Below are 288,358 nucleotides of genomic sequence, written 5' to 3'. Positions count from 1 at the left end.
TTATGTTTTCTTAAAGTGAACTCTCTGCTCTCTGAGCCACAGGTGGCAACACCCTAAAAACAGGTATGTTACATTGCATTTTTAATGCAACCAAACCGAATGAGTAACAAGGTAACAAAAGAAGCCTAAAGTAAACAGTCACATACTGTCGTGTTATTGATTATTGTGCGCTGTGTGACTGGAGGTTTAAGTGTTTAAGAAATTTGTAATAGGTAAGAATATATAGAATATTTATATGAGACAGCAAAGCAGAGTTTTCCCATATGTTTTACTTTTTATTGTCAAAAGTTAATTTAGGTGCATTCAGTTCATTACAGACCCAAAATCACTTGGGTCAAAATTGATCCAGTTTGGGATAACAGGGTTAACTTTCCTCATTGCCACTTGGTTATATCGACCCAGAGTCAGTGTTATTTTTGGGGAATTTAAGCAAACTAAAATGCAGTTATTGTGACACAATAAGCTCAAGTTATCGTTATTATTGTTATGCAGAAATGTCTTGTTAACTGTTAAGGATATACATATTGTTAGCAGTAACAAACTGTACTCACTGTACACTCAATTACGTGCACCGATACAACAGCTCTGCCTTGAATTTTGCTGTTAAGAAGCTTATAATCTTTTTTAGTTTTGGTTGACGCTGTTACAAAGGTGATCATTCTTAATACTGAGGTCTACTGAGATCTAGGCACACATGCCTTGGGCATCTTTGCCAGTAGGGGGCCCAGACAGAGGGGAAAAATGATGTTTAACAATTATTTTAAATGTATAAAAGAATCTCTGCTCTAAGACTTTATTCCAGTGTTGATATATTTATTCTTTTATGTTTTCTTTAAACATAATGTTAGCGTCAATGTGCTAGAGAAGCCATCTGTAAATGTTAAGTTTCCCATTTAAATATCTCAATCTGAATAAGATACATTAAAGTGGAACGTAATATAGGGATATAGTTTTCCCATTAAAAAAAACCAGGACTTACCAATTGTGTATGAACACTAAAATATAAACAGATGAGCAAAAAAAATAAACCAAACTAAATTAAGGAGCATAAAGTGGAAGTTGCCTAATGTAACCATTTAATCCAGCCTCAGGTGTTGCACTGGAGTGAAATACAGACTACTGAAAGTTGTTCCTAATATCCTGCCCCTCCATACATGTAAATGGTGTGGACAAAATATTAGACACTTAAAAGTACAACCTCAATAATAAAGGTGTAGTTAAATTAACATACAGCGTCAATATAAACTTAACATTGTTATTTTGGTAAAGGCAGAATTTATGGCAGTGATTGTATTGTATTGCATTACAGTGTTCAGGTGTACAGAGCCTAATGACATGTTTAGTGAAGTGGGGATATTTTACTGTTGGGTAAGTAAACCAACAATAATGTAAATTAAAATTAAAAAACATATCGCTAACTAGGTTTTCACCTATGATTCATAGGGGAAATTTGTGTGTGGTTCCGTTGTGAAAATGTTAAGCAAATGTTAAGTTTTTCAATCTGAATGATAAAAAATAAATAAGTACCATTTTACTTTTTGCCAAAAACTGGCAACATCATCTTTCCTTACTAGTCATTTTACACTATTGTTCACGCAATCTGTGTTAGACATGATATATTTACATGCAAGTGTGAGCCAATGAGCTGCAGTAGATGGTCTTCTTCTTCTTCTGTCCATTCCCTCCTTCCTGTACCTCCTCACAGCTCATCTTTCTGAGAGCTGAAATTTTTGTTCACATAATAGCAAGTCAGCATTTATTATGTACTGTAAGATATTAGGAGCTCTTGATTATTAATATGCGTGTTATTGAGAAAGTGGTCGCAGAGGTTAAGCTAACCGTCCTGCATGTGTCCCTGCTAACACAACATTTCAGCACGCCATTAAAAGCAAGTGGCCTAATTTTCCCTCCTCCTTCACTCCTCAGATTCACTCCGGCATCGATTTCTGAACCACAGCAGAGCGACTTTTTATTCTTTCATCACGCTGGCATTGTCTTTAGCTCTCATTAGGCAGCCTCTCTCTCCCTCTCTCCTCTTTAGGAAGCACTCGTTGTGTTGACGACACAGTCAGGTCTGCTCTCATCAATCCACACTCAGCACAGGGAGAGACCAGAGATGAAGAGGAGAGAGATTTTTGGGGGTTTCACTGTGGTTAATCTCTCCACACCAGACTTCATAGGATTTTCACAGAATTCTATCCAACCTGTGCTTGATCATGGAGACTTAGTTTGCTTTATATACGTGGTAACATTTGACTTGAAAGTGGCCTTATTTAACTTGTAACTGCACAATTTAACCTTGTAAGTGTAGTTATCTCAACTTATAATGTGCCTTTTGTTTTTAAAACATAAATCTGACAACAAACAGAATGTTTAAAATACTAATACAGGCTTGTATGCGTTATTATGGAAGCTGTTCTCTCTTCTTTTAATAACAGAACCTCTTTTAAATCTTGAGCATTTTAACATTTAATTAATAAATAGCTATATTTTGGACAAGAGGCTGAACGTGACTTTGATCCACTCTAGAAATTGACAGTAATGGAAAGTAAGTATGTACATTTACTCAAGCACTGTACTTAACTACAATTTCCAGGCATTATTTCCATTTCTGTACCTTCATACTTCATAATATTTACATATAGTACTCGTTACCCAACTACATTTATTTGACAACTTTAGTTACTTTGCAGATTTTGTTTAAAAATGCAATCAATTATAATACAATGTCATAGATTCAAATAAAACTTAACTGATCCCAGAGGAGAAATTCACAAGCTACCCAGCAGATAAACTAAGTAGTTAAAGTACATTTAACAACTTCAATATTTAATTGATGAACACATTAACACATCAATAATTCTGATCCAGTAATACAATAAAATATACATTATTCTTAAATGTGCCATTCTGCCCAATGAGTACTTTTGGTACTTATTATGATTTTTTTATTGACCTTATTTTTGGTAAATTCATACAAACATTTAAAAATCTTATATTATATAAAAAGCAATATTGTTGCTCTGGTAGTAATTACGGTAATACTTTATGATATACATCATTAATAAATGGTAAATTAATAGTTATTTCACTGTTAACTGACAATTAAATACTTTATAAACCATTAATTAAGCAGTTGTTAATGTATATAAACATCAGTTGCAACTTTACAATAAACAGTTGCTTCATAAATAGTTTATAAAGCTTTCCTTGTTTGTTAACTATTAACTAATATTTAATTAACTATAAACTTACCACTTATTAATGATAGATAATGATAGTAAGTGTAGCATTTTAGACCAGAGACAGAGTATGGAGTTTGATCCAATGTAAAGATGCATTTGGGATTGACAGTGGTGGAAAGTAACTAAGTACATTTACTCAAGTACAGTAGTTAACTACAAATTTAAGGTACTTGTACTTGAGTGTTGCCGTTTTCTGCTACTTAAACTCAGACCTCACAGTAACTAAGTCAAATGTTGTACAACTTTAGTTTAATAATTATAATCAACATATTAAATATGATGTAATATTACAGATGAGGGTAAATCTTTACTGATTGTATAAATATAAACATGAGTTGCAAGTTTACAATAAACAATGGCTTAATAATGGTTTATAAAGCATTTCATGGTGAAATAACTGAATGCTAAAGTTTAATTTACTATAAATTCACTATTTATTAATGCTGGTTATTATAAAGTGTTAATGTAATTACAATGGTAAGGTTTCCCTCCTCTGATGTACATGGTGCGTGTGTTGCAGCCTGACTCATTAAGCATTTACATCTGTCTAAAAATGACTGTGCTTTATTACCCGTGTATGCCAAACTCCATGCAAATTTAATACAATTATTTTCAGTCAAAGTGTACAGAACAATATCAAAGTCGGGATCACAATTACAAAACATGCAAATGACAGTAAACACGAAACATGTCACACCTGCTGCACAATTATTGCAATATTATGACAAAGCAAAAGATCAAAACAGGAACACATGCTGTTTATTGTAAGGCGGCTGTTCAGTCATCCTTTTCATGTTCGCCTTCTCATCCAGAGAGGGAAAAATTTTCTATAATTTTCACGCAGGTCGGGGTCAACAATCCACATCTTTAGCGAGGTCGTGAACTTGACCCCGCGGCGGCCGACCCCGCCGTACCCGAGGAATACCTGGAACATTGTTTTAGCGAGCACTTACACTCAATCTTTCCCAACTCGTCCGGTTACGCGTTTCCATCCTGCACAGCTCCTCTAGGTGTGCAGCCGCCCGGTGATAAAAATGTTACAGCAGCATCAGGGCCTGTCAGGGAAGTGGACGGGAGGGGAGGTGGAGGAGGTGGAGGTGGAGGTTTGAGGGGGGAGGCGGGCTGGGGAGGCTACGGGAGGTTTTCACTCAGCGGAGGAAAGAAAGGGGGCAGAGAGGAGGAGGAAAAAACACACAATAACCGATGAAAAGATGAGATGTGAAGAGGGAAAAATGTTACTTCTGGAGGCATTTTTCTCAAACCAATGAGAACAGAGCTTTTCACCTTTGTGGTGCAAAGGTCAGATTTCGCCTCAGGCCAAGTCAGCCCAGACTTAGAGAAGCAACTTTCCCTTTTTTTTCCCTCCATAGAGGGATAAAAGTGAGTGAGACAGAGTGTGTGTGTGTGTGTGTGTGTGTGTGTGTGTGTGTGTGTGTGTGTGGGCGAGAGTCTGTCTGCATATGTGTGTGTGTGTGTGTGTGAAAGCCCAAACGGAGCTCATACAGAGTACAGCCTGTACATTATCCGGCTGTTAATGGGGCTGTTTAACGGCCACTGAGGGGCTGTTTGCTCAAAGTGCCACCCAGACCCTTTGCTCTTTGTCTCCATCAACCATCAACCATCCCTCCTTCGTCTCCTTTCTTTTTTTAAACCGGTAGATTTCTACTCGTACAGCTGAAAAGACCACTGGACTCCTCAGTGGGAAAAATGGGGTGAAGAAATCTGACAGTGAACAGATTCAGGAGCGGTGGACCGGAGGTATCAGAACAAAAACTGTGTGTGCATGTCGGGAAGCTGTACCTCGGTAAACAAGTGCTACCGAGCTGTTTCTACTGTTGTACAAAAATACATATCCTCTAAACAATCTGTTGTGTTCCCCATTCAAAACTCCATAAGAAAAACCTGCATTTTAATAAAAATTGAAGGAAACTCAAATGTTTTCAGTCTGAATCTTTCTAAATCATAAATGTTGATGTCAAGCAGAAAACAAACACTCATATTACTTTTTAAAATATTGTTTCTGTGATTGTTTAATTTAAATTTAACAATTCTTACTGTGCATTTCTACTTTTCATGACTCTTCTGGCCACTCTCTGCTCGTGAAAGAGGTTTGTGTGATGGGATTAGATTGAGGAAAGTGGGTGTGAATTGATAACTCTGCAAAAAATGAATATATCGTCTGTTTTCCAATTGTATTGTCATCCGTTCAGTTTCACTAAAGCATTGGAGGTGAACACGTCTTCAAAACATGATCTTTTCATGAGGCAATACAAGTAGGTGACAAATCATCTTTCAGGCGATCTCTTTTTAAAAAACATATAGTTTCATCATTTCAATGAGTTAATCTCAAAAATTATAAATCAGACATGCTTTTCATTTAACAGGCTGTTTAGTAATTACTTGGGAGTTGGACAGCATGACAGAGAGGATTAAAAATGTGTTATTTGCTTTTGGTTTTGAAAATAATGTTTTGCAAAGCTATTTTTGAATGTTAAATGTTAATGTGAATGACTTGTTTTCTTTCATATTTCTGCAGTGTCTCTTAAACTGCCCATTCAGTCACTACTTCATACACATACTGCAGACTTTGTTTACTGTCTAAACTGTGTATATTTATTGTCTTATGTGTGATGATGATAAATGGAGCTGTGTGTACTGTATCCTAATATTACTCCAACTAGAAAACACGAGTACAGTGCACCATTTTGAGGGCGAAAGTCTCAATACGTAAAAGTGAATGTAAAAGCAGAAAAACAGCTGAAAACAAGTCTAATTCACTCCAAATACGACCTTTTAATGTAGCTGTTGTTTCCAACACGTCTTCAGGTGGAGTTTTCCATATAAACAATTAAAAGTTTTATTATTTTTGCAAGATTGTGGTTTTAGGTAACGGTGGAAGAAGTATTCAGATCATTTAAAACTACCCGTACTTCAGTCGTCATAACAAAACCTCATTATAAAAGTACTTGATTAAAGGTCAAGCATTCAAAATCTTGTACAGAAAGTACAGTTAGCAAAATGTACAAATGTGAGAGGCTGCACTGAAAGTAAAAGTACCCATAGTTCCTGTCAGCGTTATATAATGATATGACATAACATGAGATTATTATCAAGGAGTCACAATGTACAGTGTGAGCATTATTTTAGAGTTGTAGCAGGTCGAAGAGAAGCCAACGTATGTACTGTGTCATATTTTATAAACTGTAATCTGCAAATATGCTCAGAGCTGCAGCTGTGAGATAAATGTGGTGGAGTAAAAAGTACAACATGTTCCTCTGAGTAGAAGTATCGTAAAAGGAGCCTAATGGATGTAATCAAGTACAAATCAAGTACATCAAACAGTCAATGGATGATGGACTTTTTATTAAAATGCAAGGACGAACATCTCAGTACATTATGCTCCTTTATCAGAGTTAGTTCATCTATGTTTTAATGAATGATGTCATGCTCATGTGTCACGTCACCTTTGTTTCCCCGTTCAGGTTTTTCTCCGCCCGATTCAGGCTGTAAAGACCTCTGCACCTATCTGAGAGGAGGGAAAAGAGGCGAACACTTTGACTAACTGCTGAATAGAGTAAAAGAGAGAGTGAGTGAAAAGAGGGAGAAAGAGAGGAGGGGAGAGAGGGGGAGTGAAAAGGGAAGGGAAGGGGAGAAGTCTGATTAATAATTGCAAGGCTGCTAGGTGCCGATCTTCTGGCTTCTCACTTCAGTGGGCCGGCGCGGGGATCTCGCCTTCGGCCGTGTCGGTGGGGCTCATTAGGGAACCTCTAGGGACCTGACAGAAATTGTTAGCGGGATGTGATGGCCGAATCAGACGCACACACACCCCCCCTGCTCCACCACCACCACCACCACCGTTCCCTCCACCCTTGCTTCCTCCCTAATTCCCTCCACCCACCCACCAACATGCCCCTCATCCGGACAGGAAAGCGAGGAAAAAAAGGCGACCACCATCCGCCATCCACCCATCCACTGGTCTGTAACAAGGCCGTCTGTGCTACACCTGTAATCAAACCGCTACACCCCCCCCAAAAAGAAGCACCGGGGGAGCGCGACCAGCTACAGGCCGCGCTCTGATTGGAGCCGGCGGAGGACGAGGAGGCGAGGAGTACCACCGCCCCGATCCATAATTGATGTGTGTGCACAATTACAGGCCTCCAGACATCAGCAAAGTGTTGCACAAGCGCGCCTCAAGGATAGTTGAATTTTGAACAGGCGTTGCATAAAAATCAAGGATCACTCTTTTCCTCTGACTGCCCGCCACCTCCACCCTCTCCGCCCCCTCCCTCACTACATCTCTCTCTTTCCTGAATTTTGATATCTGTCCAGTGTGTGTCCATGTGTGTGTGTCTAAAATGTGCCAAGCTAGTATAATGGATGAGTGAATGTGGGCTCACTTCACTGGATATGCATACGATTTCTCCGTCTGGTGCATATTTTTTTTTACTTTAAGGGTATTCATTTGCACTTGTCCACTCCCATGAGCCGCACACAGTTGATCTATTTATTTTCTGTAGACCACAGGCGGCATAATCATAACCTGTGTTTGACTAAAACTTGAAAGAAAATGGATTTAGTTTGTGTGTTTGCGGTCCTGTGCAGCGTATGATATTACAGGGTTTGTGTTGAGGGCGGTTTACTGTATATATTCTGCGACTCGAGGCTTGAAAACATCACACTTTGCTTCGTTTCGGACCATCTTTCTACATTTTTTTGCTTTTTGTCATTGTTGAGTTGTAAAGGCTTCGATTTGTTGTTTAAATTAAAGGTGCATTATGTAAGAATTGGCCCCTATTACTCAAAACAAATAGGGGGCAGCAAAGGCATGCTAACTTTAGTAGATATCTCTACAACACAGAAGATAAACATCATAATGTTAAAAGTGCTATTTCATCACATTCTGTTGATAATTTAAGTACATTTTTTAATATATTCAACTAAAATACTCAAATACTCAACAATTCTACGTAATACCCCTTTAAATTCAACAACAATTCTTACATGCTGCCCCTTTAAATCCAACCAAAAATGTTAAAGTAGTGCTCATTTTAAACTTAACAAGAATTTTGACATACTGTCCCTTTAAATTCAGCTAAAATTCTTATGTACTGGCCCTTTAAATTTAACCAAACGTTTTAGATACTGTCCCTTTAAATTTCAGCTAAAATTCATACATACTGCCCCTTTAATTGTTCACCTGGACCTATAAAAGGATGCAGAAATGAACAAAACTCATCACTATCCAACAATTTCAAAGCGCTTTAGCTTGAAATAACACAAACATAAGTTCCTTAAAGACACAGGAACAAATCAAAAGGTTTAACTTGGTTTCATTCATCACATTAATTTAATGATTTGTCATCTAATCAATGACCAAAACTGTGAGAAACCTCCAAATGAATTCATTACAGCACACGGACATCATAATAACTCTGAAAATGAATGCAAAGCCTGCGCTCATTTAACCTTAGTGAGAAATATTCTTATTATATTCTCATATTTCACTGAAAATGATCATTACTTATCAATTTTTTCTTTACAAAAGCTGCGTCTCTTAACTCAAAAAGACAAAAAGACACAATAGCAGCCCCCCCAACAGCACAGAAGTACATCAGAAGTGTTTTTCTTATGTGCGAGTGCAGCGTCAGAGCACATCCACCAAAGGCCCCCGCTGAATAATCTCCTCGCAGAAATGAAAAGATTATTGATGATTAAGTCTCCGAACGCATGGGCGCTCCGGCACTAATTTGGCAGCTCAGCAAAATAAAAGAAGAAGAAGAAGAAGAAGAAGAAGGAGAAGAAGAAGAAATGGCCAAAGTTTTTAAAAGATTTACATAAATCCTCGTTTTCCAAGGAGGTGTGAGCGTGAGTGGACTGGAGTGAGTGTATGTGAGAGAGTGTGTGTCACTAAAGGCTTTAAATGCAGATTCATCATCAATTTTAAGTATTATACAACAATTGTACATCCAAATTAGAGTTTTAGTCCCCAAAATGATATAAATCGTCATAATATGATGCACGATTTGAGATATTTTCATCCGTTTCTCTCTTCAAACCAGAACTTATCACTCTGAAAATCATGCATGCGCTCAGAAATAAAACAAAAGTTATCAGCATCAGATTAAAACGAGACCTCTGCCTGTGAACGACGTGTTTATTGATCGAATCTAAAGCTGCATCTGTTTTATTTTGTTGTGAACTTTTCCACCAAAAAAAAAAAAAACCTCTTGATTGTACGGCAGCCAAGAATACATCAAGATCTCCGCGGCTCGACGCTGCTGCCGCTGTAGAAGAATAAAGTTATAAAGAATTAATTAAGTTAAACTCTTGCGTTGTTGAAATTCAAGTAGGTGAACTCGAGTAATCAGTTGATGACCCCTCGCGAGTTTCCATGCGCTTTAAGTGAGATCTTTTAGCTTCGGATGTGCCTCTGCGTGGGAGGAGGGCGGGAAAAGCGAGATATTGTAATGATGCGGTCGGATGATGTGCACGCGTTCGTGCGCGCGCGCCGAGGCTGACCCCCTTGGGTTCAGGTGGAGAGGAGCTGGAAACGAACCAAATAACTTGAGATGCGAGCAGCCGATGTCAACCCCGGCGTGAACCTGCGCGCAACAGAAAAAACCCACGAATCAGCGTCTAACGCGGTCGTCGGCGGAGGAAGAAGAAGAAGACGAAGAAGAAGGAGGAAGTGTAGCTCGCAGCTCGCAGCCCAGTGTCTTCACCCTTGAGTGTCAACAGGTGAAAGTGGGCGATAACGCTTGTTTGATGTTGCCAGACAGAATTTCTACCGCCCAACTTCACTTCTTCTTCTTCTTCTTCTTCCTCTTCTTCTTCTTCTTCTTCTCCTAGACCTCTCAGCAGACTTCAAAGCCCCCCCTCCACCTCCATCCTCCCTCCTCTATCTCTCTCTTCTCACTTTAATCCACTGCAGCAGAGCCCTTCAGTTCAAAGCGCTCAGGAACACCCCCTCCGCACTCAAAAAAAAAAAAACTGCAACCCAAACTTTTTCTCCGACCTCCCTCCCTCCCTCCGCCGCCTCCTCCCTCTGCTGAGTAGCAATTACAGCTCTGCTAGCGCGCTGACCAGCTCCCGCTATTAATTAATCCCACAAAGAGCGTTCATTTCCTGGCTTTCTCGGATTGACAAGAGATGAAGGGGAGAGGGAGAGGCGAGGGGGAGGGTCGGGGGGGGGAGGGAGATGCCTGTTTCAAAGGCAATTCAGTCTGACCAAGCCAAAGAGAGGAGAGAAGAAGAGAGTAAAAAGGGAGACGAGAAGAAAGACCTGCACTCGTAAAGTAGGTGGAGGTGGAGGGCGCATTTGATACAGGGCCCTACTTGAATGTGATTGAATGCTTTGTTGCCGAGGGCTCTTTGCTAATCTTTACCTGCACAAAAAAATTCACAGCGCTGGAAAACGCCCGCTGAAGGGGCTTGTGAGTTGAGAGGCTTTGGCCTGGGTGGGCGATGGCGGTTGTTGGGAAGAGGTTTCATGTCCTGCCTCGGCGCTGCTCTCTCCGTTTGGACTTTCTTCTCCCGAAGAAAAGGACCTCCTTCTCCTCTATCAGACCGTCGGTTGGTTGGGTGGGTGGTTGTTTGGAGGGGAGGGGGGGGATGAAACTGCGCCTGAATGAAAAGAAAAAAAAGGAGGTTGAGAGTAGAAGGGGGTGGAGCCGGAGAGGAACGTCGCCAGGAGGAGAGGAGCAGATGACAGTGGAGGGATTCAGACGATTCATTCATGGCCTGTGTGCTGTTATGTTTGAATGGTGTGACAGAATCTAGTGGTCGGATTAGGCGTATTGTGGACCGAGGTATTAGAGCTATTCCCAGGGTGGCTGTTACAGATTTGGATGCAGGGTTGGGAACTCCACCTGAATGAGCAAGTACAGGCCAGCTGTGTCCTTCTGTCAACAACGAGTCCAACCCAACCTCGCCCCCGTGGTGGATAAAACACGATTAAAGTGCCCTCTGGGCTGCCATCCCGGCGGAGAAAACGTGATAAGGTGCCTTTAAGAACGCCCTTAAAATGGAAAACTGCCATGTAAGGTGCCCTTCCAGCGGAGAAAGTGTGATAAAGTGCCCTTTCTAGTGTCCTTCCACTGGAGGAAACCCGACAGTGCTCTGCAAGTTGCCCTTCCTATGGAGAAAATATGGAAAAAGTGCACTCCAGTAGAGGAAACAGGACAAATTCCCCTCTAAGGTGGAGAAAACCTGACAAATTGCTCCTCACGGTGCCTTTTCTATTGCAAAAAAACATGACAAAAAGCCCTCCAGGGTTCCCTCTGAGTGGAGAAAACATGATAAGTGCCCTCTAAGGTGCCCTTCCAGTGGAGAAAATACAATTAAGTGTCATATAGGCTGCCCTACATGCCTGAAGGAGGCTTGTAACTATTTATTATATTAAATACATGATGATTTTCTGCACACTGCTGCCCCACCACATGCAGCTGGTGCCCTTCTTATTTTTTCCGGCCCGGCCCCTCAGACGGCCTGAGACCACCACTGGATTAACGTTGAATCTGGCCAAATTTAAACTCCTCTGTTGGTTAAAATGCTCTTTGAGAGCCAGCATCTGTACAAAGATCGTTAACGAAGAAGGAACCTCCACTCTGAACAACTGCGAGTGCACTGAGAGTTTCTGTGGTTCCAACAGCATCGACAGAGTGAGACGTCTTCTCCGCATGAGTTTAATTCACATCATATCAATAATTTAGGATTGAGTTAATAGTTTTTAAGAGCTTCAGTATTTAAATCAAGAAGCTGTTGTGTCAGACTGAGTCATCCACAGCGGACATTTCAGTGTGTCGGATACATATTTAATCAACATTTAATTGAAAATCAGATCAGATTCAGCATCTGCAGAGATACGTTATTAAAGGTTTGGGATTGGGGCCAAAAAAGCTTGATGGGATATCCCGAACAGCTGATTTTCTTAACATTTAACAAATTTTTCTGAGTCTTTCTGTCCATGTGCAAAGTTGTTTAGCTGTGATCTCCACCATTAATGTCATGGACGTCAAGAAACTGTCAATATTCAAAACTTGAATATTCATCCATAAACTTTTAAATTCCCGAAGGAGAGAACAACCAAAAAGTATACGTGATCATTAAGTCGCTACAAAAATATCTAAAGTAAATAATCAATTGTACTTTTCTTAATATCATTTGATTGACTTTGGACTACTTTGATAAGAAAATTCATAACCCGCCTGATGCAGCATCAATAAACCCCTCACTCACCTGATGAAGCATCAATATTTCAGGTAATCAATTTCTTTGAAGGCGGCTGATTGAGGGCCCTGAAATTCATTTTCAGACGCTGCAGTCGATACAGTTTAAAATATTAAAGCACGGTCAGCTTCTCTTTGTTTGTTGCATCCATGAGGTGCTGGCAAGAAGCCCAAAATGAAAAAAAAGTGTTATTCTCTTATGAGGTTTTGAATGGCATTGGAGAGAATCTGGTATTTATCCGGGCATTAAGATTTAAAACAAACAGAATAAGAGCAGTGTATTTACTGTCAGTTCATGCTTTAGTGTAGTGATTTTTGTTCTCCTGTATTTAAGGCTCAGTTCCTCACGGCCAGTATCCTCAAGTCGAAACTGTATCGTACCACCAATTTGGGATTACGACTAAATTATTCTTTCTGAATGTTTCGTCCTTGTTTTTGAATCAAGTATGGATTTCACGTGTTTTGTAGCCATGCTAGCGGTTTGGCTAAATGTCATTAAAAGTCAGCTGGAGCACCAGTTGGGTCCTTTGATTAGCAGATGTTAGCATGCTATCACACAAAAAACTTAAACACAGCTGTGCCTCACAAATGAAACAGTTGTGCTAGCATGACTGTAGCAAATTTTGGTAAGCTACTCCCTTTAACAAGGCTACTTTTTTGGTCTTTGCTAATATATGAGCATTAAATAAGATACCAATTGGAACAATTCAGATAAACAAAGTAAAATAAAAAGATCTATTTGTCTTCAGGTACCAGCTAGTCTCTAGCTACTGTAGTGGTATGAGGCATCACTGCGCCCTTAGCTTTGCTGCACCATCGCCTCTCTGGCTTATTAGCCAATAGTGGCTCATACAGAGGGGATAAAAGTAGGCCGTGTCCACCCTCCTGACCTCTCGCTTCCTGCCTCTTCGGCCCGCCCACTTCCGGGTCGTTGGACTCGCCGATAGCAGCTGAGCACAGGTAGGCGCACGTCGCTATGCTGTTTTGTGTACATTAATCCGCGTTTTATGTAAATTATAACGGTGATCCTTTTAATAGATCCGGCGTCTCCACCGCGGTTGTGGCGATTATCTGCGTTTGTTCGCCGCTGTCAACTAGAGCATTGGTGAGTTAAGATGTGTTTGTCGTTCATTGCTGTAGCCAGGTGCTAAGCGCCCCTTTCGCTCCTCTTCCTCTAACAGTCGGCTGGTTGTGGGCTGCATGGTGGCTGTCTTCCCCTGCTGGGCATGTTTTCTTCGCCCCTCTCCCTCCTTGGATGGGACGCCAATACACCCGGACAGATAACCGGAGTTATGGCTGCTAACGCTAATTAAGCTAAGTAAGCGCAGCTGCGCAATCACTGCTACTGGGCCACTGCTACGCTACTGCTGCTGCTTCGCCGCTGAACTGTCACTGTACTGTTGCTGCTGGTGCTTTGCTGCCATTGCTTTGCTGCCATTGTTTTGCTGCCGCTGCTTGGCTGTCGCTGCTCCGACGGCTTTAGTTTGGTCGGCCGCCTTCGGTCAGCCTGCTTCCTGCTACTGGCTCCACATACTGCTGCTACCTGTGGTGCTGGTGTGTGTGTGTGTGTGTGTGTGTTTGTGTTTGTGTGTTTTAGTGTTTTAAAGGCACTCTGCCGAGGTTTGGTGATGTTTATTTGTTTATCTTCTGTTCAATGGTTGAATTCCTTTTGGTAATTTCTTAGTAGTTTGGGTGGTTTTCTTTGGGGTAATTAATTTATTTAATTAAGTTTATCTTTGGGAGTTTCTTGTATTTTCGTTTGGGGAGGGAATTTCCCAAGAAATGTTTGAACTCCCCTGTTATTTGTGTTAAGATTGATTTAATTATTATAAGTTGATCTCTGGCCAGAGACTCTTGATTTCTGTTGTGTGATTGATTTACAATTAATTCAATTCAACACTTCATTTATCTATTTATCATTTATATTTTGTTGGCACACGTTATGCAATAGTTTGGTTTTTCATAATTGTGGGCCCTCCTAATTGTGTTTTTCCTCTTCCCCTAGTGCTGAAGGCCGGTGTTGGTGGTGGTGGTTCCCCTGGGTGGTGGTGATCCCTTGTGTGCTGTGTGCTGTGATCCCTGTTCAAGATTTTCTTTGTTGCACGTCACATTTTTGCTGTATGAGTGGGGTGCTCTCCTTTTTCTTTTGGATGTCACTCCCCTGATAAACCCCTCTTCCAGCCGGTAAGCCTCAGCCTGTACCCCCCTTTAAGTTGGGCTCTTTTCTTTCTTTTCTTTTCTTTTACAGTGCCAAACCATGTCTATTTAATAAATAATAAAATTTTGTATCAAATAATTGAACCACGTCTCCTGCTCTCCCTGAATGAACCAATCTGTGTCCTTTTATAATAGAGTAGTTTACCTTTAGTACGGGTCCTTGGGCCCTAACCCAAGGTGGCGTTGTCGGTATTAAGTACATTACGTAGTAAACACCCTCGTGTTGCCACACTTGGCGTTGTCGGCAGGATTAATTCACTTGAGGCGGAGACGTGTGTTCCTTATCTAGGTATATATATATTTTGTTTTTTTCATTCCCTTGATTTCAGTTGGATGAGCAGAGTGTATGGTGTGAGCGAATGTGTGTGAGTTAAAGGCGAAGCAGCAGTGAGTCTCTTCTTTGTAAGTATAATATTGGTGTCCGTAGTTTAAATCTCAGCAGCAGAAAACATGGAGGGAGAGATGCAGGAGTTGAGGGACCTAGTAGCTCAGTTGAGGGCGGACAATGAGAGGTTACAGAGGGAGCAGGCGGAAGTTTTGCCTGGTCCTAGTTCTGTACCTCCCATTGCCCGCGAACCTCCTTCAGCACCACCCCCTTCTAGCGCCTCTGTGACAGAGCGACTTATCTTAGTACCTAGAGACAGGAAGTGTCCTGTGTTTAGGGGTAGATCAGGCCTAGGGCTAGAAGAGTGGGTTGAGGAAGCTCAGGCGTGCATGAGGGCCCGTCACCTGTCCACAGCTGACCAAGCCTTTTTCCTTTTTGACCACTTGGAGGGAGAGGCGCGTGAGGAGATAAAATATCGTTCGACCGCAGAAAGAAGCGACCCGGCCAAGATTATTACTGTATTGAGAGAGCTATACGGTTGTACCGACTCCTATGTTGCCTTGCAGGAGGCGTTCTTCTCAAGGCGACAGCAGGAAGGGGAGACGCTCCAAGAGTTCTCCCTTGCTCTGATGAGCTTGATGGCTTCCATAAAACAACAGGCTCCGAGCGACATGCCAAACACCGAGTTTTTGATGCGCGACCAGTTTGTCGAATATGTCACCGATGGTTCCCTCCGACGAGAGCTAAAACAGTTAGTGCGCAGACAGCCTGCAGCCTCCCTCCTGGAGGTAAGGGCAGAGGCCATCAGGTGGGAGCAGGAGGGGCTACCAGGGGGTGCGCGCGGCCGTAGCCACTCAGTCCCCTCAGTCATGGGTTTGCAGTATGGTGTTCAGGGTGTTCCCCCAGCGGTTAGCTCAAGTTCAACTTCTGAATTGCTGGAAGTGAAGGAGATGTTGAAGCTTCAACAGGAGCAGTTAAACAGACTCACCGAATCTCTTTCTCAGCTGCAGAATAACTCTCAGCGTAATCACCCTCCTCCCTACGGTCCAGTAATCTGCAGGCGGTGTCATCAACCTGGCCATTTTGCCAGGGAGTGCGGGGGGCCGCGTGGCCCTCCTCATCCCCGGTCCCTTGCGCCTGCCCCCTCCCGGCCGAGTAGGCAGCAAGGCCCAGCGCAGCATCTGGGAAACTAGCACCCACCGAACTGTGGAGCCAAAGTTCGGGGGGGGCAACCACCGGCTCATCAGACATTTCAGGCGCTGAGGGGGGAGCTAAGCTAATTTCTGCTTGTCCGCACGTGGACGTAGTCATGGGGGGAGTGAAAATTCCTTGTTTAGTGGACACAGGATCAATGGTTTCCACTATTTCGGAAAGCTTCTTCCGACAGCACTTTCAGGCTGGAGTGCAGGGGAAGCTCCAACCTTGCCAGTGGCTGCAACTTCAAGCCGCCAATGGCTTACCCATCCCATATCTCGGGTACTTGGAGCTTGAAGTCACACTCTGCGATAGATCGTTGCCAGGGTGTGGGTTACTGGTGGTCAAGGACCCCCCGGTGGGTGGATCACCTTACTCCCCTGGCATTTTGGGGATGAACATCCTACGCAGGTGTTACAGCACGCTTTTTGGGCAACATGGCAAAGCCTTGTTTGATTTGCCCACGGTCATAGGGGCACCACAATCGGTGGTACAGGCGCTGCAGAAATGCCACCGAACCTACTTGGATCCCCCTCTCAAGGTCACCGGCAGAGTCAAAGTTCTTGGCAAGAAGGCTTGTCGGATTTCTGGTGGCACAATGCAAATCGTTTCAGCCACATGTTCAGCCCAGTATTCTGGGACTACTGTACTCTTTGAGCCTTTGGAGAAGGGCCTCCCTGCCGGACTGCTGGCCTCTCCAGCACTGGTTAGAGTCGAGGGTGGCACCGCCTACATCCCAGTCGTCAACGTGGGATCCTCTGATGTGCTGCTGTACCCACGAACAGTCGTCGGTGCTTTGAGTGAGGTTCATGTAGTGAGTCTGCCCTCTGGGGTGAAGGAGGTCCCGTCTTACTTGGCCACAGTGGCATCACAAGCCGCGACTCCGACGCTTCAGGACCAAATAGGTGCGGTGGATCTGTCCGCCTTGCCCATTGACGAACAGAATGAGGCGCGTCTTCTTCTCTGGAAATATGCTTCCATCTTTTCATCCTATGAGGGTGATTTAGGCTGTACTAGTCTAATTTCCCATGAAATTCCCCTTTTGGATGACGCACCAATTCGCCAGCGCTATCGCCGCATACCACCATCAGACTATGAAGTGGTCAAGGAGCATATCAATCAGTTGCTTGAGACGCAGGTTATCAGGGAGAGCTGCAGCCCATTCGCCTCGCCAATTGTTTTGGTCAAGAAGAAGGATGGTAGCCTACGCCTATGCGTAGACTACAGACAACTTAATAGCCGGACCAGGAAAGATGCTTTTCCGCTTCCTCGTATCGAGGAGTCGCTGGACGCGCTTACTGGTGCCCGCTGGTTTTCCACCATGGATTTAGCCAGCGGGTACAACCAGGTTCCGGTCGCCGAAGTTGACCGCCCCAAGACGGCATTCTGCACTCCTTTCGGCCTTTTCGAGTGGAACAGAATGCCATTCGGGTTATGTAACGCACCTAGTACGTTCCAGCGGCTAATGCAGCGCATTTTCGGGGACCAGCAATGTCGGACTCTGCTGTTATACCTCGACGACATTGTGGTCTTCTCGTCCACCTTCCAACAACATCTGGAAAGACTGGAAGTGGTTTTGCAGCGGCTACAGCGAGAGGGTTTGAAGGCCAAATTGTCTAAATGCTCCTTTTTTCAGCAAGAAGTGCATTATCTGGGGCATGTCATCTCAGCCCAGGGCGTGTCAACTGACCCCGGCAAAGTGGAGGTGGTAGCCAGCTGGCAGCCCCCGACCACTATCTTGGAGCTGCGATCCTTCCTCGGGTTCGCAAGTTATTATCGCCGCTTTGTGGAGGGTTTCGCCAAGCTGGCTGCCCCTCTCCATCGCCTTGTTGCTGAGCTTGAGAGGTCAAAGGCCAAGCGGTCTGAACCCCGTGTTTCAGAAAGGTGGTTGATAGAGCATCAGCAGAGTTTCGACGCCCTAAAATCTAACCTTACCACCGCCCCCGTGCTTGCGTACGCCGATTTCTCCCTTCCCTTCATCTTGGAGGTCGACGCAAGTCACGGAGGCCTGGGCGCTGTACTCGCACAAGAGCAGGGAGGGAAAGTGCGGCCCATAGCATTTGCCAGCCGAAGCCTGAGACCACCAGAGCGTAACCCAGTCAACTACAGCTCCATGAAGCTGGAGTTTTTGGCATTAAAATGGGCTATGACGGAGAAATTCCGTGAGTACTTGTTGGGCCACAAGTGCGTTGTATTCACGGATAACAATCCTCTTAGCCATTTGTCCTCAGCTAAACTTGGAGCCTTGGAACAGCGTTGGGCAGCACAGTTGGCATCGTTCGACTTCGAAATTCGGTATCGGCCTGGCAAGAACAACACTAACGCAGATGCGTTGTCCCGTTTGCATCCACCAATGGACGCCGACTTGGGGGTATTAGTGTCTGGTACTCCACTTCCACACCCTCTAAAAGAGGCCCTTCAGGCCCAACGGCCTCCAGCGTGTCAGTCGGCTGTCTGGGCCTTGCCACAGTATCCGCCAGCTGACATTGGTGCACTTCAGCAAGCCGACCAAGTGATCCTTGAAGTGTTGGCTTTTTGGCGGCGGAAGCAATATCCGGGTCGTGAAGAACGCCAGCAACTGTCTCAGCGCTCTTTGGTTCTGCTCAAGCAGTGGGGCAGACTGGTTGAGCAGGCCGGAGTTGTTTATAGAAAAGTCTTGCGCCCAGATGGGGGGGAAACGGTTCTGCAGGTACTCCTGCCTGTTGCATTGCAGAAGACAGTTCTTACGGAGGTGCATCAAAACCATGGCCACCAAGGTGTCGAGAGGACTTTGGAGTTGCTGCGACAACGGTGTTACTGGCCAGGGATGTCTGAGGACGTGAGAGATTGGTGTCGGGCCTGTGAACGGTGCTTAGTGGCCAAGGATGGTGGGCCACCTGCCCGTAGCTTTATGGGACATCTGTTGGCTTCGGAGCCAAATGAGATCTTGGCGATGGATTATACCATGCTGGAGCCAACCCAAAATGGGTTGGAGAACGTCCTCGTCCTCACCGATGTGTTTAGTAAATACACCCTTGCTATCCCTACCCGTGACCAACAGGCCTCTACTGTTGCTCATGTCCTTGTCACTGAATGGTTTTCAAAGTTTGGCGTCCCAGTACGGATGCATTCCGATCAGGGCCGAAACTTTGAAAGCACCCTCGTCCGGCAGCTATGTTGTTTGTACGGCATTGAAAAATCCCGTACTACACCGTACCACCCAGCGGGTAACGGTCAGTGCGAGCGTTTTAACCGCACCCTGCACGACTTGCTGCGCACTCTACCAACATCACGAAAACGTGACTGGCACTCTTGTTTGCCACAGTTGTTGTACGCATACAACACCACCCCACACCAATCTACAGGAGAATCGCCCTTTTTCCTCATGTTCGGCCGTGAGGCCAGACTCCCAGTCGATTTCTTGCTGGGGCGAGTGAAGGACCCCATTAGTGGCTCGGTTAACGACTGGGTCCAGGAACATCAGACCCGGCTTCATCTGGCTTTCGAGGGTGTCCGCGACCGGCTGAAGGACGCGGCCCAGCGCCGGAAAGAACGCCACGATCAGACGGTGCGGTCAGAGCATTTGGCGGAAGGCCAATTAGTGTTGTTGCGGGAATTTGGTTGGAAAGGCCGACACAAGATTCAGGATAAGTGGAACCAGGTGGTACATCAGGTGGTTAAAGCTCCCTCTGGAGATGGTTCGGTGTACACAGTGGCACCAGCAGAGGACCTCGCTAAGGTCAAACGAGTGCATCGCACTCTGCTTAAAGCTGTGGCCGGGTTGCCTGCCCTGGACACTTCTGCTCCTTCGACCAGTTCAGCCACCAGTCTGCCAGTCAGGCCTGATGAACTGTCGGACGAAGAAGACTTGTTGGCCTTGGTAAGGGAACCCCCTCTTCCTCCAGCTGACTGTGGTGCTGGGGAGGGGCAATGTGCACCGGCGCTGACATTTCCTACCACCTCGACAGAACCATTGCCCCCGGCACAATTCGCCCCTTCAATTGCCCCGCGGCAACTGATACCGCCATCAGCACCTTCCTCTGGCTCAGCGGTATCATTACCATCTCAGCCTGCTCCATCACGAGTCTCTCCCTCAGAAGAAGCCGTCTGGCGACGGACGACCCGATCTACAGCTGGTCAACATTCGAACCTTCATCACTTGCCCAGGCCTGCCAATGAGGTGGCTCAGGAGAGGCCTTCAGCCGTTCAGTCAAGTGCTGTGTCTGCTTTCTTTAGACCATGGTCTGAGAGGTGATCTTTCAAGTGCATCGTCGGGTCGACGATGAAAATGGGGGGGATGGATGTAGTGGTATGAGGCATCACTGCGCCCTTAGCTTTGCTGCACCATCGCCTCTCTGGCTTATTAGCCAATAGTGGCTCATACAGAGGGGATAAAAGTAGGCCGTGTCCACCCTCCTGACCTCTCGCTTCCTGCCTCTTCGGCCCGCCCACTTCCGGGTCGTTGGACTCGCCGATAGCAGCTGAGCACAGGTAGGCGCACGTCGCTATGCTGTTTTGTGTACATTAATCCGCGTTTTATGTAAATTATAACGGTGATCCTTTTAATAGATCCGGCGTCTCCACCGCGGTTGTGGCGATTATCTGCGTTTGTTCGCCGCTGTCAACTAGAGCATTGGTGAGTTAAGATGTGTTTGTCGTTCATTGCTGTAGCCAGGTGCTAAGCGCCCCTTTCGCTCCTCTTCCTCTAACAGTCGGCTGGTTGTGGGCTGCATGGTGGCTGTCTTCCCCTGCTGGGCATGTTTTCTTCGCCCCTCTCCCTCCTTGGATGGGACGCCAATACACCCGGACAGATAACCGGAGTTATGGCTGCTAACGCTAATTAAGCTAAGTAAGCGCAGCTGCGCAATCACTGCTACTGGGCCACTGCTACGCTACTGCTGCTGCTTCGCCGCTGAACTGTCACTGTACTGTTGCTGCTGGTGCTTTGCTGCCATTGCTTTGCTGCCATTGTTTTGCTGCCGCTGCTTGGCTGTCGCTGCTCCGACGGCTTTAGTTTGGTCGGCCGCCTTCGGTCAGCCTGCTTCCTGCTACTGGCTCCACATACTGCTGCTACCTGTGGTGCTGGTGTGTGTGTGTGTGTGTGTGTGTGTTTGTGTTTGTGTGTTTTAGTGTTTTAAAGGCACTCTGCCGAGGTTTGGTGATGTTTATTTGTTTATCTTCTGTTCAATGGTTGAATTCCTTTTGGTAATTTCTTAGTAGTTTGGGTGGTTTTCTTTGGGGTAATTAATTTATTTAATTAAGTTTATCTTTGGGAGTTTCTTGTATTTTCGTTTGGGGAGGGAATTTCCCAAGAAATGTTTGAACTCCCCTGTTATTTGTGTTAAGATTGATTTAATTATTATAAGTTGATCTCTGGCCAGAGACTCTTGATTTCTGTTGTGTGATTGATTTACAATTAATTCAATTCAACACTTCATTTATCTATTTATCATTTATATTTTGTTGGCACACGTTATGCAATAGTTTGGTTTTTCATAATTGTGGGCCCTCCTAATTGTGTTTTTCCTCTTCCCCTAGTGCTGAAGGCCGGTGTTGGTGGTGGTGGTTCCCCTGGGTGGTGGTGATCCCTTGTGTGCTGTGTGCTGTGATCCCTGTTCAAGATTTTCTTTGTTGCACGTCACATTTTTGCTGTATGAGTGGGGTGCTCTCCTTTTTCTTTTGGATGTCACTCCCCTGATAAACCCCTCTTCCAGCCGGTAAGCCTCAGCCTGTACCCCCCTTTAAGTTGGGCTCTTTTCTTTCTTTTCTTTTCTTTTACAGTGCCAAACCATGTCTATTTAATAAATAATAAAATTTTGTATCAAATAATTGAACCACGTCTCCTGCTCTCCCTGAATGAACCAATCTGTGTCCTTTTATAATAGAGTAGTTTACCTTTAGTACGGGTCCTTGGGCCCTAACCCAAGGTGGCGTTGTCGGTATTAAGTACATTACGTAGTAAACACCCTCGTGTTGCCACACTACAAACATCATCATTCAGCTAAGGCAATGAAGGATCACAATCATCTAATAGCGCTAGCCCTGGATGTAGCAGTGGCTTGTTTTGGTGGGTCATTTATGGCATTTACTGGCATAAAAATGGCTAAATCTCAAAAGAAAATCTAACAGCTTTGGTTTGGGTAATTGCCATTTACGGCGTGTACGTTATTAGCTTGCACGCTACATGTGGGTACTTGTTGCTTCATATAGAGATGGGTATTTAAAAAATGCTAACAATGCTTAAAAACGTGCGAAATTGCAGGCTTATTTTTACAATCTACCTCTGGTGAGTCAGACTAGCTAGCCTACAAACCAACCATATTCATGAAGACCCAAAATGTGCATGCACAGAGTCTGTGTGTACCTGACTGACAACTTTCGCCTTGCTCGCTGAATGAAATCACATGTTAGCAGCAGATCATGTTTCTTCATGTGAGCGTAAAGCACTGGCAGGTGTTGAAGGGAGCACAAATTTAAATATATTCACCCAGAGGCTGGAGAGAAGAGGGCAGGAGTGGAGGCCATTTTCACTGACCCCAAATGTCTGCACTGGCCTCTTTAGGCGAGGCCAGATGTTCCTGCACATACATCGGTGTGAACATGCAAACACCATCAGAAAAAAGGCGGCCGCACTGTGGGACACTGGCTGTTTTTCTACCATTCATCACCCTGATGTCAGAAGTCATTATTTAGCTGTTGTTTTCATAAATGAAGGGCAGCAAAAAAAGCTCGAAAATTAATGTCCACACCTGATTGGACGTGAACTCCACTTCCTGTTACATGTGTGGCCAGACCTCAGAGTTTGTTTTTCTTTAATTAGGTTGAATTCTCACCTCACTGAGATCTATCTGCGAGTCAAACAATGACAAAGATATATCCCACACATCGCCGAGCCGCTAATTTACCAATAGCTGCGCTGCTTTCAAGGCTAGACGTTGTGTGGGTGTTTGCCCCCTTTTGTAAAAATCTGAGCTGGCGCTCTACAAACAGAGCGCTTCCTTCAGGATAATTTGGTCCTCGGGGATGGACTTATGAGCCATTAACAAACTTCCCTCTGCTGTTCCAACGGGCCGTGATTGGAAGAAAAACTAACACTTTAAAAACTTAATTTTCCCTCCTTGTTTGGTCGACCTGATTAGCAGGCTGCTAATTCTCCTCCCCGGTGCAATTAATCACATTGACACCTGTACTCGAGGCTTCATTCTCACTCTCTGTCAGGCGGGCGCCGTGTAACCGGTGTGCTGTAGGCGCATCACAAAGTGTTATGTTTGTCATCTCATTACGAGGGTTCAGAAAAGTCCAGAGTGTCACGTCTTTGATTTGTGTCTTGTTTTTTTTTGTTTCTCCGTATTTTCCTGGAAGCAATGTGAGAAAGAAAAATCTGTTTATTAGCGAGCGACTCGTGCAAATTTGTAAAATCAAATGATGTATTTTGACTTTTTTTTCCTGAATGACAAAGAATCACAAATGCAGCTCTGTCTTAACTATATTGTGCGTTTCTGCATGGAAACCGGCACGAGAGCATGTAAGCATGCCCGAGGCTGATCTCGCTGTATGAATATGCCCATTAAATCTAATTAGAATGAAGATTTGATCTATTATAATTGATGGAGTGTTGCCTTTTTGGCTTCTTCACATAGAAACTGTACTTTACTGCTGCCGTGATCTCATTTATTTCATGCTATTGGTCCTTAAATGAGGTGAAACTGAAAAAAAAAATCTATTTATATCTTCTCACCACTTTACGAGCTTAATCTAGGAAGATTAGCAGCCTTTATAAGGAAACTTCAGAGGATATAAATAAATAAGAACATAACATATTTTTATTTTCACTAAAATGAGACAAAAGCATGAATCTCAACATGAATCTCACATATTTACTGCAATCTTTACAACTATATAAGGTTTACCCAATGCATTCACGCAGGTGTTTTTAATTGTTGGTTGATTAGACTTGTTCTCAGGTCCCGAACTCAAAATACCAATGAGAAAGGCTGTTTAAGGGTGGAGAAAGCTGCGTATACACAAGAAGTAAAGGCATGTGAGGTCAAACACCCACTGAGCAGAAACAAAGGACATCAATTAACCATATTTGCTGATGTTGAAAATGTTAAATACCATGCTCTGGTCGTCAAGCGTTCACCAGGTGGGCTGCAAACATGGTATTTAACAAAGCTGATGAATCCACCCTGTAGCTTTTGCTGCATGGAGTAAAATGTGGCCGTCATAACTAAGAAAAACTTTCATTCTGGCTCTCCAGTGGAAGGCAAATATGATGATTTGACTTCTTCTATGCTTTTGCTCAGTGTGTGCAGCTATAAAGCAACAAATAATAGGAAAACATGATCAGTATAAGACCAGGATGAAAGTTGTCCCACTTTAACAGGTGCAACAAGATAGCAATCAGGCCCAGTCTGCACACAGTCCTGAGGAGGAGCTCTAATCAGCCAATACAAGTGAAAACACCTGTAGCAGCCCGGCTGTGTATCGACATTTTGAACATAGGTGCGACCAATAACGTTAACGATGGCTCCAAACCACTAACAACACCAGAGCTCTGGCTATGACGAGTCAAAATGTCTGCAGGTTGGGGTTAAACTCTGTTATTTTTTTCATAAACTCCCGTTTTCTTCTTCAAGTCTGTTGAGAAGCTGAATTAAAGATCACACACTATCATATTCAACAGATACAGCAGATACAAAAGTGGTACGGCTGCATAATCCCACTTTTCTTGCTTGTTAAGGATTCCTGAGTTTCACATCTACATAACTAAATCCTGCTCACTTCACCTTTTATGCTAAGCATCTTTAAAAAAAATCAATTGTGCAAAAATGAACAGTATGGGCAATTACTTTATTGTCATAGCCATCATCACCTTAGCAATGATTGCCTGCTAAAAAGCAGGTAATGTACGAGGTAATAACACGAGATAATGGATGACGAGCTCCGCTGAATAAAAACCTCCCTTCGGTGTCTGACATGAACTTTAAACGGGCTAAAAGTTCAGAGTTTTCTTCCAGTGTTGGTGACCAGTTTCACAGACTTGCTGTCCATTTTTTAAGAAACATCAAATGGTAAGTCGTCGCCGAATTCGGCGTGAACTTGCACGACCGAGAGTACATTTATGATCCTAGAAATGTCACCTTTCGCATTCATGGTGTCACATTGATGCTAATCTAGTCACTGTGGGAACAACGAGTCCGGCGACATCAGAGTTGTCATTTGGTATCACGTCGTCAGTACGATTCTGGTGAGAAAATGCCCCAAAAGTTTGTCAAATAGAGTTTTACGAGCTTGTTTTTGTGGCTTTTGAGGGTTTATCTAAGTCGTCAGTGAATCCGCGTCACCTTCCAGCCCTCGACATGTCAGCCCCGCCGTTGCTCGGGAGGTCAGGGGCCGATCTGGGCACCAGAATCTCCTGGAAGCCCAATGTGACGGTGCACCTGCCTCGCGTTTCACTCCTCGCACCCCGAACCTAGCACCAGACCCTCGCCATCACCATCGCCATCGCCATCAAAGAGCCCGGCCCGTGCTGACTCACATGCAGCAACAGCCAGGACATCTGTGGAGTTGCTCGCCATGTGTGTGTGTCTACATGTGTGCACATTTCGCTCGTGTGCGCGTCCAGACTGTGTGAGACCTCGCAGTCCAGCCAACACTGACTCTTAGTCGTGCTGTGTTTGGCCGGCGTGTTACAAGTGGCGGCCATGTCGCGAGCAGAGGCCCGTCGGGGGAATCACTTTTACTGGATCCTGCAAAAAAAAAAAACTTACAGCATGCGAGCACACACATACTCCTAATTTTTTCCCGTCTTCGTCGCGCCGAAATAGGCACACACGTAAATACTTTGCACACAGGCGCCCTCCGCTCGCATGAATATTCATTCGCAACTGTGATGAGCTGTGACATGCTTTCCTGGCAGGGCCCTGGGACCACATGGCCGGGGTGTTAGAGGAAAAGAAAGGCCGTGTCGGAGCGTGTTACTCAGGCCTGCCTCATTCAATTGGATCCAACCACGATGGTCGGATTTCTCAATCTCAGATGGATTCCAGACGTTCCCTTAAAGCCGCTCCTCCCCTTCCTTCGCTCTTTGATTTCAAAAGACTCGAGGCTGCGGGGTGAAGGGGATGCATGTGCATGTGTGGACGTTTAAGAGAGGAGAGTGTAAGAAAAGGTGCACCTTGCTCGAGATCTCAGGCACATTTCTGGGTAAAAAATTTCCGCCCCAGTGTAGTTAACGAGTTGTTGCTTTGCGGCGGCGGCGGCGGCACGGGGAAACTGGCATGGCCGATCATGCCGGAACAATGCCGCCTTTCCACTGCTGCCCATTGTGCACAGATCTTTGCATTGTTCCGTCCCCCCTCGCCCCGTTTCGCCACTCACACCCCCGGCCAGCTGGCACGGAGATGGCAGCGCCGTTGACAAGGTTCACAATACCCCCTCTAGTCCACGCCACAATAGCGGGACATGGACACAGGCACCTCTATGGCACACAAGAGGCTGAGGAGGGGATACTGGGGCCTCACAGGCAGGTGGTGCTGCCAACGTCTCCGTGACGTGTTGGTAGCTTTCAGCGCTGACAAGGGGCTGGCAGAGAGGGTTTCTTCTTTTTAAAAATCCACATTGTTCACAGGGGACTCTAGAGGATGAGTGTTTGTGTGCTGTGTCGTTTCTCACTGCGCACACATGAAGGGGAGAGGCGCACACACATCCTCGAAAACCTACCTTCTGTCTCTCCGCCTCGGCTTATTGCATTATTGCACCGACTTCAGACTTTTGTCAAAGCTTATCAATAAGAGAGAAGTGGCAGATTCACATGTCGTGGCAAACCGGAGGAAAGGAAAGGAAAGGAAAGGAAAGGGGTTTTTATTTTCCGAGAGTGTCTCAGAGTCTGAGTGACAGGTGGATGCCAGCGTGCCGCTCCTCAAGTCACGATACGGTGTTTGCGGCGGGTGTCGTATTTGTCTGGGTGCTCTTGCCGGTGCCTGAGCTGCCGGTTTGTCATTTCACGAGGAGCTTTAGTGTCTCGGGGAAGCTCCGACTGGGTTACACAAAGTTGAAGGGTGTGTGACAGCGCTGTCAAGGTCCCCGAAGGTCACGTTAGAAATATTTTCTGGAAATAGAAACGAAAACTACAAAATAAGAACAACATGTATGAATGTTGCTGTCGGTGCACCCTTATCATATCCAGCCCGCTGTCAATCAACATCTCAGTTTTGGTTGTGACCCTGAAGTGGCCAGAAAGGTTTAATGAGTTTCATAAGATTCAAGATCTAACAACTTGATTGTCTGTTAATGCACTGGTGCATGGCTCACTTTCAATGCAAATACAGTGCATGAAATAACTTTATATGCACATAAAAAGCCATCATCAACAACAAACAACAAAATATTGCACATCTCGAATGCAATTATTCACCTCAACAGTGTCTGGCAAAGAAAAATGTGAAATACGCGTCTATATTTGAAGCTAATAAGAGACCGAGTGGAAGGCAAAAAGTAGAGCACGAACAGTTTAACGCCTGCGAATGAAAGAGTCCCCAAACAAGTCCCAGACACTCGGACTCAGATATGTGATATGTGGACTAGAGTCCCTGTGACTTGGACTCAGGTTGACTGTTTTTTAGCTTCTTAGTTTGGTTTTGACAACCATCGAGAACTTTTAGATGCTTCCTCGTTTTAATTTTTTCCTTCTTTTATTGTTTATTTACGCTCTACAGCGTCACGCGGCACAAAAACAGCCGTTGATTGGTCGTTGTCTGTTATTTATTTATCTCCTTTAATGGCAGGTTGCAATTTAGAGCCTTTTCACCCGTGGACACACAATGTCAAATGTTAATGTATGTGCCTGCATAAATTGTGAGGGAGTCCTCGTGTCAGACGACGGCTGTGCGTGAATTTCATTACTGTCAGGGAGGTAAACAGCAGGCCAGTGGCAGAGCCAAGATGGTTTTGATGTCGAGATGTTCCACTGCTTCGGGTTTTCCTGCGCGGCCATGTGGCTGCGGTGACATCGAGAGATGCCCGTGTAGAGATGGAGCCTGATGGGGGTAACTGCAACATATTTTTAAACTACATTAAGAGTAATTTAATTAATTTTTAAGAGCTTGTCCCCATATGTGGTGACATTATAAACATTTTGAGCCACAGAGGCAGGAGAAGGGATGGAATGTCGGCCGGTGGGTCGCTACCACGTTGGTCCAGACCGAAGTAACCCCAAAAATATTGGATGGATTGCCGAGAAACCCTGCCAGCTAACTGCTTAAACTTTTTTTTTAGATAAATAATAAATATAGCAACTTCTATGTAACATATCAAGTTTAAATGAGCTAATTAGCTAATCTTGTAATGCCCAGGTAGGGACCATAATAAGCATTATGCCAGCTTGACATCAGCATGATAGCTTTAGTATCTTAAGAATGTTGCTAATGCTAGCATTTAGCTCAAATACAGCCTGAAACAGCTGATAGCGTGACTGTACATCCTTGTGATTGTTTGAATAATTCAGTGAAAGTAGCAAAGCTAATTTTTTGCATGATAATTCTGCTTTTCTGTTCGCTAGAAAGGTTTTTTTATCATGCACAGGGAACATACTGGAACGTCTGGAATGCTAGCATGTTAGCTTTACCCAGTACCTGCCAAACAATGCCTCCCAGGTCTGGTCCACTTTCAACTTCTACTTCTAGTTTAATTTATTTTCTAATCAGTCCATCCCTGTGGACTCCCCCGATCTCACCCTCCTCTCTCTTCCCCTTTTCCTCTCCAACCCCTACTGCCCCACCCCAAAGGTTTTCCCCCTCCTTGCCGCTGTCAGTTCAGCACTTTTAAGGGAACTGGTGCTCTTTGAAATGCATATTCCACAAGGCCCGACACTGGCATGTGTACACTCCTGAGTAATTGTGGAGGCCAAATGTTTAATTACACATGGCAGGCCAAGCAGCGGGAGGCCACACCGCAGCGGGGCTCAAAAACAACGGCCTAGCTTCTCTCGGTCGGACGCGCCAATAACAACCAGCCCCCCCTCCCAATCCAAAGAAAAAACATACTGAGTGTACAGACGGCAGGCCGAGAGGAGGTGAGGGGAAGGGAGGGAGGGAAATTTGTTTTCATGCGTATGTGTAAAAGCAGATTTAACTCTTCCAGTTAAGAGTAAAGATATTCAGGCTGCAGTGGCGTGCCAAGCAACAAAACAGGTCACTGAGCAATGCATACCTACGGTACAAGGTGTGCGAACACTTAGCCTGAATATGTTCTTCTCCTGCATGTGCTTAAGCTTTGCATTAGCCCTATGGTGGTCTTTGGTCTTCTCAGCAGGCCTGGGGTTTGTCCTGGTTCTGCTAATGGATCCAGACTGGTCCTGGGGAGCCGGGCGGAGGGAGGGGAGGGCGAGGGAGACTGGGGCCCGGTGTCTGCGACCCCCGGGTGGCGGGGTCGACGGGAGGAAACGCGGAGCAGCAGGGGAAGTGGGAGCACCTGTGCAGGTCAGTGGCGGCCCGTCAAGCTTAACTAATTTTGAAATTGACCTCCGACCCGCGTTCCCACGGTGCACCGGGGCTGAGAAAGGTCTGGGCTCCTCTCTCAGCTCGAGTCCTGCTTCTAATTACCGTCTAGAACAAAGTTGTTATCTGATTAAGCCTCCTTATAAAACCATATCATTGATTGTATCCTTTGCTCGGTGTCGGTACAAATTAGCCCATTAACACACAACAGGGATGTGGCGAGTGATTTAATAAAACGAAGCTAAAGCCGATAATGGCTGCAGCTCCTTGAGTGGTTGACCTACTGTGAGGGATTAGCGAGGCCTGATGGCAGCCCTACACTGATACCAACACCACACACACTAACACACCCTTTACAGTGAAGGTATATATTGAAAGAAATGTCCCAAACTTCATATTTAAAGATAAAAAGTCAGAATTCACTTTGGCATTCTTGGCACATGTTTACATTTGATGGATTTATACCTTTTTGATTGGCTAATCTTGCACGTCAACATCAATAATGTGTTGAAATCAGTCTGATCCCCCACATGCAGAAGCCTTCACGTACAGTACAGTATGTGTGTCCGTGGACACCTGCGAGCATGCATGTGTGTGTGTTTTCTGTCTGCCGTTGTGGTCTGAGTCTGTGCGCCTACAAGCTGTAACATGCTCAAACAATCACATAACGATTAAACCGCGGCGGCCTCTCAATTTTCAGCCACACTCGATGTCACGGGGAAAAACCGTCTGGAGAGAGAGGAGCGCTGCCAGATGTCTGGATGTTACAGTTGTTTCATATGGAAAAGGAAGAAAAAAAACATTTTCTCATGTACTATTATTTTAACGTGTCCGTTGCTGCAGCACCTCTATTCACCCTCCGTCTGAACGCTCTGTTTTGGTGCCTGTCTCTTTAAGACCCCCTTTTCCGGAACAGCCCAGTTTGCTGTGATTGGTCGACTCTTACAGGCCTGAGCAGGCTCCGCCCACCATGATTTCGCATCAGATCTGCTGGTGTTTTTACAACTACGGCTGTTCTGGGGGCGTGGCTAAGGGCGGTGACTGTATAGGTGTGACATCACAATGTTACAGAAGTCCTGACGGCTTGTTTAAAGGCATTATTTTTCTATCGACTGAAAATGTTGATACTTTCACAGTATTTATAGCATCTAGACCTGCTTTATTATCAAAAAATACATTTATCTCACTTTCTGACTTTCTATGGACCTTTAAATATATTTAATTCATATATTCTTCAGTTGTAGTCGGACTTCTTGTCATTGTCATCACCGATGGGTTTACGTAGACGACCTGTCAGTCAAACAGTGGCGTCCAGGCCTCAGGGTTGTGGTTATTTTGGTCACACATGCACCCAAAACTCTGTCAATTGTGTCTAAAGTTGCCATTGGTCGCACTGGTGACCTCTGACATTCAGCAGGTCAGGTTATCTGCGACGTTAACATAATTTGTTAAGAAATCTGGAGTCTGGAGCCCCTGGGGGCGGTTATAGGATGAAGATAATGCACGTTATGTAGATACTACCCCTCATTATGCTTTCTTTTCCACGCTTCATACTTTTTATTTTAGCCCATGTTTCTCCTTCCTGCACACATTTAAATCGCATCACTTCCCGTGCAGCAAAAAAACGGTTGTAAAACATTCATTTTTTATTTGAAGTGTCATCAACCTCCCTCCACCTTCCATCCCTCTACACCTGAAGGACAGGTATTAATTTCAGGGGTGTGTTTTTTAAGGTGGACCGACCGGCGGGCGCTCTCGTGGAGGGCACCTGAAGGATGGCAAACGGCGGACAACGGCGTCAACAGCAGGCTTATTTTTCATCCTAATTGTCAGAGCTCTTTGTCAGGGTGCTGGCATTCTTGACTTCCTGCCAACTCTCTCTCTCTGCGTCTGTCTTCCTCTCTCGCCCGACCCGCCACTGATGAAATTTTTCCTTGTTTGTCGTTGCCATGGCGAAGGGATCACTGCCAGACGTGTTGTGTGTTGACACGTCTTCTGCTGTGCGATTTGGGAAAGCGAGCGGCACAAAGAGAGAGGGAGGCTGGCGTGGGCAGATGGGCACGGAGGATGTTTGGAAGGAGGACGGGGGAAAAGCCTGAGGATGACCTCTGACCTCTGACAGACACACGAGCAGAAGCAGACACTAAAAGATGTAACGAGAGATTTATATGCATCGCTGTGGTGCTGCTGTGTGAAAATACCTATAGTGATTATCATGATTTCACATATTACTTGGCGAATAAACACTACAGCCTGTAACAACGTGATCGCACAGTATCTTTCAAATATTAAAGACACATCATTTAATATTTTAAACAAAATACGCAAATGATTTAAGATCCTTTATTGACTAATAATGTTTCTGATGTAGTTTTTGTCTATAATTTTGCTAAAATCCTTATATGTACATGTGCAACTTATAATATCTGATCATGCAAACACAGTATATGTTGTATCAGAAGTTTATCTATAGGATCAAAATGTTATTTGTCTTTGTCAGTTCATTACCTTTTCTGAAATAAGGTCCCATCAGGGAAAGGTGCAACGTGTAAGAAATTTAGCTTTAAGTTTTAAAGTAATGTCAAAGAACTCTATGTATTGTATTGCAGAGATATCTACTGAAGTTAGCATGCTAACCACTAGTTGTACGGCTAACTGACAGCTACAGTTAGCAGCAATTAGCGGCCACTCTGGTGATATGTTTGGAGCATGAATTGAAGAGTTTGCACATATTGCACCTTTAATCTCTGCAGAGCCAGCGTGTGTTCCCTGTTGCATCCCACACAAGGTCAGGCACAAACATTAATTAGGCCGGTTTGTATCATGATTAGCATTTTCTTGCACCTCCTGAGAAAATCTTCGGACAAATATTGGTCATTTATTGGATCAAAAAATAGTCAAATAATGTTTTCTACTTCTTCATTTCTCTTTTCAGGTTAAGAAACTTGCCTTTGTGATTTATGCGAACAATTAGATGATGTTACGTGTATTTTACCAGCAGGCTACAATAAAAAAAACATCAGTCGTTTCTGCGCTGACATGGAGATATGAGGTTTTTCACCCATCAGTGACACACACAAACAGACACTCACACGCACCTCCTCCATTTCCCACAACCATAACCCCTGAATGCCAGCGTTCTCCCTCCATTGTTCCTCCACTGCTAGTCATTACCATCATAAAGGCAGCGAGGATATGCATGGTTTCATTCACAAAATCATCTCCCAGCGTATGGGCGATGAAACCTAGGGAGGAGTAGGAAGACGAGGGGGCGAAAAAAAAAAAAACTGCCCCAGGAGCAACAAACTAAATGAAAACAGCAGTCTCAACCCAAAGCGTGTTCACTCAAGCAGGAACTCCCAGAACAAAGGGGCTGTTGTGTGTTTCCAACAACCCCGGTGTTGTACGGGGGCCTTGACCTTAGCCGAGCTTGACCCCCAACCTGTAAGAGAAGCGGCTGTTTGTTTGGAAATGACACATTACACCTCATGTGTTGGACCACAAAGCTGCTGTCAGTCACAGCACCGCATCGCATCTCTGATTCTGGGCACCGGTGATTCTCATTGGCTGGTGAATTTCAGCTTTGACACTTGAGTTGTTGAAAACCATCCTTAATATTATACATTATCATTTTATTTCATTGTATTCCAGCAGTCACCTGTTTGTAGCCATGACTTGTAGCTGCATCGCCTGGTGTATGTTACCACTGCTAGTAGAAACTGTTGATTCTGTATTTTTTATGACGCACATGAACAATAAAAAATGTTCTACCATCAAATTCTGTGCAGGAAATATGTCAGTGTGTCATTTTATCATCTATGTTAGCAAATAAAGGCCCAAAATGTCTTGATGAAAGATAATTTGTGTGATGCTTGCTTTTAAGATAAGACTATATTTTTTGTATTTATCAACAAATTGCATAAAAAGACCAAAATCCATCAAATCAGTTTGTCTTGTCAAGTTTCCTGCAGCTGTCTGTGACATTCAGCACCTTTCACATGTGAAAAATCACTTGTCATGTTCAAATTTAAACTTTTTGTGCATGTTGGCTTAAAAGTGAAGATGTATTTAAAATTTAAAATAAAAAAAAATTCACATGTAAAAAATCTCAACCTTTTCACGTGTAAAGAAAGTAAATCTGCATATGAACGGGATGAGAGGTAGCGTGATTAAAAATGTCCACATTAAGTTTGTGTCTTCACATGTGAATTTGAAAGATTCCTTACATTTTCTCATGTGATCGGCTAATTTCACATGCAAACTAAACTTTTTAATAATAATGTCACATATGAATGAAAAAATCCACATAAATCATTTACATTTTCACATAAAAGTTATTCAATAAGCTTTGTTCACATGAGAGTTAACATTTCAATGCGTGGAAACAAAACACAGCACATTAAATTATGTGAAATTTGATTCTTCACACATTTTAACATGCAAAAATGAAACATGTCACATGTGAGCTGAACACGTTCACAAGTGGTTACATTTGAATGATTTTGAAATTTACATTTTCACACCTGAATAACATACATTCATACGTAATTGCTTGTTTTTATGTGGATTATGATTTTCAACATGTGGGAAACAAATCCCATCCGTTCATCCTGAAAATTGAAATCTTAAAAAACGGGTCACAAATACATAGTTTCATATTTTCAAACTTGAGGGACTTGTTGACGATAAGAGAAACATCAGTTTAACCTCTGTGAACGACGTCGCACGGGGAGCCGTCGGCCCGGCTGGAGCGAGCTTTGAATCAATTGTCCACATTGACTGGTCGGCTGAACTGTAAATACCTTGCTAGTGTTTTTAGCTCCCCCACTGCCCCGACAGACTCACGAACATGAGGCAGCACTCAGTGCATGCTGGGCCTTCGGGCCTGCTGGGAAACAGTGAATTTGAACAATGCGTTCCCCGAGAGAGAAGGCAGGCGCTGAGAGGATTTGAGCGTGACCTTCTCACCTTCGGAGTGGGATAAACTGCAAACAGCTAAAGCTCCAGCAACCGAAGAGACGGAGCGAGAGAATATAGGTGAACTAATTATAAAAACATATATCCTGCAGGATATCCTGGTTGTTCTGCGCGACGCCAATCAACATCCACCTTAAAGAGTTTCAACATCAAGACGTTTTATACGCACTGGCTCCTGCAAGCACTTAGACAAATGCAATTTCAGTTTATCGGGCAGAACATACTTTAGCAATCATCTCATTTTCCACTTGGCCTCCCTCTCACGTTCCCAATCTATATTATTTTCACATGCCAATATGGTGATCATAGAGCTCATCCACCGGAGGGGGAAGAGGGATTTGCATACAGGTTTCTTCGTGGTGAATGTTGAGACTGTGCTATCAGTGCGGAGAGGGAGAATGGAAAACACACATGCACAGATGTTCTGTGGATGCATTCGTACAGGAGGACTTTTGTTTGAAAGTGTTTCAGTAATGTAACTTTCACCAAATAACAAATTCGTGCAAAACCACATATATTACCTTTGTTGTCATGTGGTTAATGTTAACCTGTTTGGTTTAGGCACCAAAAATGCTTGGTCAGGTGAACAAAAAGACTACAGTTTGAACTAAAATGAGTCGGCTAGTTACATAAAAGTTGCGTTAAGGAAAATGACGGTAGTTAAGTTTAAATAACTTGCGGTTAACGTTGTGAAACGGTCGTGTTTGGTTAGGTTAAGGCAGAAAAAATACTTGGTAAGGTTTAGGGAAAGATCACGGTTTGGTTTAAAGTAAGTTGGTTTCATATGTAAAAGTTAAGCTACATACGTTAAGCATGTTATGTAAGTTGAACTCACCGTTCACTTTCAGTTTCATGCCCATTCGCGCTCTTTATACTACATCATCTGCCTTCCTCCATTGCTACTGTCATACAACATAAATATTGGTTGTAGTCAGCTGTAACAACAGATGACCTGTTTTTCTGGTGATGACGACTGGAGATGTAACAGTGAATCCTTAATTTATATTTTATTAACAGTCCCATCGAGATCGAGATCTGATTTTCAAGAAAAACCTGAGTACATAAGTGTATTTATAAAACAAAAACAACAATACCATAATTAACACAATACCATAGTTATGCAATAGTTATTAAGTTATTAAAACCAGATTAAAACCAGTCACAGTTGAAATCAGGTCAGGTTTTTCCAGACATATGTTGCATAAATGGTACATATTTATTATTTGTGGACATAAAAAAGATAAAAAGATGGAAATGTATTCTTAAAATCAGCATTTGTAGTAAACAGCATTTCATTTACTCGTCTGTAAAACAGTTGCGTGATGACGTCTGTGGTCTCGAGGAGCTTTGTCAGGTCTGGGAGAAAAAACTCTAATGAGCTCATACTGGGCCGAGGACACCTTTTGAGATGCATTATGGGAAATGTAGGATAGAGTGTGAACAAAAATAACATCACTTGACTGTAATGCAGCCTTTAAAACCAGGAAGAGGTATGTCAAGGATATCCAAAATCTAAGTTGTAGCGACACAAAAGCAACATGTTCATACATGGACACGCGTTAGCGCGCTGAGGTATCTGCTCAGATATAAATATGCATACGTACTAATCACGGCAGCACTGACTGTAGGCTCACATCGGCTCCGGCTCGCTCTACATGCCGATGCCCTCGCAGCTACATTCCCCGAACATTAAAACTCTCTCGTAATAATTAATGTAGAGACGTCGATAATTGCCTTCCACTTCTCTCCCAGCAGCTTCGGCAGGTCTCCTTCTGACAATCAAACCAGCCGCGCTTGATTGTTTCAATATGTATGCTTGTTGAAATATTTCACTCGTGATATGTAATATGCAGCGGTGGAATAGCCCCTCAGATGGTGCAGCCTGATTATCGGAGGGTGCAGTTTTCTCCTCACCCCCTTCCCTCCCTACCTCCTCCCTCCCTCCCTGTTTTGCACACCTTGCAGACCTGCGTTTACCGCTGACTTCTGAATGCCTTTGTTAAACAGCCATTTACACCCGCGTCCCCGTGAATACATTTCCTCGGGGTGAATTCCATAATTTTTCATGTGCCAACGTGATGGATCGTCCCGATTTTTAGATCCCAACTTTGACAAGCAGCCGAGGAGGGACCACACCACTGTGGAGTGGCCTTTTGTTTTGCATTGCAGCCCCATTTTACTGATAGACAATAAATCTTCTCCATGCAAATTTTTATCTCCCTTAAGTGTATGATGCTTCCTGAAGGTTAACATGGAGTGTGATGGGATTTAGCATTTTAGCCGCCGAAACGGTGTCCGCGCTTGTCCTCACGAGGAAATAAGCCATGCAGATAAACTGGCAATACAGTCGGGGGATTAGTGACGATGAGTGATTTTATGTTGGTTGTTACAATTTGATGGCTCTTCCGCTGTAAACGCTTGAAATAAAACCCATTAAAGTTTTTAGTGTACACTGTCTCTACACTCTGCCGTACTTTTACAAAACCATCTAAAATTGCCCCTTCAGGATTCCTATGAGCCATTATTGGTGTGTGTGTGTGTGTGTGTGTGTGTGTGGGGAAAGTGCACGTGTGATTGAAAATGAACTCGCCAGCTTGAGTACCTGCGAGCGGCGAAGCCCGTGCACAGAAGGAGGCACAACAAAAGCGGGCGGGCCATTCTCCCTCTGATAAACAGACATAATTCAAATGTCAGCATTTGAATGTCATCCTCAAAGAGGCCTCTCCATCAGCGCGCGAGTCATTACAGACGATAGGGGGAGAGAAAAAAAAGGAGGGGGACATTGTTTCATCTGTTTGAGCTTTCTACCCCTCTAATTATTAAAGCGCCTTTCTTCCTCTCCCCCTCTTTTGAAAGCGCACAGAGGGAGAAAGAGATTAGAAGTATTGTTGCCTTTTGACAATTCTGTTTCCCCCCCTCTCCTCCACCTCCTCCTCTCCATACAGGTTGAGTTTTAATTTGTGGCCGTTGAAGAAACACAGCCCAGATGGCGAGGCACAACTCGTCATCCCTCCGTCTATCTTCCCCTTCTCTACCTTTTTTTTTTTTTTCTGGAAACCGGCACCGGGGTAACAAAGATATGCAGATGAAGGGGCCGAGGCTTGGCGAGCTTCTGGATCGGCGCCAGAGAGATCGTCTCTCACAATAGCGGGGAACAAATTGATGTGTCCTGCAAACTGTGCCACAGTAGCAGCGGGTTGCTGCGCGGGCCCTGCCAAAAACCGTCAGTCCGCCGTGCCAGGCGGTGTGCCCCCGGTGGCAAAGTGGGGACATCAGCTGCTGAGCGATTGCCAGAGGCCTGTGACACAATATGTAGCATCGGTGTCAACGATGTCATTAGACACAGGACGACGCTGCCAGCAAACTCATTAGCCCGAGTGGAAGTGACCCAACTCTTCGTATAGCAACAAATGCGGCTTCTAGAGGATACTTTCCAACGCTTTGATAGTTTTCAAGTGCTGTGATTTCCTCTCTGTTTAGGGGTTGTTGGGTCACTTTGATAAAGATGAAGCACGCATTATAGGACTATAGCGTGCCACGTATTATTCCAAGTGGTATGTCTGCTGCCGGGTGTTAAAAAGGTTCAGAAAAACATGCGTGCACTGTAAAACTTTTACGGGGCATTAAGCCGTTCTTTTGTTGGCTTATAGTCAACCGCGATATTGAGACGTTGTCGACTTTGCGCCGGCCTGTGATTGCTTCAATTGGTGACGACCAAACTTTTAAGGTTCATACCCGCCACTGCTGTCATTAACAATAATAGGGGAAGCGTGTAATTAAAAAGAATCCAGTGAAGTACAGCACAGTGTCATCAGCAAACACAACCCAGACCCTAAACCCAACCCTAACCCTACATTGACTCTACCACCGGCTTATATACTAAAAAGTTTGGGATTTGCTGCGATATAAGACATGCTCAGACATTTACTTTTCAAACCACTTGTCTTTCTTTTGTCCATTTGGTCATTAAACAAAGAAATCAACGTACAGTTTACGAACAGGAAGTGATTCAAAACTCATTAAACTTAACAAAAAGACAACAAAATATCTTCTTTACAGCTCCAACTCGTCATATACCAATGCTTTGGGATGGCGGCCGACCCGACCTACAGTCCCAAAGCGTTGTGCTTTGTGTTTACTTTTAATCTGTTTGTATTTGTATGCAGTTTGGATCATCACACTTTACAATCAGATGAAGAGCAACAAGTTTCCAGCAGATTGAGAAAGTACAAAGTGATACTTGTCTGTTAGTCAGTTGGTTTGTCAGCAGAATTACACAGAAACTACTGAACAGTTTTTCATAAAACTTGGATGGAGGATGGTTCCCCGTTAACTTTTGGTGTGGATCGAAATAAAGGGACAGATCTCACTTTCTCCAACATTGCAGAATAGGTTGTTTTTTTTGACATTATAGATCATTTCCCAGCGGATTATCAGTGGATGTTGATGGAAACATCAGGTGGCTGTTATCTTTGAGTGACGATGAAAGTTGAGGTATGAGTACATTTCTAGTTATGACATGTCATGGTGTAGGACACTGGCTCGTTTGCACCGTCCTCCAACTTGTTCGCGTTGGACCGCTGGTTTCCAAGAGATTTTTTAATCACTTTTCAATGGAGAGGCCAAATGATTTTGGAGTCATTTGTGTTAATCACAAACGTCATCAGAGACAGCAGATATAATTGTCTTTTTGAGCTGCTGGCAGTGGAAATCATCATTTTTGAAACGACGAACACTAAAAGTAGATCTTTCCCATGTAACATCACTTTTCTCTAGTGTCACCTTCTTGAAATAAGAAACTGAAACTTGATTTGAAGTCTTTTGAAAAGATAAACGTCTCGTCATACTTCTGGCTCTTGTGACAGGAACGTTTGATTTTTAAGACTCTTTTGATAGATGATAAAATTGACATTTCCTCATCGGTTAATCCAACGTGAGGAAACTGACAAAACGTGTGCAACCTTTTGAGCAAAAGCCATCTCTCGAGCGCTCAACCAGGGAGGAAGCTCGACCGAATCATCCGAGCCGGAGACGGCGCCGGCCTGCAGGGACACCAGTTGGGCCCCTGGTGGGATCAGCCTCCATCTTTGATGCGTAATGAGTCGGCCCGCTTTCTTACAATCAGCACCAATCGATATACATGCAACAAACATGCCTTATCCCCTTCTGATGAATGGCCGCGGTGGGCAGAGAGTGGGAGAATGTAGAGAGAGGGGGGTGACGGAGGAGGGGAGGAGAGATAATCATATCTCCACCCTCAGTCAATAAGCCTACGCCTCATTACCAATGCATGAGGGAGGGCTGGGGGGGATAGAGGGAGACAGTATGCACTCACATACTCACACTGTCATTACCTTAAATTAGCGGCAGAACATGATTATCGCTAACTTAATGCTGCGCTATTCATATATGAAAACAGTCTGGTGCCGTCGACACTCTGAGGAGGAGAGAGAGCGCGCTGAACCAGATCTGGAGCGTCATTACTGCCGTCACAGCGGAGAAGATGTCATCGAATATTTATACTGTGGTACAAATACTACGACTACAGCGGAAGTTAAAGGACAATTTGCTTTAATCAGATGTGATAAAATAAAGGACTTTTACATGTAATGTTTTGAATGTGTGAATGGTGTCCTCACATGACTGTGTCCTTGACTCCTTTCTGTCTGTGTGAATGTGTCCTTGTCTCTTCTCTCTGTGCGTGAGTGGTGTCCTTGTCTGTTTTCTGTTGGTTAGAGGTGTGTCCTTGTCTTTTCTCCGTCTGTGTTAATGTATTCTTGTCTCTGATCCCTCTGTGTGAATGGTGTCCTCATCTCTGCCTGTGTGAAAGTGTCCTTGACGCCGCTCTCTATGAGTTGTGTCCTCGTCTGCTTTACGTTGGTTAGAGGTGTGTCCTCTTGTCTCTGTCTGTGTGAATGGTGTCCTTGTCTCGAGTCCCTCTGTGTTTGATATCAACTCATTGGATTCAACTTTTCCATATTTAACTGGACTAAACAAATGCAACGTTTTGACTCAACTAAATCTCCGAAAAGCGAAACTCGTACACGTTCTCAGACGAGAGTAATGAACTGCATTTCTTCCTGTGCGTCAGCTCTAGAAGAAGGATCGTGAGGATCATTTCTTTCTCTTGCCAATTTTCTGGTGTCTTTACAAGTGGGTTTCTCCACAGCCGTCACTCCTCCTGGCATCGCTTCATCTCCTCTTCTCTGTGCCTTGAACCACAGCTCCTCCAAGATCAGGGTTTAAACTTCCACAGCTTCCAGGGGCCGTCTCTCCTGAGGCTTAAAAGGGGCCGCCAAGTCCCCCCCCCCACAGGGCCACTGATCCTTCGGGTCCCCGGAGTTCGCCTAATTCAGCCAGATTGACAGATACTAATAGCGTGGATGCCTTCCATCCCACGGAGAAGGCCTACCAGGGCAGAGAGCCGAGGGGAGACTAGGAAACTAGCCAACTAGAGGCTGACTTATTAGCGAGAGCGGCTAGTCTGCGCGCCGCTGTGGGGTGCTGCGCCGATATGCAAATGTCACATCGTCCTCGTCTCCACTCACTCCTCCATCCATCGTCTTCTCCTATCGCCTATCCTCCTCCCTTCCCTTCATCACCTCCGCCGCTCCTCTGCCTCGCTTATACTCCCATCACTTCGTCCACCACTCCCTCTCTCTTCCCCTCCCTCCCTCTCTCTGAAGGGCAGGTCCCTTCTTCCTAATTGATCTGTGGAGATTTCGGCTAACCTTCTTCCTCCCCGCGAAGAGAGATGAGAGAGCAGAGATTAGAGGTGGGAAAAAAAAGGGGAGGAGACCAGGAAGATGGATGGGTACTCTTTATGCCACGGCTGATATAGTAAGCCTTCAATGCAACGGGCCCATTATGTAAACAACGCAGGGAAAAATGCTTTTAATAAACGGCCACTGTGTTCTTGGCTTCGGCTTTTGCTTTGGCTGGAACATGAATTGGACTCTTTCGCAAATAACATCTCATTATTATGAAAGAGGAGGGATGATTTAAGCTCAAATGCACTGATGCTAATAAACAAAAAGAGGACGGAGAGAGAGAGAGAGAAAAGAGACGAAAGACGCCGAGGATGTCCCTGAGCGGCTCTGGCTTTTGCCCCTTTAGAAACCAGCGAGGTGATAAGCGGAACCATTATCCAGGCGATCGATGAAGGAGGGGGACCGTGATTAATGTCACCCCGAGCTCGCATGTCCCAGGGCTAGGCCACAGGGACTACCACTGTCCCGTCTCAATACACCGCTAACAGTAGCTCATAACAGGCTTTTATGGACAAGCCAATTACTGTACTGTTGCTTTATGGTGGACGATTTACTCCGAGCTTCCTCTGAGATGTCTTCATACTGGTCATTTAACAATCCTCTCCTCTGTCTCCGTCTTATAGTACTTTTTCTTCTTGAGTCACAATTGCCACTCTGACAGCTTTTGGACAAGACTTGTATCTGTTATACTTTTAAATAAGTTTAAAAATGTGCCGATGTTGTTGTGTAAGCATTCTCAGATGATCTGTATTTCTATGTTTTGACAGGAAATCAGCTAAATCTGCTGTATAACGAGTACTCTAAGCAGTAACGGAGCCGAAACTTTAAGACTCTTGCAACAACAGGAATCTTGTTTATCACTCAGTCAGAAAGGTATTTTGTTCTGCGGGCCATAAAGCAGCAGGGTTTAACAAATGTGGACTACATTTTAGACAAATTGTGCAAAATTCGGTAAAATTTCCCCTCGAGTTACGTCGATATCGAGCACTTCATCGAGGTCCAGTGCCAGTGGAGAGAGAAGTGTGCCATATATGTGGAAAGACAATGTCTGCAGAGGTCGGGGTGGTGGAGGTTCATGTAGCAAGTCAGACTTTAATATAGCCTCTTAGCTCGTTTAGCCGTGCATCTAGTAAGAGAACGTTTGCACAGGAGCTTTTGACCAGGGTGTGCAGGAGAGAGCTTGTTAGCATGCTAACTTCAGTGGAAACCTCTTCAACACGTCATAACGTAAAAAACTGCTATTTCTTCACATTCTTGTAATAATTTCAGTTAATTTTTGAATGTTTTTAACTAAAATTCTTCCATGTTGCACCTTCGACTTTTACCTTAAACATACTATATTTGCCATTATCATGAATAAGCCCCAAACTATACCGTGTGCAGACATTGTACAAATATAGAAAAATGTTGTCATTGGACCTAAAAAAGGTTGTAAGTGGAAGTGATCCAGGATTTTGCAGAATCGTCCAATATCTCTCAAGTGTTATTCATTGATATCAAAACATGTTTGTCATTGCTTTTTACATTTGAAACTTTTAATTTGAAACATCCTTGTAGACTTTAATGTGAGGACAGTTACTTAAAGATCCTGTTTGTTAGAAAAGTTGGTATTTGAGTCTCAAAAATCAACTTTCTTACGACGTGGACCTTTAGACATTTAGCTGTTTGCGCTAAGTGGGATTTTGGGAGAAAACAGGCTAAATCTGGACTGTGTAATACTCAATAATATTGAACGTAATCATCCCACGGTATCACAATTAATCTGGCGTTACGCTGATGTATAGACACTACATTTGAGCGTGCGCATTTACCATCCATCCATCCACGTCTCTTCCCTTTCCACTTAAGCTATCTTCAGTGTCACTCAGCGATCAGAGACCGGCTCTCTCCTCTCTCTCTTCCAATGCAGCTATTATTTACAGGATTAGAGTGGTAGAGATCTTAGCACGCACACTCCTCTGCTGAGAGTGGAGGGGAAAAAAGACAGGCAAATTACCAGCTAATGGACCACCGGGCACTAATATCTAAATCCCCAATCTGTCTGTAATTGCTGCAAAATGCTCCGGCTTGTGCTTTATGGGAGACTTCTAAGCGACTCCTCTCTTTCTCCCCCCCCTGCTCTCTCGTTCCTTGCCTTGCTTTATTAAAGCAACAAGGAACAGGGGAAGGGGGGAGAAAGAAAGGAAAAAAAAGCGAGTAGTGCTCTCATTTTCCCTTTGAGTCCCTCCACTTTCCCCGGTGGAATCCCCGAGACATCATTAATGTCTCTCCTCTCTTTCATATCTCGACAGAAAAGAGAGTGAAGTGACCGTCCCGCAGCTGGCTGTCTCTCCTCTCGCCGTCTTTCCCCCCGCCGTCGAGGAGACGAGCGAGTGATTAATTTCCTTGTAAGGAGAGAGATACAGAGCGAGGAGAGAGAGCGAGAGCTCTGTTTGAAAGGTGCTTTATTTGCATTAGCATTCATAATTACTTAATGACGAATCAGATATGGTTCATTGCGACTAAGTGCAGAAACAAGCTGTCGGAATCATGTGTTTCAATTAGAAATACCACTAAAACATGGTCCTCCATGACCGTCCAATATAAGGAGGACTTTATTTATTTAGCTGGGGAATTATTACAGGGGGGACGAGAAGGCCCCGTTTCATCCTCCGTCATCGCACTAGAAGACAATGCTCTAATTAAAAAGAGGAGTGTAAAGCAGTGAAGTCCTATTAGGGACGGAAAAATAATTAGAGATGAAGGGGCGTGGGTTACAAGGCACATTTCGACTGGCCTAGAAGTCAGGGTAGCACCTTCTGCTGCAGCTTCCCAGCGGCATCTTCATGATATTTTATAGTATTTTACTGATCATATAGTATTTTCACATCCACCTCGCTGAGCGCATCATTAGAAAAGATACGCTGAACGGTACAACCTGCAGAAATATATATTAAATATCCTTTAATAGATATAAAGCAGTGTTGGTGAAGTTGTTTTATTTGAACTGATGGTACCTCCATAGATAGTTTTTCCCTTCAACGCTGTAATTTACGGAGGACACTGAAAGCAGCGTTAGCTCTGCTAGCCGACTCTGCTCGGGAGGGTTTACGCCGATATCACAGCAGCGCTGGACTGCCAGGAGGAAGAGGTTTATCGGGGTTCAGGGCCGAGATGAGAGCCAGAACCGGAGCCAGGCGAGACCCAGGGAGCTGACCTGGATGTTAGATGCTAATCGTTAAGCGTGCACACAGAGACTGAGCAGCGAGCGCTCATCTCACCCTCCCGTTGTGACCTTCCCAGTATGATCGCTGCCGAATATCCAACATGGAGATTAACACCGGGCTTAAAATGTCCTGAACTTGCTGACATCTCTTTAAAGAATCATTCCCCGGATCAACATCGCCTCCTTGTCCTAACAGAAGACAAACTACAGCGAGTACAGGCTTGTTTTTTAAATACAGGACTCCAACTGCGAGTCTATCTTTAGGTGGATCCAAACTTGCAGTACTTCGAGAAAAAAAAGGGAACAAGGAAAAGTCCTTCCCAACAAAGTAACTTCTCTTTTTCTCATTTTTACAGTGTGCAAAAAAGTGCCTCCTTAGCAATATCCCTTTTAATCAAGCCAAGCCACAATAGGAGACAGCAGGAAGCGTGTGTAAATAATGCATTAATAACCATCCCATCCACTCTCCCGGAGGCAGCGCCGGCACGTAGGGAGTTTAAATATCTCTAAGGGATACCTTCATCTGAAAAGTGCTCGGCTCTCTGCTCAGAGCCTCTGCTGGAAAGAAAAAAAACCCCAAACTAATTGTGAGGAGTTCAATGGCAGTTCAACATGGAGTGCACTTTCCAAGGCCTCGGCAGCGAGAGCGACGGTAGGACGGACGATCGTGTCCGCAGAGCCCTCGTTGACGGCTGCTTTAGAGGGCTGTAACCTCCGACGATGAGCTATTGACAATGGGTTTCAAACTTTTTTTTCCCCCTCTCGATGCTGACATGAACAGAAAACACTCCTCTTTACGTAGCTGTATTTATGGCAGCGCGCGTGCGGAGACTTCAACCAAGACGCTGAAGTCAACATAACCTTGTCAGTTTCTTCATAATATGTCGAGGATCAATTTTAAAGATCTCATGATGCATCAAAAATACAAGAACTCGCCAACCTCAGACACATGCAGCTGGAAAATATTTACTTTTTTGGCTTTTGATCTTTCTTGGGGTATTTTTATTTCATTCCCTTATTAATCTGTCAAAACATGGGTGAAATAATGTCGTGTTGACACATTTCACCTGCATCTACGAACTAGTATTATGAGTATTATGATTTTGGTGTCCGTCGCTCAGATAAAGGTCGACTTTAAAGCTCCTATTTGTAAGAAAAGTCACTCCCAACTCACCAAATAATGACGCTTTGGGATTGGAGGACGGCTCGACCGGCATCCCAAAGCGTCGGTGGGACGATTCTGCAAGAGCACAGATCACTCTCGCTTACTACAATGGGGGAATGATGGTGGTTTTGTCGAATAAAGTAATGTGAAGTTGGGTTTGGCGACAGGATGCATCCTCCGGTCTGTGCTACATTCCCGTCCACCTTGATGCCACTGGGCACGTCTCTGTAACCTGGTGTGTCCGACACCCCTTTGTTTTTGTGGCATCAAATCTTGCTTTTTAAAAGAAACCAGGGGACCTTTCCAGACACTTCTGCAGCAAATAAAACCAGCTATTTTTCACGGCAAGTCGAACCATCTCCACCCGTGATCGCGCCGACAAAAACAAGTATTTTAACCCACAAAATGACGTTTTCCTAACCCTTACTGAGGGTTTTCCTGCGGCGGATAATCACAGCGTTGCGACGTAAAGTGAACTTCTGTGATGATTTGCAGAAACGTACATTTATTCTGTCGACTGGGTTGAAAATGTCATGTAGTTATTTAAAGTGCGATTGGTCAAAAGATAGACGATATAGAGGGTCTACTCTCGATATGCAGAGCCAGCTGTTAGGGTGTAAACAACATGTAAATCAGCGTTTTAAAAAATACATACTCACCACGTTATTGGTTTAACTATTTAATACTTGACTGAGCCGCACTGTGCATACCAAACACTCTTGTTTGGTGCTGAACCAAAGTGTGCTGGCCTTGCCTTCGCTCCGCTTGAACCTTGATGAGAAGCCGGATCAATGTGTTGAAACCTCAACCAGAGCTGCCTCTAATCCAATACTGTTTATGTCTGCTGCAGTCGATCGCCTGTAACCTTGGACATGGGCGCAGCTCTCGCCTTCACATCACCGCTGTCATCGTGCAGAAACCTCATAACTGCGAGTCTGCCTGTGTTTTTACATGTTTTCACCTCGGCCCCGGAGAGCGCGGGCTTTGCTGTGGGTTGAGAAGAATCCCAAAGCGTCTTGGATTCGCGTCGACGACGAAAACACGCTGTCATCGCGCCACGACCGAGGCCGTTTCTCGGAGTTGCTGAAAAGTTGACATTTTAGAAGTACAAGGTTTTTACCCTAAAGCGGTGATATAGTATCCTGCTGTGTGAATGAGAACATCTGGTCCAAGAGCGAGAGTGTGTGTGTGTGTGTGTGTTTGTGAACAGCTGCGCGTTCATGTACACAATGACACAAACCCAGTCAATCCCTGCCAAATCTTTGGTATATGAAACCCCTCATACAAGTCCCCCCAGTGGTCCCATTGAACACGGGGTGCAGCGGGCGCCTCGGCTCGCCACCAACGGAGACCCTCTGCCAGTGTTAAGCCCTTTTAATGACTGGATTTCCTCCCGATTGCCAAGTTCCCGTGTAATTGCTTGATGGTCAGCCCGTCGCCGTGCCAGAGCCGGGGGAGGGAGGCGGGTGGGGGGGGAGCGCTTGGCAGTCGGTGCGGTGTTGGCTCGGACAAGGGTGAGCAGAAATAGCTTCAGCGGAAGCTTTCGGAGTCGCCGTTTGGACAGTTACAGCCCAGGGTTTTCACACTGAGAGGGACCGGAATGAAACAGCGCCTTGTAGTCAGAGAAAAGAGGGTATAATGGGGAGATTGTTTCTGTTTGCTGAACCCAACGAGGATTGTGTTACCCCAAAAGCATCACTTTACACACACACACACACACACACACATCTCTCGCTGTGTTCCTCCTGCCTCCTTCCTCTCGTTTACTAGTTAATTTTTTTTCCCCCTTGCAAAATCATTATTATTGTTCCTTTTTAATCAGCAGGCTTTTTATCTTTTCTGCACTAATTTCTGAAAATAGAAAACGCAGGTTTTGCAGAATGAGGATAACTAAACAAAACAGAAAGGGGGAAAAAAAAAAAGACGTTACGCAACGTTTCTGGAAACCGACTTTAACCTACCACGGTCGCCTTCGAGAACCAGAAATGGCCGCCCTTTACGCACGCATATCGGTGACCTTAAACCCACCACACTTAGCCGCCTTTTGTCTCAGCGCACAAAGATAACCAGGGGGACTGTAGTTGGACGGGAAGAAAACAAAGTAGATGTATGGTAATGTGCTGTCCGGTCGCACTGGCGCTGCCGCTGTGGCAAACAAAACACTCTCTAAAAGACCCATAGAGGCAGAGAGGTAAGGAGATACATCAATCAATTAACAATTACCCCTGCTGCTAATCAGCTGTCCCCGGCCTGCGCCGGCCGGCCCTTTTGTAATCCCGTTGGCAGCATCAATTAAATTCTTAAGGTTAGTCTATTGAATTTTCCAGATAGTGGAAAATAGGGGTGGGGGGAGTTCGAGGGGAAGGACAAACTGTAGCCCAAACCTTCACCTCCTTTTCTTTCATCCGGCCCCCCCTTTCCCCGAGCGAACTGTACGTAGCAGACCTGGAGTCAAACCGGAGCAGAATTAATGGAAGCTGAAAAAGAAAGACATACGACGTGTAAGGAAAAGGAGAGGCTAACTGTTGATGATCGCAGGATACAAGACGGCGTAATACAGCAAGACAGAGCGGGACAATAGAAACAGGAGAGGTGGATTCTCGAGTGTGAAAGCAGCGTCGGGCTGAGAGAGAAGTGAACAGGGTGACGCTGCTGTGAGCTGAAGGGTAAGAGGGGTGTGATTTAATAAAGTGAGGCGGGTAAGTGAGACCATGTCGCAGCAGTCTTGTTCGCTACGATATACTTCACTGGTAACTCCAGAATATCTCATTTAGTAAGAATAAAATGAAATGAACGTGGATGTTACATTAAAGACTGAGTACTTACACATTATCTGGATTAATGTAGATATATAAACACTTACGATTCATTATATCTCTTGTGATGTGACAAATATTCGTCATGACACAGATATAAAATATTTCAAATGCAAAAACAAACTTTTCTGGGTCCCAATTTCATACGATTATCGATCGACAATATGAGCTAAATACTGCTAAATCAGTGTACTTAGGTTTTTTTTCTAACATCGATCAAACTGCGACTTTGTAATGTTAAACTTCACATATCAACATATCCATTTCAAAGATTTGACTTTTAGTTTTGTTGTGTTTTCTGAAATGTTCACGGCAATGCACTGCGACCCACTGTATACACTATATACCAGCCCGTTTCTCGCTAACGTGTAGTAAACCGCAGCTGTCAATGAAATAGATGTGGATAAAACCTCCCAACATCTGGATTTAAGGGACACAAAGGCAACACGTTCACATTTAGACAAACAACATACAAGGACATGCATGACTCTGTATGAACTAGTTTCAAACCTTGACCTTGTTTTCTGTTAATTCCCATTATGGTGAGGCTGAGAGGGAATGCAATATATGTATATCCACCAAGGTCCTCACAAGAATAGAGGTCCAAACATGTGTTATCTCCTTTGCCAAAGTCAGCACAAACATGCAGAGATGCAGCCGCACATGCAGCGAACAAAAGGTGGAGGGGAATCTTTGATCCGTCCATAATGACCTGTAGAGAAAGCAGGAATCACATCATTATGTTAAAACAATCCCCTCTTCCATACACATCTGCTGACCGTACTAATTACCCATCGCCTGATCAATACATTATTTAATCTTCTTCCCAGCAACACAAAGCTCTTTCTCCAAGAACCAAACCAGTCCGTGCTTCCTTTTATTGCTCGCTGTTTTTATTGCTTGCTTCCTCAAAAAGCTATCTGTAATTGAAACCCGGGCGGGATGCATGTGAACCTGATCGGAGCGGCCCGGCCCGAGGATGAGAGCGAGGAATGCTGACAGCGCTCCGATGTCCTCGAGTGAAACTTTAACTGGCTGACACTCGGCGGCCTCTGGCACCTCGCTGAACTGCTGCAGGGTGCGATTGATCCGGACGCTGAACTTATCATCGAGTGTGATGTGAAGGAGGAAATTAAGAGTTCTGCCTCAGAATTGGATTTCCAACATTCAGGAAATGTCCAGAAATAACTAGTGGCAAAATGTAAAGACAAGAGCAATGATGAAGCTGTTGATCAGACGCCAATTAAACTCTTTACATGAGGAAGAAGCATAAAAACTTTCTACTCAATCCCTTTGTTTTCTAGAAATGACATATCATGAAAAAATCTTACAGGAAAGTTGACTTTACCCCAGGTTTATGATTTGAATTCGTCAAATTCAGCTACAAGTGACTTCTTAATTGGACAAAAATATATTTGGGTTCAAAGGTCAACTGAAAATGTGACCATAGTTGGCTCACTGGGTTTCCCAGTAGGGTCAGGAATTTCTCAAAGGGTTTGTGATACGGTAAACAAGATGGGAAAGCATGAACGACATATTTCTACTACATGATATCATGTTTTTCGGGAACATTTCTGTCTTGCGCCTTTTCACCCATGCCATGACAATGCTGGAATATATACAGTCCATCAGGTAACCCTAACCCCAAGTCAACCTCAACGCTTATAGATGACAGCAACCAAAAAACATAAAATAAGAAGGAAACGATGGTTCAAAGCAGATAAACCTCTACGCAGTGAAAGACATCTCCTATTTTTGGGCTTTTGTAACTTATTTGCGAGACAATTCATGGTTTTCCCTGATCACACACAAGTCATGGATTCAGTGTGTCATCAGCCGAGTCCTGAGATTGGTTCGCTCACTCCAGATGAAAGCATCTTTCATCAGACGGCGTAACCTTTTAGATGCTTGTCCATGCAATGTTACTGCTTGCGTTCACAACACAGCCATATTGCCAATTTTCCCTGGAAAGTTACTAGATCTTGGAGATGGTACATATTTCCCTGAACATCCAGCCTTGTGCCCATTCTCACCTGACCCAATGCAGGAAATATTGGGACTCTCGTACCTCACCAAATATACAGTTTTACACAAGTAAAGTTTGAATTCATGACATTATCTACTCCTAGGCTCTGGTCTTCAGTTATTTTTACCATTTTTATACCAAAATTGGCACATAAATTCTGTATTTTTAGGGGTTAGGGTTGCCTTTCTTTTCTGCGTCACGTTTGACGTCACGAACAGGATTCAGGACTTCCTTAAATTCACCGCACATCATGCCAGAAAAATGTTTCCATCAATGACCCGGGATGAATGCCGATTGTACCCCTTCCTACTGAAGACAAAAGCCAATGTAACGCGGATAAAAGGATAGTTATTCGAAGTATTAAATTTAGCACTTTTAGCAGTAAAAAGTCCATGAATTCAGGCCCTTAAAAACAAAGAAAGAAAAGGTCAGTCCGGGTGAAGAATCAAGACGATGGCGCTCACTGTGCAGGTATTCAAACACTCGACTGTAGCTACTGTGATGAAAGTCTCCACCAAAACAAAAGCAGAGGGTGCGTGTTCCTTCTGCAACATCTCCCCATCACGCGCCCCTCCATCAGCGCGTCTGGCTGCGCGTCGGAGCGTGAACGGGCAGATTTTCCGGTAGCACAAGCCTGAGATGGGCTCCTGCGTCTCGGTGAGCTCGTTTCGCCGGGGCCTCCCGCCGAGTCCCCCTACTGCCGCTGCACAGACACGAGACTCTGCAGCCCCAGGACACAGTCACCACGGGGGGAAGAGGGGATATAACGTGGGGGAGAGGGGGGTAGCAACAGAGGGTGGGTGAAGAAGGATGCATGAAGGGTAGGGGGAGATAATGAGAGGTAGAGGAGATGAAGGGACAGAGATGAGAAAGGAGGAGAGCGAGGGGAGGGGGAGGCAGAGAGAGGTAAACAGAAAGCAAGGAGAAGTCGAGGCGCACAGAGAGAGACGGAGGGGGGAAGAAAGAGACGGAGAGAATGATTGCTCGCGGCTCATTTCTCCACACATGAGCCCATCTGTACAGCGCCCAGGGTGGGACGGCACCACTGCTCTGTCTGAAATGACTGAGCGAGCCAAAGACACCCCAGCACCACAGGAAGCCAAATGCAATCCCATGAATCCCGGGCTCGCCTATTATTCTGCAGAAAGCCCTTTTAAAGTGCCATTTTTTCTCGCTGATGGCGCCTTGTTGATTTACTTTCTTTTCCATCATGACTTAAGTTGACCGTAATGTGTTTGACAGAGGCTCATGGCTGAATATCATGTTTGGGAATATTTTGGGGTCCCGCGCACTCATGTTATATACACAGTATAGATACTGTATGTACACATACACACACACATACACACACACACACAGATTTTCTCTCCTGTTTCCATCAACACAGCAGCACCACGGGGGTAAAAATGGAGAAATTGACTGGCAGAGAGCAAGAAATGGTGTTTGCAGTGAGCATCTTGTGGTATTGTAATATTTACTGTTAGCACCTCAGGCTACATGATACGCTCCACTGTCACCATCAAACAAGCAGCTCTCTGAAGGAGGGAGCACATCTGTTGTCACCCCTCCAACCTCCCTTCCCTCCCCTCCCCTCCCTCCCCTATCTCTGGAGTGAGAAAAAAAGATGTGGAGTAAGAAGCTAAAGCAGAAAAACCCTGGAGATACAAAACACACAACTTTCTGACCTCTTTCCCTTCTTACTCATACACACACGTAATCACACACACACACACACCACACCCTTCCTCTTCCTTCTGACCACGGCTTAGGATGCAGCCGATTCAAATTGATCATCCCTCCGACCAATAATTCATCGTGATGGAGCAGACGTGGTGTGTGCATGGCGAGCGCCGGCCGCGCAATCGCACCTGCATACTAAACAGCCCCGCCGGCCAATCGCGCCGCGGCGATCCCGGTCAGGTGACCCGCTGTTTATCCTCTGATAAATGGCAGGTCAAGCCTGGTGGCGCTCACCGCCACATCCCTCAGCGCCATGTCACCCGCACTCCCGACCGCTCATCAAACCCCCTCGCTCCCTTTTCCTCAAACCCCTCTCGGTCCCCTCCCGCCCCTTAAACCCCTTTCTGCAATCACCACCCTCCCCTCCACCGCACATCCCCCCCCCCCCCCCCCCCCCGGCATTTGCCCCGCATGCATCCATTATTCTCCACGCTCGCTGCACCGTCAGCACAGTCATGATTGCTGACTTCTCCTTCCACTGCCAGCCTCCACTTTGAACACAATTAACTTAGTAATTGCATTTGTTTTAGGAGTATGGGAGTGATTATCAAAGCCACCTATGATCCTCCAAGCATACACACTGCCTCGCTGCCTTGCCTGTCTGTTGATGGGCGCTTGTGCAGGCGGGACCACGACGGGGGGGTTCGGGGGTGGTGTACACAGATAGGGCTGGGAGCACTTCAAAGCAAAACCTCGCTTCCTTGCTCAACCTCATATACCTTATTAGAATCCCCTGATTGCCAAGCCCCTCTGTTGCTTTTGTTTATCTGTTTGTTTCTTGGGCGGCCAAGCCACGGAGGCTTTTGAAATCCAGGGGGTCATTTTCAGCACAGCTGCCACTAACAATGCAAAACACAAGGAGAGATTGAGCGGTTGGAAATAGCGCACGCCGACGCCCGCAGAGGCAGTTTTTGATTTGAATTTGAAGAGGCTGAAGCGAAAATGCGCGCGTTCGGGGTGAAGTGTTTTGCTTTTAAGTTGGCCTTCTGTCGCAATCAAAAGGGAGGAACGGGTCTGTACGTTGCCTCGGATAGATCTATAAGTTACAGTCGGTGAGGTCCGGATGCTAAAAATTGGTTCCCAGTGAAAGAACCTCCATCTTTTCCAGCTCTTAAAGACTTTTTACCAGTTCTGTCGGATTCCTTTGAGCTGTTTCCCTTCGCAAATCTCGTTGTTTCAGCCATATTTTCAGAAAGATTATCCAATTGAATTACAAACGAGGGTCGTGAACTTGCCATCCGAGTCTTCAACAATGCAGCTTCGACCATTTTTCTTTCACGGCGTTTACTTAAAAACTTTCGCCATTCAGCCGTGAACGCAACCCGGCGACGCTGAAATCCTGCAACCCTGCATTATGACTCCGGACGCCAGCTTGTGTGATGTCCCCTCGCGTTATTACACTACACACAAAATACTCTATTCTGCCTGCATTTTGTGGATCCTTCTTACGACATTGACTTTGAATAAAAGACCAGTATTGCAGCCCTTTTTTAATTGAAATGCAAACTACATCAACGGCCGGGCCGCGGAATTGGCAATACTCTCCTGGCGGCGTGATAAAGGCTTTTTTGCTGTTTCTGTGGCTATCGACTTGGTCATGTGTGTAATTGCCTAAAGCGTTTCTGAAGCCTCCGATGCACCAATGTAAATATTAAAGAGAGCGCTCGGCTTAATAAAACGCTGTTCAAACAATATGGGGCCCAAGTTATCTCCGCCTGTCCGTTTTTCAGCGGGGCCCGGGGAGTCGAGGGGTTCTGCACGGGAGACGGGGTCAGTATCAAGATGAGGCCTGCTCCTTCATAAGTGCCGGCGAAAAAAATGAAGGCGAGCGAGGCGACAAGCGATTAAATGAATCCACTAAAGAGTGAATAGGGCTGAGGTAAGAAAAAGGAAGTGAAAATGGGAGATATTATAGCCACTGAGAGGACAGAGGAGGAGGAGGAGGAGGAGGAGGAAGGAGCGAGACAGAAGAAGGGAGGGGAGTGATGGATCAGACAGATTCTCTAATGGTATTGATCCGGTCCAAGGCCACGGTGGAGATGAAGGCCTCCCTGCACAGATACCCTGCTGTCACCTTGACCTTGGGCCAATCCCCTGACCTCTGACCCCATGAACCTCCTCTCCAGCCTTTCTTGACCTCCCATCACCTCCCCTGCTGGTCCCCCTCGGTCCCAACGCCACCTTTTTCCAAATGAGAATTGACTTTGCTGCTGCGTGCGAGGTGGAAATGCAGGTTAAAGCGTGTCAATATTGCTTCACGAGAACAATTTCTCCGGCCGGGTTTCGCGCGCGGGGCACCGCTTTGACATTTGCTCGCTGTGCGGATACCACTGGGCAGTTGAAGGGGAGTTGCGAGGGCCGCTAACAGCCTTTAGCTATTGATCCGTCGGTTAAATTGCATGCACACAGATCCAGCAGAGAGGGAGCCTCGAGAGTCAGACGCCGGGTGCGATGCACACTTGGCTCGCGATAGCCACCATCTAATGGTAATTGCTTTCGATCTCTCCCCGCAGACGCGCGATTTACAGCCGCTCTCCTCCTGAATAGGTGACACCAAATATTTAGTGTGTGTGCTTTGTGTGTGTGTGTGTGTGTGTGGGCGAGGCGAGGGAGGAAAAAGTGCATCACGGTTTGTTCTCACGCTCAGGTAGTTGAGGAACTGTACCAGAAAGAAAGAAAAAAGAACACCGCTTGTAAAAACATGATAGTTGATCATCTCTAAAAGGGACACTTGGCTTTCTCCTCGCCCTGCACTTCATCACCGTGTCGCCGCTGAATGGTGTTTAGGGAGCGGCGGGAGGGGCGGCGATGCTTCTCCTCGCGGCCCCCAGGTGATTACGCTGAATGGATTACAGCGGGAAACGGCTGTCCTTCTTTCAAACTGCCAGGTGGCGTCCATTTTTCTCCCGGCCTCATTGTTCGGCTCTGTGTACAGGACAGATTTAGACGGCCCAATAAAGTCCCATCTTTAGACGAGACAGCTTGATGCAGCACCCTCGCATCTCAAAGGGAATACAGTAGATCAAACTGCGTCGCCGTTAACTTGAGAGACAAAAGGTAGAGGCTGAAATGAAGTTGCGCGCTCGTGCACGCCTGGAAATCCTCCCTAAGCCGTTAAAAACTGACCCGTTGGACGTTTTCCAAACTAATCAATCTTGTGCCCATTCGCTCGTCCCTCAACTTTTTCTTTTTTTCCCTCCTCCTCCTCCTCCCACGCTCATCTCTTTCCCTTGTTACAAACAACAGCCGAGTTCATTAGCTGGTATTTGCATCAGGCCGTTCCCTACGGAGCGGGGAGCTGTTTGTATCCCTCGTAGCCTGATACCTGCCAATGCTAATCCTGTTTACAGTCGCACTAAAACACAACTTAGTGGGCCATCCATCCCAAACATCCTCTCCGCCTGTCAATAGGCTTAACACGTCTACCAAATTTACGTCAGAGTCGTCGCACAGGATCATGTGAGTCATTTGTAACACTTATCCGACCGGTTAACAAACAGATCAGTGCAGGGGTGTTGAACTCTCAAGCAATTTTCAAGATTAAAGGAAAATAACCTACTTTAAATGATGGAAATCATACATATTATTAGTGTTTGCCGTTTTCAAAGCTCACTTAAGAGCTTTTTAAAGGGGCAGTTCACTACAAAAATCAAGTAATACTTGTTTTTCCTCATACCTGTAGATCTTTTTATCAATTTTTATTGTTTTAGTGTCAAGTTCTGGAGATATCGGCCGTAGAGATGTCTGTGCCCCAAAAACACATTTAAAAAACTCAACAGTCTCTTTCCAGAAATCATGACCCTTAGCAAGATAATCCACAGACTTTGTCGTGCGCAGTTATATGAAGGAACCATTTTCTTTGTATAGAAATACAACCGACAAACATGTGGCCATGCAAAAGGAAGTGTACATCTACTCATGGACGAGGGGCTAGCTGACTATGATAACTAAGCTGGCTAACGATATCTCCCAAACTTTGCATCTCGCACCACCAAAACAATCTAGAGGTAAAGAGGAAACAATATGTGTTTTTGATTTTGGGTTGAACTGCCTCTTTAACCTTCACAACACGATGTGTTTCTTCATTTTAAAGGCTCTGGAAATGTATTTTCTTATTCACCTTCTCACTATGAAGAATTGGATCCATGTTTACCAAAGTTTTGGTTATTTCACTTGAGAGTCTGAATCAAAAACGGAGGATTTAGCAACTTTTTCTTTGTCGTTTCGCTTCGCTGTCAGTCATTCCTGATCAAACCGCGCCGACACGGCTCTGAAGAAGCAGAGGTGTCGAGTGTTAAACTCTTAATAAATAATACTTTAAAATGTTTTTTTTGATCGATTCGTTCTTAGTCATAAATATTTGATGTTGCCGAAAAAAGCCAGGTTTTCAGGGACATCAACAAATCAACAGAACTGGTCTGGATGGAGGTTTTCCACCCAGCAACAACAAAATAATGAGCCTGACAATTAGCGAGTGGCTCTAAGGGGGCAGCTTGTTATCCATCATCCTTTTAAACTTGGATTTGTGGCAGCTTTGGGAACAATATTATTTAAAAAAAAAAAAAAATGCTGGATCTAAATCCATCTGTACAGCGAGAGGTGGCGTGATGAGGACGCAGCCCTCGGTTGTGCTGCTGTTGCCGGTTTCACGAGCACCTGATGTGTCCTACTCCTAAGTGTTTGATTCACCCGGAGCTGATGTTAAAATGGATTCCTGGAAGTTTTCCAGCGCTGTTTTTGTTCTCTCCTTTGTTACCGGTGGAGTATTGTGTGTGATAGAGGGACCGCTGGGACTGTTTGTCACACTGATCCTCTTATACCGCCTCTATCCCTTTGTTTAAAGCAACAATTAAAACTGTTAAGCCACACACTGTTGTATTTTTTCCCTCTAAGAGCATTTTTCTCATCACTTCAAAGAGTTTAAGAGCCTTGATAAAAATACCATATTCTGAACAGCACTCGTTTTCATGTGAACAAATAATGTCACTTTATATTATAAGCACGGGACGAGGAGTGCTGTAGGTAGAGAGGTGCAGATAAAATGTCTGCTTTGCCTTCATTTTAGCCAGATTTGGATTCGTCTTACTCTGTTAACACTAAAAGGAAATGACCCTGATAATTCTGTACTAGCACAATGCACAGTGACCCACATCCGTTGCCTACATCCTATCAGCTCTCCAGTCAAGTCGCTGTGTCATACTCAGGCTAGTCACTCGCAAATGTTAGCTTGTCTTTCGAAGCTTAGTTAATGTTTGGTCGCCATGCAGTCTGCAATTTGAGAGAGGACAAGGAGGAGACGCCATCACCCTTGTGAGCAAAATCAGCCATCCCTCTCCATCCTATGTCCCGGTCCAGACTCAGACGCCATCCTATCTGGACCCGAACCTAGCACTAGTGGCCCAGAAAACTCACAGACAAATATGTGCATTGTGTTTAGCGTTGGGATTAGAGTCTGACAGAAACATGCACCGACGAGAGACGAGGCAAGAGACAACAGTCAGAGAAAATAGACAAGGAAAACACAGCTTTTACTGCAATAAATTGATCGGAAGGACGCCGAAATAAGGTCTGTTGGCCAGACGACAAGCAAACAACTTTTAAAACTTTTGTTCCCTGACTGGAGTTTGGATCGATCAGACCTATGCTGTGCTGACATGACTTATAAATATGTTACTTTATGCAGACGACAGAACTTTAAACTTGCCACTGACTTCAGGTTTCTGACTGGACACCAACAGTTTCCTCCTGATTAAAGTCCACTGTCCACCCCGTCCTCTTCACTAAGTGGACTTTCATGCTCTTTATGCTGCTGCACCTGACTTCCTCCTTTGCTGCCGTAGTAATTACTAAAACGTTTGAGGTCAGAATAAGCTGCTTTCACACCGAACCTTTACGGTGACAAGTGAAGAAACTAAAGAAAGCACTGTGATGTAAGGATGGCGGTAGCGGTGACGTGACTGTAGGGTTGACAGGAAGTAAACAGGTGTGTAGTTCATAAAACGGACGCGTCAAGTAGATAATCACATCGACTTTTTGTTCACAATTTTAAACTTCGTCTACTCGTCAAGTTCTCGCTACAGTTGTGATTTTTAATGGCTCATCTCGGCTTGTGAAATTGTTCCAACCATCCAGTCAGTATCCAGTGATAATTCCCTCATAATGAAGTCATTTTCATTTTTTGGAGTACACTTGGCCTTGCTCCAGGTTCCCTCAGATGGCGACCAGATGTCGAGATGTATCTCTAAAGACTCCCCAACACTTCAACATTTAATTTTTTTTTTTACGGGACTCTTCTCTCGACATGTGAATCTGTCATTCACACATGAGGGAGAGAATCAGTTTTTTAAGCTCAAGCTTATGTGTTTTTTCTCCTCCTCCTCCTCCTCCTCAGCGAAAAAACCCTTTAGACTCGAAAAATATTGATCGGCATCCATGAGTCCTTTGAGTGAGAGGGTCTGATTGTTGGCAAAACATTTAAACATGCAATTTGGTGGTATCTGCCTCTCTCATTAAGCCACTGCACAAGGCTGAATCTAAAGCGATGACAAGCAAGTGGCGAGTGTAAACAGGCAGGATTTGCTTGCCAGCAGAGGCGAGTGTGTTAGTAAGAGGGTCCAGGGAGCAAGAAATAGTCTTGAAATATTTATAGGGTTTGACTTGGATCCCTCCCTGAGGATCAAGCATTGAAAACTTGCAATCTGTGGATCGCCAAAGGCAAACTGACGCAGAGGTCAAGCCTATAGGTTTTTCTTTACATGAAAACAACTCGTAAAAGGGAAAGAGACAGAGCAAGGGGAGAGAATAATATATTCTGCACCCGGGAGCAGGATTTTAGCTTGAGAGGGTTATGGATTTTTTTTTTTTTTCCTCCTTCCTCCTTTTCTTTCTTTTTTTTTTTTTTTTTTTTGTTGTTGTTACAGACATCTCCCCTCATTTTCCCGGGATCAAAAATCCATTTTGGATCATCCATTCAATATTAAATCTGGCAGGTACTTGTATACACAACAAACTCAATTTGCCGCGGCGATTGTGAGATCTTTCACGGACGTGTCGCTGACAGACAACAAAGATCCTTTTCTTTCATTTTTTTTTTTTAAACGGCAACAGGTCGAGTGACACCCCGGTCGTGTTCGAGAGGTGAAACGGACGCCGCTCTTTTTGTTTCCCTCGTTCCTATTTAGAAATGAATATTGAAAAAATTCCTGCCATATCATCCGTGACCTTATCGCACATTTATCCGACAGACACTCAGAGCCATTTTCATACCACAACAGAGGCCAGCCACTCCACTGAACTGCCACCCACGACTCCCACCAAAACAGAGAGAGGCTGAGTCTCATTTCCTCATGGTTACCCAGGCAATGAGGCCGGGAAATTGGACAGTAGGAGGCAGCCTCTCAGCGCACCATATGACATGCCTCAAATCCCTCTAAAGGACTCCTTAAGAGAAGCCACAACTATGCCTGATTACTTTTACCGTCTTTATTTCAGCTTCTCTCTCCAATCTGGATTTTTTTTTTTTTTCCTTTTTTAGCAGAAAGCAATTATTTTTCATCCGAGCCGCGACAACTCTCCCGCAATTGTCCGCCCGCCGCACGCTGTAATTTGCTGAAATGAGGCGAGACTTGTGTCCTCTTGTGCAATATTGCCGTTTTTTTTTGTTTTTTTTTGTGGCTCCGAAAACACAACATGTGAAGTAATTACGAGGCAACAATTACCCAGGCGCGGCCAGACGTAATCGATAGGCCATCAGACAGACGGGTCAGGGGCCGAATGTCAGGGGTCAAAGTTCAGCCTCTCTCTAACTCGGCGTGTATATGTGTATGTATGCATTGTGTTCGTCTGGTCCTCTAGAGGAAGAGGATGCTGATTCATAACTAGCAGGGGGACGGACAGTGAGGTGGAGTCCAGCTGTAGCTCCGTGAGCTATTCTTCTCCAGGCGGCGAGTATTGATTAGTATCTAGCACATTATCGTAGCCCTGAGGAGAGGCAATCCAAACAGCTGGGATAACACTGGAGGTCCCTGCTCCAGCACACCTGAGGGGCTGATACTGAGACTGATAACAGATCACGTGTCTAAAATACGCCGCTAAGTGGACGAGTGGAGACGTTTTTCCATCAGGTGGTCGCCTACAAAACATCTTAAACAAGTCAGAGTTTAAAATGGAGAGGTGAAAGTGGTCATGACGGAGGCATGCACTGTAAAAACTCAACATCAAAGTATGTTTGTCGAATTTCTAGTGAAAAATATCTGAGAATCTGAGGATGTTTTTTTTAGACAATTTGTACTTTCTTAACATATTTTTAATGAAGTATTTCTTCCAGTGTGTGTTCAAAACGACTAAGTAAAAGTAGCAGTGCTCTCAAGTTGTATGAGTAAATGGTTATACAAGTAAATATTTACTTGAGTAAAAGTACTGCAGTATCAGCATAACAATGAACATAAAGCATCAAGAGTAAAAGTACACATAATACAAAATGACATATTTCAGGATATCGCCTCATTTTTGTGCTACAAAACACTAAAAAGCTGTTTTTCTAAAACCAGAAAAAAACCCTTACCCTAAATAAAGAGGAATGCCCATCAAAAAGTCAAAAAGTTTATTTATTTCTAGACAAAAATATCACATTGCACTTAATATAAGAGACTACCATGATAAAATATTAAGTCAATGTGATAAATAGGACTTTTCCAGGCTCAGATTTTCTTTTTAAACTTATTACAATCAAGAAACACCTTGTATTATTTTTTTTTTTTACAGTGTTTTTGCTGTTTTTAAAGCTGCTAAACGATAAACATGAACAACACAGAGGTGAAAGAAGTACTCAGATGTTGTACTGAAGTCAAAGTAGCAATACCACAGTGTGGAAATACTCCGTTAGGCCCACTTTAAAAATATATTCTGACACAGTCACTAGTTACCTCAATACCAAAGGTCTAAAAGTAAAGACTAACTTATATTTAATCTTAATAACGAGTGTGCTTTCTGCCGGAGTCTTTACTGAATGAATCTGTAATCAGATTACATTTCGTTTTCTGCATTTCCACATTAAAATGTCTCAAAACGAGCAGATCCTCCTCATATATAGCGTGATGAAGACTCCCACGATTCAACAGTTTTATTTGAGATTATATTTTGTATTGAACTAAATTGAATTGAAGTTAAAAGTAGCAGAAAACGTCCCTCAAGTTAAGAACAACATCTTCCTGATCCCGCCAGTGTTATTTATGTTATTCGGTCCTTGTCCTGTGACATCGCTCCCCTAATTGACGCTGGTGAGTAATCAGCTGGCACACCTGCTGAGTATTAGCTGCTGATTGTGACATCTCCAGCGACTGATGGTGCTTTTTAAAACATGAAAGTGGAGGCTTGAAACAGAAACAGCATTGTTGGGAATGATTTGATTGGATAACAGCACAGCGGCTCAATTTTTTTTTTGGAGAAATCAACTTAAAGGTATGATGATGATACATTTGTTTAATCAGCAGAGAGAATTGATGTGCTGCATTTTGAGATATCAACACTAATTTCACTTGTGATTGCAGTTTTGGTTTGAATGTGAATGTGAAGGTGTTTGGACCATTAGTTTTTATTTTAACTGCTCCTGACACATGAGGTGTGTTGCTGCATCGCTGCCCGGTACTTAAATACAATTTTGAGGTACTTCAGTTGAGTATTTCCATCTTCTGCTGCTCTATACTTCCAGTCCTCTGCATGTTGGAGGCAAATATTGTACTTTTTACTCTGTATTGGATTACTTTAGTTACTAGTTACTTTGAAGGTTGCTGCATCAGAGTCAAAGTAGCACATTTTAAAATTCTCACCTCTGATTGGTCCAAGACAGCTTGTAAATCTTCTGTGATGTGTTCACTGGATATTGGATATCCCATTATTTAAACAACTCGTGTTATTTTGAGTGAAATAACAATATTGCAATACTCTTATAGTTGTTTTTTCCTCTAAGTCACTATCATGTGGGTTACACGTACTTTTCACTCCACTACATTCATTTGATTACTTTAGTTACTAGTTACTTTGCAGATTACATTCTGCATCAGAGCCAAAGTTGCACAGCAGTCGGATTAAATTACATGTATCATGTATTATGTACTTGTACTTTTGATACTTAAGTAGATTTAATATCAGATACTTTTATGCTTTTACTCAAGTACTGTTCATATGGGTGACGTTCACTTTTACCAAAGTAATGTTTTTGTGCACCCTGTCTCCAGTGTTGTAAAGTAACTAAGTACATTTACTCGCATCCTGTACTTCAGAACAGTTTAGAGATACTCGGGTCTCAACGCTCAACCATGAAGCTTCTCTGGCTGGATATAAGTCGTGTATTCTCCAGTGAGGGCTGGTGTGTCGTCCACATTTTGAGCTCCACGCTGCGTCCTCCGTCCAATCACACAGTCCCGGTCAGGTGACATCAAACCGTGTCGGGCTCGGAGCAGCCAGCGGCCGCACCAAATGATCCAGAACCTTCTGCTGTAAAGTGGCTGGCCTGCGACGCGCAGGAGGAAGAGGTACAGTCCATCATCAGCCTCCTCCTGCGTGAGGACCACCCCCCTGCTCTCCTCCCGCCCTCCTCCCTCCTCGCGAGCAGGGATGTATCCATGAAATATGTGCAACTTCCCGTTGAAATTAGAGGGCCCTGAACCATGAAAGGCACCACAGGTATTGGGCTGTACGGCGTGCAGCGTGCAGCGGCGGCCTCTGCTACACAGTCGGCCTCCGCGTTGTAAAGCTCCGACGGCAGAAAGACACACGAGCACTCGTCTGTAACATATTAAAACCAGGGGAAATAAATTACCCCGGTGCTCTGATGAATTATGAGTTGTGTCTCAGGAGCCGGAGACGCACGGAAATCTTCTTTGGAGTATGGTGAGCATCACCTGATTTTTATTTCCCCCTCTGGACCCTTCACATCCTGCTTAATCACCACTTTGAGTTAAACACCATCAATTTTTAATACAAAGCGAAACTATTAGTGGAAAATATGACGACAAACAAAAGTAACATTTAGTTTTCGTCTTGTTTCCTGCAATTAAAATACATTTTTCTGCATAGGGATCCTGCAAATCCATGTGATTTTAGTTGTAGTTTTTAGTGTCAAACCAATGCAGAACTCCATTCATAAAATACACATTTTAAGAATCCAAACATACAGGGCTCCCGTAAGAGTAAACAGGGGAACTCGGCAACCAGGCTGCAGGTTTAAATTAATACAAAATGAGAGTTTCCTCTCTGCTCTCGCTCTCTTCAAAAGGACCGTGTATTAATATGCTCACGAATGCTGCTTTTGCTCAGTCACAGCATGAAAGTGCATGTGGTAAACCGTGCAGCATGCTCTCTGTTAGCTGTTATTTACATCTACAAAAGGCTGAAATCTAACTCTGACGCTATTCAGAGCAGCTTGTGCTGAAAATATTCCTCGACGCTCAACAGCCGATACATGCCATAACATTAATATTTCTTTTTGTTTCTTGAGATTAAAATATATGTTTTTGTAGATGCATCTGTCTTCGCACAATACATTCAGATCTGTGTTTTCTTATTGCTGTAGTACCAACAAAACTCCACACACGCTGTCAGACTGTTGTTTTTAGCGCTGCGTGTCAAAAACAATGCAGAACTCCATTCATAAAATGGTGCGTTTTATGAGGACAAATATACAGACGCTCCCATAAGAGTAAACAACAATTCAGCTTTGAATAATATGAAAGAAATCGGCCAGCGTATCTCCAGAGTAACCGCTAACTGCTTTTACACAGCTAGCATAGGACGGGCAAGGGCTAGCTGGTTAGCATGCTAATATCATAATGTTTAAAGGGCTATTTATCCACAATCTGTTGGCCATTTTAATTATTATTTTGTTTTCAAGTATAATTCTTTCATCTTGCGCCCTTAAATCCAACTAACATTCCTACATACCGCCCCTTTAAATCATCTAAACAAATCGTTTCCTCCCTGCTCTCACCAAAAAATGACTATCGATCAATATTTTCATGAGTTAAACCGTCCAGCACGTCTCTCTCTCTCTCTGTTAGTCGTTATTTACATCTACAAAAATGCTGCAATCTACTTCTGGCTCTATTTATAGCGGGAGGGAAACGTATTGACATTTTGGGGGTAATTTGGATGTACAAATACTGCTTTGGCAGTAAGCTTAGTCACACATCCGTGTTTGCACATTTACAGTCGCTCTATATTTCCCCGTCGGTGAATCAATACGAGGCTCGCGGTGCCGCTATGATAGATCTTTCCTCTCTCTCTGCGTCATTAAGAGGTCTTCCTCTTTCGGTGCTCGGTAGCTCGTGGAAATGATCGCGAACAATGCAAAGTTATTAACTTAACAGTAAGCGTGTAGGAGGAGAAATCCATAGGAGAGTAATGAGTTTAGGCCGCTGGCGATGCAGTAAATATTTGCAGTTAATAAATCCAATCCATTGTCCGATTGAATTAGGAGGGGACCTTTATTGCGATCCCGCCCCTCCCATTGGCTCACGCGGCTGTTTTATTGACTGGTACAGTGAAACATCTTCATCAGGGGGAACCGGCGCTTCCCCCCCCGGACGGACCCTTATTTTTTCGAGGGCACCTCTGACAAGTCGAGCATCCATCTCGGTGCGATTTAAAGGTGAACAACTTTATCTCGCGCCACTTTAAAGAACATCACCTTTGAAGATTGATACTGTCAGAAGTGAAACATTGTTGAGCCACATGACTGATGGGGCTCGCTCGGAGGGAAAAAAGTGGAGCGCTTGATGAGATATTAATCAGGCGGCGGCGGCGGCGGCGGCGGCGGGGGCGGCGGGAGAGGGGTGGAGCAGCCGGCGCCGGATTCCTAAACGCGAGGTTGTGATGGAGATGTTGGAGATCTGAGGTGTCTTTGGCGAGGCGGGGCTTGTTGGAGGGGGAATAATGAATCGCTCCATTAGCATATTGTCACTGGTTGTCTTGTTTACTCCGAGGTGTTTGCCAAGCAGCTCTCCCCAAGGAGAAACGGGGCGCTTCACAGTAACTTCTGGAGTAAACAGTGATATGCTAATGCGCATGCAAATACCCACGTGCCCGGGCGGGAAAAAAAAACAAAACACACACAATAAACTTTGCTTTTAACAACCTGTGACGGGGCGACGGCTCGCGCTCTTTGTCAATATTTATTGCAAGAGAGGGAGGATGGGAGGGCTCAACACGGAAACGCAAAAAGGCCTCATACTTCTCATCTGATGCTGCTCGTTGTGCAGAATCAAAGGGTACAAAACAGGCGAGTTTACCCACAGCAAACATCCAGACGCCGGGCGAAACAATCCCGCGCAGCTCCGAAGCCATTTCATTGACGTTTTTCATCACGTCTCATGACCCGAACACGCTCGTATCATCGTTTCTCGTTGATTACACTTGTATTTGCAGAAAGGGGGCCGGGACGTTCATCTCATCCTGTCACTACTCTCTCTCTCTCGTTTTCCCACCTTTCTCTCCCTCCGCCGTCTCTCTCTTTGTCTGTCTACATCCTTCTCCCCTCCTAAACTCTCCGCCAGGCGCTCCGACTCGGGGGCTCGCGTAATTGCCGGTAGTCTGCTTAACAGTCACAATGCCTTACTGTAATCAAAGAACTGACAAAAGACCTCTTTCATTCCACTGTCTGCCTCTGTGTACAGTATAATAAGCTTCCATCTCGCTCGCATGTCGAGAAGCCAAGGACCCCAGCGCAGTAATTTTGCATTGAATGAGATGCAGGTGATCAAAGTCCGCATAGTCTTTTTGATTCTGTAGAATAGCCGGGCCCTCCCTCTGCTATGCCTTTTGAACATCTTAAGATTCCTCCGTGTTAAAAAAAAAAAAAAAAGGACAAAAAAAAAAAAATGCTATTCCTGCATTCTTCTTGTAGATATTCCCACTTCAGTGAGAGGCTGGCTCCCCAGCGCTTTTTTGGGGGGGAAACTTTGAAGGAAAGTAAAGGACAAGCAGCTTTTTGGTGGAATGAAACCCAGACTGTGTCTGTACATCTGTTGGAGAGCAGAGCGTGCAGCAGCAGCAGCAGCAGCAGCAGCAGCAGCAGCAGCGAGAGGCCTGGATCCACTCAGTCTGCAGGACGACTCAATGCTCATTTCTGCTGCATATAAAACCTGGAAGGATTCAATGTTTTATCCTGATACGTCATCAGTGTTGTCTTTTAAAGGCTGCGTTACAGTGAAGTGATGTTATTTTCTGAAATCTCCTTGTGTTGAAATTTAGCAGGTGTTGCAACGTCAATATTGAGTCATGTGATCAAAGATATTGTCATGTTTGAGTGTGTCGCCCTGTCGAAGCACTCGTGAAGTGCTTCTGAGGAGATTTTAATATTAATAAATATCACAATTTAATTTTAAAGTGCAATAATACAGAACAACTGGCCACATTCAATTCATACTTCACACAGCAGATCAGCAGAGTAACTGCTAACTGCTGTGAGCTGTGTTCTGTTTACGCATCCATGACCGTAGCTACTCTTAGCTTGTTAGCTCAGTTAGCTGTGCAGCTAGTGGGACTATCAGGGGGTTTGTGTTTACACTGTTAGCACAGGAGCTTTGGACTGCTGGGAGAAAGTGGTTTTCAGGCCCGGGGCTAGCTGGTTAGCACTGCAACACCTCTAAGATGATTTATGACGATTGGTTGCCATTTTGTGTCTGCTTTGATTCCTGTATTTCAGATCAGACTATATAATTAAGCTGTTCTGATCAAATATGAATCATAGTTATGTATTTCAAAGCCTATTTCTTGCTTAAAATCAAATTTCAGACACATTTTAGTGCTCTGTGAAGTGATAATATGAGAAAGCATGTCACCATTTTGGGTTTCTGCTCCACAAACTCAGATTTAACTGCCAAACTATGCAGCACTGATCAAATATGAATCAAGATTATGTTGCTGCAGGAGAGTTTATGATGAGTCGGACGCCATTTTGTGCCTTGCTTTCAAACAGAAGCTCACTTTTATCTGATTAATCTGTCAAACTAGACGGTGCTAAACAAAAATGAATCAATATTCTGTTACTGCATGGCCTGTTTCTTGCCTTAAATGTTGTCACAAACATCATTTGTGTGTCTTTCAGCTATAACATGATAAAGTTTATTCTTTTTGACGCCATGTTGGGTACCAAACAACATGAAAAGAAGCAAGTCACTCTCTGTTCAGGTCAATAGTTGTTATAAAATATAACTTTTTAACCTTTTATTTTCTACTTAATTCCTTTCACTACTTCCTCTTGTCTTGCTCGTTTCTTGTGTAATCAGTTTTCCGAGCAAATGCCAGCCTCGTCGCTTTGCGGCGGTAGGTGGTGTCTGGCGAGGCGGCCGTCGTGGCTGCGGCAACTTTTGGGAACACCAGCAGAGCCGCTCTCCGCGCTCCTACATTCAATTAGAGGATTTCTCAGGTGATAAAGGCCGGCCGGAGGAGGCCAATATCCCGGGGATCCCGGCCGTTCCCCTCTCCTCCCGTCCCTCCATCCGTCAGGGGCTCCAAATCCATTGTCAGAATTATGGCGAGCAGTTCAATAATTCAGATTAGAGCTCATGTTTATTAATGTCCTACATCTGTGCAAACAACGTGTCAAGCCGAGAGTTTATTGTAATTGCCTGAGCAAACAAAACCTGAAAGAAGCAATTTCCAGTTACAATGTGCTATGACAAGTAATGAGGCCATTGGCATTCCTCTCCCATCGTCGCCGCTGCTTCTTTTCATCGCCCCAGTATTGTGTGTGATAGATATTTTTATAAGGAATGAAGGTGCTGGATAATGTGGTGGCGCCACTAGAGGCAGGTTAGTGATTAAAGATAATCATCATTTTTTTTTTTTTCTCCACCCCCCTCCTGCAAGATCTTATTAGGTTTCCCTTAGCATTACTTACTCTGACTTCCACGCGGGGACTGAGCGGCGGCCATCTCCTCCGCTTTACGACCGGGAGACGACTATTAATTTGCATTCTTGGAAAGGGGGAAAAAAATAATAATAATAACGTCGCCTCGCGCCACCTGAGGGACGCGGCACAGTCCCACTGTTTTTGAAAAATAGTTGTTGCATAATGTGCCAAAGCTCTAAATAATTGGAATTGACACAGGATATCAACCCCGACTTTCCTATCTGTGTCTAACATATTAGCCATCTCTGGAAATTAGCTATTATTGCCTAATTGAATTTTGGCTGCCAAATGTTTAATTAAATGGCAGTTGCGGGTTTATTGAATTCGCCCCGTGTTTGTATAATGGCCGAGACCTGTGAGCAGATTATGGAGAAGTGCTGCGGTTTGATACATTCTCCCCTTCCCTCTATGGCGTTTTAATGTGATCACAGTCTTTGTTTTCAGTCACAGATGGTTGAGAGCAACCAGGGGCTTGTTCTGCAGTAGACTGCCATGCTGTTACACTGGAGCTGATGGACCCATGAGGACTCAGGATGCCGATTGATGTCTCTACTTAGTGCTGTGCGATGTAGCTAAACTCCTCTCTTTCGGGTTAAATAGAGCTATACGCTGCTGAAATGTGCTGCTGAAGACATTTATCTTGTCGGAGGCTGCCTGCACCTAGAGAATCAGTGAAATATGTTTGTGCTTTTGTACACTCTAATTATTCTCAGATAATTTCAGTTGTCTGGATATATTACTGCAAAGAGTTGAATAAAATACACATTTTTTAAAGCCAGAGTTTAAAGTTTCAAACTTGGTTTGTTCATGCAGTTTTTATACTTTGCTACGTGTACTAGGAGTGGGCGGGGCTTAAACCGAAAGTGGGTGGGACTAACTGGAAGTTGTTACAAAAGTATTTATTATTTATGAGGAAACTAAACAGCCTCAAAATGGAGTGTCATGCTAACATGTTAATATGCTATTATTAGTATGGATGAGCGCGTACACCATTATCTTAATCCATGCTAGGAATGGGCGGGGCTTAAACCAGAAGTGGGCGGGACTGACTGGAATTTGTTAACTTGGGTTAATCAAAAGTTGCTTTATTTATTATTTATCAGAAAAACATTTACAGAAGAGCCTCAGAATGTAGCTTCATGCTAATACCAGTATGCTAAAATGCTTAAAATAGCAAAGCTAACATGCTGATGTTAAGCGGGTATAAAGCTTAGCATGTTTCCTATCTTAATTTAGCGTGTTAGCATGCTAACATTTGCACCATTATGTGTTCAATCAACTAAATTATCAGTGTATAGAATTTAGCTTCACGCTGGCTCACACTAACTATGCTAACAATGCTCACTATGCTTGCTATATATGTTTAGCATGCTAAAATTTGCTAAAGGGGGATGAGTGAATTATCTGTATCTGTACTTGGAATGGGCGGGGCTTAAGTTGGAAGTGGGTGGTGCTTAAACGTAGAACAAACCGTGTTGCAACAAATCAAGTTTCCCACTTGGTTCCTCCCATATGAGGTCGTTCAGGCTGTTTTGATGCTGAAAACACCATGAAGACCAAAACCAACATCAGCTGGCTGCTTTATATTTATATTTACTTTTAGGAATGAAATATCTTCTACAGACACGTTTCCTAGACTGCCACTTCTAGAGCAGAGAATGAAAACATGCTACAACCCTCTCTTGCTAACTACAGTAGCACTCTGAGCATGATTGTGCTGCTCTGTCGCTCAAAGTGCTGTGTTAACTATACGCTAAGTGTGTGTTTACAGCAAAACGCGGGCCCCGCTCGCTCCGTGACAAAGTGTTTAGGTTGCAACTCTGTCTGATGGCTCGGGGATTAGAAAATCCCTCTGATGATTGATAGATTTATTTGTCACCGCTGTCTGGACGCCAGCAGCTTACACCCTGCCAAAGCCGGGGACCATTAATCAGTGTAAATAACGCTCTTCTTATACACATATCAGGAGTCCGTACGCGGAGACATTTGACATGGTGGTGGTGGTGGGGGGAGGCGTTTTTGCTGCAAATAGGCGTGTGACCGGATGATCAGGAAAGTGGCGCGAGGAGCTGACTCGAGGAGCTGCTGACGCCAACCAAGAGGAAATTGGTATTTTTTTCGCTGTAGGTCGGGACAGTAGGATTTGATTAATGGCTCCATCGGATGTCCCGCTGTTGAGGACGGCATCTTACTTTCTGAAATATTGATTGATTTATAATTTAGGGTTATAATATGAGATGTTTTCGTGTTGTAGAAAGTTGCAGATAAGTTTCCAGAATCAGCCGGGAAACTGCAATCCAACACAATCCCCTCAGTTTCATGATATCCCGGCGATTATTACTCTATTAATTATCTTTCTGATGCATTCAGGGTAAATCCACATTGTGATGATTATCACACATGTTTTATGCACTGCGTAACAATGGTCAAACATGTCCGCTGGATGCGTTTAATCTCCGTCCATTGTTGTCCAGAGAAACGATCTGATTGGGCAACTTCTCCGGGGTATCGCTTCACCCAAAGGTTCGCTATTATCTTTGCATAAATGCACACCTTGTCATTATTTATTGCTTAATTAGCGCGCCGCTTAATTAAATCGGCATTAATCAAGGAGACAGAGGTGGCGCTTGGGGAACGCTTTACACATGTTAGCGATACTGTACTTTATTATCCAAGGAAACATAAATCAAGCGTCCCCTCGCTGGAATTAACTGATAACAGTTGGTTGTTAGCGGGGGAAAGAAAGCAAGCTCCCGCGCTCAGGTATCACGGAAGTGGATACAGGGAAGTGGACAGCAACGGAGACGTTATCGCCTCGTTTCTCCAAAAGAAAATTAAGTCGGGACAGAGAGGAAAGATGATAACGTTACAATCTCTGTTTTCTAATCTCTCCTGAGACACTCACTAACCCAGATGGTGTCTTATTTTGACTTCTCAAAGTTTCCTCCCCAAACACATCCTAAGAAATCATTCACATATAAGCAAACATGCTCAAACACATGAATCATTTTTAATTTGCTTCAAAAAATGTGTCATCTACGAAGAGGAGGAGGTGCAGGAGGATGAGGAGGAGGAGGTGCAGGAGGGGAAAAAAAGAAATAAATAAAACCAATCTGTGAAAAGACATTTGAAGCTGAAAATGGTATTTGCTCCCTGCTGCATGTGTGGAAGTGCCGGTCTCTGCAGGCTCCTCTCCCCTCGCTCTCTCAATCTTAATGGAGAGGAGACGAGGAGTGCTCCCCTGTGGAGAGGGAGAGATAGGCGTGGGGAGGGCGAAGGGGGGAGTCGGTGGAGAAGGGGGGAGGGAGTGGTGCTGGTGGTGGAGTCATCTCTGTGTAATTAAAGCTGTTTTAATGGGAGGTGCCAGGCGGTGGAAGGAAGAGGGAGGTCAGTCCCGACGGAGACGAGCCCCAGAACGGCCGGCCCCGCGCCCCCTCCGCGTGGGCGCAAACTTAGCCCGCTGCCACTAAGAGGATTTCACCGGCGGCCCTCGTGGGGAAGGGTGCTCCGAGTTTGGAGGGGAATGGGAGCCCCTGCTATGGCACCATGGAAAGCCCTGATTAACTCCCTCCACCAGTCCAAGCCCCCGCCATGCAAATGAAGGCAGCCCGGCGCTTTTATGAAGGGGGAAGCGCTTGTCAGTCAGGCTTGGCCGTCCCTTGATGTGCCTCCATTGTAATTCTAGGTGTGCTGGTTGTACCGTCTTAGATAGGAGCGCAAGGTTGATTCATCCCCGTAGGATTGTTAAAAGGTGGATCCGCTAAGTTTTCAAAGTGACTCAAATGGGGGAAGGAGAAGGGTGGCGAGCGCTCTCTTGTCAGCTCTTTCTTAGCCCATCACAGACATTGGTTTTGAAGATTTCGCTGTCTGACTTTGTGATAATACATAATGGGGATTCTTTGACAGTGCGGGCGTCCCCTGAGGACGGGAGATATGTTTGCACCCCGAAGGTATGGGTCTGCATTGTCTGTGCGGCGTTCACAGTCATTTAAGTGCTCTATTGAGCGAGGCCTTTTCCCTTTTTCATTAAGTGTTTCCACAGACGGTTTTATAGGCAGATTCTTTACAGTGAGGGTGTCGAACGTACGCCGCAGGGGCCAGAACCGGGCCCTCTGAAGGGTCCAATCCAGCCGGCTTTTCTAATATTTCAATAAAATGCACTGCTATTCCTGATTTTTCCATTGGAGGTCACGGTTTAGGAATAAGAGCCACCAATTTTACATATTAAAGTGTGTTTACAGGTCACTACTCCTAAGTCTTTTGTGGCTGCAGAGGACGCTGCATGTAATCTGATAAATTACCTCCAATGATGCATTGTGGGTAATGCAGGCACCAGGTTTTTTTTTAATAAAGAAGAATATGTGGAATAAAACAGGTGATATCTCCATCAGTTTGTGCCTAAACTGTCCATTATGACTCCAACCGTGTTATGGGACTGCTTGTCATGACCTGATGCCTACATTACCCACAATGCATCTACAGGGACAGGGTGTGTGCTAACACGAGCTGAAGGAGCTGGACTTTTGTTGGTTTTTGAGAATGTTTAGCTGTGAAGCTCCAGAGATGTTGAGTCGACTACAAAACTTCACCTCATTTTTCATCCGCATATGGGTGAGGCGATAATTACTTTATTTTCATTTTTTTGGTGTATTTCTCCTTTACAGAGGTCACAATAAAACATATCACGGCCTTTTTTGTAATAAAAATGCACACTGGAAATGTTGCCAAATGATTTTTGGGGTCATGGATTCAAATTTTGAAGCAGATGTTGATTTTATTCAATCTACTGTCAACATTCCTGATGACGCCTGAGAGATAATTGGAGTTTAACTGGCGTTTTGTTTAAGAAAGCAGCCCACTGTAAATGATCACTGGGAGGTGTGTTGCCGTTTTCTGAGGTCTCGCACATAATTTCTCTCGTCCTTCTCTGCCTGTCACAGATTGTAGCTTAGCAACCCTTCATAATGAGCCCTCCGTGACCTTGAGGGGGCTTTTTTTTCCTTCTCCCTCCCCCCTTTTTCAATCGCTGCCAATGCCCTCCAAATTTAACCATCATTAGAAAAATCTGGAAGCCAGATTTTTAAACTTCCCAAACATGTCAATAAATCTCCTGACCCGCTCTGTTTGTCGGATCTTACGTTCCCTGACATCTTCCTTCTTGAGCCCGTCGAGAAGCGAGATCATTAAATCTACTTCATGGTGATAAAACTAGACTTTCTTCCTTTCTTCCTCCACTTACTGAGAGTCATTTGTAAGGGTGAATTAGTTTGGAGAAGAGAGATGCGAGTCTGCTTCGCCCCTGGCACAGAAATACTCTTAATTTTTAGGAGAGGGAAAAAGGAGCGACTTGAAACGAATGGATGGCGACTCCCTCTCATCTCCCCCGCGTTTGTCATTTGTTAACGCACTTGACCTCATAATCAGACTGCCGGCGCAACAAGGCAGCAAACAAGTTATGTCATGTTATCAATTTATCCGACATGACAAAGTAATAACAGCAATAAATGAACATGTACTTTGGAACGGCGGCGTTGCAAATTGAAACGCCGGAGTGTGAGATGTGCCTCTCGCGCCCAAAGAAGGAGCAATGAAGATGATGGAAAATCTAATATGAAGGAAGACAAGTGTTTACATTGCGGCTTCGTGCGTTTTACATCCTAAGTACTCTCCGTCTCTTTCGCTAGCATCCCCAGGGCTGCTGCCACTGTTAGCAAAGCGCATGCAGCAGGATTGGCATACAGTTCCAGCTCTCCGCAAGGAGACGTAATAAAACGCCGCGATCAGACAAAAACAACCGAGAAAAGATAACAATCAGGCTTTTCAATTTTCAGCGTTTGGCTGATTTGCGGCCTGTTGGGTGCAGTTTTTGCTCACGCGGGCGTGGGGGGGGGCAGTCCAGTTGGTTCCAGTTAGAGAGTCCAAATCAATCCATCAATCACGGGAGAAAAGGATTTTCAAAGACAGCTCGACTCAAGCTGGAATACATCTTCGATACATATTTCATGCAACCTCTTGAAGTCACTCTCGTTTGACATCAATTCTCCGAGCAAGTCCACAAAGGCCCTGGGCAAGTCCACCTGCGCGCAGGACAAGCCGGGCCGGTTCAGTCCTCCCTTTATTCTCCGTGCTCCGGGCGCTTCACAGTTCAGCAGCTCTGCACACCAAACAGCACATCAGCCCCCGACAAATACAGGAGGCCGAGAGAACACCGTGTTTTCTCTCGCCGCGTTTCCTTCGCACGCTTGCGAGAGGCCCTCTGCGAGCCTGCACGGAGGAGCTTCACCTGGAATCATGAAAGGAGCCATCGGGGGAGCTCACATCCCCCGAACACCTGCAGGTCGAGGATCAAACCGGGCCACAGACCTCTCTGCTCCACTTTACTGCAATGTCTTTGTACAGGAGGGAGGTAGTGGAGCAGATGGAAGCAATAAAAGGAGAGAGCGTGTCATGTGTGGATATCTATGTCTTCATAACGTACTTTGACCAATCGTACATTATCCTAAATGTTTCCAACAACGTTCAACCCAGAGAAATCTCGGTGCGCTTCAGTCGGTCGCCTGTCACTTCAAACATCAGATGATGAGTCAGAGAAGGAAGTCGAACAATGTTTCTACAACCGCTTTACAACCATTAACAGGATGTTTGAACAACTTGCTGTTATGAGACATTCAGATGACGGACCCTGCCACGAAATATTATCACATGGGGGTCCGTGTTTTGCGTCACTTCTCTGACGTGAGAAGGTTTGAGAACCACTGCCTTTAAAATACGAAATAAGAAAAATCAAATGATGCCGTCTTCACCACAACAAAAGCTGTTAGCCACCAGGAAGTGCTTCCTTCAGGTGGAGATGTAAAGTCGTCCGTACTCTCACTTGTTTGCTGTAATTATGGTGAATTTTCAAAATAAATGTCATTTATTGAACGATAAACGCTGCACGTCCAGGTGTAGGTCACACATTGTTAGGCTGTTTTGGTATCAGGTGGCTTTTTCTTCTTCCTGGAAACAGACTTTCTCTCAATCTGATGACGAGCGTGCCCTTTAACCTCTGAAGACCGGCGACGATGACCAGTATTTACGTTGCACCTGCTCCCTCCCGCTCACGACACAACCGTCAGACCTCACCGACGCTTCCTCCTCCTAACTTTTTCCATCCCGCAGCTTCACCCAGTCTCTGAAGGCTAAAAGTATACCCTGTCATCTTTTAGCTTGTAATTGCTCGACTTGCTGTTGCCCCCTTGTTTTTTTTTTTTCTCCTTCTTTTTCCCAGGCTGCGGCAATTACAGAAATACAATGAGGCTTGGCTTTTTTCTCGCGGGGTGTAGAATGTATATACTAATTCGCAATAAAGTGCTACAGCTGTCAGTGCATTTTCTGCTCGGTTACTTCAATAAATTGGAACTCCGAGTAGGGAACGAAACGTGGATATCGTACCAGACGCGGAGGGGGAAACCCTCTCGCAAACACAATTTTCATTTTCCTGCGATGAGAAAAATGCGAGTTGTCGTCTGAGAGATAGACGAACGCCGATGCCTCGGCGCCCTAATAATGGATTTCACTTTTCAGGAAACAATTATTGCAGACTGGAAGTAAAACAGCTCCGTTCTGATATCAAATTATGTAAATTGACGGCAACAAAAGTGCTTGATTACAGTTGGCGACCTCCTTCTTTGTCTCTCAGAAAGTGACCTGCTTATTTTGTTATTTTGAGGCTGATCCGTCCTCTGGCTTGACCCTCATCCACGCTGCTTCCTCATTGTTTAGTATCAATGATGGCCAGGGCCAGCTGGAGGGTCAGACTCGCTTCCAGATGATTAGCCATTTTTCTCCACCCCCCCTCTCCCTCCTCTCCTCGATCTCTCTCTTTTTCTGCCTCTCCGTTTCTCAGAGCTGCTGTCATTCACATCTGTTCCCAATGGCGTCCTCGTGCTCGTCTTGGAATCCGAGCCGGCCAGCATCCGGAAGCGCCGCGGCCGCGATCCAGAAACGGCGCCGGAAGCGTCTGAAATCAAGGCTCTAATGATGCCACTGCATAATGCAGGATCTGCGGGGTGATGATGATGATTCGGAGGGGGGGGAAGAGAAAAGGGGGGAGATGAGGAAAAAAGAGGGGGTACCCAGCAGCCAAATGGAAGCAGAAGGACGGAGAGGGGAGAGCAGCCAGAGTCGGCGTTAGCTGTGTTGTTCTGTAACTGCGTGCCGTTAACAGCTGCCCCTGCCATTAACACAATGGGACGTGGAGAGAGAGCGCTCCTTGTTAGGGATCATTTATTAACTGAGATCATCTTTTCGTTAGCCTTGGGGTAATGACTAATGTCAATGGCGAATTTCACAGTTGTCTAGAGAAATGAATTAGATTTGCAATAAAAGGCCCCTTGGCTTGTTGTACATGCTCATTTGCCGGAGTTGGTGAACTTGGAGAACGGTAACGAAACCGAAGCGCCGCTCTTCCCCTTCTCCTCCTCCCGCCAGACGCTGACCTTTTTTCTCTCATTAAAAAAAAAAAAAAAGAAAATCTATAAAAAGAAACGTTACAGTAATGCGCGGGCGGCATCATTACGTTCAAGCCGATGCAAATGAGACCTATGGATTCCAGCGAGCGTTTAGCTAAAACACACACGAACACAAGCTGCGTGGGACCCGACCCTGACAGACCCGATTCAGCTGTTTGTGCATCTGTGTCTGCGCGGTTCAAAGATTAAGACTCGGGCGTTTTCTTTAATCCGCCCATTGAGCGGTAGCAGAGTGTGGAGACAGAATGGAGTGGGCACAATGACCCCCCATCGGCGGCGACTCACGCCATCTCCGACGCCGCTGACGGCACCACAAAAACCGGCCCTCACCTACGTGCTACCCACCCTCCTCCTCCTCTCGGACCCCCCTTACAAAAGAACCTGTCAGGATGGGACCCCCCCACCCTCCAGACCCTCCACCCCACACTGCTGTCATCGCCCCTGGGGGTAGTGGACCCCCAAAAAACAGCACTCTTTCTCCCCTCTGTGTCTCATTCTCCCCTTTCTCCCCGGCTCCTTTTCTTTACAGGACAGATGACACAATGCGGTGATTCACACGGGGCCGGGCCGCTCGCTCGCAGTACTGTAGGCCGCCTCCATTGGCCCATGTGTGGCTGGCTCGCAGCGTGGGGTTAATTGCGAGCGAGGTTAACAAAATAGGAGACAAAAATCAGTTTCAGAAGAGGACGGGGACCCAGGAGGCTGCAGTGAGATGAAGTGGAGCCCAAAAAAGCTGTCTGTGTGTGGGAAGTGTGTGTGTCTGTGTGTGTGTGTGTGTGTGTGTGTGTGAACAGACGTGGGTCAAATATTAGATTCAGATAATTCTCGCCATTCGTCTGTTTGCGTCTCAACAGAGGGGCGTGGCTTACAAGATGAGGCAGTTCAGATTTATTTACGGGATTTTGAAAGAAAAAAGTCGTGATTTCTTTTAAAGTTACGGTTTCCTCAGTCTCAGTTGTTGTGATACATTAAAACTTATTGATGTTTATCAATTAAAAATTAAGACATAATTCCAAGATGGTCATGTTATGTTGTGACATATTAATGTTATTAAAACAAGTAGTTAGTCAATCGACAAGTTGACCAACACAAATTTAATCAACAAAAACTTGGATAATCGGGGCAATTCATACTCCGAACAGATAGGGGGCAGCATATCACCAGAGTATCCGCTAACAGTAGCAGGTGTTAGCTTGTAGGCTGAGTCAACCATTCAGCTAGCAGTCATATTAGCTGCCTCTGCCCAGACAGGGAGCTGGAGAGTGTTGGTGTTTCTTGCTATTGGACTATCACCTCTTCTTACATACTAGCCAGGGGCTAGCTGGTTAGCACGCTAACTTCAATAAAAATCTGAGCAACACAATACGTAGACATAACATCCAAACTGTTAGTCTTCACGTCCTGTTAATGTTACGTGTTGCACCTTTAAAGCAGTAGAAATAAACAGATTTTTTGGCCACAAGGGGGCAGCACAACAAGCTGTAAACACAACATTGATAATACATTGTAGATCCAGCAATTATAGGTTACTTATTCCTCTTATGTTCACCAACCAGTTGCTATATTTTTCTGGCTAACAAGCTAACGAGTTTTTAACTGGGTATGAAACAGTCTTGATTTAATACTGGTGCCTACATACGACCTACATAAGTAAACAAGACCATCAGCAAGAAGATTTCTATAAAGTTATTATAGTTATTCTTAACACCTGTCATTGAGGTAGTGGTGCTCATACCATTTTTGGCCACAGGGGGCACCAGAATCAACAGAAATGTAAGTTCCTCGTAGCAGCTTTAAAGATGCTCGGTAGAAATGAAGGAAACTTCAGAGTTGGGTGGATTTGTCACCATGAGTGATGCTCATCACATTACACATACTAATTAGATTCATTATTAATAGAGAAATATTGTTTAGCACAGCTTTAAGCCAATTATCAAGCAACAAATGCCAAATATTTGCAGGTTTGTGTACATCTTAACATACAGTAAGTCATAATCTGTTTGTTGAGATTGGCAGAGTAATTGAGAAGCAGCTTTCCTCAATTGGAAGAAGACTAAGATGAGGATTAAAACATTTGTATTCACGATGGCACAAATTACATTACAAAGCAGGATGTAATAAAACAGTGACGTGGTTTAGCATGAATGGCTTCACTCCGGTTAGTGACATCAACACAGGCTGCCGCATCACTCCGGTACAGTTGCCATAAAGCCTCAGCTGTGTGTTATTAGGGAGCACTGTAGCAGTCAGTCACTTACTGTACACTTTCTCCACAATCGCATTTTTTGAAAATGGATGTAACATTTAGCTGTTAATACCAGCTGCTGGAGTGTTCGTCTTCAGATGATTTAATTGCCCGGCAATTTTCTCCTGTCAAAAAAGCAATGTGCACCTCGGATGAAAACGAGCGAGCGCAAGTGGGAGAGTTAATTAGCGACCTCGTTAGGGACCTGGAAGTGTCTGGTGGGGCCTCTGTGTGTGTGTGTGTGTGTGTGTGTGTGTGTGTGTGAGCTGATGACTAGGAAACCCGAGAAGCCATGCAGCAAAGGCCTAATCTCTCATTGTATGTATACATGACCAGCTTACCCTGTGTGACTGACAGGATGTTCACACTGTGAGCCAATTGGTTGATCTCTGTGTATGTACTGATGCATTGTGGGTGGTGGCAGGGGGTTGCTATGGCATCTAGATGTTGGTCTGCAGCTAAATTGAGATAAGGCAGTGATCATTCGGTCCTGATTTGTCTCTTGGATATACAAGAAGTGCCTAAAACTTTATTCTTTAATAGCCAGCTGACTGGTTTCAAAAAGAAGTCTGATTGCATGTAAGCTTATGAGAAAATGACCTTACTTCTCACTTGGTTTATTACGTCAGTGAACAGTTTCCTGATGAGTTTATGGTCTCAAACTTGAGTGTCAAGTCTTCTTCAACACAGCATGTTGCTGAATTTATAAATTGGGGTCCCAAATACGGTAGCTTCTGGGTCCAAAAACCAAAGATGGCGACGTCCATAATGCCAAACTTGAGCCTGGTATCCCACAAACCAACACTTGCGACATTCCCGTGTTCATGCTTGTTCAATCATCGTGGACCACACACAGTACGCAGGCAGGTATGAGCGTTCAGAGTGAAGGCTTTGTTTCAGAGGCTTCTCCACCTGTGGAATCATCAGAGTTCATCTGTTTCTGCAACAGATCAGTGAAAGCAGCTCTTTAACTGAGGAAACACCCACCTTATCTCTTCGATACAGAGATATCACAGCGGAGACGTTTCTCTAACGCTGATCTGCTGAGACACGTCTCGCTTTCAAAAAAAAAATGATTGAATTACGCTCGAGATTTGGCTCCTTGCAAAAATGTCACCATCACAATCCAAGGGCGTGTTGTGAAGCGTGTGTGTGTGTGTGTGTGTGTGTGTGTGTGTGTGTGTGTGTGTGTGTGGCGCTGTGGCTCAGTGAACTCTGTTGGTTTGGGGAGCGGTGCGGTAATTTGTTAAGACTGGGCCCCTGAATTATTAAAGGCATATGAGTGTAAATAATTCACTGATCACCAAACAGCATGACAGGCCATTCATCAGCGTGTGTCGTGTCCTGTGCGCGTGTTTGGTGGGAGGAGGAGGCGGAGGAGGAGGAGGTGGGTGGCGTGGAGGAGAGTTGGAGGTAGCCGGGCCTCCTTCAAATGTTTCGTACCGTCCCTGAGATGAATTTCTGCACCAGTGTACCTTAATTACACCTCCACGACTTAACGGGGGGGAAGCATGAGGAGAACTCAGAGTTTTTGCGGAATTATCTGAATGAAAGTGCTTCATCATAACCTGCTTTTGATTTTTTTTATTCCTGGAAAGCCTTGCACTGCCTCCTCCTTTTCTTTTCTTTTTTTTCCCCTTTCTCCTAAACTGTGTCTTCTCAATGGCAAAGCGAGTATGGTGACAAATTGCCATAAACGGGCGGAGAGCATGCAAATGCGGGCGAGGAGACAAATGTCCAACCTTGTGTTTAGTCGGAAGCTAAGGTCATCCACCCTCCCATCTATCACTGTTCTAATCAGCTCCACGCAGCCCCAATGCATAGCTCAGTACCTGCTGCATAGATAACACCGAGAGAGGGAAGAGGTGGAGGAGGAAGAAGAGGTGGAGGAGGAGGAGGAGGAGGAGGAGAGATAAAAACAAAACTGATAAAAGATTCAACAAGTAAACATTCATATTGCTCTGGAGCAGCTTGGGGGTTTTGCTTTGTTTCATTTCTCCGGCTGTTTTATGTGCGTTTCTTGCTCCACCACCACCTTTAAACACTTATATTCTTGTGTTTGCGTGGTCGTAAATAGTTTTGTTTTTGTTTGACCCGAGCTGTATTCGAAGGTGATTGGATAATTGTTGCAGTTGTCGACTCTCTCCTGTTTTGATTTCACTTTCTATAACTTGCTTTTGTTCCCTCTTTACTTCATTTCCACATAAACTGAAAGCCAAACTGTCTTCTGTGTGATATCTCCCCGCTTCCCTTTCTTCCCTTCTTTGCTCCCAATGAGTGTTTGCCCCCATCAAGCGATCCAGAGATAGTTGAATTAGAGCCTTGCCCCGCGCAATTAAAATCATATTATTGCTCGAGTGTGACCCGGCCTAATTTAATTGCTGTACATGCTCAAAAATGATTAATAGATACAGTTTGTAAATAGCCTGGGCAATGATGATAACACCACAGATATGGTTAGTTGAGTGCATTATTTCTTTGCTAAAATAAACATTTGGGAAACGGCACATTGGATCCTTGAGACGTTAGCGAGCAGCGGTGGTGGCGGCGTCTGATTGTAATAACTCTAAATGAAAGATCAAAGGACGCGGCAGGCACCCGAGGGAGAAAGTTTACCCAAACTAGGGAAAAGAAGAGTTGTGTCTCATGCATAGAGCCTATTAATCATTCAGCTTGCCTACCGTTATTACTCACACACTTGTCTCCCTCCGTCAGAGTGTTGTTCTGCCCGGCCGACACGGCGGTGGATATTTGTGATGAGACATTTTGTCCCCCAGACAGAATGCAAGTGTTGCCAAAACCTTGTAGACAGCTGGAGAATGTGTGTGTGTGTGTGTGCGTGCCCGTGCCTGCAGGTAAGAGCAGAGTGGTGTGTCATGAATGTCCTCAGAAGGATAGAAAACTGACTTGAGGTACTTGGGTAACTATAAAGCAAGGAATCTGTGTGTCTGTTGGTTTGTTACATGCATTTCTCAAGAACCGTTCATCCGTTCTACTTCACACTTAACAGGTTTGTAGTCAAGAACCTAAGGAAGTGCAGTGTCAAATTTGATGCAATTTGGATGCACAACATGCTTTATATTAACAATTTTTGAATAAACAGCGAACACGGCTCTGTGCAGCAGCATGGGTGTGGCCTCACTTCATGACTCTGCAGACAAAAGCATGGCTCACACATGATCCTGGTCATGTAATCTGTTTGGGAAGCAGACATAAACAAAATGGAGATTAGCATGGTGCAGCTCAATTAGCATTGAGGAAAAAATAAAAGCAGGAGGTTGAACGAGTCAACAGGAAGATGCTAGCCAACGTTAGCCTCAAGGGCTACAATACAAAATGTAGGTTTTGCAAGGATCATAAGTCTATTAAAACTGATTTTGCTAAATTAATGCCCTGTATACTCGGAAGTTATGATTAAGATCTCGATATTCATGCCGCAGATTAATTTCTGCACTCAAAGGCTATTAATATTATTATAAATAAATAATAAATAATCTGCCTATAAACAGGGTTTTCATTAATTTACTTAAAACACCCAATGACCACTTATAAACACATTATAATGCCTAACAAAAGTGATTCTAACTTGTTATAAAATGATTATAATGTGTAACAACAATACAATGAGAATTTTTATATATCCTTGAGTGACTAGCACTAGTCAAGTATCAATACTTGACCTTATAACTTATCATAAAATGCTTTTAAAATGCAGGATTATTAAATAATGAATATTCTTGAATGCTCATAACTAAGCATAACAGCACTATAGGTGCATCTTAAGGCATTATAAGTATGTCCACTGTGCTTTAATGCCTTTATAGACGTGGGCTTCATAGAGAGTGTTACCAAGTATTGTCATATAAATCAAATCATGTATTTCAGTCTGTGTGTGTGTGCTTTTGTGTATCCGATGCAAGGTAAATGGGCGTGCGCTCATTAATCTCGGTGTGTGTGATGGAGCAGAGTGCTCGGCCGAGCTGCTGAACGTCTGTGCATGTGATTTATAGGGAGGAGCGTGCATTAGGGCCCATTCGTAGCCATTAGCCTGGACAGCTAAGAACGCCGCCACCTCCTACTGCAGCCGCGGTGGTGGGTTACAGCCCCGCCCCTCTCAGCTTGGGACATTTTGTCCAGCATATATTAAGAGCTACCAATAAGTATTGATGAGGTAGTGACATTTTGATGATGTTGACAGCATTTCCTGGAGGTCATCTGTCAATCAAACGGCACTTTTTTTCTTCGTGGACAAACACTCAGTTCTTCTGTTGACTCCATAGAAACGACAAATGTGATAAACCGTCCTTTTCATTAAAGACTCCTCAAGTGGCTCAAGATTGATTGATTAGATGTCTGACACCAAAAAAAAAATGTACAACTTGTTGGGGGTAATCCAAGTCTACAGTCTACATAATAAGTTTGGGATGTCAAGGCTTTTGGAGACTTGGATCTGGCCAGATGAGCTGTTTACCTCCGCCAAGTTATGTTTTTGCCCATGTCTGTTTGTTGGTTTGTGACCAGGATTACATAAAAACAAATGAATGAATTTCCATGAAACTTGGATGGAAGTATGGTTCTCGGCCCAGAATAGTGCAGATCTGGATAAAAGTGGCGGATTGAGGAATTTTTCTTTCTTTCTCTGGGAATGAAACATGCATCTTGATGGAAAAAAAACTGGAACTGAGAACTGTTCCTTTAAATAAACAACACCATTTTCCACCAAGACAATCCACTGAATGTGCACACAAGACGCTTAAAATTAGAGATATTATTCAAAACGTCATTTAAATAAGAAACTCCAAAGAGATTAATTTGAGAGGCGACCAGCTGAATTAAGGGTTCGAGAGCAGAGTCACCATTTTTATTTTGGGTGTGTAATTTTTAAGCTTTTTTTCCACAAACAAGACGCTCATTTACTCCCAAAACTGGGACACGGAGGCGGGAATATTAAGTGTTTAATGCTCCTTTAAAAACAAAAACATTTATTGAATTGACCAGAAAACGTCACTTTTTCTGAAATATTCAAATTACAAACTGCACACACACACACACACACACACACAAGTGTTTGTATATGTGTGTGTGTCGGGGCTAGTCTATATCATCCAGTGTCAGTGGCTGTGTGAATAAGCGAGGTGGGCGGGTGGGGTTATGAGGGGTTGGCGTTTAGGGGGGAGTAGATGGAGGTGGTGGTGTTGGGGGGGGGGGGGGTCACTCTATTTTGGCTGAGGTAATCCATCCATTGTGTTGAACTTCTTCATCTGTATCAATTCATTGAAAACACACCGGCCCTGTGGAGTGAAACTGAGCCTGCCCGCTCCTTTCTTGACAGGGCAACGACTGAGAGAGAGAGAGTACCACGGGATGGAGGACGAGAGGGGGAGGGGGGTGCTGGTTCTGTGGGTTTGGGTGGAGGTCCATGAAGGGAAGGGATGGAGGGGGGGAAAGGGGGTAGCGGACCATGGGAAAAACACAATCCCTGGCCCCTCTATAGCACTTGTTCCACCCCACTTCACCCGCACACCCACCCTGTGTGTGCCACTTGTCACTGACCCCTGCAACCCCCTCTCCGAGCCTTTGAGCCCGTCCCTCTCTCGCTCTCTCTTTCTGGGCTGCAGATGTAGCTCACACCCTCCTCCTCCACCTCCACCACCTCCTCCTCCTCCCACTAGGCCCCCTTCCTCTACCTCTCACGCCCAGGGATGGTGAAGCGTGGTGGGGCAGAGGCTGCGCCCGAAACCCCCTTGCATCCAGTCCTGGAGAAGAATGGACCAAAGGGAAGAAGAAATAACAGAGAGGATCTCTTTTCTTTGTGGGGCAAAACACAAGAGAGAGATGTGTGTTTGTGGCTGCGCACACACACACACATGTCCGGGGAGGGAGGTAGGATTATTGCTGCAACATGCGCCCTCAGTGACAGTATAGTAATTGGTGTAAGGGCGTCCGCCGCTCCCGCCGCCGCCGACAATGTAAGCTTTCATTAAAACATACGGCAGAAATACTTATGAAATGAATCATTACCACGCACCATTAGCCCGTCTCCTTCCAATAATTGAATTTGTCAGCAGTATCCTTTTCAAGCACGAAAAAGCCACCATCACATCTCGATGATGAAGGCGATCACTAACAACAGTTACAGGAATATCTGCACTCCTTAATTATCCTCCTTCCTTCTTCTCCTCCGGCCTGTCAATCACTGCCGTTGATGAACCTGAGTCGGATGATTAAGCGTCGGCGCTGACATTACAAGATTGATTTCATCTGCGACGAGCTGTTATCAATATCATTGATTAATTGTTAACATTTGTTGGATGCTTTAATCTGTAATTACACTAGAATGGGTGGCCCCGTGGCAGTGTTAGTGCCACACTTTCTCAGAAATGCAAGCTGTTAAGTAGCATTTGATGCTCCTCCGCCATGTAAAATGTAAAAATAATGGTAATTGCGGCGGCGCCGAGGGATTTTTCTGCATGCAAACTCATGACGCAGCACTCGGCGGAATGCAAATCTGCGTTACAGCATCGCCCCGCTTTTTTTTTTTTTTTTTCCTTATGTTAAGCTCCTCTGGTGCTGCTGTAGTGCCAGAGCAGAGAGCCCGTGAGAGTCTTTTTCAGAGGGAGGAGGAAAGAGAGAGGCAGCCAGCAGGGGGAGGTAAGACAAAAGGAAAAGTGATGGAGAAGGAGAGCAGGAGAGGTGGGAGAGGGTAGACAGGGGAAGGATGGGAGATGGGAGAACGGGGGGGTGGGGGGGAGGCTTTCTGGAGCCGATCGATCCCATTGGTTTTTGGTCGTACATCAAGCGCGCCGGTCGGACCTCCCCCTTCAGCGGCCCCGGGGAGAGGAGGGCATGTGTGGCGTTGTCGGCAGAGCTCTGGCCTTCCTGTGTCCAGCTGTGTGCTCCACGGGGAGTACAATACAGTGTTTTGGAGCTGACCTGCGAGGAGAAAGTACCCAGTGTACTTTTACACCACTGACCTTTGGAGGGAGGACGGGGGGGAGGCGATCACATGTGTTGACTTGCGTTTAAAGACGATTAGCACTCAGGTTCTTCATACTCAACCATTGAGGATATTCACTCAATATTTCAATTTCATCTGCTAAATTGAAATCGTTGTCGCAGCTTGAGGACGGCTGATTGACTTCAATAATATTATACCGAGATGATATTTTTCAAGTAGCTCCTACAGTACGCTTCGGTTCATATTGGTGAGCGATCAGCAGCCAGAAATGAGCAAGAAGTGTTTGCTCTGCCTCCGAATCTGTAAAATCAGACAGATGAATGTGCTGGGAATCAATCGACGGGGGCTGTCAGAGCTCCCTGGGGTTGAATGGGTGTATTTTCCTCATTGGACAAAAGTAAAAAACATAAAAAAAACGTCCAAATTGTCGTTCAATCAATCAAAAAAAGAAAGAAAGTGAACACCTGACTGCTCACGAAATCGTCAAACTCAACCCAGATTCTTCCTTCTAAGCAGCACTTATAGGGACAAAGCTCCCTCTGAGCCGAGCAGCGCTCACCTCTAAGGCAGCGGCGCGTCGGCTGTTATAAATAATATATCACTTAGTTCATTTTCAGTATCTAAAGAGTTTAACAGTCTATTTTCGGGGTGTGACACCAGCGAGGGCTGTGAAGTTTTCTCCCTTTGCAGGAGTCAACTGCTGTTGAAGTGACACTAAAAGAAGAGGAGAAGAGAGAGGAAGTGTGCAGGCATGAGTGTACTGTTGGCAATTTTACTGTAGTTGTACTGCAGCTACTGTATCGTAGCACTACAGCAGCTGCAGCCTGGTCTCATACCAATGTATATATGAGGGCAGGCTGCAGCTGAAACCTCTCTTATTACAAAATAAATGTCATTTCTGACACAAAATGTAGCTTGTTTTTATTCTTCTTACATGATTTCAGGTAACACTTTATGATAATCATCATAATTAAACATAAGTTAATAGTTATTAAGCGATAATAATAATAAAATGCTTTATAAACCACGTATTAAGCAATTGTAAAGGTTTATAAACATTAGTTGCAACTTAATAAATGTTTCATTCTTGTACTGCAGATACTGCATTAAAGTACCACGACAGCTGCAGCCTGGTCTCACACCAACGTATGTATGAGACCGGGCTGCAGCTGAAAACTGTATATCTGACCTCTCTAATTACCATACAAATGTCACATCTGACTCAATATGTAGCTTGTTTTTATCCAATATTAAATATATGTACTGCAGATACTGTATTATAGTACTACAACAGCTGCAGCCTGGTCTCATGCCAATGTATGTATGAGACCAGGCTGCCATTGAAAACTGTATATTTGACTCTAATTAAAAAATCTAATTTGTGATTTATTCTTGCAGGCAGCACTTTCTAATAATCATCATTTCTTAATGATTAATTAATAATTAATTAAACATTAGCCTACTTAATAGTTATTTGACATTTGTGGCTTTATAAATATTTATTGAGCATTTTAAAGGTTCATAAACATCAGTTGGACCTTAACAATAAACAATCACTTAGTAGGTGGTTTATTAAACATGTTATTGTTTGTTACTATTAACTAATGATGAATTAACCATTAATTAACAATTTAGTAGTGATGATAATTAAAAAGTGTTACTGAATCACATTTTTGAGGGACAAAAAGTGCTCAAAAACTCAGGAAACTTTGCACCCGAGCCAGAATTGTTGGAAAATTATGAGCAAAATGGCTCAATAGCGCTCCCTAAAGAGCCGCCCTTATATCTAGACCTATAAAAAAGTATCTTGGTGTCATGACCTCAACCGAACTTGCAGTTTTATCTCCTAGAATATTTTTGTTTTGCTAAAGTTTGCATTTGCTTCAGTCTTTTTCCAAATTCAGCTAAACAGCTTTAATTTGGATGTTTTTCTTATTAAGTCTGGCACGCATCTTCTGTTCTGTCAGACTCTATATGTGTATATGTCTTCAATCTATCTATATTTTTGTCATCCTCATTAGCAGTAGTAGGGTTGGGTACTTTTTGCTCATCTGGATTAAGGATCTAAAGCACATTTATTATATTGGGCTGTATAAATAAAAAAACGTGTCTCAAAATGAGCATCAGGACTTCTTCTCTCCACATTAAAACGAGCCACTTGCCATTTATTCAGTGTTTTACAGCGTCGTTAATGGCTGCGAACGCGAAGCCCCACTTTGGCTTTGTGAAACTTTTTTATCCCAGCGCGCCTTCGCTTGGATGTTTTCACATCAGCGCGAGTATTACTTTACATTCTGCTCGCTGTCAATCACCTGACACCCACAGGAAGAAACTGAAGCCTCCTCCAGGAAATAACCCTTCAGAAACATGCTGCTTTACAAACTGTACTGTCACATCCAGGGCTTTTTATTTAGAAAGTCTTTGTTAGCCGGGACAGCAGATACTTTTAGGCTCAAACTCGAGACTGTAAGAAAGAAGAAGGAAAAAAAAAAAGAAGCTCATTTGAAAACAGGAGTAAATTAGCGCTGACGGTTTTGCAGCAAACAGCGATGTGTGTGGAGGTGAGTCATGCCTGGTCGCTTGAGTGAAAGGTGTTAGCGGTGATGGCGGAGGACAGATCAGGGAAAGTGTCCAAGGGCTCTCCAGTTTGCTCCCTGAGCTGCCTCCGTGCGTGCATGAGCCTCGTTTCTCAGAGGAAGAAGCAAAAAAAAATAAAAGGATGTGGGGTTCGAGAGGGTTGGGGGAGAGGTGAAGGGAGGGGGCGTCGCGGTAGCTGTCCGGTGAGATCCGCTCGCAGCTGCCTCCGCCTCCCCCTCCTCGACGGCTCCTCCGGTGAAAAAAGGGCCCTGAGTGGCGAGCGGATCCATTTCAGCGTGGAAACCCCACACACACAAAGCTCTGAAAGCTGCTCTTATGCCACGTCTCGGTATCTCTTACCTGTTAGCCCGATTAATTATTCCCCCAAGTACAGGAGCCAGGGAAAGGAGACACCGCGGATGGGCCGGCGAGATAGGGCTGCACTCTCTCAACCAGGCCAGATAAAGAAAGAGTGGGTGGTGGGGTGAAGGAGAGGAAGAGGAGGGGAGGAGGAAGGGGGGAGAGAGCTCTGTTGTCTCTTTTTTTTCCCCCCTACAGTAGGAGCCTTCAATCTCCAGCTAATGTACTAGAAAGTTGCTCTTACAATGTACCCACACTTTCTTAGTCACAGTAGAGTGGGCTGAGGGAGCCAATAGCGTAGATAATCAGAGTTTTCTTTTTTTTTTTTGCTTCTTTCCCTCCGACAGCTCAAGCGGCAGCATGCAGCACACGTGAAAGACCTCTCATCCCCCCCAATGAAAAAGAAAAAAAAAAAAAAAAGTTGTGTTGTTTCCGCTGTTGGGGAGCATGTCGTGCGGATGGCGCTCTTGGCAGCAGAGCTGCCGACGCACTGACCAGGAACGCCATTAAACGTGGCGCTCGCTGCACGCCCTGATCGCTCTGACCGCCAGGCAGCCGGCGTCTTCATGTGAGAGAGATGGAGGCAGCTCCGAGACGTCTGTCAGATATCAGCTCGTTTCACTTTTGATTCGAGATAGGCGGCGTTGTGAAGAGGACAGAAAATGGAGTACTTGAGTAAAAGTAAAGATATCGTGTTTAGATATTACTTTGGTGAACGTGAAAGTCGCCCATGTGAATCTGATATTAAACGTACTGACGGATGAAAAGTACAAGTAAAAGTGAGTTATACATACAGTATATTCAAATGTATGTATATTCTGTACCGGTGATTGAATGTAACTGAGTACATCTACTCAAGTACTCAGTTTTGAGGTACTTGAGGTTCATTTTCTGCAACTTTACACTTTCACCCCACTACATTTTGATATTGTAACACAAATTATTGTACTGTTTTTACTCCACTACCTTAGTTACTAGTTACTTTGCAGATTACACGCTGCATCAGAACCAAAGTAGCACATTTTTAAATAAATGCATTTTATTGGCAATTGAATAAAAAACTGATTCCTACAATCAGATAACATGATGAATATTGGATGTGATAATCAGTCCTGTACTGGAAGACATTGCCAGACAATTATTTGTGATACTCAAGTACATTTAATATCAGATACTTTAAGACTTTTACTCGAGTACTATTCACTTTTTTCTCATCTCATTGCAGATAGAATAATTCAAAAATTCAAGTAAACTACTAAAGTTGCCGGATAAATGCAGTGGAGTAAAAAATACTGTATTTGCCCCCGAAATGTAGTATAAAGTAGCAGAAAATGGAAATAATCATGTAAAGTACCTCAAAATTGTACTAAAGTACAGTACTTGAGTAAATGTACTTAGTTACATTCCATCACTGGAGGTAAAGATAAACACTGGATGAACATTCAAACCCGTCCCAGCCGTGCTCTCCTGACAACACCCTCAGGTCTCGGCATCCAATCACGTCGCTGAACGAGCACTTCCTGGTTATGCAGAGCAGGAGGTTTCCATGGCTATCAATCAGCCAATAGCAGCGCGGCTCCTCGGAGCAGCGTGTTGAGAGCGGGGGTCTCTGGGGCAGCCTGTCTTTTTAAACAAGGCCAGACACTTCACAGACAGGGAGAGGGCCAATTAATTCTGCCGGGGGCAACGCTCCCAGGTTAGCATTTGCTTATAGTGATAAATTGGCGCTTTGTATCCGCAGTAAACTACCTAGGCTCCCCCCGTTTGGGCCGGCTTGGCAGGTCCGGGAGTGATGTCATGGGGGTTCAGGCTGATTAGTCGGGTTGTGCCTCGTCCCTTTTCACGGGGTCACTGCACTACTGTCTGTGTAAAATTAATTAAAAGCTGGCTGGGGTTAGTGTCCGCGCTAATTCCTGCTCGTCGCTAGCATCTGCTGAGGAGGAGGAGGAGGTGGAGGAGGAGGAGGGAGTGTGGAGGTGAGGGAGAGACCTTGAAATTTACAATATTGATCAGCTGTATGCAAATATTTCTTCATTTGTACATCCTCGACTCGAGCGAGAAAATAAAGATTGGAGAAGCGAGGAGGGAGAGCTTGTCAACATCACAACAAACCGACCTGCTGAGCTTTTCCCGCTGAAACTTGACGACACTCTCCCTGATGATGATCTGAGCATGAGTAACCATCCACCGGTCCCTTTCCCCCTCTTCTTATCCCAGTTTCATAAAGCTACCGTGACTGGACGTAGCCCCTGGTGACTCGTCTCGCACGGCCATGTGGTCTGAATTTAGCCATCCTTTATCTTCCTCTCCCATCCGGCTTCCTCTCCTGACTCAGCCTCCGCTAAGTGGTTGCATACATACATACATGTGCGAACCCAAGAAGAGAAGAGGGCGGGGGGGGGGGGGCATCTCGGATATTTACTTTTATTTAAATACTTCTCCAAATGCCTCATTATTTCTCACGCTACGCCGCGGCGCGTCAAACACCCTCGCCGCCCTACCTTTTTTAAAGAAAAAAATGAAAAAAAAAAAAAAAACTCCCCCAAGGTGAGAGAGGTTGATCATTTTTCTTCTCCGGTGCGAGCAGCGTGAGCGAAAGTCACGGCCAATTTCCCTTTTAACATGGACGCGGCAAAAACAACAAGTGCTGCGGCAACAAAACAGCCTTCAGTTGCAGGAGCGGGATCTTTGATTTGGCATATCAAAGAAGGGGGGGTGGGTGGGCGGGGGTGGGAGCGCGATCCCCGGGTTGCCGTGGCTCCCAAGGTCGGAAACACAGACCTACTTCGGCTGGATGCGATTGGCTGGCTGCTCGAGCGGCGCCGCACATTTGCCTAAGTGAAAAAAGGGCTCCATTAGAGTATAGGTAGAAAATGTATTTTCACCCCCTAAACAAATAATCAAAGTGCTTGAATTAATACACTTCAGAGACTGTAAATTATGATGAAATAGCAGGCAAATCCCTTAACTACCTTTTATTTGTTTATCACGTTGTTGTAAATTGAATTTGCATCAAGGACTCTCACGAAATCATGAAAATGCAAAAGGAGTGCTTCAGAAAAAAATCGACTTTCAGAGCAAAAAATTACAGCTTTCTTTATCCCTCCGAAACGGGCCTCCGACAGTCCAGAAACTTGTAAAAACTAAATTCACAAGCGCATTAAATTCACTACATGACAAATCTTACGTTCATTGAGTTGATTTCTGAGTGTCTGTCGTGGGGGCTGGGACATAAACTTCATCTCGACGGCGCTGATCCTCCGAGAGAAAGTTGATATCATTCCCTCTGTCGGGCTGAGCAGGGCCCAGAGGTTTCCCCTCATGGGGGGTCCTGAGAATGTCACTCTCTCTCTCGCTCCTGTACAGGAGACCCCTCCTCCTCCACCTCCTCCACCTCCTCCTCCTCCTCCTGCCGTTATATTCACCTACTTTATCTCCAAATGTCACTGAGAGTAAAACCAACAGCGCAGCGAGGATTTATCAAGGAGGTGCTCTGCTTCTTCGAGGCGTTTGATGGAAGCATGTAAAAGTGGGTTTTAGCTCCATGTGCTGTATGATATCTTTATCACACACAGGACTGATGCTTACAGAGTATCCGGATCTCATTCGAGTGTCTAAATGTTTTAAAAATCGCAATTTGTGCTCCTCTGTGCACGATATATGACTTTTTCACAGTATGATAACCTCAGAAAATATCACAGTTTGACGGTATTACACTATGTAATTATTATTATTATTATCAGTTAAAATGACTCTAACCAGAGGGTCTTTTTGGGTTGAACAAGCACTTCATTATAATTATAACAATAAAGTTGTTTTGAACTTGAAATATATTTATTTTTAGGAAGCAAATGTACACGATATGATAACGACACCACGGTATACCTTAAAAATGCTATGCAGCTGCAATCCTAGCACTCTATCAGGTAGTGGATGTAAGAAATAAGACATTTAGTTTAGATGTGTTTGTATCAAAAACGCTCATGTTTTACTTTTTTTACTGGCTTTAAAACTTAAAAGAAAGTCCTGTGATATTCTCTATTCTCTACAATAAGAAATGATTGTCAACAAGTTCCAGGAAAATACAAAAAACAACAATTAAATGACCTTACGAATAAAGTGTACTGATATAGATCTTCATTCGTGCTATCAGACATTTTTGACAAACTATTAAAAAACACACTGATGTTCCTTCACTATCTTAAACTTACATACAACAATCTAATTTTGCATCTGAAGCCAGTTCTGTTGAAGAAGTTTAACCACAGGTTGCACGTACAGTTACGTTCATACTCAGACGTACAAAGCGCATCACACAGCCACAAAACACATCTGATAATATCCTCAGATCCTGGATCTTATTTTGGTTGAGCAACAGGACGGACTGAAGTCTTCAGTCTGTTGTGTTTCAACATGCGGTACACATTTTACAGTGCTTTGAGTCAAAACACAATCCTGCAGCTGTAAATACTCTATTTACTAAAGCAGCGAGTGCACTGCTGCAAATAGTCCCCGAAAGATTTACTCCGGTTTAAAATAACATTTGCTGAAACCTACAATCGAACTGTTTCTAAATAAAACTAAAGTAAGCATTTTCGGGCTGCAACTACATTTCTTGTGCGATTAATTTGTTAGTTGTTAGGTCCATAAAATGTCACAAAGTTATGAAACATGTCAATTAAAGCCGAAGACGACGTCCTCAAATGTCTTGTTTTGTACACAACCCAAAGATATTCAGTTTACTGTCATAGAGGAGGAAAGAAACCAGAAATTACTCACGTTTTCAGAGAATTTTGACTTTTTTACGCTTAAAAAATGACTTAAAATGGTTTATCGATTATCAAAAATAGTTGCTGGTTAATCTAATAGTTGACAACTAATTGCAGATGTAATTAAAAATGCACCTCCTCAATAACAACGACTAGTCCCGGGACTAAGTGCCACAGTAAAGGAAAGTAACACTTTGTTTGTTTTTCAAGTACCTACATCTCTGTACTCATTCTAGAGCTGCAATGATTAATTTGTCATCAAGTACTAAACTAATTGTCATTTCTTTAAGGAAAAAGTCCAAATTCTCTGATTAAAACTTCTTAAATGAGAATATTTTGAAAATCTTTGTGTTGTGGACAAAACAAGACATCTGAGAAAGTCTTCTTGGGATTTGAGAAACGCTGATTTTCTGACATTAATAAACCAAACAACTAATCAGTTAATCAAGAAATTAATCAACAGTGGAATTAATCATTAGTTGCAGCTCTAACTCATTCCTATGTCAATATTCATCAACTAAAATGAAGGCATATTCCTGCTATTCTCAAATTGTGTCCCTGTGAGGAATATGAGTAATCCACCCAGGGCTGTTTAGCATGTTAAATACAGGACACATGCACATTTGATGGTCCTAAGCTCTAAGTACAACCGCTGTCAGCATATTTCCTCTGTTGGTCTGGCTCATTATAGCTGTGGCTTTATGAAATGTGACACTGTGAATAGTGAAAGAAAAGTTTTTTTGCATGAGCCGCGAGTTCAATTGGAACAGTGGGATATGACGGATTTTTCCTGAAAGGCTACAAACACCTGGCGGTTATGGGTTTGGACAGCAGACATGTCATATTGACGGCTCCCCCCAACCACCACCACCACCACCACCACCTCCCCTCCACTTCAGCGACACCCCAAGCTCCGGCTTTTGTGGATTTTTTTAACACTCTGAAATTGTCAATCGAGTCAGTGGCCTGGACAAGCTCTTTCTTTGTGACGCTGGGGCTTTAAAATGGTGCCAACCAAGCAGCATGGACGAAGGATTTGAAAAAGGCACAATGAGCTGGAAAAAAGGAAAAAAAAAAATCCCAGCTACCTGGGAAACAAAACCAGGGGCAGGCGAGAAAATGTCGAAGAAAGAGGAAAAAGGGGAGGGAGACCCTCCTCACTCCCCTCTATTCCCCAGCCAATTCTGAGTCCTCAGAGTAAGCGGCAGGCATTTCTAGTCTTGAGAGGAGTGACAGAGAGAAAGGCAGGGACACACAAAAAAAAAAAAAAAAAGGAGAGAAAGAAAGTGAGAGCCCGTCCGAACGAGGGGGGAGAACAAGAGAGAAGAGAGTGGCAAGCGGGGGAGGGAGGGGAGAGCAACTTGAATCGTTGTCATCAGCTCCGTCACGTTGAATAGGCCTAATGAATGCAAGTGAGTGTTGAGGAGCCATGGCCAGCTCTATCAAGGCAGGTAATACCGCCCAGATTTAATTGGGAGCAGGTATTGGAAGGGGCTGTATTACTTTAATTGGGTAGGGGTTCTCTAAATGGAAAAGACAAAGTATAATGGCCAAATTGTGGTGCACAATAGCACTTAGCCTGGGATTGTATGCATTCGCTAATCTGCCCTGGAATGAGGCAATTCTGAACAATTTTCTCAGTGAAACCAGCTGCAGAAAGCTTGTCCCCCCGTTTTTTTTTTTTTGTTCTCCCTTGGGAAAGTGTAAGATTGAAACAGAAAATACCTTTACCCGGGCAATCATTTGCCACGTGTGGAAAGCGGATACAGCAGTGAGTGGTGGAGAAGGGGGAAAAAAAAAAAAAAAAAGAAAGAAAGAGGGGGAGAGAGAGAAAGGGGAATCTTTGTAGCAGGGAGAATGGAAAGGCAGAGGAGATAAAGCGGGGCTCAAAGTGGGGCCTGTCACGGTCGCCAACGAGAGAATAAAGTGATGACATTTACAGTGACAGATGAGACTGCAAGGGAGAACTGCCCACTATTTAGAGGGAGGAATCTGATATTTAACAGACATGGCCTCTGATAATTAACAGTGGACATGTATTTAGCGGTGGGCCTTGTCATTATTAATGACAGGCTGCGATACTGATATCTGCGCCATCTTAATGAAGTACAGCCAGCCATGCCAGTGCCAAGGGGACGCACGATGCTCACCATCGGTTGGATGGTTGAGAGACTTGCGAGAAAGTCGAGATGCATTTTGTTCTGTGGAGTTTATCTTAAACCAAGAAAGTCATGACCAAGACCAGGGTGTATTGAGACCAAGTCATTGACGGGTTGAGGCCGAGAACCAAGACCAAGACCAGATCTGTGCCAGTACGCAAATGCAGAACAATCAAACCATCGTCGCTTTTCAAGGTAATCCGAAAGATCCACATTTCCGTTGAAACAACCACAGAAAACACGTGAAGACTCCTCTTCATTCACCTCTTTCATCACCATATTTATCACCAACCGTTGCAGAACTGGACAAAGACCTCATCGTATCGAGTTGACCTGAATTCCCATAGATCCCAATCCGATCTAGCATCCGAACAAGTCTGATCCATGGAGGTACCAACCCATAAGACTCAAAGGTTCTGTGCCAACGCCCTAGTGCCAGACACCCCAGGACACGCCCAAAGGTCTATATTCAATCCTTGACGGGTCTGAGCCCAGTCTCATCCACAGTAGGGCCTCTGTGGATTGGCCTTGTTCTGTTACGTCCCATGGATGCACGATTGGATTCGGATTTGGGGGATTCGAAGGTTAGTTTGTCACCTCGACCTCTTTTGGAGCAATTTCTGTGGCGTGTCAGGGCGCACTGCCATCGAGAAACATCTCTAAACTAAAAAAAAGGCATTGCAGATGTGAATTTTTGGCACCAGCTTTTCTGGGTTACTCTTGTCTTCCCACAGAAACCATCATTAAGCACAAAACGTATCAAACAATTACCCTGCTCTCTGATATAAAAATGTTAATTTTGAGACAAGACCTTCAGAAAGTAGACTCCAGACCGGGACCAATCTCAAGAACACAAGGTAACACGACTGAAAGGAGCAAAGAAAACCATCCCAAAACGCTGCAACTACAACCCCTGCACTTGCTGTGGACAGGAAGTGCTTAACAGCATGCTGCCACATTATCCCAGCATGCACTGTGCCAGTGCGCTCAGCCTTGTGTATCTTATCACCAAGGGAAATGGAGGGAAGAGGAGCGAGCAGCAGAGAAGTCGAAGCTCGCATCAAAAGAACTTCTACTCTCACTTCTTGAGAGAAGGGAGTTGGGGGGAAGGCGGGGGAGCTAAGTTGTACAGTAATTGTGCTGGTGAAGTGAGAATGATTGCTTTTTATTGTCCATTGTCCCCACAGGTTAGTGCGAGGAAGGTATTGTGTATCCTCATGGTGGAGAGGGAGTAGTGGGGGCGGGCAGAGCATGTCGTGGCGAGGGCCTATCCTTTAGTCCAGGTGGGTTTTTCGCCTGAAAGCCGGACACTGCGCTCAGTAAAAAGGACTATCACCGCCGTGCAATCCAGAACATTTACTCCACGTATGGTTACATTCACAAAGATTCAATGCAAACGTTTCTTTTCATTTTGCCGTCATCAAGTCCAAACTGTAATGACTATATCCCGTATTCTGCATTGTAACGGCAGAAAGAAGAAAAACCCAACAGCAGTATTGTCCCAAGGAAGCAAACCTTGGCATATTGTTTGAAGGCTAAATTGCTCCCTGCGAAATGCACCCTCTGCTTTATTGCAGGCGTCTCTCCCATTAAATGTGTGGGTATTGTGTATGGATTACAATAGCTAAGAGGAACCCAGGGACAGCTTAACCGTTCAGAGAGAGGGAGAGGGAGAGTCTATAAAAAGCAGCGAGTGGCTGGGGTTTCTGTCGAGAGACGCATACTTGCTTCCCCACCCGGTGAGGAGAAGAGAGGGGTTTTTAGGGAAGAACCCTGTCATGAATTTTACATGTGGAGGAGGAGATGCGAGGAGGAAGTGGCCAACTCCAGAATAGAGCATTCCTGTATATTAGATTATAGTAAAGGGACTCCTCGGAGGGAAACTCTTGATTAACTTGTACCAAGTGTGTCTCGCAATTAGTTACACTCTGCAGTGGGTAATCCACTGGTATCAGAATGACTTAGTAATGATATGTAATTAAAAGATGAATGAATATGTTACTCACGCGTAATACAAATTGGATCTCGAGCACACTTTGTGGCATTAATCTAATAAATTTGAATATGAGTCCAATGTATCAAGTCCTTAATTTTACCTGTCAGCATCAACAGTCTGGTTTTTGTCCAACAACCTCGAGCCATTTTCAGAAGATGATGTCTTCTTTTTCTCTCCTTCACACCGATCATCAGTAGCTCTGCAGTGATGCAACTCAAGTCCCATTTGCTGGGTGATTACTGGTGTCTTTAGTCGTGCTTTTTGTGCAGTTGTGTGGTTTGCTTTGCTGCAGAAGTTTTTCTTCTGTTCTCGGGGCAGAAAGAAATGTTTGATCTACTGACACTGACTGAAAAAAAAAAGATGTGGGGAAACAGCTGCAGAGTGCTTCACCTCGGTAAAGATACACATGTTGGAAAGCTGCTACCCGATAGCGTAGAGCAGCGAGTACATTTGCATATGCACATTTTAAAGTAATGCAATAGAAATGCAATTAATGATGTAAATGGCATATTTTTACCCTTTTGCCTTTTTTGAGTTAATGGGAGATGAAAACACCTCCAATTAAGACATGAAGAGAAGAAGAAGAAGCTGTTTCCACTGCTGGCGTCTTTGTGGATATTCACATAACGACAAAAATAATTGTGAAGACCTCTCCGTTTTTCTGTTGACTGCTTTTGTTTCTCCTTCTCTGAACTTTATTAGCAGTTGGCAAACACCTGGTTTTGTCCCCAGTTCCTGACCTCTACTTGCGTAACGTAGCCTATACCACTAACTCCTGACGAAACTTAGCTTATTTCCTCCAAACAAGTCGACGGGATCGCACCTAATTCACATTTTCTGGTTATTCCTTTTGACGCCAATTCAAACAATGATGAGTAGATAGAAACACAGCTAGTGGCTAAACAAAAACTGAATAATAATGTTAGCTCTGCCGCTGTTAGCTGCCTAGGATGGATTTTGTTTTAGATGCCTTGACAACACGTCCTCGATTATTGTGCAACTCCCAAAAGTGGTGCCACAAACTGGAACGATGTTGGACATGACATATAAAATGTCGGATCATCAGCCTGTATCGTCTTCTCTTTGTGCATTGTGTACAGTTGTCCTGATTTGCTTTGTCGTTATTTAATTGTATTTTTTCATCCTTTATTTTGGGAATATACGGTAAATTTCGCACAAAATCTAATAAAGCAGGGTCCTTATAACATTAGTTAATATTGTGCTTCATCAAAAAACTTTAATTTGCACAAACAAGTTGACACATATCAAGATTTTGGGCTGGAGTCTGAAGGCCCTGGGGCAATTTACCTGGTTGAAAACAATCTTTCATCATATTGGTTAACTTGTGATGAGTTGGCAGGTTGGTAGTGACTTCTTTTTGCTTGGAAAGACTCGACAAACTTTAATGTTTTTCGCTGTCTGCACCATTATAATGGATCATTTGCTCTTCACGACTATGATTGAGCCATAGCAAGAGAAAAAGGTGTAACAATGGCAAACATTTTGCACAGGTATAATGTGGGGAGAAGCTTCACTTCAGTATGTGAACACAGATGTGGGGAAGGATCTGTGCCACATCTCTCTCCTGCTTGATTTCTTGGGTTTCAAAACAAAGCCTTCAAATTTTCACAAGTTTCTCTCTCACCATCCACATCACACATGTCATTCTAACACATGTTGCTTTCAATGGCTCCTTTACAAATCAGGTATTTGTCACTTTTAATGAACATTACTTCACACCTGGCACGGGGACAATCTGCCGTACAGATGTACGTTATTTCAGCGCTGCTGCAGCTTCTGTTTGGACCGCAGACTCACAAAAAAAAGGTGTTATTTTGTTAGAGGAGGATATATTTTTAACACCATCAGACCTTCAAAAAGCAGAAGATGTAAGAGGAGTGGTTGGAAGAAAACAGTTACTGTATCAGATTCATTGGGTGGAAATGTAATTAACTGCAAATGAACTGGCGCCTGATACTTCAAACTGCAACCAAAGCAGCACTTTGAAATTCTTACTTTGTTATCTGCTCTTTCAACAAATAGCCATCTTTTTCTGCTTATTTATCCATTTAAAAAACTATTTATTCAATTCATCTTAAAAAAGACAAAACATTTTTCCTTTCAATACACATATTTTTAACTGATATCAACATCTGATTGAAGCTCAGAAAAACATGTCAACAACAAAACAGACCTCGATTGTCCTACTTTATGGCTCGTTTTTCCAATTAAGGATAAATTTGGTCCACAATGAAACATCTAGCACGCATCCAAAGTATTGACATATAATTTGGTACAAACGTTGATTATGCCAACAGGACGAGTCTGATAACTTTAGTGAACCCATGACTTTCTTCGCACCAATGTAATGTTGGGATTTCGGCTTTTTAATGACGTGTGTCGATCTTTATTTGATGGATTTCCTTGTACAGATATTTATATTCCCCAGAGGATAAATCCTAATGACCTTTTTGGACCACTGACTTTTCAGCGGGTCAGATTGTTTATTTATCCAGTGGAATTTTTCTCCATCTACATAATCAACACATCCTCAGACTAAATAAATTGGTCGATTGCTGATGACTTCCAGAACAAAAGCTGCTGAACAGATTTCCACGACACTTGGATGGAGGATGGATCTCGGCCCAGAAATAGACCTCACTGACTTTTGGTGCAGATCAGGATGAAAGGACAGAACCAGGAATATTTTCTCTGCATGGATCTTGATGAAAAACCCCGGTGTATTCAGGTGGCTGGTATCCAGGAGGACAATTTGATGCTGATCCTAGATCTGGAGAGCTGACAGTCGTGAGTCCTAGACGATGAATCCTGGCTTTGTTGATCCTTGGCTTTTCATGTGGTGCCACCAGCAGGTTGACCTTTTTCCCTAGAGCAGCAACAGTTAATCAATGAATTGCTCCGTTGTTAAACATAAAATAACTGTCAACTATTTTTCAAGGAGACAAAAAGACTGATTCCAGCTCCTTAAATGTGAATACTGTCTGGTTTCTTTCCTCCTGCATGACAGTAAATTGAATATCTTTGGGTTTTGGACGAAACAAGATATTTGAGGACGTCATAGACCAAACAACTAATCGATAAATCAGGAATTACACTACAAATCAATCCGCAAAGACAGTGATCATTAGCTGCAGCCCTACTTTCCCAAAACAGGACCACACCTCAAGCACCATCAGGTCAAAATTCATAATTTATTATTCCTCAGTCAGTCAAACAAACTTTGGCCCTCAACTTACGGAGCCACTAGTTTGGCTGTAGACTCTTGTCTTCTTCTAATTAAGGATAATTTATTGCACTGTACATTATTTTTACATCACAACTGCGGGTGAACTTCCTTCTCTCCAAGCAAACTGTAAAAACCTTGTCCAGAGCCACAACAGTGTACCCCAACACTCAAAGCCCGCTCTGTTTTGGGCATGGGAGTTTCCTCTCCTGAAATCAGAGGCGGAGTATAAACAGCGGGCATCCATCCATCAGTGTACAACAGATGAATCGGTCTGATTCTGTTAAAGGTTTTTCTGGGCTAGGAGGTGGCGAGAGCCGGGCTCTAGATTGTATGATAAAGTACGGCAGGAAGATGAAAACAAATAGGACCAAATGAGTAATCAGGGCCCTCGCTTCCCCTGGTTCGTCTCTCACAACAGAAGTACCATTGGGCTGAGAGTGTGTACAGACGCTGTAGTCTGGTTGTGAGGTAATGCGAGCTTGTTTTTGGGTAGGGGGGTTGGTGCTGGTGGTGTAATTTGTTCTGTCTGGCGGAGGTATGTTGTGTTGATGAGGATGGGGGGGCCTTTGTACACTTGCTCCCAGTACGATCCCAGTCTGGGAGTTGCAGGGCCCCGGGTGGCTGTAACATACCCACATCCCTCTGCTATGTGAGCCCACGGAGGCCTCCACCGGGTGTGAGATGCATAGATAACACACACACATACACACACACACACACATCTGGCAAACAATGTTTCCTTCACTCACAGTTAAACATTTTCTTTGACAAGTCAGAGAGGTGTTTTTTTTCTTCCTCCCCTGCAACTCGGACTATTTTCTCAAACGGCCTCTCTGCAGCTGGCCTCGGCCCGGGCTGGTGTCAGTTATTTCATGGTGACAGGCAGAGTTAGGCCGACATGTGTTAGCGCTGAACCCTCCCAGCAGTCGAGTCTGCCGAGGCTGCAGCTGATGAGAACAGACAGCCAGGTAGATCCACGGGCGCGATAGAAGTCAACGGAGGATTTCGAGGCTTCTCGGAGGGTTTCATCAGTGGAGGATTTCTGGGTCCCTCAAAGTGTTACATCACTCCCACTGCAGTGATATACAGTAACAGATTGTGTGCCTGCGTAGAGGTGTGAGTCCTGAAAATATTAATGCTATAGGTGCAGTTTATGTTGTTTTAGGACACCAGATGGATCGGCATGTTTAAGCCTGCAGTTTTTTAAATCTGTGAATCTTTAAAACATCTCTCATTTTGCTTTTATTTTGTTTAATGTTGGTCGACATGCTGTAAGAATTGGTGCCGCCACACATCCTTAGCTTAAAGTTGTATAAATGGAGGCAGCACAAGAAGTTGTAACCACCTGACATATTATTGGCTTATTAAGTTCACATGGCGATTGCGTCCAGCAGAAAACAGAGCAACATTAGCAAAAAATTGGAGTCGTGTCTGTGTCCACCTTAGTCCTTAGTAAGATTCACTTGCTCCATTTTTGGTCTCCACCAGTTCCCGAGTGCTAATTAGCTGGTCACTAACTTTGTCTGTTGTTTGGTGCTGGACAGTTAGCATACAGTGAGATAATCAAACAGCTGTACACTAAAGCTGAAAATACTATTATTACGTTTGTTTAGCTGCTAAATGCTATAGCCAGCTTGTGGCTGACTGTGTTTAGCTGCTGAATGCTATGGATAGCTAGTTGTTGTCTTTGTTCAGCTGCTGAATGCTATGGATAGCTTGTTGTTGACTTTGTTTAGCTACTGAATGCTATAGCTAGCTAGTTGTTGACTTTGTTTAGCTGCTGAATGCTATGGATAGCTAGTTGATTATTTTTGTTTAGCTGCTGAATGCTATGGATAGCTAGTTGTTGACTTTGTTTAGCTGCTGAATGCTATAGCTAGCTAGTTGTTGACTTTGTTTAGCTGCTGAATGCTATGGATAGGTAGTTGTTAACTTTGTTTAGCCACTGAATGCTATAGCTAGCTAGTTGCTAACTTTGTCCAAGCCTCGAGAAAGACCACCAGGCTGTGAAGACAATTTGACATAGTGGCCGAACCATGTAATTACAACACCATGTGATGCTCTTGGGCCCAAAAAGACCATTTTTCACTTACATTATGAAATAAGTGGCTTTAAATCAGTGGATTAAGTTTTTTTGAGCGTCACAAAAATGACTTTTAACCATCAAAATCAATCAATTTGGTCCCATAAAATGTAGAAAGTCTGGAGGAGCTGCAGGATTAAATAACTGTATCCCTATTCAAGTTACAGGAAGTCGCTCTATGGGCCCCTGAATGCAGAACATGTTGGTAATTTTATACCTGTGAAGTCCAACTTTTTGCTTCACGCACCACTGAGCAGCTTTCACAGTCAGAACTGGGCTCTGCTTCTGACGCTGTACAGTTCTCATTATACGTTCATCACTTTGTCTATATCTAAATTTGCCATTTGGTGCTGAGCAGGTAGCGTACAGTGGACTCTTTAACTATGAAACAGCCAAAAAGATGAATTTATTGTGTCACAGTTGTTTCTGAGATGTTTGGATAAGAGCTGTAACTCGTTACATCTCATATAAATCCTCCTGTAAGTAACTTCCCCCGGTGTACTCGGCCCCACTTCCCTACAAAAACTGACTTCTGCATTTTCCCTTTTCTGAACGAGTTTATTTACTCTCCCCGCGCCCCTCTTCTCTCTCAGCGTGGAATGAAATCATGCGAGGTCTGTCCGCGGAGAATAATCAGACTCATGTTTGTATACATTTCAGCGAGCGTGCCTGGCTGTGCATGTTTCATAGCTCGTTGGTTTTCCTTCCCCGCGTTGTCAAATGAGTCACTGCTGTTCTGGTGAGTTTGCAAGTGGGCACATGTGGGAATGTAGACGGAGGAGGGTTGGGCGGGGGGGGGCTTACGAGTACAAGGTTGCTGGTTGAAACCTTTTGAGATGTCTCCGAGCGAGGCATCTCCACCCGCACTGGAGTGGAGAGGATTGAGGTCGGACTGGGAGGCTTGCAGGTGTGAACTCAAAGCGGGGCTTTGCTGGGAAAAGTTCAGTTTGACTTTCCCTGGATAAATAAAGGTTAAAAAGAAGAAGCACTGTAATGTGTGTGTTTGTGTGTGTGTGTGTGCACTTGTCTGTTTGAAGCGCTGCACCCTTTGAAGGCGGCCTGCCTGTGAGCTGTCAGTGGGTCCCGGGTAGGGGGGCGGCGGCGGCAGTGCTGGTGGTGGGGACGAGGTTAAGTGCAGCTTTTACACAAATACAGCGAGGGAGAGGGCAGCGATGGCAACCCGGTGCCTAGGATGAACCAACGCCTAGTAAATGTGTGTGTTATTGTGTGTGTCTGCGTGTGGAGGGGGGGCTGAGGTCGTAGCCAGCAGCAAGGTTAATGCAGAGATCCTCTCACACACACACCGCCCGGCTTTTTCTTTGTCTTTCTGCCTCAAAGAGGTAGATGTAAAGACATACAGACACACACACACGTGCACACCTTAGGTTCAAAGCTGAGTTTTGTATTTGAAGTGAAGGCCATATTCTCGGCTTCATTAGGCCGGACATTCGGTTTTTCACAGCGGCGTGCAGCCTCCCGTCACTTCAAAAACTTTGCGCTAACCGATCGGATGTAGCACACGTTTTGTCACATAAATTGGAAAAAAGTAAAAAGGGAACGGTCTGAAGATGGCAGCGCTTTCATGCTAAACAGAGTAATAAATGTACCAGAGCTTGTTTTCAATGTCCATATCTTGTTTTGCATTATCATATCGAGATCTTAAAGGATCTCATCGCTCCCGTAAGTTACAGTACGTGACAAAAACAGCTCCATGCATATTGTAATAGCTCATCAACATCCGACATTTGTCATCAAGTTACAGGCGGGATAGATGTTTCGAGTGTGTGGCGGGATTGTCTAATGGTTTACAACAAGAAATCATTTCCATCATCCACTCTTCTTCTGCTTGTTGTTGTTAACAGCCTGTTCGTTGTGAAGTCCGCACGCCGGCTCGGAGATGACACAGTCTTGATTGTCCCTGTGATTTGTGATATCATCGCTCTCGATGTCTCATCCTGCACTCATCCACTCCTGTGGGTGTATGTTTGTGGATGTGTGGGAGTGTATGAGAGATGGTGGTGGACTTGGAAACACCAACAGCTGTGTTGGTACCTTGCACGTCTGGATCCAATTAGTTGTTTGGTTGTGTGTATCCTATTTCTTTGGGTATCAGGTTAGACGATGTGCCATCACATTGTAATGTTATTGTGTGGACTGTCTGGTTTCAGTGCTGAGGGCCAGGCACGCAATAACTTATAAATAGAAAATCTTCAAGTTTCTTCGATTTGCTCAAGGAGAGTTCAGTTTTGATAAAGTTTGATGCACCGATTGCAAACCAACAACAACGTCCAGTGCAATAATTTGACCAAAACCGACAAAAGGTCATGACCTCTCGTTAAAAGTAGCCAGTGGTTTCATGCTTACAAATGTTGAAAAGCCATCCCACATAGTCTCTCGCCAAAAATATACAGTTTTATTTCGACGAACACGGCTTAAAATTGTCCAGTTCTGTTAAAAATATTCAGTGGTTTCAGGTTTACAAATTTAGGAAATACCAACTTGAACAGTATCTCTTGCTCGTCGTACATCTCGTGTCCGAAGTCTTGTTAAAAATAAGTTTTATTCTGACAAACACGGCTGGAAATTGTCCCAATGCCTAGCTAAACACATTTAGTGGTTTCTTGGTCGCAACTGTTTGAACGCCATCTGGAACAGTGGTGTCTCATTTGCTGTACGTCTCATGTCCCAAGGTCTCGTCAGAGATATCTGGTTTTATTGCAACAAAAACTACTGGAAATTGTCCCATTGTCTCGGTAAAAATAATCAGCGGTTTCATTCTTACAAATGCTGCAATGCATTTCAGACAGCGGTCTCTCGCTCGTCGTATGTCTCGCAAAAGATATCTGGTTTTATTGCAACAAAAATGAGTAGAAATTCTACCAACATCTTGTTATAACTTTCCAGTGGTTTCACGCTTGTATAAAATGTTGTAAAACCATTGCGAACAGTGGTCTCTGGCTTGGCAGCTGTCTTACCAGGCTGGTACAGCAACACCGCACCTTCCACCGCCTGACATGCATGAAAGTCAGGTCATATACATGTAAACTGAATGTGATAAGAGGTTTTGTTGGGATGTAAACAGTGGTCTCTTGCTCGTCTCTAGCTGTGGTCTGCAGAAACTACTCTGCAAGAGTATAAACTGTTCCATAAAGAGATGCAGCATGGTTTGCATTTTTCGGCAGGGGGTCGTGCATTATTCAGTGTATTGCCAAAGCTTCCACCACCTCCTATTTTGCTGTGTCACTTTCTTTTCTGACTGGGCGCTCACAACCAAAAGTATTCGGTCCCTCTGATATTCAGCAGTCTCACAGTTCTGACATTTAAAAGTCACTTTATTTCAAGTGGAAAACTTACCTTAGTCATCATTTTCATCCTGAGCTGAACGGGTCGCCTCTGCTGCTCTCAGAGCGTCGGTCAAATAATGTAAGTAACACACCTCAAGCTCAACACGTGCACCAAACAGTATCAACCAGCGTAACACTACTACTTCCTCATGTGTCGTGAGGTATTTCATGAAGGAAACATCAGAAGTCAAAGCCTCTCTGTCTGTGAGAAATGGTAGTTGTGAACACGTGATTCTCGGCAGCTCGTCGCTTGTTGACAAGCAGTATTTTCATGCCTCTGATGGTCTCCGTCCTAATGAATTAGACGGGGCGCTAACGAGAATCACCAAGAGGGAGACGGGAGCTGCTGACAGTTAGCGGATCTCTTTAACGGCGCTGGTCACCTCAAGAATGATGTCACTTTTTTACACCTAATGATGATATCATTGATGATGAGACCACAGTCTGGAGAATAAACATATTTTTCTTTGCATGATGCCAATTTTATACCGTTTGCGCCGTTTTCTGTGTTGTAGCTCTGCACATTCATGTCTTTGGTCCAAATATGTTCAACATAGAGAAGAAAACAACAAGTGGAATAAGAAAATAACCGGCCCTGATGCATTAAGCACTTATAAAAGCTGCTGCACATTCACTTTGCAACCTTGGCCTTTATGTGTCTTGTTTAGACAGTGCTTTTAGTATGATTTGCGTTCTTTATGGATGTTCTTTTCACAGAGATCAATCTCCCCACAAAGCCCTTTATTTAGCCATTCGGCGGGATTATGAAAAATGTATTAATTAGAATAAGAGCCCTCTGGATGGCATCACGTCACTGAAATGGATCAAAATAGAATATTTATTGGTGTCGCTCGCACAGGACGGGGCTTTTTGTCGGAGATAAAGTTGATCGGCCATAACCTTGATTGCAGGCAAGAACTTGTACAGCTAAAGTTTTTGATTTACGATGGAAGTCTTGATTGCACTCGTGCCATCAATCAGTAAACAGGCAGCTTTGCTTTTTGTCACTGGCTGGATAGCTACATTTCTGGAGGAGAAAACAGTTGACGACTTGAAGACTTGTTGGCATTGAAGTGAGCTCTCAGGACCGAGCAGCAAGAGCTCAGACTGGTTGTTTTTGGCGTCCGTTGTTGTCTGTTTCATATGTGGAGACGACAGAAAGATGCTAATGGAAAAAAGATTGTAAACCTTACAGCTCAGCCATGTTTACATCCAATGCTATCCCATGAACATCAGCCTCTCATCCGTGAGTAGATGGGATAGGGTGGATGACAGTGCAGGATGTCAACAGTAATGGTGTCTTTCTTGGCTCAGCTATAACGTTAGCTAGCTTAGTTAACTTAGTAAGCTAGCCTTTTGTCCATGTGTAGATGCAAGCTGGATGGATGGATGATAGAGCAGGATGTAAACATTAATGGCGTCCTTGGCTTAGCTATGATGGCAGCTAGTTTAGCTCTGCTAAGCTATAATGTTAGCTACCTTCATTAGCTTAGTTTGCTAGCCTCTCATGCATAGATGCATGTTGGATGGACGTGATGCTCGTGCTCATAAACATTAATGGTGTCTTTGGCAGAGCTAAGATGTTAGCTGGCTTAGTTAGCAAGCCTTTTATCCATGTGTAGATACATGACGTCCACTTCGGCTGTGCTATAACATTAGCTACCGTCATTAGCTTCTCTGGCTAGCCTCCTGTCCATGAGCAGACTCACGTTGGATAGACGAGAGGCCTGTGCGGGATGTAAACATTAATGCCATCCTTCTCAACTGAGCTGCTACACTAGCTTGCTTAGTTAGCTTATCTCATGCTTCCTTCTATGCTGATGATTATCTTGAGGAACCAGGTCATGATTTCTGGAAAGAGACATTACTGTCGAGCTTTTCAAATGTATTTTTTGGGGCTTTTAGCACCTCAAGCCAAGTCCAATCAAGTTCCCTTATCTTGAAGAGAAGGCAGACATCTTTACAGCTTATATCTCCAAAACGAGGCAACTCACACTAAAGATAATCTAGATGTATAAATAGCACCACAGGTGAGAGGAAAAATATGCATTTATGATTTTTTGGGGTGAACTGTCCCTTTAAGACGGCTTTAAATCCAGCACAAGATGGATCCTGATGTATAAAAAGAATAAATCCTCTCAGCCCAGCCGAAGAAGCACTTCTACTGTACACCGCACCACATCAGCAGCGTCTTCCGAGTCAAACAAGTTTACTTAGAGCCCCCGTCTCATTTACCATGATTGATTAACGCTACAATTAAAATTCCTGGCTGGGATTGTTTTGATTAATATTCCCTTCTTGTCTTGAGGTTTCAAACCACCCATGATGACATGGAAATAAATAAACACACACCGGAGCCCTGGCAGGATTCACGGAGACGAACAACATCCAGGATCTTTGGCGAGAGAGCGAGAGAGAGGGGGAGCACTTCCCATATTTCTGCCGCTGATTGACAAGGCTGACATATGGAATAGTTCACCTATTCCCCAGTGACAGGAAGATGGGGGAGAGCGCAGGGAGAGGCGGGTAAACTTGCCTGCGAGGCTGAGCGCCATTTCTTTTTTTTTTCTTTTTTTTTTTTTTTAGATTCAGTGCTTCTGATCAAAAGGACTCATATCTCCCCTACTAAATTTAGCACCAGTGGCAATTAGTGGCGGAGTCACACAGCCACTCCAGGAGCAGCTGACAAATGGTACCTTAACAAGTCGGAGATGTACGCCACAGTTTGATGGATTTGTGTGTGTGTACAGCTGAGAGGGGGGAACTTACTGGAGTGTTTTTCTTTCTGGGTGCATGGTATGTGCATGTGACACACGCACATATACACTGCATATGTGTGTGTTAGTGTGTGTGCATTGGTGGATGGATGCTGATCCCTCCAGCTTGTGTTGGTTAGCGAGCCTCAGAAGTTCTGCATCTACAGTACGTTCCTGGCTGAATTGTGTTTGTACGTCAGTGTGATCAGGTTTTATCAGTCAGTTACAGTGTAAGCGACGTGTCAGTAGGCAGAAGATTAATCAGCTTTGAAAGCTGTGATCAGTCATCTAAGTATTTTATCACTTTTAATTGAATATATCACTGAACTTTGGAGCATTTTGATCAACAGCAGTCCTTATATTTCACGAACAAGCAAGCAAAAGTAATTTTTTTGACTAATTGTTTCATGCACCACCAAATCTAATGACAGAAAACATAGATTTTAAATAAAAGAGGACCTTATTCCTCCAGTGGTCATTTCATGGTGCTGGGGTTTTGCCCTCCTTAAGCTAGTTGGCTATTAGTCAAACATATGACTTTAATATGAACGTGTATTCATTGATTGACTTATTTATTTGTCTGTTTGTTCTACAATAAACCTGCAAAATGTTCCCTTATCATTTTATCATCATTTTTCTGGTCATTTAATATTTTGGGTCAGAGCACAAGATGGAGGCTGAGTGAGAGACCACTGTTTGAGATGGTGTTTCAACATTAGCAAGCGTGAAACCACTGGATTTTTAACAAGACGTCCCACCAGATAATTGGACTGGATATCTTTGTCAAGACTTGGAGACACGAGATGGACGTCAAGATATTTTCTAGTCATGTTTGTGGCAACGATACCAGATATTTTTGACGAGGAGACGGACACAAACATTTTTAAGTATGAAACCACTGGATATTTTTGAGATTTCAGGACATTTTTCAGCCTTATTTGCAACAAGAAAACCGTATATTTCTTTGATGAGATGGACATGAGACGGATGCCTAGCGAGAGACCACTGTTTGAGACAGCATTTCATCATTTCTAAGTGGGGACATTTTCCAGCAGGGTTTATAGCAACAAAAAAGACATTTTTGACTAAATGTCAGGACAAGTGAGAGACCGGTGTTGAGATAGCATTTCAACATTTGCAAGCATGAAACCACTGGATATATTTATTCGGACGTCAGGACATTTTCTAGTTATGTTTGTGGTAACAATGACAGATTATTTTTGACGAGATGTCGGCAGATGAGAGACAAAGTGTCAACAAAAGTGAGAGACCACTGGTTAATGTACAACATACAGCGATTGGGACAGTTACTACACCTCATGACACACACACTGTAGTGTAATCGTCTCACACTAAGACAGAAACAAGCAGAGTGGACGTCAACCTGAAGATCCTCTCATGAATTAATGCATCCCGTCTGCACAGTTACAACAATTTATGTGACTGTTGAAACGCACAGATCTGATGCGATCACTTGAAAACGTCTCCGTCTCCCTTCACAAATTGGATTCGAGGAAAAAAGGAAACAGAAGGAAAGACAGACAGACAAACACGCTGAGAGACAGACGGCTTGAATCACAGACCGCATTGCTAACAGAAAGAGGGAATGACATCATGGCTCATTTGAGTCACTTCCCAGTTAATGCAGAGACGCCGTCATATCAACAAAGCAGCGTTTCCTGTAAATGACCAAAAACAACCACACTGATAAACACAAACCAAGATGGATCGACGCTGCAGGACATCATCTTCGTCATATCTTCTGGTGAAATCCTTGTATTTTTTAATAAATGTCATTTAAGACTAAAAACTGTCGGCCCTGTTTTGTTTATCTGTGAGTCTGTCGGAGCTGCTAAGAGCTCGTTCTGTGCCGGCGCCGCTGCACGAAGTGAAGTCGATGAACTGCCCTTACATCATCCTCGCCTGCCCAGGAGAGTCTGTTGTCTGTTAGATGCGCACACAAACACATCCACACACTCTTCACATGGCTAGCCAACCTCCTGAGAGAGAAAGGCAGCTAACCGTCTCAGTAGAGGAAATGAGCTATCTGCTCCACTTCTCTCCGACGCACACACTCCTTCCTCGCATGCACTTCCCCCTTCTGACATTTTTAGACTATCTGTATCCTCGCAGATCTTCTGTTTATTTGTATCTGTTTGTGAATACATGCATGCACATCTGGTTGTGTGTGTGTGTGTGTGTGTGTGTGTGCGTGTGCACATCCCGAGCAAAGTGAGTGAGTTTGACCTTAAGCTTCTCCTCCCCTTCTTTACAGTGCCAGCTCTTGTGTACGTTTCCTGGGCCTCCGAGATATGAGGGGGGAAAATATCCGCCGACAGCCCATCACAGTTCACGGCTCTTTGTTTATCCATTAATAATTGAGCATAGCTGAAGACAATACAAGGTGTGTGCTTGTGAGGTGTTTTTTTTTTTTTGTGCGAGCGGGTATGTTTGGCTGAGCTTTAGGAGGCGGGATGGGAGGGAGGAGGGTGTCACTGAGGGAATTTACGCCTTGCATCGCAGTTTGGGGCTAAACTGCAGGTTTTTCTCTCTGAAGTTTGTCCGTGAGACAGACGGAGCGATTATGCAGGTGTGTTCTCGCTGTGTGCCGTGAAATGAAGCATGATTTTTACACCTCTTCCTGCAGCTGAGTGCATTTAAAATGATACAACAATTAAAGGTGATTTGGGGTAAATATCTAACCTCTGAAATCATTTAAAACCCTGTTAGCATGTTAGCTTGTGGTAGTAACAGATCTTTTGGGCTTCTTGGGAGCAGCTAGATTGGATAAAACAGGAATATAATCGCTGTGACGTCCTCCACAGGTTTTTTGAAGAGCTATTGCGAAGCTAGGTGTGGTCGCCATCTTGGCTAGGTAGACAGCTAGCGGCTTAAACGAGGGAGTTAGAAAAGTCAACCTGGAAACGCCGAAATAAGTTAGGCTATAGAGACCAAAAACAGTTTTTGTACCCGGCTGTAAACATGTTTTTGCCACGTTAGCTTCATTTTTCAACAAGCTGTACTTATCAGGCAGAAGACAGAGCAACATTAGCGCTAATATTGTGTTGTGTTTGTATCAGTTTGATTAAAAGTCCAATATTAACTTTCTTTGATGTTTTTTATTTGTTCTCCTGACCGTCTTTTGCAGCTAAGCGCACCACGTGTTCACCAGCTAATGGCTAACGTAGCGTGTCTGGTTATTGAGGCTTGGTAGCTAGCTTAAAGTAGCTTTTCTAAAATATATATTCTTTTTCGGGCAGAGAAGAGGTTGATGATAAATGTGAAACTGAACCAAAAACAATAAATAATTGTTTTTATTTTGTTTCCATTTTATATCTTTATATTAAAGCTGTAGGCCATTAAACCAAAACAGTTAGCTAAAAGAGGCTAGTGCAACTTAACATTTCCTCTTTCGGTCAAACAAGGATTATCTTATTTTTCAGACTCTATAAAGCTGCTCAAGCCACAGAGTACATCATATATTGTATTTATGTTGAGTGTAGTCTCCTCCTACTGATGAGTAAACTGATCTTCATGTGTAAAATCTCTGGACTGTCCCTTTAACACCATGTCTCACCTCTGAGATGTCCACTCAGGATGTCAGGAATCCTTTGAATCCATTTGTTTTTAAGCCCCTTTTCACAAAAGACTTTACACATTTTCAGGCGAGCTCAAATTCAATTGCAAACCATCTGGGAATCAATTAAGAAAGTGTGTTTTCTTTCCTTTAAGACCGTTTTCCACCCGCGTCCTGCACCTCACCCCAAATGAACTGAATACATCAGAGTGGTAGCATGTTTCCAGGCTGCTGCCGTCGATATGTAGCATCAAAAAAAGCGCCGCTGCGTCCAAGCCCGAGCCGACTCCCCTATATCGACTTCACATCTAAACCGGGGTTCGTCTTTACCTCTCACTCCCTCCTCTAATTATGTGGGCCTTTTTAAGGCGTTTTTCCCCACAGAGCGCTCGCTGCCAGAACAAAGTCGAAATCGTTTCCCCCTCGGAGGCGGCCCTTGAGTGAGAGTCTCCCGACGTCTCCGCGAGGCCCTCCGGGGGCTCTCAGCAAGAATAAGTCGTACGAGCAGGAGGGAAGTGGATTTACAAAATATTTAGGCTCCCTTTGTCGACTGCTGGCCATCACTCAGTATGTGTTGTCGGAGAGTTTGGAGGGTATTGATCAGAGGAGACTGTAATCCCTCTGGTGTTGGACGAGCATTGTGGCCCCATAAGGAGGGAGTGGGACGAGGAGGAAAAGTGTTGATTAGCATAGCACGCTGATGTTTAGCTTGAGAATATTAGATTATGCAGGGCGTTACATGTTAAACACCCAGCCTGGATATGAGGCAAACGTTTCTCAACCTCAACCCAACCGCAAAACAAGAAAGTTAAATATAAAGATATATATTCATGTTCTTGGACAAACTGTATTTAAAAACCCAACATTTTCTCAAGTTTAACAATTGCAGAGGCATTAATCCGTCAGCGATCTCTCCATCAGCTATCTGTAATTAAATTCAGACATCTGACTTTGACCGACAGGCAGCTTTTTTTCTGACGATTGGATACATTTTCTTTGTCGCTTGTCAGCCTGCACATTAAACGCTCAATCTCATATATCCTCGCTCAAGTGTTATGTTGTCTCGGTATTTGTGGAGCTCGACCTCCTCGATGAGTGAAGCTGGATGACATTCAGAAGGGTTTTTAGTTGTATTATAACATTAGCAGGAATACATAACGACCCGGAGACGTTGAAAAGTATTTAAATGAAGATGCAAAACAATTATTAACAACAAAAGGCGCTGTCGGTGTCGGACCTTACAGCACCAGAACACGGCCGTGTACCATCGTACGTATCCAACTCAGAAAACTATTGTTTTTGTTTTGTCCTGGCCTGAACTAAATTTGAGTGAAATGAGCTGAAAACTGACACAAAAGTGGGGGTTGGGCGACATAAAGTACCTTAAAGTTAAGTAAAATGATATTTACACTCACTGTAGATGTTTATCTACCATACTATTTTGCTCTGTGTTCTTTAAAGGGGCATTATGTAGAAATTCACACTGAGAATTTTTATATTTAAACTATAAATAAGGTGATATAACAAATTCAGAAATATGTTTCTAGCTGTTTGAAGCTAGAAAAGGTGGCAGGGTCCGCCAAGTACAACAGTATGAAATGTGTCCTTTAAAGTCAGTTTGTTAATTTAGTTTATTAGGTGATGAAGATCGTTCTCTTTCCCAAAAAACACACATAATTAAAGATAAATGACCAACATTTAGTGATTGCTAGAGTTTTGAACTCCCCCGTGAATCCTGCTGAGTTGGTTCGGACCAATGACCCCACCTGTGGTGTACAAGGAAGTGAATGCCAGGGCTGGCTTCATCTGGCCATGTCAGATTAAAAGAAAATTGTCTATAAACATGTCTTTGGGCTGGTTATTGTTGTATTTTTCTACATTTTAATTACCTTAAGTATAATATTTGAGGAGCGATGACAGAATCTGGCACCTCAAACAGCCTGACAGGCCGGAAAAGGTAAATAAATCTTATTAAAGTCAGTATTTTCTGTTTTCACAGCTACTGTTGAGCGAGATGCTACAACATGACCTGCTACAGAGGAGTTTCTGTCAACACACAGTATGTTTGTGTAAGTATCTGTCAGCAGGACGCACACAGACACAGTATAGTAAAGTAAATACGACTTAAAGGATCTGCTTCTATAGCGTCTGATTCTTTCCTAAACTTACACGCTTACATTTATCATAACGTGATGTCATTTTGTCTCTCTGTCTGGCGTTTTACTTTATAGATTTTACTCTGTTTATTCGTCTTCCTGTGTGGATTCACCATCCGATCCTCTCTACGTCCACCTTCACGCTCGCCCATCAACGTGCCAACAGACAGTCGCACAGTCCTGCCGATGCCACTTCCTTTGATATGGTAAAGCAATATTGCACTTCATCTTTCTTTTTATTTGCCCATTTGTGAAGGAGATGCCATTAGCAGTGTATTATGCTCCTCTGGCGGGGGAAAAATATCTCCAAAAGGATAGTCGGCGGCCGCCCGCATCCTGCAACGCCTCATTAGTGCATTGCCTCTCGAACAAACGTATCAACAATGTTCCGAGCTAATAAGCTTTTATATTCCCGGGCTATATGATGTAGAAAGAGGCAGAGCTGAAGGTCACGGGTGCGTTTGAACGCAGCAAGTGGCTCCGTGAGGGAATGATTTATCTGGAATTATTGCCGTGCTTTGCTCTGGAGAGTTGGGCCATTTGATGTGCGAGGTTGAAATGGCTTTCTTCAAGAGGGGAAGATAGGGAGGGCTTCAGTGGTGACACGAGGCTTTTGCTATCATCAGCCGGACACATGCTCCTCTCTTCTGCGCTTCATTTGATTCATCTGTTCACATACATGGAGCACGCGTGCAGCTTCTGGTGCGACATATGGGCTGACGAGACAACGTATAGGGTGGAACAAAGTGAGCTGATGGCAAATATAAGCATTTCTGCATCTGTTATGCTCCTCATTTTTCTGTGCTTAACTACAAATGAAGAGGCAGAATGACACGTTGAGATATTTCCTGGACATCTGCAATTAATGGAGTATAAAAATCAGTTTAATATGCAAAGGTAAAGAAGTATGACGCACAAATCTTCAGGAAAAAAAGGAGTGATCGCTATTTCACCAATTTTTTCTCACCATGTCAACAAACATGCTAACAGTTCGGCCTGGTTGTCCAAAACGTTAGCATGTTTGTTTGTTTACATGGCCAGAATATACTGGTGAAATTGAGATTAGTTAACTTTATCTGGAAGATTTGTGTATGTGACTTTCTTATGGGGGTGTTGAAAAGTGTCTTCAAGGTGTTTTGTTTGTGGTAGTGAACCAAACTCATATAGTCAAACTGTTAATATTCAAAGGTTTTCAGGTCGCACACATAAATCCTTGGTAGAAAGGAAATGTTTCAGCCTACAGGCCTTCGTCAGTGCGTGACGGCAGGCTTAAGGTTAGCATATTTGTTGAAAATCTGTGGTTGTGCTTCCTTTTTAGTTGAAATATACGAGTTTGGTTTGGAAGAAACTGACGGATACCCAAAAATAAGAAGGTAGCACCAGGACAAAATTAAATAATCTCAATTTCACCAATTTATTCTGGCCATGTCAACGATCATGCTAACGTTTTGACCTCCTTCATCAGAGCACGACAGTAGGGCTGAGAACAAAGGCTAGTAGGCTAAAAGGTTAGCATGTTTGTTGACATGGTCTGAATAAAGTGGTGAAATTGAGACTAGTCAAGCGTTTGTGCTGCCTCTTTATCTTAAGTATTCAAAAGTTTGAATATATAACTTTGGTTTAACACTAAAAAAGAAAAAACACAGAAGATTCCTGCTTTCAAAGTTCAACTAATTAAAAATCAGGTTTAGATCTCATAAAGAGCAAGTTCATCTTTTAAAACTCACCATTTACCACTGATGTTTAACAATCATAAAGGCATTAATCCATCACAGAGCAGGAAGAGTTACCAGCCTCTCTCTCTCAGCCACAACACATTTCACTTTTTACAGAATAACAGCGACTGGAAAAAAATGTTCTCTCTCGCTTTTTACCGCCGCTATCGCTCTCCCCCCCGCCTACACGTTTAACCCTCAGCCGAACGCAACAAGTTTATGTCCCTTCTCTGGAAGTTGTTGAAAGGCGTGCTGGAAAAAAAAAAAAATGCAGAAATCATTAGCTGACATGGATATTTCACCGGGATGGGGAAAATCCGGCACAGAAAATGCAAATTGCCACAGAAAATACCTCTTGGAACTCGTTCAACACAGCAACAGATTAATGATATTTAATACAGCGAGCGTTTTGGCGTCGTCCCTTTTTCTTTCCATATGCGGTTTTCGAATAAGTTGCTGTAACCTTATCTGCTCGCTCAATGCAAGCCACTGTGACTGAGTGTCAGCTAATTGCCTAAAAACATATCTAAATGTATGCGACCCATGTGGATAGACACGAGGCTCAAACACATAAACATACATCCAGCATCCCACTCCGCCTCCTCCTCCCGATTATTTGGAATCCACATTAAAATGCAATAACGAGCGAGGTAACAAACTAATTATCCCAATTAGCTCACTGTTCATGCAAGCAGGCTCAACTGTATTTGTTATCATCCGACTATTCCAAAGGCGTCCTCTCGGGATTTGCGGCGTGTTCGTGCGCAACACCCCGCACAGTCATGACCACTTTCCGGCAAAACATCTGGCCGTGCACGATGGGACGCCGAAGATTTTATTGTTTTTTACTCCGTCTGTCTTTATAGTTTTGAGATTTTTTACCTCGGCGCTCGCATCCCTGCTACCGGGGAGCTCTGTTTTCTTGAAGTTGTGCCGGTTTTCAGGCATTTCTTTCCCCCTTGTGTTTATTTGAGTGTTTGAACGTGTAGTCCTGGCGGGATTGTGGGAGTCGGAGTACTGTCAGGTCTAATTGCCGCGTGGTGTTTGGTAGGGAGACGGGCCTGATTAGGGAGGAGGTGAGGGAAAACATCATGTCCCCGCTCTCTTCTTTCACTGTCTCACCCATTTTCTGTCTTCCCAGCTCTCTTTTTTCCTCCCCTCTCGCCGACTCTCTACATGACTACACAGAATGATGGCAGTCCTGCATGGCTCATTAACTGGCAGAGAGAGAGAGAGACGGACAGACACAAAAGGATGGGAGAAGAGAGAGGGGGATGTAGAGAGGGCAGCTCGCAGACTCCTCAAACACAGGTTACCACGGTGCTCGCCCGGCGTCTGCCGACTACATCAAAGCCTTTAGATGCCAGTCGAGGGGCAACGCGAGCTGCCAAATGAGTGAGGAAGGATCAGGAATAGCAGGTAGTGGGAGGAAGTGCGAGCAAATGAGTTTTTATATATTTCATTTCTCTGATTTTTCTTTTTAAAACCTTTTGTCTGTTTTACCGCCTCTACATTTTCTTTTTCCTCTGTCACTCAAAACCTAATTTAAGAAATCGATGTCGGTGCCTGAGCTGCAATTAGCTTGTCCAGCAGTCAGTGTGATATTTTAGCAATCAGGAAGTGTGGGCAGTATCACTTAAAGCATACTTTTTATCGTACAGAAAAAAGACTGATATAAAATTTGTATGGAAAGCAGTAGAAGGAGCTGCGTTCTGTGGATAGCGGGGGACTATTTGTGGATAATATAATGTAGACATGAATGTCCTGATTAACCCAATTATTAGTATTTCACAGCAGGAGGCCATTTGCTTTCTGTTCTGGCTTGTTCATTCAGTACAGCAAGCTAATAATAGAAAGCCAGTGTTGAGCCCAACACAACGCTTCTTGTTGTTTCACAGGGAATGGATTTTTATGTGATGATAATGGTGAACTCTCAACCCCAGGAATGCTAACACGGATAGCAAGCAAACGCTTGACTGTTCGATCTGTAGTGTCTTTAAATAGACGAAGGCCTGGATTATACTCCCAAGTCAATTTAGAGAATTAAATGTATCCCGTAGCTTTTTGCAGCGTAGTGGAAATGCGGACAACAAACTGGTGCTACACAGATGTACGCACATATACGTTGATGATGACACTTACGTCATGTAGACCATAGCAGACCCCTGCGCAATCACTAACACGAAAAGCATCAGTTTGGCTAAAGACATGGGCATGTAGGGTCATTATTGACAAAAAGAAAGAAGAAGAAAGCGGCTTATATAGCTACATATATACTCAAAGTTAATATTTCACTTTATCACATTAAATCAGATGTTATTGGGACATAAACAACCAAATTTTACTTCGTGAAAGTATTCTACAGGAGGGTGACTAATTAAAGCAAAGCACAAAAACCTTTCATGTGTCAAAATGTGTCAACTGTCTCTATGCAAGCAAACACCAATTGCATTGTTTTGTTTTGTGAAAATACAAAAGGGTACTATGATCCCAAGTTCCCTGAGTTGACCAACTTTCTGCGAAAAGCATCACTCTACCCAAAAAACTCTGGCTCCAAGAAACTAAGATGGCGACGACCATAATGGCAAACTGGAGGCTTAAAAACAGTAGCCAACAAACCAAAAAGTCAACATCTCATTGTTACCCCAAACCAAAACTACTTGACTATAGTTTTTCTAAACATCTTGACCAGTACAAACTAACAGTCGTGAAATCCAAGAAAGAGCCATTATTTTGGATTCTACGCAGACGATACTGCACTGTTTTGTTCCACTGGTATTAAACGTGATCAATACTGAAAGGCTACTCATAGTTCTTCAATAGATTTCAAGGTAAGGACGCTTTGGAGAGACGAGGCACTGCTCTGTTCGATGCTTTGTAAACCTCTTCCTAGATGAGAAGAGGCGAGAAAACCCACAAAGATGATATCAGCACGCTTGTGAAATAATCATCACAAGATCTTTTTCCTGTTCTGAGTCATGGGGTGAAGGATAACGAGAGACAAACAGAGATGGAGAGGAGAGCGGCGATGGATCGGAGCAAGAGAGGAATAAAAAAAAGCGAGTGAAAGAGAAAGAGCAGGGCTTCAGAGACCAAGGGTGAAAGTCTAAATCTTTCATCCTCTCTCTGGGTTCAGAACGAGAGGAGAATTGTGGGTTGGATTATTGGTGCTAAGCCGCAGAAAGAGCTTAACTATAGCTCTTCTCCTATGTTCTGAAGACGGGCAGACTATCTACCTGACTCACTGCCAGACTGAGAAATCTGCAATCACGACTCACTGGCCTCTGAATGGAGTTATTGTGGACCTGCGGGTCATTTAATTTGCTGTTTAATTTCCTCTTTGAATAGAAGAATACTGTATCAATTCGCCTGATCATCAACACCTTCATCGTCGTTGTCATGAAAGCAATGATGACCTATGTCAGACGAGCATTCGTGGACGGAAAAAACCCCCCCATAAATGCTGTTAACTGGGGATGGTTACATGTGCATTTCAAACCCGGCTGCCATCTCCAACTCCTTCAGCCCCCTTCATGTTGACGCCGGCCCGTTATTCAGTTGGGAGATTCGACACGAGTCCAGGAGAAAACACTTGAAACGCTATTAAGCCTGTAGTGGGGCTTGTGTGTGCCAGTTGTAAGCCTCCTCTTGTCAACACGACTGTAGGATGCACACAAGTGCACTGACTGGATAGAGAGGAATGGGAGAGGGAGACGCTCTGCAAAAAATGTCCGTCTTGGCAAAGTGTTAAGTTGTGAAATCAGATAATCAGATCATCTTACTTTGCAGAAATGAAACAGTGAAAGGGATTGTGGGTTCAATGATAAGAGGAAGTAGCACCCGTACTCTTACCCAACCTAATCCTAACCCCTGTTTAAACCTTAGCCCTAACCCAGTTTTAACCCTACCCTAACCCCTGTTAAACCATGACCCTGACCTCTGTTGTACCTCGACCCTGATGCTAACCTGTTTTAACCCAACCGTAACCCTCTGTTTTACCCTGACCCTAACCCTTACCTCTGTTTTAAGCCAAACCTTACCCTGTTTTAACCTTGACCCTACCCCTGTTCTCACCCAACCCCTACCCCTGTTTTTATTCTGACCCTAATCCCTGTTTTTTACCCAACCCTTACCCTCTGTTTTACCCCGAGTCCAACCCTAACCCATGTTTAACCCAACCCTAACCTCTGTTTCTAATGCAGCCCTAACCCTAACTGTAAATAACTCAAAGAAGTGACATTTCCTCACCCTTAACCTAGATTTCTGTTGCCTGTTTTCATGAAAAACATGACTAATACCCAGCGCCGGGTGAAATAACTTGCGCTGACGGACATTTCTTGCAGCGTTGGGGAGAGATTGAGTTAGAGAAGAGATTGCTTGTCAGGGCCCTGATTTCACCGTTCTCCGCTGATGACGATAATAATAACCATTCGCAGGAGTGGCAGCAAATGGGGAAGAGAGAGCATAGACGTCTTTTTAAAGAGGCGTACACGCAGTTACTTTCTGCAATCAAAACACAGATTTCTGAAGACGAGCCGGAGCCGAACACACAAGCCATAGATTGCGGCGCACACATCCTGTTGTTTGCCATCGACGGAGGATATTAGCCTGGTATTTGTGTACAGTAATCAGTAGGCCTCTTGACAGACTAGTCTCTAGACATCTGAGGAAAGATTGTCTGGTAATCAGGCTCTGCGGTTTAAGGCGGGGGGACTTAAACCTTGTAAGTCCAGTTGTGGACGACTGTTGTGTCTTAAGAATGTGATTGATTTGCCCAACAGGAGTACAACATCTAATCAGAATTTTGTGGTTTTACCTGCCAGCGTTTGTAGCGTTTGCTTTTTTTCTCCCCACTCTGTTCAGTCCATATGTCACCAATCATCATGTTGTCTGCTGAAGGGAAATAACACCCTGTTATTATCTGTCAGGCTGCGAACAGTGTTGGTTTTATACCTGTGTGTATGCTATGTATCGCATGTCTGTGTGTTTTCACGTCCAGTATGTGCATTACAAACTGTATCACTGCTGTTGCCTTCAGATACTCTCGCCTCCACTCCCCCTCCTCCCCTCCTCATCCTCTCTTGATTTTTTTTTTTCCTCCTTTCCCTCTTCTTGTCATATGCGTGATCACTCCCTCCCCCTCTCTCCTCCTCACTCTGCATCCCTCTCCTCCCACTATTCCCCCTCGACGCTTTTAATCTTGGGTTGATGATACTTGGTGGAAGCACTTAAGTTTCTGTGCCAGGTGTCTCCCCCGTGCTTAACATCCCGGGCTTAGCTCCCTCGTTTTTATTTTTTTTTCTGCAGCTCATTCGCCTCCCTCCCCCGGCTCCTGAACACACAAACACACACTGGTGCACAGTGGCATGTGCATATAGCCACCGACTGCGTGCACATGTACACATAACATGCACAAGTACATTCAGTAGAGATATCTGCATGTTTTAAAACATGCAAACTGCAAGCAAACCTTTCTAAAACACATCCTGAGATCCCTCAGATATTATCATATGCAGGTCTTTAAATTTTGTTTTACCCACATCATAGGTGTTTAAAAATAAGAAAATAATCAACATGAAGGAAAATTTCCACATGTCAGTTTTACATTTTCACATTTGAATAACAAACAAAACTTGCCGCAAAAAATCACGTGAAGTTTACGTCTTCACATGTGGATTCCTCATTTTCACATGCGGACTAAAATTTTGACATGTGAAAACAAAATGTCACATGTGAACCACACTTTTTCAAAGACTAATTTCACATATGCATGAAAACTAGCACATGTGAAACCTACATTACCACATATGAAAACAAAACATGGCCCATGAAATCCTGTGAAATTGCTTCTGCACATGTGAATTTCAAATTTTGACACCTTTTCACATGCAAGTGTCTGTTTTCTCAAGTAAAATGTTCAAATGTGAAAAAGATTACACATGTCAGTTACATACATTCAACATCAATCTTTTTTTCACATGTGAAAACAAAACATGGCACATAAAATCGTGATTAATTATATATTTTTGCACATTTTCACCTGCAATTTCTTTCACATGTGAACTCGGGCTGTCACAATACGCCAATATTGACGATAATCGTGATATTTAAAAATGAAAAATTGATATTGTGCTTAAAAAAACACACATAAGAAAGTATTGTGTAAGTTATACATTGCCTCTTCAATCATTTGTTTCTTTCCCTAGGCGCTTTGTCACAGGAGGTAACCACCTCTAAAAGGTGTAAGTTTTAAACTTTTGTACACTTGTGGTTGTTGGTAGACGACTGTCTATATCATGATAATATTGTTATAGTGAAGTCTTTAGGCCACAATAATCATGTAATGAAAATCTGATATCATAACACGTCACATGACAATAATTTAATTACATATGGGGACACATTTTCACATATGAATGAAAATAACCACATTTACGTTGTCACATGCAAATTGCAGACATTTATACGTGATTTCCCTTTTTTCCACATGTGGATTCGAACGTCCACATGTGGCTCCAGAGCTGCAGGAACACTTCAATCTGTTGCAAATGAACAAATGATTGTGTCTTTATCTTAAAAGAGTCAAGTTGCAGCATTAGCATCAAGACTGTGAGCTGATTTCAGCTGACAACAGGATGGGATTTTGCTCCTTCAGTGGCAGATTTTTAACTTTTAAAAGACTTAAAAGGCTCAATTACAGTCAAAATGACTTGATAATGACTTTTTTTTTTACAGTGTTCAGGTCTTTGGGGTGTCTTTAAAAACACATTATCCTAAAAAAAAAAAAAGTGTAGCTGCATGTTGTAGCCATTGTAATTACAGCGCTCTCAGATGGATAAATCAAATCCCCACAGCCACTGTAACGCTTGCTGAGTCATATGGATCTTGATGTGCACTGACTGTACAAAACGCTGTTTACAGCTCGCACACTGAGATTTTTCGGCAATGTGTGGAGAATTTTGTGTGCTGAAGGAGTTTGCTTTGCGCCGCTTTGTTCTTTAAAGACAGCCGGCACAAGAGAGGAGGAAGGAGACAGAGGACTGAGGAACGGGAGAGACGTGGAGAAGGCAGAGAGATAAAGAAAGGAGATAGCTCTCATGTGTTTATCATATGTTTGTTTGTGTTGCCGCGGGGACCTCCTTTTTCTTCAACCCCCGTTTCCTCTCCCTCTTCCCTTCGCCGTCTGAATATTTTTCTCCTCTCTCCGTCATGTATCTGCCGCCTGTCCAGGCAGCGCTCTCTGTTTCACTCCCGTCTGATGTCTCAATTAAAATTAATGTGTTCAGTCTGCTCAGATAAAGAAGAAAGAGGAAGGAAAAAGGCTTTCCAGGAACAATGGCAGCTTCTTGCGTATTGGTAACCAATCCTTCCTTGTCTGGGCCCACGCTAATGCTTCACAATATTGACAGCTCTAATGGCACCGCTCGTCTGAAGGGGTGTTTTTTTTGAAAAGCCACGGATTGGATTTCAGGTGGGCTTTTATTGTGAAAAGGTTTTACCTGACATCAGAAGTTTTACTCGCCTCCCCTCAGTGTGGGGCAATCACACGGACAGAAGGAGGCGGGTTGCGTGTGGTCATCCCAGGGAGTGGATGCACTCCGACCTTCCCCCCTCCGCGCTCCACGTTCCCTCGTCCTTGAGACGTCTTCATCCCCGGGCTTTGGCGGTGGCGCTCCTCTGCCCCTTCATCAGGACAGAATGCTGGTGTCAGCACTGCTCCCTCCTCCCTCCTCTTCCTCCCTCCGCCCTCCTCCACCTTTGCCTTTATCTGTCGCTTCTTCTAAAGATGCTCTCTCCATCTCCGGTACCCCAGGGGTCAACTTGGTGGAAGAACAAGGGGGGAGGGAATGGAGGGAAGAGGTGGAAGTAAAAAAAGTGGGGGGAAGGGAGAGAAAAGAAAGGAAGGAGGGTGAGCACCTGACTTGAAGGCAGAAAGATAATTTCGGCCGGGCGGCTCTGTTTAAGGTTAAAGCCTCATTTGCATTTCAAAAGCGGCGGCCGGCCGTGTTGCCACCTCAGGGACGCCATCGGACCAACCAGCGTGTCATTTAATGTCAGCAGGCACCGGGGCCTTGATGAAATTAATAGAGCGGGCCCGTGATTGATAACGGCGCCGCTCGTCAAACGCCGCCGTCATGACCGTCTCCCTCAAGCCCAGGTGTCCACCGCAGCACTTTCAAAGATCCCATCAGCCGCAGCGCTTCCTGATCTCCCAGCGGCGTCTCTAGCGAAAGAGATCATCCTCTTCTGTTGGCCGGCAGGACAATGTGAGGAATAATCTGGTGCTTTTTAGGTAACCAGGGTAACCTCGGCTGCTGGATTACCTAGTGTAGATGTGAGCGTGTTTGCCTTAAGGCGACAGATGACCAGGAGCCTGGAAAGAAATGTGTAATATCTCACTGTACAGAGAAAAGCAGTCTTTTAGTCTTAAACAAATTTTGATCTGATTGCAGCTTGTTGTTAATTTCACTAGTTGCCTAATTGACAGGGATTAACTTGATTACACTTGATTTAGAGCCCCGAGGGTGAAAATCAGGTCTCCGAACACCACAGGTGCCAAAGAAAAGACCAAAACGATATTTTGGTGTCGTCCACAGGTGAAGAAAGTCAGGATAAACTGGAGGAGTATGGGTTGTTGCAACCACAGGAGTTAGGCAAAAAGGTCAAAGTTAAACATACGTTGTGGTCGAGGGTCGTAGATTGGTGGTTTGAAGCAGAAAACAGGAACTAAACTGGAATGGCATGAATATTTATGAACCCCAAATACAAGAAGAGGTATGAAGTATAAAGTATCACGATACAGCGATTCTGCGATGCTTGATACATTGTAGGACAGTCATCCAACGATACATCACGATGTTTTTATATCTAAAGAAGAAAGAAATCCTCTGAAAGCTAAATTTCTTCTTTTTTCTTATTCTTTTGACCCATTTAGAAACACGTAAATATTCAGTTTACCTGAAAAGATCACCGAAATTGAAGATATGTCGCTTTCACTGGACAGTTTGGTTTCGCTTTATAGCAACCATCATTAACAAATGGTTAATTAATAGTTAATTAAACATTAGTTAATAGTTATTTCACTGTTAACAAACACTAAAATGCCTTAAAAACCATTCATCAAGCAATTGTTTATCATAAAGTAACAACTTTAAACTTTAGAAATGTTAATGAATACTATGTAGTCATCTGTAAACATTATGTGGATGGTCGTTATAAAGTTAACTGTTAACTAATGCTTAATTAACTATTAATTAGCTTAAAAAACAACAAACTAACTTTTCATATTTACATTTAAAGTCATGCATCTGCGAGCCCAACCGACTCACGTCTGAGCAGCTGAATGCACTTTTCGTGTCGTCTCAAACGCCCGCTGTGATCGGACGAGTCACACTGAAGTGACAAGAACCAGTTAAACCTGTAACTACGGCCCAACCCCTCGATTCTGGATGTCAGCCACGACGGCGTCTCCTGCAGCCGCCCGTCTCCGCCTGACACCTGAGTGTTTCACCGCGATAAAAAACATGAACCCGAAGCCTGGAGAGCAGCGGGCCGAGGCCACGAGTAGAAGAGGGGGGAGTCGGAGATAGAGAGGCCCAGCGGGAGGTGTCAGTGCCGGGCAGGGGATGGAGCTGTTAGCTGGCGCTAATGGATGTCCTGATCCTGGACGTCTGTGGTCACCGGGGTCGCGCTCGGCACACATTACACCTCGGAGAAACCTGCCAGGCAACTCGGCGTGGACGGGGAGACGGACAAATGAAGAAGAGAGGAGGGAGGAAAAGCGAGGCAGTGAGAGAAGAAAGTGTTTTGAGAAGAAAAGGCCCAGGGAGGAGAGATGAGAGTGAGAGATCTGCTTGTCCTGAAATGACTTGATATGTTCTTGTCAGTCTTAATCTCTGGGTGCCGTGGAGGAGCGGCGAGGAGGGCGAGCGCAGTAATCTCCTTCGCAAGCAAACGGACAGAGCTCGCCGTTTCCCAGCCTGCATTCAATTCCACCGTCATCTCCAATCCACTTCATAAGAGCCCCGCTATTTCCTTTTTTTTTTTTTTTTTTTACCCTCATCTTCCAGCCCCGAAAAGACAAAACAAGAGGGAAAAAAAAGGGTGATTCACATCATCCTTCTTTCTCCCCTTTTCTCTCATTCACTCATTTACATCAGCCATTATCTGTGTATATTGAAAGCGGCGAGATAAAGAGAGAGGGAGAAAGGAAAAAAAACAAGTGCCAGGGAGGAAAAAAAGAAGAACAATAAAAGGAGGCAGAGGAGGCGCAGCGATGTTTGAATCAATTACATCCTAAAGAATCTTTCATTTGCATCCGTATCTGTTCAGAACCTGAACAAATGCCAGATGCCTTTGTGTGTCCAGTTATTTATAGAGGGTGTTTTTTCCTCTCGTAATTGTGCAGGAAATATCAAATTTGCATAGAGTGATTATTGTTGATTGTTTATCTAGCCGTCAGGACGTTTCAATATTCCGAGGCTGACAGGTTGTCAAGTACTTAAAACTCATTTATTTGGGGAAATTTGCATGTAATTTGGCGGTAATGAGGGGGATGTCTGTGGTCATGGATTAGATGCTGGAGATGCTGCAGGGGGAGAAGAGAGAGGAAAAAAAAAAAAGAGAGAGAGAGAGAGGGATTCTTGGCTGACTGGCATTCCTCCACTTGAAACACACGCTTTATCCTCGGCTCGGCTGCCGGGGTGATGCTAACGCTACCTAGCGCCGCGCAGCCCAAACAACAGAGGATTGTGTACAAACGCTTGGCATGGCTGTGGACTTAATAACAGCAGCGGCGGCGGCAGCAGCGAGCCAGCAGCGCTGAGCTACACAGGAGGAATTGTGTTGAGCGCTGCTCCCGTCGCCCCGCAGGCCCCCGCTGTAAAACATGCTTGTAAACAGAGAAGTTAGTGTTTCTCGGCGCAGCAGATGCTAAATTGTCTTGCCCAAGAAAATATATTTTCATATACTGTATATTCTCAAGTGGGAAGGGCCAGTGTTTAAACAACCGCACAGACTCGCATAACAAACAAACACAGCTAAAAACAGACAGGTGGTGAAATTACCTCGACTATAAAGGCAAATATAGGGACTTAAACATGATTTATGATTTATGATTTTATTTGAATGCAGGAACAAAATTAACAAAATCCATAACGGGGCAGTTTAAATGGGACTTTTGCAAGTGCTGTACAAACTAGTGCAGATATGGATACGCCATCTGAGCCTCAAGAAGACTTTAAATATGAAATGTATGCACCTTCTTCCAGATCCCTTAAGATACATGCGTGAATTTTGGGCATCACTTCCTGTCACTTAACCGGAACAGTTTTTTTAATGGTAACAAGATGCCAATCCTTGTTTTTAGAGTGATTGGTGCGGCGTTTTAATCGTTTGTGAAGATCTAGGTTGGCAACCTACATCGAGTGAACACTACCATCGCTTACCCGACTTAGCTAACGCATCCAAAGCCTTGAACGTGCCGCCATTATGACACTTAATTACTCACGTTTGTTCTGACAAAAACCTGGAAATACCAGTCATCATCGTTTCCGTAGCGCTCTGATTTTCTCGTCAAGTCCCGCCCAACTCTGCCGCTGATTGGCTGAGGCCACATTCAATCATGCATCTTGGCTTCCCGTGGAGTTTGGTGAACTTTGACCTGCGAAGTCGCAGCGGGTAATAACAGGTTGTGGATACCCGATGCCAAAGCCTGCTCACACATGATTGGTCAGTCATACTCACTAGTCTCTTGCTTACAGTTGCTTCACTCATAGATATCTGCTGATAGAGATTAGATCAGCAGGATTATGACAGAACTACATGGTTTGAATAAATGTTAAGTAATTTAATTATCCTTAATTGATCAGGCCAACGGATAACGAAGGAGGAAGTGTCGGCTTCGAGCACAAGATATGATGGGAATGTTGATGTTTGAAAAACAAATCCTACTTTTCCATATCCCAAATACTGTCATTCCCAGCTTGGAAGGACAAATCACAGTCCGAACTGGTACAAACCGGTCGTAGAGCAGTTGATCTCCTCCAGCCCTCCCACCAAATCCCATCTGAAAGTCTGAGTAATTGTGTTTTAATAATAAACCAGAGCGCAGACACCAACCGTCCAGGCTACATTGACGAGAGGAGCGTCTCCCAGTGGGGTTTGCGCTCGCTGTTTGTTACAGTTAACTGCATTGTCTTTCATTATCAGTCCTTGGCATCATCTTTCATCTCACAAGGCAGTGGACGTGGCGAGCTAATGAGTAAACATAGCTGGGGGCGAAACCCCACTTTGATGAGTCGCTTGTTTGTTTATCTGCGCTCGGATTTTCAAATTCAGGCGGTTCGGTTCAACCTGTCGCAGGCGAGTCCGGACTGGCTGCAGCGGTGAGATATGAGGCCGGGCTTCAGAGCGTGAAAACTTTGAAAACGTTCGGCGTGTTTTACCTTCAGCCCAAGGTCATCTTCAAAAGGAAGCCTTTAGTTCTCAGCTCACAGACCGAGCGGCTGACTCACTCGCTGAGAACATGAGAAAATCCAGCACCCACAAAAAAGCAACTCCCACACCTCTGTGACTCACTCAAAGTCACCTCAACTCCAAGGTTAACCGCTCACTGTATCTCCCTCTTAAATATAGATCTGTCCCTGAGTCGGGGCTGCAGCCTCTGCCAACACGAGCCACTTGCCGGATGTATCTAACTGTATGCATGCGTGTATGTGCGCCGCTCTCTAATGTGCTTATATCTCCACGCGAGTGAGAGCGTTCCCGTGTGTTCGTGTGACTTTTTTAAAAGGGTGAGTGAGGATAATCGGCCCCCGGCGCACCGGACTAAAAGGCCGGGTCAGGGTTTTTAAAGAGAAGCTATGTATTTCCCATCCCTGGATAACGGCGATGAAGTGGGCCCTTGTGACTCAACCTGAGAGCATGAAAAAGGGCCTCAGAGGGGACCCGCCATCGCCGGCCCTCTCTTTATGGTCCTAACGGGCTGCCTGAGCAAGCGAGGGGAGAGAACGGAGTGGAGTGGTGGAGAGCTCTCAGTGCTCTACCTACCCGGCAGCCACTCGGCGCCATGAAAGCCCAGGTAATGTCCCCTGTTCAGAGAGATAACATTTCAAAGAACACCGGCCTTGTTATGTGTGAGTGTGTGTGTGTGTGCATGTGTGAGTTTATGGGCTGCAGTGAAACCACAGTGTGGTTTAAGACAAGTGGCCACTGGTTAATCAGCTCTGGTGGCCATCTTGTTGAACCCGAGGCTACAGACCACATTACTAACCGTTAGCACGCGGCAAAATCAGAAACTTAAAGCAGAACATCGTCTGTAAAGCTGCAGGTTTTGCAGTCACATATACCTCCATTAATTTTCGGGCACACGGTGATCATATCATATATTAGTTGTATGATCAATGATGGAAAGTAACTCGGTAAAAGTATTCTGCTTAAGTAACAATTTTAGGTACTTGTACTTTTCCACTTTCTGCAACTTCATACTTCCACTCTACTCCATTTTTTAGGCGTATATTGTACTTTTTACCCATTAAATTCATATGTTATCTTTAGTTACTATTTACTGCTAGTTACTTTGCAGATTACATGCTGCAAATATACCTTTAAATTACTTTTATTGTCGCTGCATTAAAAAAAAAAAACAGATTCTGATAATCAAGAAAATCTGAATATCGGATCCAACAATCGACCAGGCCGATAATCAGTCATCCCATAGTACACAGTTTATAACATCATAAACTTCTGTACGCTAGTGGTATTTTCTGTCCAATCAGGACAAAGAACTCGTTAAAGAGGCGGTCCGGTCTAGTGATTACTGCTCCGAGTTCATGTGGTGACGTGGAGAGGAGGGAGAGGTTTGCTAACTGCAGAACGGACAGGAAGTTACATGTTTTATTGTTTCTATCTTTCCCAGTAAGGCCACACTTCGTACTCGGGGAGCCAAATAGTCGACCCAATTGCCAGAATACATGTTGGTAATGTTTTCTGCAAACCGTTGCAAAAGTTCGATTTAGGCACCGACACTACTTGGTTACTAGTGTTAGGAAAAGATAATGTTGTCACAGACACGGCCGGAAACACAGTCTTGAACAGTGGTCTCTGGCTTCAGCATCAATGCAAAGCTACTTTTGGGCTACGCTGTAACTCTACCCTGTTCATTTTAACCGCATATTTCAAAGAACCAGGGTTACAACAGTGACTCTCTGCTGGTTAATCCCACAGTACAGGCTCTGGGATATCTACACTCACCTGATCGTGTACATCCAGCCATCAAACCCCCAAAAAGTTGGACTGAAAATAATGTCATCACTCAAGCAAATGCTCCACAGTGGGGCGTCGTCTTTCTATCTTTTTATAAAATGTGATCATTGTCAGTCAATCTCACTCTCCGGCTTCTTCTTTCTTGTCCTATAAACAGGCTACCCGAGGCTCTCGTGGGACGCTCAGCCGAGTCAGTAAATGTTGCAACCAGTCCGTCTCGGCGCTTGTCAGCATTACGGCGCTATTAATTCTTATCGCTGTACAGTGTGTTGACAGCAGAGACAGCAAAATATGTAAAAGTTGACATGGCTGACATCGTGACAGGCTGACAGAAATATGAAGTCGAGGTTTATATGATGATCTATAAATAAGTGTTTGGGATGGGATCTATAAAGAGTGTGTACCCCATTAGTTTTTCCCTCTTTTTCTGGGTTCTTCTTCTTCTCTTTTTTTTTTTTCTGACTATCCCTCCCTCCCTCCGTCTCCACCACCATCCATCTCTCTCTCTCTCTCTGGATGGCTGCCTACCTCTGTGCCTGAGTCTGGGAGTTGGCTGGGGCAGAAATAAACCACAGTAATGGCTTTGCTTTGCTGCTAATCTTGTCATAAGAAGGTGCGGCCCTGAGAGGATAGCTCCTCGCGTGTGATATCCTAATTTAAACATCAAAAGATTCCATCATTAGGAAGCGTGCGTCTAGCCCCAGTTTTCAAGGGAAATTATTACATCTCGCCGCCGCAGAAGTGTAATGCAGGAAGACGTTTCTGTCAAGACGCACACACAGCTCATAAAACCCTCACCGGACTTGATGTTTGTGCACTTGAAGAAAAACATCATCATTAGCAGCTTTCTCTTGTGATAGACGGAGCGATGACTTTTTGTGTCGCGGCCCCACCGCGGGCTCTGATGATAGCCTTCATTTGGAGGCGCCTGCTCAGGCTGTTTTCAGTTCTGAGACGGGGATGGGATCCGCTAAGTGGGATCCGGCCCCGCCGCCTGACAGCTTCTCTGGTGGGTCTCCCCGCGCTTCAGAGCCGTCACGCGCAATCTGATGTATGTCGCGTGGCGAGGGAGCGTCAGGCGCCACCACACCTGGTTAATGTTGTCATATACGGCGTGACAGGTGCAACTCCACCACAGGAGGAGTGAGAGTAAACATGCAGAGCTATAAATGTTTGGTACCAGGGGCGTAGTGTTGACGGCACCATGGGTGAAGTTTACGTTCTACAATTAGTGAAAACGAGGATATTTTAAAGCTTGATGTGTTTTCTCTTGAATTTAAAGATATAATTTGTAACATTTCTGCTATAAAATGTATTAAAACCACTGACTTAAGTCATATATGTAGTGATTCGTGCACGTTGCCAGTTGCTGAAACATCAGATAATAGGCCGGAGAAAGAGGAAGGAAGCCGACAAACGTGACAAAACATAACTTCACGACGTCAAACTACGTCTTTTGTTTTCAGATAATGACCTACTGTTTGTTTAAGCATGACTCTGCAGCTTTAAGAAGCATTTTAGCATCTTTCAGCTCATTGTTTTGGTTTTACGGCCTGCAATGTTTCTCTCACCGCTGTGATCAACTTTGTTTCCAGCTGCTGTTTTCAGAGAAAAAAAAGACCAAACAGTGCGCTGACAAAGTTAGCGATTAGCTAGTGAGCATAGCAGAGCATTCAGGTGCCAAAGAGCCGACGATGGAGACAAAAACTGAGTTTATCGATCAGTTGAGTCGCAGAAAAATTAGTTGCCAACTGTTTTGATAATAGATTCATTGTTTCAATCAATTTACAAGCAAAAATGTCAAACATTCGCTGCTTCCAGCTTCTTAAATGTGAGGATTTGCTGCTTCTCTTTGTCTTTTGTGACAGTTCATGGAGTGTTTTGGGGTTTGGGACTGTTGGTTGGACAAAATAGCATTTTTCGACATTGTTTGGCATTTTATTTCATTTAATAGTGACTATAACTGCTGGTTGCAGCCCTCATGACCAAAAACAGTAACTGTAACCTGAAGATATTAAAACAATCATCATATTTTCTCTGGGGTGGGTGTGGGGGGGCTTGGTTGGATTCATGGCCCAAGTACTTCTTAAAATCAGAGCTACGGCCCTGTTCGGCACACACATTTTGACACAACATGAAAATAAAGTTGTTAAATGTCTTTATAAGCCTGGATTTTGAAAAAAAGACATTTATTATGTCACCAGCAGCCTTGAGAATAGCTCGAGAACGACTGCCAAGACTAACAGGATTATACATTTCTGCTGTACAAACAAAAAAGGAGTCTCTACTTTCAACGTTTCAACCGAATACTCGCGGCCCTACGCTATCAAAAGTAATGTTAATTTGCGACGTTATAGCAATAAAAGTGGCTCTTTGAATCAGAGTCTTGAAGTTGGTTAATAGGCTCTCCCACTGTTTGGCTCCCGTAATTTGAGTGCTCACAGGGGACGGCGCCTGGCGTATGTGATCTATTGCTTCACAGCGGCACTTACGTCGAATTATTAGCCTGACTGATGATGGATTTAAGAGTGAATCAAGAAATACCATGTTCCATAAGAGAGCGCCATCAAAAGACCAAAGAGGTGTTTGCTCTTTTTTTTCCGTTTCACTTTCAACTCCCTCTTTTTAGTCTCTCGCTCTGTCTCTCTGGCTCTCTCTCTCTTCAGGAACGGTGCTACAGTAGGTTTGGGTTGCTGTATGATTTATTCATTGTTGTATTTTTTTTTTTTCCTCTCCTTCTCCTTGAATGTTTGGCGGAGAGGACAGGAAACTTTGAACCAGAGTACAAAGCAAATGTATATTTGGGTCACACATTTTTCACATTTCTTCTGAGGGGCTCGGCGAGTGTGTGCGCGGCGCCGCTCTTCCTCCCTCCCGTCCCATCCTCCTCTTCTGAGAGCTCGTCTGGTGACTGGGTCGACTCCTCTCCTCTCCGCCACGTTCGTCCTTGAAGTGAGAATCAGCGGGGTGCCCCACGATCCGAGGGGAGGCTGGGAAAAGGAGAGGAGGGAGGAGGAGAAGGGGGACAGGGCAGGAGAGGTTGGGAGCTAAATAATGGATGATTTCTTATTGAAATAAGGCCTGAAAACAGAGCGGGCGAGCGTGTCATTACCTGCGAAACAGAGCTGAATGCTTGAAGAGCGGATCCCAGCGAGATGCCTGTGTTTTTTTTAGGTGTCATCACACGCCATGCGACACCTAACGGCGTCACGTGATGACGTCAGCGCGAAAGACTACGCCGCGACTTTGACCTAACACCACCCTCGGCTCGCGCTGATTGACTCAGCAGCCGTTATGCGCTCCCGCCGAAAACACCCAGACTAAACTTGTCTGGCCGTGAGCCAAGCTGGTAAAATATGAGCCGACGCTGAACCCATGACACCACTTCTTCTTCTTCTCCTTCTCCTCCTTCTTCTTCACGGATGCATTAGCGGCACTTCACCTCCAACATAATCAACATATTCACACCTAAAAGGGGAAAAAGTTGCATGTTTTCCTCTCTGGTGTGAAACACAAGGCTACGAGATCGGACCGCTTTTTTTTTTGCGCTAAAAGCTAATGCGGCTCCTCCTTTTGAATTCATGGCGCTCCCGTGTCAGACGTGTGAACAACTTCTCCCGGCGTGTGCTAGACTGTCGCCAGCTACTTTTTAATTATTTCCCAGACCCACATTTTTTGAATTATGAATTCAGAAAAATAAAGTGCGAAGGAAAAAAACAAAAAACAAAATCAGGCTAACGACGTTAGCTGTAATTAAAATGGAGGAGTAGCAGGCTGCCACACGATTGGCTTGGAGAGAGATGTATTAGCCAGGCATATGGTTATGATAATTAATCCCAGGACTACAGAGAAACAAATAAACACACGCTAAACAAACAAGGAAGGGGGGAGACCAGCTGACGGCTGCAGGAATCGGGGGGGAAAAAGCAGATCCTTATCGTCGCAAACCCAAAAAAAATGCAAGAGTAAGGAAAGAGGAGGAAACTCGTGCTCCTACACAACGTTTATCTCTCACTTTATATCATTGAGTCACTAATATGAAGCTATCAGCAGCTTTATCCCCTCTTTTTTTTTTGTTTTCCACAACAAGACTTCACAAAAGAGCCTCATCTTCTTACAGGCTCTGAAATGAACAGCCAAGCCCCTTTTGTGCGGGCTTATAAATAAACTGGAAATGCTTCCTTTTCTCTTCCTCTTAGCGTGATTCAGGGCTAAGGCTGTGAAAGAAGGGAAGGGGAGAGCGAGTTAGACGGGGAAAGCGAAGGCCATCCAAGGCCCAATGGCGTGTGAATAGCGAGGGGGTTTTTCGTGGCGAATCGGAAGAAGAGACGGCGGGATAATGCTCTCCCTCTCTCTCTCTCCTCTCGCTCTCGCTCTGCTTTTCTATCTGCTCCCAGTTGGAGGATGAGGGAGACAGAAGGGAATAGCTGCTAATAAGGCGTTGGGTGAAAGGCTTTGGGAAAGCTCCCCGTGGTGCTGGTCTGTAATGGAGATAAGCGTTGCCGTGTTGTTGTCTCACAAAAATCAACAAAGGGAACATGCGATGGGAGATTTGCGGCTGCGTCCCCAGTGAAAAGCGGGGCTTTCACGGCGCCGTAATGTTTAGCAGCATTAGAAATCATTAGGCCCGGCACCGAGGAGGAGGTGGTGGTGCGTGGGGGGGGGAGTGTGCCAGACGCCCGTGCCCCAGTTTAACGCTGTTTTCAAAAAAGACGCCCGTAATCCATCCCTTAAAACTTTCACCTTCAGATGTGTCGGCGAATCTGATGGGAGAGAACGCGGCGAAGGAAATAAGGGACGAGCTCTCTGTTTGTTTGTTTGTTTGTTTGTTTGTTTGTTTTAGCCGCAGATTTAGCCAATCTACATCCCCGCCGCCTTGTGATCTGCAGGAGCGATAAGGCCGCGGCCAGGCTTTAGTTGGACTAGCAGCAGGTGCCCTGCCAGGCAGTTGTGGGTGGGGGGGGGATGCAGAGGATGCTGATAAATGGGGCCAGTTTCCCCGCATAAAGCACAGCGCCCAGCGGAGGGAGGCGAGATAATGTATGCAGAGTTCACAGGCGCTGTGGGTTGCTGCTGCAGGGCGGGCGGACATCTTTTGGAGCGAAATGATAGCTGCATAGCGATGAGGAGACTTCCAGAAGGGGGTTATTTGGGCCCGAGCTGTGCGCTCGCTGGGAATGGGGAGGCATGGACTCCTGTGATCTGCGGCGCCATGACTTTACTCGGATGAGAGGAGGCGTAACGAGGCAGGAGTGGTCCTGGAGAAGTTTTTTTATCAAACTACATGCGAGGGTCAAGTTCGGACCGGAGTCCAAAAAAGGAGGTTATTGGCCGACAACTTCTGCTGTTGAGGAGTGAAATCTATCTCTTCTCGGGGAATGCTTGTTTTCAACTCCTTGATCGTAAACCTGCGGTCGAGAATGAGCCTCGACCGTCCGGTAATCCATGCTGGAGTTTTCCCCGTGTGTCTCCAAGGTCGTTGAAATCGACCCGTTCCACAGCATCGTATGATTTCTGTATCGGCTCGTTCCAGCTCCTCATCGAAGCTATGTGATGTTTACACGGAGTGAAATGTTCAAACCTGAGCGCTGACGATGTGAAAGGCTTTTTGGATGCCTGGTGCAGAGTTTCATGAACATTAAGCTAACATTAAGGTTGTGTTTAGACAAAACGTGGCTGGATATCATGAGTTTTTAAGTTGAAACATGATAATCCTCCAAAATAATCACACAATCATTGAAGCTACGATCTATAAAGTGGTGTTTCAAACCTTAACTTTTTGCATCTGAAGTAGTGAAACAGTTCAAGTTGCCTGTTACAGCTTAGAGATGGTTTTTTATCCACTCTATCCTGGCCCAAATGCTACCTTGATGAGATGAACGGGCACTCCGGTGCAGCTAACAGAGGTCTTCACGTGGCCCCGTTAAGCAAGCTTTAACCTCTAACTGCAGTTAACTAGCCGAGCTAGCACTAGCTGCTAACCAGCTGGTAATGAATGCGCTGGGCCCGTGAGGTCAAGCCCGGTTGTCTTGGGACCCATTAGCGAGGCGAGCGAGCCCTCCCAGCCCCGCGCTCTCTCCTCCACCCTCCCTGCACGGGCCCTCCGTCCTGCAGGCTCCGGCTCGCAACTCAGCCCCAGTGCAGCGCCAGAGGCCAGGCCGAGCTCTGCCCAGGGACCCCACCTCGCTGAACTGTCATTTGTCTCGGCCATCCTGCCGGCACCGCGGGCTACATTAAGCCTTGATCTATGGGGCGGGCCAGCCTGCTCGGCCCTGGGATTCAGATGCTGTATCGGCTGCTAAAACTCAGATTTGACTTCTTCTTCCTGGTGTTTTAATGTGGATTTATTTAAAGAGTAGCACTTTTTTTTTACAAGGAGAAACCACGCTACATTTCACCCTCAGCGGTATCTTGTGAATCAGACAAAGCTGTCGAGTGAAGGCCTTTCTCTGCCTGCTGGTTTACAGTATCTCCAATCTACTGCGGTCCTGGCTGTGGTGTTAAGTGTCTTTCCGCGGGGTCTGTGTCGCTGTCAGCGCTCACACGTTCACTTTTCAGCGCCGGACTCCTTCAGATGGCCCTCGTCGCCTTATCTCGGCGGTCCCCTAAACATGGCTGTTTAAGCCGACGAAATGAGATCTAGGGGTCGGGGCCGGCTTGACCGCACCCCTGCTCGAGTTTCCCTTTGTTTTCCTGTCCGTCTCTTCTGGTACAACGTCCCTGGAGCCCGGCCAATCGGCGGGCCTCGACGAGAGCTGTCAAACCCAATTCTGCCAATGGCGGGGTGTCGAAAGCTGGCATGGTAAGACGTTGAAGAAAAAAAAAGGCGGCGTGCTGCTGTCACATTACTCCTCGGTTGTGTGGCGTTTTGGGAGGGAGGGGAGCTGCGAGGGAGATCGTTTTGCAGAAACACTATAAAAGCCACATCGAGACGAGGGGAGCACGGTTTCTGGCTCTGGAGCCCGAAATTCTGGAAATAGGCAGCGGGCATTTGCATGTTTCTTTCTAAGGCAGTCTATTCATTAGATTACTGTTGTGCTAATGTGAGGACTAGCCAGACTTAAATACAGGATGTCATAAATCATAATGTTCATTTTAAGCTCATCCGCACACAAAATACCCGCGTGCACGTCGTAATCGCACGCACTTAAACAAGCCCAGTGTTTGTGTTGAGCACATGTCGGAGGTGGACATCTTCCCGTCTCTCCAGCTTCTTCTTCTTTCTTTTTTTTCGCAGGGCTCCCATGAATCATTGCCTCTTATTCCCTTTCTCAGCGCGGGGGGAAATCACATTAAGTGGAGCGCCGTGTTTGGCTCGCACCAGTCTTGTCTTAATAGCTGTAATTTGGAGAGCGGAGAAAGAAAAGGAAAGAATGGAGAAGAAAGCTCCCTCACAACACTAATTCCAGTCAACAAAAACACCCCTCTCCAATCCCACCACATTAATTTGCATTAAAATATCCAACAGCTAAATATGTAAAGACAAAATAGTGGCATACTATTTATACACACATCTCCTGCCATGTGCGCCGTGGCAGCAGCAGCAGCAGCATCAGCAGCAGCAGCTGTGTGGATGTGTGTGTGTGTGTGTGTGTGTGTGTGTGTGTGTGCAACCTCCTGCTACTGTAGCGGGCTGCACAGACCTCCCACACCAACATGGTTAGCATTCCACCTTCGCACAAGTTTTGCAAGAGTGAGAGGTGCCATGCGGAAACGGGGAAAAAACACAATATTACAGCCACCTGTTTCGTTGCCGAGGGATTAATTGTGCAGGTGAGTCTGGGTGAAGGCTGGTTAACGTGGTGCTGCTCATCTGTTTGGTAGCGATCGAGTAGACGAGGAGGTTATCAATCGTGTTTGATGGGGTTTTTTGTATATTATTAAAGGTTTTCATGCCAAACACATTGTTAAACAACCAGTAATAGGTCAAAATGTTCCTCAATTTGGCAGAAATTATAAAAGCCAGAAATGCGACTAAATGAAGAGCCATTTGGATCATCTTTAATGATCTGGCTCGCTAAAAAGAGACTGAGAACGCTCTTTTTTATTCCAAAGAAACCAGTTTTGTTGCCATTGGAAACATAAAACCCGTCACTTCTTGTGTACCCAGTGATTTGTCCCGGGATGTGATCGCCAAATTACTGTGAAACGCCACTAGAGATGTTGGCGTTGCACGTTTCTGCAAAGCAAGGATGTGTTGAAACTCAATTATCAGTTCTGTGCTAAAGGCCTGGTTAGGCTTAGGCACGAAAACAACTTGGTTAGGATCAGGAAAAGAGCATGTTTTGGCGACATCTCGTGAAAAATACCTGGTTTTGTCACCACGAACATGGGTAAGATGTCCCACTTTGTTTCCACAAAGACAGCAGCAAAATATCTAAGGATATATAATAAGGATATGCTAAAATGTTGATTTTATATTGTAGCAAGGCTGTTTATGCTCTGGTTAGGCTTAGGCACTAAAAACAGTTAGTTAGGGTCAGGAAAAGATCATATTTTTGCTTTAAATATCTGGTTTTGTTGCCGCCAAGACGTCTGCAAAATGTCCAGACTTCACGCTAACGTGATCTTTTTTTGTCGGTTAAAACAGGAAGCGGACGATTATCTCGAACTGTCACGACACCACCGTCCCCTCCACCCTCAGCTCACGTGACACATGTTGTCGAAATGTTGTGATGCGTATAAAAGGCACAGGTTTAACGTAATGCCAACATTTCGATCTTTCATTCAGTTTTTGTTGCAGTTTAAATGCATTTCGAACGAAAACATATCAAGGATTGTTACTGTCAGCCTGTGTGAAAGACACTCTGAGAGGATGTTGAGCTGAATCCAGGCCTGAAATCTGTTATTCATTACACTCTCTAAAGGGAAGGGAGGACAGAGAAGGATATTTAGGTTTAAGGTGACTAATATGTGAAATGTAGCCCATTTACATTCCCATGATGATGGCGAACGAGGCTGCACCCACACAGCTCGGTTCACGTGTTCGCCCATATATATATCAAATATACCAACACCTATAGAGTCGAAGAAAACACCATCTTCAGCTCGTGTTTTGTATTCCAGCTGTTCCCTTAAAGATCGAAACAACAAAAGAAAATGCGGTGGATTAATGGGAGCTGCATCGACGGGGAGAGCGTTGTCTTGTTGCTGCCGTGTGAGAAAAGACGTGTTTGATCATCCCTCGTTAAATACCTGTTTACCCAACAAGACACGAAAACGTGATGACTTCTAATTCGAAGATTTACCGTCAAGTTTTGATTCTTCCGAGTGCCTTTTTCTATATCTGGATCTCATCTCTTTGGGTATAATGCAATGATTTTATGGCGATTCTCTGCTGCTGAATCCGAGGAATTATCCATGCTAATGCTCCTTTCTAATGCTACTATCATACTGATAATAGCATTATCTAATCCTGCCGGTGAGCGTTTGCACCTCTAGCTGTTGCAGCCGTGATCCACATAATTCCACTAACTAATGCGCCAGTCACTCCCCACACTTCCCAACTCGCTGCGCCGCACAGACGAGCACCTCTCGTGACCTCGAAGCCTCCAGGAGCACCAAAATCGATATCGGGGGGCCCCGTTCACGGTCTGGCTACGGGGCACTCTTTCAGTTTATTTGCAAAAGAAAAGACAGAAGGGAACGCAAACTACCCCCCTACTTCCAAACAAAAATGGCAGATTGTGTGTTGAAATTTGCAGAATGATGTGCTTTAACGTTAAAAATACAAAATCTTAATGTATAAACTGTGAAATAAGCAACTTTTTCACCTCGAGAAGTAAAAAAAAATCCCTGCCCTGAGTTCAACTCCTGAACTAAATTAGTCAGAGCGCGATTAATATTCATACAAAGTAAGTTTTTGTATCGGCTTCAATCACCACCGCATGCACAGTTACTGTATATATTATTTATTCAGGCGTATACAATTCTCTGGATGAGGAACACACATCAAATCCAACAGGAACATTCAGTACCAGAACTGGCACAGAGCTTCGTTTATAGCACATCCGTGCATACAGTAAGTATTTTCTGTCCTCGCTAACCTCCGCTCTCCCCAGCGATTGCCACCCACTTCTAGCATTTCCACGGTGGCTGCAGTAATCTTTGGCTTCCCTCCTCTGTGGTCGGCTGCGCAAACAGGCACAATTCCTGGACAGAGGCGCCCCTCTCTCGCGTTTTTAACGGAGGTGAGGGAAGGTGAGGGAGACGGGTGACGGGTGAGATGAGGAGGGAGGGAGGGAGGGAGTTTGAAGAGGATGTCAGAGGAATATCCAGAGATATGTGATGTGGATTCACTGCTCAGGCAGATACATTAACACACAATCGTTGGACTGTGTTTTGTTGTGCGGCGGCGTCAGCGTGTGATAACTGAAATCTTTGTGTTGTGGTTCGTTGCTGTGTTTTGAGGGAGAAACGGCATCGTTTGATTGTTGATGTCCTCATTTAAAACTCAGGATAATGTCAAGTTGGAGATTCAACACCTGCTGCTGGATCAACACGTGCAGGAACAGGTCCAGTTTATGCACCGTGGTCTATAAAGGAGGTTAAAAGTATTTCCGACCGATTTTCCGACTTTTTCACACCTAAATTTCTCTCTCGTCAGATTTTTCAGACCATGTTTAACATCTGAGTACAGATCACATGATGGTCTCACAATCCAACTGTTACATTCTGACAATATATGTTGTTATGTAGCCAAATAACTGCTAGAAGATTGTAGCCACGCTCTATTGCTACAACACCAAACACCAAACCATGAAAATGTTGACGAACGCGGCTATAAAGGTATTTAAGTTAAGTCGGGCTCAATATCTAGTCACTTGTGATGCAATATATCACTTTGCTTTTGCAGATATTGCTGCATTTACTAATTTGGTTTGCATCTGCTTGTATGAACAATTCACTTTTAGAAATTCTGAATTGTATATTTTGGGAAACACAAGAGGAGTCACAAGAGTCTGAAAACTTATTATAAACTTAGATTTTTCATACTTTATTTACCTTTTTCCGAACTTATCCAGACCTGGAAGTTACTAAAATCAAATTACAGACTCGCATACATACAGGAACCCTCGCAAAAGGATATGTCATTGTATACTTTCTTAAGTTGCACAACCAGAACTGATGATTAGGAGATCTCTTGTCTCCAGTTCCTGAATAACTCTGCATTGGCGACCACTTCCTCAAGGATTTACTCTTCAGCTGCTTGGTACCTTGACATAACTACTCACTCAAAAGTTGATTCTTGACTCTCGTTTCCAAGACGCTTTTGGTTTCCGAACTCGTCAAAAACCTACGTTTCTTACAAACTGGACCCTAAAGTTGTGCTTCCAGGTGTTTCGTTCATTACTCCGTGGTCATCTCACCATTACTCACAAATGTTGTCCTCTGCAGTCACGTCAAGCATCATCAAACTTTAGTTCCTGGGAATCAAACCAAAAACCAACCCATGACAAACCAGCAGACAGCAGAGTTTTCGATAAGTCATTCAGAAGCTTCTTCTCAGTATTCAATGACGTTCATCACTCGTTCTTTGGCCCTGAACTCTAAATTTAGTCCACCGTGTTGCCAAGATCATTACAGATTAGCTGTAACATCTAGAATAGATTGCGTTTTGTGACGACCCCTGTTTCAGATTACTGTTAAACCCATTCGGGAGATGTCCTCTCAGCACAAAAAGGCCTCTATAGTCACGCAGGACGCCTGGGGACTGCATGGAGAAATCCTTCCCCTCTGCCAACCCTGGATTCATGCTCCTGTGTGTTTGGCTAGCCATTTCCTGGTGCAGCACTTGCTATTTTATTTGGCCGGCTGCAGCCCCAAGGATAGGGGGACAGTTGTCTTCCCCCGCTGCTGAGCCCGGAGAATTTCTTTGCTTACTTTTCCTCTCGCTCTGTGGGAGGAAAGTCGAAAAAGAAGAAAAACTGGACGGCGGCCCTGTTGGAGTTATTAGTTAAGAGTGGGAGGCAGGGGAGGGATGAGCCGAGGGGGGAGCAGGAGATAAAGATTGAAAGAAGTTTGTTTCTCTGTTTTGCTCCTCTGAACGCCGAGTTCTCACCTCTCAATGCTTCTCGCGGCTCAAAGAGAAACATTCGTCTCGAAAAGGCGCCGTCGATTGAACTCGATCTAAACAGATTCATATACGCAATGTTTACCCTTTTTTCCACGGAGTCACATTGGATGGGAAGACCAGCTGAAATTGCAGGGTGAGGGACAAAACTATCTTGGGGGGCCACGTTTGAAGGGAGGCTCTGTTTTCAGGTGGAATTACAAGGCAGGAAAACACATTTTCACATTTATGCTCAGGTGTTTATTCGCTTTCTCGCCCTCCAAGAGCAAAAGTGTGTGTAATTTCTCGCGCTATTCACAATGATAGTTTGGCTGAATTCCCTCCAGGTGCCGCCGTGTTGTGTGTTGAGAGGGACAAAAAAGACAAAGAGGGGAGAGAGATGCACCTGGCTCTCCACCACACCTGGGAAGAGGAAGAGGAGGAGGAGGAGGAGGAGGAGGAGGAGGACGGCGAGGGCTAATGATGTGGTTTTTAAAGCTCGCTAAACGCTGGCCCGTGGTTGGTCAGACCTCACCGCAGAGTTATTCCTTCTCCTCCGCCGGAGTCAAACTTTTGTGCTCACACACATTCCCAGACGTTTAAAGGTGTCGCATGGAGGATTTTCAACCTAAAAACATCAATAAAATCAACATTTTTGGATTAAGTACACAAATGTGATCACTGCTTCTCCTCAAATTAACGTCGCAAAACACAAAGTTGGTTTTCGGCGAGCGAAGGAGAACGAGAGCTCTGTTCCCGGAGCTAAAATTACTGAAAAATTAACAGAAGTCTTGTGAAATGTTAATGATCAAATAATATCCTCTCTAGAGCAGAAACCAGCAGGGTTTTGTGACAAGACTAGTGTTACAATCCCGGTTTTAATAGTCTTAACTGAGAACTCATTTGTTTTCCGTTAAAAAATCCAAGGTGTCTCATTTCGAAACGATAAATTAATAATCAGAAGATTGATTTGAATTAAACAAGTACACCAGTCTGTCCTCCCTCAGGATTTACAATCAGTTTTCATCTGCTAGTTACAAAGTTAGTTAATTAGTTCCTTCTTTCATCACTTATCGTCTAATTGTTACAAATCCTCAACCAAGACCCACTATTTTTTAGATTTTAAAAGTTAGTTTTTATGGGAATGATTCTCTCTCAAGCGTCTTTATCCTCATAAGCAATGAAAAAAAACAATATTAAAAATATATAATCTCATATATGTCATAGAGGAAGCTTATTTTGTCTATTATCAATACTTCTTCTTGCACTTCAGGCGACCGAGGCATTTTTTTCAAACAAAATCTGCGTCCCAGATCTCGTGGACTTATATAAAACATATAGGAACATGATGTTATGCCCACACTGTCTGACAGACAGCCAATCTGTGGAAGATCACTTAGCAGCAAAGACGTCAGCATACGCACGAATCCTGTTAAATTATCACTGTTAAAGTCAAATTTAGTCATAAATTCCATTTTACACATTTCTTGCTGTTTCTAAGTCGGCACTGTACAGCAGCTTCACTCCTCACCCCTCATCCAGCTTTACTACAGCATCCCTTATCCCTGTCTAATGTAGCTGATCCCTCCACACTCTCCCTCTCCCTCTCCCTCTCTCCCTCACCCATCCTTCTTCCCTGGCTTTTGTGAGAGGGAGAGGTGAGGGGATATGTGTCTTTAAGTGAGCTGGAGCTCTGCTGCAGCTTACCTCTTACTGCTAAGATAGGATATGTGCTCTGCTTTGTTACTGCTAACCTGCTTGTTTGGGGTGAGATCAGTGTATTTGTGTGTGTGTGTGTGTGTGTGTGTGTGTGTGTGTGTGTGTGTGTGCAGAGTAGGAGTACTGAGAAATCCCATTATGGAGCCAAGTTGCTGCCACGCTTCCCCCATACACACTGTGAACCCGGTGTAATCCACTCACACACTCACCATGCATCCTTGTTTGTGTGCGCACGCTCGCACAAACACACATATACCCTCTAGACTCGGCGGTGAGCTGTGTATCCCCGCGCACCGTTGTGTTACCCACCGTGAAACATGACAGCTAATGATATCGAAGGCTTTTTAAAGGTGTGTGTGTGTGTGTGTGTGTGTGTGTGTGTGTGTGTGAGAGAGAGAGAGCTGGATTTCTTCCAGACAGACATCGATTAGCAGGGAAAGAGCATCAGCTCAAAGTGAAAGCTACAAAGTCAAAAGCTACGCTTTTCATGTCTCAAATTAATTTAATTCTACGCCTTTTTGCCTTTACATTGCTTCTTTTACAGCAAAATTCAAACAATAAATGCTCATATTTCTGGATTTATCTGCTCATTTTCTCACTGGAGGTTGAATCTTTTCAGTAAGCATAGGTTTTGCCATGTGCAGGTCAAATTAGGTTGAAAAATAAACATTTTTAAGACGTCTAGTTCACATGTAACATTTAAGGACCTGTATCGTGTTGAAATAATGTCATTTAAAGGTGCAATGTGTAAGAATTTGTGTTTAATGTGAACAAATGAGAGTTCAACCGTTACATCAAAGACATCTATGTATTGTGTTGCAGGTATCAACTGAAGTTAGCATGCTAGGTCGCACATAACAAATGTTTCAACTTCATGTCAACACAATCCCCCTTTGACGGTCGCTCAAAAAACATAATTAGCAGCAGAGTTTTCAACAACTGCTGCTTTTTGCTAGCTATCCTTGGCGGTAGCTAGCTGCATTTAGCTAATCAGCTAGTTAGATGTGCATGTGCCTTCAAGTTTGGCTGGACCGGGACCTCAGATCATAGGGGTAGTCAGCAAGGGCTGCGGGGACCAAATTTGGAATTAATACAGCCTCCATGACCGAAAGTGGTCAGTTTGAAGATGGGATTTTGGATGGAGGCGATTTACAGCGGATGTGACCACGACTTTGACTCCTGGGACGATGATACAGGGCAGGCGGGGAAAGGAGAGGTTGGGTATTTTCTCTCTGACTCTCTTAGAAGTTATAGTGATAGACAACCAAATGAAACCACTATATTGAATAAATTACATTATAAAATAAATAAAAAGTGCTTTTTAAATAGTTATAATTATATAAATGTCTCAAACAATTCACTTTTAAATCAAATTTAGTTTCGACCAACACCAATAATGCATCTATGTGTCACTCAAAGCTTTCTGATTGCTTCCTCTTTAAGACCTCACCACACATATATTTTCATTTTTATTCATGTAATTTCTTAAAACAGCCGGGCACTGAGCGTTCAGCAAACGTTCCTCCAACGGCACTAAATGCTGCATTTGTTGGGGACTATTTTCAGCGGCGGATTCAGGCACATTCGGTGCTCTGGTGTGTTTTTTTTTGGTAGCAGGGCAGCACAGTTGAGTCATTACACCCTTGAGGGGTTAAAAGCTGTTGAAAAAATGGTCACATGCAGCTGAATTCAGCCCGGATTGAACCCTGATGAGAAGACATTTTTAGTAGATAGATTTTATGTTTTTTTTTTGTAAAATGTTGTATCAGGAACGTAATTAAAATCAAGAAACTCACACAGGTGCGCCCTCTGAGGAGTTTTCCCACTCCTCTGTAATAACTTCCTCCGGGCCGAGCGTAGGGGGCGCTGCACACACTGCATTACACCTGTGAGACGTCCACGCAGGGAAGCCTATTTGTCACCATCCTGTCTTCCTGCCTTTGCCATTGAGTGCTCACTCACTCTGTGTGTATGTATGTGTGTGCACGTGACACACACACACACACACACACACACACACACTCTCTCCATCCTGTCCTCGTCGACTCTCTCCTTCCCGCTCCCCCCTGACCCCAGCGCCATCTTCTCTGTCTCATCCTTTATGCATACTGACAGCGAGCCCCTCCGTTTATGGCACTGCATAACGTTCCCTCATTACCGCCCGGGACTCAGAAACCCAAACGCAGCAAGGAGGGGAGAGAGGAGGAGGAGGAGGGGAGGGTGGTGGGTGAGGTTTAGGTGGAGGTGGAGAGGGGCGGGTGGAGGGGGGAGAGAAGTGCCAATGATGACATTCGCTTTGGCTAATATTAATCTGATTCATTTGGCACGCCAGGAAGCATCACTTTAACTGTTTCTTTGCTGCTGCTGAGCTGCTCCGTCACATGCACTGATGAATGTGTGTGTGTGTGTGTGTGTGTGTGTGAGGACATAACATGCAATTAAACGTCACACACCGAGATAGAAAGCAGATGCGGGCAAACATGAGAGCAATTTGTTGCACATGCACTCGAGTGATGCACGTTTTTTACTGCAGCGTGCACACAAACCAGGCCTCGCATGTACACATACAATACATTATTATGTTTTTAAAGCTAATTACAATATGAACTGATGCGTCATGCGCATACGCACACATGTCACTTAGTCCACCGATGCTTGAATCCCCCCCCCCCCCCCTCCACAGTGCACACACAGATATACACATCAGCTGGTGCAGAGTGCGCGGGCAGGGCGCAGCAGCTTGTGTTGGCTGTAAACAGCAGCGCAGGCAGTATGGAGAGCGGCGGCTGTGTGAGCGCCGGGCCGGCCAGCCAATCAACCCCTCGATCTCCTGTCCCTGCCCTTCCATTGATCCCCATTAAAATGCTTAGCAGATGCTTGGCTTGAGAGAGACAAGCGCTTTTTTTTTTTTTTCTGCTGCTATTTTCATTTGTATGCTCCTTACCGCCGGCCCACAGTCTGGAATAGTCATTTTGCCAACTGGGATACAGGCCCACTCCAGACAGTACAGTAGCATCCATTCAGACACAGCCGAGTGTGCTGAAAACTAGCGAGCGTTTTCACGTTGAATGGATGCTGTCAGGACGGCCCGCGACCAGGTTCGAAAAACCTGTTGTGCGTTTCGTGCCAGGATGATGAATTCACCATCTGTGGTGGCGCAGGCAGACAGACACGCACCTCATGGTTTTGTCTAATCGGAACTTCAATATCGTTCACGAATGGTTTCATTTGGGATATCTGGTGAAAACAATCTGTTTTTGAAAAGGGAAATTCCAGTTTCGATTTCATAAATGTAGTTTCAGCCACTGTTAGAAGAACATTGTGGTCCCAATCAGCAGAATAAATGTTGGTAATTTACCTTTTCTACAAACCACAGGTATGTTAAAACTTTACACTTCTTTATGTTGCAACTTTATGTCATGTCACTTGGTTTGGGTACGGGAAAGATTGTTTTCCCCGATGGTTAATAATCTGGTTTTGTTGCCACTGAGACAGCTTGAAATGCTGTGACGTCTCGTGAAATATGTCTGGTTTTGTTGCCACAAACAGCTAAAAATTGTCCCAACATATCGTTAAAAACATCCAGTGTTGTTGCTACAAACAAGGCTGAAAAATGTCCTGATGTCTTGTCAAAAATATCCAGTGGTTTCACGCCTTGTAACGCCGGAAACAAGATCATGTTTCGGCTCAGCTGGTTCTGTCCTCACAAGCAGGGCTGGAAAATGTCACGCCGTCCCGCCAAAAATATTCGGTTTTGTAGCCAGAAACGCGGCTGGAAAATGTCCTGACATTTATCCAGTGGTTTCACGCTTACAAATGTAAACTGTCTCTGACAAAGATTTCGTTTTTGCTTACCTGATTCTGTCGTCACTGACACGACTTGGAAATGTCTCAACGTCTATAAAAATATCTGGTTGTGTTGCAACAAACGCGGCTTGAAAATGTCCCAGCGTCTCTCAAGTATCCAGTGGTTTCACGCTTACAAATGGTGAACGTCTTCATCAGTGGTGTCCGGCTTGGCTCACACCATCCTCTCCACCTGCTGCCATGAAATTAAGCTCATATATATGTCATGAAGTCTGAAGAACGTTCTCTGAACTTACCCCAGATGAAGCTGATCGGACATTTAGCCTCAGCTTTCTTCTTCACTCGATATATTTCCAAAACTGTCCGTCGCAATCATCACTTTGAGTTTTATCTTCACAGATCTTGGTTCAAATTTGACTTTCTTTGCTTGCCGTATTGTGCCGGCACACAGTTGTCTCGTGCAATTAGGGATTGTTACAGAGATTTTTTGGTGCACTCACCTCTGGTTTAGATAATCTGCCTGAACTTGTGGCTTGTTTACAACCTTTCTTTCTTGCCCTGTCAGAATTAGTCAGAGCCGCGTTGTTATATTCCCACAACTCGTCGATTTCTAACGAGACACGAGTTGGAATAAACCAGAATTTTCAACTTTTGACCATTTTGGCATCTGTTTTTGTGGAGATTTGTTTATAATGATGACTCGTGATGCAGATTGACGTAATATTACTGTCATGCCCTTCTGCCTCTCTCACCCTTTGGACACACACACACTCTCTCTCTCTCTCACAGGACTATAAACATCCCATTTGTGACATAATCCTGTAAGCAGCGCGTGTCTGGAGCATGTGGGGCAAAGTACACCAGGATCAGGGCCTGGCTTGTGTTGTTATGCCAGCCAGTCAAAGAAAGCAGCTATTGTGTGTTCATGCATGTGTTGTGTATCCTGCTTGGGATGCCTTCATATGTTGTACAGTACGTGTAGCGAGTGCGTAGGACTTTTTTTAGCATGCACGCATACGTGAGCATCTTTGTTGCTCGGACGTTGGAGTGGCGGCGTGGTAACCGAAGCGGCCCGTCTTCCTGTTACTGTGTCTGTGTGTGGCACTCGCCTCTGAGTACAGGCGGCGTACACTAGCCAGCTTTGTCTGCCCGGGGGGCTGACGTACGTCGGTGGAAGAAGCCCTCCACTTTCGGGCCGCGGCTATGAAAGAGAGGCTCTGTTCTCACAGCCTGCCAATCACTCCCTGGCTTGTCGAAGGGGAGGAGAGGATGTCCAGGGCTCCTTAAAGTTCTTCAAGCGTGGAGGAAATACAGATATACGTTCTGTCCTGATCTGTCTCGTCTGATGACAAAGCAGGACAGAAGGGAAAATGGAGAAACCTCACCTCTTTGGATGGAAAATTGGGTTCGGAGGGATTTGAGGGATCACAGGAAGCTAAGGATGGTTGGGAATCATGAAACGATCTGTGTCACTGACAAAACCATCTATCCAAACAGAAAATAATCAGGCTAAGGGATAAAATATGTTGTAATTACTTCTGTAAACCGTCAGATGAACTTTACCTTCGTCTTTAAGATCCGATCGACCTCAACCTAGATCTGATGCAACACTCTGGCTTCAGTCTGACTCGCTCCCAACCCCGCTGGGCATTGCGTATCTGCTTACATCTGACATGCATAAAAACAGGCACAGTCAGAGCGAAGGAAGAGCGTCATTTCTGAATAAATTACATCAAACCTGATTCTGTCCCGAGCTTGAATCTTTCTGCAGCAAACGGCCTAAACTCACCGCGAAACGTGATTCTTGATCCTTCATGTCAGGATCACATAGAAGTACTTTAGACCAGTGGTTCTCAAGGTGGGATCCGGGGTCCTTTAGGGGGTTCAAGGGGTTCCTTGCTAAAAAGGGGAATAATGTATCTTCACTATAATTTCATCCCCGTCAAAATACATGGACCTCCGTTTGAGTTTGTTGCTTCCCAACCTGGTGGACGTGAAAATACAGGAGACTTTTCTCAGATCATGTGAAATGCTGCAGAGTTTATCGTCCATGTAACATTGAAAAACTATAGAAATGAATATGAAACAACTTGTAAAGGGTAATTTTTTGGTTGAAGTGCTCAGAGACATGCAGCTTCTGATCAGGGAGTATTATAGGAGGAGCCATAGACGTGGTTCCCGTGGGCCACTGTTGGAGGGTAATGGGAGCGTGTCTGGGACTGTACTGGCCTGAAAATGAGAGCTACTGTATTCAATCTGAATACTATGTTCTCTATATACGGGAAAGGAGTGGACTAACATCCCAAATGCAACTAAATCTGGATAATACTGATGTTTTTATGTGTTTATTAGGTGTTTATTATATATATATATCTATATTAGTGGGATATAAGTAGCTTATACTGTACATGTCAGTCTCATTTCCTGCCTGCCTGTACCTCAGGACACACTGGAAATTTTAGTACTGTATGCACATTTATTTTAATTCATCAAAATCAATCTTTTTCTGAGTTGTTGATTGACTTAAGCAACAGAAACCTGAAGCTGAACAAATGAAAAAATGACAGAAAACATACAAATCTCAAGAAAATAAACTTAAAAGCAAATTTAATTCACCTCTAAATGTATCAAACAAACAATTAATGACTAAAATAACCCAGTAAAGCACAATAAATCCCTTTTAAAAGCAAGGCTGAAGGTGCCAACACACATATACACACGAACACACAGATACAGTAAACACAAAGTAAACACCAGCACAAACACACACCTATACACACACTTCCCACTCCTCTCTTCCCATAACCGTCACAGCGAAGGGACACATTGACAGCGCTCCATTTAGTCGACAGGACAACTCTGACAACAGCTTGAACGGTGCGCTGGGAGTTGGCAAGAAGATACGATAAGGGGGTGAGGAATGCTCTGTGAGGAGGGTGTGAGGTGTGAGGAAGGGGAGGGGGGGGAGGCAGAAGCTGAATTTGCGATGTCATGCGGCCGATTAGGCAGCTAGTCTATCTCGCCGGCGTCAGGGGGCCCCTGACGGCAGCTTCGCCGTCCCGCCAGCACATCGTATCCATCACCCTCCCTGCCTGCACACACACACACACACACACACACACACACACACACACACACACTCTCTCTGTTCGCGTCAGGAAACATCATTCCCTTCTATGTCACATGCTCGGACCGGGAGCGTGAAAAATGGCTGAAAACGAGAGGAGAGGGAAAATAAAAAGTGGAGCGGGGCGAGGGAGGAGGCGGCCGGGAAGGTGAAATTGGAGGAAACTCTCGCCAGATTAGGTGCGGGTTAAGAGAATATTGATCTGTGTGCCGAGGACTGTTGATCTCTCTTAGCAGCACAAGACAAATGGCAGCAAACAGAAAATCGAGCGCTCGCCTTCTCTCCAAGGACGGGCTCAGCCTCTCTCTCTCTCTCTGTCTCGCTGCCGTCCTCTTCTTCTTGCCATTTTTTTCCACCCTCTTTCTTAACAACAACATCCAGCTTCCCATAACATGAAATCTATACATTGACATGTTTTACATTTTTTGGACCTAAAACACAGATAAGCATCCAAACTAAATGACAACATCTTTGCTTGTATCTTTTAGTTCCTTTCCCTCAATCGCTCTCCTCCAGCGTCGGCACACAAACACACACCTAACCTAAATGGTAAGAGGCAGGAGTTTGTGTCAATGTTAGATGCCGCTGAGTGATTCTGAAGGTTGCTTCGATAATTAGTCTTTTTCTCCCATTTGGAGTGTACGAGGGGGTCCGTGGAGGCACCGCGTTTGATTAGGGCCACAGCCTTGGCCCGGCACCCAGCCGGGGTGTTTGATGATGGGGAGCGAACTCTGGGCGGGGGCTGAGGTTCATCCGCACCGGCTCAACATCAAACAGCCGGGAGCAAAAGGACTCCAGCCCTGGGGGACCCCTCCAGCACTGCTGCCTGGGTAGGTAGATACGCTCCCAAGTCGGATGAGGAGGGAGGGAGGGATGAAGGGAGGGAGGGGTGAGGTGAGGTAGGAAAGAGAAGGTGGAAAAAAATCAAGAAAGGAAAAAGGGGAGGGAGGGTGCAGAGGTAGAGGGAAGTTGCAGTGTATCACATTGGAAAAGGAAGAGGAAATTCAAGTCATGCCCCAAAGTTTTACACTCACATCTTGAAATCATCCCAATGTATTTTTTATTGATTATAACACTCACCTTGTTATTAATTTTAATCTCTGCTTAATGTTTAAAGGTCCAATTTGTACGATAGTTGATGGTTGAGTCTCGTTCCGAACTCGTCAAATACTAACGATTTGGGTCGGTAGTGAGACCCAACAATCAACTGTCTTCAAATTGGACCTTTGAAGGGTTGACACATCCTCTTGGTTCCTAACTCGAGACGTGAGCCGGGCTACGAGCTCCAACAAATACTTCTGGGTCCTGTTTTATTGCGTGTGTCTTACCCAAGTGAATCCAAACAGTCTTTCCACAAATTTTGATCGTAATCATAGCAAGAGAACAAAAGTATATCAGGTGGACTTTACATTGATCTTTTTGGTGCGTGTATTGCTGCTGTCTTCGACCCTTTCTGCTCATTAATTGGTGGAACATCACTGTGCTGCCAGTGTTGATTGCAAGTCTACCTTGATCTGTTGAGTCCAAGCATTTTGGATCAGGTCTCAGCAGCAGGCCATTTGTTAATTGCTGAGTGATTTAAAATGCTTGCAGTTGGTCAGGGCCAAGTTTCCAGGGCTGTTAGTGCTGTAAAGGCTAGAAAAGCTGCACTGGTTTAAACAGAAACACTTGTCAAATTTTCTAATTCTCAACAAGAAGTTGTAGGTCCAGGTCTTGATAAGATGGCGTCTGGGTCAGGACCTTGACAGCGGTCAGGCTTATTAGTGACCTTGAGGGGGATGGAGAAGGGTGAAAGGTGAACAAATGGGACGCATTTTCATCATTTTGCAACCCTCAAATCGCCTCAGACCCTGTACATCGGCATTCGCTTACCCTTGGTCCAAATACACTAATGAATTAGGGTCCTATTCCAGCTCATAACCCAGGCCTATGTCATGAGTTCTGGCCACCTGCTCTGGGCCATTTGTGGACTGTAATTTTGTTATGTGGGCCGCATCCATGGCTATTCATCTAGTATCTTCCCCCCTGGTCCTCTACACTCCTGGGTTTCAGGTATGTTTTCCATTTCGGACTCCTCGGACAGTCTTTCTCACCGGTTCTGCCTCTTTCTTACCTTTCAACCCACTTCCTCTCCTACTCTCCCTCCATCTGTCTCTTCTTCCTCCCAGGTAGGAGGTGTGCTACTTTCCCCCCCCCCTCCTTTTATTTCAAGTCAACATATGCAGCTCCTTCCTTTCCTCCAGTTTCTCCCCCTCTCTCTCTTTCTCTGCTCCCCTTTCATGTCTCTCTGGCTCTGTAGTGGAGGTGGTGGTGGTGGTGGTGGTGGGGTGCTAGCTGTTGCACCTTTCCCTGACTGTTCACCCTTCACCAGTCATGTTTCATTACAAGGCCTCAGTCTTCCACCTGTCTGCCTGTCTATCTTCCCGTCTCCCTCCTCGTGCGTGAGATGTTACGAGGCTAACATGGACAGGAGCGCGCTGGGATGCAGTTGAAGGGTTAAACTGTGCATCAGTCTGATTACGGGTTCAGAGGGAGGCTTGATGCGAGTGGAACTAATGTGGCAACTGACAGAAGTCGAGCCAGTAAGTCTTTCCCTCTGTCTTTACTTGCACTACTTGGCTAAAAGATGACACCGCAACCCCAAACCCTAACCCTGGACATCTCATTCCAAAATATAGCTATCAACCTGCAGCTATCGCAGCCTCTTCTCTTCTCAGGAGACTTTCTGGGACTTTCTTGAACCTGGCTGCATCGAGAGCGTTGGCCACTGATCTTAAGGTCTGGTTTGCTGTTGGCATTTCAGTTTGACTTGGTTAAAGGCAACGCTCTGCAGCGAGGTGAAGCTCTTCCACACCAAACTTGGCTGGAAAACTGTTTCTTCATTGTCCAAAGGAGCACTGTCACATCGAAACTGGATAATAAAAGGTCCTTCCTCGAAAGTTGTGACACTATTTCCAAAGTACACCAACTGTACGCGGACATATCTGCCCATCTAGTACATCACTTTCATGCAATTAATTGCAACTTGAGATATTTTGGCGATCTGAGTGTAATACACTTCATCAAAGCAAAAGCAAACCCACGAAAAAAAGAAAAAAAAATCAATGCTGGCAAGGATGTGCTGCAGCAAATACAGTAGCCCACGTAATAAGATGCACCAGGCAGAATGCTCCTCAATTAGTAGAGCAAAACTCTGGAGAATATTTACAGTAATCAATGTACAATTCTCAAGTCAACATTTTTTAATTAATTCTCTTCAGCAATTAACTCCCGGAATGAAAAAAAACACCCACAAAAAAAGACCTCTCTTTGTGACATTAAACTTATTGCCGAAGCGGGCCGTCTCATTACCCTTCTTGGCTGAAACAAACGAGTGTGTGTTTTGGGAGGGTCCAAAACACACACACACACACACACACACACACTTGTGGCTAAAAAAACAACTCGTCTCTTTACCGTGGATGGATTTCTGAGATAAAATGGGTCAAGCTCGCTATTTAGTTTTCGACTGCAGGGATTGAGTCGCCTACCTCTCCTCCCACCATCCATATGGGCTCATGCATATGCATGCTCTCAGGACAGGTACGCCAAAAAATGGGATTTTTCTTTTTTTTTTTTTGGTGTGTTATCCTAGATTCACGGATTTGTGACGAAGACCGGTCGCTGCGACAAGCTGTCTTTTGACTCCTCTAAAGGGGTCATGCGATAATGAATTCCAGCGAGGCAGAGGGAGACGCGGCGGTGTGCAGGAAAACACACGGCGCTCCGTAGACGCCGGGACAAATGGAATAGTTCATATCAGTCAGAGGAAAACAATAATCCGGGGCTAGATTTGTCGTCGCCCGTAAATGATCGTGGCAATTACGCTCACATTGTGAGGCAAGCAAACAGAATTACAGTGAGATTTTCTCTGTGATTGGGGTGTCACCCCCCCATTATTGTTGTGCCTCCTGATTGATCCTCTCCCTCTCTCTCTCAATCACTCTCCTCTCCCTTTCACTGCCTGTCTTGTTTCATCTTTTCCTTTGTCTCATCTCCCCCTCTCACTCTCTCCTTTTTTCTCCTCCCGGCTCGTTCTCCGAGGCTAATGAATCTGAAAGCTGGGGGGAATAGTCTGGCCCGGTGAGACCTCCAGCCTGTTGCGGGCCCTTATTTCCCTGCTCCACAATGTCTTCACACCCTGGTCAGCCAGGGAAATCCAGCTGTCCATCACTCTTCCTCAGGTCGCTGCTAACACTTTTACTACCTTTAAATTAGCCACTGTCACCGCCAACCATGCCTCGGTGTCACGCGTATCCAGATGTTGCGGGCTGCTTTTTTCCAAGGCTGCCGCTGTAAATCTTTCCTTTCCAGAGCGGGAAGGCAGGCGAGAATGGCCTGGAGGACGACCGCAGCTCACCTCCTCCCATCTGTTGGCTCAGGAAGCATTTGCACGAAGACTCATTCTTTACGGTTTGAAGCACGGGAGTATCACAAAGAGTTTCGGTTTTGTCAACCATGCAGGAGATGCATGTACTGAGAATAAAACCAGTCACCCAGCATCGATCACTGGGGGGTCGTGTAGCTCAGCTGATTGAATACGACACCAGTAGCACAAGTTCGTCTTTTAGGCGATGGCGTTACAAACCGGACTGACAACTGAACAAACAATTACATAGAAGTTGAATGCAAGTTCTGAACAGCAGATGTGGTGGATAAACTAATGTCTGTCAGATGTCAGACAGGTCCTGCTCCTGGTTGACATTATGAAATGACGGATGTGCTTAGGGATGTTGTTTGGGCGTGATAAAATCAGTCCAGTCATGCTTGGTCTGCACGTAAGAGTAAGTGCTTGTCATCCGGGGTGTACTCACCAGAAAACAACAGCATTAGTGATCTTTTGAACATCACACGGATGGATAGTAAAGGAAAGTAAGAGCTTTATTTTTACACCAAAATCAGGGCAGATCTGCGGCTTAAGACAAGCAATCCACTCCTTTCCCAGCGGCAGTAGACGAGTTTGCTTTTCTGTCTGTTCGATGTCATGAACGCACTGGATGCATCATGGAGGCCAGTGACTGTGTTACTGGTTACTTTTGTATATCTTCTACTCTAGTCCCTAGCCGATTGTACCTTTTCCCGTTGAAGACAAAAGCCAGATGTTAGTGGGTGTAAAAGGGTTTTTCCTTGAATGTAAAAGTGGTATTTTTAAGGTATTAGGCTGCTACAGGCTGTCAGAACAGCTTCGATTCTCCTTGGCGTTGATTCTCCAAGTCTCTAAAACTCTACTACAGGGATGAGCACCCTTGTCCCAAAATATATCCCCTCATTTGGTGTTTTGAAGATGGTGGTGGGGGAACATGTCAGTCCAAAAAATCTTCCAGAGGCATTCAGTTTGGTTGATTTTCACACTCCTCAAATCTCCTACTCGAACTCAATCTTTGAGGGGCGGCTGTGCCTCAGGAGGTAAAGCGGTCATCCGACAATTTACATGTCAAAGTGTTCTTGGGCGAGATACTGAGCCCCAATCTGCTCCTTCCACCGGCGTGTGAGTGCGTATGAATGGTTACCACTCCTGATGAGCAGGTGGCGCCTCGCATGGTCGCCTCTGCCACCACTGTGTGATTGCTGACTGGTTGGTAAGACTGGGACAACGCAAAATAAATGCACCTTTTCCACCAAACCGGGCGTTTCATAATGCACGATGACCTGAAGAATAAGGGTTGGAGTCCTCTCAGTGATCCCTTATATTCCCTTATATTCCTGGACGATCCGGTTCGTGATATCTCCAAACAACTGGTTTCTTTTAAAACATGACTTTGTTTTTTCTTTAACCTTCACCTCGAGTGCTTTCGGTTGCCAAAACTCAACAATAATTTAGTAAATGTTTTATACGAGTCAGTTTGGAAGGAAAAGGGCAAACAAGGTTTTTTGTTTTACGTTATGAGACGTTTACCTTTTTTGCACAAGTCGTCACATCTGTGTTGTTTTCACAGACTATCTTCATCTTGACAGCTTTCTGTTCAGTGCGCTATTCTTAAACTGATGAATTTTCATGATGTGTGCTGCCTTATTTTTTCTGTCTGCCAAAATAAGTTGCAGCATATAGAGTTTTTTTTTGTTTGTTTTTTTTGGAGAAAAGAAAGCTTCGTCTCATGCATTGCGTGGATAACTCTTGGATTTTGACCTGAGTGCTCTTCGGACAAAAATCCACCTACTTGTGTTCTTGGTTGGAGGCCAGTTCATAGGTTATCCTCCGCCTCAACACTATATTAGGAGCTCCAGCAGAGGTTTTTGGCAGCGAACATAATGTACCTCCACAATGGATAGCTGTGAGGGTCAAAATATCACCACCACGTGATCCTTCCTTGCCGCTGGTGCTGGTTTTCCGACTGCAGTCGATCAGCTGGACAGCGCCGGCTTGTTGCTGCTGTATTTTAGGGGGATGAGGCAATCAAAGCAACATTTCGGTGCACCCAAAATTCGGTAAAAGCCCAGAAGTTTGTAATTATGAAAAGGGAGCACGGTGGTTCTTCCAATTTTGCTCTCACATATTTTCCAAATACTCATCCCAGAACACAGAAAAGATAAGAACAAACCAACTTCCTACTCATGTGTTATGTATCATGGTCGTTGGAAATGGAAATCGCTTGTGGCCAGAGCCATTTCGTCAGCTGACTAAACATGAAACCTCCAAACTTCAGCTCCTAATGTCTTAATTTTTAAAGAGAAAGGAGCCTTTTTTTTTAAACCTGGAACGACTTAAACAAGCGAAAGAAGAGGGTCGAATAAACCACCGAGACCTGAACGAACCCCAACCCAACATCTGTATCTGTCTCTTCCCCAATCTTTATCTCCTTTCCTTCTCCCGTCATCCTCCTCTCTCTCCTCTGAAGCTCCCTCCCTCTCCTCTCCTGCGTCCGTTCATCCAATTAACAACAGCCCTTCAGTTTTGTGTAATTTAGAACAGAACGCAGCGGTTGTGGATGTTATTAGAGGTGGTATCAATCAGTCCGGGGACAGTAAGGAGACATCCCTAATGCTCCGTCACGTAGCTTCGGCTCCTGTATTTACGAGCAGGGGCCCTCTGCTGAGCGGCTGGCATCACCCGGCCATCAAATAATAAAATAAATCAAAACATAAGAGTTTTGTCTATTTGCAATTTCCTTTCGGGGGACTTCGAATATGAAACCAGATGTTTCCGGCATCCTAAAGATGCTTTTCATCTGGCCCTTCTTTCCCTTTCTTTTCCGCCCATGTCTGTGTCTTTCCTCTGTGTCTTGCTCTCCTCCCTGCCTCCCCTCTGCTTTCAAAATTATTGTAAGCCCAGAAAAAAAAAAAGAAAGAAGGGGAGGCTTATAAAAAGTGAAATGTCCTCTTTGCCCAAGGAAGTAGTCTGTTTTGCATTGATAGAGAGGCACAGGCAGCCCCTGGCCATCTGAGGCTGAGCCTGTTTTTCCTCTGCGATATCCTGCCGCCACATCTCTGCCTCTCGAGTGCGCCTCCGAGTAAAGCGGGCGGGTCAAAGCAATAGCGTTCAGCTTCCCCCCCACCCGTCCTCCGCCTTCCCATCCCCCCCTTTTCTCCAATCCTCTAATTGGAGGTGCTCAGGTTAAAGAATGTCCTGGTTATCGCAAAGCCAGCAGAGAAACACAATTCAGCACTATAATTCAGCTGATGAGTGACTTGCATTTTCAAATATTTAGCGCCGGTGTTTACACAAGCTGTGTCATTATCTCATTCATGCACATTCAAACGTTGACATGAGTTTATACAGGAGAATTAATTCCAAGTCAACCCCGAATGGGATTTTTAATAGATTCTGGATATATGTAGGGGAATTCATAACCGTCTCTAAAGCGCAGACATGGATACCGTGTTTGTGTAATTCCCTCGGTGCAGCAAGTGTGGTCCCAGTCATCTCCCTTGTATGAAGAGGTTGTCTGTTTTATGCCCCTGGCCTCTGTTCATTTTGACAAACCCGTGCGTGCTTACTGCCAGTCACTTCCAGGCAGCCACAGCTACAATAAACACCGGCCATTTTTTTTCTTTCTTTTCCAGCTCGAGGCCCAGGTTTGATCCCGAGCAGAACCCCGGCCAGCTCACTTCCTCCCGGGGCTTGAAAGAGGGGCCAAGCCCAAACAAACAGGAACTCCGACATATACGGCGGCTCCCCGTGAGCCCCGCACCTGCCTAGTGTTACGCTGGACTTAAAGGCTCCGTGTTTGCGAGCTTGGTTGCTGTTGAAGTTTGCAGACAAGCAGCGAAAAGGTTTCACAACCGAAGAATCAGTTTTTAGGGTATCAATGCAGGGATTTTGTTGGCATTTTAGGGTCAGGGTCGACCGAAAGAAACCGTCAGATCTTTAAATGTCCGCCTTGGGATTGTAGGTTGGGTCAGTCGCCATCCCAAAGCGTCAGCATTTGTCTTAAAAAAGGAACAGCATTATTCTTTTAATCTTTAGAGATGGTCCCTTGAATGCCACTGCAGGCAGAAGAGAAGGGAAAACTGCATGAGCAACCTTGAATTACTAAGTCTTTGATTATTACAGTCCTTAGTGCCTCATTTTTCTGTGCAAACAGGTCTTAAAAGTCTTGACATTTCCACGCAGGCAGCAAAAATACCCCCCTTATGTTTACAGAAATCAAAAGGAATTCCTCATTTTCAGGGAGCACAGAAATCTCAGCGCTGACAACTAACAGCATTTTACGCCTACCGTTAAATACACGAGTCCAATTACGGTTGTCCTCGTTAACGTGACAGGATGTCAAACAAGCACTTCCTGTTAACTGCCTCTTATCTTAATTGGTCTGGTCTCCGAGGAGGGTCCGGCTCTGCGCTGACTACGGTCACAGAGTCTGCTTCTTGTCTGGCTCGAAGCAGCGCAGCCTCATTTTGCTGTCATCGCAGCCCGGGCAAAGACGGGACCGGTTTGAAATGTTTTGGAGTTGTCTGACTGTATCCGAAGAAGGTTCCCAGGCAGAAGTTTTCTGCTCTACCTGTGAGAAAGTAAGGACACTGAGACACGTGTCAAACTCCTGGAAAAGCAACGCTCAGCTTCCTGCAAAAATGTGACAGTTGCTGAAACCTCTCTCTGAACTCTTGGACTCTAATCCTTACCCTACCCCTGACCCTTCTCAGTCCCTTGCTTACTGTCACTCAGACAGCCCAAGCAATCGCTTCCTCTTTAGGGGTCCTCGACTCCGACCGAGAGCAGCACTCTTAATAAACCCCAAATGCAATCTCTCTCCTAACCCCAATGAGATGCCGAGGCTCCTCAGCTCTTCCATAATGCACTATTCATGCTTTTTATTAATCTCTTCTTTCCTGCAGCCATTTTTCAAATCACTCCTTTTGTTTACTCATGAATATTTTTCTGCCTTGTTGACAGAGAGAGAGAGAGAGAGAGAGAGAAAGACAGACCATCAGCAGGGCGTAGGAATGGCCTGGTGGCGCTTCATCCGTGGGTAATTTGTGGCGGGGAAGCCTTGTATTTCATCACGGGATAATCTAACCTTAGAGGTGTTTTACAGACTGCCTCCCAGCCCCAAAATAGGTCACTTAAGCAGGCTTAGCAGGCGAGGCCAGCCTGATACGAGGGCCCTGCACCCCAGGGACACCTAGCCACGGTAATTGGTGGTTATGGCCCCGGGTTTTTATAGGCGATGAACGAAGTTGGCCTTCTAATGTCACATTTAGGACAACGGCCTACGCCGTGCTCATTAACAAGCTCCTAATTACAGGAGTGCAGAGGTATGGAAGCAATACGGAAACATTTCTTATTAGGTCAGTGTTTTTTTGCAGATTCGCAGCGCCCTGCTCGGTGTTTTTGATAAAAAGCGGGTAGTGATCATAATAGGCCGTCTATAAAAGGTACCCAGCATTAGGCTAATCTGTCACCCATTTCCATTTTTGCCATTTTTTTCAGATCCAACGCGAGAGGGAAAGAGTTAGGTGTGTGTGCAAAACGGGGGGGGAGGCGTAATGAAAAGGGCCTAAATGACAGTGGGTTGACAGTGGGATTGGCTGGTAAATGACTGCGGAGTGGCTCGCCTGCGGAGAGGGGATGGAGGAGGCTCCCAGTAGGCCTGATTAATTCCACTCTCGGCGGCTGCCAGGGGAGAGCCGGGGTTAGCGGCTGCTCGAAGAGGAGCCTATTACCAGTCCGCCGCTGAAACTGATATAATCAGCTACACAGCGACCCGGCCTTCCCCGAGACAAACTTTTCCAGGGCTCGCTCCCCATTCGTTCCACACTGGGACTTAAATAGGGGAGAGAAGGGGGGGGAGAGGGAGGGTTGAGGTGAGGGAGGGCGTCGGGCGTGGATGAGGGGTACAAAGGATTCTTCTTTTTGAGAGATGGTTAGGGGAGCTTTGTAAGAAATCCTCTCTGCTGCTCTGACTGTACCCCTGTATCTCTTTATCCCTATCTCCCTCCCTTCTCCTTCCCTCGCCGGCTGATTTCGTGCAGCTTTGATAGCGACAGACTCTCCCGTGTGGCGGCAGCTTTAAGTCCGGTCAGATATGAATATGTCACCGCTCTTAATCCCAGACGCTTCTCAAACGGCAGCGAGTGTGACGCGTTTTATCTGATGCGGGCCCGCTCCCCCCCCTCCGTGAACGTGCTCCTGAACCCTGCTCCCTCTGTTTTGGTGGGATTGACCCAGAATATGAATTGAGTACAAGATAGCATAACGTTATCATAGCGACGTGTGTTCATCTATGTTGCAGGTATGTCTCATGCAGCTGCCTAATTACCTGCCCAGTGAGGATTAACAGGAGGACCAATTTACCTCCGTTAGAGATGTTTTCCCTCACGTTATCTGAGAATATGGACTTTAAAGGGACAGTTTACCCAATTTAGAAATTAGAAAATACTCCACCATCAAGGGATACGAGCCGGGGCATATTCGTTATGTGCTTTCCATTAGTTTGCTTTTAATGCTTACACGTGAAACTATCAAAGATTTTATTTAATTATTCCCTGATTGCTTTCAATGGCGCTTCTATCGGCGATACAAATTGCTATTGTTTTCCTGCGAAGGCCTATAATGTAATAAATTGCACGTGGCCAATTCAGACCGGCCCTTCACCTGATTAGTTCCCCTCAATTAAGTATTAATACGCATAGAGGTGTACAAAAAATGCATCACACAGCCATTTATTACACATTTATTCATGTTTACATCTGTTGAACATGAAGTTTTGTTGCTCTCATGTCACAACTGTTAAGGAAAATCCCTTTTCACCGACATCGTAGACAAATAAAACTAGACTGAAATGCTCGCTGGAGGTCAGAAACTGTTTTTTGTTATAATTTGTGTGATCCAGTCTTTTAACCACACGTCTCCCGGCCTGTGGATGTGTTCCTGCAGCCCCTCTCACAAACCCACACATGCACACGCACATGCAGCCCGTTTTCATTTGTGTGCATTACACAGTCCCATTCATGTCCCAGATAGAGCGAGCCCTCTCCCTGCCTCAGTCTGAAAAATGTCAGCCCTCCCTCCATATATCTGCCTCCCTCCACGCTGATAAAGGTCGTGAATAATACATATTAAGCACTGTACTGAAGGCCGTAACCGAACTGTTAAAATATTGATCTTTGCCAATCATAATAAAGAGAAATTACTGAAAGCGATCCATCACCATAAGCCAAGTGTCTGCTCCTACTCCAGGCTTAACTTGCTCAATTTCCCCCCCTCTGCGTAGCGCCACATTATGGCTCAATAATAATAAAGATGATATCGGCGCCGCAATTGCCGCCGCCGCCGCCGCCGCGCTGAAAGGTAGCGTGTTGTCATGCAAATTAAGCGACAACAAATCCATAACACGACTAAATATATTTGGGGGGGATTACGTCCCGTTCGCGTGCGGAAAAGAAATAAGTACTTTCAATATTTGCCGGTTGCTCGCTCGTCTCTGCTCTCCACATTTCCAAATGCTGCATGACATTTGGGTTGTGTGTTGAGTGTGTTTATTTGTGTGTGCGTCTGTGTGTGTGTGTGGAGAGGGGAAGTGTGTAATTCCACATATTGCATGAGGATTTCATATTGTACATGCAGACAGAGGACTGTGTGTGTCTGTGTGAGAGTGTGTGAGGCCTGATGTTTTGTTTGTGTACATGTGTGTGATTCCAACTTGTGTGTCATATTGTACTGTGTGAGCTGCACGTGTGTGTGAGGAGTGTCTGTTTATATATTGGTGTGTATTTTAGTGAGAGTGTGATTGTGCATATTATCCCTCAGCTTGATAAGAGGCCTTCAGCTTCAACGACGTCTACAAACGTGAATATGCTACGTCTGGTTAGACTTTCAAAATAAAAGCTTGCTGACAAACTGTTGGACTGTTGTTAACAATGTCAAATGATCGGTTAGGTTCAGGAAAAGATCGTACATTGTGTTAAAAAAATCTACATTTAGCATTGTAACTAACTCACATCACGTAGGCTATGCTAAGTTACTCATGTTATGTAGCTTAAACACAGATCACTCTTGACATGAACCCTGATCTCTGGAGGTAAAGTTCACAAAATGACCCTTCCAACGAACACATGACTCGCTTTTTATACGACTGCACTAGAGAAGCGCTCCAACAAGTGATGCTAGCAGGTTTGCGACAGCTATCTAAACCTAAACTTGTGTTTCTTTGTAAGAATTGTTTTTTTGTTTTTTTGTTGTTGTTTTTTCAGCATTTTCGGATTACACTGTTCTTTATGAATGAAAAAGCGTAAACGTCGTCTTTTCAAACCAATTTGGGATCTCTGGGCTTCTGTAGACGAGCCATTTTATGTTTTTTTTTATTTTCTTTGGTTGTTTTTTTACATTTTTAAACAAGTCCCCATCTACTTCTGTTGAATGCTGCAACTCTGAAGCTCCCGAATCGTTTATGGACGATGAAACTTCACCTCTTCCCATCAGCATGTGTGTGCGTAGATAATGACTGAATCTTCATTTTTGGATGAACTGTTCCTTTAAGTCAACTTTAAAAGCTTGTTAACACAACCTGATAACCCCCTAACCCTTTTTGTATCTTAGCTGGATATTGTGTTCACTCACTGTGTGTTACAGTTTCATGTGTATGTTTGTGTTGTATTTGTTGCCCTCTTGGCCATTTTTACTCTTGAAAAAGGGGATTTTAATCTCATGGAGGTTATATATGTGCGTGTGTGTGTGTGTGTGTGTGTGTGTGTGTGTGTGTGAAAGCATCAGCCTGCAGCTTTACTCCTTGCAGCAGCTTTCCTCCTGAAAGCAGCTCTGACCAGATCAGACCTGAAACGCACCCTGACATTTCACATGATCGCCTTTAATAGCACCTAAAGGTGATCATACAAGGCCGCCTGCCCAACTAAGCGCGACGTCGCCCCCACACCTAATGAGTTTTTAAATATTAAAAGCAGCACACATCGTCGTCACTATTGTGAGCTCTTAATTTACCAAGCAATTAGGCGCGGGCCCTCATTTATCAGCGCGTGTTGGTTTGCTGAAAACCTCGTCACTTTTTATTAATCGATGCCATAGAAACGGCGAGCTGAAATTAATGTGCGCCCAGCCGAGGTCACGCCAGCCGTGTGCTAGCTAGCTGCGGCTCAGCGAGACGGGAGATAAATAGGAAGTGGGCTCCGGCGGGCACACTGGAGATGTGTCGAGGCACGCCGAGGGACCGGAAACGCTGCTCGGCTCCTCTCAGACCATCTGGGTATTTTTCAGCTCCTTTTATTTTCCTCGTACAGGAGCAAAATTAGCTTTAAAAGGAAAAACAATTATAGTTTTAACCTTGCTGCTTCGGTGCTTTGCCTCCTTCTGTGTTTCTCCTCCATCACTGCAAGGATCCTGCTTGTTATTCATATAGAAAAGTGGGAATGAATCAAAAGTCTGTTAGTCGTTAACATATACAGCATTACCCAGTGTTGTACAAAGTACCTATACTGTAAACTATATGGAGGACCGATAGCGGCAAAATTAATAAGTGGCACAATAAATGAATTAATATCCTGTTAAATGCACCAAAAATGATACTGAACATAAATGTAGGCGTTAATTAATTCACAAAGTGTGAAACTTGCTTCTGTATTTATTTACCTTTGTATGAATTCCTGTATTTTATGTGTTTAATAATTCGTTTTTTAAATTCATTTATTTATTTATTCATCTCCCTTCTGCATTTTGCAGGATAATAACAAAAAAAATCAATTGAAATAAAAACATGAATAAACAGAATGGTAAAACAAATAGAAAAGTCAATAAAAATGTTAAATTAAAATAAGAATAATAAAAGAAATTAATTAATGCCTAAGTTTATTTTAAAGGCGCACTTTTTTATTTTAATCAGAAGAGAAATTCTTTTTTTCTGCGTAAATAAAGCAAATAAACAAACTGTCTTCTGAATAAACAAACTGACCTTAGAGGACAACACAATTTATACTGTTCACATGTGGCGGACCCTGCCACCTTATTTTCCTCTGATTAAAACTGTAAATACTAAAATTCTGAGTTTAAATGTCTTCTCGTGCCCCTTTAACTATTATTATTGGTGCATTTAACAGCATATTTACGTATTTATTGAGACATTTATTAATGTTTTTATGTATTTTGGACTTTGGCAGGTTTAGTCTTCTGATTATTGGCTTGATATTCAGCATTTTTGTGATTATTTGAATCTGTTTATTCTTTTCTTGATTGCCGATAAAACAAAATAACTAGTAACGTATGTAACTAATTATTACAGTGGAGTATAAAGTACAATATTTGCCTCCAGAATGCAGCGGAGTGAAAGTGTAGAGTAGCAGAAAATGGAAATACTCAAGTAAAGTACCTCAAAATAATACTGAAGTAAATGTACTCCATCACAGGCATTACCACACTCATCATTCTTAACACACAGGTTAACACGAGGCCTTTGTCAAAGAAAACCTCTTAATCTCCTCCGTCATGCGGCTCTACATCATCTCACTCCAACACAATCAAAGCCGGCCGCTGGTAATGGATGTTGAGACACCTGCTCGGCTTGTGTTTACAGCAGCATGCTAATGTTAGCTCCACCCTGGGATAGCTCTCCACTGTGATGTGCACAGGTGTTGTTTGCCGCGCTGCCCCCACTGTTGTGCTGCCGCCTGTCTGTTGGACGGGACCGGCGTGGGATTTCTTAATCTCGCCGCCGCCGTGGGAGCGAACAAACACACTGTACGCCTGCGAGATAATTCCAGATGTAAAGCGAGCGGAGTGTGTGTGTGTGTGTGTGTGTGTTGGCAGGCAGCCCTCTCTGGTCGGGAAAGTTTGATGTAGCACAATCCAACAATGAATATCATCTCGGTGGTTTGTTTGGAAAGGATGCACAACTTTAGAACGACGACTAGGTCGGATGGTTTTATTGTAAGTCGGACAAAAACATCTGCTCGATGCATGTGATGTCATCTGGTGAGGAGCAAGGAAAGAAAAGTGTCCTAAAAGTAAAGATACCATGTTTAAAAAAGTCACCCATACAAAAAAAGTCTAAAAGTATCTGACATTGGTTTCAAAAATACAAGTAAAAGTAAAATATACGTATATTTACATGTGTATATACTGTAAACTATGTGGCAGCTGATTATTGGAGCCAATATTCAGCATTTTTATGATTATTGGAAATGTATCATCTTTTTATGCAGTTGCCAAGAGGTATGTGTAAAGGAGTAGTTCAGATAATTTGCAAAACAAAAAAACAATATATATACGACCAGGTCTGACGGGTCGGTTGCCAACCTGCCTCAGTTCAAACACAACAGCGTGCGACTGAGTGCGTGAACGTTGGTTAGCAGAGAAGCAGAAAAAGTCCAGTGTGTGCAGGGTTCGGTGGCATCTAGCAGCGAGGATGCAGATTGCAACCAACTGAATACCCCTCGTCTTGCATACGTAGACGTAAATACAGTGGCCGCTAAGAAGTGTCTTTCAAGAGCCAGTGAAACATGGTGGTGTAGACTCGTAGAAGAGGACGAGCTCCCTCTGTAGATATAAAAAGGCTCATTTTAAGGTAATAAAAACACAACGACTCTTAGTTTCAGGTGATTATACACTAATAAAAACATAATTATGAGCCTTTTATTCCACTTCTGCCCCTAAATCCTACACACCGGACTGAGAAGATACGTCCGTGTGACCGAAAGCTTAGAAAAATCCTCAATCTAACTTTAAATTTTTGAAAAAAAACTGGTGTAAACAATCAGAACAGGTTTAATAAAAACACCTCAGAACAGATTTATAATCGTGGTTTTGTGGATTTATCTCGAATCACTCCTCCACATTCCCACCATCTTCTCCCCTCCGTCCTCCTCCTCCTCCTCCTCCACCCCTGTGTGCCCCTGATCCACGACCCCCAGGGGTGTTTGCAGCAGCCTGTGATGGTGCTGTGCCAGGTTGGTGCTGCTCCAGCCTCGGCCCCAGCCCCGTCTCAGGCCCGGGCCCGGCACTGCGCTAATATGCTCCCATTCCTCATCCAGACAGTCCGTAAAGCACTGGGGCAAAATATTCTGTCTCCCTGAGCAGCTCCTAATAAATTGTCCTTTCATCGACGCGCAAGACAAATTCTGCCTTTTCTATCCCCCACCACCACCCTCCTCACCCTCGCTACACTCTTTCTCACTTTCACTACATGCTCTGGAGCTCCCTCTCTCCCAGTTCCCCTGCTCCCTGTGGTTTAGTGAAACTGGCACACTCACTTTACCTCTCAATAAACTACAGGGATGCCAGGGGCGCCGCTCAGTTGGCCAGCGAACCTCTGGAAAAAGGGGTGATGGAGAGGAGGAGGAGGAGGAGGAGGAGAGGCAGCTAGAGGGAGGATTTACAAGGTAGAAGATAAAAAGAAATCAAGAGAGAGGGATATTATGGTGCACAATGCGCTCTTCCAGCGTCTCTCCCCTCCACACGCTGCCACAACACGGCACTGCTTCCGCTTTGTAATTGCACAATTAGTGCCACAGCCTGGTTTTCATATATCACAAATGGCTAGCTGCTGCTATTAAAGCAGCTCCAGCACCGGGCTAGGGGGCATGGCTAGCCGAGGTGCATTAAGGGCAGCGTTTTGTAAAATGTGAGCCAATTTATCATGATCTGTTTTTCGCTCCCACCCACTGCTAAAACGCCCCTACTCCCTTGTCTTTGAGCCTGACCTTGTGCTGCGTATGTATGTGTGTGTGTGTGTGTGTGTGTGTGTGTGTGTGTGTGTCAGCATGCGGAGGTTCAATTTGCTCATTGTTACTTGCTTGCATAATTTCAGGCGGCTGGCTCGGCGCAGAGCCTCACACTGAGCCTGCAGTTAGGCACACAAACATACCTTCGCCGGGCACAAACACACACACACACACACACACACCTCCGCAGAAAAAAAAAAAAAAAAAACATGCCGGCCACTGATTGCTTGCACTTCCTCTGTCTCTCATTCCTCTACTCTCTTTTCGTTCTCTTTCCCTCTCCAAGCAAAATCCACTCATTTATATGCCGAGGCTAAACGGTATTCATTTGTAAGATGGCAAGCGGTATAACACTGGTAATTCCTCCTCACCAATTTCCAGCGCACTTTCCCCTTTAGCTGTCATAAGCAGTGCATTAAGTGAGTGAGGCAAATCCGCCATCTCTCTCGCTCTCTCTCCCTCTCTCTCTCCCTTCCTGCCTGCCGTCCTCCATCACCCACTCGTCACCCTCCCTTCTCCACGGTTGCATGTTGCCGCTGTGAAGATTTACAACGCACGCCTATTCACTCAACCGCCACCCCCTCCGCCACCATTTCCTCTCCCTTCTCCTTTCATTTCGCCGGGTGCCGGTGGAAGCTGGAGATGACACCCCGAGCTCATCAGAACCCTGCCGGCTTTTCACCCCCGGAGAGCCGCCTCGAGCGCCAGGCGCAGCACGCTGCACTGCAGATACCTGCCCCACCCCCCACCCCCCCTGCTGAGTAGCCTGTAGCCCAGAGAGAGGCTGAGCCGGGGGGGGGGGATGAGGCTCGGGGTGGGGCTGGAGGAGGCCGGATGAAGGGATTTGAAGGTGAGGGAAGGGAGCAGAACAGTGGAGGAGATGAAGGATTTGGGTTTGGAGGAAGGAGTTACTGCTGGAGGGGTTGAGGTAAGGTTGAGGAAGTGCACAGTCAAATTAATCCATTTTTTGGCCAAGATGGTAGCCTGAATTTCACAAGCTTAGTTTTTTTGCTACAGAAGATAAGTTGGTAAACCATTCACGGATATCCTTCAGAGCACAGCAGCTAAAAAAAAGTCAAAACAATCAGAAACAAAGAAGGATGGTTCGGATAGTGAAACAGTTCGGTAAGTAGTTCAGGTCCAACTTGACTTCCCATGTCCTCAAATACAGACACTTTGGGTTTGGATGTGCCAAATACCAGCAAACATTGGACATTTTTTGCTTGAAAAAAGACTGAAACGATTCATCGCTCATCAAAAAAGTTCACTTCTGATCGACCAATGTCCATGTCTTGCTTGTCACTCCCCAATATCTATATGTAAGCATGTTTACTGAAAGTAATGCGGCAGCTTGTTCCACTATAGACCTCGACTTGGTTTTTAATGGGATCTGCCACAGCTTGCACCAAAATTAGGGCTGGCAAACGGCCGACCGCAGTTGCGACCAGAAAGAAATAGAAAATTCAACCCGGAAGGCAGCTCTTGCTCGCCTCTCTAGGCCGGAGTACACATGAAACCCTTCCCACCGAGCCGACTCTGGTCCCTGCTGGTCCCAATCACCACAACCTTAACGACAGTCGATCACGGTGGCCGACAATCAGGCCAAGTGAGCAAAGAAATGCCGTGTTGAAAGCTGCTCTATCATGTCGTCTAGTCTCTCCAAACCCTTTTCATGTCTCTGTTATTGTGGGTGAAGGAACACAATTGTGGTGTTGCTGACAGCCTAATTATCAGGTAGTTAGGATTATTCGCAGATAACAGGTTTTAAAGTTGTCAAATGAGCACATTTCACCAGAGTTTTTCCACTATATGTGGAAAAAAGGAGGAGCACAAACAACCAGAATTACAAGATTGTTCCAGACCGATCGAATGCAAAATGGCACAAAAACAGGTTTGAACACGTGCTGACCAACACTCAGCCTCCGAGCTACCATTTCTCCCACCTTGGCGTTAATGCGTTTGTCGCTACTTGTCAAACACCCACTTGTTTTGAATTTTACCACAAGAGTCTTGGCACCGCTGCCTCGTAGCACCGGCAATACGGACAAGAGAGCAATCATTGTTTTGTTGTTTAGAGTGCCGCACGAGTTGCTAACTTTTTTGGAGGACTTGGCAAGGGTCCCTTTTTTATCCCCTCACCCCCCATTTGGATGATAAGTGGCCAACTACCAGCTCAGAACAGGGTCAACACAGGCCAATGGATTCAACCATTTTCCCCTCATGGAGGGGTGCAAATTGAGCAAATGTAACGTAGAAGTGAGTTTGCATCCATACTACTTCTCACTGATTCAAATTGATCTGATGTACGACAGCTTAATTTACATGCAGGGGACATAGATGCAAATAATCCTTTTATTGAAATGTCCAGCAACAGAAAAAAGCTCACTCTGTGTGTGAGTGGAGACAATGAGATGGTAGCAGAGGGGTTTAATGAATGGATGTTTTTGTTGATATTCACCATCTTAAAATTAGATTCATCTTATCAGGCTGGAAATATTAGGAGTTCTTGTGACAATGAAACTCAAAAATAATCAAAATCAGTCAAATTAACCACCATTTTAGGGGAGTGTGACCCATCAATACCTAGTGAGTGAGTCACACTGAAACCTCCATAATGTCAGAACAACACTACATGACCAACAACGCAACGTTTTCCAGAAGTGCCAGCTGTCGGACGGATGGCTGGACATTAAAACATTTCCTGACGACCACTTTATAAGCAACCGATCTTGCCAGGCAACAATAAAGCATCGCCAACGACACCATTGTTTTTCTAAGGTATGGAGCACCTGGTGTACGCGCAAGCCCAAGCCGCGCACACAGCACCAATGCAAAGGCGCGACTCGCTGCTTCACCCGTCATCCTCTTCCAAGGCAGTTTTGAAGCAGCTGTGCCTACAGCAACGAGTCTCCATGCGATCGAAGTTCTTACTTTAACCAGATGAAGGATTTTAGTCATCAGACGCCTGGATCTTAAATTACCAACGGAACGAGCTGACAAGTGTTGCAGAGACTCTGACTTTATTCCTCCTTTATTCAGTGTTTTATCCCAGTTTTAATTAGCGGGTCTGTTTGTTCCAGTGAGGAGGAGACATCTGTAGATAACTTGGCTTCTGATTAAAAAACCTTGTGAATGATGAAAACTGAAGGAATCCTAACCTAAAAAACAAGAACCTAGAAACAAGCTAACGTTAGCGGTACGCCGGCCTCCGGGTCCTCCTGATGACCTGCGTCTGGCCAAAGAGCATCAGAGAAACACTGATTTTAACATGAAACTTCTTTATTATTAATCAAATTTTACTGTTTTTTAGTTTTTGGCTTCAGGGATTTGAAGACGACCACTGATGTTGGCCATAATCTGTGCAGGCCGGTCAGGTTTTATCTACCACAAACTAGGAAAACCATTTCTTTACGGAGCTGAGTTTGTCATGATATAACAGAGGCATGGTGTTGTCTAAAACACTGCGTGTTGTCTCATTACGAATTCCCTTAATTGGAGCAAACCATGACAAACAGCCTCAGACAAAAAGGTACACAAGCGTAGACGACACTGACTGATGAATATTTAATAAAAGACATTTATTTGATGCGTCGCATCTAAGTGAATCTATGCAGACGCCGGTGGCTCAGATGTGCACCGTGTTGATCTCAGCCTGACCTCCTGGATGACGCCGCATCATTATTCTGCTCTTGTTCGTTTCCACCAGGAGAGCAGAGGTCAACCTTCAGACCGGTCCCCCCTCCGCTAAACACCGGCCACTTCATGCTGGGACTGACTCTATCTAGTGTGGATGAACTGTCTCTGTGCAGCAGTCAATCTGTTCCAGGGGTTTCACATGTGGACGTCAGACTGAAAGGGCTTTTCAATGACTCCTGTCTGGAGACATTTAGGCACTCTGGTTTAGTTTAGTTGTACAAACCTCTCATATTCCTGCAAAGAAAATGCAAGAAACACACCACAGAAAGTGACACAGCAGATAATTGAAATGTATTCCCCATTATGCCACACAACAAACAAGCCTCCCCTGGTGTTTTTTATTTTTTCTTCCTCCACAGTCGATGAGCGGCGGTCGCAGCGCTGCCTTCCTGCGGGAGGACTGCTGCTTTGCACTGAGGTGTAATAGCCGAGAGAGTTAATGTAGCTTAAACAGCCAAACTAATTGTCCCTGTCTCTGTCATATTTGTCTAGTCGAACACTACTAAATACCACAGCGATTAATTACCTCGCAGCCAGGTATGAGGAGACAGCGCCTACTCTCATTCTGTGTGTGTGTGTGTGTGTGTGTGTGCACGGGACACTGTATTGCATGTATGTACACTATATGTGTGTGTGCACGTCAAACCAAGTGTAGTCGGGGGGTGTTTGTCCGTCTCTACCACACGTTTTAATGTGATGACTTGTTTTTTCGTCCCTCTTTCTGATTCTTAATTAAAGCCGACTTATAGAGAGCCTAAGTCATGATGTCACTTCCTGTCTAGCTTCTGTGACACAACATTTAGCATTCATCTGTTCATTAGCCCCAGTGTATTATATAAGGCAGGGTTTTTATTTTGCTCTGGTGGTTCATCGGCGTCTACTGCGTCTCTTGTGTTCCTGTGTCTGTCTCGGTGCTCATCTGTGTTCCCATTTTGTTCCCTATGGCTTTATGGTTTGAAGCATGAGGATGTCTTTCCTGACAACGTTGGAGGACCTCGCCAAAGTGACACAGTCGGTGAAATTGCACTTCTTCTTAGCTGCTCTTTTGACTGACACGTCTTCAGCTGGGGCACCATAATCCTATGATGATTAAGTGTCTTCGGCTTGTTATTAAAGCCAACTTTTTGTTCAACCTGCCTTTTTGGTATTAATATTGTGAAACAGTCAGGTTTAGTTAAGTTTAGGCACCAAACTACTTGGTTAGGTTTGAGAAAATATCATACTTTGGTTTCTAATAATGATGTTCTGCCACACAATTCACATTATGTAACAAATTTGAATCTTCCCGCTATCCTTGCCACTAGAGGGGCAACAGCATCTCTGACCGGGCTGCAGTGTTTAACCAGGCTGCTGTATCTGACCAGGCTGCACTATCTGACACATTGGGAATAAGAATGTAGTATTTCAAGGACTGTTGTGTTGTCTGCTTGTTCCCTGATTGCTGTTGTACACTATAAGATGCTGAGTTAGCAGGAATACCCAAATGCAGCCTGGCTGCACATTAAAAACATGTCCCTCAAGAGTCTCTTGAAGAATTAAAGTAATCTTCATCCACTGAGGGAACCCTGGGAAATTTAGTCCAAGCCCAATCCAAATCATCTTCCTGAAGATGCAGTCTTGTCCACATCAGAAGGTTTAAAGATGGATGATGATGGATCGGATGTGTTTTTTCCCCCTCACGCTGCCGTCAGCGCTGCTTCTTCACTTCGTGTCAGAATTAATGGAAACAAACGATATCACATCTGCGCAGCTGACTGTGTAGGATCTCTGCGATACATGCTCGGGTTTGTTTGTGAGTACTTTTGTGTTTTCCTGCACACAGGTGTGCGGCGATCATGCCTACGTGTTGGGGCTTGTTTGCCAAGATCAGAGGCAGGCGCCCCGGGTGTGTGAAGTGTTCCCATCATGCATCGCTCCATGCCTGGGCAGCCCACGCCCACTCATCATCCCCACATTAGCGCTCATCTCTCTCCCGCTATCTCCCTCGCACACACACACACACGCTCTTTTCTTCTTTCTCATTCTGTCTGTGTTTCTCTCTCCCTCTCTGTGATCTCTCTGTTTATGTTTGACCTTTTTGCCGTTCTGCACCAGCTAATGATGGTACAGGGATAGCAGGTGTGCTGCATTAGCCGACTTCTGCCGTGGCGGAACAAATTAGAGGTCCACCAACACCGAAGGCCAACCTTTCACCGCCGATGCTCCCGTTAGTCGCAGACACACCCACAGATGCCCACACGCTCTTCACACAACACGGAGCGGATATGCAAACATACAGTAACCGCGGCGGCTATGCACAGACGTACATGCGCTCACCGGGCTGTCAGATGTGTGCAATTTGAGCAAAATGACACAACCCAGACGCATAATCTTCTCACCTGGAAAAATGGGAAAAGGAGGACAGGGGAGAACGCGGAGGCGAGATATATAATCACGCTTTGTTTGAACAGCTAGCCCAGGTTTACAAATACTATACTCTGCTGATTTTGCATAACTAGACGACTGTGTTGCTTTGACTTTTTTTTTTTTTTTTTCCTCCCGCAGGGTTGGGCTGTGCGTTGCATTCGAAGAGTGAAAGAGATTGAAAGATAGATGCACAGAGGGAGAGATTACTGGCTTTCACACGCACACACACACACATGCATCCTTTCCCCGTATTACAATAACACAAAACGCCGCCTTGTCTCACGCTACCTTCCGACTAGCCGCTCCGCTCTGACTTTGCAGAGTCAAATCCACGCAGGCATCCCTCGAAAAAAAAAAATCAAAGGGGGATATCGGCTTGATTTGGACCCCTGCTGCTGGCGAGGATTTGTGTGAGAGCGAGTTTGTTGGTTTGCTTGAATGCAAATAGAAGCACATGTGTAATATTTGTTGTTGGAGAGCGGCGGGCAAACAGAAGAAGGTATCGTGCGTTGATTTGTGTGTAATCAGTGAAACCTTCAAACATATCTAATCTAAGGCCCCTCAAATACTTGTTTTTACTTTAAATTAAATGACGATCTTCATCTGAATATTCGAGTCCAGCATCTCAAAGCTGCAAATCCAGATACAAGGTGCGGGAAAAAATAATCAAAGTAGTCTATTTTGTCTTTCTTTTCATTTCAACTGGCAAAAGATACATGAGTATCCGCTGCCGTGCCACCAGCCTACAGAGCAGCTTCACTCCTCAGTAAGTTGTTGTATTGTTTTTGTTGTTTTTCTCAGTTTTGTTTTGCCACTCTGGTGTTGTAAAATAAACAAAATAATAGTTTTAGTTCCTGTATGCTACTTATAGAAGAAAATTATATACATTTACGATCAAATATTAAATAAATCAGGTTCAATGAACAGCCTGAGGTGCGAAGCTGCTCCGTAGTCTGTGGAAAGTGATTAAAAATCAGGTCTTGGCGCTTTTTAAATACTGTATCAAAACAATCACGGCCCGTTTTCAAAAACTGTCCCTCTAAACGAGCCCTCAGGACTTCTGTAACGTTGTGATGTCACAACTATACAGCCACCGCCTCCAGCATGGCCGTGGTTGCAAAATTACCGACAGAGTTAATGTGGAAAGACGGTGGATGGTGCTTGCCCAGGCCTGTGAGAGCTGACCAATCAGAGCAGACTTGGCCTGAAAGAGACAGGGCAGAGCATTCACACAGAGGGTGAATAGAGGTGCTGCAGAAATGGACAGTATACAACAAATAAGGTGTTTTTCTAAACATTAAAGCATGTAAACATTTTGTGGCAGACACTCAAAATAAAAGTATGAACCTGAAGCGGCACAATATTAAACTTAACACTTAAAATGACATACAGATGAATAAACAGCTCCAAAAAACAGCCTCAACAAAAACTGAACATTATAATCTCTCTGAATGTAGGATTCATTGCAGGATATTGTCATGTTGGCTACCTAATAAACTGGCAACTGTGTGTACATCCTTTTAAACACGGGTGGATCAGGAACAAGTATTGATATGCAAAGAAGTGATTAAGAGTGAGTCTACATTCATTACTGGCTAACTATAGAAGTGGAAATCAGGCTCGTGTGCCAAGCGTTACCATGATTCACCCGCGGATTTATAAAACAAAAACGGCTTTATAATTCTGACGAGAGGATTTCATGTGTTTGAGCAGGTGTCGTCCGGCCCCGCGGTGTTCAGTCCTCCCAAAGTACGTGCCGAACATACAGCATGAGCGAGGAAACTCCAGAAGAGACAAAGAGTCAAACCCGTATATGTTTGCGGATTACTAGTAATGGCCGAGGGAAGGCCTCCAGCCCAGAAATTGTACAATCAAGTGAGATGTTAACATCAATTGTAGGCTTCACACACAAGCCGCCCTGAGAGGGACAAGGAAAATTAAACACACACTTGATGGGAGGGAAATTGCCCCCCACTTGCCGTGTCGCAACCGTTTCACCTCAGCAAATGAGCACCTTTAGCTGAGGGGAAAAAGAGAGAAACTGGAAATCTTTTCCCTTATTTCCGTCTCTGTCAACCTTGGCCAAAGTGCTATTCTGTTGTCTGTCATCAGGCTTGCTCTATTACTGTCATTACGGCCCCGGTGGTTAATGTGTTTGTCTATGTACACAAGTCAGAGGCGGCCGGCTGTTGAATGACACCCAATCTACATGTGGCGGGATTGCCTTTCGCTTTGGAAGCGAAATGGGAACCTGCCGTCTTCCTCTTAATCAGACACCTTTGATTGATCCGCCTATCCGCTGCCTCACACGCACTCTCTCTTGCACTTTTGCTGACTGACACGCGACGAAACACCTCTCCGACCTCGCCCTCCTCCCGTAACGGCTATAAAGTCGCGTTCAGTCGTCACGCCGAGCGCCGGGGACGACTGAAGGCTTGACAGGTCGACTCTCGGCCTTAATGGGCAAACACGCATCACTTGGGGGCTGCCTCTATTTCTGAACCGCGCCGCGGAGATGAAAGGCAAACAGCAAAGACGAGGCTTGAGGGGAGCTCTTCTCCGACTCCTCGCCGCCTCAATCTAGAGGTTCAAGTGGGACGTCGGAGAACAGAGGGGGGTCCGCCTTCTGGGAGAGTCTCCGCAATGAGTACGAGAATCGTCCGCCCAAGGCTTCCCTCCTCTTCCTCTTCGTCGAGTTGATTTCAAACACACTGCCCACACTGTGAGAGGAATCTGAGGGAATCTGAGGGAATCCAGTCCCCCAGGACTCCAGGGTTTTCCAGGCAGACAAGTGGGCTTTCCACAGATTTGTGTGTGAGTTTGTGTGTGTGTGTGTGTCGGGGATATTTTTCATCCACGCAGGCCTCAGGAAGCGGCGGTCTGGCCGGGGATCAGCAGTGCGCCTGAGGAGACACCTCTATGGGAGCAGTGTTTGGCCACTGGAACGAGTCCTCACACACACACTTTGTTTCAGCTCACGTAAACACACTAATGGACGTACGCACACACACAGATTTACCTCCAAACATACACATGCACACTGCAGCTCGACCACAAACCGTGTATCACGTTACAGCGCGTCAAATCTAGTCCGAAATCCCTCCAGAGGACAGAAAACACATCTGATCTGGGCTGAAGGTCTCGGTGCTGCCGGGGCGGAAGACGAGATTCCTCCTGCTGTAACATAACTACACAAACACCTAATTGCTGCTAAAACAAACCTTTGACGAGCCTCCTTCCCAGCAGCCAGACGACGCACAAATGCTGAAGGTGCAGAATGAATTCCTGGTTCTTAAAGCAGCTTAACTCGAGCCACTTTAAACATTATAATAATTAATAATGATTCTGGACGACGGCCAATCGCCAATTGCTTCACTCCAGAGTAAAAGAATGTGTTGCTTTTCCAGCGCACGCGCCCACGCGAGCACGCTCGGTCCGACCGGGCCAGCAGATGCTCCGACGAATCAATTCCATCCTCGCTTTGGCAAGAAGCACGCAAGGTGCCGCGATTGCCGAGTAAAAAAAGCACAAAGAAATCCAAGGAAATGTAGGTGAAATCTGGGTTCACTGGGACTGAACAACATGCACTCAGTCTCACAGCAACACCAGTTTGTTTAGAGGGAAGTTATAAAGAGATAATTTGTTTTGTCACAGGGCTAAATGCCTCCCTACTTCAGCCTTTAAGTTGCCAAAAGTATTTCATGTTTCCACCAGAAGTGTACTCGTGTCGGAGTGTGAAAGCCTCGAAACATCACGAGAGTCCAACGTGATGACTGTAAGGCCCGGTGACCCACTGCATCAATGCTGGGAAGTGTTGTGAAATGAGAGATTTACCGAAAACATGATCTCACTTGTGCTGAACAAATCGATTACGGCGTTTATCAGGAAAAAGTAGCACGAGTTCACCAGTTCCAGATTCTCTCATGTGAGGATTTGGCTTCTGTTCTCGTCTCTTTTAAAGAACTATAAATTGAATATATTTGGGTTTTGGACCCGAGTTAAAAAGAAGCTCCTCTTTCCCACAGAAAACACAGCTCCTTAAATGCATCGTCAGTAGTCCCGCCTTTACTTCAGCGACTTTGTGACATCACACTACGTCACCACGTCACATATTAGCATAATTCATGCTGAGCGGCTAGTTTGGATCGCGAGAATGGATTTAGCACAGCTGCTCTGTTGTTGTTGTTAGTGGTGCTGGCTCAGGCGTGTGTGAGCTGACCAATCAGAGCAGACTGGGTATTCAGGAGGGAGGGGCCTTAAAGAGACAGGAGCCAAAAACAGAGTGTTTCTGACAGAGCTGCTGCAGTGGACAGTGTGAGAAAGTTGATGTGTTTTTTGAGCATCAAAGCACGTAAACATATTCTAGTAGTAACACAAAATAAAATTATAAACCCAAAAATGAGCATGATATGGGACCTTTAACTATGAATGTTCATGGTGACATCGGTACATTGTCACACTTGGTAAACACACAAAAGACAGAGGATCAGAATATGGATTTATATAGTTTTTTAGCCTTCTTTTTCTTAATTTCCTTATCATCTCAACAACTTAATGTACTCCAGGATGTTGTGAGGTAAAAGTCCCAGCGCGTGTGAACAGCAACCTCAGTTTTTTGGGGGTCGCCAGTTGAAAAGGTTGAGAATCACCGCATGTCACCCCTTGTGATGTGTTGACACGTTGATCCATGAGCAGAAGTTCTGAGGAGGTTAAACTATCTTTCTATTTCACAAAAAAATGTCTGATTGTGTGTAGCAGGAGTCTGTTTCTCCTGATAAACATCTTGTGACCCTCCAGTACAAGAACTCGGCTGTAACGTCGAACGCGGCGAGATTAAAGTGATTACGGCGCGAACGTCACAATATCACAATCCAGCTGACAGTTGCACATTAACGGCGCACGCTACGGAGAGTTAAAGCAGTTCGGTTCTGAAAATTAAACCGCTGTTTGATTGCTTTTCTCCCGCTTCCCCCCGCCTCACCAGGGCGAACACTATTCCACACAGAGCGCCTAATATTGATATCACACAATTGATATTAATGAAAACATATGGAATGCAGCTGCGGCGAACGTACACGAAGGCGTACGCTTCCCTGCGAAATGAACCGAGGCCTGGCGAGCGCTTTGAAATTAAACGCTATGATTTGTTTGCCTGATTGTGTGTTTGCTCATGTGTGCTGCAGACGCGGCTAATGAGGCATTACTGGCGGGGGAAACCCAATCGATCGCGCGCTGTCGCCGGACAATGCTGATCAATTGTACTGTATTGACTGCGTTTCCCCCTCATTAGCTTCTATGAGGTGTGTGTGTGTGTGTGTGTGTGTGTGTGTGTGTGTGTGTGTGTGGAGCAGAGGGGGGAGGTGGTGTGTGTTTTGGGTAAACACACTCAGGTGGCGGTGCAGGCCTGTGCCATGTCTCTGCTGTGCTATGTAGGCTGGTAGCAGGCATGGGGGCACTGATTACTCTTATTAACACGGAGGGTGTCAGGCACCGGTCCAAATGGCACCACGGCGACTGTTTGCTCGCGCGTGCGCGCGTTTTGCACGCGCGCACACACACGCTCGCAGAGGCCCGTTCGAGTCAAGAGCCTGAGCCAAGAGTCCCAGCTGAACCCTGCCGTTAGGCCCGATGTGTTGCCACGAGCTCAGGAGGAGATCTTTGTGGCGAGCTGTCAGAGTTTGAGCGGCTAATATGCCGCCTCGTCGCTCTCTGAAGCGGTTGTGTCCGATGCCATCCCCAAAAACAAGCAGGATAAAGAAAAGCACCTGCTTTTTCTTTTCCAAATCCCATCAGGAATATTTCACTAAGAAGATTTCTCCTTTTTTTTACATTTTGGATTCCTACCTCCTCCTTTTCTTTCCCCCCTCCATCCCCACCCGCAGCTGACCATTGAAAAAAAAACCCCGACCCATGAAGCCATTTAGAGGCTTTTTGGTCCGCAGCCAAAATTCACAAAACGCTTTCAACTCTGTGAATTCACAATGTAGCACTCAGCCCGGCAGACAGTGAGCCAGGGTTCATGCATTCACTCCGCTCATTGTGTTGATTTCTTCATTATTATTTTCATTTTATTTTTTATCCGGAGGGTTGAAGAGTGCATCGCTCCGGCCGTCCTGATATCTCGTCGAACTTTCACAGCATAATTTAAACAGCTGCACCCCGCTGCAGTGTTTCTTTTGTTTCATCAGGGTTCACGAGGTCGCCGTGTTACACGCTCTCATTTTGTTGTCAGTCTTCCAGCGCGGCTACGCGGCCCTGCTAACCATTTGTACTCCCCGAATGATATTTCATTAACTTTTGTCCGCAGCTCTCCTCCAGATCCAGTCCTCATGTTCTGAAATAAAAGTATGTCTGTGCTGTGCTTTCTCTTCCTTCAGGTCACAGCTGACGACAGCTAGCTCATTAGCATCGTAGCCACAGAGCTCACAGATCACGTTTGCGATTTAGTTTATCTCAGTCGGATGATTTTGTGTTCCCAGTTTTATTTTGTATTTCATGTTAAAATGTGATAAAAACGAGGTTATGTTTGGAAACTGTGGACCCTGTTAGCATATTTTAGCACAGCTACGATGGAGGTTGACACCAGAAATTGTTTCATTGCAGGTGCTGGTGTTCAACAGTCTGGAAGAACGGGAAAACCAGCCGTTACAAAATCGCTGTGAGGTAGCGCCATCATCGCTAGACACGTCGACACAACAGATATACATCAGGGTTGAGTGAGTATTCTGCTAAAACACACAATAATGTACTTTTTACGAGGAAATTGTGTCAATATCCGTTCTTGTGATGAAGGAAAATCCTCATTGGACGACTGACTGAAGTTTATTCGTTGATCTGAAGCTGTTCAGTGAATAATTTTCTAATTAATAATAAATAAAGCAACTTCTGATCAACTTAAAGCAATTTCAGGTTTAAATTAAACCCACTTCCGGTCCAGTACTGTGAAAAAAGTGGACAATTTCTGCCCGTGTACACGGATCCTATTGATCAAATTTTGTCAATATTTGACCAATGGCTTTCCTACTAACTTTTTTGGCATGAAAAGCTTCTTTCTAGAGCTGCAATTTTGAGTAAGTAGAAGAGTTTTAGCAGTTTCTACTTAAAAAAAACAATCGAATTCAGCTTCAAGACAGTTTTGAGTTTGAAATTGTGTTTTCTCAGCTGTTGGAGCTTCTGCCTCAGGATTAATAATGGATCGACTCAACAATTTAGTTGTACATTGAGCACCTGAATCACTTTGCCCGTGGATTTTAATCTAAAAGTTTCATATTAGTGCTGCGGTTTGACTTCAGGCTGAAGAAAGTTTAATGAACCCTTCCTGACTTCATTCTGGACAACCTGAGAGGACTCTCCTCCACCCATCTCTCTACATTAACCACAATTACAACATAACCTACAGCTGCTGCTACAAGTTTCGGGGAAATCGATTGTTATTGAAAGGCACTCTGGGAAATGTAGTCAATCGTAGCTCAAGGAGGCTGAGAGGAAAAAGCAGGTACGCTGAATTGCACTTCATCACGAAAATAACCGGCGCTCAGAGGGGAGCGGCAGAAAACGGGGAAGTCTGGCGGCACTGAGAAGCTCCCGGCAGGAAGTGCGTTTTCGAAGGGCGGCGTTTAAAATCACGCGAGATAAATAAACGTCAGAGGGAGAGAAAAAAAGAAAACGTATAAGATGTCGTCGCCGCCTCCTCCATGTTGGCTCCACAGCGCCTGTATCAGGAGAGCCCAGCTCCCCGACTGTAAGATGATTGGCTTCCACAGAACTTATTAAACATAATTGCAAACTAATTAGTACAGCGATGGCTTGGCACCTCCGTCTAGTGCCAGACACTCAATGTGGGTTTACAACATGCATTTAAATTTTACACTAATTACCAATCCCTGATTAATTCATGACTGGGGTGTGCTTTATAATAGTTATTAATAGGGCTGTATAGATTAGATTAGGAATTAATTTCCAAATAAAAACCTGGCATTACATGCATGGGGAAAGCCATGTGTTGCAGAGCGACCTGATGTATGTGTTGTGTCACAATGCATCGGCGAGGCGCTTTGATTTAACAATCGGCGTTCGGGCAATTTGTATGAAATCACTCGATCTAATGAGGATTTGCTTCAAACTGCTCGTCTAATGAGCGTTTCGCGTCGGATCCTCCACTGGAACAAACACCGCGGATGGCGCCGAGAAGAGAGATTTTACCTGCAGTGAACGCCTCTAATTATATCAAAACAGGCTGCGAACAACACGTCGCTCTGTCGTCGTCCTCCGCCCTGGCTGGAGGTCGTTAGCGTCAAAACCCGAGAAGCCCTACAGGATGGTGACCTGCGACGTTCTCCGTCTCGCTCTTGAGGGATTAATCCTGGCCCACACTCCTCGTCCTTTCCCTCCAACAACTAATGGTCACAGCATGGACCTCACAATGCTTCCCTAATTTCCACTAATTGAATGGTCGTTAGCAGCCACGGGCCTTGGCACTAGAGCATGTGTGGGTGGTGTGTGTGCATGCATGCGTCTTCATCTAGCTACACGTTTTGCCTCCACATGCACGTGTATCAGAGTGTATTTGCTCCGCATCAAATGGCCTGGCACCGCTCGGAGGGCGTGCAGGGCACCGGTGGCACAGGGAGATCATTAATTCGCCCTGCCTCTCTGCACGGCTTATTTTGATGTTTTTGTAATGAGCGCCTGCTAGGGAGGGTAAACAGCGAGAGTCGTCGCGGCCCCTTTGATGTCAAATGATGTGAGAGGCGATGAGGGTGGAGGAGACGTGGAGGAGCAGGTCTGAGGAAGGAGTGGATGCTGAGAGGCCCCGCGAGGAGCGGCGAAGATGAGGAGAAATCGCTCCTAGGTCGAGTGGCTGCTGGTGATTTCCTGTCACACACACACAGGAAGGTGTGAAGAAAGTTGTGTGTGTGTGTGTGTGTGTGTGTGCGCTTGTCATGGCTTAGGAGTATAAGTGTGCGTCTGTGTGAGCTCTGGCTTCAAGCCCGTTCAAACTAAAGGAGCCCCAAGATATGTAAAATCTGTCGGGTTTGAAGTGAACGTGGATTAAGTGTTGCTTTTTAATTGTGAGTTTGAGTCATTGGTGGGCGGAGCTACGAAAGCAGCCTTCACACGATGATGTCAAACACCAGAGATGGAGTTTAAATAGAGATGTAGAAACTAGGAGTTTGACTACCAAAGGAGTTTAATTGATTCAAGTTTTGATCTGGGTTTGCTTCCAGTTTGGTCTGAACGCACTGTTAAAGATACAATGTGCAACATTTCTGCTTCAAAATATCTAAACAACGACCAGACCTGTGTTATATATTATGTTGAGGTGTGTAATTACATCATCCCGGATGTTTCCAACAATTCGGTGGCCTGTTGCAAGAACTTCAAGCACAATAAAATCTTTGAAACATTACCTCGTCTGAGAGCATGTCAGATTTTCATCAGGAGAAATGGTGGTTGATTTTGGCACATCCGTGGCTCGTTGCTGCAGACAAGTTGAGAGGTGAGAATAAATTTTTTAATCCCAAAATCTTAAAAAACAAACTGCAGGCGTTCATTCCTCCAGAGCTCGCCGGCTCCAGCAGCAGTCTGCCGGTTAACGCCAACAAAACACAGACGTCTGTCCCTCCCCTCCTGTCTGTTAGTCCAATTGCCGGCACAGCAAGCCGTAATATGTCAGATATTTGCGTTAAAAAATTCTCCTTAAAGCATTAATTCATACAAAAGATCCAATTCAATGATTACAATTAGTCACAATATCAGATGTTCGCTTGACGATGATCGCGACCAAACAAAAAAATGGCTCTAAAAACTCTAGATAAATCTGGTCCTCATACACTGTCGGCCTTTTGAGGTTGTACTGCTGCTCAGTAACATAATTAATTAAACTCAACAACAAGTTCTCCACATCCTCCACATGTACATCTGCAGGTGTCGAACAGCAACTTCCTCCACCTCATCAAATAAATGTGTTTGTTATTCCACGCACACGCTCGCACAATAAATTCAAAGTTCCAGGTAAAATTGCAACATGCACTCCCAAAACTCTCCGAGTAAACAGCTCCGGGGTAAAGCAATAATGATTACTTAGAGTGGGAGATTGACAATTTTCTAATGTTAAATGTGTTTCATCCCTTTCTGCCCCAGACTTGCATCAGCGTCTCCGTGGAGTTTAATTTTAGGTCGGGGAATAAAGTGGGCTCTTGATGCCGGGGTGACTCACGGAGACGCGTTTTTTGTGACTCGGATCACTCGTCTCCCGCCAATCAACACCTCTTCCCTCCTTTTCCTCAGCCGTTTTGCTTTTGATTTCTCTCTTTTGTCAATCTTTCTAGTGTTTCCACTCAGTCCACTTGTGTCTTTCCTTCACCGTCCCCCCTCTCCTGACTACAATTAGACCCCTCCTCCGCTGTTTACCGGCGCGGCGTGCCGAGGGCCCCAGCCGAGGGTGACATCTTGACAGTTTCCTGTTATACCGCAAACAAAAGGACCTTTTTGAATGATGAGCTGTTATTATGTAAATGCCCTCTGACTGATACTGTCTCGGCGCGGCAGACTCCCGAAGTCCAGTCGACGGCGGCGGCGGAGGCTGCTGCCGTGATAGTGATCATTTTCATGATTGCGGGGACCTCAGAGAGGAGCGAGGAGGGGGGGAAGTGACCGGGGGTTACTCTGGATGAGCAGGTCTGTTTACCACACAGTGACTGACCCCTATATGGAAAACATAGCTTGTACTGTTGTTGTTAATGGACTGACTTTGAGCAGTATGATTCAGACACACTTGTGCTCAAGGTGAAGAAGTTGCTGGTAATTTGTTTATGGGAATCACATGTTAAAACAGGGACATTATAGAGCCTTTAGTGGGGAGTTTATCCCAAATCTTTCACGTGTTCTCACTCGTATTGAACCATTAAACCACCAGAAAAAATGGGGTCAACATGTGAAAACAGCTGTATAAACTCAAAAATAACCCTGAAGATGTCTTTGGCGGAGGTATGCGCTCTACTGTAAGCCACTGTAGTTTCGTTTGGGCTTGAACAGAAGATGTAGGCATTTAACAGAGATGGAGGTTTGATTGAAAATACACTTCTGAATTGCATTGTGGGAAACGTAGGATCCAGAGTGGAACTTTTACTAAAATATAGAATATCGTGTCATCTGTAAATGTGAGCATTGAAATCTGTCTTTTGTTGGTGCCCTTATAAATGTACATACATGTGAATAAACAACCCAATCACCAGAATACATGTTGGCGTTATACCAGTGGCAGACTCAGATGTTTGAGGGGCGGGGGCAAGCAAAATAAAGAAGGGCACCAGGAGCACCACAAGGGCACTTTTGTTGTGTTTTTCCGAACACGGGGGGCACGAGTGGTCCGTACACTGATTACGGAGGGAGGATTTGTTATCAAAGTCAAAAGCAAAAGTGGTTATTTAGCAATAGTTTTGGATTTAAACCAGAAAATGACTTTTGTTTTGTTCTGTAGACGAATTTATGATTAAGAAAGTGCTTAACTCACTGAACATGTTGCATTTCCTGTGACTAGCCGACTTCAAAATAAAAGTCAACATGTGTTCAATTGTCACAAGCTTATTATTTAGTGGGAAAATTTCAACACAGTGGCTACCCGACTGGATGTGTTTTACTTTAATTCAAGTTTTGCTGCCGTCTGATTCACCTGTAAATACAAATACATAGAAATATAGATATATTTCAGTATTTTAACAACATTTAGGCTTTTCTTTTCTTTGACATGGACAGCAACAGCTTCATTTTACCCTCAGAACAAAGCTGTGTCTACCTGTGACACAAATGTCACATATGTTGAGGTAAAAATCTCAAGAAAACATTTACAAGAAGACAAATCAAAGTTTCGAGGTTTATTCACCTCGTCTATCCTCTCATTACCAGTCAGTTTTAACTCATGACCCACTGGTTGGTTCCCAGTCGGCAGGTTGGCAACTTTTTTCCTCTTGGATTGCAGCGAAATTCACTCAAAACTTTGCCTTTGTGTGTTTCATGAGAGACTTCAGTCAGACGTGATAATGTTGCTGCGCTCCTGGTGGGCTAAGAACTGTTTTTAATTGATTTTCTGTAAATAAAACCCAGGAGGCCCTTCAGCAAAGGCCGATGATGTGCGTGCATCAAAGTACGATCTACTCTTCTGTGTGTCTTTATCGGTGTGTGAGCTTGTCGTGTTTCAAAAGTGTGTGTGTGTGTGTGTGTGTGTGTGTGTGTGTGTGTGTGTGTGTAGGCCTGTGTGGTTGCAGTGACTCACTCTCCCTGACCTCTGCGCTGCCCACACACACAAACACAGAGAGAAAGCCCGGCGCTAGCTTTGTGCTTTCTCATCAGCCGACCTCCGACCCCTGCCAGCAGCCTCTCCGACGCCGAGCTGAGCCGTATTAACCCGGACCTCTTCTGTTTCCAAGCACAATCATCCGTCCGCATAACAACCGTGGCCGGCCAAATCCGTCGCAGCGACGCGGCGTCCGGGGGTAGATGTGTAATAATAATACATGCACGCTCACACCAGCGCCGCCGTACGACACACCCTCACGGGTGGGGGGGGAGATCAGAGACGAAGAGAGGGGGCGGTGATGAATACGAGGAAGAGGGAGGCAGAGAGGTTGTCGGTGGAGACTAGGTGTGTTCATATTCTTCACTTCATTGGGTCTCATTATTCCCCAGCATGGGTGTTGTGAGCATGTCCATGTATGATTCATCCAGAAGCACCTCAGCATGGCTCAGGGAAATTAGCATGCATGCTACACACACACACACACACACACACACACACACACACACACTGTGGGTGTACAAATCTTAATGATATTTGCTCTTTTCCAAGAAACAGACTGACCAGATGAGTCCAGGTGAGGATTTAAGATTGAATTTGTCCATTAAATTCACTTAAGTGCACGAAGCCGTGACCAAGTCTGTACACTTGGGTTCCTAGTTAACGAGATGTTTTCATGTTTTAATGGCATTTTTTTTTTTTTATTCCTCCAGCTGATTTAATTCGAACGAAGAACCCCACTTGAGCGTCGGCCTCTGAATGACATGGCTCTCTAGAAAACAGAAATTCAACCCTGACGACCAAAGAAATAAGTTTTTTAAAAAGTATGAGGTCATGATTGAAGCTGGTTGGGTGGATGCTGCACCCTGCGTGTGTCACGTTTGGTTTCGTCCGTGGAACATAATTTCATCCATCGATTCATTTTCTGCCATTTTCTCTGTAGTCCAGATGTCGAGCAAAGTTTTCCAGCTCCTCCTGGAGCATCCCGAGGGGTTTCCCCAGCCAGATCAGATAATACGTATAATGTCTCCAGTGTGCTCTCAGTCCGCCCTGAGGTCTCCGAGTAGTTGTGGCAGGGCAGGGCGAGGAGCTCGGACAGGCAGAGGGAGCGGAGAGTGGTCTAAAGGAGCCAGCCGAGGTGGTTTGGGCATCTGATCGGGATCACGCCTCCTGGGCGTCTTCCTTCGGAGGTTTTCCGGGAATGTCCAACTAGAAGGAGACACGATTGCACAACTTGTCACGGTATTTTATCAGGTATCAGCTTGTTTGTGCCCCCTTGAGTTGCATTCTGCCCAGTCGCCAGATGGGATGTCGGTGGCATGCCAGCTTGGCAAAATGGCTGCCGAGCCAGAGACCACTGTTCAGGCTGATGTTTCTGCATTTGTAAGCATTAAAACAGTGGATGTGAGAGACACTTTCCAGTCGTGTTTGAGGCAAAAGAAAATCTGAAACTTTTGTTGGGACATCAGGTATTTTTCCCAGTTGTGTTTGTGGCAACAAGACCAGATACTTTTGACGAGAGGCACGGAATATTTCCAGCTGTGTAAGTGGCAACAAAACAACATTTTTCTGAGGAGATATTGGGACAGTTTCAAGCCACGATAGTGACGACAAAAGTTGATATATTTAACAAGTGGTCAGGACATTTCCGTTGTGTTTGTGGCAAAAAAACCCAAGTGTTTTTAAAAGACGTTGGGACATTTCCAGGCAACAAAACCGGTTATTTTTGACAAGATGTTGGGATTATTCCAGCTGTGTTTGCGGCAACAAAACCAAGTATTTCTGATGAGTCTTCAGGACATTTTCCAGCCGCGTAAGTGACAACAAACCGCACATTTTTAATGAGATATAAGGACGTTTTCCACCTGTGGTTGTGTCAATAAAACCAGATGTTTTTGACAAGACTTTGGGACAGTTTTGTAGCGTTAATAAAACCAAGATGTGGTGTTTCTGGTGACAGGTAAGCCAAAGCCAAAGTGTTTTTTGTGCCTAAAGCTGACCAGACTATAAGTGCAGCGTTGTCACAACAAAGAATTGAATAAAATAAAGTTTGCAGAGCGGCTGTAACAACATTTATTCTGGTGATTGCGTTGGTTCTGCCGCGGACGCTCCCCGAAGGTAATTGTTTATTTTATTACTTTTAACTTCAGAGTATCACAACAAGTGCTCGCCCCGATGGTGAAACCCACAAAATGAAGCGACGGGCCGGCAATCAAAACAAACAGAGCTCCTCGCTGATCAACACTGACCCGCACAATCACAACACACTCACCTGCCTCTCCTCGCCATCATCTTACACACTAAGACGTACACATCGGCCCGGACACATACATGCTGCCACAACACACACACACACACACACACACACACATACTCTCACTCTCCAAGCCAGACCAGTATTTATGAAGCTGCCCGCCTGCCTATCTCTTCCCCAGCCCGGGCGAATGATTTTCTTTGAGTGCTGTAACTATCATGTCACACCATGTTGTCATTATAGTGATTGCCGACGGCCCTGATAACCTCCCCGCGGTGATTTGTACCATTGAGGAGTAGTTTCATTTTTCTCCCCTTTCTCTCTGCCGCTCTCTCTCTCTCTCTCTCCCTCGCTCTCCTCTCATCTTGATTGCGGCGGCTCCCATCAGCGCCCTCGCCCTGTTTGTAGTCGCGGGTGAAAGAGATCTCTCCTCGGCGTGCAACATTTCATCTGCCAGCCGAGGGGAGACGCAACTCCATCATCCTTCCTCCTCCCTCCTCCCTCCTCCGTCCTCCTTCGCGTCACACTTTCCCCTTCTTCTACCTTCCGCTAAACTCTTTCTACCTCACGTTCCCCCTCTGTCTTTCTCCGTATCCCCTTTCATTTCGCAGAAAGCATCAGCCATCTCCCGGCATGATACGGCTCGCCATCAGCACTGTTTACCGCCCGCCTTTTGATAGAGGAATCAGCTCTCCCCTCCCTTCTCTCTCCCTCTTTTTCTTTGTTTTCTCCCTCCTTTATTTCTGCCTCACCCCCTCCACCCTCCTCCCAACACTCCCTCCTCACGTAAGTTGTCATTTGTTGCCCATTGTCTCGGTGGTATTTAGTGGCGGGGAGATTAGGCAGCTGTGAATGGACTGCAGCTGTCTGTGCTGGATTAGGGGAGTTTAATCAAAGTATTTTCTAATGCGCCTCGTAATGATGATCCATAGGGACGGAGGCTCTTTAACAGATAATGATAGCTAGGCTGGCTGCCGGAGATGACTCGCTTGGAAGCGCCACAGTCGCCGTCTTATCGTTGCTTTATATAGGCCCGGCTTTAGCTGCGAGAACGTGCGACATAACAGCCGGTTAGCCAAAACGGTTGCCTCTCAGGAAAAGTGGCGCATCGAGCTCCGATCGGGTTGTTTTGACTCACTTGTGCGTGTGAATATTTCGGGTTTTTTTATGCTTAAATGTCACTTTTGATGCTTTGCTTTGTGTAAGCGTGATAACAGTGGAAACAGGTGTTGATTGGCCCCTTCCAGTTACAACTCTGGTGTTAATGATATGCCTCCTTCACTTGACACAAGCAAACTATTGTTTGTGTACTTGGCTTTCTTCTGGACTTGGCTTCCCTCGGCGCGTTGGTGACAGCGAGGACGATTTAATCAGCCTCTCGCCCCTTCTGTCGACAAGCTCGCTTTAAGTTTTGGACTTTGAGCAGGTAGCTCTGCTCAGCAGGAAGTCAGGAACAAGTCATCACCCCCCTGACACTTTAATACTTCCAAGTTTAAAGCAATAACTTAACATTAATGTAATCGACTCTCTATTTCAACCTCCCCTCAGAGGGCACGGGTGCGGAGGGCAGGTTGATTGGAATAATCTTCCAAAAAACAGCAAAAGTTAATATTCAGATGCTGTTGTCTGGCACCCTGACAGTGGAAAACATTCATATTGGATCAGATATTCAGAATACGGCAACCGTGTCAAATACATGTTGAACTCAGTCCCAGTCCAGATAAACTGGCCTGCAGAATCGGTGCCAAGGGGTGAAAGAGGAGGCTGTTTCGCTTACGGACGCCATGAAGATGAAGGAATAATGTGTTGTACAGTAATTTGTGTTTTGACTGAATACATAACTGACAACTTTATGAGCTCTTGATCTGCAGCTGGTCGGGCCAGAATATCAGCGGAGAGCCCGATTACATCTCTTCATGCAGATTCAATAAGACAAAGTCAAAGTTTGGTAATATGTTTTATTCTCCAGAAAATATCTGCAAAGGTGGCTAAAATTTTATACTAATTATAGGAAGTTGTGAAACTTTCCGTCGGTCAGCTGAATCTGCAATAATGCAGAATTTGTCTACAGGAATTTTAAAGTACGAACTAATAATGAAAGTTTTCGACATTTCTCTCCAGGAATTATGTCTGAAAGTCAACGTACAAACTCACAACACGAGTATTGTTTCTTGCACAGTTCATTCCTGAAAATATGTTGAAATTAGGCAACTGCACAACCTGTAAACTCTCAAAGTTTCATGCACAACAACAACACACAAAACGGTTTCTTTCCATCCGAACCTCTTTGTCGCTGACAGTTCTGGACATGATTAACCCTAAATCTATCACAGTGTGTCTGTGCTGTACATTAACATGACTGTGAGGTCCGCTGCTGACATAAAACCCGACATGTTGTCCTGAAGATTATACAGCAGCTCTTTCTTTGGACGAACAGCTCTGAAATGCCACTTTACTCAACCTGCTCCCGCCTCAGTTACAGTCCGAGGCTATTAATAGACCCGTCTACCTCTTCAAGGACACTCTGAGTTATTCAACCTTAGCGTGTAAACACTCAGCTCATAGTCTGGTTGCGCTCTTTAAATTGGACTGTTTTTTGGTCATCTCGCTCTTAGTGCAGCACGGAAGCTGCACAGGAAGATGTTGAGCAAATAATTACGTACGTTTTATACACGTCATGTCAACATTTCTACAATATGTGTCGTGTCACGTTCACATAACGCGTATATTAGCTTTCACGTCAGAAGGTGGAGGGGATTGGATGGCTGTGGCATGATGGGTAGCCGAGATGGCCGCCGAGCAAAGACCACTGTCCAGGACATTTCAGAGCCATGTTTTGTAACAACAGAACCGGATCTTTTGATGAGACATCTGGACATTTCCGGGCCATGTTAGTGGCAACAAATAAGGATTTCTTAGACAAAATGTCACAACATTTTCCAGCTGTCTGCGGCACCAAAACCAAATATTTGACGAGATGTCGGTATGTTTTCCGGCTGATCTTTTCCTAAACCTAACCCGACCAGAGCTCAGCCTTTTTTAAAATATGAATCTGAGTTTTAACATGTCTCTGGTTCTCAAAAAAGACACAACACAACATTTATTCTGCCGCTCAGGTTGCACAAAATGCAGTCGCATACAAGCAGGCGGTATCTCCCGCTCCATACTGTACTGTGTATGTTAATTAAGGTTAAATAAGGTGTGTTTTTTCAATCAGAGGCAGAAGGAGCTCATTTGAAACGAGCCAAAACACGCATCAACAACTTCAGAATCAAAACATCCCTCGTATCCAACTCGTCAACTTCCTGGACTGGGTAAACTGGATGAAATAGCACCCCAACAGAGCTGGCATATGGAGCCGATCATCTCACAGCCAGCTGACTCCATTTTGCACCTTTTATTACTAATCATTACAGCTAAAGAGAGATGATATCCGCAGCGATGGGAACTGAATTACAAGGGGTGTAGTCTGTCATTACGCCTGTTAGTTAAGGTGTTTGTGTTGAATGTAAATCTTTTACCTTTATTCGACCTATATCTGGAGCGTTAGCGCCAATTTAAAAACAAAATGGCTCGACTAGGGCTCCATTTTTTTGTGTTTCTTCCACTGCCGCTGCTGCTACAAGAAACAGGAAAAAGAGGCAAGTAGTAGAGATTTTTTCAAACATCCAGGACAGCTCTTCGAATTCAACTACCCGCCTTATCTACCTCCAGTATTTTGACAGTGCGGGCGCAGTGTGTCTCAAAGAAACTGTGTCTGCGCAAAAGGAAAGTGGCGGGGAGCTTGTGTGTCTGGTGCTAAACTCACAGCAGAGCGCGTCGTGTTGTGATATGACCCGGCGCTGACTCGCGGATGATGGAAGACAAAAAAACTCACACTGAGACGAGAGACGGAGGGAGAGGTTTTTAAAACCTCGAATGTTGCCTCCCAAATAATGAGAAGAGAGAGGGGAGAGGAAGAGATGAAGGAAAGCCGCCTCTCCGCGGCTTCCTCGCTCCTCCACCCTCCCTCCCCGCTCGCAGGAGGCCTCATGCTGCTCGAGACAGATGCTGGGGGAAACAGCGAGGCATGTTGCTACTGTGGCTTGTTTCTCAATCAGAGGCTTAACTCAGCACCTAACACACACAGCACCGCGGCACAAAGATAAAATTTGTGTGCACGTACACACTCACACCCACACACACGCACACACACATCCTGATAATATCCGTTGAGATGTGAGATTAAAAACGCTATAGCTCCACCTGTTCTTTGCCATAACAGGTGCCTGTGATAATTATTTCACCTCTCTCTGATGAGCCCGGCTCACACTAGACAGCACGCAACTGTAGCAACCAGAAAATTTCATTAAACTATCGCTTTGTAATTACTGTATTTGATCCCTTTATCTCCACAAATACAGTTTTCCTGCCAAAAAAACAAAAAAAAAACACCCCAACACTGCGACACTTTACGCTCCACAATCCTGGAGGTTTTTTTCTTTCCCGAGGAGCCGACAGATGGTCAAGAGTCAGAGGTCAGTGTTTGGGCTTTGAGGTAACAGCCATCTTTAGGAGGGTCAATCTGTGTGTTCAATAAGCCACAGACCTGGCGAGTGCGCAAAATTGATTCACTCCTTGGCGGCACGCTGCTGGGATCCTCGCTCCCGTGGCTTCTCCCCCCTCGTCCTGGTTATCTGTAACAGTTATCGGCTCTAATCGCATGTCAGTCTCGTGCCCTCGCTGACAATGGGAGTCGTCAAAGCGAACTCGGCGTGCGGAGGAAGACGTGACAAAAGGTCGAGGTTTGGTCATTTAAGAGGAAATACAGATGATTGGTAGCAAAGTAAAGGCTTTCTTCTGAAAGATAGTCCCTCATTTGGTGTTTTGACGATCCAAATGATGGACTTAAAGGTGTCCAATTGGGTTTCGGGTCTTGTGACTGCGAGGCCAAACCATTCAGTGACCACTCGTGCCCTTTGGATGAGGGTATTGTCATCCTGGAAGAGACAATAGAAATGTTTCATCTTAGGATAGAAGTGATCACTCTGTATTGATTTGTCGTGACCCCTCACACAAGTGGATCCGAACCATGGCAACAAAACGCCCCCAACAACAGAGAAGAGCCACAGTTTGTCGTGTGTCTTCACTTAATTACTCACGGTTTTCCTTTAAAGACTTTCTGCGAATTAAGAAAACAAAAACCTTTGAGACACTATAATCCAGAGGAAAACTTGTCTTGTCTTCAATCTGCAAGAACAGTTGCAGTCCACCAGCTGTCCACAGGGTGATCATACCTTTCCCAGTCAGCTGATCCTCCGCCTGCTAACACAACTGCCCTCCATTACCCCACTGGTCCTACAGTGTCTTCTTCCTCTCGCAATGAATATGATTCAGTTACCTTTGGGCTTGATCACTCAAACTTGACTACCTGTTGCCAGACCTTTGCTCTATATGATGACCAGGTAAACCTCTGTGCCTGTTGAGCTTTCTTGAAGGGGCAACACCTTTGATATTTTTAACAAACGTACCTTGTTTCAGTTTTGGTCCTTGGGTCCTCACTTTTTGAGTCCAGATGTTGTGATGGGCCAGGAACTTTCAAGGTGCAGGACTGGACATTGTTGACCTGTCTGAAGTCTTGCAACTTCTCGAACTTCTTCAAAACGGTACAAGTAGTCTCTCTAGCCTACCTTTCCACCTTTGTGTGCGTTCTTTCCAACATTAATGAGCCAATGTTTGCCCTCTGAAACATTTAAGTGCCCCAGAACCAAGGAAAAGGTGTTTGAGGAGACAGTAAAGTCTTACTTTGTCAGACCTCAGGGGACAGATGGAAGTGATCTGCCTTGTCCATAATGAAACCAATCACAAAGTAAGATTGAACAGTTTCTATGAGGCTATCTATCTCCCCAACGGGCAGTCTTGACAAACCTCATCTCAATATTGGTTTTGGTATTACTTTGTTTAACATGTGCATCATATCTTCAATCAAACACATACATCTTGCAGATGTTGGTGCGTGTTACGTTGGAAAGATGGTATTGGGAGCTTTTGCAAATTTGGAAGACATTGGCGAGACGACAAAATGCCGATGTCTCGCAAACGTTTTCTCAAACGCTCTACAGACTACGTCTTACAAATGTGTGCTGTCTGAGACAAACACAATAAGACCCCTTGTATAAACCATCAAACAGTCGTGTTTGACACTGTTGTGTCAATGCAAACCAAGAATATGTTCCGACCCAGTCCTTTGCTTTTAATCCCTTGATTTGCTTGAGTTCTTTAGATTCAATATAGAAAAGCAAACTGAAACGAGCAAGAGGGACTTTTATTTCCCGAGTTAACTCGGCGAGGCTCTGTAACACACACTGTACAGGCAGCTACAATGTGACTTCTCGCCATAAAGGAACATATTCCTTCCTCGCGTCTCTCGTTTCCTGTAGGATGAACAGAAATAACAAGGCCACGGCTGTCTTCCTTCTCGCTGACCCGCCGTCCTATCTGCGACTCTCTGAATAGAACAAGACAAAGACAGCCTTTTTTTTTTTGCGTTGGTGGAAGTTTGCAAAAATAATCTCTCCCAGGAATCCCGCATCAAAAATAATGACACGACCAGGCTCGGCGCTCTCTCTGTGGGCTGATGTCTGCTCTTACTTTTGACTTTTTGGCTTTTGATAGCTCTGTCTGCGTTGATAGATGATATCACCGCGCGCTGCCTGGAAGTGCACTCGCACAAGGGGGGGAATAGCATCTTTTTTTCAAAGCGTTGATGATATACATTATAGGACTAAGTGTGTGTGGAGTATGATTCTGGTGCTGCCTCATTACTGCAGGATTACATGTGCATCCATCGGCGAGGGGGGCCTCAATCACTCTCCCCCCTCCACTCCTCTAATTCACAGAATGATGTAATTATCCCCTTTTTTTTCCCTCCCTCTCTGACACCTTCACACGGCACAAAAAACATTCGCGCTCGCAATCGCAGGTATTTTCTCTGGCTCTTTGCCCCTGCAAAGAGAGACTGAAGGCCACTCTGCGACAAAAGAGGAGCATTTTGTGCCTTTGACATGATCTCCCCTCCCCACAGTGGACGAGGGCCCACAAAGCCTGGCGGTGAATGAGGGTCAGCTGCAGCCTGGCCCCTGGGAGCCTCCCGTCGAGCCTTTTAATGAATGTCATTTTCTTGCATTAACCACCCCGATTGTTGGATAATGGCCTCCCAACAATAACATTTAACCAATTCCCCTGTCTTTTGGGCTGGCTCATTTGGGCCACAGCAGGGGGTGGTAATTGATTGTGTAATTCCAATCAGAGCTGTAAACAGATTGGAGGTTCCTTCAGAGCCCCTCCCAGCACATACATCCGCCCCCCCCACACACCAGACTACATGAAAGATTCCTGCGAAATAACCTTAAAACACAGGCAAGTTCGCTTTAGTCTTCATCTTCAGTGCGTGGCTTCTGCATGACCCCGGCTCTGTTGTGTGCTAACACGTTTTCCACTGCCTTTTTCCTCTACCCCCTCGTGCACCTCTTTTTTTTTTTTTTTTTTTTCTCACATTGATTGTAATTCTCTCTCATCGTCTGCTGCAGACATCCACAGACTTAGGAGCCGGCTGAGGAGGAGGTGAGGGGGTTAACTGCACTCGCCAATTTAGATTTACTGTGAGACAAACACTGGTGGGGTTGGGGGTTTGTGGGTGGGGGGGGGACATGTTGTCTCCATGGAGATATAAGGGGCAATGGCACATTGTGCGAGTGTGTGCGCACACGCTCAGGCGCCCATTTCAAGATGAGTTCAACTAATTGTCACCAGAAAGCTATTTATTTACTAATTGGCGTTCACAGAGAGTGATGTGTGTGTGAAGCGACACACATCACTCTGTGTGTAGATGCTTCTATATGTAGTGGTGCCAGGTGTGAGGTCTGAGATCAGGGCCGGCGGTTACTGTGGTGGAATGTAACTGAATACATTTAATAAAGTACTGCAGTTAAATATCATTTTTTTAAATAGTAATACTGCACCTGAGTAGTTCCATTTCTCAGGGTTGTAAAAAAAAGATGGCCCAAAAGATATCGTGTCACTCGTACGAAGAGTACTTGAGATATTAAACGTACTCAAGTACTCAAAAGTAGAAGTAAAAGTAATTTAAACGTCATTGGATCCTGTATTCAGCATTCTTCTGGTTATTGGAATCAGCACCAATGTAATCTGCAAAGTAACTAGTAACTAAAAGTATCAAATAAATGTGCAAAGAGTAAGTGCAAGAGTACACATGTAGTGGAGTGGAAGTGTAAAGTACAAGAAAATGAAAATACTCAAGTAAAGTACAAGAGAGTACTGCAAAATTGCACTTAGATGCAGTACTTGAGTAAATATACTTAGTTACATTCCATCACTGGAGATACACAAAGTCATAGCTGAGTAAAAATGTCACTTTAGAAAAGGGAAAGTCGCCCATACGAAGAGTACTCGAGTAAAAGTCTACAAATATCTGATGTTTAATGTACTTAAACATAAAAAGTAGAAGTTAAAGTAAATTAAACACATATTTACATGCATGTATGTACTGTATTACTGCACTATTGGATCCAGTATTCAGTACTTAACCTTTAAATTACACTCTTTCCAAGTTTTTTTTCTTGTCGTTTCCAGTCAGAAAGAACGACACTGATTTCAGACACAGAGGTTTGTATATCGCTCTGTATGTTCTGTTGGACTTGCCCTCGACCCGCCCTGCCAGCTTCAGTGTTGCGTTTCCCAGAATGACGTCTGACAACATACAGAGAACAGATACGAGCCTGTTGCCTTCAGCTGTGAGTCACATCAGCCTCTTCCAGAACCGTTATTGGATCGATTTTGCAGAAACTCTTCTCTCTCCAGGACCGATGACTGATCACAGCTCGTCACACAGGAGCTGCAGGAGGAAACACCACTGTATCTACTGTACGACCACATCCCGTCACAGTTGACCAACAAGGCTCCTCACAGATGGTTTCTGGGTAATGGTTCGTCATCAGAACCCTCTTCAGATTTTAGAAGATCAGCAGAAACAAAAGCCCGTCCCCCTCATCCCTCCAATTTAAAGATGATTATATTATTTCATCACGCCTCAAAGATTTATACCAGCACCCAATTCTGAGGACGCTTAGCTGGATCTGGGTTCATTTTCAGCCTCTGCCTCCTCCCGTCTTTCTGCTGACTGTGTGCGATCCCAGCATGGCGAGTAAATCTAATATAAAGGCGTTATTGATCCGCAGCTCCTTAATCACTTTGATTCGGCCCAGTTTTCACTGACCCCCACTGCAGCGATGAGTTCCCCAGGGGTGGGCCTTCAGCGCCGCGGACGGCCAGACACTCGCAGGCAAATGCAATTTTTCTGCGACGCCAAAGAGATTTAGAAATCCCATCATCAATCATCTCATCACTAATATTTATACATGTGCCGCGGCGATCGATGGAGCTTCTGTTTTTTATATTCGGCTCATCAGTGTGAGAGAAGAACAGCTGCATCAGTGCGCAGCCTAAACGACTGGAAACCTCCAGAACCACGGGACGATTTGAGAGTTTTGACGTTTTAAACGGGTCAGACGATTATAGATTGATAATCTACGTGGCCAAAAGTATGCGGACACTTACGTAGACGTTGTAGATCTGACTCACAGTTGGTGTTTCACCCTCCTCCAGGGGTTTTATACTCCTAAGGTGTCTCAGCCACCTGTGTGACCATTGTCAGCCCTATTCTGGCCCAGAACCCAGGAGCCATGTCCATCTTGGGGCTGTGTGGCCCGTCACTGGGCCATACCAAGTGTGCTACCTGGGTTCACTTCCTATTTTTCTCTTGCTCTTCTCCCCAGTGCTCCCGTTTTTGTGGTAGTTTGACTAGTATTAAGTCATTTTCTCCTGATATTCAGTGTTTGTTTCTTGTATTTTCGCTCGTCTTTTTTTGCAATAAACAAGCAGAAAGTCAACATCTTAATACTTTTATGTTTTTGGACTAAACTTTTCTTGACTTTCATGGATAATTGTGTTAATTACAAGAACAATCTGGCCTTGACACACTCACACACCACTGTTCTTCGCCATGTTTGACACCATGGAGCGTTTTGTAGTTTTCCCTCAGACACGGGGAACGAAGATGCTTCTTTTCCCCTCCAACAGTTGCAGGTTTCTGGGTTTGTTCCTGCTTGTGTAGTATTTTTATTTATTTATTTATCTTTGAAATACAAGGCTGCATTATCATAAGGTGAAGCAGAGGACATCTTCAGCGACTTGCACTCGGTTTTCACCTGACAGCAGCAACAACGACCGTTTTCCAGTTCGCAAAGTTCGATCAAAAGGAAGTTTAAGTCAGTAATTAATTAAAAACCTTTAACTGAAAGTAAAAAACAAGCCCCTTTGTGCATTAATACATACATCCAGAACTCACTCCACATGGAGCTGTATGTTTTCTGTGTCTGTGTAACAGACATGTGCTGCTATGTGCCTGATATCATGAACCAACTGTGTCACTCGGTAAACAATGCTAATTAAGAGAGACAGTGGGATTGCCTCGCTGACCCCTCTCCCCCATCCGTGTTTGTTTGTTTTTATTGTTCATGCTAATTAGGCTTAATCCCCTGTTTCTCTCGCCGTGGACTCTGACCGGCGTCGGGCGTCCGCGGCTGCAGCCAATCGGCTGCGGCGATACTGCGGGGTTGTAGATGTTTGAGATGCAGGAGGGAGTGAGTGAGGAGGAGAGGGGGGGAGTTAAGCTTATAGCTGTGTGTGTGTGTGTGTGTGTGTGAGGAGGGGGTGGGGGGGGTATCATGTCGGGTGGGGCCCCTGGCAGCCATTGTCTTGCAGTACAATGATACAGCTCACAAGTGAGCAGTGGGCCAATAATGAGGAGGAGGCCCCGCTGAACAGCGTGTCCCTGCCAATTGTTCTGCCGCCACAGAGGGAGAATGGAGCTGTCCACACACACACACACACACACACACACACACACACACACACACACACACACATCCATACTCCTCACACCTTCCTCGCTGTATGGCCTACTCCCACACACACACACACACACACACACACACACACACACTCCCCCCCATCTCATATCTGTGACATGGGGAGTGTGTTCACTAATGGCTAATTAAAACAGGACTATTAATGAATGGCCAAGCAGCAGACATGATAAGGAAACTTAGAGGGGTGAATTAACACATCCTTAACATGTCATCCCAGCCAGCTGCAGCCCAGAGTGTGTGTGTGTCTGTGTGTGTGTGTGTGTGGTGTTTTCACACGTGCACACAATATACATTTTAGACAACTGAATAACACGTTTACATTTATGAAATGAGGCGCGTTGCCCGTAAAAAACAAGGAATATTAAGTAGATTTAGCTGTAAAACACCAAAAACTCACTTATTAATGGTGTTTTAACTGCATGAATGTGAGCATTTAAGTTGGAGAAGCACATAAAGTCTGATGTTACTACAATTTGTATGTGAAAACAATTTATTTTTCATCTTAAAAGTAGATTTAATGATTATTTTAAAAAGTAAACATGCACCTTTACTCGACTTGTTGCTATTATTACAATTATAACTTTACTTTTAACTTACTTGACATGAAATCGATTGCTGATGTTGCAAAGATAATCGAAAATGGGCTTTACCTGGACATTTATCCAAATTCTGACCAGTTCACACAGTCAATGAAAATCTTACAAGTGTATGGAGGTAAACTAAAAAAATGGATGGACTCCAAGGATCAAACATCTACTGAAAAACAGACGGTGTTATATGTCGATGTTCACCGAACAGATCATCCTGATGCAACTAAATATTGCACCACTCTATAAGGAAAAAAATGACAGTAATGGATTATTGTGTGTTTTACAGCGTTCGCTCACTCAGCCTCGGGGGTGCTGCCGTGCTGTGAGGACCGGGCCGAGGTTGATGGGGCATGATGGGTCGCGGCGTGCAGCCAGAGGTCACCAGAAGCCATTACGGAGGGCAGGAAGTGGAATTATGCACGACTACCTGTGGGTTTTGTCCCAGTGGCTCGGCAGCGGTCAGCGGGGGTCACTCATGCCTCAGTTGCTGCCCAGTGAGCCCTGAGGAGGCTGGTGGTAGTCAGGGTTGCATGTGGAACATAAAGGAAGACTTTCCTCACTGTGTGTCAGTGTTTATTAGGAGGAAATTAACGAGTCTGTCGTCGCTAAGATCCTGAGTTCCAGTCATATTTACGTTCCCGTGAGTGACACTCGGGGAGAAACTGGTGACTGCTCTTCATATGGAGGCTGGCAGCAAGCGGTGCTTCCCCTTCCCGATGAAGTACAGCTCCTCCTCGCCGCCGCCGGCGTGTTGAGATTGTGATGGAGGGAAAAGCAGAGTTCCTTTTTCTGAGAGCTCAGCAGATTTAGAGGTCATGCAAGGTAGTTCTCAGAGCGCACACACTCGCGCTTTCTTTTCTCACAGCCACACTTGTTTTCACTCCCAAACACACACACACAAACTGTCACATTCACACAAAAAAAGGAGAAGCGATGCGCAAAGGGAGGTGGGAGACTGGGGTCAGCAGGAGGAGGAAGAGGAGGAGGAAGAGGAGGAGGAGGAGTGGGGGTTGGATATAGAGTAGTGAGTAAAAAGTGCTGAACAGATGAGAGGAAGATGTGTAATGATTAGCCAGCGAGCCGGCCGGTATCAGGAGGCAGTTTGGGGCTTTATGGTTGCCTTCATGCTCCGTCAGCTTAGCCTCTCTGAACGACAGGAAAGCCCATTTCCTAGCCTGTGGCTGTGTGACCGACGGAGGACAAACTCACACACAAAGTAAAGCACAGCTCGCTGCATGCACACACTCAAAACGTGATGTATGTTGAATCTACAAAGACCGAGGCTGATGATGAGGAGATCCTTTTTCACACCAGTGGCGCTGCTAGTGCCGTTATTCTGTTATATCTTGTATCTTATCTTCTATCTTATTTTTATCGAGATGTCGGGACAGTTTACAGCAATTTCCTGTGTCGACAAAGAGAGTTACCAAATCATGATCTTTTCCTAAGCCTGACTAAGCAATTTTTGTGCCTTAACCTAACCAGCCCTTAAACACAATGTTATTGCAACATAAAATTGAAAGTTGAACATAATTTCAACATAAAGAAATGTTAAGTTACAACATAAAGAAATGTTAAGTTACGACAAAGAAATGTTAAATTTTGCCATTCGACATAAAGAAATGTTAAGTTTCAACATAATTTCAACATAAAGAAATGTTAAGTTACAACATAAAGAAATGTTAAGTTACGACATAAAGAAATGTTAAGTTACGACAAAGAAATGTTAAATTTTGCCATTCGACATAAAGAAATGTTAAGTTTCAACATAATTTCGACATAAAGAAATGTTAAGTTACGACATAAAGAAATGTTAAGCTGCGACATAGAAATGTTAAGTTTCAACATAAAGAAATGTTAACTTACGACATAAAGAAATGTTAAGTTACGACAAAGAAATGTTAAATTTTGCCATTCGACATAAAGAAATGTTAAGTTTTGACATTCGACATAAAGAAATGTTAAGTTTCAACATAATTTCGACATAAAGAAATGTTAAGTTACGACATAAAGAAATGTTAAATTTTGACATTCGACATAAAGAAATGTTAAGTTTCAACATAAAGAAATGTTAAGTTACGACATAAAGAAATGTTAAATTTTGACATTCGACATAAAGAAATGTTAAGTTATGACATAAAGAAATGTTAAATTTCAACATTCGACATAAAGAAATGTTAAGTTACAACATATACGTGGTTTGCAGAAACATAACAAATGTAGCCAACATTTATTCTTGGAGTGAGTTTTCAATTGTAAACATTTTAGCCAGTTTATCAAAAACTGTTTCATAAAAATGGCTGTACACATGCAAGTACTGTAACTGTTGTCACTGTAGTCAAAGTAATTTTTTTTTTTTGGTCACAATACTTGAGTCGGTAGGTGTCCTGAGAAAACTCTTGGTTGAAAACCTGTTTTTTTGGATTTGATTCCTTGCACCATTAGAAAACAAGTGGTGTGCAAAGAAAAACACCAAGGTTAAGACTACATTTCCCACAAACCTCTTTGCTTCTTTTATCTATACGGTCAAAACATTTGGATTTTGCTTTACTGAGATTGTTGAAAATGTTTTTTGTCCATCAGCGCCCTCCTTCTGCTCAACCGAGCCGCTTCCCCTCCGAATCCAACCTTGAAAGCCTGCGGTGTGAATCCAGAGCCAGACGGAGGCTGTTAATCATGTCAGCGATGGGCTTATTTGCTTGCAGCAGTTATATCATTAAATTGCACCTTTAAATGATGTAGGCACACTCAGTCACCAAAACACACAACTGCACAGGCACATATAGGCCTGTGACTAACACAAACCTATGCACACACAGTTTGTCACACTTTCAGTGTTGGCACCTTCCCTCCCAAAAATACACACTCCCACAAACAGTAACAGATTGGTCGCAGATTGACGTGCACTTCTTCTTGATCAGTAAAGCTGATGGATTTCGGCAGGTCTCTCCCCAGTGGCTGTTTTGTGAGCTTCAGCTCAGCAGTATTAGCTGACTGGCTGCTATTCAGAGGTCAGAGGTCAGCCTGTCTGTCTGCGCTCTCCTCAGCAATCTCCTTTTCCTCGCCGCCGCCGCCACGGCGCGTCCCCTCTTCATATTAAATCACACTTGACACACCTGGAGCACTGAAGCGGCCTCATCCATATTTTATCCCCGTGCTGTTTTTAATACGGCAGCACTTTTTAGGGTGGCAAACTGATATATTTATTAACTGACCGACCTGTGCCGCGGCTGCTTCTACCCGAGGTGTGGAGGGATGATCGGGTTTGTTCGGGAAATAAAATGAAAAGGAGCTGTGACAAGTTTATGAAGTAAGCACAACGGCCCTTCATTACTCTCCCCAAAACCCCCTCCGGCGTTTTTCCATGCCAGGTTGCACCGCTCTCCGACTAGTGGAGGTAAAGCGAGTGAATTGTCAGGGAGAATCTTCCTCGTGCTATAACTTAGCCCTTAAAGGCCTATTATTCCTGAAGAGGCCCGCTGTTGAAACCAGTTTACTGTCATAACTCAGGCGAGGAGGCCCTTTTCTTTCAGGTGGCAGGGGGGAAATGTTTATGGAGGAGGTAAATAATTCAATCGGCTGCTTTATCGCACTGTCATTCACCCGTTCTTGGGCTTTTTTTTGGTTTTCGTCTCCAAGCGCCAAACAGCGAGAGGAGGATGAGCACAGTTTGCCCTTTTTTAACCACAATTTAGCAGAATGAAGCCCTTTAAACATACGTGGAGAGGCAGGGTTAAGTGCGGGAAAAACAGGAAAAATACCCACTTGTGTGGTGTGTATTTGGTGTGTGAGGGTGCACACTTGTCACCTGCTTGCACATTTTTCACCCAAACAAAATACTTTGGGTTTTTTTTTTATTTCATTTTTATGAATCATGTCTAAAAAAATCTGGCTTGGATTGTCGCTCACCATGTTAATCATCTCAGATTTTAAGACTCTACCAAGAAATTGTTCAGTTTTTGCACAGTTAAAGCCCGAAAGGTCACGTGAAGCGAGTTATCAGCCACCAAACTGCGATTTTTACCCCGGCTTTCCCTTCATCCACCCTCCGAGCTCTCATTTCCTCTCTCGTTTCCTGTATCTCGCCTCTGCTTTCCATGCTGCCCACGGCTGCCCTTTACTATCCCCGCTCTCCGTCCCCTGCCACATACTTCTCTTTCATTCTCTGTGGGGAAATATAACCAAACTAGAAATCCATAATCGTTCATTAAACACAGTTTCACACACTCTTATGCTAAAGATAGACGTCAGAAAACCTTAAAAGTTTGTTGTCCGGAATTGTCATTTGTTTACTTCCTGCTTCTTCTCTGTCGTATTCTCAACATGTCTGCGCGTGACGATTACATAAGCGATAGCATGTTACATGGGCGGTGGTGCCTTCATCCTACACACTATTGAATAATGCATCTGTTTATAGCACATGTGACACCAGAGGAACCCCACACCGCATGTGATACGTTTGTTTTCATCTGTAGCAGTTGGTATCGATCGTGTTTCTCTTGGGGCCAGCTGAAACAAACATGTATTTTAAATATGTACCAGAGGGTTCAATAAATAACTGGCATTAGTTCGACATACTGCATGCGGCATAAGACCAGCCCTCCCTTTAGTACATATTTCCATCCAATTTCTATATATATCGCTCCAATCACGACTTTTTATTAAATATGAGGCTGCTCTGATTGGTTGTAGATCAATGCAATAGCATGAAAGCTGATCGTCACTTGTTTCACGGAGGCCTCAGAGAGTTCCAGGAAGTTTTGGGATTATGATTTGAATGCATGAATATAAAGATACAGAACAGCGATATTTGGTAATTAGTAGCCAATGAATGAATAAATGCTCTACTGCTGAAACTCTACCTCACTGCTAGTATTAGCGACTAACTTCCATGAACTACTGAGAGAGAGAAAATCTCTCAGAGAAGATGCCTGAGCTGACATCTGTAAGGAGCTTCTAGTAGACTACTTCCTTATATGTGTCTCACCTCACCTGGGACCTCCATGGGATGCCCCAGTAGGAGCTGGAGGAAGTCTCTAGCGAGTTGGGTGTCTGGGATACATGGCCAAGCCATGCTAACACTTCGACCGTTGACTTTGCACTTGAGGTGATGATTTGTTCAAGATCCAAAGGTCTCATCTCCAACTCGCCAAATACTGACACTTTGGGGATTGTAGGTGAGTTGGTCGTTAATCCAAAACGTCAGCTTTTGACGAGTTGGTAACGAGACTCAAAAATAAAATTATAGGATTTCGTCGCCATTGTAGGATTCGTAAATTCATGAACTCGATTGCGGTTGGAGAAAACTGGATGACTGAATGCAATCTAGAGCAAACAATGTGATGAACTCAACAACTAGCTGCCCACCCAGGCCTTCATTTCATACCGCTCCTGTCGCCAAGAAAGTACAATTAAAAATACTTCTACTAAAGTTTGCATGTATCCAATCCTTTGTATGTATCTCTTCCTCTATCTTGACTTCTATCCTTTACCCAGTCAGACAGACAGGCTGAGTTACAGTCAGAGTCTGTTGTCTGCATCACTGTGCTGCTATGAATGACTTACTGCCCACACCAGGTGTGTCATCCTCTAAGTAAGGCGTGTGAGAACCACTTTAGGTGCAGATTGAGTGTGTGAGGTGTCGCGCGTAGGCTACATGTGTGCACAAAATTTATGAATGCGTGTCTGCGTGCATCCGAGTGTCGGGTAGATTGAGAGAGAAAGTGAGGACTGGCAGCTCCTGCCTCTCTCCAACAGTTCCCATAAATTGCGCCATAAATTCAGTCCGTCCTCTGCTCTCACAGGGCTCAAACGTTTGTACTCTGGCCACTCACAAAACAGCCACAATGAAGAGGGTGTCTGTTATTTGAACAGTGAACTCTGTCAGGAGCTGCCAATGGCTACTACTCTCTCACTGACCTGCCTAATGCCCAAAAAACCTCTTACTTCACCCTCTAAACCTCTGAGTTCTGACCCAGGGTTACATGCTATGGCCTCAGTGCAACACATTACAACTGCAGGCATATTGAAACTTCATGGAAGAACCACTATGTCAAGCTGAAGTCTTCATAGGAAAAAAGAAAATCAAACAAAATATGAACCACGGCAGTCAAAAGCGTCTGAGTTCTAGACAACATCGAGGACGAGGGTTCAAAGGTGCTTCTCAACCTTTAAATTGAAAGAAACTGATTGGACATCGAGCATCTCCCACCTCCAAATCCACTTTCGCTTTCTTCCAGACTGAAAGCAAACAACGCTTTAGATAAAGTGTGAACGAGTGGCAGCAAATAGAAGAAAAGCAAACAATAGAGAAATGGTCAGAAGTGTCTGTCTTGGCAGCTCAAACCGAGGCAAGAAGGTATTTGTTCAAGCTGAAACTTCGAGGGAGAGCCAATCACCCTCGAGCAAAACTCCGTCCAAGTCTCTGCGATTTTATCACTGACCAAATGGTGAAGGTTACAGCCGGAGAAATACCCACTGTGTTTTTGTGGCCAGTGGCACTTTTATAGAAGAGAAATTCACCCAAGGAGGAGCTGGTTGTCACAGAAGGTATTAATTTAAGCTTTCTGTAGGTGAGGAAGACTTATTTTTTCCCCATTTCCTGTAAGTTATCTTGTAAATGTTCAATAGACTTCCAGTCATGCTTTGTTCAACCATTCCTGATTGAATTAATGGTTGTGATATTTTCTACTTCTGTTTTCTTGACGCTGCTTGTCATCACGCCCCAGTTTGTAGAAATGACTAGAAGATCCCTGGTTCAGTTGCCAGATCGTCATGCTTTAGATTTTTCCAAAAGGATTTCTGGAGAAAAGAAGTAGCGTGTCTTACGTTGGGAAGACTTTGTATAGATTGAGCTCGATTTCAACCCTGGACTGGTTCCCCCGACTGTATATCTCCAGTACAGCTCCTGGCTCGGTCTGTAAAAGATCTCAATCCCATTTTATGTCTAGTTTTTGCATTGATTCAAGTGATTTTCTTCATCTCACTCACTGTATCGTTCCTTTCTCTGTCAGACACATACTTAAGCATCTTATCTTATATTATTGTCCTCTAGCTGGTCTTTTTCTTTGAATTACTCTCCAGAGCTAAGAGACAACCAAGAGAAATTTATTTGAGCGAGAAACATACGACATTGCCGAGGGGACACAAGCAATATCTCTTACTTTACTCTCATTTAGTCGCGTCCCTCCGCCTCGTATCTTTCTTTACTTGTCTACTCGCACAAGTCGAGCTCAACAGGACCTGAAGGTGACACGCTTGTTAGAAAATGTGTTTTCTAACCGCAGCTGATGGCGGAGTGTCGGCATGGGAGCGGCAGGACCGAAGGGGATTGTGATGAATCTTTGAGCCTTTTTCCTGCCGCCATCCTAATCAGCAGGGATTGATTAATTGGATTAACCTGAAATGATCTTAATCACTGATCAATTTCCATTAGACAGCCTTAAATATGTCTTAATGGGATTGGAGGAGTGTCAGGTGCATGTGAGTGTGGTGTGTTCGTTTATATCAGCATGCGAGATGTGGAAATACAGTAAATACTGTATATTTTGAGCTGTTTATCTGCACAAATTCCTACATTAACTTGTGTTTGGACCAGCACACGTGTCAGTACATATACACATTTCCACTTTAGTATGTGCATGTGGATGAATTATTCATTCGAAGGCCATGGGCATTAATATGCGGCTATATCAGCCTCCACTCTTCTGTGAAAGCTTTCCACAGAAGCCACGAGAGCATCACTGAGGTCAGTCACTGATGCTGGGCAGCGAGGTCAGGCTTCTAGTCAGCGTTCCAGCTCATCCTACAGGTGTTGGACGGGGGTGGAGGTCGGGTCGTCCACATTCAACTGGGAAAAAAAACATTTCTGTATGGTGTTGCCATGTTGAAACGGGAAAGAGTGCTTTCCCCAAACCTCTAGAAATTTGGATGTGGCGTGTGCTGCATGTGACCAAATTCTTTGAGCAGTGTGTCAGCACATGTGTCCGGGTCCAGGTAGAAATGATTACGCACCGTCTGATTTCTGGTTCGCTGTAATGCGAATCATGTGTTCGGGCTCTCTTAACCTGCAAATGTTAGCAGCAGATGTTCGGGAACACACAACAGATCCAGCCCCCAGACTCCCTAAACAAATTGCGTAATTTTGAGAGTTGTTGAGTGAAAAGAGAATTCAAAATCTTTGTGAAAAACAGCTACGGGAAAATATAAATGATCGGTGCCTTCTTGTAAATTCGGCATTAAATACAAAACATTAAGTTGTTTCTTTCCTTGTAAAAAGTGTCTAAAGTGTGCTGTACCTGCATTTAACAGCTGTTTGAAGACAACAATTTAATGACAAGAAACATGTCAATTTCTGCCAATACAGCAAACAGTATCCAATATAGGCTACTTTTTTGTGGCCCGTGAAGAAAGTCCCCAGACTCCCTTTAAAAATCTCTCAATTTTGTGAGATGTTGAGTTAAGAGAAACTCAATAAAGACTGCCAGCGTTGTCTATCAAAAATTCTTAATTATTTGGGCCTTCTTGTAAATTCGGCTAATGTTATACATGAAGTTTTTACTTAATTTACAAAACATCATATTCCTTTGTCTTAGCGATATGTGTTTGTTTGCATATAAGGCAGGGAAAGTGAGATTATAAGTGGTCACAGATCACTCAGGATGGATGTTAGTACCAGGTCTGAACAGGGCCGAAAAGACCAATGAGGCCTCGTGTGCACGACTGTAAATAATGCACTGTCAAGAGGGAATGTTGTTTTATTTCATTTCGCTAAATCTCTAACCTTTCGACTCAGGTCAGGAGGATTACACCACATTAATCACACCTGTGGGTTCAAGGTCACCCTCTGCACTGTTATTTATCCTGCATACCCACGCACCTGCCCTCCTCCCACTCTAGGAAAAGGGAAAAACACTGTCTGCAGGGCGACAATAAATGGTTTCAGCTTCACTTTCATTCACATACATTAACAGTCCCTTCCATGCTCGTCCACATACTTCTGGCCACATAGCGTGTCTCTAATTTCCTCAACGCGTGATAATCTCCAGCGTCTCTCCTCCACCTCGTCTCTCCCCTCCTCTTTTCTCTCTCCCACTGTCTCTCCTGCCGCCCTCCCTCCCTGCCAGCTTCCTCTGTGATCCCACTGTCTCCCTCTGTTGTTGTTCTAAACAAGCAGCAGGGGGTTGTGGGTAGAGGCCTACACTCACGCTGGGTGTGTGAGTCACCGGAGGGGGGCCCGAGGAGGGGAGGGCGGGAGCATCACTCCTTCTCTCTGGCTCTCTCCCTTCCTTTCTCTCTCCAGCAGACAAGAGGTCACTCATGGCAGGTCGGCTGACTCATTTGCAGACATCACACACACGAAAACACAAACATCCCACTTTCCATGCAACGAACAGCAGCCGGATATTCACATGTGGCCGTACAGTATAAAATCCCCCTTTAATTCGCAAGTTTAATTGCACATGTATACACATTACGCCGAGTGTAATTGGCCTCGAGGACGCGTTCATCAACGGAAGACGCTCAAGCATAAAATAAGCGCGCGTCAACACACACATGCAGAAGAAAAGCCATAAAAAAGCGCACTCGCGCATAAATCTTCAACCTGGAAGCGCTCGAGCGTACACGATTCCCGCGCTAAAGAACAAAATCATGCGCCATAAACATGTAAACAAACTCCCACACAAGCAGCATTATAAATACACAAAGGGATGCATTCTGTACATGTTCATATGCAACTAAAGTGTGTTTTCTGGTGCCGAATGTAAACTGTGGACACACGCCTACGTCAAGAAATCTGTAAGTTTTATTGGCAGGGAAAGATATTTTCTGGCGGAAGTGGTAGGAAACAGACGGTGGCGGTGGCGGCGGCGGCGGCGGGGGAAGGGCTGGAAGTTAATTCACACATCGTGGATGGAGATATGAAGTTATATCTGAGAGGAAACGCGCGGCTCGGTTCCCCGTCGTACGCAGGTGTACCGTCCACATCTCCGGTGGAATACTTAGCCGGGGGATCATGGGGCCGCCTCCATTTCCATAACTCCATTAAGGCATCTTTTCGCTCCCTCTCTCCCCATCTCTGTCTCTATCTCGCTCGCTCACACTGAGACACCTGTGTGGGAAAAGCTATAAAGACGTCACCCCTGCGGAAAAGCAGAATTACATTTTCCTTCACGTTTGAGGAAGACGTAATCTGCGGTACAGCTGTGAGAGTTGTGCAGCGATACAGAAAGCGAAGCACAGACTTGATGAAGACATAAAGAAAGAAAAAAAAACACACATCACTCTTTTTATGCTTCTCAAATTTAACCCAACATGACAAGATTGATGCCAGGTTAAAAGTCAGAGGGATGATGCAACGTTTCTTAAATAGAAAGCAGGTTACCAAGCTTTAAGAAACTACCACGTTAGAAGAAATAAAACTAGGGCTTACATCCGGCTTTTGTCAGGATACAGTCGGGATTCATACTGGGTAGTATGACGGGTATTTATCAGCTCCAGCTCCTATTTGCAGCGATGTAAACATGACACCCGGGTGGACACGCTAATTTACATCCCTTTGCCAACACGATGCAATGATGTACATTGAAGTTCGGGACGCTAAAATCATTAAAAGTAACCACAGTAGCACTGACGCTAATTTACATTCATACTGTAGTATGTAAGGACCCGCGTCCCCACAAGGAAAATAGGTCCTCACAATGTAGGTGTGTTGACAGATTTTTATGTCCCCACTGTTACTAAATTAACATGCAGATTACAGAGACAAGCACATTTAGTTGATCCAACCTAAACCACAACACACCCTCCCACCAAACCCTTGAATCAGTTTTACCAGAACCTTTATCAAAAAACTAAAGAAATGTCCCTATTTTATGCTACATACTAACTCAAAGCAGGTTTTGAGTGTGTTCACACTGGAAAACTGACAAAATCACAGATACCTGCTCCAAAAAAGTGTTTTGTTGAAGTTAACTGTCCCTCAGAGCAATCCACAAAAAGGAAATGGTGGCTTTAGTCGCAGCTGCAACAGATTTAAATAAATTGCAAATGCTGCTCGGACAAAGACGGATCTCAGAAAACCAAACATAAACAATACTTTTTGCTTTTACTTGTAAATGGGGCAGTGTCGCTGTAAAAGTCCCAATGTTGTGCCACACAATGAACAATCGGCATTCAGTTCCAGGTTAAATGACTCTGCGGTCGTCATGAGTGTTTAATCCCTGTATCATTTACTCTTTGTATATTCAGCTGAGAATCCAAAATCGGAACATGAAAAAATGATTCATTACTTGTTTAAGAACCAAAAACAAATACCCGTTTGTTTTTGGTACTTTTGATTTTATGCACAGATCAAAAGTAGGAAATGAAAAAATGGGCCCCAGGCTGAACTTGATGTAATATTCAATTTGTCCAATTTGTGTGACCCGAAAGTTTTCTATTATGACTTTATGGAGTCACACAGCAGCTATGCTAATAGGTTTGGGCCATTATTGAGCTGTAGTTATGCTGGTAAACACACCGACCTCTTCAGCCTCTATCCGGGTCTTCTGATGGTCCTCTCAGGGTCTTTTGGTATCAGATTCATAAATATTTTTTTCATTTTCTGATTTTGGACACTCAATTGAAAATGGAAAATGATACTCAGATTGTATTTATTGCCTTTGGCTCTAATTTTCGCGTAAAGATTTGTATTGGTGAGTGAATCTGGGTTGTGTTTTGATCTTCTTTGCCATCGTCATCAGCAAATTAAGTACATGAAGTCCAACGGAGCAAAAAAATGGCTGGTCAGATGATATTACAAGTTTTAAACAAGATAAACCACTTTATTTGGAGGTTAAAAGTGAGCACAAATCCAAAAGAAATGCTAATAGCTGCTAGCTTGTACATGTTCATACTATTAGCGACCAGGCTGTAAGGTAATTCACCATTTAGAGCATACAGATTGCGAGCTCTGTTCTTATTTCCTGTAGCAACAATGGCAGGCTTATACTGAAAGTCTACATCTGGCGAGTCAGACTAGACAAAGTATTGTAAATATTGTACTGTGCCACAAAGAGTAGATCCATTTAAGACCGAAAAGAGCACTTCAGATAGCATATATATATTCCAGTATTTTACTGAACAAACTTGCAGATTGTACCCTGGGTGAGCTATATAGTTGGTGCCTGCTCTGATGCTGTTAGCTTGACGATATTAGCGCCTTCGAGGATCAACCTCTCTTTCATCCTTTAAGACAATAAGATCAATCCGGCGGGGCTCGGCAGCTATAGATAGCCCGGCTGTGTGTGGCGCTAAGGAGAGCGATGACCGCGAGGTCGCCTCCTTCCTCTGGTGTCTTTATACCGCCGGCCCCCGCAGTGTCCCCCTCCCTCCGAGCCACTTTCTCTTCCCCCCTCGCCTTTCTTACTTCCCCTCTATGTCTCTGTCTTTCTCTTCTTCAGTGGCGTGAATCATGAAAGCGAGTCCTGTGTAGTCGATGGGCCTTTTTCCTTGGTGGTTGCAGAGAAAGAGGGAGAGATGAGGTATTGATTTGAGAGCCTCTGGGAGGAGAACAATAGGTCCCTTACTGAAGCCACTCTCAAGCACAAACACCTTCCCCGCAGCCTCTCAGTGCCAAACAGACACCACAGAAGAAGAGTTAAAAAGCAGCTTTGCTTTCTGTTGCTCCGTCTCTCTCCACTTGCAGCTGATTGTTGATTGCCCGGAGGGGAGGAATGATGAAGAGGAGGGGGGAAGAGGAGGAGGAGGAGGAGGAGGCCAGGCCTTGGCACTGCCCGGTTCCCTGCAGACCCACTAGCTGCACGGGCCGGGACCCCGAACCCTCTGAACCTGCCCTGCACTGAGCGGCTCTGGGCCAATCGCGCAAACGCACAGGGCCTGGAACTGTGACACCCCGAAGGTCGCTGGTTCAAATCCAATACTTGGACGCCTGAAGGCACGCTGAACTTTTCTCGGCATGTAAACCCAGCCCGCCCCGCCTCACCCCGCCTCCCCTCTCCCCCACCAGCACCCACCCACCACCAATCTCGCTCGTGAATCCTGTCCGGGGTCGGATAAAAAGCTCTCGGCTTTGACTGATTCACGACCGAGCAGAGGGCTCGGCACATGATGTCATCGCAAAAAGTGGACACGAGGTCGATGACATCATCACCAGGAGACAGCAAGAGCACCTCTTCTGTCTCTTTGGTTTATGAGCTTGTTGTCCTGCACAGAGAAACATACAACTTTATTACTCGCCGTTGACTACGAGGAACGCTGGTGTGAAACACAGCGATGGCGCTCGAGAGGGCGTTTCTTCCTGCGATTATTGGTGTGACGGCGATAAATCAATCGTCTATAATCACTGTAAAAATGTACTTAAGGTTATTAGAAATCTGATCTCAAAGGGAAGAACATGATTTCGAACTATTTCCTCGGTTGAATTAATAAATAAATCATTGATTTCTGTGTTTTATGGAAATCATTCTGAGCGCAACTCTTAACACGACTCTTCTGTGATTAACACAAGTGCACATTTCAGAGAAGTGATGTGTTAAGCAGAATATTTCATGTTGCGCGGAGTAAACAAACTGAAACGCGTCTCGAGAGGCCGCAGCTCGTCTGTCAGGTTGAAAACGGAGGCAGGTCAGAACGGCCGATGTTACCTCCTCTCCTACACAAACACGGGCCGGCAGAGGCAACGAGCGGGTCGCCGGGGCTTGTATAGGCTGTTTATCTCATTATGCAAAGCGGCTGAGGGATGCAAGAGGCCGTGGAACAGCATAATCTGTGGAGTTCATTTAGAGTCTCTTATATGTCTGAACATTGTTTGTATTGATTTGTGTTTAGAGGGATCCCGGTGCTTTGAAGGATCAGGATGAAACCGAGGTCATTTCAGGCACCGTCGGTTTCAAACTTTAGATCGTGTTGATTGTATTTCTCTGTATAGAAAAGTTCTGCCTGATATTTCCTTGCTCTTATCGGAAAGCAGGATATAAACTTAAATGTTGAGGAAATACTCAAATTCCAACTAGTGTTTAAGTTCCCATGAAGTCAAAATCAGTGTTTCTTGATCTGTATCTCAGCTATACGGCAGAATCAGGTACAAAAATGGCAAAAAAGTCATTTTGTAGGTCTTCCTCTTGGTATTTTTGAGTTTCTAATTTCCTAAAAGCGTTAAAAAATGTTGATTACTCATCCTCAAAAGGAGTGTTTCTGGGGACTGACTTTAAAAACTATATTCATGAAATCATATTTTATGGAGGGAATGTCAACTCTGGACAGATAGCTTTACTTGTCGCTAAGGTAGCTGCTATCTACTGCTAACCAGCGGCCTCCCAGCCCCGACCGGTGGTGTACGCAGCCTCCAAGAACAACAGAGGCCAGTTACAGTACTAGGTGTTGTCCTTATGTACAAATACTTAGCGTTGTGGCTAAAGTAGCTGCTATATGCTGCTAAATGTGGCTGCTGTTCTCCATAACCGCTAACTGCTGCGCAATATACTTTTTGTTTTACCCTTCTTTGTCTGCAGCTAGCCGCCATTAGCTAATTAGCTTAGTTAGTCATACTATACTCTTTGCTGTACATATCTTTGTCTGAGACTAGCTACCGTAAGCTTATTAGCTCAGTTAGCCTTATTAGCTTACTCAAGTTTGCCTGGAGCATGAAGTTGGATCACAGGCTTTCAGAGTATCTCCTCTTGTGGTATGAAGGGGTATTACGAGACAGGATGAGCTGGGGATAGCTTGTTAGCATGTTTGAAACCAATATTTATACACCACATTTTACAAATTGCTCCTTTAAGACTGTCCAGGCTGTTTATAGAGGACAGGAAGACACAACGAGCACAAACTTTGTCCAAGAAAGTTGTCCGTGACTCTTCTGTCTGTTGTGTGAGGTGATGGATGACCAGCGGCGATTCATATCACAAATCCTCCTATATATTTTGCCCACAATGCACTGCACTTCTCAACAGGAAATGAGAAGGCTCCCCCTCCGATGGCACGCCGCTGCGGCGGAAAAACAATTTTCCAACTTTTCAATTTTGTCACAGTGTCACTCCCTTTACTCCGCCGGCCACTCCTGCCGCCGACTCATGCGGGGACTCGTAATGAATGTGTTTCATAAACAGACGTCGAGTTAAGCCAAGTCCGCTCCTCGTGCTTTATCACTGTGAGGAACAACCGGCTCCTCGCTAATTTCCTCTGCCTCCCATTCGCCGATGAGGGCTATTAATTTGTCGTAATGCTGTTCCTCTTTATTGGGTGTCAGCGCTGTCATATCACGTCGTATCTCAGCCGGCGCTCTCCTCCGCCACTCCACCGGCAGCGCCTAGCTCTCCCTGCTGGTGGAGGCCATATTGAAGCCCCTCTCATCCTTTTCCTCTTTCTCCTCCTCCTCTCCCTCCCTCTGAGCACGTACAGTATTTAATAATGTTCAGTCTCGCTAACAACCACATGAGCAGGCACCTCGCGGTCTTAAAAGCACCCAGGGGGTCATTTCCCACTTTCTCTTCCAGAAAAACCAAGACAGAGGAATTAATAAAACGTCCCCTCCTCCGCCTCCTCTCTCCCCATCTCTTTTCTTTCTCTTCTTCTTCGCTCGCAGCGTCAAGGCACCGGGAGAATTTTAAATGCTCGGGATAAATTGTTTGTCTTAGGCAGGGGGAGTCGCATGGCAGCAGGGAGACAAGGAGAAAGGGTGGGAGAAGTCGAGGTGGAGGGATGCAAATAGCGGCGAAAAAAGTGGCGTGGAAACTCTCTCGCATCTTCCATCATATGCGAGGCCCCCTCGGAGCGGGCGGGGCCTTGATGGAGAGGTGGGGAGTCGGGGCGGTGGAGGGGGGGCGATTGTAAGGCAGAGATGGGTGGGTTATTAATTTCCACTATGCAGTATCATGCAGCTGGTGGCTCCAAAGCGAGGTTTGGCGGTAATGAAAATGGCCTGAGTCGAAGATTAATGGCTCATAAAGACAGAGCGTTTAGATGGGACGGCCGCCTCAATCTGGACGGCGGTGACTAATCGCGACGGACGCACGCACGTGCACACATAAACATGCACACAGAGCCTCTCTCCTCCCTTTTTTTTTTTTACCACCCACTGGCTTCATTTCCTTCCCCCTCCTCGGCTGATGTTGGTGTGAATTGTGGCGGGGTCAGAGTTCAAGGCGTGCGGAGAATTATCTTGATTTATGCCCCCTGAGCTCGGTGCCGGTCGTGGCGTATACGGCGTGGCAGGCGGTCTGTGGACCATTGGGCTGGTGAGATGTAGAGGTGAGGTCACCCCTAGCCCCCTATTTTTTTCTTCTTCCCCCCCGTTAATGGCGGCGACGGTGACAGGACCACCGCATCATCAAGCCGGACAAATGGGCTCGCCAGGCGCCAGCGATTTTTTCTCCTTTGCGGTTGAAGGTGCATCATATATCTCTAAAAGCCACCCAATAAGGTGGTGGGAAACAAAAACCAAATTGATTTGGATGCTTTACGATGTGTGTGTGTGTTCGAGGTGTAATAGAATGATGCAACCGTGATGGTTTCGGCAGCAGAAGGCCATAAAACAAGCGATTTTCATCAAGACAGAGAGTCAATCCTGTTTTATACTATTAGGCTGACATGTGTGCACACTATATAAAGCAGACGTGGGTCAAACGCTGTTTTGTTTCACACTGCTGAACCTGACGGCGAGGATTTATCACATCAGCTCGGCTGTCAGTCACAGGAAAGTGTGCTAACTGAATTTTTATCTGCTCGACGTGGTTGTCTAATTTTGACAATTTAAGGAGGGGGAATGAATGGACGAGAGACGTATTTAGACATAAGACTGAAGTGATTCAAGTCACTTTATCTCAGGCAGTCTTACCTGCAGTATCCCGAGTCAAGTTGTAAGTCACCACAGTGATCTCTGGTTAAAGATGCACCGGCTGTGGCAGAAACCTGACTTTAACTTTTGATCTTGTAACTGGTGGATTATTATTTCCAAAGAAAAAACTATTAATTGTAACATTTTTAAGATCTTCCAAATTCTCAGACCCAAGAAATGTTTTGACGTTTGATGTTTTTACCCCCAACTGTTCAATTAGAGTGTTTACTTCCAGGAGCAACGCTACGTTAAATAAAACCTGTCTCAAAGGGTGGAAAATGTTTCTAATTCAGCCATAATCAATAAATTATTCCATTGATTTGATTGGTCTGAGTCTAGTGTAGTTTGTGAGTCCTGCAGGTCTTCACACAGTTTGTTCTGCTGTTTGTTTGGAAGTCAGAAAGTATAAAGTTTGGACATGACAGGATTGACTGAAAATGGAAAATATCTATCAACAACAACTTGGTCCCACTGATTTATAGTCTCCGCAGCTTTTGTGAGCAGCCGTTGAGAAATCTGAATGTAAGTCTTGGCTTAAGACTAAACTGCGGTCAGGATCTGAAAGACTAGACCGAGTTTAATCCTCCAATCTAAACACACGGACTGCCGGCTTCCAGCTGCAGTGGAGCCTCGTCCAACACAACACAGAACAAGACACATTTGCTACTGAGATGGGGAGCGCATGGAAACGAAACAAAACACTGCCAGGATTAGAGTCCCAAAATTCAGTCCAATTGAGCATGGAAGTCAAAATATTAAAAAAACAGCACTCAGGGATTTAGTTCACGATTGGGCCACCAGTGCTGCAAATATAAACACTGATGATGTTTTGGATGAAAGCATCAAGCGCCAATTGGCAGGTCAACTTCTACACACGGCGGAGCAATCAATGATATTCCTTCAAAAGATTTAAAAAACAGACACATCCTGGACACAAAAGACAAAATACACTCACAAAGCAGCTGCTGAAAATGAAGGCTCTGTTGTTCAGGGAACTAAATCTATCAGGGGGGAATTGACGCCAACTATGATACACAATCAAAGACCTAGAATAGCAAGATCCGTACATTTTCATTATGTCTAATTAGCTATGTCCTAAAAGCGTGTCTTTATCTAGATCCACACCGAAAGTTAATGGGGTCCATTCTAGGCCAAGACCCATCCTCCATCCAAGTTTCGTGGCAATCCGTTCTGTAGTTTTTGTGTAACCCTGGTGACAAACCAACAAACCAAAAATTACCAAACAAATTAACCAGCCAATCAACATATCAACCAACAAACCAACCAACATATCAACCAAAAAAACAGCCAGCCACCATCCAGTCAACCAACCAAGAAATCAGCCATCAAACAGACCTGGCTGAAAACACAACCTTCTTGAACTAATGATGACAATAAGTAGGGACTCACAATTAAAGTGGCACATCATCATTATCAGCTGAAAAAGGCTTCAAAAATACAATAATACATCAGCCAACAAGACAACACTTAATTATACAGATGTGATGCAGAGAAGTTGTGCACTTTGAAAAACATTGTTTGTCTGCGTGTTTGTGGGCCATCACGGTAAGACTACTAATAATATGTTTTATTGATCACCGGAAAGATGTTCTTGGTGCATTTACTGGCATCATCTTGACTCACCTGAAGTTGTACATGATAAATGCCACCGTGATCAAATCTTCCACGTGACACACACGTGAAAACGGTGTGTCCAATTCCTGCTGTTGTCACGTAATCCCCCTCATGGTGCAGGAATGTAATCTTCACATTATCCGCATCCACCACACATAATCTGCGCTTCCGAGTCCGTGCTCATTTCACATCATTGTTGAGACTCCTCCGCCGCGGCGGGTTCACCACCCGTCATCCTCCGTGTGTGTTTACAGTGTGACATGTGTGCGCGTGGATCAGCCCCGTCCTCTGTATGATTACCTCTACACCTGTGTGTGTTTGCGTACAGTGTGCCCCCCCCCCCGCCTGTTTGGCGAGTCACACTTCGCCGTCTCCATCCATCTAATCAGGCGTTGACACCTGGGTGACTGTTTCCTGTCAGCGTAGAAAATGAGAGCGCCCGTGTCAGATTTATCATGCCTCCGCCACGTCGCCTCTTTCTCCCATGCACCCCTGCACGGATGTGTGTGAGGTGTTAGGGAGGTATATTCTTGTCAGCTCACTGACAGCGTGACATGAAAATCTATTTGTTTTTACCCTGTAAGAGGAGACCATTTGGGGTAAGGGGGCGGCGGCGACCCCCTGGACCCTAAACTCCATCCAAACCTCATCTTCTACCCAACAAATTGGACCCCCCACCTCACGCTCCCACCACCTCCTTCCCCTCCTCTCGCCGTGCCCTTGCACCTGGCCCCTCTGCTGGGGCCTGTCATCCGTTTCATCTATCTCTTCTTCAATGGTCCCAGCATGTGGGGGGGGGTGGGGTCAAAGGGCGCGGAGTGCGTGGCGGCGCCTTCGCTGTTTACCTCCGGCTTCGACAGGAGCGTATTTGCTCCTGCTGTTGCCTTGTGCGACTTTACTTTGAGGCCGTTTGACTAGGCGTTAAGGGAAAAAAGGGGAGAGTAGCGCGAGGGAGGCCGACAACTCCTTCTCTGAGAGGGAATTCGCTGGGCTGATGAGGAGGGAGAGACGAGGGGAGGGGGTTAGAAGAAGAACAAGGGGAGTCGGGGAAGAAGAAGAGGGACATGAGGCTCTGCTGATTCAGCACTGCAGTATAGATTTTCATTCCTCCCCCCCTCCCCTCTACACTCCCTCCGCCTCTTCCCCACGCTCTCCGAGTCGGAGCCAGTCCTGCCAAATGAAGTTCCCAGTTCGCAAATCTAATTTCTCCCTTTTTCCTGGGGAAAACCTATTGAGGGGCATTAGATTTTCCCTGCCACATAATATCAAGCGAGCGGTGCCTCTAAAGAAATCACCCTCTTGAAAATAAACGACAAATTGGGTTTGGGTCCTGTGGCGTTTATGCGTGCGCGTCTGCCTTTTTTTTTTTTTTTTTTATTCCTATACGGTGCGCGAACCCTGACCCAAGCCGAATGAAGGTAGAAAACAATTCCCACAGATTTGCACCTGGAGTGTCCGCCGAGTTGAGAACTTTTTATTCTCATCTTGAGGTGGCATGGGGGTTAAGGAGGTCTCCCCGGGAGCGATTTAACAGTTAGGAAGAAGCTGCAGAAGCACCTAAAAAACTGTACCTGCAAACGCATGCAACAAATGCAAACAGACATCCACACACAAAGCCCTGATGGATCAGGCCTCCTCACTGATAACTGAGCGTCTGTGTGCCGCCGGAGACTCCTCTGCTGTCTAATTACCCCGAGCGGGAGCAGCGGTGGGTAGGGCTATTCATTTCCACGGTGAAATAGCCCCCGATAACACTGCTTTTTTTTGTTGTACAGTATCGCAGGGGCCAGTGATTGAATTACAGAGCATCCCCCAGTGACTAAGAGGCGGTAATTACGGCGTAATTTAAGATTACATTATTAACCGGCTGACTTTATTAGAATGTAACTTCACCTCCGCAGTTAGTTACATCCTTATCATAAAAAAGGAGATGATTAAGGGAAAGAGGAAATTGCAGCAATTGTCCTTTTGTAACTGCGAGTGCGTCGGGCTGCTAATAAGCCCGGGCCGAGCCACAGGAGGATTTCACGGAGGTGTTTAGACAGGAGGTAAAAGGTAATGTGCTGCTGACCTGAGAGAGAAAACCCACTTGGATTGAAGTCTGCTCTATTTTCTGCTGCTGTGGGTGTAGAAATTTCTCTCAGTTATGATTGTTTAATGTGACTCCGACATGTCCTTTGCGACTGTCATGAATATCTAATTGAAACGTCTGTTTATCTTACTTTAGATTTCTCGTATCTGGTAGTGATTTTTGGCATCAAGCTCTGACCCATTTCCTGCATTTTTATACATTTCCCACCTGTTCTTGTCTTCACCGCGCCCTCCTTCCTGATCCTCCTGTCTCATCACCTGTGTTGTCTTTGGTTTTCTGTGACAAAGCTGCTTCTTTAAAATGCTTTTATACAAAAAAACTTGACATGACTGTAGTTGACCTGCTGATATTACACATTCTCTTGCTGAGTCACTTTCCACCGCGTCTCCTTTTTCTTCTCTATCTTGCTGTATTGATTCGCTTTAGTGAAAAGATTTAAGATTTTGTTTGAAAAGCCTGCATGAGCAAAGGGTTGTTGCATTATAGTGAAGTATAACACTGAATAACATAGCACAGCATAGCATAGTAGAGCATAGTAAAACATTATAGCATGGTACAGTATACTATAGTGTAGCATAGTATTGTTTAGCATAGCATAGGGTAGCATAGTAGAGCACAACATAGCAAAATATAGAATACTGTAGCATAGTATAGTATAGCATAGCATAGAATATCATAGCATAGCATTGTATAGTATGTCATAGCATAGTTTATCATAGCAGAGCTAGTATAACACAGTATAGCATAGCGTAGTGTAGCATTTTATAGTATAGCCTACTATAGAATAGCAAAGGATAGGATAGCATAGCACAGCATGGCATAGTGTACCAAAGCATAGTAGTATAGCACAGTAAAGCATAGTATACCATAGTATAGCATAGCATAGTATGCAATAGTACAGCATATTATAGCAAAAGACAGCATAGTATAGTATAGCATAGCATAGCATAGCACAGTATAGAATATCATAGCATGGTATAGTATGTCATATTATAGTATAGCCTACTATAGAATAGCAAAAGATAGGATAGCATAGCATAGCACAGCATAGCATAGTATAGCTTAGTATAATACAGCATATCAAAGCCCCATAAGATAGTAAACATAGCATAGCATAGCATAGCATGGCATAGTATAGTATAGTATAAAGTATCCACCTTATTCCTAGCCCTGATGATACCTTGCGCAGATTATGGCCTTGAGCTCCGGCGCGTCCTGTCACTTAACCAGAACCAGCATTTTCCATGGTACCAAGACTTTAGAAAGGTCTGGCACAATTAACCAGCCCTGAATGTCTTTGAAGTGAGAGATGAAACCCAGAACATTCTTGCTGTCAGGCCTCAGTGCTAACCAACACAAATTGTGTACCACCCAGGCTCCAGTCATAAACTGGTGAATTTTGGCAGCGTTTCTGCCTAACCATCAACGTTTAGCCTCTGCACAACCAGTTTTTGTAGGGTTTCTTTTCACTGTGCTCTTACAAAAACCTTGAATCTGCTGCTTTAGCACCTCATAGTAAAGCAGCTGGTTGTTTTTGGACAACCACTAAGTCGAAAACTAGATTTGAAAGTGCATCTTTTTCTCTGTGTTTTGACCTTCGGATCACACTTAGTCAACATTTTTCACACCTGAAAAATTTTGCTTTCTGTCACGTCTAAACCTTGGATGACTTTGCCATCATAAAAAAAAAAAAACTGATTTGACGACATCTCTGTGAAGCAGCGGAGGAGTTACTGTTTGCTCAGGTGTCTGACACCGAAAACTGAAAAATATGTAAATTAGCAGGTTCAATTGTGGGTTCAGCTGTATTAAAACTCAGTGTAGGTGATGACGGAGGGCAGGAGGGGGCAGAACGGAGGCTGCGTCCGACCTACGACTTAACATATGACGGCTGTGACGCACAATTTTTTTGTTTATTTAACAGCATTTTCAAATTTAGCCAGTTTAGTGTGGATAAAGCAAAAGGTCGTGACTCAAATGAAAGAAAAAGTCTTGACTGTTAGTCAGAGAATATCCACACATACACACACACACACTATTTTCGACTCTGCTTTTATTTGCAAATGCTGCCTTTGAGGAGAGAAGATGATCTGAAATCCTGACCTGACAGAAACAAATCCACACTTGAAAATACATTAAAACACTCCCAAATGTACAAATAGCATCCACATTTGCCCTTAAGCACTCACACACACACACTGAGTCAGAGAGATGAAGCTCAAACACCACACACACACACCAAACGGTCCAACTAAACAGCAGCACTGTGGCAAAGTTGACCTGAAACTGAAACGAGATTAACCCCGATCGCGGGATTCGCGCACAAATCCGCTCAAAGTGCAAAAACATGAGCTAGGCCATGGATAATGATTACACATCCCTTCATTAGCATCATATCAGTGTTATGGATTAGACTCAACAATAGCAGCCATTGTGGAAGCTGCTATCAAGCATCTACCACATGAGGGGCTGAAGACAATCCTCACTTGGAGGACAGTAGCTCCCTTTCACTGAGCAACAAAATGCTGAAAAAGACATTCATAGTGTGTTTTTATTATCTATTTGTGTCGTAGTCATCGCAGGGCATTATTTTGATATAAAACATGTTAATTAAAATAAGTAGAATGTGATTCTTTACACATTTACTTTTCTTTTGTCACCAAAACAACCACCACACTTTATTTAAATGGGTTTTCCTTATTTTAATGCACATAAAAAATGCATGTGAACGTTTATGATGTCATTCAGAAATAGCATGCATAAATACTGGGAACAAGTTGCTACTTGATATTATTAAATGAATTATGGTGAATGGTTAGTATTATTTCCAGAAGAAGCTCACTGTACAGTTGTACAATATTGTAGTTTGGTGCTCTTGTTGACCATTTTTAAGGTACATGTAGCTCAGCTCGGCTTTATTCATATAGCACTTTAAACATAAAGCAGTTCATTCAAAGTTCTTTTCAGCACAGAAAGGAATAAACAACAAAAGAACAAACAAGAACAAGAACAAAAGAACTGAGAAACCAAGAGGAAACAAAGGAGAAAATAAAATGAAGTAAAACATGATAAAAATCAAATGTTCTCACAATCAGATATAGAGACAACAAACGCATACAGAGGCTTTAGATGAAATAATAGAGCAGGTTATTTAAGGCACAGTTAAGGTGAGTCAATGGTTAAAGTGCATTTTAAGTTACATTTTCAATAGCTTCCACTGGCTTCTGTAGCCAAGCATTTTTCTTTCATCCGTCTTCTTACAAAAATTAAGTGTTTTCCTTGGGGATTGCAGTACATATTCTAAGACAAATCAGCATCCACTTTATCACTTGGTATTATAAAAACTTCTACAGCGTTCTGCCGTAGACTCGCCTCTTCTGTCGAGCCGTGATGTTAAGTCGACAAACGTCTTGGGCTTATGGAAAATAGGGGTCGCTAACACATGTAAATGTTAGATAAAACCAATAACAGGTAATTTTTCCAAAAATGTCCATCCTCATCCAAACATCTGACGCGAGTTACATGACATAAAGTTGTGTTCTAGGGATGAATGTTTACTTACTTTAAATCATTAGAAATGTTAATGGGATTTTGAATGAGGTTTTCTTACTTGTTGATCTAAACCTAAAGGTTTTCCAGGTACTCAAAGACACTTTACATAACTTTAAAAGGAAACCAACACATTAAAAATGTATAGGAACATATCAGCTTTATAACTTATTTCTGAATGATTATATATACAATAATCCCACTTTATTACCTTTGAATTTGTTTATTATAAAGCTGTTGATCAAATATTTTTTTACTTCTTTACTCCACTCCTCAGTGAAAAGCTGCATGTTGTTTTGTTACTAAGACAATGTTTGCTGTCTTTTCTTTCAATTCATATCCATTCATAATAAACAGACTTTCTTGCATTAGTCAAAACATGCAACATTAACCAAGTTGCTTTTGTGTCATTATGATTGTTGTCTATATGCCATCAGCTTTGTGAAAAATGTAACTGGGCTAGAAACCTCAAGCTGTTTTATTGGTCAGATTCACATACACAACAGGTGGTGGGCTGGAAACTAGCCTCTGCAAGCTGTTTGCCTTCAGTAATTACTGAGAGAGGCCCATAGGCTGCAGACGTTCACTGTTTCACCATAAATGAGGGGCAGACGAATGGAAAAAAAGACAGAGAGAAGAAGAAAAAGCAGCTGGAGGAGGAAGAGGAGTGGGCCGACGGGTCACGATTGTAAATTGATCTTTTGCAATTTCACCTTGTGCAGCACTTTACTAAAGTAAAAGTACTAAAACCACACTTCCTGCATCCAGAAACAATTTATATGAAAAAATATATTTAAGTATAAGAAGCTAAATATACTCACAGTATTTAAAGTAAAAGTAGTCGCAGTGACTGTTATTGGACGACTAAAGCTCCTGATCTGTTGATGTGTGTGTGTGTGTGTGTGTGTGTGTGTGTGTGTGTGTGTGTGTGTGTGTGTGTGTGTGTGTGTGTATGTAGGCAGTGGTTTGCTTTGTTGGCTGGGTTTGTTGCTGTCATATAGGAAGTGTGTGTGTGTGTGTGTGTGTGTGTGTGTGTGTGTGTGTGTGTGTGTGTGTGTGTGTGTGCATCTCTTCCTTCCCCTCTTGTCTTCAGACACACACACAGACTCCAGTACACTGCTAATTTTTGCAACTCTGAATGAACTCTGGAGCTTGTCAGAGCTGCGGGCATCAACAGCTTCTAAATATTTGGGGAGGCAGAGGGAGGTGTGTGTTTGTGTGTGTGTGTGTGTGTGTGTGTGTGTGTGTGTGTGTGTGTGTGTGTTAGGATACAGATAATAACAGCAGGTTATTCTTCCTTTCTCTGCCCTTTTGTAGAGTTAGAGTGAGGACATTTTTGGACAAGTGGCAGGACTTGATGTTTTGAGAAATGTGCCTCATCTGCTTTTTTCTTTAGGTTCCAATTTGATCAAATCCAGATCGTTTACTTAAGTTAAAGTACTTTAAAAATACTTATGCATTGAAATATTACTTAAAAAGTAAAAGTATTTAAGTTTAATCAACTAAATATATATCTAAAATGTGACTCATAAAGATGGCCTTGTTTTAAACTTGTTGGTGTTGCATTTTTGGGAAATCGATGAACATAGCAGGTCAAATTGTCCCAGTTTCCTAAGTTTAAGGTCGACATTTCCCCTTTCTAAAACTGTGAAAGTGACAAAAGTTGGACATACTGTACATGACATCCTTTAGTGTGAAAACTATCCATTTTTATTGTCAACCACAGGTTGAGAGACTTCTGGAGACCACACAAGCTGTATGGAGCCATTAAATATATTTTTTCCTGTTTTTTTTCCGTTTTTAAAACGTATATTTCAGTTGCTGTAACACTGTTTTGCTGTGAAGCTCCAGAAATGTTTGGCGGACTACAAAATGTCACCGACTTTCCATCAACATGAGGGTGAGGAGATAATGACTGAATTTAGATTTTTGGGTGAACTGTTCCTTTAAAACATGACCATATGTCAGATGAATATCCACCTTTCACACCTGTGTGTGTCGATGTTTGTCTGTGTGTGAATGCATGTGTAAGGGCCTCTGTAAACATTACCTCATCGCTGTCATGCTGCGGGGGCCCAGGCCCCCCCGTCGGCTCCCAGGTCTGTGGGAACTGAAGCCCACTCTGCTGGCTGGAACAAAGGGCAGCCCTCCCCTGCCCCTCGCCCCCTGCCCCAGCCAGCGCTGCCCCAGCCCACCTCGCAACAAAAGGGGCCACGGGGCCTTAATTCCCAGGCAACGATATAAATGGTGGCCCCCGACTCCCGAGGACGAGGCAGGAACGAATGGGCCTGAAAACCGAAAGGGAGGGAGGAGGAAAAAAATGGCAAAGAAGTCATAAAAGAGGTGCCCCCACCACCTCCTCCACCTCCTCCTCCTCACCCAAGAGGTCCTTTTGTTGGTGGCGGTGAGGGGACAGGGGGGTGGGGGGTGAGGGGACCAGGGTGAGAGGAGACAAAGGACAGGTCGGAGAGAGTGGCAGGGGTCAAAACTGCAAGCCATCCTTCTCCACACATCCATGAAAACACACCAACCACCGAAAGCTCCTTGGACATTCCATTGGACGCTCAAAGTCGAGAATGTTTTTGAGAGTTTCATGATGAATTCAGTTTGTGACCTGCACACGCTCAATCTTCTCACCAGTGTCCTGACATCATTGTGATGGTATGCTGCAACACAAAGATTAGAAATAAGAAAGATTTATATAGTCTCTTGAAAGAATTGAAAAAGTCTGACAGTAAAATGGAGCAATGTGATTCATGTCCGTTTCAGTCCTCGGACAGGTAGTTTGGATTAAAAGCTTCAGTTAAATATATGAAGGAAGTGTTCAGCTTTTCTTCTAATGATACACTTTGAGATTGACTTTGAGCGTGGGTTGCTGTGGTCCTGTTAAACCTTAAAACCTCTTGCAGACTCAGACTTTTACCAAGAATTGCCTGTCCCAAATACGCTGTCACTGATGATCTGAAAATCTTGAGTAGGAATATCTGTTGTTATGTCCGTTGTGATGGGTCGACTTGCTCAAGTGGTTCTTTAACGCCTCTGTAAAGATGTGGGTGAGACAGGTCTCTGTAAAGATGTAGTGGAGACAGGTCTCTGTAAAGATGTTGTGAAAACAGGTCTCTGTAAAGATGTGGTGAAAACAGGTCTCTGTAAAGATGTAGTGGAGACAGGTCTCTGTAAAGATGTTGTGAAAACAGGTCTCTGTAAAGATGTAGTGGAGACAGGTCTCTGTAAAGATGTAGTGGAGACAGGTCTCTGTAAAGATGTTGTGAAAACAGGTCTCTGTAAACTTGTGGTGGAGACAGCTCTCTGTAAGGTTGTGGTGGAGACGGGTCTCTGTAAAGATGTGGCAGAGACAGGTCTCTGTAAAGATGTGGTGGAGACAGGTCTCTGTAAAGATGTGGCGGAGACAGGTCTCTGTATAGATGTGGTGGAGACAGGTCTCTGTATAGATGTGGTGGAGACAGGTCTCCATAAAGATGTGGCGGAGACAGGTCTCTGATTTCCTGTTGCTTGGCCAGCCTCAGTCCCAGTTGTCCTTCCATTTCATGCAAGAGGACACTCGCCGGGAGCAGCTTTAAAACCAAGCTAGATTCACATGACACTTTTTCCCAGCTCTCTTCCTCCCTGAGGCGGTCCGGCTGGGCAAATCGGATGGTCGAAACACGCCACGGGCAGTGACCGGAAAAACTGAATCATCTTTTGATCCGTACACCTCATCTGAGATCAGTTACGCCAACAAATGTCTTGTAATATGACGAGTAGAGCAATTCTGACATCTTTAAAGTCTACTAGATTTTAATGACACTTTATTGTATCTTTGACTGTGGCAGTTATCGTTGATCATGCTCGATACCAAGCTGTTTTTTTCTCTTAAGCGATGTAAAATCTGCCAAAATGCCACGTCTTTCTTTAACAAAAATCAATCCTTTGAGTCGAGAAAACCCTCTCTTGCTGTTCACGGAGTGTATTTTTTTGCAGTGCAGCTGAGGCGGGGTGTCCACCGGGTCGGTGAAGTGGCCGGGAAGAGTGCAGGATAATTGGGGCTATGTTGTATCTAGTGTCTGTGGCACTTCAGTGCTGGGGGTCAGGGACCTGAAAACACTGGCTCAACAGTTACCAATCATTTCAAACCCCCGGCTGAAGAAAAGCATCGTGGGCCAGCTTTCTCTCAGGGCCACGGCCTGTGGAGGTTCAAAGGGACAGTGAGGCTCCCAGGCCTGTGTGTGTCTGTTGTGTGTGTGTTGTGTGTGTGTGTGTGTGTGTGTGTGCACTCTTTTGAAGGGAAAGAAGAGCTCAGAGGCTAGAAGCTTGAACAATTAGAGCAATTTTACTCCACTCTCACTCCCTCCCTCTATCTCTTCCCCTCGCGCAATCTTTCCCAAACAAAGATCCATGCTCTGTCGTCTCCCTCCCCTTCTATTCACTCAGCAGACAATATATTTAACTTCTGAGCAGTTGATGACATTCAACATTTTGCGGGGCGACTCCGTCCTGGAATTAAAGACGACGTGATAATGTGCTCTTGAGAATTGTGCGAAATTGAAATTTAATGTTTTGGTTCATCTTTAAGCGAAACATTTTATCACCGCAAACAGCAATAAAGAGAATTTCAAAGCCGTTTGCCCCTGCGCTCGGTTTGTGAGGCATTTTATTTTTTGCTCCTAGGCAGGGGTTTACTGAAGACCTATCCCCCGACCGCCCCCGCCCAAACTTTTCCCTCCTCTTCCTCTGCATAACATTGTGGCCACAGATTGTGTGGAATGCAATTAGAGCGCCTAAATTAAGTAGTAATGGAGAACCAGGTCTCCCCACCAGTGTTGCGATGGCAACCGGCGCTCACAACACCGCCTCTAGTAGTTTTGCTACTTTATCTGCAAAATGCACAATTGAGCTTTAAACCAGCTCTCTGTCTGCAGGAGCCAGGCAGGCAGGGCGGAGGGCTGCGAGGAGGGGAGGATAAAGGATGGGAGGGGAAGGCGGGGAGCGTAAGGGGGGATGAACAGCTGCGTGCTAGGAGGTTGCTCTGCGTCTTGTGATACTGCCGGCCGTCAAATATTTATTCCACAAACTGTCTAATGCGGCGTGATGCGCTCCTGCGTGCGGATGAGGGCCAGGTTTTTCAAAGACCCCCCTCAAAGGATGACGTGTGTTCGGCGAGCTTTGATTTGCGCGCTCCCCCTCCAGTTGTAGCGCGACGTGACAGAGAGGAGAGAGGCTCCGCTTTGTAAACAGCCTGTAGTCGCGGGGGCCTTGTTGACTAATGTGACAAAAGCTCTGTGAGCTGGAGACACGCGGTGGATTTTTCATCATGAGCTGCAGATTTTAGGAAATGGGATTACATTTGAGGGAAGAGAGCGGTGCGATCGCACCTGCAGAGGGAAAGTTTACTGTGATGATGTTTGGCTCCTGCGGTTTCACACTTTGAAGTTTACAAGTGAACCAAGAGTTGTAAAAGTTACATGAACTCCAGTATGTGACACAGTGATCTGCCATCATTTAGCCTCTCTGGAGTTGCAACTTTATGTCTCACAGTTATATTTTCAGTTTTATGTTGTGACAATCTTGGGCTTATGGTCTTGTTTTGGTTTAGGGCCTAAAAACACTTGGTTAGGGTTCAGTAAAGATCATGTTTTGGCCTAAAATACCCGGTTTTGTCTCCACAAAGTAGGCTCGAAAATGTCCCCAAGTTTCCTTACAAACATCCAGTGCTTTCACGCTTACGAATGTTGAAACAGTCTTGAACAGTGGTCTCTGGCTTGGCAGCCTCCTCCCCTCAGTCTCCTTGCATGAAAGTCATCTTATACATATCTAATGCAAACGTAATCTAACACGTGTTAATGTAAATATGGATATATATGATTCATGAGTCATAAAAAATGTAATGTGGTTTTGCAGAAGGAAAAAAAATGAAATGTCAACATTTGATTCTGGAGACTGAGCTACGTCCATAAAACAACTGCATGTTTTTATCATTTTCTGCTTTTTCTTTCAAAATCAAAGTAAAAAACAAATTAGTAAATGTGTAATAATATAAATATAATAATAATAAAGCAATAAAAAAGGAAAAAACATACATAAGTAACTAAAAAGGTAAGAGGTATAATCAGAAATCATAATATCATGTTTTTTTAAATATCCAAGGATTGCTTGGTTTTAATATACTTAAGTATAATTGCATTGTGGGTAATGTAGGCACCTGGTTTTGAAAAGGAAGAAGAACTTGGTGATATCTCTGGTTCTGCTGTATCCATTTTGATCATTTTTAATCTTTCCATGAGTCCAACAGTGTCATCAGAGTGCAATATGCCTACGTTACCCACAATGCAACTAGCCACTGAGTGACATCAATAGAGGCAATTCATCAGATTACATGGAGCTTCCTCTGGAGCCACACAAGACTTTATTCTACTCTTTTGTATTACATATGTAGAAGAACTCCACAAGACCTGTAAACACTTTAATGTGGAAAATTGGTGGAGTTACCCTTTAACTCACACCTGAAGCCTAAGGACAGTGGTCTGGCAATAATAAACAGGCTGTTGTACATAGTTTGTTATCAATCATTTTAACTTTTATTCTAATCTTGGTGATTGAAAGTCAATTTCCGACATTGAGTGATGAAACGATTCCCAAAAAGATCTTTGTATTTCCTGCAACTTGAACCCTTCTGGTTCCACCTGAGATCTGCTTGTTTTAAACGGTTAAGATTAAAGATCGAAACCTGAGAAATAACCAAAGAATAAACTCGTTCGACTTCCAGAAAGTCTGAGCGGCTGCATTGCCTCCGCTGGCTTACGGTGCTCTCTTGAGTTCGCTGTAACTCGACCTAGGATGCTGAAAGAAAACCTCTGTGATACGTGCAGCAGCAGTCTGAAGAAAGCTGTGGAGATGCTTGAAGGCGAAGAAGTTCCTGTTCCCTTTCAGAGTGCAGAAACTATTTTAGGTAACAAAAATATCATGAGGGTCGAGCTGATTGCTCACCACTGACGAGGCAGTTTCTCTGCTGCAGAGTTCAAGATCGTATAAAGACCTCCATTTTTACACATTTTGACTCCATGTGACTCTTTTTCCAGCCTGTTGAGCAATCTGATTCCTAGGAGAATGAAACTAAGTAGATTTACTCAACTAACGTACAATTTTAAGGAAATTTGTTTCCGTTTCATGCAACTTTTAAATCTACTTTACAGCATCTCAGAGCTAAATATTGTACTTTTTACCTCACTGCGTTTATCTGACAGCTTAAGTTACAATCAGATCACAATTCTTCATACCCTACCCATCGAGTGAACACTAAGGTTCTCCAAATTTGGTGATTATGGATTGAAAAATCTCTTTACAAACCCTTTTGGATGAGCTGGCGTCGTACCATCAAGTCCTGTGTATTGATGTGAACGACACATATTTAAAGGGAGTCTCTTGACCTTGGATTACAGAACAGGTGTTGTGTTCTGTATTTATGTAGCAGGCGGTCAGCGTGCGTGCCGCAAGTCAGGCTTTGTTGCGAATCAGACTTAAGTGAAGATAACTGGGCCACCTCGTTGCCCTCGCGGGGGGCCTCGGTCCTGCAGATGTCCGAGTGATGTAATTTTCATATACGCACGTACACGCTCGGATTTACGCTCAAACGTGTGTGCAAAAACAGTTTGTTTTTCCCTCTTACACTTTCACAGAACAGCTGTGTGCGTTTAAAGATGACCGGGTGCCACGGGCTTTTAATTTGAATCGACACGCACACACCGTCACACAGGAGCAGGACGCACAGGTGCGGCGCAAACCTCTCGACTGTAGTCGTGCCAGGAGGATGTCCCGAACAGAGACAGAACAAATGTATGGCCCACACATGTTGCGGGAGATTAGGAGTCTTTCTGCGAAACAGCAAAAGTACGTCTGAATCACCTCCATGTGTTTCCACTCGCCTGGAAACCATTTGACTTCGGCGGTAGCTCGGCTAAACTGGTGTCTCTGTTGAAGTGCGAGCAGCCAGCCGTGTTTTAGTGGAGCATGACTGCTGTGAGGTAACGGGCGCGTTCACATTTTATTTACTGCAAACATGTCAAGTTTAACAGATACAGTAAACAGCAATCAAGTCTCCAGAGTTAGGAGACGCTTTATAAACTTTGTGAAATGCTGTTTATGACAACTGCTTGTAGATTCGGGAAACATTACACATGAAGTTCTTTCTTTGTATAAAAAGCATCGTGTTTGTTTGTCTGATTTTAGCATTTAAGCTAAATTTATTAAAAAAGAAGAAGACATCATTTTATTGATGGCAAATTTTACAAATACAGTAAACGGTAATCAATATAAGCTACGTCTTTGTTGCCCCTGCAGAAAGTCACCAGACTCCCTTTAAAAATTGCTTGATTTTGTAAGTTGTTGAGTTAGAAGAAGCTCTATAAAATGTATGAAACACTTTTTATGGGAAATTCTTAAACATTTGGACCCTCTTGCATATTCGGCAAAAGTTATACATTAATTTCTTTCTTTCTTTCAGTGTTTATTAAACAGTGATTTACAGATTTATTTGCATGTAAAGATCCAGTCACAAGTGGTCACTTACAGGTAATGTAGTAAATAGTGACAATTACCTGTAGTCCACTTCTTTCTCTTCCATGCAGGAAGTCACCAGACTCCCTTAAAAAATCATTCAATTTTGAGCGATGGTGAGTGAGGAGAGACTTTATATACTTTGTGAAACGCCGTTAGACAAATTCTTAATTCTTTGGATCTTCTTGTGAATTCTGCAAAAGTTATACATCAAGTTGTTTATTTCTTTGTGTAAAGATCCAAACCCAGGTGATCACTTGTCATGCATGTAGAGACACATGCCAGTATAGTAACGTGTAACCAAACCAGACTCCCTTAAAAAAACTCTCAATTTTGTGAGCTGTTGCGTTAAGCGAAACTTTACGAACTTGGTGAAACACTTAACAACAAATTCTTAAATATTTGGACCTTTTTTTTAAGTTCGGCAGAAGTCATACATTAAGTTCTTTCTTTCTTTGTGTTTTAAACAATATGCTTGTTTGTCACAGCGATGCAAAATTTGTTTTTGCATATGAAGCAATGAAATTAGATCTTTGTTGACCTCTCAATTTTGAGAGCTGTTGAGCTGAGAGAAACTTACAAACTTTGTGAGAATCCGTCTATGACAAATTCTTAATTCGTTGGCCCTTGTTGTAAATTCGGCTTGTTAGCGTCAAGTCATGTGTCAGGTTTCATTATCAGCCGTAAAATTGTCTCTTCGTGTTCAACGCTTCAAACTTAAACAACAGACGACAATTAGCTAATTCTTTAGATGAAGTTTTGTATGGGTGATTTGTTAAATTCCCCGAAAAAATTGTTTAAAACTGTAACTGTTGATGTTTTACAAAGGACGACTTGTTCCCTTGCAGAGTCTAAGAGAGTACATGTGGGTGAATTTGTGCTTTTAAGTTAACAGGTGAGTTGACCGACGGGACAAACTCGTTGCTGTTTTGCTCTGAGAAATTATCACACCTTACATGAGCGCTGCAGAGGTGTGAACGAACAGACTGCTGTCCACAGTACGGGCTGCAAGGCTCGAGGCGGCGGTATTAAAGGCAGCGCGCGATGTCTAACACTCAGCATCACCAATGTTGTGACATCTCTGTGATGTTTTAGACGTACAAATATACACCGCTTGCTATTTCAGTGCACGCTCATCTGGCTAGGTGAGAAAGTAAAGTAGAAAACAAGACTGTGGGGAGGAAGGAAGGTGAGGAGAGCGGAGGAGAGGAGGGAAGAGGAGGCGCACGCTGTTTTGGTGTTCGAGGCTCAGCAGGACGCGAGCCAGGAAAGCCGGCCAAGGTGTGTTGTTGTGGTCTACCGGCGCAGCGATCGCGGGGGTCTGCTGGAGAGAACATCACACCGCTTCATCGCCGTGGCAGCAGCCAACCACGGGGGCCCGTGCCAAGACGCTTGGCCAGAAATCCCACAATCCTTTGGTGCGTGTCACTGATGAAGGAAGAGGCCTGCGGTCCGTAGCGGGAGCTGTTGGATCCGTATTAATTCAAGGCGGAGTGTTTTGATAAAACATCACATGCATCAGAGGAACCATCACACATTTGTTCTGAGATCTGCTGAGATCACTTGGAGCTTCTTTTCTTCTCTGTGGTTCGATGTTTCAATCAAAATCAGCGACGAGACCAAAACCAACCATGTCTCAGTCCATCTCTCTTCATACTCTCTGACTTTTCACCCTGTCTGTGGCAGTTACACACACATATATATATGTATATTATGTAATATATATTTCTAGAAAGGTTAATCATTTCCTAAAACTAGGGACTTCTTTCAGCTGCGGATTAGTACGGATGGTTCTTCCAAGACTTTGTAGTCCTTGATACTCTTTCACAGAACCAATTCTCAAGTCTTTAGCTAAAAACTGTTCCTCAGTCTCTTGGGTTGCACCATTGTCTTGCAATTCCCTGGAGAAGTAAATCTGTAATGTGAGATACTGAACTGCTACTGTCCACTAAACCTCGTAAAAGTAATGGTACGTGTCCACAGGGGTGATGTTAGACGCTTGATGGGCGTGCAACTAGCTAACAGCTGCTACAGCCGTGCAAACACTTCCCAGACCAACATGGCGGCTTGTTTGGAAACTTTCTCTTTCCCACTCCATCAGTCACTGGTCTCCTGGGGGAAAACCTTTGGTATTTTAGTATTTGGATGCACCTGTTTTCCAGGATTGGCGTATCACCTGCACGCTAACTTGGACTTTGTCGTGTATACTTTTGCGCAGTTTTAAAATCTAATCCTTTAAAGAGACATGTGACAAAGCAGGATATCAGAAGACAAAGATAAATGCATGTTCACCAAAGAAACACAATGCTGTGAGTCGAGAGGACTTGCTGGTGAAACCTCACTGGGACCAACCCAACCGTTCATTCACTGGCTCGTTTAGGTGACTCGGGCAGAGAAGTCAGGAGGAGGAGAGTGTGTTTATAGCCTAATGTAATCCATTATGAGTGCTTTAACTAGGCCACCCTCACACCCTTTTACATAGCCGCTAGTCCACAATAGCTCCGACTCCCCTCTCTTAATATAACAGATCAAAGCGAGACACAAAAAAAGCTGAACGCTGTTCGGAGACAAAAAAACAAAAAAAACAAAAAATCAGTCGTATCCTCCACAAACAATTTACAACCGAGAGTCAACGTCTCGTTCTGAGCTCTCACCTCATATGGAGGAGGTGTGAGGAGGCATCAGGAGGTGCAGAGAGGCTAGAAAAACAGCAAGAAGGAGGTGTGTGCAAGATGGACAGAATGTGCCGCTTCTTCTGTCTCCCTCCCCGGGTGTGAATCGCGCACGTTACGAACAAACAGTCGGTCGCACGCTCGCAGACAGCGGTCAGGGTGTGAAGCATGAATCACACGCGAACGTACATGCCGAGTACATGCCTTCAAAACATTATCTGTGCATTGAAGGGGAAGGACACTGAGGAAGAGAGGTTTTCTTTTCTTGAAGACAGACACAACTGTGGAGACCGCTAAAAATACCCCACCAAAATAAAACAACAAAAATCTGACATGGAAGTGGCTCGAAACAAAGACCAAAAACCCACCATAACTCCACTTTTTTCCAACCGGGAGTCAAACCGCTTCCTTTTCTTGTGTTCTTCAAAACAAAAACCCACTCTGCGTTTTCATTTCCATCGACTTTCAGGTGACGCTCAGCCGTTCTGACGCCGCGAACGGGACGTAATCGACTTTTTAAAGATCGAGACGAGCGAGAGCGGGAAGCAACAACGAGAAGAGGAAGGAAGAATTTTAGTTTATGAAGTTTGTAAAAATGTAATTGCAGGCTGCCGAGGGAAGGAAGTGCAGCCGACTTGGGTACCACACACACACACACACACACACACACACACACCAACACACACACACACACAGTCTACCTGGGGAGTGTGGATACAGTGCTCTCCTCTTTGGCCAGAGGCTGGTAAATAATGGATGTGTTGGTGGAAGCGCATGAGGTTTGAAATGTAAATGTGACGGATGGAGAGTAGTGTGTGTGTGTGTGTGTGTGTGTGTGTGTGTGTGTGTGTGTGTGTGTGTGTGTGTGTGTGTGATGCTGTCACTCGTGGCTGGGACTGGTTATGTGTCTAGACTGGTGATGGGGTGTCCTCCCCGAAGGGATGAAGAGGAGGAAGGTGGAGGAGGAGGAGAGGTGTGCGCGAGTACTCGAAACAGCAAAGAGGAGTGGACGCAGGGGAGATGGGTAAGGAGGGGAAGTGGAAGAGAGGGACAGGAAATAAAAGAGCAGAAGAAGAAGAAGAAGCAGGAGGAGGAGGAAGAGGAGGAAGAGGCTAATTAGCTCCTCTTTGACCCAAGAAACCTCCGAGACGTCACGAGGTGGAGCGATAGGAATGATGTCAAGTAAGGTGGGACCGGTACTTTGGAGTATTCTTATCAAGTAACTTGAATTTTAATGGCTTCAAGGTTGGAAAAGCGCTTTGAGACTGCTCGTTGCTGCTTTACTTTCATAGAAAATCGTTTCAGATCGGCTCAGCCAGGTTAAATAGGATGTGGTGATCGAATGTAACTAAGTACATCTACTCAAGTACTGTATTTAGGTACAATTTTGAGGTATTTGTACTTGAGTATTTTCCATTTTCTGCTAGTTTATACTTCTACTCCTACATTTTGGAGGACACTTTTTACTTCAATAATTTGTGTGATAACTTTAGTTACTTTGAAGATTATATACTGCATCAGATATGTTTACTTTTACCAAAGTAATATATTAACACGATGTCTTTACTTTTACTGAACTATGACTCTTTTGCAGTTGTATTTACAGATGTTTTCAACCCTGAAGCCAATTTATGTTTCTCACCAGCCTCTCAGCACATTCAAAGCAAGAGAGAAATCAAAGCATGTAGTTTGGTGCACCTCTCACAGTTACTTGGAGTACCTGAAAAAGGTTTATCCTGTCAAGCGGGTATTGCAAGAAGATTACTTTGCAGAGTCAGGAATACTGTTATTGCTGGATGCAATGTTACTTATGATACAATACCATACGATACAAAACCATATGATACAAAACCATACGATACGATACGGTGCGATACGGTACGATACATATACTTTATTGTCCCTGTAGGATAATTTGTCTTGAACTCAAATGCTGCACACATAAATATACACATAACGTCCCTCATTTTTTTAATAATAAAACCTTATAGCTACATAAAAGATCACACACTTATAATTATTTGGCAGCTAGGCAGACATAAATCAAGACTCATAATCAATCATGATCATTTATAATCAACTTAAGAATATGATACACGTTGTTTACCTCCGTCAGGGAGGTTTTGTTTCCACCCGTGTCCGTTTTGTTTGCTGGTTTGTCAGCAGGATTACACAAAAACCACTGAACAGATTTTGGAAGAGGCAGCAGACCGCTGCGCGAGGACATGCCAGTAAATAACTTATATTTCCAAATCTAAGATTTTAATCCTTGGAAAACACAGATCTTTTTGCAGCGCTTGCATGTTTTTTCTATTTAGTTTGCAGCTGACACGATTTTAAAATTGATCTTTCAGGCTGCACATGAAACTCCTATACTGCTGTTATAATACAGGGTGGAGGCGTCTTTAACTCTTAATCTGACGGACAAACACGAATGAAAGCGTGTAGTCATACAGGAATATAGTCGCCACTGTAACCGCATCAGTGTGAAGTGAGGTTGTCTTCAGTTAATCAGTCACGCTGGAATCCTGCAGCTCGTCTCGCTGTGAATCAGCTTTTAACTGAACTGCCACATACTGCTTCAAGAGAGTTTAATAGTCCCCGGTGAATCGTTGCCTTGTGTTAAAACTACATCCCTGCTCTAATGCAGCGGTGGAGGTCAGCTCGGAGCATATGGCTCGGAGAGCGAGAGTGGCGAGGAGCGTCGAGATGCCAGCTGGCCCGGACATGACAGAGGCGGAGGATGGAGTGAAGAAGGAAGAAGGAAAAGGAAGACAGAGGAGAGGATGGATGGATGGAGACGGAGGGAGGTGGGAAGGTGAAAATCACGGAGGGAAACAAACGCGGAGAAACTGGCATCTGTTGCCCTCCCAACCCCCGCCATCACCACTGTCACCACCAGCTCCCATTGGTGCAGCGCGTCCGTCCATGTGTGTGTGTGCGTCAGTGTGTGTGTGTGTGCTGAGATAAGACAGAGGAAAGGGCCCAGATGGTCTGAGGGGAGAGTGACAAGTGGCTGTCAGGGGATTCAGACAGGCCTGGCCCTCTGCTGCCCTGCTGGCACACACACACACACATTAACACACACTTGCGCACACACACACAAACACACACACACCTCCGTCTCTTTGTAGGACCTCCACCTCCTGCGGGGCACCTGTTCACCCCGCGCTGCATCTGTTTGCGGAGCGCTTGGCCATATCTTTGGCGTTCCTGCCGAAACAAGGAGAGATATTTTTTTGCACCAGTCGCCTTTTTGGAGCCAAATCAAGTGTTTCCAGTCCAAAACAAAGTGGAAAAGATGATTTTTTTGTTCCATTTTTCTTTTTTGTATTGAGGCCATTTATAAAGAAGCCAAAGCTTGGAAAGAGTCACATGGGCTCACAAGTATATTTTGTTTGTGAAACTGGAGTCAAAGCTAAGTGTGATGGATTGTCTTTGCCATAATACTTCCTCCTGTACACGTTAAAAGAACAGCAGATTGTGAATGTTGGTCCAGATTGTCTGAAAGTCGTCAAATATTACCAGCAAATCCCAACATTTTACTGCCCAATTCTGAACCCGAAACCAAAAATAATCTCCTGCCAACGCACCAACGTGCAATTTCTTTTGTTAAGTCATGTTGAAATGGTCGTATTGTGCACCGATTAAACAAAATCTGCCAAAAACGATAGAAATCATCAATTTCTTTGTATTCTTGTATCAAAATCCAACCCCTTACATCAGCTTATGTTTCAACCAATAATCAATCTTCAATTTTTAGCCGCATTGCTACAGATTAAATGGTTAGCTAGCTAGCAACAGCATGGTACGCCATCTTTGGGTGTTCGCCACCTCACTCACGCCCACTTTTAACTTCTGTCGTTATGTCCCGCCTGTTTCACTCGATGCAGTATCACGACACAGCAGCTGGATACTCTCGAAATGTTGTTTTCTGGACTTTAAAACAACTAAATTAATGGCACGTTTCTTGTACGCTTATAAAATAAATGAACAAATTGTAAAAGTAAAAGTAAAAAGCTTGGTCCATACAAGTTTTCAAATGTTGATGATGGTTCTCAGTCATCCAGGTCATGATACTTGAGTGTGAGCTCTGAGTTTCAGAGTCGTTAGTGCCGCCTGTGGGTTGTTGACCCGACCGGCCTTCATGTGGGTTGCTAGGACTACAGTAGGTGAGCCCAGGTGTGAATGGTTGTTAGGCTGTCTGGGGAGGGAACTCAGTACTGCATTGTAGGTGGGTGATAAGTAATGTCGTAGGCCACCTCCTCTGTTCAAAGACGGCCGTTGTCTGTCCATCTGCTACTTTTCACGTCCTTCTGCCTCCAGAATAAATCTCTCCAACCTGAATCTCTGAAGTCTCGACGGCGCCGGAGCACTCGTGTTTGTTTATCAATCCTAAATGAATCTTAAACCTTCTTATAGCAGGTGGAACCGGCGACATTAATGACGACTCCCATCCAGCAATTACTGCAACGCAACGCATCCATTAATGCTATTAGGTGCACCTGCGTTTGACAAATCAAAATATGAGAGATGTCAGTCTGAGTCCTCCTGTTTGAATTTATAATTTGAAGTATACATCCATGAGTACTTAAGCACTGGCTGTTGTGTACATGCATGTGCCGGGTTCACCTTCCACAGGTGTGTAGACTCAGACTACTTATCGGTTTGGGTTCATCGTAGGTCAACACAGCCTGAGCAAAAAGTACATTAGTGTCTTTTTTAATCTACTGAGTTCATAATCATTAAAGCAGACATTCATTTTATCTCTTTTTAAACAAAACTTGCTTTAAGTTAGTTTATCCAGGTATATTTGGGCTCTGCGCAGACGTCTCACTTCACCGATGTCGCTGATGCTCTGTAGATGGTACCAGTGATGTTCTGGGCGGTTTGAATCACCCGCTGTGGAGCCGTCCTGTCCTGGGCCGTGCACGAACCATGCAAGTTTGTGATGTTTCCAGTCAGGATGCTTTTAGTTGCTCCTCTGTAAAAGTAACCCACAATCAGCTCCTTGTAGCTGGTCTTATCCTCCAGGTGTGCGGAGACTGAGTGGAGGGCAGTGGATATGGCATCGTCTGTGGATCTGTTGGTGCTGAAAGCAAACTGGCTGATCAGATTCACATCTCTTCATTGTTTTATCAGTCATAAGAGCTCTTTGCCTTCGTAAATCTACCTATGAAACCAGCTTTGTGCTTGTTTTACCTATTCTAGTAAAACTATGCATCTACTATCTGCATATGTTCACATTTTGCCATAAAATTAAATCCCATCATCCTACTTATGAGCAAAACTAGCATCAGAAGCCACAACAGGCGTATAAACATCTGAACACTCTCTCGCTTTCTAATATTTGTGTCAGATTCTTTGTCTCTCTTTGTCCCACTTTCCTAAATTTTCTCTCTCCAGTGATTTAACACTACATGTGTGCTGACCGACTGGCCGTCGAGGCCGACAGAGGGATTGTCGCCACCAGTCCGAGTGTGTATTATCTGTCATTTGTGAGCCATGGGACTCGGTTTAATGGATAAAGCCTGCGGAAAGCCCACACCACCGGCCTCTTTATATCTTTATGGGTCATACACTCATCTTCCCAAACACCCTTAATACGCTTTATCTCTCACACTCCCTCCTTCTCTTCCTTTTTCATTTGCCTCCTTTTTCCTGGACACACACACACAGTCATGTTAACTCAGTTGCCCTTGATTTTTACGTTTTTTTCCCTTTTTTCCCAGGGAATTTCCTGCTCGTCCTTTTCCGAAATAAGAGGAAATGAAGGATGGGACTTTGGGCTCCGAGGCCGTGACCCTCGCGGTCCCACAGCAAGGCTCCCTGGGATACGTAGGCGCCTCCGGACTCAGGGACACCAGGGGGTCTCCCCTCTCGTCGGGGAGGATGGCATGCGAGTGTGTGTGTGTGAAAGTAAAAGAGCAAAAAAGAGGAAAATTGACGAGAGAAATTGGGTGTGAGACGACGAGGGGAGGAAGGAAATGTGTGTGTGAATGACAAAAAGAGAGAGAGAGATGAGAGTGTGTTGGTGAGAAAAAGAGCAAGTGTGTGTGTGTGTGAGGGACAGCTCGTCCTTCAGGCTCACCTCGGCCCCCCGGGGTCTTTCTTCTCGGCGGCGGCGGCGGCGTTTTACTGGCCCCGGCTGACGGCCATGAAATGGCAAGAAATTTACTGCTGGAGCTCGTGGATGTGAAGGCAGAGTGAGGACATCTCTCTTTCACTCCCTCCTTCCCCTCTTCCCTTTCAGCTGCCCTTGGTTTCATCCCTTCGTTCCCGTCCGTTATAATCAATTTTCTTTTCCTTTCTTACACTTCTCTTTCTTTTATTCCTCCTCTGTCGCTTCTATTTAAAAACGCTTTCACCCTTTTTTCTTTCCATCCTTCGTTACCTGCCGTCCGTCTTCTCTTCCTCTTTTTTATAGTCTTATATCCTTTCATTTCTCATTCTTCCCCTTTCCATCCTACTTTGTCGTCCTTTATTTGGTATCTTCCGGTGTTTTCCCCATTCTGTATTGCCATTATTAGCATTTATAGGCCGCCTGTTTCAATTATTTTAACATGTTAAGTCATGCTTTGTCTGCTTGTTGGCGAGCCTCGGCTGCCATTGCTTGCAGAACGGTGGCAAGCTATCCAAAATCACACACTGGGGCGGCATTACGCTGCTAAATAAACAACAAAAGGTGTCAACAAAGGTCTTCGTTGAGTCAGAATTGTGTGATCGCTGGTTAGTTATTACTGCTGAAACACGTATCGCTTATGGCAGAGAAAGTGGGTGTTTTGGATGAAGAGCAGCGGAGTTTGACACCATCACAACTTGTGCCATCTTTTGAATTTTAAGCCCTGTGGTCGGATGTTCGGCCGTCAGAAAAATGCACCTTGGGAGCTGTAGCTACGTACACAGTCTCAATAATCCCATATTTTCCGATGTCATTGTTGGTCATTGGGTTTCATGCGTAACCACAAGACGTAGCAGCGCTCCAACCTCAGAGAAAGATCACATCTTCATGTCTTCACTGTTTCTTTCCATCTTCTCTTCGTTTACCACGCTAAAGCCACCACGCTGTTGTGGTACACTGCCTGCAGAAGGGTGGCATACTATCCAAAATCACACACTGGGGCTGGATTATGCTTTCAGTGTAAATAAACAACGTCAGGTCTTCGTTGCGGCAGTATTGTGCGTTCCCTGTGTAGAAAGAGTGAGCAGGCAGGACGGGACATTGTGGCGTTTAATGCCGCCCCATTGTGTGATTTTGGATCGCATGCCAGGTCCTCGTTGCGTCAGAGTTGCTAAAACGGGCTACAGAAAGGCTAACTCAATCACTGTCATGATAATGCTTAATATAAAGTGGAACATAAGAAGCACGAACAACATTTCATTTACAAAAAAGAAGCAAATTTTAATGTGGAACTGTAAATTATTCCAATCAAAAGGAGCCAGATAACTGAATAATTTCAATACCCAGCAGGGGGTCGGGGGAAGGGAAGGCCACTCAATCCATGACAGTTTAGGTCTGTAACGCAGAATAAACTGTAGTGTGTGTGTGTGTGTGTGTGTGTGTGTGTGTGTGTGTGAGCCCCTTTCAGCGTCGGGGAGTAGGAGGGGAATGTAAAAGGATTAGCAGCTCCAAATTAATACTTGGAGGATTGTTCATGCAGAAATGCATTCACACACAGACAAACACTACACACACACACACACACACTCACACACACTCTAACACGTTCAGTTAAGCATATTTCTGCACAGCATGCAAATACATACACTATTTATTAAGTCTGGATATTTTTGTTCCAAGCCCGAGTGTAAGCGAGGTGTATCCGGGTGTTTTCTCCACCGAGCAGACACGCTGAACTGCTACTCTCCAGACTGCTGCTCATATATTCTGACACCAGGAAAAGGAGAGCAGTGTGTCAGCTTCCTGAGCGCTGCGGCGGGATTTCAGTAAAATGTCAGACTCCTACGGTGTTTGCTTTGCAACAAGTACACCATGCAGTGTGTCACGTTTTAAGGGATGGAGCTCGGAGCAGCTTTGTGAGGAGCAAACAGTAGCAGAAGCACGGAGGGAAATCCAACGCTGACATCCAGCTCAGTGAGAAAAAGACAATAACAGTTAAAGGAAAAGACTTTTCTGTCTTAGTTTTGTACTTTTACACATCGTTCCCGTTCGATTTGATGACATTCGTGCTGCTTAATCGCTGAGAAGAGTCGAAGAACACGAGCAGACGGATGATAGGAACATATTTCCCGAGCGATAAAGCGTTATTAATGATGTTTAAGGTGCCCTGTGGTGTTTTCTTGTAAACATTAAATGTTTTTCTTTCCTTGTAAAACAGTTGCCAGACAGAATATTCTTAAAATTGTAAAATCTGTATTGATTCTGTCGATATCTTCCCGACCTTTGCTGGTGCATTCAAGCATCCTCCTGCGACAGAACAAAATGTGGACACGCACCTAAAACATCGTCTGTAAGTAGTGAAAAGAGGTCAAAACCTCCACAGGGTACCTTTAAGACTTGATTCAAGGCAACTTGACTCCTTAAAAACGTGAGTGCATTTGAGATTTAGAAGCAAACACAAGCCAAGTGTCAAAAAATTGAAACAAAGCAGAAAAACGACACCGTCGGCAAACTGGGAAAAGGCCACAGACTTCTTTTCTTGACTCCCTGACAAAGGCTTGATGCCAAAACACATCAGAGTTTGTTTTGGGGATTGTTGTGACCTAAAATATCAAAATTAATGGCAGCGTTTTACAAAAATTGCGATGTTTTTTGCAATGAAACTGCAGGAGTGAGTGAAAATGTGCAAAAGTGGTAATTTATTGAATAATCCTCATACACAGCCTCCATTTTTGACAACATTACACATCCAGCTTGATGTTTTGAATGAAGCTTTCACAGCAAACATTTTATTTCTCACTCTTATTATCCGGATGTGTATTTAATCTAACTCAGCTCACAATAGATCAGGATGCAACCGCTTCTGTCTGTGATTTCTCTTGTCTTGATGAAACTCATATAAAACTATGACGACTGGTCAAATTTGCTGATAAGTCCCAGCAGAATTCAAGAGGTTTGGGTGAAATTGGTTAATTTTTGCGATCGCAACATGGAGCGACTGAATACAGGCACTTCCAGGAAGCTCTCCTACCCTTACATTTTTTTGATTTACAAGAAAAATTGCTCAGGAAAACGTTCACATGCACGGTCTGTTGCATATTTAGTTGCATTTTTCCTTTAAAGACGAGACTTAAATTGGACACAGACTCAAAACTGGATCTTTTGTTTACATCCTGTCTGGTCAGGAGTGTTGATTTCTGGATCGTCGGACGCAAAACGTCGTCTTAAGTGACAATTTTTTTGAAATAAGAAAATGTTGGAAAATGTATAAGTGTGTGTGTGTGTGTGTGTGTGTGTGTGTGTGCGTGTGTGTGTGTGTCAGTACAGTCTCCAGCATGTCAGCCGTGAAAGGCCTCTACACGCCGTTTGAGCTCTCCTGAGTGAGAGAAGTGTGACAAACAGCTCAACAGGCTTTGGCACGCCAGCTGTCCAGAGGGGACACACACACTCACACACACACAGCACGCACACACACACACACACATAGAGTCCATTCACATGTACATCCAGCTATATAAACGATTGCACATGCACAAGCGCGAACACACACACGCATAAACACGCCCGACGTGGGGAAAAATAACCCACACAGTCAAACGCACACACACACTGCTGCCAAGCGTGGCGCGGTAATCTTTAGTAATGCCATCGGTTCTGGGGGCAGAGCATCTGAACGATGCCAACGGCCACACAACATCAGAGCCTCGGCGCCCTGCCTTCCCCACAATCCCCCTCTCCACGGGGCGGCCAATCCACTGTCGGACAGGAAAAATTCACTTTTCTGGCGGCGGTTTACCATCCGAGTTCTGAGGAGGAGACGCTGCTGCTGCTGCTGCTGCTGCTGGGGGGAGGAGGAGTGACAGGAAAAAGAAAAAAAAAAACAAAAAAAACGCTTGGCTGAATGTCGCGGTGGCCTGCTGCTTCTCCGGTCGCCATGGTGATTCTGATCAACAACCATTAATAATGTGTAAACCTGTTCATTAAGTCTGCGACTGCTCATTTTCAAAATGTATAATAGGCTCAATTTGGCATGAATTAAGGAAATATCACGAATATCAGAGGCCGAGTATGGCTTTTTTTTTTTAAAAATGACACAATCTTTCTCCTCCCAGACGATAAAAATCTCTCACTTATCGTCGTGTTTGCATTGTAGTCGGATGAGGACTGAGCAGGAACACTTCTGAGATTAAAGGGCAACAAAAATAGCAGCAGTAAACACATTTTCCCTGAGTTTTCTACCGAGCGACTCCGTTTAACCTGCTTATTATGACTCATGTTTGACTGTGAGACGATGGGGTCACGCAGAGTTTAAAGAAAAACAGGAGATCATTCCTGTTAATGTTTAATGTTTATAAACTGTTGGCTGGAGATTTCCTGAAACTGAAACACAGAGGCACGTGTCGGTGCTCCAGACTTACTGCAAAGATTACAAGTAATCACGTGTACCTGCTTTGTACCCATGAAACACCATCAAACATGCAGGTATCTGGAGCTTAAATATGTAATTTAAAGGGCTTAAAGGCTCTATATGTGAGATTTTGAACATTAACATAACAGTAAACACTGTTTTTTATGCTAAGATATGGTTAAAGGGCTGACTTTACTTCTCCTCGATGCATGAGTAACTGTGTTTTGAAGAAGCGAGCAGTAAACTTAAACTTGACGGTGCTAGGCTAACTAACTGGCTAACATCGCTAGTTAGGTGATTATCAAAATAATCAGAAACACTGAAAACATTAAAATTGCGACGATATAACTTACAAAACAGCGGCTGTTGCAAAAAGTTACAAGACACATGTGAAAGCTACATTTTGCTAACATTAGCCACCGTGTGAGCTACTGGTCAATTAACTAGATACCTGATGCAAAGATGGCGCCCATTCAAACCAATGAGAATTGCTCGCCTAGCACATGCGCCCAAAAGGTTTCCTAGCGTCCGCGTTTACTTCCTGGTTGTGCTAGTTCCCGCTCAGCTCATAGACTTTACTCGTCTTAAGGGAAGTTGAGATTGTTTGCAGTTCTTCGTGACCTGTCAACAGTTTTACGGGCTTTTTGGGCCGCCGGGACTTTTTACGCTGCAATACCATGATTGGCCACCGGAAGGAAGCGAAGCTGAGCAGCACCATCTGAGGCCGCAAACCCCATTAAATTGAGCAAGAGTGCGTTTTGTTCCTTACGATTTAAGCTTTTATTTGTATGGGGAAGAATGTGTTGTCTCGTCTTTTAAAAGTTACATAATCTGGGTTTGAACTACAAAATGCAGCTTTGTTATTTGTCCGCCTTATTTTGGTGTTTCAGAAGTCCCATCCGAACTTCGAGGTGAACTTTTGTTTGCATTTAATTGCAGGTGGACCTCCCTCGCCCGTCGCCTCGGCCTCAGGCTGGACACCGACTCAAGGTTGACAGCTCATCAGGCTGAGTGACAAGCGTTGGGACGGGAACTCGCCAGAACGAGGGGGGGAGGACGAAAAAGAGCCCAGTAAAAAACACCTGAGTGGCTCCGGGGCGAAGCGCTGCGTATCCATGAATCTTCCTGAGCACCTGAAGATCTGTCATCTTTTTAATTTCAGCTGAAAAACTGCAGCGAGGGGTTGGTTAGGTTCTCATGTGAGGACGGAGGAGGATTCCCTTTTTTTTTTTTCTTTCCCCTGCAAAAACGTGGGTGGTCAGCTAGTGAAGCCATCAGTCGTAGGAGGTTACTAGTTATTGTAGTAGTCAGGTGGAGGAGGGGAGGAGGGGGTGTCCACGCCGCCACATCGCCCACGGGTTGAACCTCAGCTGTTCTTCCTCCCTCCTTTATCCCTCCTGACCTTCCTCCTCCTGCTCGTTTCATCCCTCTCTCCTTTCAGAGGAGCTGGTGGTGGTTGGAGGAGGAGGAGGAGGGTGGAGGGGGGCTGTCAGGAAAAGGAGTGAAATGTGTGTATATGTGTGTGTTTGTGTGTACAGCTGAGGGAGGGGTCGATATGATGAGGCTTCAGTGTTGTCGAGATGGATTAGCCGAATGACTTTGAGGGGTTTGTTCTCTTGTCTTTGAGCACACAGCCAACTCACTGTACACTCTCCTCCTCCTCCTCCTCGTCCTCCTCCTCCTCGCCTTCCCCTCCAAATCTTCACGGCTCCCTCTCAATATTTGTCTTCATCCTTTTCTGGCTTTTTTTTTTTTTTTTTTTAGGATGCCTCATTAAGGCCCAACACACACACACCTGCCCCAAAACATCTTTTTCGACTACTTTTGGGTAGCAAAAAAAAAAAAAAGGGTTTATTTATTTATTTCTGTCACTTTCCCGCCAATCTTCCTCCAAAAAATGTGATATTTTTAAGTTTCAGCAGCGTTGTTGTCAATGAGGCGATAAATGAGGAATGGCTCTTTTTTTTTTCCGAGTGTTGTGTTTATTAAAGGTAGCATGTGTAGCATTTTCAAACATCAATATATCACTGTCTAATTAACTGTTATACCTTGAGATAATTATCCTGAATTGATGAGGCCACAGTCGAGATGATTAGTAGCCTCTGTCTCGCCGCAGTGGTATTGTTACCGCTCGTCTGTGTTTGGTTTAAAAACACATTCCTCACGCTTATTTTCTCAATTTACTCGAGCTTTCTTTAGGTCGTCCAAAAACTACAAAAGCACATTGAACTTTTCAGACTTTGGTTTACAAAAACATCAAATTAAAACACAGATAGGTAGATTTCGGCTGCACAGACGTCCACTACAGAGCGACTATGTCTTGGTAACAAAAGAGGAAACAGATTGGTCCCAGGTCAATGGCTGCTGTATGGGCTCTGCTTATTTCCCTGGGACCAGCTCGAGGAACGTCCTACGACAGCATCACTTGATTCAGTGAGTGCCCCAAAAACGACAAAGTCTGGGTGGATGAACTGGTCGTCAAAATGTCGGACTTTAACATTGGTTGTTTGCAACCAATGGTGAGCGACCTTTGAAAAGCCTGAGCAGGATTGTCCCTGAACCTTAACCACGAACTCTCACGCAACTCTACAAAGTAATTGTGAGCCTGAACTTTGAACCTCGAGTTTGGCGTCACGGACATAGCTACCTTTCTTTCATTTTTTGGAGCCAGAAGTGACCATGTTTGGACGAGAGGGTGGATCTGGGGAGGATATACTGATTGGATCTGACTTAAAACCCAAGGAGACAATCATACTGTGATGTATCGTCTATTTTACACTAAACAGGACCTTAATTTACAAACTGAGCATCATACTGTGTTGAAGAAGACTTGACACTAAAGACTGAGACCATCAACTCATCAGGAAACTGTTTAGTAGGGTCATTTTCTTATAAGCTTACATTTTTAGACCAAAAAATCTCTGTCCATAAACCTAAACCTGACCAAACCTTCACAGCACCTCAAACACTCGGAGGACTTTCTAAGTTCGGTGACCTTTCAACACGTTGTCTGGATGCAGGGTAGATTTTCACCTTGCGAAAACATGCATTTCATCCACTTCCATAGATATAATATCCAGATCCAGATCACATTTTAACAACCAGGCGTAACTGAGTGAATCATGGTGAAGGTCGGGGCTGATACGATGGATCCTGGTCATGTTAGAAACATTTAACCTCTGCAGAGAATTCAGTCTTTGTTGCCCTTTGCTTCAGTGTTTATGTCAAAGGTCTCGTCGGTTTTAGCAGCGAGGCAGTTAAACCCTCAACTCTTCTTGGCCTTTAGCGGAAGTGATGTTTACCCGAACATGTCTTTTACTTTTGTAAGATTTCCAGTGTCAGACAGCAATCATCCTCCCTTTGTCTTTCCCCTCCAACCTGCCACATCCCTTCTCTTTCGCACTCCTCTTTCCTGTTCGCCTCTTCCCCTGCTTCCTCTCTGCCTCCTACCACCTCCCCGCCCCTGTCTCAGTGTGTCATTGATGTCGCGAGGTAGCATTAACACTTCTCACGCTGCTAGTACACGGAGGAAGGGGTGGTGGTGGCGGGGGGATGTACATGAACGATTGATTACCTTAGCGCTACTAGCTGATGACTTCTCCAAAGATGGCTCCCCTGGAATCGATAACCAGTGCTCTTTCTTTTCTTTTCCTGCCTCACCCCCCCATCTTCCTCCTCCACCTCCTCCCTAAACTCTCCTCTCAATTCTCCAAATCAGACACGAGGAGCTCATGCAGCAATTATGAAGGAAAGGCACATTTGCATACGGGAAAATAATTAAAACAAACAAAGTGAGGCTGGGACCCCCTGGAGAGAGGAGCAGGGAGGAGCGGGGAGGAGGAGGAAGTGAATAATGTGGGCACAGAAAGAGGTTTAATTGCTCCACGCCGGGGTTGTGCCATTTATCTTCAACTCTCTCGCTCTGACGCGATTTCATTTGTCACCCCGGTTGCAGATGAGAGTTTACGTAGGTGTTTCTCGGGGAGATCTTGTTTCGAGGTTGGCACGCACGCCCACGCACGAATGCTGTCGTACTTTTTAAGGCGCCGTCAACGTGGAGAGGCGACTCGGATGCCCCTCCAAAGTTAACCGCGTCCCTTCTCGACGTCGGTTCGTTGCTTCAGTTTGCGGCGCCGTCACATAAAAGAGTCCAGTTTTCAGTCATTATGCTCCTGGAGCTTCCACACCGACTACTTAGTTCCCCCTCTCTCTCTCTTTCTATCTCGTGTGTGTGTGTGTGTTTTCATCGTCTTTGTCTCTTCATGTGTGTGTGTGCGTGCGGTGCTTTTGAGCAGGCTCCCCGCTGACGCCGCGGGGTGCGAGTCGTCACGCGCCGAGGGCCGTCCGCTACGTTTTCGCGCCGGAGTGGCTAAAAACTCCATTTTCAGCAGAGCGTTTGAAGCCAGAGGATGAAAGTCGCCGCTCTCTCTCTCTCTCTCCCTACCCTCCCTCTACTGGTGCTCGCTCGCTCGCTCTCTTCTGACTCTGCCTCTGATGGACAACTCGGTGGCCGGCCACTTCTTTAATTAAAGGCACAGGCTGCCGTTTTTCCCCCCCCTCAGATGAAAGAGTATTGACCTGGAGGGGCTCAGGGTGGATAGGGACGACGTGAGTGTCACTGAACTCAGCGTGGTCTCCTGAGACACAGTAGATCTATATATATATATATATATATATATATGTGTGTGTGTGTGTGCACTTTAGGTACAAATGTGTGTGTTTTAGCCACATTCCTTCACTCTATCAAGAATCCAGACTAACTGCAGTGCCAATTAAAGTGCTGTATGTGAGTTAACAGTTGTAGTTTCACTGGTGGTTCATTCAAAAAAGTCTCGTTGGCCACAAGATCTCGTTCCCTGCAGTGTTTCTGCAAATCATGCCGTTAAACTGGGCATGCATCTTACGTTTTTAGAAGTGTCAGAACCAGTCGTGATATAACGAGGAGAAAACCATAAAGAGTTTTCTGTTGTCATAGCTCGACCGACTAGGAAAAAGGTCCCAACCGTGGGAGTCGTCTCGTGGCTCTACTGACGACAGGGCAGAATTCATCGAACGTCCACCAGCTGGTTGGGAGCAGTTAATTGGGCGAGTCAGAAATGGGCTCAGATATATATCGTATACCCATCTTCGGGGAGGAGGTTCGAGTGACCAGACACTGCTGTTTGCATTCTGTCTTCAACCAACGGTCAATGTTGGTTTCTTTTAAAGGTAGGGAAGGCGATTCTGGACGCTTTGGTTCAGTATTTGGCCCAAATTCTAACCCAAAGCATCAGTATTGGCCGACCTGGGACTCACCAATCACCCACGATCCTTCCCTGTCCTTAACCATGTTGTTTTAGTTTAGTTTCAATGTATTTTTCAATGCAAGGCTCTGACGAAAACTCTCATATTGGTCACTTTTGAAGGCAATACCGAGCGCCATGTCTAATAGTTTGGGTTCGGGCCTCGAGGTAAACGCAACACAAACTAACGTCGTCCAGTGACGCGCTGCCACATCCCTGGTATTATACCTGGTATATTTCATGTAACCTATTTTCAACCCTAAATTTAGTTGTATGTTGGCGACACGATGCCTAAAAATGAGTATATAAAGAACAACAATGTGTCTCAGTTGGTGTCAAATCCTTGAAAACACTCGTCTGCGTCTTCGTTCGCTCACGCGCAAGAAAATATATCATCAAATTAAAAACGATGCTCCTCTCCTCCTTGTTCTCTGAGCACAACAACAACACAAAAAAAAAATTAGCTGATTTAACCAAAGCTGGCGTTTAAACTCTACGCGCCGACAGTGAGCTTGCATGTTTTCCTTTTTCTTTTCCAGATATTTGTAGTCGACATTAACATGCAGCCGAAGCAGCCTGGTGCAGCCTCTGTAAGGAACTCGACATCATCTGAGCTGGCTGTAGCTGCGGGCGAAAACAACAAGGCTTTAAACGCACCCTGTCGAAGAAGAAACGCTTTCAGTCTCTCTGAGCTCATTCTAATCGTGTGCTTCCTGTTTTTGTTGCTGTGTGTGTCTGTGTGTGTGTGTGTAAATCCCTTGCTGTTTGCGAGCTGTGCGACACTGCTGGGTGCTCTCAGTGTCTGCTCGCTGGATATCAGGCACCCAGGGATCCTCAGAAGCAGGCATTACCAGTTAATGCACCTCTGAAGAGAGCATCTGCACTTAAGACAATTATACCACAGATGGGTGTGTGTTTCTGTGTGTGTGTGTGTGTGTGTGTGTGTGTGTGTGAGGGTGAGACAAAGAGAAAAAGAGTGAGTGAGGCAGACACTGAGGATGATAGGAAAAATAGAGGGAAGAGGAAGCTTTCGCGTAAAATACGATCCAAGATTCATTCCCCCTCTGAACCGAAATCCGTTCTCCTCACCTCTCTCCCGGGTTCAAAACGTTTGAGGTTTATTTGCGATCACACCTTTCTCTGCAACAAAGTCAGCGGCACACACTCATATTTCCCGGCTATCTCGTGTTTTTGTGTCTTTTAAGGCGATGCACGCTCGTATCTTCAGTCGATAGCGATTCTTTCCAGACGCGCAGAGCGGAAAACCTCGTCGACACAGCTTAAAGAGAATGAGTCCAAATGTTCTTCTGACCGGTTCTGGGGATGAGTTAGATAATATTCAGGTGAAGAACTGGATGTCAACACTGTACAATCTACTGGAAAGGAATCTTTGACATTGTCTTCACAACGATCAGGTGTTTTGATCATATGTTGACTTTGTAATCAGTGAAGGAAGAAGAGAACGTGGAGATCTGATGTCAGTGTCAAGTTAAAGGTTCAAAGTTCAGTACAATACAGTACATCTACGCTGCTTAGATGGCTGTCGTTGTTTGGTTTTGAGAGCTTTGACTACTAGCTTAGCTTAAGTTAGACCGTGTGCATGATATCTTTTGACCTGGTGCAGGATTTATGAAACTCTACCACAGGTATTAATATCGCTGGTACGAGGTGTTGTCAGGGGCCCAAGGCATTACCTTCATGGTAGGATTGAGGATCTTAATCGAGCTTAACTTCTTGAGCTGTTTCCGTTGTTGCAGGTGGTAAGGCTGTGAAGCCAGTGACCACTGTTCAAGACTGCGTTGAAAACATTTTAAGGGGTGAAACCACTGGATATTTTTTAAGGAGACCATGAAACATTTTCCAGCCTTGTTTTTGTAAATGAAACAAGGTCTTTTTTAAACCAAACATGTTTTCTGAACCCCTAGCATTGGTTTTTGGTTTGTTGTTGATGCTAATTCATCAGCTAATGGGCAGCCAATGAAGTTAGCTAGATGGTTAGCACGTTGCTACGTCTGGTTAACCATCACGGTCTTACAGCCAGTATCTTTTTCTTTAACTTCACAGCGCTGTTAGCTGACCTCCAACATGGCTGCCCTCACAGAGGAGGTTATATAACTTATATAACAGCACCAGATATAATATTCAGTACACTCTGGTTTCAAAGTTTGTTCCCCCTCAGCTGTCCCATGTGTCACCTGCACCTTTGGCCCCTCCAGCGGACAGCAGGACGGACGCTAACAGATTGGACCCCCCATATGGCGGTCAGTCCGAACCTGCGATAAATAAACTGCTGGCTGCTCTGACCTCTGCCTGCACCGAGCTCGATCTGAACATGTGCTGCTGCTGGATGGGGAAGAGCTCAGCAGGGGGGGCTTACCTCCTCCCTCCTCCATCCTCACCCCTTCTCTCTGTTCCCTCCATTCCTCCCGCTCTCCCTCGCTTCATCGTCTTCCCCTCCACCCTCCTCCTCCGCCGGAGTCAGCGGTCCATCTCGCGCCGCAGATTGCCTATGACAGCCGCGCTATTTCAAGTCCGGGGTTTGAGCTAAATTGGAGTGAGCAATACCACCTGTGCCTGCTGAAGGGCCGCTCTGGTTCGCGCTGTTGCTCCGCTGAGAGGAACCGGGAAGGGGGAGTGAAGGGAGGGAAGGGAGGGCAAGAGGGGGGCAAAAAAGCTGCTACCTGCAACCATCAAAGCCTCTGTTTCACATGCAATCTGCCCAGCTGGCTCCCCTGTGAGGAGAGCTGGATGTTTGCTGCTCCCTCTCTCTCTCTCTCTTTCCCCACTTACATCCTCTTTCTTCCTCCCGCTCTGCTCCTCACCTTGCTCTCCCTCTCTCTACAGGTGTGTTTCTTCCTCTCCGTGCTCTCACTTCTTTTCGCTTCCCCGGATCTCGCCACCTCGTCTTCCCAACACCTGCCTGCCTCTCTCTTTATACGTCGTTTTTTTTTTTTTTTCCCCTCCTCTCACTTTCCAGAAGCTACTCCACCGCGTCCCAGAGGACGGACTGTGAAAGGAGATGTGGTGAATCTATGGTGCTACAACCCATATCTGCAAACCAACCAATCAGAGTACGGCATGTGATGCAACATTGCTATAGCACAATATGTAGGGGAGTATAGTGAGCCCCAGCACCTGTATGAGGTAAGAGTCTCCAAGGCATGGACTTCTGTTTTGGATCCTTCAATCCAAATCTCCACCCTCTGGACTTCAGTCGGTACCGTGATGTGTTCGCTGTCATCACGTCAAGACTGCGACTGCGTGGGACTGCAAGGCAAATATAGGCCCCTGATAGCTAGGCCTAGGGTCTACAATAATAAAATGCATTTGGATTACCTCTCCAGTCTATTCTTCTAAATATTTATGTGTTCTCACGTGGTTGAGTAGTTTTTTCAGCCTGCACGATTCAAGTACCCATTCATAAAAAGTTGTACAACGTCACGTCCATACTGCAATGAATTGTGGGTTATTAAATCAGTGAAGTCCAGTGAAGTCCTTTTCTTTGTTTTTATAGAGAAAGATCGTCATGTTCTGGCAATTTTTACTTTTTATTTCTACTCTTTGACCTGCGGAAACAATATATTCATCTTTGTTTATTTTTTAGCTTCGGTTTAAGGGTTACATGCTCACATAAGGATGGGTTTAAACTCTCCCAGTCATCTTACACTTATGCAACACTTGAAAAGACATTTTAATAACTTCTAAAATGTTTGGTAACCAAGCTGAAACAACCCCAGTTGGTAGAGCATGCGCCCCAAGTGCAGAGGCTGTATCCTCGTTGCAGCCGCTCAGGGTTCATAGCCGACCTGTGGCCATTAAATAAAGCCAGTAAAAAACAACAAAATTAAAATAATTCATGTCATGCCACGTCAAATAAATATCAATACATCAGTATTTCCTGAGAAATGTGCATGTCAACGCTTCAAAAATGTTAAGTTCATAAAAAAACTAATGGACAAATGAAAATCATGTTAAAACACTTCTCATTTATGTCACTGAAATGTTACTTTCTAGGTTATTGTGTCGAGAAATTAGCCCCATATAGAGAACTTGGTAAGAAGTTTTTTTGCAGTGAGGAGACACCAGCCAGGAATGAACACCTGTCAATTACATTCATTAATTTATTAGACTTCTACTAAAAATACACCAATACATCTTCCAGGTAAACTGAGAGTAAGTACTTCATATGTATACTACAAGTATACTTATATTAGAAGGACGGACACATTGTCAGACATGAAGAAAACTTGTTGCTGTTCTTTATATGAAGCTCTTAAAAGTTTAAAAGTTGAATGTAGGAAAACATTAACGGTTATTTGGCAGAATCCATTCTCATGATTTATTGTTTGAACACAAAGTTAAATGCATTTCTGCGGATTGTTGAGGTGCTGGCCTTGAAATTTACACCAGCGAGAAGTTGGCCCGCACTCGAAGCCATCAGATAATTTAACTCTGCCAAAACCCGACACTGCGTCGAACATTGAGTATATTTTGGTATATTTCTATTGACGTTTTGATTTGTCAGCGTTCCAAAGCCCAGGAGGCATTTAACTTAAGTTTGGGAGTCGGATCATTAATCATTACAAACTCATACAGGAACACATTTTTCAATCCCACACAACTTTATCTTAAAATTCAACATGCCAAAGTTTTCAAAAGATGCAAAAAAAAACTATTCAGGCTGAATTTTTGGATGTTTTAATGAAAGACAAGTAGAACAATTTCCATTTAATATAATGTACAATGATTTAGGTTTTAATATTCATAAACAATTTAAGTATAAATGAGTCCAGGTGTCATCACATGATCTACTGTAAGTAAAGATATTAATTATAGCTGTTGAGGAGGGGATGGTGCTGACGTTAAGCTAAGTGAGAGGGTTGCCAAGCCAGAGACCACTGTTCAAGACTGCGTTTCAACCGTTTCAAGCATGCAACCACTGGATATTGTTAACGAGACATCCGGACATTGGCCAGCCGTGTTTGTGGCAACAAAACCAGATATTTTTGACCAGACATCAGGACAACTTTCCAGCTGCATTTAAGGGAACATAAACAGAGTTAGACAAGAAGGCCGCCAAGCCAGAGACCACTGTTCAAGACTGGGTTTGAACATTTGTAAGCGTGAACCCACTGGATATTTTTAATGAGATGTCAGGACATTGTTCGGCCATGTTTGTCCTGATAAAACTGGTATTTTTTATGCGAGTTTGGGACAATTTCCAGCTGTGTTTGTGGCGACAAGACGGGAGATAGGCGAAAAGGCTGCCAAGCCAGAGACCACTGTTCAAGACTGCATTTCAACCGTTTCAAGCATGCAACCACTGGATATTGTTAACGAGACATCCGGACATTGGCCAGCCGTGTTTGTGGCAACAAAACCAGATATTTTTGACCAGACATCAGGACAACTTTCCAGCTGCATTTAAGGGAACATAAACAGAGTTAGACAAGAAGGCCGCCAAGCCAGAGACCACTGTTCAAGACTGGGTTTGAACACTTGTAAGCGTGAAACCACTGGGTATTTTTAACACTATGTCAGAACATTTTCCAGCCTTGTTTGTGGCGACTAAACAGGATATTTTTGCGAAGACGTCAGGCTGCCAAGCCAGAGACCACTGTTCAAGACTGCGTTTAAACATTTTTAAGCATGAAACCAAAGGATATTCTCCGGCTGTGTTTGTGGCAACAAAACCAGATATTTTAGGCCAAAATGCATCTTTTCCTACCCTTAACCAAGTGGGGTTTTCTTTGACTAAACCTAACCTGAGCTTTAGCACACTGTTCACCAGTTCTGTCACAAATGAACCATCACAACATCCCTTTAAGATACAATTATCACGTCTCTGCTCCTTATAGCTCCATATTGGCTGATGGGAGCAAACTGGGAGGGAGGGCGGGAGAAAGACTGGGGTAGTTTCAGCTCCATCCCCCTTCCTCCTCCTCCTCCTCCTCCTCCTGGGCAGGATACAGTAGGCATCATTTAGTGGGGAGAGCGTTGGAAACAGTGCGGGGTTAGCCACGAGGTCGCCACACTTACTGCACGGCCGAGCTCATTTCCACTGCTGTCCACCGCTCAGGCTTCCCCTCCGAGAGAGAGAGCGAGACAGAGGAGAGCTGCAGCCAGTGAAATGGCTCATTCACTTTCTGATCACAACTCTCTCGCTCACACACTCAAACTGACACACACACTCAAACTGACACACACACACACACACATCCAAGGCTGCCTTCATCGTATCTGCTATTTTCGTCCCTCACTTCCTCGATGTCGGGGAACATTTCCTCCGCTTTGACAGTCTGTGATCGCCGTTACTTACCAGACTTCATTCAGAATAAACTTGTTTTAAGAGCCATCGGTGCATCATTTATCCCCCGATTCAAAATATATTAAGAAAAAGTAGCTTTTTAAAAAATATTTTGAGCAGTTTTTAAACCAGCTGAATAAACCCGGTTCTACAGGCAGCCAGTATCACAATCATGTTAATCCCTTTCTCAAACTAATCTGATAAGTACAGCTAATGATATTTCAAAGAGTAGCTCGTGCCAAAAAACGGGCTCGAGCTGTCACACACAAGCTCGCATCTTTTTCCCCGTCCACACACACACTTACTCTCTTTTCTCCACACACACACAGATTTATGTGCAAGCACCCCAGAAGGCACGGCAGTGCTGAACCAATCCGCTTTTGTTGACTTGTACCTCTGCCAACTCTCAGTATGAAGACGTCTGATCAGCCAAATGGTCAAATACCTGAGAAAACACAGCATGTAATACATTTACTTACATTCCAGGCGTTTAGCTAATGCTGCGTGCTATACAGAGCACGAGTTCGCTCAGTTGTGCGAGCAGATTTTATAGGATGTCGTCAGAAGCGGCGGCACAGACGGGCAGAAAGTGGCCAAGTTTGGTGTCAGTTGTAACAATATGACATCATGGGAGACAAAAACATGGGATAAAGACAGATTGGGTATGAAGATACTGACTTTGCGATGCACGGCAGGCAGCAGCTACAGGTTCATCAAATGTCATCAAATAAACACCTGTTCAACCTCAAGAACGCCTGCTGCGACTGTTAGAAGCTGCGGCACTTTGACGGGAGATGTGACAAAATATTAAAGTTACATAGAAGAAAAGAGACGTAGAGGAAAAAAACATGCAATTGTCATTTCTGTTGAATGATACAAGATAAACCGTCTGCTGCTGCAGGTGAGCCTCAGAGTCTCCTTTTCTTACCAGCAGAGAAGATTGGTAATATTGGACAATTCTGCAAAAACGTCACTTTCAATGTTTTTAAATTCACCCCCTCTGCGATATCTTCATGTGGTAACAGCAGCAAAGTGAAGGGAAAGATTATAGTGAAGGTAAATACACGATGGTGTGAGTATGATTGGTTTAAGGTAGCTAATGCTTGGTTAAGGTTGTGGTAATTAAAGTCTACCCAGGAGTATGGGAGGTGTACGCTTACAGTTGGGATTTCTTTATAACATTGCACCTTCAACTTTGACCCTCTTGCTCAAACATCACAAACACAAGTTTGACATAAAAAGAAAAAGTAAGCGATTTGGAATGCGGCCAATGAGCTGTCATCTGTCTGTGCTCTCTACGTTGAGGTCATGTGTTTACCATTGTTCTGCCACTATTCCTAACCCTAACTACTGTTTTAACCCCTTGACCTTTAACACTCCGACCCTGAACATTTACTACCCTAAACTCACATCTTGAAACTTTAACACCATTACCCTGACCCTAATCCTAAATCCTACCACCCTAGCCCTGACCCTTTAACACCCTTACCGTTAACTGTAACCCCAACCCTAAACCTGTGACACCATAACCCTGACAGGGTACAGTACAACACCCTGGTATTTTTGGCTACTACATTTAACATACTCTGTATCAGGATGTACAATTTTCTTTTAATATGTGTGAACAGAAGCATCAAAACTTCACCAATTCAAATCTTAAAGTTGCATCTGTTCTCCGTGGTAACCCCGTCGTCATCGTTCAGTTGTCCATGTAAAAGACCTCCAGCTACTGCAGGACGTTTCTCACACACGTAATTATGTTAATTACAGGGATTGATTTTCATAAATCTCTCCAGTTGTTCCCTGTTCTTGATCTGTTCGTGCGAGCAGAATTTGGCTGGACGCGTCTCATCCGCGCTCGTTTACATTTGGTCGCAAATAGCACAACAGTTGCTGCAGCATATTTTAGGGGAAGTGTCTTATTTCTTTAAGTCTTTGCAGATTACAAACAAACGGAGCCAGAGCATCGGCGTGGTGTGAAACAAAGTGTAAAATATACACTAGTGGACCACAAAGCGCTTGTTTCAATGTATCCCTTTTTGGATTTTCTTCTGGCGTGCTCCACTCTCCGGGCTAAAAAATCACTCACACTCTGATTGTAAACTTGTCTCCGATACAGGGATCAATACCACCACACACCACAGCCCTTTACTCACACTCCAGCCTGGCAGTAAGGGATTGCAGGGAGCCGCCGGGTCAATGGCCGAGGTCCCGCTCGGCTGATGGCCGTTCGTTAAAGAGCGGTCGACACGGCAGCGCTCGGTGTTAACGGCGTCAGCGCCGATACTCCCGCCGGGCCGCTCTCTCCTAATGACCGGCCAATCGATAGCCGTCTGGCCTCAGTACTGACCAATCAAACCGACATCTCTTGTTGACACATCGAACCCGGAGAGGAAGCTGTGCGGAGCGCATGACGGTGTCAGGTTTATGATGCATTCACAGACACTAATAAAAGATTATTGATTCATTTGTGGGACATTACAGGAAGAATTATGTCCGACATGGAGGCGTATATTCAGTTGTTTTTAAAGAATTTGAAGGAAAAGGTTGGTTTTATAATAATTTGATGCAGAAACAAACTCAACAATGCCACTCTGTATCAGTTTTTGGCACTATTTTCCTTCCTCTGACAAATTCACCTGTGTCTTTGCTGGTGAACTTGTTTTTTCTTTCTCCCTCTTTTCTCTTTCGGGGTGAGATATTTTTATCAGCTCCGTGGGGTTTCTTTCTCTCAACCGCACACGGTTTTGTCTTCCTGCCTCCCTGTCGCTGTGCTCTTGTCAGCTTTTTTGGCATTTGTATTTTGCAAATAAACCAAACTGAAAATATTTGTGCATAAATGAGGCCAGGAAGCTGTTTGAAAGAAGGGAAACGGACCAATCTTGTGACACCTCGAGACGCCAATCCTTCCATCTATCTATCTGTTTATCTATTTATCTTTCCGTCGCCCCCGTGCTGCATCGCGGTCTGCTTGTGTGACAGGAAATGGACGAGTTGTGCAGATGAAAGGGGATTCAGGCCACGTGGCGGCGGCCACACTGGAGCCTCAGTCCTCTGTGTCTGTCGCTGACTCGCCCCGTCCGTCCATCTGTCCCGGCGCCCTCAAAGGGACGTTTGTCCCGCCACAAGGGTCGTTCAGAGCACACACACACACATACAGATGAAGACGGGGAGAAGCACACCCTCTTCTGACTGGACAAATGGACACTCGGTGACTCTGAGAGAGGCACTTCAGGAGCACTCTGATCGCCTCGTACGATGGAAGTGGAGGACTTTGTTTTTAAGATGTGGAAACACGTAGAGGACAAAACAGACGAAGAGCAAAGCTTCTGTTTTTATTATTTTATTTAGATTGATGACACAGTCATGAACATACAGTAGCTGGTGTGTTGCAGTCAGATCAGTGACATTTCTCTCAACAGTCCATTATTATTCTGACAATGTCAAGACAATGTGAAAACCACATATCTCCCAACAGTCAGCTTTTCATGAGCTGTTTTCAGATTTTTGACCCTGTTGACCAAATAAAATGTTGTCATATCAACATTTTTACAATATGGGCCATATCACGTTCAGATTATAAGTATATGAGCTGACTTACGTAAAAGAAACCAGCAACAAAACCAGATATTTTTAAGTAGACATGGGGTAAATATTCAGCCACGTCTAGGTAGTTTAAAGTATATTGCATAAGTTTTGTACCTATAGAAATGTAAACACATCTGATGTTTGCAGAAATGTACACTGCCAGCATTCATTGTATTATTGAACATTTTTCAGATAATCCAATCCAATTTTAAAATATAATCAATCATCAAATTTGGAGATACAAGGTTTTCACTGGACAGGGACAACATGTAATACATCAAATTGTTTTGCCGTACAGGAGATCACATTTACTTTGTTCAGAATTTGATGTCCTACTGTCCTCAAATGCTCTACAAACGGGAGGAACTAAACAGCAATAAAAACGACGCTTTTCTCAATGGAGTTTGGCATTAAAAACCTCTAAACATTTCATTGTTGCTCTCCTATGAAAACCACATTTCTCCAAATAGTCAAATTCTCGTTAGATGTTTTTAGCTTAGTGGTGAAGCATTTTTCATTTAGTCCAATGAGATTTTAAATACTTTCATGAATTTTCCCAATCCATTCGAGAAACTTTAGGGCGCACTTTCCAACACTAATCTAAATCTGAAAAAGTCAACGTCACCAGCTTTGGAGCGTGTATTTTTAACTGGACAACGACAACATGTAATACGTTATATTATTTGTGCTGCTTACTTAAATGCTTTACAGACAGGCAGAACAAAACAGCAATAAAAACGATGCTTTTCTCAATGGAGTTTGGAATTAAAAAAAAAAAACGCTATAAACATTTCGTTGTTGCTCTCCCATGAAAACAACATATCTCCAAAGTTTAAAATTTTCATGAGCTGTTTTGCGCTTTGGGGCAAACCATTTTTCATATAATCCAATAAGTTTTAAAATACTTTGCTTGGTTGAAAAAGTCTCTTTCAGTTTATCTGAAAAATTCAAAATCATTATCATCAAAATTTGGAGATGTGTGGTTTTAACTGGACAGCAATGGCATGTGATACATCAAATTGTCTTTGCTACAAAAGACTAAATTTATTTTTTCTTAGTTTTGTGTACTACAGTCCTAAAATGCTCAACCAAACCTTAACCCTACAGGCACAACAAAACAGCAATAAAAACAATGCTTTTCTCTATGGAGTTTGGAACTAACAACCTCTAAACATTTCATTGTTTCTCTACTATGAATACCACATATATCTGGACATGTAATAGGTCAGATTATTTATGCTGCTTGCTGAAATGCTTTACAGACAGGCAGAACAAAACAGCAATAAAAACGATGCTTTTCTCAATGGAGTTTGGCATTAAAAACCTCAACACAGCTCAGGCACAAGCAATTCCTTCAAATACAGCACAAGCATGTTATCTGACATCGTGACACAGTACAAACATAATAAATATACCTTGACATCAATATATTCATGCTATATACAAAATTCTTCTACTTGAATTCATTCATAAAACCACTAAAATGAGCATTTTATGTCCTTTTATGAGCACCAAACATCATATTTAGCAAGGCAGAAGGCTGAAAAAAAAAGGTGTACATGATGTGGAAAATTTCCTGTTACATAAACTCCTAAGTCCCACCTCAGCTCTGCCAAAATACCTTATGAAACAGTATATCTGAGAGGAAGCTGGCGATAGAGTATTTTCAGTAGGAGACGTGACAATGTGACATCATGCTGAGGGGAAATGAGCACGAAGAGAGATATATTCATAAAAAATAAAAAATTCTACCGGCTCTATCCCTGAGCTTCACTGACAAAAATGTCTTTAGGTGGTGAGGATTATGGATTAATCTATAATAACTAGTGAAGGAAAAGAGAAAGGGAGGAAAAAAAACAGTCTCTGGAGCCTCGAGTCTACCAACCCCACCACGAGAAATACTGCCTCATCACCTAATGTTCCCGCTAATATTCCCAAATTATATCGTTTAGACCTGTATCAGCGCCGGAGAATTAATCATCGTTTCTCTGACACTGCCCATCCCCAGAGTTCATTAAATAAACTACACCGCCAACCTCTCGTTTGTACAACTTGTGGAGATTTTTTTTTTCGTTTCTTTTTGGTCCCTTCGCCCGGCCCCACCCCTCCGTTTCCTTGATAATCTGTTTATCCGTAAGTGTCACATTACATTTGCAAAGCAGCTGGGGGGACCACTGCCATCTTGTATGGAGGGGCTTGAGTGTGATTACCCGGCCTCGTATTTGGCGCGCACTCAGACTTGTCAAATCCTTTGATCTGAACTGTCTTCATAATCACTTCAAAAAGTCTTCCTGAGAGCGTGAGGGCTTTACAGATGGGCTCCCCACCACCACGGGCCTGCACTCTCGTTCTCTCCGAGCCTGTTTTAAGTTTCTACCCTTATATATGTGTGTGTGATTGTCTCTGATCGTGTTCGTATGTGAGAAAAATAGATACCTACACGCTAAAAGAGTAATGGGTTACATTTGATCCTGTGCGGGGTCAATATAGCTCGAGCTAGGCTAATTTTAGGTAGAAAACCAGCTATCAGAAGGTTTGTTTTGATCCAATAACCCAACAGTAATGTAAGAATATCACCAACAAAACACTGGTACTGGGTCAAGTTGACCCAGTATGATGTCGGGTTCGTATTGACCCTGCACAGGTACATTTTAACCCATTGTTTTTTTTGTTTTTGCTAAAGTATTTCTATTTTCTGCTACTTTCTACATTCACTTAACTACATTTCATGGAGAAATATTGTACTTGATGACAGCTGTAGTTACTAGTTACTTTAGGGGGGAAAGTAATTGTATACATTACATTATTATAGATTAAATAGCATAAATACCAGTAACAAAAACTCCACTTTGACCCTGCTAACATATTAAGGCAACAGTGATAATCAACAACACTCTACGAGATGTTATTATACTTCATGACTACGTATAAGTATACAGTATTTCCCTGCTAATGATCCGATAGTATAAATAAACATTTTGTAGACAGAGCTTCGACTTGAAATTGAGTATTTCTACACCCCAATACTGTGACTTTTACTTAAAGGAATAGTTCACCAAAAACTGGAAATTCAGTCATCATGCTGAAGTTTCCATAGTCCACAAAACATTTCCAGAGCTTCACAGCAAAACAGAGTTGCAGCATTCTCCTAAACAACTGAAGTAGAAGGGACTACTAAATAATAAAGTGGCTCCATACTTCTTATAATCCAAGCCTCTAGCAGCACATTGATTTGAAAAGACATTGTTTACATCCTCGACGCACATTCAAGTTGGGCGCTAGCGCTTTTAGCTCTGCAGCTACAGTGAAGATTTCAGCTTCAGAAAGGGGTTTAAATAATGTCTTTTCATATCAATTTGTGAGAACAACAAGAAAAAGCTTCGGGAAGATTTCGGGGTGTATGAAGCCATTTTATGTTGGTAAGCAATGACTGAATTTTTATTTGTTTGGGTTCCTTTAAGTAAATGATCTAAATTTTGACTCTTTATAGTGGGAATAACATCGTCAGCATGGACGATACGAGGCCCCTGAAACTGACCCTTAATTTATGCTTTTTTTACATGGACCCTGGTGCAGCAGGGCCTTTAATTGAGACACAGCTTTTAAAGTTTTTCCTTTCTTTCTCTCGTCTCTATCGGTTTAATTCAGGTAACATGTATCGATCAGACTGGTGGTATTGACTCTGTTCAGTCATATGCGCACACTGTGTACAGTATACAGGACATCATACTCGCTCTCTCTGCGTCTCTTTGGGACAGTTGCAGGTCCGGCCTTGTGGTTTGTGTGATGGATTTCATTATGTGAATAACTGCATGTCTCTCTCTCTCTCTCTCTCTCTCTCTCTTTGTGTGTGTGTGTCCAGAAAAAAAAGGCCTGAACTGAAACAGACAATAGCGGCCTTTCAGCATATTTTTAATATCCTGCCCTCTGTTGTCTCTCCCTCTCTCTCTCCCTCCATGTAGAGGATGGATGGATGGAGGTGGAAGCAGCAAAGGGTGGCAGCAGCAGCGGCGGCGGCGGCGATGGCGGCGGCAGTGCGGTTGCCCCCCCACCACCGCCATCACCACCACCACCACACCTCCACACCTCCACCCCTCTTCGTTTCTGCGCTTCAACAATAGCATTTGCATATTTTTATACTCCGTCTCTCTCTCTCTCTCTCTCTCTCAAAGAAAACAGCCTGAAGCGTGAATACTCCAGCAGCGGGCGTGCAGAGGAAAACGGAAGCTGGGGAGACGGCGTGTCCGCTTTTGCTGGGGGAGAGAAGAGACCGTGCACGCACACACACACACACACACACACACACACACTCACGCACACACACACAAACACACAAGCTAGGGCCCTTACCTCCAGAGGTTGTGCATCAGGGGGAGGATGGGGGACAAGGAGGGGAGTCATAGGAGGACCAAACTTTGGTGTGTGTGTGTGTGTGTGTGTTTGTCTATGTGTGTGTGTGTGTGTGTGTGTGTGTGTGTGTGTGTGTGTGTGTGTGTGATGCCAGGGGACTGTGGATCTCCTGAAAGAGGAAGAGACAAAGAAAAACAGACATTAGAATCAGATGGGTGCACTCTTAAAAACAAAAAGTATGTTCGAATATTGCACGAAAAACACACAAAACCAAGCAGAGGAAAGTACAATTTTGAGGTACTTGTACTTGCACTTGAGTATTTCTATTTGATGCGACTTTATATATGTACTCCATGTGGTGGTTTTTACTCCACTACATTTATTTGACATCTGAGTTACTTTAAACATCCAGTTTTTACACACACAACACACGATAATCCTGCAAAATATGATGCATTGTTGATTAAACCAAACTCCAGTCAAAAAATAGCTAAAATAAGCTCCACCTCATCCAACTACAATCGTTAAAAGATCCTCTTCATTGAGTACTTTTACTTCAATGCTTCAAGTACATTTTGCTACGTTTACTTGCAATACAAACTGAATACTTCAACAACCAGTTACTTCATACTTGTACTACACAACCTTTCAGAATAAATTTTTTTACTTTTTTACTCCTCGTCTGCCAGCTTTAGTTACTAGTTGCTTTCAGTGATGTAAGTACATTTACTCAAAAACTGTACTTAAGTACAATTTTGAGGTACTTATACTTTACATTTTCTACTTTATTGTACTTTATACTTCCACTCCACTACATTTTAAAGGCAAATATTGTTCTTTTCGCTCCACTATATGTATTTGATTACTTTAGTTACTAGTTACTTTGGAGAGTACATACTGCATCAGAGCCAAAGTGGCACTTTTTAAAATTAATTTATGATTTCAATAATCAGTTGACCAAAAGTATTTAAGGAGCATATTTACCTTTTACTTGTAGTTTTAATACTTGAGTACATTGAATATCAGATACTTGAAGTACAATTTGAATGGGTGCCTTTTTAATATTTTAAAACTTTAATCAAATATGACATTTAGGTACTTTTAACAACATCAATTACTTTGCAGATGAAAGAAAACATATAAAACACACATTGTTAAAGTCTAACTGCATGGTAAGTCTTTTTCTTTGGATTATTTACATGACTCCGCATACATTTATACATTCTTGTTATAATGAAGTACATTCAACATGCTTTTTGTTTTCTCTTACAGCCTTTTGTTCGAAGCTGACGTTGACCTTAAGCGAGTCTCAGCTTGGCTCTGATTGTTGCATTCAGAGAGCAGATTGATTCTTAATCAAGCCGACTGCAAACACCTGAGTGTGTTTGTGTCGGCTCTGATGAGGAGCTTTTGTTGGGCGGAAAATGTTGCTCTATTGAAATTAATTTACTGGGTGGTTTCAGTACAGTTTGAAGCTCTTTTCGTCTATTTTTACACTCAACTACCGAACAGTAAATACGAGGAAAATCAGCTCCACCTCGACCGCTTTGAGTGCGAGTATCTCCACAACTGGTGAGTTTGGTTGTTTTTTAGATACACTGAAGGAGTCAGCTAAATACATGTAAAAAAACGTTGGATTATGGGAAATATGCAGTCACAAAGCTGGAAACAGGGCTGTGTTTAGTGTATTTAATAATGTACAATGCATAATAATGTAACTCTGACAGAAGCAGCTCCTCCTGAGTGTATTTACTCTTCAAACTCTGTATTTTGTGGATCATAAAAGTAAAAGTTACGAGCAGGCTTTACTATAAGACGCCAAGATAAAGTCAGCAAATCACAACTCCTCCACATCACTGTTGTGACATTTTCATATGGTTTGCATGAGGTTCGATTCGTCCCACAAAAACAGATTTGTGCAAACATTTGTCGACGTCCACCGCCTGTACTTCAGCCTATAGTGAGTTCATGAAAGCTTTTCCACTCGCCGGTCCAAACTCTCTGAGTCTGGCAAGTCTTTACTGGGAACATGATGTGTTTTCAGTTTGTTTGGAGAAAGCAGCAGAAGAAGAAGAAGAAGAAGAGGAGGCTACTTAGCATAAGCAGTGACGGCCCTGCTAGTTGAGGAAAAATACAGAGAAGAAACTGAAATGTCACAGAGAGAGAAATGTATGTAAAAAAAGGACTAAACAGTGCCGCCCACGCTGTCTGATTGGCAGGTGATTTCTGGAAAGTGCAGCGCGGGGATGCAGTAACGCAGCGGTGAGCCACCAGAGACGGTGACACACGTTTAAAATGATTGTTGTCACCAGAGCTGCTCGTGGATTTCCATTTTCCTGATTTTTTTTGTTTTTGTTTTGAGACGTGATACTAATCAGTCATCTCAACTACTGAGAGAAACTTTCTGTCATCCTAAGATAGAGAATAACGCAACATGAGACTAATTGGCTTAAAGGGACAATTCACCCCGCAATGAAAAATATATATTTTAGCTAACATTAGAGCTCGACGAGGAGGATGCTTATAATGTTTAAGACAATAGAGACTCGGGTTTGTGACACTAGCTCTGACGTTAGCTAGCATAGTTAGCTTAGTTAGCTAGCCCCTTATGAGCACGTTTCCTTTTGCTCGGTGCTATTTTATTTCAGTGGTGTCACCACGCAGAAGGAAACGTGCATCTACTCATGGAGGGAAGTTTAGCTTATAAGCTAAATAAGCTAGCTCATGAGCTCAGCTGAGAAGGATGGCATTAATGTTGACATTAAAAAATAAAAATACAATATTTTACATTTAGATAAAAAAGTAAATATTGTTTTTTGACGATGTGGCATCAACTCAGAGACAAGAGAGGCACAGGATGTAAACATTAGTGGGCTGAGCTGTAACATTAGCTTATTTAGCTAGCATCTCATCCATGAGTAGATGAACGCCTCTGCCTGCGCGATGATACACAAAGAAAATAGTTCCTACATGAAACTGCAAGGTCTGTGGATTATCTTGAGTAACCGGGTCATGACTTGTAGGAAGAGACGGAGCTGTTGAGTCTTTTAAATGTACTTTTTTGGCGCTTTGAGCATCGTCTAGCTCCTGATATCTCCAAAACTTGGCAACTCACACCAAAACAATCTAGATGGATAAAAAGCACGAAAGGTAAGAAGAAACATATGTATTTTTGATTTTGGGGGTAACTGTCCCTTTCATTTTCACTAATACTTTTTCCGTACCAAGGTGGCGGCCATGTTGGTGTTGGTGACATATATTGTGCTGACTCGCAAAATTATCTTATAAATTGACAAACAGGATCGAAAGATGGGACTTTGCCTCTCCAAACTTATATCTATATTCAGAAGCTGATTCACAACCCTACAACCATACCTTTAAAGGAATACTTCACCCCAAAATCAAAAATACACATATTCTCTCTCATCTTTCGCGCTTTTTATGCATCTCGATTGTTTTTAGCGATCCCAACAGAGTTAAAACAAAAATCTGCCTCCCACAAGAGCAAGAGCGGCTGCTTCCTAACCTTGACATCAGCTGTTTCCTCAAACATTTTGCATTCAGACATCAGAATATGGATCACAGCTCTGACACAGACTCCTGTGGGTGCAGCTTTTTCCTCCAGAAGAAGACTCAAAGACATGCAGTCAGATTACGTAACGCGGTGTCACTCAGAGTTCCAGCTAGAAAAATGTAGGCTAAACAGAGTTTCTGTGACACTGACGACGTATTGAGACGTGCGTGAGTCATTGTTGGGGGGGGGGAGGGAGGATTTGTGTTTGTGGACTGCTAATCCGAAAGGTCTACGACAAACACAGCGGCGCACACCGGGGAGGACTGAATTTAAAACACCCCTCGCTCGCCAACCACAGGCGTAACCGCTGAGAATTGGCCATGCTTTGCTAAGCTTTCGTCTCACACCTACAATATGAAGGTTATACAGTCTGAGAACAAGACCGCGGCGAGCAGAGAGAACGGCGCGCTGCATGTAATTTCATTTTACATGACACCCTGCATTATCTCAAGTTCAGTCATACAAAGGAGGCGTCCCTGTGGAAGACCTTGATTTGGAGGTTGGAGGAACATAATACGAGGCTTTTCAGTCTTTCTGACAATGAAGACGTGAGCAGTGATACTGTTTGAGGCGATATATATATTAATACCAGCATGTGTGCTGCCATATGCCGCGTCGGAAAAGTAGCAAAGAAAAAAACGTGTTTTGTCCCAAATTGACGACACATGACGCCGGGATGTGACACTACCTTTCAGGCAGTGTGAAAAATATCTCAAAAAAATGTGAAAACTATTTATATCAAATCCCCGAGAAGGACAGATTTAATGTGATCCTGCTCAGCTGAAAACAAATCCTGGTGTTGCTTTCTTTCTTTCTTTTCTTTTTTCTTTTCTTTTTTTGCTCGCCAAAACACGCAAACGAATGGATACGAGCGCACATGTCCACACACACTCAGCATCACTTCCTGGAATGACGAACTGACAGTGCCACGACCAAAAAAAGCCAAAAGAAAAAGCCGAGAGGGATATTTGACTTGACAGTCCATGCTGAGGCAATTTTCCAACACGGTTCAACAACAAAGTTTCTATTGTGCTCCGGTCTGTGCTGCATTGTTTAACTCTCCTCTTACTAATCCTCATTTATACAAGCTAAAGACCCTCCTTCAAAGAATAAAAAAAACTAAAAACAGAGGAGAGAGGTAGAGTCCTGCGACATACACTGTTTCCCACTATAAGGCCTGCTGCTGGTGACTAATGTGTGCAGGGTGTGAGCTCAGAGGACTCTGCGGCCAGCGTGCGATCCCCTCAAAGCTGCTTTTGTGATGCTGCTGGCTTGAACGCTCACGCCAGGGCCTGGGCGAAGAAAGAGGGAGGAGGGTGGAGATGTGGTGGTGGTGGTGGTGGTGGTGGAGGAGGAAAAGGGGCTAGCAGCAGCAGCTCTGTGAAGCAGGGAAGAGAGAGTGTGCCTATAAGTGTGGCCAATCAAACTAGTATAGAGGCTTTGCAGTTGTCACACGTCCAGGAATCACGTCTGCTGCCTCGACTTGAGGACTGTAAAGTCTGAGAGCGAGAAGGTCAGGAAGGAAATAAGTTGTGCGAGAGCGGCAGGAAACTGCAATTTTAGTTTAAAAGAAGCAATGAAGTCACAAACTAATGAGAAGGGTGGTGGATTCGCAGATCAAAAACACGAGTAGAGTCGAGTCTTTGACACTCATCAACAGGAAACGTAATAGTTTCAAAGCGTACCAGGCTAATTTAGCAGAGAAATGTTAGCGGTAGCATGTTTAAGGATAAGTTCACCCCGACATGAACGTTCAGTCATTATCTCCTCCTCCGCCCCATGCTGATGGAAAGTCAGGTGAAGTTTCATAGATTTCTGGAGCTTCACAGCAAAAACAGTGTTGAAACAACCAAATCAAGAACATTAAATGGCTCCATACAGCTCGTCCGGCCTAATCCGAGTCTCCAGAAGCCCCGAGATCCCAAATTAAGACGTTATTTACACCCCTAGACGCGCAGTAGAGCTGGTGTACCGACTTTAGATGGAGTGCGTGCTAAGGCTTTTAAGGCTTTTGGCTTAAAAAGGATGTAAATAACGTCTTTTAAAATCAATTGGGAATCTAGAGACTTCTGGTGACTTGGATTACGGCGGATTAGCTGTAAAGAAAGACGTAAATAATGTGAAAAGACGTTGTTTACGCCCTTATCAAGTTAAAAACGCTAGCAAGCTCTCCGTCTAAAGTGCAAAAGCTTGGCCGCACCTCAAAGGTGGAAATATCATCTTATTGTCACAAAGAAATGTTTTGCGGACAACGAAACATCACCTGACTTTCCATTTGCATTATTTGGACCAACTGTTCCTTTAATAAAACTACTATCAGCCGCTCTTACTTGTATTCAGCATTTTTCAGAACTAAATTACAAATTGCTCAACAGAAGAACCGACAAAACACACACATGCCAAAACACTGAAACACAGAGAGAGACGATGACCCAAATAACTACAAAAGAGTTCAAAAGAGACGGGGCTACAAAAGAGACCACGTTAAAAAGCAAGAAATGGAAGTTCAGGAAAAAAAAAATTGTTTTTAACAGATATTAAAAAGTCAGTGGGGCAGCAGGCAGAGTTCTCCTCAAGTCTATTAAAGGAAAAACTTTCCAGCAGAGTTGAGTTGAGTGCATGAGAGGATGTGGACACAAAAGCTCAGAGATGTATGTTAAAGTCAGAACATGGAGTTTCTTTAAAAGTAGAAACCTCAAAGCCCCTGAAAATATGTATCTCTTAAATGTACCACAAGGAGTTTTTTTAACTGGTTATTAAAAGTCATATATGTATGTTTAGGTGCCTCTTTATGACCTTCAGCGAGAGGATTGGCGATTTAGTTGTACTTTATGTCCGTCACCAGGTCAGAATCCGACATATCTTGGTTGGAAAGGTCATAAAGTTAAAATAATTTTCACAGCCTGAGGAAAGAAGCTGCTCTATAGGCACTAAAACAAAGTAGTGTTGCAGTTATTGATCTTACGATGCCACAAGTATCCAAGAAAATAGTGTTACAAATGTGTTCCTTCAAAACAAACATATGCGCTAGCAAGAACAAGATCTTTACGACAGGACGTGGTGGCCGTCATACTGCTTTTGTCCACAGGGGTCACCAGAATCAACAAATTAAAGTTACGTGTAGCTGCTTTAAACACTGGAAGTTAAAGTCTGAGCAAGAAAATGAAGAATTCAACACTAAAAAGCTGCTTCATCTTGATAACATTCATCAGATCTTCATTCAAATACTCCAGAAACTTGAATACAGAAATCTATGCATGTAAAAACCAATAAAATGTAAAGTTTAGCTTATATTTGTGTGTTCATGTGGGATCAGATTGCTAATGTTTTCAGGGCCTTTACCTCCGGACCAGACGACAACTAGGGGGTTGATTTTCGGTACACGTGGGCACAAAAGCTCACAAATGTATCCTACAGCCAGAAATACAGGGTGCTTCAAAAGAGGTAAAACCTTAAAATCAACTGGAAGCCGATGCAAAGGAGCTAAAAGCTAAGAGTGATGTGTCACTGGATTGGCTACATTTACATATTATTACATGGTTATATTCCTCGATCACTGGATCCTATTGAAGGAGCTAAAGTTCAACATATAGAAGCATAATGGGCTTTTACAACCACGGCTGCCCATGCTAAATACATCCAACATGGCCGACAGAGGGTGGATTGCATCACCTTAATGCCCTCTGGTACAGTTGCATGTTTGTAGCTTCTAGTTTAGCCAATCTGTGTGTGTGTGTGTGTGTGTGTGTGTGTGTGTGTGTGTGTGTGTAGGAGCTGTAAGCCGAGGGAGGGGAAGAGGCAGAGTCATTTGGAGGAAGATGTATGTAAACCCATTTCCAAACAAATGGGCCTGACTGCACGGCAACAGGGAGAGGTGCCATAAGCGTCCGGCGTGCATAATGCCCGCATGAATCAAGACTTCCCGGCTGCCGAACGTGACCACACAGGCTCGCGTATGAATAGCACATGTCACCCGCGGCCGCATATCATCAACAACAGTGGGCGACCCCAACAGCAAAGGGCCCCCATTCGGAAGTTAGAGTCACTGATCATTATTATAGACGCCTTGGAGCTGCTGCGAGCTAACCACGCTCAGTCAGTCGTACATGTTTATTCAGTGTGTGTGATGGAGATGCTGTATAATACATGCAAAACCTACACGGCCTTGTAGCACAGGGGTCTTATAGTGCGGCCCGAGGACAAACGGGGGCCCCGTGGAGGCTTTTAAAGGACCGTACAAATATGATTGAAAGTTTTATCTCCTTTACAAATACAGTATGCTTTAGATTTTTGCTGAACAGTTTGAGTTTTTGACTTGTTTTTCAAACTCTTGCAAGCAGCCATTGATTTCCATTCACTTCTATGCAATATGAAAGTCAAGTAGCTTTACACACTTTTAAAAACAAACACTACTGCAAATCATGTCACTGTCTTCAAGCATTAAGAATGCATTTCCCCTGCTATATAATGCAGCCATTTACTTCCATTCATTGCTGTGCTGTCTGAAAATCGATTCGTAGATTAGTAGTAAAACTTGCTTTAGTTAGTAATCAGAGACAGTGATCATTTTTTAAGTTTCTAATGCATGCAAAGTGATCCTGGAGTGTTGCTTTAAAACTAAATGTCATAAAACAATGATCTTTTTAGAGTATAACGACAATGTTTCTCCAACTCTTGCAAGCAGCCATTGATTTCCATCTATTTCTGTGTGGCCTTAAAATCGATTAGCAGACTCTTAAAACTTGCTTTAGCTTGTTATCCATCACAGCACGGCCTTCATTTTTCATCTGCACTGTAACTTTTAAGAGTCTGCAAATAGGTTGTGAAAACAATTGAAGTCAATGGCTGCCTGGGAAAAATGAAAAGATTTATTCACGTGTGTAAAACTGAGCACCGTCCTTTTAAGTAAACGTTTTTTTGCAGCAATATTATAAAAAGAAGCACTTCATATCGTACAGAAATGAGTGAAATCAGTGAAGTCAATGGCTGCCTGTGACAATGGGGAAAAAAACATACGCAAATTTGTAACTGCACAAAATATTTTTTTAAATGGACGGTAAAAATGTAAAGTATACATGACTTGCAGCAATAACATAAGGAGTAATATAGACAGATAATGATGGGATGTAACTAAGTACTTTACTAATAATTTACTCTAGTGCTGTATTTAAGTACAAGTTTGAGGTATTTGTCTTAATCGAGTAATTGAGTATTTCCATTTTCTGCTACCACTCCATTTCAGAGGCAGATATTGTGCCTGTGTCTCCACTATAATCTGATTACTTCAGTTTAAAGTTATTTTGGAGATTACATGTTGCATCAGAGCAAAAATCAGCACATTTTTAAATGTATTTATTTTATCGGTAGCCTGATACTACCGTACTATAAAAAGTACGACTTATGGGTACTTTTTTTTACAAGACTGCAGAAATGAGTGGAAGTCAATGGCTGCCTGAGGTGGTGGGAGAAATACATTCAAAACTAGGCAACATGATTTGAGCTTAAGTGTAAGAACACAGAGAAAACAATGAGGGTATAACTACAACGTACCCACAAGCAGTTCGCCCACATTTTCACGGTGACACTGCGTTATAACAGGTCTAACAGCTGATTGTGGAGTTTACGTCTCTTTACGTTCACGTCCTTAACTTCCTCCTCCGTCCTGCCTGCACTGGTCCCCTCAGAGCTGTAGATTTTCTGCTCATTTGCGAAGCATCACGCATCATCAGACCGAAAACAGTTTGTGCATCACACCTGCACCTCGACACATGTATATACTGTACACGCACGCATACACACAAGGCTGGATAAACTTGGCAGCTTTGCATACAGAACTACTGTGTACACACTGACAGCGATGCTATAGAAGCCAAACTGTGGAAATATTCCTACACATGTAGGGAACACCAGGCAGGGCAGGCTGCCTTTACCCCGAGAGGCCTGGCTCTGAGTCAGGGCCCCGCCAGCCGCCCTCGTACCCCCCGAGCATACATGGCAGCAAGAAATGCATGTTTGTAGTGTGTTTAGGATCCTGTGTGTGTGTGTGTTCTCCAACGAGAGGCCATCATTTATCCCTGATTGGGACGCAGGCAGCAGCAGCAGAGGTGGTTGAATTTGCGCTACAATGCGGCGCCCATAAAGACGGAGGGACGACATTTCCTCCCCATTTCCCTCATGAATATCAAAGACGGAGGCAGCAGCGCCACAACACATAAGGAAAAATTACAGCCCTATTATTTTATTTGCATTACCTGTAATAGGAAGCATATTGGGCGGTGTATTTATTGCCTTATCAGGAGCCGGCTCGGCTGTAAACATTTGCTGATTTATTAGCCGTGCAGGCTTTTCGCCCAAACATCACACGTAATTACTTAGCAAATAGTGCAAAGACGGTATCGGGCTTTTTTCTGTTGTTTTTAGTCTTTGCGATGGATTGACCGGACTTAGCCGAGAGAGAGAAAGCAAGGCCCGGGCCGCCTATTTTCCAAATGGAGGCTAGTTTCTGCTGCTGGCTCGGACCCAGGCATGCCTATATCGCCTCGACGGGGAATCAGAGAGCGGCTGTTATTTGTACAGCTCTATATCCAGAGTCACTCCTATCGGGGATGTGGTTAGTGTTGTTTTTTCTCTACCTGAGCGCCCCGCTTCCATCCAATTATGTTGTTTGTCTTTCTCAAAGGCCTCAATACCACTAGCTTTGCCTCCCCTCCCTTTCCCCTCTCTTCCACACACACACACACACACCTCTCTCCGCAAAGTTAGATAGAACTAGATCCATTAAGTTGGCGAAATGAGCAGAAAAGGGTTACCCTAGATGCGCCCGTTCTTCTGTTATCCAATTTTACTGGGATTTGGAGTGATTTGCGCCTGGCTCCCCGAGGGAAATAAATACTTTGATTAATGTAATCCTGGGCAAGGGAGGTGCCACGCAAAACCCCCCCGCGCCCTCCCTCCTGTATCCTGAGGGAACGCCACTGTTTAACAAACAAAAACAAAAAAAACAAAAAACGCAGGAGAGACACGCACAGTGGCTACAAACCCAGCCGGCACACTTCTATAGATTTTTCCCGCGGATTTAGTTTATTTATTAATTACTCTGCTTAATAACACAATATCAGTCTTGATTAGCATGTGTAATACAGTCTAATAGAATAGAAAAAAAATGCCAGCGTGTCCGTCGACTGATTTGCATACACAATAACGCGGTGGTTTTGTTTTGATGCATTCTGGAGGAGGAGGAGGAGGAGGAGGGTGTTTGGTTTAGGCGTGTGTGTCCATGCTGATGTGTTAAACATCTGTATGTATGAGTGTGTGTGTGTTACAGAGAGAGAGAGAGGGAGTGTGTGAGAGAGAGAGGGAGGGGGTGGGGTGAGGCTGAGTGACAGACAAAGCACCCAAACACACACATGAAAACACACACACACACACACACACACCTCCTCTCTCTCCTCTGACTCAGAAAGCTGCACTTCATCTTATCTTCACCGATCTGCCCCCATCACCACCACCACCCTCCTCCTCCTCCTCCTCCTCCTCCGTCACTCACCTCCTCACCAGCCGGCACTGGTGGCTTTAAATATTATTTTTATTATTATTATTTATTATTATTATCCAGGTGTGTGTGTGCAACTTTTGACCTTTTATTCTCAAATTAATTCTCACCAAAAAAAAAAAAAAAAAAACAAAGCCACAAAATTTCCCAATCAGTTTCCTCCCCGAACAAAAACTCAATTAATCACCCGACTAATTGAAACACTTTTTCCCTGTGCTGAAATGTTTAAAAATAATCTCATTTAATCATTTAATTCAACTGCAGAACACACACATGAAAGAAACCACTGATGAAAATATAAAATATATTTTAAAAAAACTGCAACTACACAACACAGACTCTTATTTTTTAGGCCCTTCCTATTGATCCCCAATCCAAGAAATCAATACAATAACACTAACATGCCTCCACACTGGCCTGTTATTAATAGAATATTAATAAAGAGCCTCTGTCTCGTTTGGATGGGTTAAGAGAGGGAGAGAAACCCATTCATGTCCTGGAAATTGAAGGCATGTTTAATGCTCACGCTGATACCCAGTGTGGCCCATTTAATTAACGGTATAGTAGCTACATTATCATTAAGTGCTGCAAGTTGGATTCGGGCTTTAAATCAACGTTTAGGCTCCTGACGTGAGGCACACTCAACGTATGTCGTCTCGGATTAGTGACTGGACCAAAAAATAAAAAAGAGGAGGAAGAAGGAGAAGGAGGAGGAGGAGGAGGAGGAAATAAATTATGGCGCCCATAGGCAACTTAAGTAGGCCGTAATTAAAAAACGGCAGGAATTGCGTCAATTTAATCTGAATATTGCCACCGAGGAAAGGTGGAAGGTGCAGTGAAGGCACCTTTTTTTTTTTTTTTTTTGAGGGGGTGACATAAATCTGTTTGTCAGGTGTCGTAAATTAATGAGGAAGTGGAGACAGAGAGAGGGGAGGAGGGTGGCTTTTATTCCACCTTAAACGTGGTTATATTCCGATTTTAACCCAAAAATATAAACATTTTAGGTCCGTGAAGGCATCATGGGATAAATAAACAGCCTCCTCCTGCCATTAAGAGTTATATTGATGCATCAGACTAATTCCTGGATTGATCCACGTCCTCGTTTGCTCATAATTCCTGAAGTCGCTGGTCGGAGGGAGCCGTCTAATCCCTGGTTTATTTGCATACTTAACTAGAGGGCTGTCGTTACAGATCGATACAAGCAGGTTTGTCCAGTAAAAATAATAATTTATGTGGATTAAAATCCGACGTGGTGTGTTGGAAGAATTAGATAATTAAATTAAAGTTGGTTTTAATTGCCTTTGGGATTGAGGGGATGATCCAGAAAATAGACGGAGCCCGGATTTTAGTTGTTTTGCAAAAAAAAGAGGGAGGAGGGGGGGTTATTATTTATTAAACACGTGCTTCCTCAGTGTGTGTGTGTGTGTGTGTGTGTGTGACCTCGCTGATATCTTAATTGCCAATCATGTCGAAACCATAAAACACCCGCAAAATATATATACATCCACAAAATCAAGCACTTCCGGTGTCAGATCACCAGAATAAAATGTGTAGAATAAAAACATAGATTAATGAATAATTAATGTAAAAGAAATTAGTCAGTTTGTGACATAAGATTGGCAGTTTTGGGGGGTTTTTTTAAAGCCGGACATGGTCGCATCATGAGTGAGCGCGACACCTGGCGGCAGTTAGCGCGTGATTTATATGTTATTTTTTTATTTATGATCAATCACTCAGAATGTTTCACCTCAAGCAACATCCATACAACATGTAAGGCTGTCGATAAGGGTCAGAAATAGCGGATTTCTCTTAAGTAGCTGTTTAAAGATCATGATGATCCACAGAAGTGGTTTTAGGGGTTATTTTTAAACATCGCGATAACTTGCCAGGTCATAAAAAAGTCATGATTTGCCTAATTAATCCAAAAATAGCAGAATTTATTTATGATCCAGAGTTTTTTTTATGAACGCAGCTGATAGAAATCATCATATTTTGGCCCCAAAAAGTGTAGAAAAAAAAAAACGCACCAAAACGAGATTACTGTCGTTACTGTAACGCGTTACCCGCCCAGTACCGGTGCTCCAGCCTCGCTGTTGCTTGCTGGCCCCGGGGACAGCGAGCCCTCTTTTCATCTCGACTCCAGTGCACAAACATACAGCTTAATGCGACTAGTGTTCCCCCCTTTCATGGGGCTCACCATGGCTACCGAGTGCGGGGCTCAGCAATGCGCGCTTCCCCCCCGCCCCCCGCACCCTCCCGCACTCCCCCTCCATCAATGAAGGAGACCGAGTTAACCCGTGAGAACAGAAATGTATCACGAATAAAAACGATTTCCGCGCGATAAAAGTTGTGACAGTGATAAATAACAGCTTGTTGCCAGATCTCGGGTGTTTCTGCGTCTTTTTGGTGACTTTTGGAGACATGTCCGCCCCCGAAACAGCAACATAAAGAACAAAAACCACCATCTCACATCTCTCCGTGTCCGTCTTGACGCTTAAACTTTAAACAAACTTCGCCAGATTGATTCATATTAAACGATTTTCATATTGCCTACGCGATCCCTCCGGAGGATTCAGCCGAGAGGTCTCTCTCTCTCTCACTCACACTCTCTTTCTCACTCCCTCTCTCTCTCTCTCCCTGCTTAAAATGTGATTGATTGCACTTTTCTCCGGTGGACATTCACTACAAAACACCACAGCTTATCCATCTGCCTGCTATTTATGTAAAAAAAAAAAAAAAAAGCAGAGGGGGGGAAAAAGGCGAGGAAGAGAAGCGAGCAGCGCCGCGCGTATTGATTTTTACGCATCCGTGCGTAAAAAGGCGAAAAAAAAGAGGACACGCGTTTTTTGTGTTTTGTTTAATTTTAAAAACAAGTCAGACAGTAATCGACGCACATCTGGGCTGAAATGTGATTTAAAAGCACGCAGAGAGGGAAGGCAGAGAGAGAGGAAGGGTCTGAGGATGTTGGAGCAACGCAAAGAGAATAAAACTCCAAACATTCCTCGAGAAAAGAAAATCCGCAGACATGATTGTTGACTTACCTTGTGTCCGAGAGGAAGGAGGAAAAAACACGTGAAGGGGAAAAACAGCTTCACATTGTTCACATCGGTGCCTGTAAGCGGTTATATCTCCCCTTCCTTCCCTATACGACTCGCTGCTCCCTAAGATTTTCTTTCCTCTGCCTCAACTGAGCAGGAGCACTCCTCGGCTCCCGCTATTATTTTCACTAAAATATATGAAAATTTATGCAAATGAAAATCAGCACTAACTGTTCGTCTCTTGTTATACTTGGGGATGATTTTTTTTTCCTCCTCTCCCCCCTTTCTTTCTTTCTTTCTTTCCTTCTTTCTTTTTTTTTCTTCTTCTTGCATACAAAATAAATGAACTCCCCCAGCAGGGAACTTGGGGACCTTTTTTTTTTTTTTATATAATAAGCAAATAAATAATAAACACATCATATATCAGAGAGGAGGTTTTTATCTCAGGCTGGAGCTTTTCTGCTGCATGTTTCTGACTCTTCTTCACATTATGTTGTGTATTTTTTTTTTACATGGTTTTCAGAGGTTATCGTGCGCACCTCTGCTCGGGTGTCCGCCTGAGACGCCCTTTCAAAGCGTGCACTAGCGGATTGAACAGCGGTAATTTAGAGCGAAGTCCTCACTGTATATTAATGAATAGAGGGGAGAGGGAGGCAGGGGAGCGAGGAGGGAGGAGGGGGCCACATGGTTCTGGCCCCTAGCCTGCCTATTCAATGTAAACAAATCCACGAGGCTCCCTCAGTTTTGAGCCCAGTCCAAATTAAATCTACTGGGATGAGAAGAAGAAGGAGGAGGAGGAGGAGGAGGAGGTGAACATAGATACTCCACTGCCTTATATATGACTTCAAATCACACATCTTTGCGCCATTTTTTTGGGATTTGAGGAGCTTGACACGACATGGAGGACTAACCCCAACATGAAATATGTTTAATCCAGGCAGATAATCCGACCCAGGAGCCACGAAATGTTATCTGTAAAGAAAAACGTGCGCATTTGCACGAATTGTCACATGTTTTTGTGAGTTTGTGCACGAAATCCTTAAAGGTTACATTTTTATACGTTCTTGAACGAAGAGTTCAGACTTTCGCTGGGAATTGAGGCTTCTCTTGGTGAAATGTTTTAAGAAATCGTGCACTTTGGCACAAATCGTATAGTTTTTCCTGACTTTAAAACAGAAACTCTGTGACCTTTTTAAAGTTGTATTTCGTATATTTTGACCTCATTTTTCGGCCACACTACAAGCATCACCTTCACCTCAACACATGACTGCAGTGGGATCTATATCTGGCTCATTAAAGGTGCATTATGTAGATCTTCATTGACTGATTTTTATTTGTTATGCCTAAATAAACAAACTCTCTTCGTTTTCATGTCTGAATAAGCCGAATAAACAAACTGACCCTAAAGCACAACACAGTTTCAGACTGTTTTACTTTGTTTATGCATGGCGGACCCTGCCACCTTTCTTCTTACAGTGTTAGAACAGCTTATTGATGGAAAAGAACCCAAATACGTCTGAGTTTGTATTATTACAAATATTAAAATTATTCTCCAAAACTACATAATGCTCCTTTAATCCAGAATCAAGACGTTCTTGAAAGAGTGGCGACATGTTATTGATAGAAATCGTGTGTATTTACACGAATTGTCACGTTTTTTTTTCGTTTATGACTTTGTGCATGAATCTTAAAGTTGATGCTTCGGTCCATGATCACCTGCACAGGCCTCGGTTTTGGTGCAGCACCCTCACTTGACGAAAAAACGGGTGCAGAGGGATCTTGTGGCCTCCATCCTGCGGGATCTGCTCGGTCTGCTGGTGTTTCGGCTGCACTGTGTTTCTTCCTCTGCACCCCAAAATCACGTCACAAACACCTTTACGCGCTCATAAACAATTAACCCGAGCTGGTGACACGCGAATCTGGCCACAGGACGTCAGGTTATTATAACAAGATAAAGCAGTGAAGCTTTTATTATTATTATTCTTATTATTATTATTCATTGAGTGAGTCTTTCCTGTATTTGGCCCCAGAGGGATTTGAACCTCCTTCCTGGACGATCTTATTTCTATTACACCACCAGGTCAGGGTGAGGAGATAATTATAATGGTTAACAAAAGATGTGATGATGACAGAAATTTTGGATTTGAGGAGCTGGAGGTCGAACCTTTCCATAAAACATGTTTAATCCAGTCAGAACATCTGACCCAGGGTGACGCCACGATATGTTATTTATAGAAAAACGTGTACATTTGCACGTATTGTCGAGATTTTCGTGACTTTGTGCACGAAATCCTAAGTTACATTACTGAATGAAGACTTTTGAGCCATTTCTTTAAATGTTATGAAGAAATCGTGCACTCTGACACGAATTGTGGAGTTTTTTCGTGACTTTAAATTAGAAAAATCGTGCAAATGTACACGAATCCTAGCACGTTACATTACTGAACGTCAATTTGACGCATTTATAATCAAATTGACGCTTTAAAACAGGTGTTTTATATATAAATATAAGGTGGAAATATATATTTAAGCTTTTCTGGGTAAGAGGGGGAGTTTATGAACCATAACCCTGAAGAGGTCGCAGTTTATTTACCCTGTTTGTGTACTTATACCTCAGTACTATTTACTACCAAGTTGTGTTGCCCCGTTTTTGTTTGGACTGCAATTAAAAACCAGCCAATCGGAACAGCCCGGAAGGAGGTTCTGCGCGCAGCCCCCGGAGCGAGAGCTTTTTTGGACGAGCCCTGCCACTCACACCTCGGAGTGGCCAATCAGCGCGGACGCACGGGGGTAAACATCCGCGCGTCGTCGGCGGAGGGACTCGGGGAGGGGTGGAAAGGGGGGTGGGCGGGACTACCAGGGCCTGTCAGGGAGAGAGAGAGAGAGAGACAGAGAGATATAGAGAGAGAGGTGGAGAGAGAGAACAAGCGAATGAGAGGAGAGGCTCGCAGGCAGCAGCCGTGCAGTTACACTGGGATTCTACTTCAACGGGAGTTTGTGGTTTGGCAGGTTTATATACATCAAAACAGAACAAAGAGAGGCTCTACAGTGCTATAAAAGAAGAGAGAGAAAAGAATAAAGCGAGGGAGAAATCTCTGCGACTGAATTACAAAAGAGCTGAGGACACTCTGCTAATGTTTTCCACATCCAAAGGGGACATAAACTGGGACTTTGTGGAGAATTTCTGCGAGGCTGGGTTGTTTTTTTTTTATTATTGTTTTCTCGCAAGAAGCCAAAAGTTTGTTTTGGGACGACGCGTCTTCTTCATCCTCCTTTTTTTTTTTTTTTTTTTTTTTTTTTCCTTTTTTACATTTTTAATTTCACGCCGGTGCAAAAGTTTGCGAGCGGACTGCACATGGTTTCAAAGGGCTTCTGAGAAGAACCGTTGGATTTTTTTTAATTTTTTTTTTCTAATTTCCTCTCCTCGGCGCGGTGCTTCATCCAGCTGAAGTAGAAATGGTGTGAATGAATACACGCGCGGATTTTACTCAGTTTTTTCGTCGATGGTATTCGCCAAAAAAAAGCTCCCCATACTTTTAAAGTTTGAATAATTCATGAGATACAATTTGCCTGCTCGAAAGAAGTGACTGTAAGAAGAAGAAGAAGAAAAAGAAGGGAGGGGGGTTATCCACAAACATATTCATAAGGGTTGACGGAATGGCCACCGCGGCTTCCAATCCTTATCTGGCCAGCAATAGCATCTTATCGTCCGGCTCCATCGTGCACTCTGACTCCGGAGGTGGTGGCATGCAGCCGGGCAGTGCTGCGGTTACTTCGGGGTCTGGAGGCTACAGGGGAGACCCCTCGGTCAAGATGGTACAGAGTGACTTTATGCAAGGCGCGATGGCAGCGAGCAACGGGGGACACATGCTGAGCCATGCCCATCAGTGGGTGACGTCCCTCCCGCACGCCGCGGCGGCCGCAGCAGCAGCCGCGGTGGCTGCAGCTGAAGCCGGATCGCCGTGGTCGTCGAGCCCCGTCGGGATGACGGGCAGCCCGCAGCAGCAGGACGTGAAAAACTCCGGCAGAGACGATCTGCACACGGGCACCGCGCTGCACCACAGGCCGCCTCATTTAGCTCCACATCAGACTCACGCCGGGGCTTGGGGGAGCACGACTGCGGCGCACATTAACTCCATTTCCGGGGGACAGCAGCAGCAGCAGTCGCTCATCTACTCGCAGCCCGGTGGCTTCACTGTGAACGGGATGCTGAGTCCCGGCAGCCAGAGCTTGGTGCACCCGGGCTTGGTGAGGGGGGACACCCCGGATCTGGACCACGGCAGCCACCATCACCACCATCACCACCAGCATCCGCATCACCAGCACCACGGCGGCGTCAACAGCCACGACCCGCACTCGGACGACGACACGCCGACCTCGGACGACCTGGAGCAGTTCGCCAAGCAGTTCAAGCAGCGGAGGATCAAACTGGGCTTTACGCAGGCGGACGTCGGCTTGGCTTTGGGCACCCTGTACGGGAACGTTTTCTCTCAGACGACCATTTGCAGATTCGAGGCTCTGCAGCTGAGCTTCAAGAACATGTGCAAGCTGAAGCCTTTGTTAAACAAGTGGCTGGAGGAGGCCGACTCGTCCACCGGCAGCCCCACCAGCATCGACAAGATCGCGGCGCAGGGGAGGAAGCGAAAGAAGCGCACGTCCATCGAAGTGAGCGTCAAGGGGGCTCTGGAGAGCCACTTCCTAAAATGCCCCAAACCCTCGGCGCAGGAGATCACCTCCCTGGCGGACAACTTGCAGCTGGAGAAAGAGGTGGTTAGAGTGTGGTTTTGCAATAGGAGACAGAAGGAAAAGCGGATGACGCCCCCAGGAGTGGCACAGACGCCGGAGGATGTGTACTCTCAGGTCGGCAATGTGAGTGCAGAAACACCGCCCCCCTCCATGGACTGCAAACGAATGTTCAGTGAAACATAGAAAACAGCACAGCAGAAATATTTTATATGAAATTAAAACTGATTAAAAGCAAACAAAAAAACAAACATACAGACTATCTCCCAGGATAGACATTTTTTTGATACTGTGATTGTGAGGGAATATGAATGAGACTGCAAAAAAAAAATTGTGTTATCTATTTTTCACCCACAGAGAAAAAAACAGAGAAAGAGAGAGAAACCTTTTCCCCCCACATCACCTTTTTCCTCCCCACCCTTCAGAAACAAAAAACAGAAAAACAAACAAAAAAAAAATCTTCTTCTTCTTCTTCTTCTTCTTCTTCTTCTTCCATCCAGGCCCTACAAAAAATGTCTAAAAGGTTCCTTCTGCTTTTTTCTTTCAGGGGCATTTTTTAGTAGATTACTTAAAAGATGCAAGTGAGGCGAGCGACCAGAGGGTGACAACCACAAGTTCATTCCACCAGGTAATTTTGGCGCATTAAAAACACACCAAGAAGGAAAAAAAACAACCAAGTATTGTTTTTATTTTTTGAAACATTTTTCTCCTCCCTTTAACCCTCCACATGAAAAAAAAATCTTCCCTCCCCAACCCCACCACTTTTTTCCATTATCCTGTGTTTGATTGAAGAAAAAACAAAGGAGCAGGCATTTTGTATATTTAGACATGGGACTGAACCGCCTTTTCCCCCCTTCACAATAAGAGAGGAGGGGGGGAATAAAACTGCAACAAATAAGAGAGTGACATCCACGACGCTTCCATCATGATTTCCCAGCTATTTTATTTTCTTCCCCTGAAGATGGACTGCATGGTTTTTATTCACACACACTCACACTGAAAGAAAGAAAGAAAGAAAGAAAGAAAGAAAGAAAACGGAGGATTACGTTGAGGCCCCCTCACAACAACAACAACCAGGACTTGATCTCAAAGATCTGTTTTTTTTATTCTTATTATTTAAAGGACTCTGACGCCGCGAGTGGATTTTTCTCCTCCCTTTCTCCTCTTTTTTTTTCAACAAATAGAGCATAAAAAAAGACATTTTGAGAAAGAAAAAAAAAAGAGAGACTTTCAACTGCACTTATTTGGGGGGGAAAAAATCAAGATGTTGCCAAGTGTGACTGAGTGGGTGCTGTGGATATACTATTAATGCTGCCCTTTCTAAGCAGTGTTCTTTGGTAGGTTTTAATAAACAAAAAACTCTGTAAAGCCGGCAATATAGATCACTAGATCAGATACTGATCTGAGTTATTTACTTTATATTTTTCATCAGAATTACTTGTTTTAATATTTTATTCGGAATACGTATGAATTATTCCAAACGGTAATTTATTTTCCCCCCCTTTTCTTCTTCCTCTTCCAGGAAACTTGTGTAAGATGCTTTCCTCCCCCTCCTACTCCCCTTTTTTTATTTCTTGTTTTTATTTCCACATTTTTCTTACTTTGTTTTTTTTATTATTATTATCGTTTTGTTTGTTTTTTTCGAAAGGAGCACAAAATCATCATAAGCTGACCGTTGTTAGGTAATAAGGGTATATTTTGATGTGATAATTTGATTGTAATTTAATTTCCAGTAGTGGTTCCGTACGAGCTGATTGAGACACAATAAATTTGTTAGAATGAAACGCAGTCATGTTTGTCTTCTGAGGTTTTATATCCTGTTGTTTTATGAAGAAAGGTTGTGGGAATCACCCCTGTGTGCTATTTTCTGCCTTGCACAGCAGCTAATGAAGAAAATGGTGGACTGTTTCTGTCCCAGATGCAGCTAATAATAACGTGCATTAGAATAATAACACAACAAAGACTCTTTGTGGGGGCTTGAACGTGAAAATACTGCTTCAAAACTACAAAAAAAAAAATATATGGCGTTTTATTTGCTTAAATTCACAAAGAAGACGACAAGTTAGCTTGCTAATAAGTTGAAAGGAAGCTGTGCTAGCATCCCGTGACGGTGTTATTAGCATATGGATTTAAATTAATCATGGCGTCCTCCACGATAATGGCGCTAATATCTTGTTTGTTTACATCTGCTTTGGGCCTTGGGCGACTAAAAAAAAAAAAAACAGTAGGTGACCCAAACTGTGCCTAAACAAAATAAAAATAAAAATTAGAGAGTGTGACAAACACACGCGTCCATTTTGTGTCCCACCTCACGTCCTGACTGCACTTATGTAATATTTACGTTGCATCACATTAATGGCGTCGAGGTGGTCGTTATTTGGGCTGTTTGACGGGCGCCTGGTTAAAAATAAATAAATAAAAAGTTGATTTACGCCCAAAAGTGGATGTTTGTCTCAAAAAGGTGAACTGTGGCGTGTTGTCCAGGTGTGTTAGAGCTCCTGAGAGTCTGACATGTTGTGTTTTTTTAGGATGCGGGGCAGTGGGTCAGAGAGAGTTTATTGATTGTGTCTGTCTGAAGTGCTGGTTGACATGTCGGAGGAGCTGCAGATTCATATCAGGACTTAACAACAATAATAATAATAATCCTGGAGAAGTGGCTGTTTTTTTCGTGTTAATGGTTCAAAATGTTAAAGCTGTTATTTAAAAAAAATATATTTTTGGTATTTCCTCGTGGCTGGAAGAGGCAAACATCCTCCAGCTCCCAAACTTTTTCTTTTTTCTTTTTTTTTCTTTGAGTTTTCTCGTTTGCCTATTCAGCAAAACTCAACAAAACGTGTCCTCGCGCTGCAGGATTTGAATTTCGCGGATGATTTCCCATACTAGTTGCTTAGCAACTGAATTCAATGATATAGAGAAGTGGGCATCATTTTTCTTTGTCTCCATTAGTAAAAGTGGCAGCAGAGGCT

The 288,358-nt window shown here is 44.3% G+C and overlaps 3 protein-coding genes across 9 annotated transcripts; all 3 read left to right on the top strand.

The window, feature by feature from the left end:
• Nucleotides 1-13,255: 13,255 nt before the first annotated feature.
• Nucleotides 13,256-22,021, top strand: LOC311253111 (uncharacterized protein). Of its 6 annotated transcripts, XR_014621619.1 has the most exons (6): nucleotides 13,258-13,432; nucleotides 13,511-13,577; nucleotides 13,654-13,790; nucleotides 14,478-14,656; nucleotides 20,900-21,036; nucleotides 21,726-22,021. XR_014621619.1 is itself a non-coding variant. In XM_084346846.1 (5 exons), the coding sequence occupies exon 5, from the start codon at nucleotides 15,140-15,142 to the stop codon at nucleotides 16,205-16,207; it is 1,068 nt and encodes a 355-aa protein (XP_084202972.1). In that variant the 5' UTR covers nucleotides 13,256-13,432; nucleotides 13,511-13,577; nucleotides 13,654-13,790; nucleotides 14,478-14,656; nucleotides 15,019-15,139; the 3' UTR covers nucleotides 16,208-16,265. The 6 variants fall into 6 exon arrangements, 3 of the variants coding, with proteins under 3 accessions (XP_084202972.1, XP_084202974.1, XP_084202973.1); XM_084346846.1 differs by lacking the exons at nucleotides 20,900-21,036; nucleotides 21,726-22,021 and adding an exon at nucleotides 15,019-16,265 and having other exon boundaries at nucleotides 13,256-13,432; XR_014621620.1 differs by lacking the exon at nucleotides 20,900-21,036 and having other exon boundaries at nucleotides 13,261-13,432.
• A 39,708-nt stretch (nucleotides 22,022-61,729) lies between these two features.
• On the top strand, nucleotides 61,730-243,089 carry LOC311253190 (uncharacterized protein). 2 transcript variants are annotated; one of them, XM_084346976.1, is made up of 7 exons: nucleotides 61,730-61,844; nucleotides 111,578-111,706; nucleotides 114,879-114,948; nucleotides 115,111-115,241; nucleotides 175,667-175,730; nucleotides 181,568-181,680; nucleotides 201,378-201,605. In XM_084346976.1, exons 3-7 carry the CDS (start codon nucleotides 114,904-114,906, stop codon nucleotides 201,415-201,417), a joined length of 393 nt encoding a protein of 130 aa, XP_084203102.1. In that variant the 5' UTR covers nucleotides 61,730-61,844; nucleotides 111,578-111,706; nucleotides 114,879-114,903; the 3' UTR covers nucleotides 201,418-201,605. The 2 variants fall into 2 exon arrangements, 1 of the variants encoding a protein (XP_084203102.1); XR_014621634.1 differs by lacking the exons at nucleotides 111,578-111,706; nucleotides 175,667-175,730; nucleotides 201,378-201,605 and adding an exon at nucleotides 242,162-243,089.
• A 40,499-nt stretch (nucleotides 243,090-283,588) lies between these two features.
• On the top strand, nucleotides 283,589-287,180 carry pou3f3b (POU class 3 homeobox 3b). Its single transcript, XM_084346758.1, has 2 exons — nucleotides 283,589-285,518; nucleotides 285,940-287,180. Exons 1-2 carry the CDS (start codon nucleotides 284,307-284,309, stop codon nucleotides 286,036-286,038), a joined length of 1,311 nt encoding a protein of 436 aa, XP_084202884.1. The 5' UTR covers nucleotides 283,589-284,306; the 3' UTR covers nucleotides 286,039-287,180.
• The last annotated feature ends 1,178 nt before the right edge of the window (nucleotides 287,181-288,358 follow it).

Source organism: Pagrus pagrus (genome assembly GCF_965226575.1).
Source record: "Pagrus pagrus genome assembly, chromosome: 24".
In the NCBI taxonomy this organism is placed as follows: Eukaryota; Metazoa; Chordata; class Actinopteri; order Spariformes; family Sparidae; genus Pagrus; species Pagrus pagrus.
The sequence above is the reverse complement of the archived record's forward strand: the minus strand, read 5'-3'. Positions and strand labels throughout refer to the sequence as shown.

Excerpts from the sequence above, each read along its gene's own strand:
- LOC311253111 (XM_084346848.1), top strand. The coding sequence starts at position 15,140 with ATGGAGGGAGAGATGCAGGAGTTGAGGGACCTAGTAGCTCAGTTGAGG.
- pou3f3b (XM_084346758.1), top strand. The coding sequence starts at position 284,307 with ATGGCCACCGCGGCTTCCAATCCTTATCTGGCCAGCAATAGCATCTTA. Across the intron at positions 285,519-285,939 it reads TGTACTCTCAGGTCGGCAAT|GGGCATTTTTTAGTAGATTA; the intron begins GTGAGTGCAGAA and ends TTTTTCTTTCAG.
- LOC311253190 (XM_084346976.1), top strand. The coding sequence starts at position 114,904 with ATGACCTGCTACAGAGGAGTTTCTGTCAACACACAGTATGTTTGT. Across the intron at positions 114,949-115,110 it reads TCAACACACAGTATGTTTGT|ATTTTACTCTGTTTATTCGT; the intron begins GTAAGTATCTGT and ends TTTACTTTATAG. Across the intron at positions 175,731-181,567 it reads CAGAGCAGCTTCACTCCTCA|GTGCTGGTGTTCAACAGTCT; the intron begins GTAAGTTGTTGT and ends GTTTCATTGCAG.